The sequence below is a fragment of the Python bivittatus genome, unplaced genomic scaffold (assembly GCF_059951505.1).
Source record: "Python bivittatus isolate LINGU-HERP-01145 unplaced genomic scaffold, Pbiv_v1 ctg000220_np1212, whole genome shotgun sequence".
Classification (NCBI taxonomy): domain Eukaryota; kingdom Metazoa; phylum Chordata; class Lepidosauria; order Squamata; family Pythonidae; genus Python; species Python bivittatus.
The window spans coordinates 20,885,031-21,106,195 of NW_028277048.1; the positions used below are offsets into that span (position 1 = coordinate 20,885,031).

The 221,165-nt window shown below is 40.4% G+C and overlaps 4 protein-coding genes across 4 annotated transcripts; 1 reads left to right on the plus strand and 3 right to left on the minus strand.

Moving 5' to 3' along the window:
- Nucleotides 1-10,876: 10,876 nt before the first annotated feature.
- Nucleotides 10,877-97,776, plus strand: SLC4A8 (solute carrier family 4 member 8). Its single transcript, XM_025167182.2, has 25 exons — nt 10,877-11,188; nt 39,409-39,490; nt 46,277-46,411; nt 49,021-49,156; nt 51,610-51,770; nt 53,283-53,456; nt 55,518-55,609; nt 56,430-56,587; nt 60,465-60,552; nt 61,901-62,047; nt 62,460-62,560; nt 64,356-64,530; nt 65,247-65,380; nt 67,729-67,974; nt 69,486-69,591; nt 71,128-71,289; nt 73,048-73,161; nt 76,051-76,212; nt 78,516-78,767; nt 81,023-81,091; nt 82,731-82,904; nt 84,204-84,341; nt 85,882-86,000; nt 87,951-88,053; nt 88,495-97,776. The coding sequence occupies exons 1-24, from the start codon at nt 11,144-11,146 to the stop codon at nt 88,036-88,038; spliced, it is 3,258 nt and encodes a 1,085-aa protein (XP_025022950.1). The 5' UTR covers nt 10,877-11,143; the 3' UTR covers nt 88,039-88,053; nt 88,495-97,776.
- A 26,667-nt stretch (nt 97,777-124,443) lies between these two features.
- Nucleotides 124,444-133,982, minus strand: LOC103055576 (aquaporin-5-like). Its single transcript, XM_025167231.1, has 7 exons — nt 133,602-133,982; nt 132,517-132,681; nt 130,748-130,831; nt 128,906-129,080; nt 125,705-125,850; nt 125,192-125,291; nt 124,444-124,502 (listed from the first exon to the last, which is right to left on the minus strand). The coding sequence occupies exons 1-7, from the start codon at nt 133,980-133,982 to the stop codon at nt 124,444-124,446; spliced, it is 1,110 nt and encodes a 369-aa protein (XP_025022999.1).
- Nucleotides 133,983-154,952: 20,970 nt separating this feature from the next.
- LOC103055800 (aquaporin-5) lies at nt 154,953-162,775 on the minus strand. The gene is made up of 4 exons (XM_007420734.4): nt 162,355-162,775; nt 160,005-160,169; nt 159,147-159,230; nt 154,953-157,779 (listed from the first exon to the last, which is right to left on the minus strand). The coding sequence occupies exons 1-4, from the start codon at nt 162,715-162,717 to the stop codon at nt 157,606-157,608; spliced, it is 786 nt and encodes a 261-aa protein (XP_007420796.1). The 5' UTR covers nt 162,718-162,775; the 3' UTR covers nt 154,953-157,605.
- Nucleotides 162,776-178,639: 15,864 nt separating this feature from the next.
- AQP2 (aquaporin 2) lies at nt 178,640-192,703 on the minus strand. Its single transcript, XM_007420735.3, has 4 exons — nt 192,232-192,703; nt 185,751-185,915; nt 183,494-183,574; nt 178,640-180,387 (listed from the first exon to the last, which is right to left on the minus strand). The coding sequence occupies exons 1-4, from the start codon at nt 192,592-192,594 to the stop codon at nt 180,172-180,174; spliced, it is 825 nt and encodes a 274-aa protein (XP_007420797.1). The 5' UTR covers nt 192,595-192,703; the 3' UTR covers nt 178,640-180,171.
- Nucleotides 192,704-221,165: the final 28,462 nt, after the last annotated feature.

Genomic DNA, 221,165 nt, shown 5'->3' on the forward strand with positions numbered 1-221,165 from the left:
TTCTATGCTCTGGGCCTTCTACCTTAACCTGTATTCAGGTCTTTGTCTACTCCAGTGTAGTGCTCACCACAGATGTCTTGTAAATATGTCCTCCTTCCCTACCAGCACTTCTGCCTCATTGGAGCAACTCAGGATCTTAGTACCTGGTAAACACCTATCCCTTCCATGCTGGATCTCCACTGCCTAGTTGTGAGGTCCCTCTTCTGCCATTTTTTAATCATCATAGTTGGTGGTGATTTAAGAGGCTGAATGTGACCCTGGGGTTGGCTACTGCTCCTTCTTGCAAAAAGTGAAATCCAAAATAAGACCTTTGTGGAGGACTTCAGCAGAACTATATTTCCCCTTCCTATGTATAATGGCATCTGCAAATGGGGGTCAGGGGAGGCAAATGAGACATGTCTGATGTCACCATCAGACACTGTCATCATTTTGACATCACTGGATGCCACTATCAGCTTATTCGGGGTAATGAAATTACCGAATCACCTTCTAGTCAGCATCACCTTCTAGTCAGGCAAACTCAATAAACTGACAAATTCCTTGGCAGCGAGGAAGAACAGGTCATCCTTCCCCCAACCCATTTCCAGTAGTTTGCCAGTGACTGTTTTCAGCTACAGGACAGGCTGTGCCCCTAAGTCAACTCTACAAGCCTGTATTGTCTTTGTATTGCAAGTAAGCCATAAGCCTCAGACAACTGAGTCCTGCCAGAGATGAGGAGTCCCCTTGCCAGCAGGGGGCAAGCTTCATTCTCTCTCTCTCTCTCCAAATGTAAAGATATGGGCAGGTTTGTCTAGATGAAGGCAGCCCTTCAGGAGAATTAGTTGGAAGCCATAAAAACTTCTGTAAAAAAACTTGTAGAAAATCATGATATCATCTCAAAGGGCAGGACTTGTTCTCTATCATCCCAGAGGGCATGAATAATAGATTTAAGTTTTGGAACAGAGATCCTGCTTTAATCTTCAGAATTTCCTAACAACCACAACAGGGCAATGGAACTATTTACCTCAGAGAGTAATGGGCTCCTCTTCAGTGGTTGTGTTCTACTGGAAGTTGGACAACCATCTGTGGCCAGTGTTTTAATCTGGATTCCTACATGATCTAGGGATTGAAGTCAATGGCCTAAATGGCCTAAATACTTGAGTCTGTGATCAATGCTGAACATCTACATCTCACTGGGTTAGTGGGTATCCTTGTATATTTTCCATACTGCTATGCAAAAAAAAGTGACAACTCATTGAAACCCTGGTTATAGTCAGATTGGATTATTACACTTAATGTTCTGTGCCTGTGATTTTTCAGTGCATAGTCACTCCAAGGTGACATCTGCATCCATTTCAGTAAGCTGAAACTACGAAGCAATAATCAGCTACCACCTACTCTTAGGATTTTTGTAAGACAAATATTCTTGGCTTAAAGTTGCATAAGAAGTAAGAATGTGTTGAAGCGAGTAGAAAGGATTGGAATTTACTTGAACTGCCATTGCACTGGTGGGCAGCACTAGCACTATCGTTAGGGAAAGGAATCGGGCAGAACATCTGGGTGTGGAGAACAGCAGGGAGATCTTAAGCTGAGAGGCATGAACTGAACAGGCTGCCTTGGGCTCCCTGAACTGCTACTCTGTCATCTCTGTTGACATAAGATTTAATTGCCAGCTAAATCTGGGTGGGGAGTGCCATCTTGTCCTTCAGCTCAGGCAGCAAAACATCTCTGGCCAGCCCTGTTGATGGACTCACCAGGAATGACTAATATCCTCCTGTCTGACATTTCATGGGAACAGTATTATAGAAAGCTTATTCTAAGAGGAATAACAAAAATATGTGATATTTAAAGCTACTGGAGTCTATGCATTCCAAAGTGCCTTGACAACAGTGACTCAGGTAGAACAGCAACAAAAACTATTAAAAATAAATCCTAACATTTCTCTCTCACTAAAAACACACTAATAACATGATACTGGAGTCAAATCTTATGGTAAAAATTAGACTGCACTCTAAGACCAACTTAACTTTATGACGCTTACTTCTGAATAGGCACTTACAGAATTGCAATTTTATTTCATAATATAATTCTAGACTCAATTTAGCATATCTAATGACATTAAGATCTTTGTTTATAGTACAACACTAAGCAAGGATGATATCTGAGGTTTAAGGATCTCTAGTGTTTTTCCCAATGGTATGTCACAGCTGTTTTGTACTTTAATTGAACATCAAATTATCTGAAGACCAAAAGTACAATAAGCAGGTGATTGCATTTCATGTATGTTTAACAAAACGGGACATAAAAAGTTGGTGTGGGAACACACCCAGAATTGGGGTTAAATTTCTAACACCATGTTTCTGCTTAAGACAAACCACTGGCCTTTCCTATGCCATTGTCTCTTTCTGGTGCCACTTGCATCTTTACATGCAATACATGCATCATGCTGTATAGCTGGGCCTACAAAGGTATTATCATAGAGTTCATATCCTGCCTTAGCCTTGGAAATTCACTTTCTCATCCCAACCTACCTTGCAGTGCTCTTGTTGTGGGGAAAATCTGGAGGAGAGAGTATGGTGCATGCTGTCTTGAGCTCCTGGAGGAAAAACAGGATATAAATCTAACAAAAATTAAATAAACTACACAAATAGCTTATCACTCATGTATCTCAACAGCTCCACCAATTTACAACAGCAATTTTATTGTCAACTTTAAGGTTCCCTCCCACCAGTGGTGGTGTCATTTACAGCCAAATTATCCTTCAGTTGAAAGAAATCACAGCTGCAACCCCCAAAACTGTCTACTTTAGGGACAGTAAAGTTGAGAAATGTTGGAAACTATAGCCTATCAAGCACCAGATTAAGAAAACTGGAGGAAAAATTGCTTATGTTATCAAGACAGAATCCTTGCTGTGTTTTATGCATATAACCAACATTCCAAACATTATGAGATGTTCAGCTTATTATACATAGTCATATTCCACAGAGAGAGACCCCACATCTGCTTCCTGGGACATCCTCAGCAGTCTAAGGTATGTGCTAGAAAGAAGAGGTAGTTTAATGTAAAGTGGCCCAAACACCAGGTGCTTGGCCCCACCTAGAAGAGATTTTGCTTCCTCCTGTCATCTGTGGCATGGAAGAAACTTCTCTGTTCTTGCATTTATCTTTTCTTTTTTTTTTAAGGAACCCCTCTCTTTCCTTAATTCTCATTAAATGCTGAGTTTCAGAGCCCTCTCTGCTTCCACTTCCATCTTTCTCTGATTCAAGTGCCCTCAGTTCAGTGCTATTGAGGGAGGTTAACAGCAGAATTGCCATTGGCATTGGATGGCAGTGTGGCAAAACTCCTCAAGCCCAACCACATGTGGGGGAAACTGCATCTGTTCATGAGCTCCTTGCCAGCATTGTCATGTGCTGCCTGAAGTTCAGTGGTGGCTTACTTCAAGCAGCCCAAAAACTGTGCCTGCTCTGCAGTTTGCTGGGAATTACGTTTCTGGGCCCTACTATACCTCTTTTTGGGGAGGTACATATGTGTTTCTTGACCTTCATCTTCCTGCTGAAGAGGACAACGCCCTGCTGATTCTACTGATTGGAAACCACAACAGAAGGAACGACACAGAGAATCAGTAGGCTGGTTTTGCTCTTCATTGGGAAGTTTTGTGCATGCAATTGTTACGATGTAATAGGCTCATACAGTAGTTACATATACTAAAAGGTAGAGAATAGTGACAAAATAGGTGTCATTCTTCTGCCTATACAGAATTCCAACCATATCAGAATCTCTTGGTCAGTCCAAAAGATTCCAGAATATGTTAAAATCTGGCACTTCCTATGGAAAAAAAACAACCCGCTTTTATGATCCCATCAACCTGACTTGCTCATTGAATTGTACAGGGAATCTAGACACTGTTGTCTTCCACCTGTAATCTTCTGTCTCCCTCCTGCTTCTTTCTATTTTTCACAATAAATAAGAAACCTTCTAAGGGGTTTAAAACAGAGTTTTTGCACAATGTCATTTTTGACAGGTAATGCTAATAGCCATCTGTCTATAACCATCCAGATATTTTGAGTAGGCAAGCTTGACATGACATTGTTAGTCCATGAAGGGAGACAATTCATCATATATTTTGTCTGCTTGGTTTATACATCTTCTTCCAAAGAACTCAGTCAAATACTTTACAAGTAGTTCCTAGGATGTCTCTCATATAGCTATTTTAAACAATTGCACACACTCAGTTTCATTTCAGATTCATTTAATTTATACCAAAGCATAGCACTAAAAGTGGCTAATTATAAAAGGAATAAAATGTGAACAACAATAAAATCACCAAACTCCTATATAAAACACGAAATTATTGAAAAAAACAGTTTAAAGCTTAGAATATAACATTTAGAAACACATAAATAAAATGGAGCAAGCCAATTTAAACCCTGAGAAGGCAGCCACCTTATCCATCAAAAAAATATACAAAATATTTTTGTTTACTAGAAGAATGACTGAGATACAGTTAGCCTGGTCTCTCATGACACGGAGTTCCAAACCTTTGAGGAACTTCTGCAAGAACCTTTTCATATCCTACAAAGATGGCAAGACTAAGATAGAGGCTTCTAATGCAGTTTTAAAATCTTGACACATCTATTAAGGATGAATATAGCCTCCCAAACAGCCTGATTCCAAGTTGTATGGGGTTATAGTTATTGTTGTTTGATGGTGTTCTCTGTATATAAAGTCATGGATCATCACTTTAAAACTATATGTTTGATTCAAAAAGTTTATCTCCTTCAAAAAGTAGGCTTCTGCCCAAGTTCCCAGCATCATTGTGAGTGACAGCAGGGTTGAGAGATTGTGCTGACAGACCAGTTTTATTGCTACTGAAAATCTGTACTCAGATCTTGGCATGATTTGCTATTCTGCTATTTGCTTTATCTTGCCATAATATTCTCAAGTGGCAAACATCTCTCTTTCCATTAGCACATCATTATTTGCAGTTCTGACCTCATGAAAATATGGATCTGAAATCTTACTGTTGAGACAGCATTACCTCATATCACTCCAGTATTTTCTTACAGTCCAAAATAAATGTATTGTTTATAGCAAATACAAGCTGAAGGTATTTGACTCATAACACACAAGAAATGCCAACGAAGATCTTGTCAACTGGAAGGCAAATGCTGGTCACATACAGAGATGAAGTGGCAAAGTGATAGTAGATTGTAAAGAATGGCAAAGTAAAAAAGAGTTGATGCAAACAGTTTGTGGTTCCTGGTGATAATGTCTCAAAAATGGAGGATCCCAGAACTTCCAGTCCAAGCAGAACATTCTGAGGTCTTTTTGCACCCTGAGTTGTCTAAGTAACAAAAGATTTTAGGATTTAAGTGGCTGTGATGTGGACGAGTCACCGCCATTACTGTACACGGGGAAATTATGCTAAATAAAATAGATAGCAGGGTTCTGAGTAACATGCAGGTTAAGATGCCTGAACTTCTATTGTATTATAACTTTGCTGCAACAAAATGAATTTACATTTAATTTCTTCTTATTTAGTTATTTCATATTGCTTCCTCTTTTTTCTTCATGATAAAGTCACTCTTCATAGATGTACAATAGTGCTACTTCAGTACATGAACAAAAGGATATGATTTGTTTATCACCTGGATTTGACATGAGAGCAAATCTTCTGGAAAGATAAACCCACTTCCCAAACAAACAAAATGATGGAAATATTTTATGATTCTCTGCATTTCCAACTAAGGCTAAAGCTATGTTTGCCAGTATGTCTTTCCCTAAGCCCAAGATAATGCAGTGGATAAAGTGACATACTTTTTTATACCTGCATGCATATTAGTTATTTTAGTATATGGAAACAATCTACTTATCAGTAAACAGCAAATTGTGTTGTAATAAAAAAAAGGTGAAAATATTTCTGTGTTCACTGCTCTGTCACTGGGTTGTGTGGTTTTGACTAAGAGTTCATCAGTGCTCAGGAAGATTTTAAAAAGGATTTTAAACTTTTTTTTCCACTTTTGTCTAACATGTCATGCTGTTTGATGGTACAATTTATGCCCCTTTACAGCATGAAATTCAGTATGGAATATTAAAAAGAGCCCAGCGCATATTTCACAAAAAGCAGAAATGCTTTCTTTTCCAGAGTTTTATAAATACCTTGTCCCTTGTAGATTATTAGAAATCCACAATCTTTTTGCTTGGATTTCTATTTGGGCATGATAGAACAACATGAGTTTGAAGATAAAATATTGTTTTGCAGAAACAAGGCCTGTGACTTGAACACCTAAACAGGGAAATAAAGCATGGGTTTAGATAGAGAAAAAAACAAAACAAAACAAAAAACAAAAAAACAAAAATGCAAGACTTACTCTGAAGCAAATCTTGGAAATAAAAGACTGCTCTGGGCAAGAAAGGCCCTTGACTGTAGTTTTGAAATAAAATACTATTCTTGATACCATAGACCCCTGGAACAATCAAACTTATGACTGCACTATGCTTTCTGGTGTCTTGTAGCCAGAAGTTTTCCAGCCAGCACTTTTCTATCCCTTCTTCCTCCCAATGATTCCATCCAGAGATGTAGCAATCAAGTCCCTTATCACCTGCAGAAGCCAGGGAACACAGTGCACTGAGCTAGCTGGTAAGACATGCTCTTGGGCGCACCTTAGTTCTCTTCTTCGCCAACCTGTGCACCAGTTCCATTGGCAAGTTGGGACTTCCTGGGCAAGTTTTTCAGATAGGATGACTCTTTGAATGTATTAGCCAATCCTGGCTAATTTGACAGATGTCAGGCATGCAAACAAACAATCTTGTATTTAGATTCAAGATTCTGTCTTCAAGGTGAAAGCTAATAAATGCTATCGAACTATATCTGTACTGTCTCGTGGCATTCTTTGGGCTGAACCTGACATCAGACTTGCCAGACTCAATCTAAACTTCCCAAGCCAGCAAGCAAACACTGTGAATTCCTTAGGATGGTGCTAATCTCATCCTCTTCACCTTCCCACGCTCTTTCTGAGGACTAAGGAAATGCTTATCTCCCCGAGCTTATCTCACCAAACCATTCCATCACAGAAACCTTGAACTAGAAAGCCCAGTTCAAATTGTCAAAGGCCTTCTCTGCATCTAAGAAAATCAATGCAGCTTGTTTTTCATTATGTTGCTCCAAATATTCCAAAATGTCCAACACATTTCTAACATTGTCCTTTAACTGTCTTTTAGGTAAAAACCCACATTGATCCTCATGAATAAATTCTTGCAAAATTATTGTCAGTCTTATCAGCTAGAATCATTGTGAAAAACTTGCCATTATTCAGTAATGGTATCAGCCTATAGTTTCTTGTTAAAGTCAAATCTTGTCCCTCTTTAGGTATTAGTGCTATATTTGCCTCTTTCCAACACTCTGGTCTCTTTCATCCCTGTAAGACAGAGTTCATAGTATTTTGTTAAGGTTGTAAAAATTCATCCTCAAAACATTCATAATAAGAACCTGATAATCCATCTGGTCCAGGCACCTTTCCCGGTTTAATCTTTTTTATAGCTTCAGAAACTTCCCTTATTGTTATAGGTCCATTCATAATCTGTCTCTGTTCCTCTATAATCCTCAGTAAATTTTGTTTTATTAGATATTCATCTATTTTCTCTAGAGAGATGTCGCTTCCTTTATACAAGTTGGAATAATATTGATGAATGCTTTTTGTATTACCACATTGCCCATTAATACAGTATCTCCCTCTTGTAATTTCAATATCATTTTCTTTTCTTTTCATAATTTATATGCTAGCCACTTCCCTGGTTTATTTGCAAACTAAAATTTTTCGCTTTACATAATTCATTTTTATTTCCATTTCCCTTACTGTTAACATAGTTAATTGTCATTGTAAAAACTTATTTTGTTGACAAATACTTATCTTCTCTGGAAATTTCTTTAATTCTTTTTTTTTTCTCTTTATCTCATCCAAAATAGCTTGTGTTTTCTCTTGACTCTTCTTTTTGAGTTCACTAGTATGTTGTATAAAATAATCTCTAATAAAAGCTTTACTTGCATCCCAAACCATTCTTAAATCAGTGCCTTTACCTAAATTATTTTCAAAAAAATTCTTTTAATTTTTTTTACAATCCTCCACTATTGCTTCTTTCAGTAGCAACCTTTTGTTTTAGTCTCCATCCAAAAGAACTAGATTTTCTTTTATAAACCAAACTCACAGGATTATGATCTGAAAAAGTCTTTGGTAATATCTCTACTTTAGAAACCTTAGTAGCCAAGTTGTTTGATATATCCTGTCTTTCTTTTAGAAACTTTTTCAGATTCATTTCCAACAGCTCATGCTTGGTTGGAGTTGTCAGAAATTCTAGTTCAAGAACTTCTGGAGAGCAACAGTATATCCACTGCTACACTAAATGATATATTTTTTTATCTGTGTAAATCCATACTGGTGAAAGTATAAGTGGTCAAATCCCACCCACCCCTCCAATTTTGTATTCCTCTGCATTTTCAAGTAAGAGGCAGTTGTTTATCTTTTTAGACAATGAGGGAGCAAAAGATGGAGTACAGGTGGTCCTTGGGTTACAACCACTTATTCAGTGACCATTGAAAATTGCAACAGTGCTAAACAAAGAGTTCTTACAACAGGTCCTCAGAGTTCCAGCTGTCACAGCATCCTATGATCACATGATCATGATTTCTGATGTTCCCTGCCGGCTTCCCACAAAGTCAATGGGGAAGCTACAGGAAGTTGGAAGTCATGGTCATGTGAGGCCCTCGCTTAACAACCTGCATGGTCCTCGCTTAATGATGGCAACCGGGACTGCTGGAACTGCAATCGCTAAGCGACATGGTCACATGATGTTGTGCTTTATGTCCATGTCGGTTAGTGATGGCAATTCTGGTCCCAATTGCCCCTGTAATCTCGAACCACAATTAGGACCAGCAACTTGGTTGTTAAGCGAAGCAGTTGTTCAGTGAAACTGTGACTGTGCTTATGATCTTACTTCAGCTTTCCTTTGCTTTTACAGACCTAAGAAGGTCAGAAGTGCGAGGATTGGTTATAACATTACATCACCGCTGTAACTGCAAACAGTCACTGAATGAGGCAGTTGCTAAAGGAGGACTACTGGTATGGCACAGGAATGTAAACAGGTCTTTCCTGGATGAGACCAAAGTCCCATGTAGCCCTGCATTCTGTTCTTATATCAGAAGATCCTGATAACAATTGCACCTTTTTTTCCATTTAAAAAGAAGCCTTCCTAGAGCAGATCGCACAGTGATGAAGCTGCAGCCTCCACCTACATTCCGTGGACTGGAATGCCATGGAAATGGCATTTAACACACACTTACTCAGAAGCCCTACTGGAGCAGCAAGCCACCTTTTAGCTGGCAGCTGTAGGCTGCACAACATTTTGTGGGAAGCAAAGGTTGCACTGGGCAGGGAGATTATGCAAAGAGGGTAGAGACTACCACATATCTGGGCAAAGCTGGGATTTTCCAAGATTCTCCTTTTGCTTTTAGCAACAGTTTGTTACTTTGTTTTTTAAAAAGCTGTGTTAAGTCCCTTTTAGGAACTGCACTTCAATTCTTGTGTATTTCCTGCCTCAAAATATGGGGAAGCTGCACCTCTATTCCCCCCCCCCAGTAATCAGGTTGGGGGGTACTTTGGGGCAAAGATGATGATGCCATTCTAAGGAGACAGATGTGTCTATAAGCAGAGGAAAACAAGATTACTTGATTCCAAAGATTATTGGTGTCATTCTTTTTAGTGTTTTATTCTTTTTAATGTGAAGACTTCATCTTCACATTTACAAAACCCCATTTTTAAGTTCTTTGACTTTATATTCCTTTTACTTCAGTTCCTCGTGAGACAAATCAGAGGAATAGTATTTTGCTGTACAATTTTCTTTTTTTATGTGTGTTCAGAATTGAAAATGGGAAACTAAATAAAATTATATGATAAAACAGTAATTGCTATAAGACAGGAGTATGAATGTTTTACACTGTGTTCTGAGAATTATATGGTGGTAAATGCACATTTAATATAAGATGACCAGATAGAAAGAGCATTGAAGTATGTTACTTAGACATGTTGATTTTGGGAGGAAGAATACAATTCAAGTTATCTCATCTGACTTTGCCAAGCAGTTAGTCCTGGCCCAAAGAGGTTAGGGGGATAGAGAGACTGGGGGCAGGGAGGGAAAGAGCCAATAATATATTGTTACTAAACATTAGTGAGGGAAGGGTCTGGGTTATGGACATGTTTTGATGAAGCACCCACTATTTTGTGTTATATTTTAAAATCATCCTTCACCAACGGGAGTTACATGAAAGACAGATGGAAGTAGTTGAGGGACAGGAGGCAAGAGAGCGGTAGAGCTGGAAGAGGAAAGCAATACAGAAAGGATGGAAATGAAGAAAGTTAGATTTGGTTGAGAAAAGACATTTTGGAAAGGCAACTCATGTCCTTGCTTCCCTCATTTCCATGTTCCCTCAGGCCCCATTCCCGGGGCCATGCTGGGAGAATGTACTGGGACACCTCTCTTCAGAATACAAAACTTAGGACTTTCTGCAGTCCTCACGCCGGGAGGGTCTGTTACTCCTCTGCCCCATTCTGCTTCGCCCTCTGCCCGTCCACTCAGCTACCTGTCGCCAAGCCCAGCCTTCTCCTCCAACTCCCTTCCCGCCCCTTCCAGCTCCCTCCCCTCATTTGCATCCCACCCTCCTCACCCCCTTCCTCCCAGCTGGTTCCCGCCATCCATTCTCCCCGTCCGTTGCTTCGTGCCATTCCCCCTCCCCGCTCTCCTCACCTTACCTCGCGCCCTTCCCTCTTCGGCGCCTCCCTCCCGCCCTTTTCACGCTCCCGTTCTTTCCTTGAGTCTCCCGCGTCCCCTCGTCATTCGTAGCCCGCTCCTCGCCCTGCGCCCCCGTTGCATCCTCCCCGACGCTGCCCTTCCACGCCTCCAGTCTCCGTCCCCGGAGGCTGACACCTCTGGGCCCGGATTGGTGGCTCGCCGGGGCCGGAGGGGATGGAGCTGTGGCGCGCGGCGGGCTGCAGGCGCCCGTGACTCTGGGGCTGCCGACGCTGCCAGAGGGGTAGGTGAGAAGGGGCCGGGCGGAGAAGTCCCCGGCCGAGCGGAGCCACCTGCTCGCCCAGCGCCAGCCAGCCAGCCAGCCATGCCTGCCGAGAGCAACGAGCCCGACTGCCTCCTCCGCTACCAGGTGAGCGCTGGCAGGTCTCGGGGAGGAGGGCGCCTGCAGCAGGGAAGGGGGAAGATGGGCGTGCAGCCGCGTTCGGGGAGGTTGCAGCGCGCCGCCGCCGCCGCCATGTCACCTTCACGTGGGCTGAGCCCCGAGGGGGCCCGCATGCCGCCACCGGCCTTTGGGGTTTTGTTTTGGTTTTGCTGGTGTGGCTCTGGACGGAAGAAGGCGGCTTACTGCGGCAGTCTTGCCTAGGGTGGGGGCGGGGAGGGGGCAGCGAAGGATGAACGCATGGCGCCCCCCCCCCCGTTTGACTGAATTGAGTGGGTGGGAATGGATGTACACTCCCAAGCGGGCGTGAAGGAGCGGGCATTGGCTTCCTCCTTTCTTTGGAAGGACCCCAACGCGCAGACACAGTTAGGAAACCGGCTGTGTACTTTGCTGTGCTGAACGAAGCCTGGCATGCTGGAGCAGGATTCAGAAATGGTTCGGAGGAGGGGTATCCTGCTTTAGGTGGCACCGGTCGTCTGAGGCTAGGAAGCGAGCCATTCTGTGGGACTTCGGGAAACCACCAACCCCAAGCGGTTCCTTGGATCCGAAATGTCCAGGGCAAGGAACCAGATCAGTGTCACCATCTGCTTTCCCTGTAGTCTCTTCCCCTCTTTTATGTATCAGCGTCTGCGGATTATTATGATTTTAGGAGCCACAGCTATAGCTTCAGGGATGTGGGGCTCCATTTTTACGACCCTCTCCCACAACCTGCAAAGTATAAGCAGCTTTTTAAAGGTGGGGAAGGAAGGAGGCTAGACAGCATCTGAAAGCTTTTTTCACTGAGAACTGTTTCATCTGAATTGACTGTAGGATGGGTGTTGTGTGCAAAGAGGTTATATGCAACTTGCAACTTATACAACACACTCACCTGTTGGGATTCACCTGTGCAGCCACACAGGTACCCTTGACAAATATACCTCTGCAGAGCTTTTAAAATTATTATTATTTTTTCAAAGGAGGCTTTTAAGTGAGTTTTTGCAGCATGAATTGTCTATGGTAATGGGATGAAAAAGACTCAGAATTTGAGGAATTTGTGTTCAGTGGAAGAATTAAAAGTTAACAGCAACATGGCCATTTATATCAGACTACGGAGGTGCTCTGTAGTTATTGAGATACAACTGATTTGGCACGTGGGCATAATAGTGAGGTCAGTTCTATAAAATTTATTTTCAGATTTGTAATCTTGATCTAGCGGTCTCCAGAATATTTAGTGATGGTAGGATTTGTACTGTACAGGTAATCTTCCCAAAAGTTTTGCCAAGTAGCCCAGTATTATTGTTCCTTTTACCTTGTTCAGTTCGCTTCCTTAGATACATATAGTACAATGGCATACAAGCTCATCAGGTAAGAATAAAAAGGAGAGCAACTCTAGTAAGTTATGTTTCAACCGGCAGGGAGGGGGGTGCTTTTAGTTTGTATTCTTAAAAAGTTTTCTCATGTGCCAATGCAAGTACGTTTGATCCTCTCTTCTGCTTTTGATTTGAGTGATATGAGCTTTTAAGTGAACAATATGACGTCCAGTTCTTTCCTTATTCATCCTGACAGCTAGGCCATCTAACAGATTTATTTATTTATTAAATTTGTATGCCACCCGTATCCCCCAGCGGGTGACTCTGGGCGGCTCACAATGAAGGTAAAACCCACAAACAGTTAAAAAATAAATACCCCCATTAATTAATTAATTAATTAATTAAAAAGTCAAACTACAGAAACAAGCCCTATACATAAAAACTAAAAACATTCAAGATGGCGGGGAAGTAAAATCAATTACCCCACAAGCCACTTCCACTGATGCCAGCCCCTATCCGGCCCCCAGGCCATCTGGCATAGCCAGGATTTCACGCTCTTCCTGAAGGCCATGAGAGTGGGGGCACACCTCACCTCGGGAGGTAGATTGTTCCACAGAGAAGGGGCCATGGCAGAAAAGGCCCTCTTCCTAGACCCCACCAGTTGAAATTCCTTGACTGGTGGAGCCTGCAACATGCCCCTTCTGCCGGACCAAGTGGGAGGGCTGATGTAATGGGGGTGAGACGGCTCCTCAGATAACCTGGTCCTGTGCCATGAAGGGCTGCAGATGACTGTAGTTCCCATTTTAAATATGGGTAAGGGGCTGAGAAACGACTGGGGCAGCAAGAGACTTTCCAGTGTGGGCATGTTACACATCCCACCTGTCATGAAACTTTCTTGCTCTAACCTTCTCTTTATTTCCTTATCCAAATTTCTTTCTAGCTTCTCCATCCCAGCTCCACCCATGAAAAACTCTCTTTTCAGGCATAATGACAACATAGAACTTCCATGTTCAGTGGCAGTGGGTCTCTGAAGATAGGAGCAAAGATGAACAGCAGGCGAATGTATTGTCTTCACATTCACTTGCAATTTCCCTAGTGTAATTGGCTTGGCTACTGTTAGAAGCTAAATGATGGATTAGATGGTGACAAGGAACTTTTCTCGCTGTAGACTAACATGCCAGAAGAAAAGACAGAAAACGAAATATCAGACTATGACTCTGCTTTTATTTACTGCTGCAATATCTGGGACAGAAGGCAGATGAGAGGCTGAGTGTGCAAGTCAGTTGTACAAGGGCACCAAGTATGACGGGGTGTCAGCACCAAATAATTTCCCCCTAACAATTCCAAATAATATATGAATTTCCCTCCTAGATCTCATCTAAAAATCTATTTCCATTCAAATAACTTGGCAAATTGTAAATAACCCTCTAGATTTCTCGAATTATTTTTCATCCTGAATATCCATTTTATTGGCTTACTTTGCTTTTCCTAGCTGTATATGGTTATAAAGTGTCTTTTTAAAATACAAAGGTGGGATATAAATATGGATAATAAATCATTTTTCTACCAGATCCTTCTCTTGTATTTCCATTTCTTTTGTCTAAGGGAAGAAAATTCTTTCCCGCCCATGGAACTAACACCTGTACTTCTGCAGCTTGACCTTATTTCCTGCCTCACCTCCTTCAATGCAGTAGCAAAATTAAGATTTAAGAGGCAGTTTATGCAGCTGTTGTCCAGTCAGGAGCCAACAATCAATAACCTGGTTACAAGCCTGATTTCTTTCTATCTCTTCCCATTTTTCTTCTCCAATTCACTGTGCAACATTTAAAATATTCAGGGCAATACACTGCATATAGTACAAGAAAAAAGTCTGTTTCAAGAGCTAAACCAAAGACACTGATATCTATTTTATTGCAGGATCAGTGGGCATTATGGCTTTCTATTATAGAAAGAGAAATAGAGGCATTTCAGTAGTAAAAATACAAGGGAGTTTTTAACCAAGGTGCCAGGCACTATATAGGAAAGAAATAAAGTAGAATCATTATTTCAAGATTTCAGGGAAGTAATAAAAGATAACGAATGACAAGATGGTCATGTTGAGCCAAAGTTATCACCTGAATCTTACTTTTAGCAAAGAAGTGAGAAAAATGAATTAGTTGAATTCTTCCAACTGTAGTGAGGAAAAAGAAAAGTAATGCAACAAAGTACAACAAAGCAAAATTGAAATGTTAGATGATTGAAAGTGGGACAGGAGGAGAAAGAGTGATGAGACAAGGAAGCTGTATCAGAGCTAGCCCTACCATTAGACAGAGAGGGTAGTTGGCTCTGGCAGCAAATTCTGGGGTTTTGGAAATGTAATAAGATACAGAAGAATGGACTGCCATGTGCTCTGGTGTACTGCCAGAATGAATGAAGTGAGATCCCAGTCTTGTCAGCTTCTATATGTGGACTGTGATGGGCTGTCTTTTGGTACAAGATGCAAAATATCTTGGTTTGGTGCTGGATCTTATAGATTTCCATTGTTCTCAAGATACTAGAAAACATATATATTCTAGGTTGAAAACAGCAGTGAATTATATGTTAACAGCAAGTAGGTAGTAGTTGGTGGTTATGTGGGTAGTTGAGGGGAAAAGCTAGTTTTATGTTTGGCAACAGTCTCAGCATATCTGATCAATACTTATGTAATGTCACATATTATAGGGCAGTGGAGCACTTTGGATTCCATTTTGAAAAGATGCTTTGAAACACATAGAGGACACCTGCCTACAATTCTTTAAAGCAGCCGCGTTTTTTCTTGGGAATGTGCGGTTCCAGGAAAATACTCAGTTGCTTTAAAGAAATGCAGATAGTTTCTATGTTTGTGCTCCCATAGACTCTGAAGCACCTGTTTGGAACTGAATATGAAATGATGCACATCCCTAATCTTCATTTCTATAGCTTTTCTATTATTTTCCATTTGTTGCCTTTGCCATTTATACAATGGGATTCAATGAAAAAACCTACTTCTTTTAGATACTTGTACTCTCCTCCTGCCTAGCTTCTCTCTTATGCTCTTCTTTTATGTTCTGTAAATTGAGATTAGAAACTGTGGACAAGGTGCTGTTGGTTTTTATTTTAAATTATTCTGAATCTGAATTTTTATAGTATACAATGACTTTAGTTGTTTAAGAAAATTTAAGCACTGTTATGCTTACTAAACTTTTCAGCTTCACAATCAGGTCTTGAAGTCTGATAGATCAGGAAAGCTAAAAGTGAGGTATGATGACTTTATATACATGCTGGCTGGGAATTCTTGGGGTTGAAGTCCATACATCTTAAAGTTGCTGCGGCTGAGGAACACTGCTGTATATCCTTTTCTGCAATACTGCTAAGCACCAGGGCCTGGATAGCTCCTAAATCAAATGCACTGTATATAGTCATCTGAAGTACAATGGTCCAGGAGTTCAATTCCTACTGAAGGGTTTGAACCCCATAGAAAGATATAGCTAAATATGTCCAAAAAATACAAAAAAGCTTCATCTGAAAGACAAATATATTTTATCTGGTGTGATGCTATCTAAACTGAAAATGGTACTACTGTAGTCACTGGCATTCCAAATCCATATAACCAATGGATGATAAAGCACTATTGGGCAGTCACTATCATCAGCGTGTTGGAAGGGGGGTGAATTTCTGAAATTCCAAGCAGAAAAAATGGTCATGCACAATGAAGGTGAAATGGTCATCACAGAAACTTTACAGCAAAATATCCAACCTAGTGTCAGTTGTTTCAGAAGAATAGAGAATGCCAGAAAAGTCTGTATCACATCCTCCTTTGCAGAAGGAAACTGTTCAAAGGCATAGAATTGACAGAAATGGACCTGGGAGGATGGAAGGAAGATACAGAAGATGGAGAGAGACAAGATGACTTCTTGCAGCTTGATCTAGTTCTTTCTGCAACAGTATAATCAGTCAAAATGGAGACACTGAATTTGGGGCAGAAAAACCAACAGTCTTTGGTCTGTCTTATCTAGTTTGCAAGTGCAAGAACACTACCCCAGGACAGCTTGTTGAAAAAAATTTCAGTACAAATGCATTTTTGAAAATTCTAATTCAAAGCAGCCTTTAATGCAATTAAGACATTGCCTTAACAGCTGAGATGAAGATAGGAGAAGGGAATTATCACAGTAGTGCTGAGCTTCATCTCTGAAGTCAGCATACTCCTGTTTATGTAATATATCAGAATATATCAAGTTATGCTCAAATAATTAATAAATTAACAATAGGTTCGGGCTAAATGCAGTATTTTGATATCTGTGCCAGATAATAGTTAAAATAAGTTCTCCTCTGCAGTTATATCGTCATGTCATTGCTTTAACAGCTGTATAGATGTAGACATCATCTGAAATAGCCCCAGGCAAGTGAGTCATAACTTGCATTTGCAGTCACCAATAATTAGATGATACTTGGGGAAGGGTGAAGCAGAGGCCAGGGCATGATTTATGCTGTCAATCATGGGAGGAATGTTGGAAGAGCCACTGTTGTGGCATGACTCCATCTTGCAATCTCTTCATCCAAGTATTTTCCCTCGAAGCAGAATGTACAATTATGGCAATTCTTCCTACATCTTAGTGGCAATGGCCTTAAAGCACTCGGGGCTGTATAAATTGGTGCTGGCAGTGAAGATCCCAGGCTCCACAATAGAAATGTTCACACCATGGGAGAGCATCTCACAGCTCAAGCAGTCGGAGAAGGCTTCCACCCCAAATTTAGTGTTGCATTAAGGGAAGCAGGAGGACTCCGGCCAGCTAACCCATCATGCTGCTAAATGTGTCTTTTCCTGGGATTGTGCTGCAGCTATGGAGGGCAGTCATACAATTCCAGGAAAAGCTGCAGCTGGTTTAAGAAGTTGTAGACGTGTGCTACATACATACTACACCTTTTTCTTTTCAAATCTAAAATGTTGCACAGAACGAATTGATGTTATTATTAAGAAAGGGCCTCAATTGTTCTTGATAGTGGGTGTTTAAGCCTTCCTCCCTGTGCCACAATCTAAGTTTTTGCTCTCTAAACCTGACATTTTTTGCATTTTTCCATTTAGGCACAGTTCTATGCATATTTTCTCCTCCATGGCTGGGAGCAGCTTGGGGAAGGGGAAGGGGAATTAGGAGGATTAGTATGATTCCACGGATGATTGGCCCCTGATCTATATCAGCCACTTTTGTTCCTGCTTTGAACAAAATAATAAAAAAAAGGCACTGCATGGTTTGGCTCTTAAACTGTTCTAAGGCCATGGAGCTTACTCTTCCCATTTCCAGATCAATGCATTAAACTGAAAGCAAATAATGCGTCTTTAATGGGAGATTCCCTAGGTATCCTAAGCACATCACCTTTTATCATCATTATAGAAGAAAAGTGGATTTTAAAATGTAAGAAATAAAATTATCCTGGAGTCTAATAGGGATTGAATATAATATGATACAGATTCATATTTCCACATTAATTCAGGCTTCGTTAAATGCAATCCTAGCAAAGAGTAGATGGGGAAAAAAACTGTTGGCACGGTGCATAAAAACTAGAGTGCAATGAACAGAAAAAAGATACAGAGTGAACAACACACCAGCATTTTAGCAAATGTGGTTAGCATAATTCAGATCAGATTACAACTGCAGTCAGTATAACTGAAAATGTATTCCAACTCTTGCGTGCTCAGGACAATTTAATAAATATACCGAAATTACATTTTCCCCAAAAGAATTTGTTCTAAAAAAATTTAAAAAATAGGGATAATTTGATACAGAGTAAGAACATGTCATATTACATCTCCCTTTCTTTCAGTCTTTCCCTCAGACCATTTATGAAAATGCTTTGCTTTTCAAAAAGACAAACACATCAAGGTTGCAAATGTATACATGCTTACTCAGATACGTAGGAAATTGCTCCAAATTTAATAAGACTTACTTCTGACTTGATCTGCATACAACTATGCTACATTCTTATGTTCAACAACTTTAGAGTATGGACCAAATTAGTAAACTTTATTCTGATGTCGTTACATATAGGATTGTATAGTTAGGACTGAAATTTTCAGGAATAAACTTTCAGTAAGTATAGATAATGTATTAATTGAAGTAAATAATATTTACTTCAGTGTTTACTTCCTACTTTTTTATTTTGTCAGAAATATGGGTATCAAAACAAGCCAATGGAGAAGGCTTCATTCTTTTACCTTCAGAATGGTTGGCTGTTGACTGAGGTATGAATGGCAACCAAGCTAGACAGACAAGCTGTCTCTGGGCCCATCCACTTTATCCTGGCCCTGCCTCTTCCTGGGCACAACCATCCTCAACATGCCACATAAAACCAGCTGCAAGACCACCTTAGCTTAAAATAGGTTGCCTGCTTGCCACTGGGCTACCTGGAAAATGGCTGGCTGTGGACCAAGATGGAAGTGATCATTGGCAGTTGGGCTAGTTTGATGACCTAGTAATATCTATTCTTAACTAGATATGGCTTGGAAAAAATGATGGCAGTCTATCAGGTTTTATGCATAAACAGCAATAAATCAGAACACATGCCACCTTGAACAAAATTCTGAGTGCATACTTGAATGGTAGCCTTTCTTTCTAGCTACTGAAACCCTTACCCATCACTTACATCACAAGAATAGGTATGTCTAGACGTTCTCTTGAATTAAATGGGTTCTACTGTCATAAAAAGGAGTATAGTTTTCCAGCCTTAAAACATTTGAAAACATTTATGATTAACTCATGGTGGAAAATTAATATTAATATATTTAATATGAATACATTCCTTCACATTGTTTGTATTCCTAGAAGCCTTCTCATGTCAATATCTCTGAAGTACACTGGTGAAATTAATAATGTGTAGCAGACCTAATTATGCAGAACTGCTCTCTTTTCTGAATAAAAAATCTTTATTGGTAATAGAAGTGGGAGGAGAAGGGGAACTGACAGACTTTCCCAACAGATGTCTTGGTTTTATATCATGTCAAAATGCTTTCATCCAGATAGATATTTAAAGAATTCCTCTTATGACCTCAGCCTGGGTCATGATGGAATCCAAACTTTTATATACTCTTTGCAACTGACCTTTGTAAAAGGAAAAAGAAAATACTAGTCAATGAGCAGCTAGGCAAGGGTGATAGTAAGCAGTAAGTGAGCTTTGGAGCCCCCACTGCTGCCATCATCATCATCATCATCATCATCATCATCATCATTTCCCACCTTTATTTTGTACAAGTCAAGGCACCATACATAATGCTCCTGCCTCCTATTTTCTCTACAACCACCACCCTGTGAGGTTAGTTGGGCTTACAGAGAACAACTCTGTCATGCAGCTGGTTTTCATGCTTAACAGAAGACTAGAACTGATGGGTTCCTGTTTTCTAGTCCAGCACTTTAATTATTACACCAAATTGTGTAATTTCATGCTTTAAGAAAGTGTGTGAAACACACTGATTAAAAATTGCAGGTCTCTGTTTATAGGTAGGGAACTGTTTGTTGAACTCTTCATGCCTGTCTGCCCATGCCTACATGACTAATGGCCTGAGATAACTGAGTTCTGGTTCAGTAGCATTCAGCTGGATTATGAAGAATATAAATTTCATTTCTAGTTTGAACGGAAAATTTAAGGAGGTATTTTCAAATGTACTATGACTATTTGGTAGCTGTGCGCCTTTCTGAATTTTTATATATTTATATGTCACAGTTTTGAGCTTGAATTGCATTTGTACCATCATATTCTTAACTTAATATTTTCAATGTATGCTAGGAAATATAGACCAAATTGGGCAGGCTGTCCTGTGACAAGTGTCAGGATTGAGAACCACTCGAGGAAATGAGAAATGAGAAATTCCATCCATTTGCTCCACATAGATTCTTCCCCTAGTTACAAATTACAACAACTTGTAAAGAAATGAGAGATTTTAGTAGTAGTAGAAGGGGAATTTTTATTGCAGTCAATGGTCAATCCATGAAACACCTTACATATATAAAACTGATATTGATTAATTGATTAGGTAAACAGATCAATCAAACAAACTGCTGCACTTTTTACATATAACATGACAAAATTTGGCCACTGTTAAGGAAATGGAATCATTTGAATCTGAAAGTAAAAGTTTTAAGTAAAACTGGTCAGAATGACCAGGATATATAATTAGGTGTGGGGTTAACAGGTCACAGTGGGCATCAATGTAAAATGGACAGTATAATAAAACATGATGGTGGTTTCAATGGGATGTCTTTGAACCTCTCCTGTAAGATCACTGATGGAAACAGGTTGGACCATGCCAAGGTTAAGGCCCTTCTTAGTTTGGGATCAGTAATTTGGTTAAGATATTTAGGTGGTCTATAAGGGGTATGAGGGCTATTTAAAAATACCTCTTTGGGGAGGGACATCAGGTTGAATGTCAGTGTCTTTGAGGCACTGCTTGATTGCCTCTGCTGTGCATTCTTGCTATAGCATACATACTTTTGTTAAGGGAAATCCCAGAAGTTCCAGCTTTTTATATATTGCCTTGGCAAAAAAGGAAACAAATTTAACAGAAAGGACCTGGGGAGAAAAGCTGTTTAATCCGATGTGTGAAATTGTGTATCCAGGCATTGAGAGATTTTAGTATATCCTGCTGCAGTTGTACAACCTTCTTTTGCATTCACTCTCCTCACCCATCCATATTTACATGGTCCTTTGAATCATCCCCCAGCCCTCATGTCAACTTTTTACTAGCCTCTGTGTCTTCAACATCATCTCAGCCATAGTAGATGAAGTGCAGGTCTGTATGCTGTGAAAAATGTCATATAATCTGCTTTCTGCACAACGAGGCCAGGATATGTTTTTTTATGTATCAGCTGACAACTTGACTTCCAACCACACCCCACATTTGGAACTGCACAGTTGTTAAAGGAAGTTGATTCAAGGTTGCAGATTGGACTCAGGTTGACTGAGCTCAGTGAAATTTATTCCCAGTTGCACAAGGTTATACCCCAATTTGTACAATTAACAATGGCTGTGTAGTTTGGCTGCTAAAACTGCATTATGTTGTGGATTAAGATTCCAACCTAGTCCCTTGTAGAGGATCAATCAATTATTAAAATACTTGGGTTCCTCAATTAATTAGAAACTGACAGTTATTGGAATATTATTTTTCTAAACCTTCAATGTGCTTATATTTTATATAACCAATGAAAAACCAAAGAAATGAATTCCATTGCATGTTTTTTTGCATAATTTTTATTAAAGTTTTTAAGAGCAATAAGTACTAGTACAAACTAAGTTAGAATAAAGAAAACAAAAAGAAAGACATAACAGAAAAAGCTAAAAGTTCAATAATGAAAGAAAAAATAGAAGAAAGAGAAAGATATAAAGAAAGAAAAAAGGATATAAAGAAGTAGCTTCCAATATTCTTCACAGCAGTTAAAAGTACAATTATATTTTAACTTCTCTAAAATTACATCATGACTCTTCTTTCTATAATTTATCCTGTCTATCTAATCATCAAAGCCATAAATCACAAGATTGTTTTCATTTTTACACAAAAAGTCCATAAGAGGTTTCCACTCACCAATAGATGTAGATACTGTACTTTCTTTAATCAAAGAAGTAACTTTGTCCATCTCAGTAAGTTCTGTCAATTTTACCAATTGTTCCTCCATGGTGGGTAGTGCTGAATCTTTCCATCTTTATGCATATAGTAATCTTGTTGCAATGATCATATATAAAAATATTCTTCCATGGCATTGTTTGTCCATCAATCCTAAAAGGAAAAGTTCTGACTTCAACTGAATATTAATCTTTAAAATCCTCTGTATCAATGTATGTATTTGAATCCAATTTTTTAAAAGCTTTTTTACATGTCCACCAAGCATGATAAAATGTACCTTCATGTTGTTCACATTTCCAACATACATTTGAAATATCTTTATAATTCTAGATAATTTCTCTGGCATCATGTACCAACGACACATCATTTTATAAAAATTCTCCTTCAGATCATAACAATGTAAATTTCTGCCCTTTTAACCACATATTTTCTCATTGATCCATCTGTATTCAATTGTATGTTTTGTTATGAAAAAAATGGAAATGCAAACCAGTCAATTGGGACTGGAAAACCTATTTATTGGTTCACTGGATCTTTCTTTCATTAATTTTGTTAAGATGAATAATTGCAGCATTCTGAAACAGCTTGGTCAGTTCATTGGAAAGGTTACAGAGATGGGAGGAGAGAGTAAAAGTGGGTGCCGTGAAATCCACAAATGAAAAATTAATCAGCATTCTCTATCTCCAAACTATTCTCTATTGCAGGGAGAATAGTACAATGTTTGAAAATATGGTGGCAAAGGAGTGTAATACAGAGATTACAGGAAGTCTTCCACTGAAAGTAATAAGACTATAGGGAGTGTGATTTTTGAAATAATCTCCAAAATTGGGACATTTCTCCCACCAGTCTGTCTTAATCTGGTAGCCTCATGTTCTGAATAAAAAATGAAACATCATTCTAAAGTTATAGATAGCAGAAAGTTGGCTGGCCTCTCCCTTGGAATCTGTGGGAGAAAAAAAAAGCAGAACAAAATTTTAAAAATCTACTGAATTTTTTCATAATAGAAACTAAAAACATGTTCCTCTTTCCACATGTGTTCAGAGATATAGTCAACAAATTACAGAGGCATTCAGAATGAAAAATTGCTTGTCAATTATGCGTACAACATTTCTCTATATTTTTTATAGGTAATAATTTGAGGGCTAGTAAAAATGGAGGTTGTTTTTCAAGGCTGCTTTAACTTAAGAACTGTGAAATGTGTATTTCAGGCTTCTAATCAAAGTAATTTTCATTACGGTCGTAGAGCAGCACAGGGAAGGAATACAGCCAATAAAAGGAGGCACAGAAGCATAACAGGCATAAAAAAGTGTAGGGGGACACTGTGTTTGTGTGCATGTGTGTATGAGGTTGGGGTAAATAAGTTAACTAGAAGACCATCAGCTGCTAGGATATAAAGGGCTCTCTGGAGGCAGGCTAGGAGCACGGTGAGACTAAGGTTGCGTGCTAAGCATGATCCAGAAGTCATCATCTGGCAAATTTGGAGCACTGTGCCACAAAATCTGGCAATTTACAGGTATTTATTTTTTAAAAAGGGAGGGGAAATAAAAAAGAAGCATATTAAAATAAACATGTTTTAATAATTCTCTTTATTTTGCTTACTTTTAAAACAATTGTAAATCAGACTCATTTCGCAGGTATAAGGATTGCTTCCATTATTGATTGATTGAGAACTGCTTGTTGCACTGAAAATATGAAGTCCATCTCTTTATTGTGTAACTGTAAATGAATAAATAACAAATTATTGAGTTAATTGCTTAATGTTAGATTTATTTGATTTCCTTGTTTATCAAGATGTTTTATTTTTGTTTCCTAAGTGCATCAGTACACTGTATATATCTCCTAGTTGGTTGGATGTGGACAACAAAATATGGCTTTAAAATAATATCTAGAGGTTTTAGCTTGCATAGAATAATGTTCCTGAACTATAATTCCTAGCAATCGTTATCATTGTTCATGCTGGCTAATACAGCTAAAGTGAATTCAGCAATATCTGGAGGGATACAGAATGCTCAGGTGTAAAGATACTGCCCCATCAGACTGAACTGGGTGCTTTTTTTGAATATGTGAATATTCAGAATATGTAAATATCAGCTACAACTGAGAGAGTTCAAAGTTTTTGCAGATACTAATGTTGTATTTTCTTTTGAACTATAGTAAGTATTCTGTTTCTCTGGATTTTGGTCAGATGTTGTTAATTTCATTATTCTGTGATATTTGCTGTTTTTTTAAAAAATTATCGGTCTTTACAAAAGGCTCTAATAACAACAAAATACCTCTTTTCCAACTCACCAATGTTTAAACAAAATAAAATCTTGAAATTTGTTTAGTCAAAGCAGCAAACATAATTGTTGCTGCCATAATGGTAAGCCAGGATTCCTAGCTTATTTTTACTGTGTATGAGGAATGCAGAGCCAGTATGGTGCAGCGGTTAAGGCACCAGGCTAGAAACCGGGAGACGGGAGCTCTAGTCCCGCCTTAAGCACAAAGCCAGCTGGGGGACCTTGGGCCAGTCACTCTCTCTCAGCCCTAGAAAGTAGGCAAGGACTAACCACCTCCGAAAAACCTTGCCAAGAAAACTGCAGGGACTTGTCCAGGCAGTCGCCAGGAGTCAACATTGACTTGAAGGCACCAAAAAAAAAAAAAAAAAAGAGGAACACAGTGTAAACATAGCATATTCAGTCTTTCTTTGAATAAGTGGACAAAACAAAGCAAGAATAGCTTATTACGACATCTGAATCCAAAATTCTGATTACTTGCTCCCAAACAAGCCACAATTTTTATGTCAGTAATGTATCTGGAACCTAAAGGGAACATTTGAGCATGCTGCTTGTTCACGGTAAGCTACATAGGCCAAGAATCTTCATATAAACACAGTAAAAAAAAATGCACTACCAACTTAAGGCATTACTGGACAAGGAAAAGGCTTTGCCAGTCATTTAAAAACAGTGCAGTCGCCATCCATAGAGCTATTAGAGACTTTAGAAGCAAGATTGTATGTCTAAATTATGAAAGAACATCGCTTAAAAATATGTCCTGTTGAGTCTATCATTATGTAAATGTACTAAGTTAAATTATATATTTAATAACACATTATAATTTAATTAATTGCTAATTAATCAAATTGATACATTTAATTAATTAATTAATTAAATTATATATTAAATAATTTGTTTGGTCTAGTGGTTAAGGCACCAGGTAGAAACGAGGAGTCCCATCTTTAGACATGAAAGCTGGCTGGGTGACTTTGGGCCAGTCACAATGTCAGGCTCGGGCGGCAAGCTAGTTGCTCAATTCCTGTCGCAACCAAATGGATCAACATTCACTTGATCTGAAAAGAGTGGACCCTGCACCTGCAGGAAAAACACTAGGAAGAAAAAAATGTATTTTGAGAAATAGGTTTAAAATGTCATAAATATGATCGGGGTTTTTTTAAATTATTATATGGAGGATACATGCGTTTAAAACCTATTATGCTCATTTTTTATTGTAGTAATTTTGTCTTGACTTTCCTTTCTGTACAAAAACCAAAGTGGGTAATATAAAAAATTAAAATGCAAAGAAATAATCTAACCCAGTTCACATGACCTTAACAAAACAAATAATAAATTGCAATATTTCACTGGGAGACACCTCACCAAACCCCAAGCAGCCTAACAACTACAACTAATCCAGAAATATTTTATTTCCACAGTTTTATTTATCTCTAATGTTTTGAAAACATCTATTTTTGCTCTAATTAATGCTTATTAATTCTGGGCTTTCTCACAATTATTCTGCATCCTTCAACTTTCTATTGGGTAATTTCTATACCCTCCATATCTTTTTTTTTTTTTTTTGAGTAATTAAGAAGGCACCATAAAAAAAGACACTGTTAAGCATCAATTAGTTAAAAATTGTTTGTACAATTTTTCATTTTCTTTACTATTTTGAAATCATCCCCCTTAGTAGAATATTATATGAAGTGGAGCTGTAAATTCTTTCAAATTAGCAAAGTATCTACAGAACCTTCCTTCACTGAATTCTGATAGTGAAATCAAGATGGGCCTCTAAACAGTAAACCCTGTGCAAATTCCCCACTCTTCTGGTGTAACTACACTTTTCCTAGGCTAGCCTAATTTATGTTACTGGCATTTTCAGTAGTGCTGAGCTAGCAAGGAATTCTGGAAACTACATTGCATCGTATTTGGTTGTGTGAGTGGAAAGGCTATGCTAGAATATTATAGCAGGGCCCTTTAAGAATCAGCACACATGCACCCACTTGTGTTTTTCCATATTAGTGCAGTTGATAACTTTAGGGGTAGAACTGAAATGAATGCAATGTTTGTTTATTATATAAATTACCTTCTCTTTTCATTTTGAAAGGATTCCTATTGAAATTTGGCTCATATCTGTAAATGAGTCTATAAAACAAAGGTCCATAGATGTTTTTCTTCTTTAGACTCTGCTTTCTTCTTAGGCCAAACTGAACTGCAGCTAAAATATTCTAAGTGTAGCCAAACCCTCCTAGAAATGCTGAGCATATATACTTAATGACTAGCTGTAGGAATGCCATCAAGGTTTGCCACAGTATCTTTCTATTCTTCTTAGGTTGAGAACTTAAATGATTCTTACAAAAGATAGGGATCCACTAGGACACAAAGGGGCTTATTTCTAGGTAGGCATTTGTAGCACTGATTTGATATTTCCATGGCATTTCTATGAATTAATATTTAATCATTCAGATAAATACCTTTAACCTATGAAAATTAATTAATTAACAATAGTCTATACACCACTTCCACGAAAGGCTTAAGTTAGCTCATAGAATGTTAAAACAACAGAGCCCCATAATAATCCAAAGGATATTCAATGTATAAAATGCCATACCATTATGAGACATACCTCATGCATCAATCAACAGTAAATCAACATGAAAACATGGATATTTACCCCCAAATGATTTGACAGTTTATGCCTCAAAGGCTCTGTGTAAAAGAACTGCTTATCATCCTTTCTGAGGGAGAAATACATCCTAACCTTGAGGGGCAAGTTCTTCCAGTAAGAGGACCATGGCTGAGAAGATCTGCTTCTGGGCATTCATGCCTTTAACATCCTGAGGAGATATCCACAGCATGTTCTCTTGACCAACCCATACAGGATACATTCTACGTAGACTAGATGGCTTTGAATGCAATCAGGACCCAAGCCATATAGGACTGAGTAATAGTCAACATCTCAACATGATGAGAAATAAGCTCCTTATCCAGGTCATTCTCTTGACTTATAATTTGTGTTTCCACTTAAGCTGTCTTCTCTGCCTTATAATCCATGCTTTTTAAAAATTTCCAGTATTTCTGGTTCTAATATTTGTACATCAGATAAAATTTGTAAATCTCTCAAAATATCTGTCATTCCTTTGTTAACATCTTTTGGATATAGTCTATCCATAGAAGCAGACCCCTTCAAGATTCTTCAGAAGCCCAACAAGGAGGGGACTTCCAGATATGAAGAGGCAAGTTGTTCCAAAGAGGGGGGTCATCACTGGAAAGGTTTGACTACAGAGTCCTTGTAATGGCATCCCCTCAGAGAAGGGACCCTTGATATTATAGTCACCTCTGACTTGAAGGAGTCAGAGACTGAGGGCCTGCTTCAGCAGATTGTCAGTCTCAGGATTCATTAAGCAGTCGATCACCTGAGGCTGACTCAGCCAGCAATCAACTGAAGCAGCTGTAGGTCTTACCCATCAGAAAGTGAACAGCTACACTTTGAACCTGCTGTAGCTTCTGTAATATTTGGAGTTTAAAATATTGTTAATTGCCTATAGTTTAGCTGTTCCTGGTAGTTAATCAAGATAGCTACACATTTAAGAAAGAAAAACAAAACAAGAAGGGCTTCTGGAGTAGGGAGTTATAGTGGTGGTAATGCAGGAAATTATTGGGGCCTGTTAAATATTTGTTGGGAGGGCCACTTTCAAAGACAGGCACTGGGAACAAACTATTTGAATATATTCAGTTATATGAGAGGAACTAGCTGAAATTAGTTATTTGAGGATTCCAGTCTTGGAAACTGGCAAAGTAAAAATTAGAAAATACGTATGGAAAAAGGGGTCTTTGGGGGTAGGACTTCAGCACAATTCTTAGACCATAATGCTGGTGGTTATGACTCCTCGCTAATGCTAGACTTGTCTGTAACATAGAGAAACAATCCAGCCTTCTTACCAGATGGAAAATATGGGGCATCCCACTGTACTTTATACCAATATTCACTTCCAAGAAAATTATAGGCACAGTGTTTTTCTTCTCTAGGAATGGATGCAGTGGGGTGGGATGGAAGTATAGGTGTCTTTGCCAATCCATTTGGAACTTTCGTGTTGCTATGTTCCATGCTGTCATAGTAATGATAGTCCTAGGAAAGGGAGAAAATCCAGTCAAAGCAGTATCTTTACTAATACAACTGTTTCCCCTCCCCCACCTATCAATCTATATTTCAAATGGTCTGAAAGAGATGCTGAAGAAATAGTAAGTTCTGAAACTGGCTTCTGTTGGGATCAACATGCATGTAGTTGGTTGGGTGTGTGGAATGGACCCCAAGTGTCTGCCGCTTGCATGAAGAGAGACCATAGCCTAGGGTCTGGATTTGGAGTCTAAATCATACTAGAAGAAAGTTAATTTCTCTTTCTTCTTGGTTTCACACCCCTGCTGAAGACAACGATGACATCATACAAGAATTTAATTTCAAAGGTAAAACAATTTATAGAGAATGTAGCAGTCATCTTTGGAGGCCTTCTGTGTTAACGTTGGATAACTATTTTGATTAAGAAGCCCAGTGCTTTGCAGGTTACATAAACTACTGAATTCTAGGCAGAATCCAATTCATTCTTTTGGCTGACGGAGAGGCTTCTATCAGAGAACAGAGAGAAGGAAAATTTATAATAATTAAGTACCTTAATCAAGTATCTTCTCCCAAGGGTTATTCTTGCTGTTAATTCAGTCAGTGACAAAACTTACTAATCTGGTGCTGTTTTTAAGGGTAGAATTCATCCCAGTCATAACGTTAGGTTAATCTAAACTGCACTGAAATTGGCCCATTCGGCAACCTGTTTGGTATACAAGAGAGGTAATACAACACAATAGCATCCTTCTCTACCTCAGATCAGTTCTTTATTAATCATGTTTGTTTGTCTATAAATGACAGTCTGGGCCTTCTTGTATGCTTTTTGTGTGTACGTGGTAAAAGTTCCAGAGAAAATGCTACGCAGAGAAGGATAGAACAAGTCCTGTCTGTGGGGATACAGCTTTTTCTCCCCCCTGCTTGGCAAGCTGTGCCCTCCAGCTTCTGCTCTTCTACACCAGGGGCTGGAAACCTGTGGCTTCTGCTGATGTAGCTGCCAGTAGCCCCAGGCACTATGGCTAATGGCGAGGAATGCTGGGAGTTGTTGCTCAAATGGCTAGAACAGTGTTTCTCAACCTTGGCAAAAGCCATAGGGAATTCTGGGAGTTGAAGTCCACATATCTTAAAATTGCTAAGGTGGGCTAGAAAGTCTCAGAGGTGTGCCTGAATACCACAGGAACCCTTGGGATCTAGTCATTGTGTTGTCCTATTTTTAAATCTGTTTGTGATACATAAGCTAATATATGTATGGCATTTCTCCTTGTTTTTCAGTCTGGTTGTAAACCTTGCCGGAGGCAATCTACAGAAAAGCTGTTGCTAAGATAGAATAAATAGTAATTGGGAATGCTGCAGAAGTAATTAGGAAATGGAAAGTCAACAGTGATTACAGTAATAAACTGGCTGCTAAGTTACACACTAAATAGGTATAATTCTGTAGCAACATGTTTGCCCTGACATAAGACCTTTCAGAATCAAAAATGGGTGGTGTTTTTCTTCAAAACCTCTGTGGAAACAGTAAATCTTCTGTCATATAGGATTGAGAAATACAAAATTATATTTATTATCTGTGACATTTTCAGCACAATCCTGTACCTGCATCTTCAGCATAATTCATTTCCCACATAGTTTGTTTTATTGAGCACAGATTGATACTTGAACTATGACTGAGCTACAATGATTTATTGCTTGCTCCGTAAAATAGGGATGGAAGGGTGAACTGTCATGCTTTAGACTGCATAGCCTAGGGAAGCAATTTTCAAATATTTTCTGCAAGTAAAATAAAACTAAACATCCAAACATTGAGCACCATCAATGAGACAGGCTGTAGTCCTGTATGATTATTAGTATGCTAGATTTCCTAACACACTTTATGGACAGGAACATTTAAAAATATAAATTGTCATCCGTAGTGTGAAATTATACAGGTGTGGTGCAGTTATGGTGCTGGACTGACTCTGGTTCACATTTACCCTGACTGGGTGACTGTGGTCCAACTACTCTCAGCCCAATCTACCTCATGGGGATGTTGTTACAGGGAAAAATGGAAAGAGGAAGTGCTCTGCATTCTTTGAGCTCCTGAACAAAAGGCAGGATAAAAATCTAAAGTTTTGGGGGGGGGGAAGAAATCTGTGGCCTTCAGCTCTTGCTTAATAATAGCTCCAGCAACCGTTATGGCCAATAGTGAGGGATGTTGGGAACAGGTGTCCAGCAATCTTTGAATTCCCATGCTGCTTCTGTGCTAAATACATGCTACTGAACTGGTCGTTTCTATAACAGATCCTAGTTTTTCTCAGACCCTGAGAAAATAGTGGAAGAGGAGAGAAATAATATATTCTGTGCCTGTTCTCTTAAAAAAAATAAAATAAATCATTACTCCCCACTTCAGTAGGATTTATTTCAGGCCTTGGAGCCCTGCTAGAAAAAAAAATGTTTCCTGGGGGTACCACAGTTCACCAAGTTTCCATTATCTCTCCCTAGTGAACTTTGCCTGTGCTTCTGTGGCTGAATACAGTTGGCTGCACGGTCATGGGTGCAGCTGTCTGTGCTGTGCCACAGAAGCCCACTCTATTGTTCACAGGAGATGTGCTCAGTTTAATACCCTGTTATGGCTTACAGATGTGTACAATGTGTAATTTCAGTAAGGTCACTGCAACTTTCTTTTCAACTTCACTTGGAACGTAGAGCAGGAATTCACCTTAATTTTGCTTATGTTTGAATGTTGTGGCATGTGTACTTGCAAAGCTTCTAGGCCATGCTAAGAATTCTCTGCCTCAGTTCCCTGTCAGAAGTTGTTGTGTTTGGAATACTAAAGGTGGATTTGGCACCCAGGAAAACTGCATTAAATGTTGTATCATTGTGATGGTTTCTGGCATTGATACTCCCTCAGGCTGATACATGCATGAATTGTATAGTGTTGAATGGCAGATGGGATCCCAATGACGTATTATTTTCTAATACCAGTTCTTTTCAACACCAGTTAAAGAGTTTTAGTTTGACAGAAGTTTCTTACAGCTTGTGATTTCCAGAATAAGGTATCTTGATCTTGGTTGTTCTTTCTTTTAGTTTTTGTTGCTAATAAGTATAAGCCTGGTACCTGTACAAGTGACATTAGCAGCTAGCTATTTAAACAGCTAGCTATTTAAGTGCCACTCATGGATTTTGAGCGGTTTTCAGTCCTAGATGACTTCACTGGAAATGAATAAGGAAGTTAAAACAAACACATTTACGTTTGGGGAAAAACATCCCTGGATTTATCACTTCGTTCCTTGCATTCTGTTGGTTTTGTTTCTGAATTATGATTTATAATCTTTAAGAATTCCAAGTGACATACATGGGGATCTCTCTTCATTTTATCGCAACGCCATGGTTGAGAGTAGACCCAAACTTGGGTCTCTAATCGTAGTTGAAGTTTTCTCTTCACTGGTGCACCAGTTTCTTACTTCCATCCTCTCATTTTGATTCTTATTCTGCTGTCTGACTTCTGCTTGCTTTTGCAGTACCATCTTTCTTCTTTCTACATTTCACTAGCTTCTTCTTAACCTTTTTGTGCCATGTATACAGTCGATCCTCATTATTCACAGATTCCGTATTTGCAAATTTGCCTACTCGCTAAAATTTATTTGTAACTCCCAAATCAATATTCATGGCACTTTCACAGTCATTCATGGACATGTGCAGAGTGGCCAAAAAATTGAGTTACCCAACGTACCCATTCCCAGCTGGGGTTGAACAAGGCAACACTTTGCTTCTTGTTTCAGCTCTCATGCTGTAAACAAGTGCCCTGTATTCCCCCTGGGAGCAATGCTTCGGTATTTGCTAATTCAGTGTTTGCATCAACTTAATAGAACATAACTAACACAAATAATGAGAATTGACTCTGTATGTGTGTGTGTATTGTATCCTCTAAAACACACTTTAAATATGTTTTTAGAGGATACAAATATGTGTGTGTGTATTTGTATCTTCTAAAAACATATTTAAAATTGATTCTAGTTATTGTTGTCATACCTTTGAAAGCATAAAAAAGTGAAATATGGAATAGCACTACAATATTGTTTGACTGGTCCCTCAGGGAACCTTTTGTGTGGAAGTATTGTAAGTCTAAATATATTTTGGTGTCTTGGTGACAGCCTGGATGAATCCCTGCAGTTTTCTTGGCAAGATTTTGCTAAGTGTTTACCATTGCCTGCTTCCTAGGGCTGAGAGAGAATGACTGGCCCAAGGTCACCCAGCTGGGTTTATGCCTAAGGTGAGACTGAAACTCACGGTCTCCCGGTTTCTAGCCCAGTGCCTTAACCACTACACCAAACTGGCTCTTGCAAGTAGACTTTTATCATTCTGCTTGGCAATCCTAATGCAGCTTACAAAAATGGGAAGTAGGGTGTCAGATAAGAAAGAAAAATACATTACTAAAAAAAGAGCACAAAAGAGATCCATTTGCATAACTTATGAACATGATAATTTATGTAAATTTGGAAAGATTTCTATATTGCAAAGAGAAATAATGCTCATCACAGGGAGAGTGTTGCCAGTTGAAATGTGACAATAGGCTTGTGGCCTAGTTTCCTGCTGCTCATGGACAACTGAAAGGTTCTTCTCCTTCAGATTGTTCTTGGACCAAACTATCCTCCGTACAGAGGATGTCTTCAGAGATCTCTCCTCTGATAGCTCTGGGAATAAGACTCTTCTTTATAAATTAGTAATCATGGCCACCCTAATAGGAATTACATTAAAAATGAAAATATCACAAGTAATAATCATAAAATAAAATACAACTTTCGTTAATATGAGGTAAGCAGAAGGAGTAGTAATTTACAGTGGGGCAAAAAAGTATTTAGTCAGCCACCGATTGTGCAAGTTCTCCCACTTAAAAAGATGAGAGAGGCCTGTAATTTTCATCATAGGTATACCTCAACTATGAGAGGAAAAATGGGGGGAAAAATCCAGAAAATCACATTGTCTGATTTTAAAAGAATTTATTTGCAAATCATGGTGGAAAATAAGTATTTGGTCAATATCAAAAGTTCATCTCAGTACTTTGTTATATATCCTTTGTTGGCAATGACAGAGGTCAAACGTTTTCTGTAAGTCTTCACAAGGTGTTCACACACTGTTGCTGGTATTTTGGCCTATTCCTCCGTGCAGATCTCCTCTAGAGCAGTGATGTTTTGGGGCTGTCGCTGGGCAACACGGACTTTCAACTCCCTCCAAAGGTTTTCCATGGGGTTGAGATCTGGAGACTGGCTAGGCCACTCCAGGACCTTGAAATGCTTCTTACGAAGCCACTCCTTCATTGCCCGGGCGGTGTGTTTGGGATCATTGTCATGCTGAAAGACCCAGCCACGTTTCATCTTCAATGCCCTTGCTGATGGAAGGAGGTGTTCACTCAAAATCTCACGATACATGGCCCCATTCATTCTTCCCTTTACACGGATCAGTCATCCTGGTCCCTTTGCAGAAAAACAGCCCCAAAGCATGATGTTTCCACCCCCATGCTTCACAGTAGGTATGGTGTTCTTTGGATGCAACTCAGCATTCTCTCTCCTCCAAACACGACAAGTTGAGTTTAGACCAAAACGTTCTACTTTGGTTTCATCTGACCATATGACATTCTCCCAATCCTCTTCTGGATCATCCAAATGCTCTCTAGCAAACTTCAGACGGGTCCGGACATGTACTGGCTTAAGCAGGGGGACACATCTGGCACTGCAGGATTTGAGTTCCTGGTGGCATAGTGTGTTACTGATGGTAGCCTTTGTTACTGTGGTCCCAGCTCTCTGCAGGTCATTCATTAGGTCCCCCCATGTGGTTCTGGGATTTTTGCTCACCATTCTTGTGATCATTTTGACCCCACAGGGTGAGATCTTGCATGGAGCCCCAGATCGAGGGAGATTATCAGTGGTCTTGTATGTCTTCCATTTTCTAATTATTGCTCCCACAGTTGATTTCTTCACACCAAGCTGCTTGCCTATTGCAGATTCAGTCTTCCCAGCCTGGTGCAGGTCTACAATTTTGTTTCTGGTGTCCTTCAACAGCTCTTTGGTCTTGGCCATAGTGGAGTTTGGAGTGTGACTGTTTGAGGTTGTGGACAGGTGTCTTTTATACTGATAACAAGGTCAAACAGGTGCCATTACTACAGGTAACAAGTGGAGGACAGAGGAGCCTCTTAAAGAAGTAGTTACAGGTCTGTGAGAGCCAGACATCTTGCTTGTTTGTAGGTGACCAAATACTTATTTTCCACCATGATTTGCAAATAAATTCTTTAAAAATCAGACAATGTGATTTTCTGGATTTTTTTTTCCATTTTGTCTCTCATAGTTGAGGTATACCTATGATGAAAATTACAGGCCTCTCTCATCTTTTTAAGTGGGAGAACTTGCACAATTGGTGGCTGACTAAATACTTTTTTGCCCCACTGTAAAAATTATAAGTTGCCAGTTACATTCATGATTTCTAGTCCAATATGATGTATTTTAGAAAGTGACTTAATGCCTAAGGGGAAATAAAAATAAATGAAATGCCTGATGCCTCAAAGGAAAATAGTATCAGATAAATGTTTCTGCAAACTAATTCTGCATATGGAATGCCACCACAGAAAAGGCCCTGTCTGTCCATTATTGCTGCTTGTCTCAGCCATGAAGAAAGGGTCACTTGCCTTAAACATCGGCTTCTGAAAACAGGCAGGTCTGTATAACATGAAGGCAAGGCAGCGGCTGCATTGTTTTATTGGAATGATGGGATATTTGGAAAATACCAGAACTGTGAATTATGGGTGTAACCGAAATAAAATCAGAGCAGAAGTGGTGCTGCATAGTTATGCTAGTCTCGAAGAAGGATGAATGTCAAAGGAAATGTAATGGATGCTGCAGACTCATTTACTTTTATAGTTTTCCTTCCTTTCTCTTGTGCCCTTTGAGTTAAGCCTTTCCCTTGCTTTTTGTTGAGGGGGGAAGAAGCGTTGCAACAAAAGCAATCTGGAATAAGACAGGATTTCAGATGAAGACTGGAAGTCTGAAGTCATGATTAAAACAAACCGTGGTGGTTTTTGCTTAAAAATAAGACAGCATTTGCTGCTTAGAGTATGGTTTTCATGAGCATTTAAACCCCATCAGATTAAACAAATCCTAAATCCTTGTTTTGCATTATGTACAAATCACCTCCACTGTAGGAGTATTGGTAGAGGAACTACAATTACTGTAGTTTGTAGTACTGAATACTGTAGAGGAACTGAACAGAAAAGAAAAACTGTACCTTTAAACTTGGCTGATGACCACCTGGTTGTTGACATGAAGTTGGAATTTAAGAACCTAACAGGGATTCTATTTGTGGGATAATCTGGACAGAGACACAATTCCATTTTGTTGTTTTTATATTGGAATTTGGCTTCATCTTGTTGTGGCTCACTGATGGGAAAATGTTTTGGTTTTCCATGGGGAATATCTGCTTTCAGCAGAGCTATAGGAGATTGACATGCATAATTTATGTTTCTAGGTTGAGGAGAGAAATAAAAAGAAGCTTGCATGACTGCTCTTATTGAATGGTCTTCTCTTTCTCTTTGAAGGACTATTAAAATTTTAATAAATACAGTGAGGCATAAATGGCAGTGTGTTACTACTTTAAACCAAGAGAATCATTTGTTTGTGTCATAAATTTGAAATGTGTTCATTTCCCATTTCTTTGCTAGAAAAAAAATAATCCTTTTATTTTTCTAGTCAGCTTTCAGGCACCTTCCATGCCTCACAGAACTCACTGCTAAACTTAATCTCAAGGATTTTTTAAAGAGTTTGACTATGAGAATCCATGCATGTTTTGACTGTTTCCATCATCTAATTGCAGATCTAATTTTTAATGATTAGTCTATTGGGCACAGGTTCATTAATAATGCCCCATGATCTTGGTGAGGGTTCCTGTCTCCTGAATTGCTTTCAGAAGGAGGAAAGATGACAAAGGGGGAGGAATCCACTTCAAGTGCTGCAGGAGCAAGAATTAGGTTAAGGTGGAAGATCTGAAGCTTGAGGGCTGTAGGCAGCCCTGTTTTGCATCCACACAACCTTCTGGTTGCAGTTGCTGAAAATTAGTGAGGCACTTCCTCAACATTTTGAGATACGATATAATTTACATCCTCAGATAACCCACAAAATAGGTTTAAAACATTTTTAAAACAAAAGAGACCTCTCTTAACTCACCTCCAAACCCCACAAGAAAGAATAATAATCTAGCCTACATGTAAGATGCAGCCCTGCCCACTTTGGCTCCTCAAAAAAGAATATGCGCTGCTTCTGGCCTCCAAAAGTGGCCCACCTCTGGATTAGATGAAAACAAGGCTCAGTGTCTAAATGATACAACAAAGCAATTTAAAATATTGGCCATAGCCAGGAGTATGTGTGGGACCACATGGCCCTGATTTCAGGTCACACAATGCTGTGGTCCCAGACTGGTGTGAAAGATACTAATGGAAATCTGAAATGAAGGGGAAAGTGGTTCATCATGGTGAGCTGTAGTTTCTTAAGCTGTGGCTTGTTAACTATGCTATTCACTAGGTCTGTACATTGTAATAAGTCATACAGTCACAATTTACCAACCGCACTGCCTATACTGTACACCCATAACAAGCTCAGCCCGAACCAAACAGATCACAATATGTCTTAGTGAAGACACAATTGGCATGTGAAGACTACCTCACTTTGCTTAGGAGGGAGCTCCTGAAATGCTTGATTCCTCTAGGAGCTGCTTGAAGGAGTAAACTTGTTCCCTCTTCTGTTAGGGAGTCAGCAATGTCTTATGCTGTAAGCAAACACTGAACCGTGTCTGGACAGGAGAACGAGAAAGAAAGAACATTCTCATCAAACTATAAAACAGTACTAGATCATGTTCAGCTAGTGAAAGATGAAAGAGGTTTGCATAAGCAATATTACCCATATTGTAAAGGGCTAGACTTTACATATAAGACTATTCAGTTAAACCTTTAGGATGCAAGGATCAATAAGAGCATCTGACATTGAAAGGACTTTTAGAATTTTAAAAAGTGTGAGATAGCTAATACAAATGAAATAAAGCAAGCCCTGGCAAGGTTGCTTAAAATTAGTTTCAACAACTTTATCAGAATTTCTTTCATGCATTGTGATTAATATAATGAGCAGGTATGCCTGAGGAACTCCACCAACTAGCCTGATTATGTACTGAAACACAAATATTTTTCAAATATTGTACTTTTCCTAGCTTTGCAAAGCTTTGCAAATCAAAGAAACACCAAGATGTATTTTAGAGTAAAAACTGTTTTAAAATGTATTTATAGTGAGAAATGTATTCAAAATTAAACACATGTTTGTATGAATTAACATATATACATGTTAACATGGAACAATGGGTAGAATGGCCTCTAAAATGAACAAATACAAAACATGGAGTTCAGAAATGGATAGAGGCATTCATGACTGTTGGGTTTTGAGACAGACTTAAACAGTGTTTAAGATCGTAAAAAAGACATGTTATTGCATTCCGTTTTTCAGAATCCCAGCTTTTATGAGATCCTACAGCAAACAGCTGCTGCTTCAATCAGTTGTGTCTTGATGAAATAGCAGAAACAACATCCAAACACGTGACGGGAGCTTCCTATGCGTTCTCAGGATCTGATAGAAAACTCAGTGCTAAATATCACTTTAGATTTCCCCCCCTTAGAGAGCATCTAGGTACATTCCTCAGCAAGGTTGTGGAAGGTTATGTAAGACTCTCCCACCTTTGCTTGGCTGCTTTTACTGATAAGTGGCCTAAGTGGTATTCTGTGGTGGGTTTTTTTCCCCCCTTTTACTAAATAGTGCACCCAAAAGCTTCTCTAAACACGTATGTTTGCAAGATATATTTCTGGCTTTGTATATGTGTACTCGTCTATGTTTTTACTCTTCTACTGTTAACTAACTCTGTAGAATTGTTTATAGATATTGGCTAACAGTTTCTCTCTGTCAGTCAAGCTGGCAGCTGGCTTTCTCTCTGGTTGGCAAAACCTCTTATCTTCTGTCATCTTCAATTCCTGTGGGATCTTCTGCAAAGGATACTGTAGACTTTCTCCCACAGTTCAGCCACCTCTTTGTCTTCAGCACAGTGTACCAGTTCATGCCCTGCTTTGTTTCAGTTGCCTTCCGCTACCCCAGAAACAAAATAAAGCTTCATAGTCTGTTGCATAGTCTGTTGTAGGATTACCAGCCATCTATGTATTTTCCTAAAATGAATAGCTAATCAACTGCCAGAACTGTCTATATCCATCTTAGATGCCAGCCTTTGCACACCTTCATCCAGTTCACTTTCCTCAGTTCCCAGAGTTCTCTGATAATGTAAGACCGCACCTCTGATGCTACATCACAACCCTTCTTTCTCCTACAGGAATGTTTTCCTAGTCTCAGCTTCTCTTGTCAGTTAGTTAGCACAAAGCATTTGTCTGGGTTTCCAAGTAGATAATGTGAGCAGCTAGCAAGAAGTCATGGCTGAATGCAGGTTGTCACAAACAATTGCCAATAGTGTTGCAAGCTCAAACTTGCCCAAGAGTGTAGTAACCATAAATTCTCCTATTCCTCCACTCTGGAAATGAAACTGATTTTCCTATGCTATTAGCTGAATATTGCACAATACAAAACAGAACAAAACAAAAATTCGTAACAGAAGTAAGGCTGCAAGAAGTAGCTTGTGTAGCATCATCATGAAAAATGGTCAAACCATGCTATCAGTTTCTCTGCTGCACAAGATTCTGAAGACTATTCAGACTGTATGTCAGAGAGACTGAGTCCGGTTATACTGTGTGGGTACGATAGCCTGGCTACTGCAAAGGCGTATTCAGCAGCAGACAAAGGTGTGCATGTGTGTGTTGTGGGGTGCAGAATCCATAGTGTTATGTAAGGATACATTTATGTGATATGCCATGTTTATCTTTCCAACAGAGGCCTGAGGATGAGGCGGTTGTTGATTTGGGAGGCACTAGCAATGTTATTAACATTCATTATGAACCAGAGGAGCTGGAAGGTGAGACAATTATTTCCTAGTGCTTTTATTTCTTCCTCCATTTTTCTGTTATACCTTGGAGTTATTATTAAATATCTGGGAATGGCACTAAATGTGTTTTCTATTTGAAAGTACCCACATGTAGTGAAACGTATTTTATGTAACATATAACCAAAACATCCTGTATTGTGCCTGAAATTTTTTTTAAAAAAAAACATTAAAATTATTACCAAGAAATAGAAAAATCTATTTTTAGAATGTTGATTTGTTTTCATTTTTAAAATAGTAATTCCTTATTTATGCCATGTGTAACAGTTATAGGGGTCTTGAGGCAAAAGAAATTCACAGTAGATTTTTTCAGATTGAAAGAGCATTATCTGCCAAATATTATGTCTGTGTGTTATAAAAGTATATAACAGTTGCTGGGTGATATCATTCATTGGAACAGGGTCAGTTCTCATCAGTAAGCTGATGATATTCAACTATGTACAGTACTGTGCAAAAGTTTTAGGCAGGTGTGAAAAAATGCTGTAAAGTAAGAATGCTTTCAAAAATATATATTGTAATTGTTTATGTTTATCAATTTACAAAATGCAAAGTGAGTGAACGGAAGAGAAATCCAAATCAAATCAATATTTGGTGTGACCACCCTTTGCCTTCAAAACAGCATCAATTCTTCTAGGTACACTTGCACACAGTTTTTGAAGGAACTCAGCAGGTAGGTTGTTCCAAACATCTTGGAGAACTAATTGTGCTCTCCTTTAAACAAGGATTGAAGACCAGGCTCTTTCCCCTGGCTTTTTGCTAGGGCAGGTTGTAGGCTCCCTTCGTGAGGGGTTTTCATGTCTCTTCCACCAGGATAACATCTTTTTCTGTTGTCTGATATTATTAGTTGTTAATTATATAATTTGTGATGTTGGTTTTCAATTTGTACACCACCCAGAGTAATCAAAGAGTTAGAAATATGAAGTATAAGTAAATAAATGATAGAACAAGTTTGTTGTGGTGCAGAAATATGATGACACATGGATTCCCTAGTATTCATCATCTACCAAAACATTAATTTAAAACGATGTATTAGGGGAAGTGTGAATCCAAGGAAGAGCATATCTTTGGGAAAGTTATATACAGTAACCCTATACTAGGGGTTAATATGGAGTTTATTCAAAAGTATACATTGGGAAAGCTGCATTTTTAAAAGTATATATCAGTATTGTTTTTATTGTAAACTGCCCAGAGTCACTTCCTCATGAGATGGGCGGTGTCCAAATTTGAAATATAAATAAATAAATAAAGCATACAACAACAGAAGTATTGGAATTATCTCAGTGTTTGTTTTTACACCACTATAACATTGGTCAGCTCATTTTTATGGAAGAAAATTCAGATTATTTCACCAAATAGCAGCACTTAGATCTCTTTGTCTAGACTTAGAAGCTAAGCAGGATTGGACTTGGTTAGTACTTGGATGAGAAGTCCAGAAGTCACTGGCAACCGACTTCCATACTGTTCCCAAGAAAACTGCTTTAATGTGTCCATCTAGTTACTAGCAATCAAACTGAATTTAGATAGGTTGGCCTTTAGATTTTGATTGGATCATCATGAACCTGCTGAGTCAACATAAATGAGATATAAACCAATTTACATAATGTTTTCCCTCTCTGTCAGAAAGAGAGGGGAATACATGAAAACCCAAGAGTTGTAATGGATTAGGATTTTATTCTGGAACGTAACATATGGTCATGCTGGAATTCAAAAATCTCTAGACTCTGAACACAAAATTCCATTTCAGATTCTCAGAATAATATAATATAATAATAATATAATAATAATAATAATATATAATATAATAATAATATAATATAATATAATAATATAATATAATATAATATAAATACAGAATCTATCATCTGAGATTTAAATGGATGCATTTGGAGATGAAATCAGATTTTACACACATATGTTGGGAATAACTTTTTGAGGAAATAATCTTGATTGAATCCATACCACATTTTAAATTTACTGTGCTGTGTTTCAAATTCTGATAATTATGCACTGCATTTGTATCCTTCATTTGCAATTTCAAGTTACCTTGGGCCTCAGTATGGCAACCAGGGGCATAAGTAGAGCTCTCTAAAATGCTCCCACCCCCTAGTGAGAGAACTCAGGCACTGAGCTTCTCTTCTGCTGTTGCCATTAAGGGCGGGCAGGGAAAAAAGCCACATGGCTGAGCTCCACAAGAAATGAAGAGAGATGCCAGCAGTGAGTACTGGGACAATTCTCAGGGCTCTTTCACTACATAGGCTGTCTTCTTCTCACCCTACTTCTGGGAGATCTGAGTGATTAGAGGAGAAAGAGGAGGCTACTGTGATGGCTGACATGGAAGAGAAGAGGTGTAGTAGCAGTGGAAGCCCCTCTGCACTTGGTGCTCCTGCCTTCCTTCCATACTACTCCTCTGATACTGCTTCTATTGGGGCCTCATGTGACCTGATTGTCGCATGGGGCAAGGGGGACTCCAGGGTCCCTTACGTCTGTGTGCCCCAAGGTGTCCCCTGCCCGTGCCTTACTTCACTATTTGTATACATCTGACAGCGATTTTTCTCAGTCTGGTACTTCCCAGAAGCATTGTTCCTCAGCTGTTATCATGCAAGCCAAGATGGCCCACACATCTGGAGAGTATCAGGTTATATATAGAGTAAGCTCTGTTGAACACAGTGGACTTACTCTTCAATAGCATGCATAGGAATGTGCTGTCAGTTTTTTTTTAAATTTAAATTTGTAACTTTCACTTAAGATACTAATCTTCTTTAAGGGATTTAGAAATGGCTTATGTATGTTGTGTGCTTCAAGTCTTTATCACATCCTCAAAAGCAAGCAGATTGTCAATTCCAATAAATAATTCCTTTTATACTAAAGGGAAGTCATTCTTGAGAGTCAGTACAAAGGGGCCATAAATAAATAAATACATCTTTCTGTAGCTCCTTTTCCTATTTGTTATACATTATTCTCTTTATTCTTGTTCTGGATCCTGTCTGGCACAATGTGTTTAAATTAGTAATAAAGAGCAGAGAAACAAAATGTCACAAAACCTTTCCTTTCTTGTGAATCCAGGCATGCGTTTTCATTGCTAGGTTTCAGGCTTGGAAGTGGAGTAATAATAAAGGAAAGAGGGCCTCTGTACATGAACTGAGTGAACTTTCCTCATCCCTAAAGATTTACAGCATGAACAATGTGAGATAGGTCTTACAAAGTCAGAAAAGTGTTACTTCCAAATACACTTGCATGCACTTTGCTTTTTCTGTTTGTTAGAAAGTTAAGCACTGCAGTGATGGGGAATGCAAATGTGTTTGAAGAAATTACAGGTAGTCCTCAACTTATGACCATCTGTTTAACAACTGCTCGAAGTTATGCCACTGAAAAAAGTGACTTACCACTGGTCCCCACACTTAGGACCATCGCAATGTCCCCACAGTCACATGATCAAAATTTGGGCGCTTGGCAAGCAGCATGTATTTATGATGGTTGCAGCATCCCAGGGTCACGTGATCACCATTTGTGACCTTCCCAGGGGGCTTCCGACAAGCAAAGTCAATGGGGGAAGCCAGATTTGCTTAACGACCACATGATTTGCTTAACAACCATGGTATAAAAGGTCATAAAATCAGGTGTGACTCACTTAACAACTACATTGCTTAGCAACAGAAATTCCAGTCCCAATTGTGGTCATAGGTTGAGGACTACCTGTACTAGCTTGATAGAACAAAAGACAGCAAAAATGAGCTATCCATATATTGTCTTGGAGCCACCCTGTTCCAGACTACATGCAAAGGAAGCCCCACTGCATTAAACAGAGCTTATTGCAAAATAAGTGCCAGCCCCTTTGAGGTAGTCCAGACAAGAAGCACAAACCATGAGTACTAACACTACCTTTATTGTAAGGTTACAGTAACAGAATCTTGCAAGTCTGGAAGCACTTCTCCCCCCCCCTCCTTGCCTTTACTTTCCAGAAATCTAGGGAGGGTCCCTTCTGAGATGCTTTCCATGCCCCTTTTCCTTCTGTGGGCTGAAATACCTTTTGCATGGTGGTTGTCCAGTCTGCAACTACTACTCCTGTCTCCCAAGGTCATTCCCACAAACCATTACAATTAGTGTGCAGAGGACGGCTGTGAGTTTTTGAATGAAATTAATAAGTTGTAGTTGATGTCTGTCTCCACATGATTCAGTCCATTGTCAGGACATTGGCTTGGCTGTATCTTGATGTAGGTTTTAGTTTTAATCCTTTTTTTTGGCATAGTGAGCTTCTGAATAAGGAGTCTTCCCTTTATAACTTTTTTTTTTTGCTAGCTACCTCAAACTGCAAAAGCAAGGAAACTGTCAAATACCCAAGAGGCCATTGTGTACAGCTGTGTTTAACTTGGTGAGTCATAATGCAGGTGTAAATAGATCTCTAAAACGGGTTTGTTCAAAAGATTGTGGTCTCCTTTCCTGCTTACCCATGCTGATCCCAATCTACCCAGATATCTGAATTTCTATCACCAGTATGCACCAAGGGCATTTCATCATCTTTTCTTCCAGTCCCATTCTCCTGAGTGTATAGGCCTCTTTACGAGAAATTTTCTTCCTTGCACAATGTGTAAGCAATTACAAAAGGCACTCCTGTTTCTCGTTTCCTATGTCAGTGTGATTCCCCCTGAGCCTGCAACACGTTTACACCATTAACATTAGGGAATTCTCACCAGGAGCAAATGTGAAATTCATGGTAGCGTGTTCATCCTGGCTAGACGCATGCCCGCTAGAGACAGAGACAATGCTTAGTTACAGTGGAGAACATCAGGTGGTATGAACAAAATATAGAGAAAGGTAAGCCGGAAAGATGCAGCAGTCAGATTATGTTCTCAGATGAGCAGTTCATGGCAACAGACATCTAAAAATGGACATTTGGCTACTGTCCACATGGTAATGCTGGATTAGAGCCTTCCCACTTTTGGTGCTTGTTTTGATCGTAAGGCTTTACCTAGCTATTTCAGATCTAGAAACCAGAAAGTTTGATACATCCATCATCAAATCCATCACACCAGTTCTTTATGATCTTTACTGGCTTGCAGATCATTTCCAGGCCCAGTCCAAGGTGCTGGTTTTAACCTATATACGTAGTCCTTCATCATTTGGGGTTACAGTATCTGAAAGAATATTTCCTTTCATATGTTCCTACCCATCCCCTAAAGATGGGTAACAGAAGGCCTGTTTTGGGTACCCTCTCATGCTGAGGTGTAATAAGTGGCTATCTGAGAACCGTTGTTTTCAGTGGTAGAACTCTGGCACCATTGTTACTGCTTTTTCTGCCCCAGGCAAAGACTTCTTTATTCCTCCAAGCTTTTAAGAATGTGTTAATATGGCTGTAGGTTTTAATTGTTTTAGTGCTACTTTTGTTTCTTAACGTATGTTTTTATCAATTGTTTTAACCTTTTAAAATTCTTTTTAATTGTAATTTTTAAATATAAATCACTTTGAGATTTCTTTTAATGGGAAACAAGCAAGGAAATAAATAAATGCACACCTGTTCTCTTAATGTAGTTAGCACACTATTCATTGAGCTACTTTGCAGTGAGATGGGTGGTGACTAATTTGAAATATAAATAAATAAATAAATTGTTATTCGTTTTGAGCCAAGGATGTCTTCTGAATGCAGTGCCTGTCCAAAACTAGAAGATTTAATCATGTTCTGTTAGATGTGTTGATGGTTAAGTTCCTCAGTTCATTCTGGATGGAAGCATCCTGTATCCCATACAGGTAGTCCTCACTTAACATCCATTCTTTTAGCAATTGTCCAAAGATACGATGGCGCTAAAAAGTGACTTATGACCAGTCCTCACACTTATGACCATTGCAGCATCCCGATGGTCACATGATCAAAATTTGGGTGCTTGGCAACCAGCATGTATTTATGAAGGTTGCAGCATCCCAGGGTCATATGATCGCCATTTGCGACCTTCCCAGCCAGCTTCCAGTAAGCAAAATCAACAGGGAACCACGTGATTCACTTAACAACTGTGTGATTTCCTCATGACTATGCAATTCACTTAACAATTGCTGCAAAAAAGGTCATAAAATCGGGTCCGGTCACATGACGATTCACTTAACAACTGCATTGCTTAGCGACCTAAATTCTGATCCCAATTGTGGTTGTTAAGTGAGGACTACCTGTATTTGGATGATATACTTAGCTTTAAGGAAATCTCAGAATGGTATTTCACTAGCTGCACTACTGAAGAAGAGCCAACAGTTATGAACAGTTGTGTTGTAACCAAGCCTTATGGATTAGCATGGTATGAAAACTGGCCCAGTTTGCCTGGTGTGTAATGACAGCTTAAAATATAGGTAGTCCTTGTTTAGTGACTGCCTTGTTTAGCAACGTTCACAGTTATGACAGTGATAAAAATGTAACTTTATGACCAATCGTTGCATTTACAACCTTTGCAGGTCTGTAAAGCAAAGGAAAGCTGAGGTAAGATCATATGCATAGTCATGGTTTCACTTACTGGCTGCTTCGTTTAACAACCAAGTTGCCAGTCCCAACTGTGGTCGCTAAATGAGGAATGCCTGTATACAATTTATGTAAAATATGATGGCAATCAAAAATATATTGAACTGATGTTCCAAGGTCTATGTCAACATAATGATGGCTTTGGCTAGGAAGAGAGCTTTCTGTATCACTGGTAGTTATAAAGAGCAGTTACAGTGAAATGGACTGATGTGGTTCCAACAAAGTCAAAGGTATAAATACCTGATAGTTTGCTTTTATTCCAGGGCACAGGACATTGTATGTTGGGGTTCGGATGCCTTTGGTTAGACCAGGCCACAGACATCACAGAACCCATGGCCCCAAACATAGGAAACGAGATCGGATAAAGGAAAGTACATTAGAGGATCAGGAGACTCGTGGTAAGTGTGTGTGTTGATAATGGAACACAGTGGGAGTTTAAGCCATGGTCTCATACTTGCCAGACCATTGATCTGTATAGTAATTTAGGATATTAGAGAGGTATTCAGAACATAGCTGAGATCTTTTAATAACTCCATATGTTGAAGCAAATCCTTAATCCTCAAAAGATTTTGTGATGGACATATGGACCTATTATCTCTGAAATAGTAGGACTATCCTAGAAGAGAACTGGAGTCCATTATTCTAATCCACTGTTGATGCAAGAATAGAGTATCTGCAATTGATGGCAGCCCACCCTCTGTTTGAAGACCTACAATAAGGGAAAAGCCTGAACCTCCAGTTAATCAATTCCATTGTTGAACTGCTCTTACAGCAACCCATTTCTTTTAATGTTCAGCTAAAATTGCCATTTGCAGTTGAAACTTACTAGAGGTAAACCTGCCTTCCTGGTAGCAAAGGATGTCTTTACATGATAGCTCTTCAGGTACTTTGGGGAGTGTTGTTATGCCTCCCCCTCAGTTTTCTGTTAATTGCAACTGTTTTTTTTGTATTTTGGACCATCTGAGTTGCCCTTTTCCCAATTGGTTTACATTTCTTCTTAAGTGTGATGGCCAAAAGTGGTTTCTGATCTCCAGAAGGTTCTGAAGGGCTGTTTAGTGCAGAAAAAAGGAGAAAGGTTCCTTGCCATGACTTGGCACTAGGATTTTGTTACTGCAGCCTAAAAAACTCATTAGTCATTCTTACCTTACAGCCCTAGTGCGCTTCTAATTTGTGTTCAGCCTGTGATCAAGCACAATCCTGAGATGTTTTTCACATACACCATTGTGTATGTGTGAGGACTAATTTAGGGCAAAAGTTTTGGCCTAAAAAGTGGAGGTGAACAACTTACAGCCAAACAACTGCACAAACTAACTTTTTGTGGTCTTGGGTTCCCCTCTAATCACTGTTCCTGAAAACAGACACTGTTTCCTACAATGTTAATGTTAATTGTAGTGTAACCCTTAAAATAGGCATAATGCTACATATTTTTTTTAAAGCTGCAAAATTCCCCACAAAAGCAAGGAAATGGAAAATCCTAGCTGTATTCATGTGTGTGATGTAATCCCACACACTTTGCATCTTTGCATCCTTAATCCAGTAAAAGTACAGTGGTACCTCGGTTCACGAACTTAATTCGTTCCGCGACTCTGGTCGCGACCCGAATCAAATTTTCCCATAAGGTTCAATGTAAATACGGTTAATCTGTTCTGAACCATATGTATTTTTTTTTTTAAACCACAAAAATATGACACAAAGTACAGCACGAAGAGAGAGAAAGCTAACCTTGCTTGATGCGACTTCTGACGTGGAGGACAGGAAGGCGGGTGGAGAGGCGATTGTTGCTTGGAGGGAGAGTCCCCCTCCCTACAGGAAGCCGCGACCACGTGTCACGGCAGGGAAAATGGCCGCGGATCCTGTTCGTCACCCGATCCGGCGTTTGCGAACGGAAGCAAAATTTTGCGAACGGTGCTGTTCGTGACCCGAATTGGTCGTGAACAGAAGCGTTCGTGACCCGAGGTACCATTGTACATTGTATGAGGTGCTCAACCAGCAAGGGATTGTCCACCTTGTTACCTAGAACATAGCTCATAGGGTGTCTTCAGGTGATTGAAGATTTATATTGCAGTCGGACAACAGCTAAGACATTTAGATAATATCTTGCCAGAGAAGGAACCTAAAAGGGAGCTGAAAGATTAGCATGGCATGTCACAAATGAAGGGTACTTGCTAAGAATTCTGCAAAAACAAAACAAAACAAAACTGTAACATAACCTGAAGTTTAGGAAGTTGACATTTTTGTTCATAGGTTAATTATTGGCTGATCTTGTCTAGGCTCAGAACTAAGTAGAAATGGGCTTGATGGGAGACCTCCAGGAAATAGCACGGCTGTAGGGTAGACTGGGAAGTTGAAAACAAATCCCAGAAGAAGGCACTAGTAACCCACCTCTAAATAGCTGCCAAAAAAACCACATGGGTAGGTCCATGAAGTTAAGTGTGATTTAAGGGTGACTTTTTTTGTGTGTAAGTTTTGGTTTTCCTTATGAACTTCTAGTTCTGCAAATCCTTGAATGTTCTATATACTTCCCCCTTAGTAGTAATACTACTGCTACTACTGCTACTATTACTAATGTCTTTCATCAAAGAATAATACAATACAAACAACAAGGTAAAAAAATTACATCTTTGACTGGTATTCTTTGGAAATTTGATTTTTTTTTTTTTTGGCCAGGCAGGAATCTAGGAATTATCCAAATATCATCATAAGGTACAACATGTGCTCAGCAAGGTGGTTTTTGTAAATCCACAGTTGATATAACCAAAATATTTAGTTCTTGTAAACATTTGTTTAATCTATTTGTTATTCTGCCAAATACGCCAATAACTATAAGGATGACTTTGCAAGGTCTTTTCCATTATTTTTTCCTTTTGATTGTTAGATCTCTCTCTGGATATTTTTCCCAATTCTTTTTTCTGGATTCTGCTGCCCCTGGGTATTTCCACATCTACGAAGACTACATTGCCGCTATCTTCATCATTACAATTATTATTACAATGTTCTGTTTTGTTAGATACTCCATCTCAGCGAGTTCACTTTATCCTTGGTATGGAAGAGGATGAGGAGCATGTCCCCCATGACCTATTCACAGAGATGGATGAAATCTGTGTGAAAGAAGGTGAAGAATCAGAATGGAAAGAAACAGCAAGGTAAAAATAAATGGCAAGGTTGTATTCCACCTTCCTTGTTGAGCTTCATAATCCAGAGAGAAACCAAAAGGACTAGGAAATTATTCTTTTCTGCCTGCTGAATGTTAATGAGGGACAAATCACCTTTTGAATATGCAGGGAACTGATACAATAGTTTTCCGTATGTCTGTTCCAGTTCCACTTGGGACAGAATTTGTTGGATGAGGATTTCTGGTCTAGAAGCAATGTCTGTAACTGTGCAGAATCTATTCCTGATTCTCTAATTTTACCCTCAAATCTCTGCGAATCTGGTGGACACTGGCCAAAAGTTTTCCTACTTTGTGGGTCATTTTGAGGTGTACAGCTGGTTTTGTGTTCAACGTGAGATAATACCATGTCAAATCAAGAGACTTCTGCTCATTTGGTAGCTCACCTTACAACTAGGAGAAAAATTTCAAACTTGCATCATTGTCTTTGGAGTCAGTTAAAATCAATTTCTGGAGTAGTGTATTTCTGTTAAGTATAGTACTGATAACTACTGTGCCAAATGCCACTTTGAACAGAAATGGTTTTAAAGTGCTTCCGAACTTGGTTCAGGAGTGCATTTAATGCACTTCCAAACGTAATTCAAAATATATGAGTAAATAAGTAGAAAATAACATTTGGAAGCCAACAGAAACTTTCCCATAATACATTTATTATTGGTTTGGTTGATTGTACAATGGCGCCACCTTCTGGCACATGAAATACTATGCCTGCTACTACACAGCATTGCTAATCTACTACTTTTGTAGCTGCTGCTGCTGCTATTATTGTTATTGTTGTTATTATAAATAGGAGATGTGGTGAAAGAATAGCAACTCCTAAATTTATTGTTTCAACATTTTAGTAATATGCTGAGCTTGAAGGGAAGGCAAGAAATCTATTAAGATTCATTGCCTGGATAAATTTAAGTCAAGCAGCATTCCATGGAAAAGCTCTTAAAGAATCAAAACCTTGATTGCTTCATTCGTATTCCAGAATCTGTTGTCTCAGTAGTTCAAGTATGTGCAAAAAGGGATCCGGGGAAAACTTTCTCTGGTTACTGTTTTTTTTTTTCCCCTCTTCAAAGAGAGACGTGTTACAATGTGGAAACATACAGTATGCATTTTGGGAAAGGTCATACAGGTAGTCCTTGACTTACAACCAGAAGTGGGACTGGAATTTCTGTTGCTAAGCAAAAGTAAAGTGAGATGTCATGTGACTGCATCACTAAGCAACGGCAATCCTGGCAGTCCCAGCTGCTGTCATTAACCAAGAATTGTGGGTTGTTAAGCAAGTACCCACCCCGATCCAAGCCATTCTGGGCTTGGTCCCTCCCAGCCCCAACCCTCAGTAAGGTAAGGGACTGCCTCCAACTCCCCCACCCACCTATTTCCCCCCATCTCTGCCCTTTTGGGTGCCCTGCACCTTGCCTTGCAGGGCGGCAAGCAGCCCCAGAACCGTGTGGCTCTGGGGCTGCTTGCCACGCCCTGGGAAGCCGCAGCCGCTCCAGCCCAGTCCCAGCGGCAGTTGCCCTTGCCACCCTGCACTCTGAAACCTCTGCCACCCTGCCCTCTGCCATCCTAGTTGACCTTCACTGTCTTCTTGCTCCTGACAAGGTGTGCCTGGCCTGCAGGAAAAAAAAGAAGTAAAAACCAGCCCCAGAGCGGCAGCGCACCAAAAAGCCCCTTTGCTGCGCACTCCTGGGCTGGGCTGGGGTTGGGCTTTGCACTGTGAAAAAAAAGTAAAAAGCAGGGCTCATTATGCTTTCTGAACTGGCATTTATCTCCAACATCACAAAAGCTGCAGCAGGTGTTTCACCTTGCATATCTGCTATATGCCAAATCCAAGATTGAACTCTGTTGGAGAATATATTTCTAGGTTAATCTCTCATCTGGAAAAACAAGTTAGTTTGTTTAATTCTTGGTCTGTACTGTACTTTTTTTTTAAACGCATATCTAGCTCCCTGAAGTGTATGTGTGGGTTTTGTCCCTGTTAGGATCATTTGACCAATAGGGTAACTCATGGTTCTGTGCTCCAGAACAGAGCAATTTGTACCACTAGTAAACACAGGTTTGCTGCAGGATGTCTGCTTTTGCATCCCTACCTGTCACTGATGGAAGGAAATAATTTCTTATTCCTGTATTTGTTTGTAACTTCCATGGAGCCCATAGGCACTCTTCTAAATAAAAATAATAATAGAGGCCAGTGCTTTGCTTTGCCTTCATTGATGTGGGACAGCGAGCCTGGCAGATTTCAAGGGATATGTCCACTGACACCACATTACTGTTCGCTAATATTAATGCATAAAACTTGCTTAGTCTCTCTATTATATAGCTGGGCCTTCCAAACCTTCTGGAAAAATAACATTATGTATTGGTACTGTGATCGTATTACTAAAACCATTTGCTATAGTATTTGATTTAGATTGTGTTGGTGTGCCTCACTTGCAGATGGCTAAAGTTTGAGGAAGATGTGGAAGATGGAGGAGAACGATGGAGTAAGCCATACGTGGCTACTCTTTCACTGCATAGTCTTTTTGAGCTGAGGAGCTGCATCATCAATGGGAGTGTCCTTCTGGATATGGCTGTAAACTGCACTGAAGACATTGCGGGTGCTGGTTTTTGATAGTTTATGGGAGTAAAGGACAAGGAATCTGGGAGGGTGTCCTCTATGCCTTCTTCTCATGTATATGGAGGACATCCTCTCTGGGTATAACCTGCCCAGGTGCAGGACTGGGATTGGATAGAAATTTTCCCAAAATCTGGCAATCGTGTTTCAGGGCAGAATAATACAGCACTCTTCCTTAATTTGGTACCCTCCAGATGTTTTAGGGATATGATATTGAGAATATCAAGCCTTGGACATGATGATTAGGAATTCTGGGAGTTATAATTCCAACAAATCTGGAGGACAACAGCTTAAGGGAAGGCTGTATTTAATTTAAAGATCAAGCTGGTTTGCCCAGTTTGGAGATTCATTACATTTAGAGAACATTAATCCTCCATTAGACATGGGGAGTGGGGACGTTCCATTTTGGAGACAGGATGCCAAAATAGCATGAATGGTTTGGGGAAAGAGTTTTTATTGTGCCTGGTGTTTTTTCTTTAACTATTTTAAAAATGTCAGATAAAAAAATTCTGTGGAAGGCAGAACAGATTTGGCTCCTTTTATGAATCTCCCTCCTTCCACCATTGCTCATGGAAAGGAGCATCACAGATAGTTATTCTGAGAATGAAACATGGCAGCTAAGAATTTTCCTCTGATTGTTGCTGGGGGTAATTGCTTTGTTTCTAAGTTAGATTTTTTTTTCCTCAGACAGAAATGGAGTACATATTTTTAGCACCCTTTACTCAAGCATGCTGCTGCCACTGTCTACCCAATCCCAAGGCATTCTTGTTCTTGAATATGATACTATAGAGCTTATAGAAGAATACAGGAAATGATCTGATATTGCAAATAGACTTGTGTAAAAGTCTTTATATTATACATTTTAGAAATCATTTTGGGAAGTAATGACTGGTCAGCAATATATAAACAATTTTCTTAGCTATTTTATTTGGCATTTGCAAAGAAAACATTAGGAAACATTTCATAATAATCTTTTTAATTTAAGGGGAAGAAAGCTTTGGAGAAACTGTGGAGCCTTGGGATTCTCTGAGCTTGGTTGTTTTCTTGCAAACATTTCGTTACCTGGCTAGGTAATATCAAGATGTTACCTAGCCAGGTAACAAAACGTTTGCAAGAAAACAACCAAGCTCAGAGAATCCCAAGGACTCCACAGTTCAACCCTGAGCTACACGTATTCTCTTCTATTGGTATTCACCAAGATTTATTCCCATTTGTCCTGTATTAATGGCCCAGCCTGATGTGATGTGAAATGCTCCTTTCTTTTAATGGACTTGTTTAAAAAAATGCAACTAACAGGAGGTGTGCAAAGGGTTATTATCAGGATTGCTGCTATAGGAGGACAAAATAAACTAAGCCTTTCTTTCCTCCCCTAACAAAAGCTATACTGCTGACCTCCCAACCATACCAAGTCTAATTAATATAATTTAAATCCAGGATCACTGGTTGCAGTTTAATCTGCACTGTATTTGTATAATTAGGTAGTTTTCTCTTTCAGAAATGATCCTGGCTAGACAGGGCTCTGATGAATCCACAAATAAAAAATTCTGGGAAACCCTCCTGAAGAAACACCATCACCAGAATGAGAAGAAAAGAAACATCCTTCCAATTGTCCGTTCTTTTGGAGAAGGTGGCCAGAGAAAGTCTGATCCTCACTCAATAGATAGGACAGGTAAGGATCTGTCTACTCTGGCTATTCTGGTCCAATTTCCACATTAGACTGGGAACTATAAACCATATGTTGAGAAATCATTGGGAATATATAACATATCTGGTTCTAACTTATGGTTTACAACACCCAGTGGCTCAGTCACACAATACTCAAAGGCAAACCACAAATGTTTGGGTGCACATCTACTTATCAGAGTACCCCTTCCTAATCCCTCAGTACCTCTGCTTGTTTTCTGGATCATATGTACTCCAGCATAGCGGAGGAGAATGAAGAATGTAGAGGTTGTTTTGGAGAATACTTGCTCCATCTGACAAAACCAACTCAATGCATGGACGGGGTCAACTGCATGCAGCTCATCCTTTCCGTTTGGTATACTGCCTCAGCAATTTGGAGGACAGATTGGCTGCATTCACATGATAAACTGAATGATAATCTATAGTGAAACCAACCAAAACTGCTCTGTTCATATAATATGCTATCCCCAAATAAGGTAACCATACTGAATTGATGGCCTGGTTCACACATGATGTTAAGGTATAGAGTGATTTGTTGGCCTTTAGCTTAATTATTTAGCCTACAATTTATGGGTTATCATGAGTGAGCACAAACATTGTCTGATTGGAGCATTAAGTGTAGAATGATCCAACTTATATTTAACTAGGCTTTAGTCAAACAATCTGCCCAAAGTGTAGGATTATAAGGTGAAGGTAAAGGTCCATCTTCCAGTGTTTTCTGGCATACTAAGTTTGTATCTTTTTTATATAACAAGCATCATTTTTTAATTGTAAATTTCCGAAGACTCTAGTAGTTGGTGGTATTATTTATGTCATATCAACTCAGTGTTGACCCTTAGCAACCACATAGATAGATTCTCCCCAGGATGATCTGTCCCAACCTGGGCAGATCAGGTCCCAATCTTGCTGCTGGTCATCTTCTTCTTCTATTTTTTTCCACCATTCCCAGCATTCTAAACTTCCCAAGAAAGCTAGGTATTCACATAATATGTCCAACGTATGATAATTTGAGCCTGGCCAGTTGTGCCTCATGTGAGAACTCTGGATTGGTTTGTTTTATTTTTTGCCGGTTTTCTTGACTATCCATGGTACTTACAGAGGTCTTCTCCAACACTAAAGTTCAAAAGAATCAATACTTTTTATATCCCTGTTTCTTCAAAGCCCTTTTTTCCCCTTTCCCATCAATGATTGCTCCCAATCTTTGGCCTTCATAAAATCTCCGTGGGCACTGCTGAAGGCTTCTCAAAGGTTTTAACAGCTGCAGAGGGATGGAGGCATGTAGAGGTGAAAAGCTAGAGATGGAGTGTCCTGACCTTTAAGCTATGTTCAGCACAGCCAGCATTTTCGTTTCCTCAAAATGCAGCGGTGGCAATTTCTCCTTCCAATTGTTGAATATTGATGATAAAGACAGCATTAGATCCTTCGTTTTTCAGCAAAAATTTCCCAAGGAATGGAACTCTTTCTAAGTGCCCATAAATAGAGGCAGCTAGGATTTTATTATGGGGAGTTTACCCACCACTTTCATTTCTACTATCGTGGAAGAATGTAGTCAGCAAATTCATGCATATTTTTTTTGTTTTGTTTTCTAAAAAAAAAATCTTCGTTTTGTGTGTGTGTGTGGGGGGATTTTCATTTTGATAAGGATTAAGCATTTCTCTGGAAACATTCACATACCCCATTTATTTAATTCAATAATAAAAAAAATGGGGGGATCTAGAAAATACCTGTCATCTTGTTTAAGTTGCTGCTTTAAAAGAAGTACTGCTCCTTTGCCTACAGTGAAAATTGTACATTAAGGGTTTGTTACATGAAGCAGCAGTTCATGAAAGTTATTTTCTTCTTGTACTTGCCATTCACATACAGTAAACAAAATAATCCATGCACAGTTGGACATTGTGAGTGAAACCAAGCATTCCACATGTTTTTCTATTGAGAAAGGTGTGTGTAATATGTAATTTTTCTCAAAATTATATAATCAACATATAGTCTATAATGTAAACATTAATACAACAAATTATCTAGATTTTTCCCTTCTGTTTCTACTTAGGAATGACTACACTGTCTCTTCATCCTCCTTCTAACACATTAGATGTGAGAAATGGATTGACTCATGATACTACCCCAACAGACATGAGCAGAGTGAGGCCTTGTTTATTTAATTGTTTGTCACTGATTGTAAGAGCACCTTACAGCCAATCAGATTTGACTCCATTAGAGTCAAAGTAATAGGTATTGCTTTTATTCTGAATTGGCATTGTTAGGCAAATGGGTTTTGTGATTATGTCACCGTCAATGAGAAAAAGAGTTGGGTTCCCTGGAGATTTACTGTGGACCACGGTTGCTGTCATATGAGTAGCAGCCATGGTATGTTAGGATCTCATCTGAACACACGCATCTCTGTATATTGTCCATTAAAAAAAACACTGAAAGTCAGCCAAAAATGGGGGAGGTTCTTTAGAACTTATTCAGGTAGTCCTCACTTAACAACCGCAATTGGGACTGGCAACTCAGTTGCTAAGCAGTGCAGTTGTTAAATGAAATGTCATGTGACTGTGCTGACTTACATCAGTTCCAGCTGCAGTCATTAAGCAAATCACTGTGAGTTGTTAAGCATGACATCATATGACCACAACCTGTGACTTCCCGCCAGCTTCCCCATTGACTTTGCTAGTTGGAAGCCAGCTGTGAAGGTTGCAAATGGTGATCATGTGACTGTGGGATACTGCGTCTGTTGTAAATGCGCACCGGTTGCCAAGTGCCTGAATTGCAATCACGTGACTGCGGGGACACTGTGATGACCACAACTTTGAGTACTGGTCATAAGTCTCCCTCTTTGGTTCCATCATAACTTTGAACAGTCACTGAACGAGTGGTTGGTAAGCAAGGACTACTTGTATTTATTAAATGCATCATAATCTCAGTTCAGCCTTAAAAATTAAGCTCTTTTTTTTGTAATTAGGCAGAGCATCATTTTATGAAGAAGATTCCTGTTGGAGCAGAAGCTGCAAATGTTTTAGTTGGAGAAGCAGATTTCCTTAAACAACCTATTGTTGCCTTCCTACGCTTATCGCCAGCTGTTCTTCTCCCAGGCATGACTGAAGTTCCACTCCCTACCAGGTAAAATGTAGTAATTGTGGTAGTGGTAGATTAGGATAACTAACAGTAAAGATGCCCTCAAATCAGTATTGACTCTTAATGACTGCAGCTATGTAGTTTTAATTGGCAGTGTTACAGAAATGATGGTTTGCCATTGCTGCCTTTGGGATCGCTTTTTTTTTTTACCTTACCAGCCTAGCCAACAGTTATTAATACTAATTTCACACTGCTTATCTACTGCTAATGCTATTGTTTGTCACCTTCGTTATTATATTTAAGATTATGTTTGTAAATAATTTATCCATGCCATTTAGAATGATGTTTGTTGCAAACTTTGGAATGTTGTCCCCCCCCCATCCTCCATGAGTTCAGAAAAAAGGATTTAATCATTCATGTTAGTCATGTTGTAATCTAGACTGACACTTTTTTTTAATTGGCTGAGAGGAGAAACAAACTGAAAAGGAAAAGCTTTGCTGTCTTGATCAAAGAATTAACCAAATTATTTCTACCGTTCTATGCTCTCTGCTGAAATTAAAAAAAATAAAAATCCAACTTTTTCAGTTGACTCAAGATAGGAGAAATTGATATGTTTTAATAGGAAAAAAGATAGAAAACAACTTAAAGAACCATTGGCCAGTGGTAAGCACAATTCTCAGCATATGTTTGCATAAGCCATAGTGGAGGACTCAGCAGGTAAGATGAACTTTGTTGCAGTTCTTGTGCACTGTGTACACAAAGCACCCCATGTGTATACCTCAGCACAGTAATGTGCTGAGGGGGATACTTATAGATGAGATCATTTTTAAATATAGGAGTACGGCTTGTTTGATATTCATTGCATTTATACTGATGAATAACCTGGCTGATGATAAAGAAACACAGTGTCCACAGTTGCTCCTTATTGTGGTTAGGCTAAACTTTTCATAGACTTTGCTGGAACCACTTCTTTTTCACTGGTGGATGCTCTCCCTTCTTGTCTAGATTTGCCCCAGGAGCTGTCCTCCTTTTCATGCAGAGATGTATTACAAAACTATTTACCTTTTCCTTTTTCATGCACATTTCTGACATAATCTCTTTAACAAGTTTTATTAAGAAGGATTGGGTATATGAATTTCATCAACTCATCTATTTCTTGTCTAAGGCCAATATATCCCCAACTTATATTAGGAAGAGTTTTCTTTTCTTTTCTTTTCTTTTCTTTTCTTTTCTTTTCTTTTCTTTTCTTTTCTTTTCTTTTCTTTTCTTTTCTTTTCTTTTCTTTTCTTTTCTTTTCTTTTCTTTTGGTGAACTGGTAGGTTCTTCACAGGTAATAGTGCTTGCAGGTGGACATTTATACAACCATCTCCTGATTCTTTATTAATTTGAGAAGCGTCCATTACATGTTTTAATCTCTCATTGGTTAAGATGATCTCAGTGTATTTGGTATCCTCAAGTCTTGATCAGAGATTTCTGAAGGATGCTGTTACAGATTTTTGTTTTTTTAATAAAGCTTAAATCCCTGATTAAATATTTTGTAACATTACTTTTGTGGCAGTATTTATAATTAGCCTTACACAGCAGTAATGAGAAACTCAGTTTTCTCCAGGTCTTCTACTACATTACCAGTTATTAATGCATACCCAACTTCTCCTTCTCCTATGAAGGGCTGCAAATAAATTGAACCTGCTGAAAACTATACCTAGCTTCTGCACGAATTTCTCATGGTATTAGTACTGCACATGGAACTCTGTCATAAGGATGAATACGTTTCTATCTAATGTCACCCAGAATAATGGAACTCCTACTGCATTTGAAGATTCCACTCCCCACCCCATCCCTACTCCCAGTATCTCTGAGGCATTGTATAGGAGCAGAACAAAGTTCACATCTGGAATGCATATTTGCAGTTCAGATTTCTTTTTTATAAGAAATTGTGCATATGCAGGAAATGTACCTGAGGCTGATTTATTCTAGAACCAGTAGTACTGTAGGCATAGTCCAGAGCATAGGTCTGGTAGATGTGGGTAGCATTTGGGTAACTGTGCCATACAAGACTGACTAGTATGGCCCTGAAAGGCAACCTCACAACATTTATTTAGATGACTGTGGATATTTCCTGTTCTTACACAATTTAATCCTTTTTAGAAAGCTATGCTTACTAAAGAGGCATCCTATTAGAGGGTCCATAAAAATTCACGCTTCACTATTGAATATGCACTATTGAATACTAGAGCAAGCACAACATTATAATATGAATATACAGGCTGAATCTGTATGTTTCTCACAACTGAACAAGTAAAAAGCTGTTTTTTCTTTATGGGTGATATGCATCAGAAACTCATGCCTCTGTAATTCTCTTCGTATCTGCCCCACTAATGGGATTTATGATGGGATCAGATTTGATGCCATGTAGGCCAAAGGGATAGCAGTCATGGATAAGTGTCCTACTGAAATATGGGGCTGATGATGGTGCCAGTAGAAATCTTTGCAGTCCTTCAATCTATATTTGTTTTATAACATTGTATTTGTGTTTAATTAAAAAGAAGCTTGGTAATTGAATGAATTGTGTATAAATCATTTGCTGAAAAAAATCTTCTGCGCACAGAAGGGCCCAGCCATTTCTTTTACTCACTATCAGATAATTTACATGTTTATCACATTTCCCATGTTAACAGCAACTCGTGTTTGTATCCAAAAATCTAATCCAAAAAATCTTCTGCTGTGCTGAATCTGTACTTAGCACAACCATGGACCAACTGTTCAGGATCCAAGCCAAATCTTTTTACAGGTCTGATGTAAGGTGTTCTGAAATGAACCTTAAAAAGATGCACCATTTTAGTCTGGGAGGTACTGTTCTGCCCAAATATAAACATCTCTTTCCTTCTTCATTTCTGCCACTTAGGAGGTTGGAAATATGCCTTCATTTATGCTTAATGCAACCACAAGGCATCCAATTGCCTTTCCAGAAACGTAACTTTAGCTATTTTAATATATTGGTGGAGAGATCAGGGTATATTCACAGTTTACACGGTCAGTGCGTTGTGCGCATGGACACTGTTGTTACACTGGCATTTTAAACACATGCACATTTTTAAACATCTGTGCATATGCACTTGGGCCAATATGTCCAGACACTTGTACATTAACGTTTATCTATACATATAATCCAAAGTTTTATGATTTTTCATAGACGTCATCAGTGTTTAATAATTTCTTGTCCATGGGGGAGATATTTAGCAAAACACTAACAGCAGGCACAGGAATGACATATGTGTGCTTGCAGAATGTTTGTACGCAGGACAGTGAAGATTTCACTTAAATACAGATACGTTGGGCACAACATATGTGTAGACTTCAGAAAATATATGCACTGATTTACAGGAAGAAAGCATATGTTTGTATTATGAAATTGGCTAGGAGCACTGTCCCAAATACATAACGTAGAATCCTCTAGACCACTGAGTGACCGATTAGAACAGCCCTTCCTGTTTGTTCCTACTCAGATGAGGATTTCATTTTGCATTGACTGAATCCCACTATCTGAATGGGAAGGAGGTAAGTTTATCTCCTACCCTTTTCCCTAAAGTTGCAGAGGGCTTTAGGGACAAGAGGCTATATGTAGGCGAGACTACAGTGTAAACAACAGGGAGATGAACAGCCTGACAGTTCAGTAGGGAGTAAATGTTGGGGCAGGAGAATGTGGAGGGGCAATCTCACCTTTGAAGATTTTTAAAGCTGCATACAGGAGGAAGGTTTGATTGTTCTGGGAAGGGCTTGGAAAGGTCTTTAAAAAGACCTTTTCTTTTCTAAAATTGGACAGGGTCCATCTCATTTAAATGAGATTTAGCTTCCAAATGTCTTAAAAATGTTTGACCTATTATGCAAACATTTCTCTTTCTGTCTCTCTTTTAATGGCTAGGTTCTTGTTTATCTTGCTGGGTCCAATAGGGAAAGGACAGCAGTATCATGAGATTGGAAGGTCAATGGCTACCCTCATGACTGATGAGGTAAGTGAAATAGGCATCATTTCCACTCTCTAGACCATGCACATAGCTTTGGATTAACCACATCTAAAAGAACAGGAACGGAGTCATAGAAGAGTTGTAAAAGTCAGAAATAGTTTATGTATTGAAAGGTGTACACCAGGCCATTACCAAATTAGGCCATTGTCAAGTCAGGAAAGTTTCAGCCTTTTTGAAAGAATATGTGCCTACAGAATGTCAAGGGGAAATAAGCACATGGTCTTATAAAACCTCTCTTCCATCCCTTCCTCTCATGTAATCATAGTCACAGTAGTAGCAGGTTAATTTATTTCTGCCTGAAAGTACAAATATGTATTATGTTTGTTTCCTTAATGCAGTGTTACTTACTATTTCTAGCACACAGTTGATGCAGAAAGTAATTTTATTTTTGGTTCTTTTGTTTTATTCTGCTGGCAGGGATTGGGAGGCCCGTAACATTGTGCTGTCCTTATAGCACAATTGAAAGCTCTAAATGTGGGAAAGAAGGGAGAATTTGCCATTGGCCTCTCATTTTGGCAATGAATTTGTTCCTCACAAAGAGGGAGTCTATATGATAATTTAAACAAATGAACGAGCAAATAAAAACCTCTTATTGACTGTCCCATCATTTTCTTGAGCTTGTCTTTTCCAGGAATTGAACCCCTAAGTTTCTGTTCCTAACCATGGAGACATCAAAATGATGAAATGTGACATTACAGATAAGCTCTATCCTTTTGTACTTTCGATGTCTCATGCAAGTGTGTAAGGGGTGAAGTTTGTATTGCAACACGTATTTTATCACTCCCCCAGCCTCGGTCCCAATAAAACACATTATGGACATTTTCTTTAGTGATGCGTGCCCCCTTCCCTGTTAATATTTACATTAAAAGAAACAATGACTGGGTTCACATATTGTAGTAACCCATAATATGTGTAACTTAGCTTCGCATTCACGCATTAAATAATCACAGTCAACTTTATTCTTTTTTTAATGAGCCATGGTTCGGCAGCTGTGATTTAGTGTGACGTATAAACTCAACTATGTGAAAAGTGTTTGATGCAACAGAGATACTCTGATAAAGGTACTTAATACTGGTGGGGTCCTCTGAGCACTACTTACGCAAGGATGCTCTTTTACTACATGGCAAAATATATGTATCTGTATATTGTTCCACATGCAAGGTAGATTATTTTGAAGTCTTACCTATTTTCCAGAATCAATAAACTGATAGTTGGCCAGTCAGACGAAGATTTTGTTTGACAGAATATATGGGAGAATTAGAATCAATGCAGCTATTATTTGTAAGTAAATGTCATGAATAATACATTTACTCTTGGTCTCCTGTCTGTATAGGTTTTCCATGATGTTGCTTATAAAGCCAAGGACCGAAGTGATATTTTAGCTGGCATTGATGAGTTTCTGGATCAGGTGACAGTGCTGCCACCTGGGGAATGGGACCCATCAATCAGAATTGAGCCGCCTAAAAACGTTCCTTCCCAGGTAAGCTGTGCTTACTTACTTCTCTAGCCCATTAAAACAAAATGTCAACATTTTAAAAACATCAAGTCGAATATGGGGGGTACTGTCTATAAATTAGATGGGTAGAATCCTAGCACAATATGTGGTTGTCATTTGTTGGCTGATCGCTAAGGTTCCCTAGAGAGCTGCCTAAGCTTTTGGGCCTGTTGCAGTTGCAAGGAAAGCAAAATGACTCTCAGATGCTACGTTGACAATAAGGCAATTGTGTGCAAATGAGACTATGACATTGATAGGGCTTTTGGTATACAGTATTGTTGCAACTGTAAGATTAGGTTTAGGCCCCAATTTTTTTTTTTTTTTTAAGGTCACCCTGCCTTGGATTGATTCAGATGTCAGCAGAATTGAGTTAATTTGTCAAAATTCCTTTTATTAGGATAAGAGAAAGATGCCAGGAACGCCAAAGGTACCTAACGGAAAGGTTTTTGATGATGAGCCGGACGATCATGGGGGGCCAGAGCTCCAGAGGACAGGAAGGTGAGTTCTGGGAGCTTTCTGTGGCTCCTCCTGAAGCAGCGATAGGCAACCTTTTTACAACCTAGTGCTGCATTTTAAAAGGTATTTGACCTCTGTGGCCTGCAGGGAACGTGGCCAGTGACCTCCTGGCATCACTGCAATGGAGAGGTTCAAATTATTGACTTATTTTTGGGGTGCTTTAAGGGGTTAAATGTCTCAGGGCTTAAGATGCTCACTGTCTCTCTAGAATGAAAAACATTGGCACAGTTTGGGGGAGAGGGATTCAATCATTATTAAGGAATGAAATAACTTCTCCAAGGTTTTAAGATTTTTATTTTGCCCAGTATTACTACAAACTGCACACAAGGGACTTCGCGTGGCTGTAGAAGTAGTGGTTGCAGGCCACATACTGTCCACACATTTACTAAAGGGAATTTTCCCATCTTTCATAACAGGGGCACTGTAAGACTCAGGGACATCTTATGAACTAGGTAGTAAATTTAGGATGGTGACATCTGGACAACTTTTGAAGCATTGGGCCAGATGACTTTTGCTGGCATTGAGGGCTATAGTGAGAAAGCAAGCTGCTGGTAATATGAATTACCATATTTGCTGGTAATATGAACAGAGGAATTTAGATGCTTCATTACTACAGTTTGGCAGTCTTAGTGATTCTATAATGTGTAAATCCATCCTGTAAGGAATGCCTAAATAAGATGCAAATGAGATTCCGTGGCCAGATAGCTCTCCATTCATAGTTAGCTGATCATCTGGGTAAAGACAATAGTTTTTCATAGCGGCATCATTTGCACACTCACATTTTTTAAACCAATGTCAGTTTGGCCCAGATAAGGGTTTGGACTAGTGGTTTAAGGCACCAGGCTAGAAGGCAGGAGGCGGTGAGTTCTAGTCCTGCCTTAGGCATGAAGCCAGCTGGGTGACTTTGGGCCAGTCACTCCCTCTCAGCCCAACCCATCTCACAGGGTTGTTGTTGTGGGGAAAATAGGAGGAGGAAGGAGTATTAGGTATGTTCGCTGCCTTGAGTTATTTATAAAAATAATAAAGGCGGGATATTAAAAAAAGTCAAAGTCAGATAAACAGGAATTGTGAACGAATAATGGGATGAATATGTCAAAGCCAAAGTACAGTGGTACCTCTACTTATGAACGCCCCTACTTACGAAATTTTCGAGATACGATCAGCTCCGGCCCCAAAAATTTACCTCTACTTACGAATTCGCCTCGACTTACGGGCCATTTTCCGCCCATTCCACGTGGTCCGCGGCCATTTTTCCGTCCGTTCCACGTGGTCCGCAGCCATTTTTCCGCCCGTGCCACGTGGTCCGTGGCCATTTCCCGCCCATTCCACGTCCGCGGCCATTTCCCCACCCGTTCCACGTGGTCCGCGGCCATTTCCCGCCCGTTCCACGTGGTCCGCGGCCATTTTTCTGCCCGTTCCACGTGGTCCGCGGCCGTTTTTCCGCCCCTGACACGTGGTCCGCGGCCATTTTTTCCGTCCTGCTGCGTGGTCAGTGGCCATTTTTCCGCCCCTGACGCGTGGTCCGCGGACGCCGGAACGGATTAACGGTAATTACGTTGAACCTTATGGGAAAATTTACTTCGACTTGCGACCAACTCGACTTGCGATCAGAGTCACGGAACGGATTAAGTTCGTAAGTAGAGGTAGCACTGTACTGCCACTCTGCTTTTAATATTATGTGCTGGGAAATGGTTTGTTTCCAGCCATGTTGTTATTGTATTTAACTCACTACTGTGAATCCGCCATATCTTAGAAATTCCCTGTCTTTGCTTTGCAGGCTCTTTGGTGGCTTGATCTTGGATATAAAACGGAAAGCTCCTTGGTACTGGAGCGACTACAGAGATGCTTTGAGTTTGCAGTGTTTAGCTTCCTTTCTCTTCCTGTATTGTGCCTCGATGTCTCCTGTGATCACCTTTGGGGGGTTGCTTGGAGAAGCAACAGAGGGACAAATAGTAAGAACATTTCCCCCCCCCACTTGTTTTATGGGTTATGAATTATTTTCCAGGTAGGTGACAGCAAAACCAGTGTTACAAAGCAGTGGACATTTGACTTCACCCCTGCTGCTCCGTGTATTATTTTGGATTGCTGTAGTTACTTGGGTATATTTCAACCATGCTTTAATATTCACAGTTAGTTACTGGACAGTGTTACTCATTCATTCGTTTATTTAGCTGTACAACGTTTATGGGTGGATTGCAGTTTTAGGGGAATTAATGTTCGTGAACCTAGATTAAAGAAGGGTAGCTGTTTGGGATGTTGATCTGCAACAAGAGGTAATTTGAGAAGCACCTTCCATTTCAGAAGATAAGAAGCTGAAATTGCCCACATTGCCATTTTTCTCAGTGTGGGTGTGTGACATGTGGCAAAAGTGCTGCTTTTCCCACAGCACCACAAATCTCTCTCCTGGATTAAAATAAATGTGTGATGGATGGAGAAAGTTATCTTATTAGGTGTCCCTAAGTAAAGTTCAACTCCTGCTAACTGGAAGAACCAATGCTTGCTGCCTTGACCTGTCTTTAGTGGTAACTCAGAGAGAGAGGAAATTAAAGCAGCTTAACTGAGCAGGCTGTTTTCTGATCTCTGAATCCAGAAGAATGAGGGGCTGCACGTACTGTCAGTCTGACCCAGTACGGCAGCTCTTCTCTTCTGTCTGTGCTTAAACCTGCAGAGTGCTATAGAATCGTTGCTTGGAGCCTCTATTACTGGAGTGGTCTACTCTCTCTTTGCTGGCCAGCCTCTCACCATCTTGGGAAGTACCGGACCAGTATTGGTTTTCGAGAAAATTTTGTTCCAGTTCTGCAAGTAAGGCTGTGTACTTTCACAAGGGATGATGATGATGATGATGATGATGATGATGATGATGATGATGATGATGGACCAAATAGAGATGATGATGGATCAAATAGAGATAAATAAACTAACCAATTTCTTACTGTTGACCTCTCCACCCTCTTTTAAAAAAAAAAATGAGTACAGTTAGGCAGCAGTATTGTAGGCTGGGACTGATCTGGATGCTTAGGCAGCCAGAGATGCTAGCAAGGCATGTCATGGTTTTGATGCACATGGTAAGACGTACTACATTGTATCTGGAGAGAGGTAGTGTCCCACCCCCTTCCACTTCCTAGGAATGGTTATGATTAGTATTCCCAACCCAGGTGCTGATTGTGAGCAGTTATTTCTCTCCTCCCTTCAGATTCAAACCCTGGCTCTGATGGATAACAACAACTCCACATCCAGAATAGTAGACAGAGGTAATCTAATCTGGGATGTTGGTAGATTCCTATCTAAAACATGGGTGTGGCCAGAAATATTACAGACTTTGAAAAGGTGCCATGTTGCCTGGGAGTTCCCATCATTATTTCTTCAATTCAGTTCCACTCATATTCTTGATCCCCAATGCATACTTAAATCATTATGGATTTAACCAGAAGGTTGCATGGCTTGTGAGAAATAGTTAAGCTGAATGAAGAGAGGGGTTGAAATGCTTCTTTATAATTTATCCAATTTTGAATTTGAAACTTATGAAGGTTTTCTAGCTTTGTGATAATTCTGAGGTAGAAATTTTAGAATCTTTCAGGTCTTATAGATGGCAATCATTTATCAATAGCCAATCTGTACCAGTGTATATAGTTTTCAGCCACCACAGGTGGTCCTCACTTACCCACCACTTGTTCAGTGACTGTTCAGTGCCAAACAAGGCGACTTACGATTGGTCCTTGAAGTAGTGACCGTCACTGCATCCCTGCAGTCACATGATCATGATTCAGGTGTTTGGCAACTGGTGTGCGTTTATGACAGTTGCAGCATCCTGTGGTCACGTGATGGCCATTTGTGACCTTCACAACCAGCTTATGATAAGCAAAGTCAATGGTGGTCACAAGTGGTGGTCACGTGATGTCACACTTAATGACCCTCAGTGATTAGTTTAACGACCACAGTCAGAACTGATGAGCTGATGTTGTAAGTTGGGTGTGGTCACATGACTTTTCATTTTATGACCACATTGCTTAGCAATGGAGTTGCTGGTTCTAATTGTGGTCAGTAAGTCAGGACTACCTGTAGTTGTATAATCCTCTATTTCTAAAAATACTAGTGTTGCTTTATCTATTTGACATTTGATCAGCTACAGCACAATGCATTTCACTCCCATACTTGTTTAGTGGGCATGGAAGTGTGTGGAACCTGGTAAGCATTACATAAGAACGTAAGAGAAGTCCTGCTGAAATAGATCAAAGACTTGGCTCAGGTGTACTCATTCCAGATTCACCCCATTCTCCGCCCCTCCATTCCTTCTGGGGTCTCTTCCACATCATTCATTCATCAGTGGCGTGATCCCTCCTGACATGAGCCAGCCCCTAAAACTCTGTCACTTACTCAGCCCATCAGCCACCCCCACCCCCCTTTAGTAAAACAGCTGCCAACAACCAAGGAACTAAATAAGGGAGAGCTCCTTGCCTGGTGGCATCTTGAAAGAAAAGATGCATTTGTTTCAGTGGATCCAGTTCTCTTTCTCATAAGATTTGTTCTTTCTATGGATTTCTGTAGAGCCAGAAAGTTCTGTTGTGATTCTATGTACCACCGAACACCATGTAAAAAGAGCATCCCTGACTCTTAAAATTGGAGAACTGTTCTTCCATTATGGAAAAGTTCAGTGGTGGTTCTGCTGTGATGCTTCCTTTGATAACGTCAGCTGGAATGATCTGTACTAATATTGGCAAGGAAGAGGAGGAGTAGCAAGAATGGGCATGGACTCAGTCAATGCGTTCTTCTTGCAAAAATGCAGCTATCACATAACAACAGCCACCTGAATTTAAGGCCAAGAACAAGATGGTTCATTTTACAACAGCCTTGTTACATCTATAGTTGTCAAAGGGAAGGAACCATCTAGGTTATAAGGTCTTGTTTCCACATGCACACGTTGCTCAAAATCCAAGATATTCCAGTCCATTCTACAATGTTTCCTGCTGGCCTATGCTGTATATTGCTAGTTTCTGCAGGATGGGGTAGGAGTGAAGAAAAGATCCTGATCAATTAATGGACAACCAGTGAAGCTAAACAATTTCTGTATTTCAACAGTTTTGTAATTCTATGATCAGAACTATTTCAGCATGCAGTGCTCCTAATTTCCTGTCTTTGGCACATCTTTGCAGAGACTATAAGCTTTCTTATCTTGCTCTACGAACCTGCATTGGCCTGTGGACAACATTCATGTGCCTCGTGCTTGTGGCCACTGATGCTAGCTCTCTGGTCTGCTACATCACTCGGTTTACGGAAGAAGCTTTTGCCTCTTTGATCTGCCTCATTTTCATTTTCGAGTCCATAGAGAAGCTGTTTAAGCTGGGAAGGACTTACCCATTTTACATGCATAACAATCTGGACCATCTGACCTTGTATTAGTGAGTCTGTGTAATTTTTTTTCTATTTTGATTTAATTGATTTGTTTCCATATATTTAAATTCACCAATTGGTGTGAGATTCCTTATTGTGCAGAAATAGGAAACAAAGAAGCAGTGATCACCCGTTAAATAACAGCTGGTGTGTAGTAGGTTCATTGGAGCAGATATCGAAGCCCTAGTTAGGTCCTTGCGTGAAGGCCTGAGATAGTACTTAGTATGAATGGACAATCTATAGTCCTAGGCTGAACCCCCTTTTTGAACCCCCAAAGCTCTTCCCTGGTAAAAGAGAGGGCTGCACAGGCTGGACCTATGTGATACCTTCTTGACTCACTGCTGGTCCTCCCTGTCCTCCTGTGGAGTGAGGATGCCTGGTGAGAGCTTTCTTTGCATTTGCTTGACTAAGACCTTGTTTCTTCTGTGTCCTAGATTACAGCAAGAATGTTCTTTGTGTTTGAACAAAGATAAGTGGAGCTCTTTTTTGAGAAAACGCTGAGGGGAGCAGCAGCATAGCACATGTAGCTAGCGTTGATGGCTTTATTGTCTGTACAGCTTAATCCATTCTATAGTTCTGTGCAAGCTCAGAATGGGCTTCTCCCATGGATAGAGCCTACTTTCTTGATGCATTAGAAGAGGCTCAGTATTTTCTTTGATATTAAGGGATGAATTATAGAGGAAATGAAGTTAAATTTGAACAGAGCTGATTTGATCAAAGAGATAGCTGAGACTCTTCAGATAATTCCCATAATATATTATTAAAACAAAATTGTGCTTTCATATAATTGCTGATTATTTTTATTTTTCACTAATAAAGATTGAAATACTTTTTAAAAGTCTGCAGTGTTGTTAGTAAATGTGTGCAAAACATTTTGAATTCAACTGCCTCCAATGTAGTCCCCCCTCCTCCTTTTGAGCCTGAACAGTTGTTACAAAACAGCTGTTTTACATTGACACAGGTTGTCGACATCATTTTGGAAGTGTTTTGAACTCTGAAATGAAGTCATCCAAAGGCCAACAACTTCTCAAGTTTATGCGGCCAAGAGATTTATTTGCTATTTCATCCATCTTCAGTTGAGCCCAGTGGTAATTTGTCATGAGATTGGTAAACTCATGCAAAAAAGATTAAAAACTGATTGAAGACAGATTTGGCTCCATACTACCTTTGTTTCAGTTTAGGCAAACATTGAGAGCCAGTTTGGTTGAAGGGTTAAAAGTGTTAGACTAGGAGTGGGGAAACTTAAGTCCTAGTTCTGCTGGATGGAAGCCGGCTGGGTGACTTTGGGTCAGTCACTTTCTCTCGGCCCAACCCCTCTCACCCAAGTGGTTGTTATGGGGAAAATAGGAGGAGGAAGCATTACTGTGTTGCCTGTACAAAATAATGGTGAGAAATAAATCACATCAAACAAATAAACCGTATACAAACTTTAAAAAGCTGTTGGACCAGAGACTTGGGCTTTCAGAATTAAATGTGTCTGTATTTGTGATGCTTGTTAATCCTTTCCTGTGCCTACTAGCTGCAGATGCGCAGCTCCTGCAAAGCCCAGTATTGATACTCTGAAGTACTGGAACAGCAAGAAGATCGATCCTTCAAAAGTTGCCTGGGCTAATCTCACAGTCTCTGTAAGTATATGAGCCTGGCACTCTATGCATGGTTGGCAAAATGATTTCTGTGGTAGCATTATCCATTGAGTAGAATGGAACATTCATCTTTCCAAATGGGACAAAGAATTACATACATACATACATACATACATACATACATACATACATATATACATATATACATATATACATATATACATACCTTTATTTTTCACAAAACCACTGGTGGAGGGAGGGAAAGTAATTTTTGATGGGAAGATCAGTGTATATTAGGAACTGGTATCAGGAGAATTTTCTTGATTAAGTTCTTTAAATATTAAATCAAAGTTTTCTTGATTAACTGTGTTTCTTTTAAAATGAAAGCTGGCATGTTATGTACAGTAGTCTACTTAAAAAGCATAGAGCTTTTGCTCTCACAGGTTAGATTGTGAGCCTGGCTGGATTTCAGAAATGGGATGGTGAAGAGTTATGAGGGCGTCCAGTAGACCGAGGTTTCTGTGATGGGTCCTGTTATTGCAAATAACTAAGAATAGGCATGTAGGGTATGGACTACCAGCATGGCTGACTTTACAGAGAATAAATACATTCATGGAATCATGAGCTACTTGCCACATTTGCTAAAGGAAACCAAAAAGTAGCCAGAAAACAGATCCTTGGCCCAATCCAGCAAGTTTCTCCTTTTGTTCCTGCTTATGTTGATAGCTGAAGATCTAAGCCATTAATATTTTATTGGTCTTGGGTCAAAGAAATAAATTGTAGACATTTGAAAAGTAATAATTTTCCTTTTAAGGGGAGCAATTATTGGTTAATTTTGACAAAACTAGGTTTTTAATTAAATCTGAAAACAGCTGTTCTTAAGTTGGCAGGGCATGTATGTGCTCTGTTTTGCATATGTTTGTCAAATGCTATGCGCTGATTATCCAAACAATAATTAAGCAATTGCTTATAAAATGATTTTATTGGTGATATTTGAAGCTTTCAATAAATATTACTGCATAATATTTGTTGAACTACATAAGCTGCTCCACTCTTATATTTGTTTCACACTTTGACCTTACTGGGACTAGTAAATCAGTCAAATGCAATATTTCTACACCTACCTTTAAGTGGGACAGAGGTTTATTTTTGTGAAGGGCACTTCCAAACTTATCTATTCCTTTTTTGGTTTTAATGTACAGGATGTGAATATATCAGTGCTCTATATTACATTTCATTTTAATCTCCATCTCTCCCCTGCCCTGCTTACTCTGATACTGAACTTTAAACACTTCTTTTATGCATGTATTGACAATGTTCTGGATTGTGAACTTAATATTTTCTCCAAAGCATTATTAAATTTGTACAATTGTATCTAAGGATCCACAGGTTCTTGTTGCTTGGGAACAGAACACTACATTTAACTGGAATTGAGATCTAATTTCAGTTCTTGCATGATGTTTCCTTCATTTTAGAATTAATGACCCTTAGCTTATTCAGATGGTAGCCCCATATCTTTGCTAAGTCACTATACCTTTTGCTACTGTTTCTTTTTTTAAAATTCTTTTGTCTAATCAGCAATGTTGGGAGATGCGTGGAGAATTCATAGGACCTACATGTGGAGCCAAAGGGCCTCTTACCCCTGATGTTCTTTTCTGGTGCTGCATCTTGTTCTTTACGACCTATTTTTTGTCGAGTGCGCTAAAGAAGTTTAGGGGCAGCAACTATTTTCCCACAAAAGTAAGTAGATGCCATCCGCTTAACACTGATTTCGAAATTCTGACTAATTTATGGTCTCTGCTTTTCTACGTAATGGTGACTAGCTGGATGGATTTCCTTATATGCATAATTACCATTCTTGGGAATTAAAAGGAATCCCTCCCCTCATCTCTAGGCACTGGAGCCAGTCTGCATTCAGGTGGAAGTCTAGTTCTCTTTGAATTTCTGCTTCTCTTTGTCTTACCTGCACAGTGTGGTCTTGAGGACCAGTGTTATCACTGAGTTGGGAATGGGATATCTCTGTACACCAATTTCAGGGGAACAATGGTGGGAGAAGGGTGCCTTCTCATTTCAAGTACTCCAGAGGCACCTGGTTGGCCACTGTAGGAAGCAAAAGGTTGGGCTAAGGAGGGATTGACCAGATTTATGTATGTATTTATTTAAAACATTTATATAGCCACCCATTTTAAAAACAACTCTGGGCAGCCATATAAATGTTTTAAATAAATAAATAAATAAATACTGGTTGTTTGATCACAACCAGTAAAACAATAAAAATACAGTATAAAAGCAACGATGATATCACTGAAAACAGGAAAATTACAGCCACACTTCTCTGATGCTGCCATATTTTCCTCCCACCCTGACCAAAGCCAAAACCTAAAACTAACTGTACTATGCCTTAATCTAATGTGTGAACCAGACCATCATAACACCACCTCAAACTCTGTATGTGCCCAGCAGATCGGAAATATTGGAGGCCTGCGATTGCTCATCAGCTAGATGATCCCCACTAGATCTTGCCTGGAGCAGAGGGTGGGAGAAGGTTGGGAGAGAAGACCAGATGATGCACGGCTAGATTTGTCTGAGATTTGGCTCCTTTCAGCAGTGAAAACAGAAGACAGAATGTTTACAAATAATGTTCCTTAAATGAAGCCGCCCTGACTTTGTCTGCATTCCAAATTTTTCATAATAGCTCCTAAGATCTCAAAATCATACAAGATCTTGTACAAGGAGTTCAAAGCCATATGGTTGGCAATATGAATATCATATACAGGTAGTCCTTGACTTATGACCACTTGTTTAACAGCTGTTCGAAGTTATGACAGCACTGAAAAAAGTGACTTATGACTGGTCCTCACACTTAAAACTGTCGCAGTGTCCCTTTTATAACCTTGCATGAGCACTGAAATTTCATGAGATTTATTTTGAAATTTGGGGAGTAATTACTTTCCGATCAGGTGGGCAAAGTATCTGTTTAACATCCAGCAGGCATTCTGGTTGGCAATATGAATATCATATACAGGTAGTCCTTGACTTATGACCACTTGTTTAACAGCTGTTCGAAGTTATGACAGCACTGAAAAAAGTGACTTATGACTGGTCCTCACACTTACAACTGTCGCAGTGTCCCTGCAGTCACATGATCAAAATTCGGGTGCTTGGCAACTAGCATGTATTTATGATGGTTGCAGCATCCTGGGGTCATGTGATCACCATTTGCAACCTTCCCAGGGGACTTCTGACAAGCAAAGTCAGTGGGGAAGCCAGATTTGCTTAATGACCGCATGATTTACTTAATGACTGTGGCAAAAACAGTCATAAAATCAGGTGTGACTCACTTAATGACTTGAAGTTCTGGTGCCAGTTGTGTTTGTAAGTTGAGGACTATCTGTACCCAACAACTGGTTTATATGGAACTGATTATTTAGGCACATAGATCAAGTCCTATGTATCCTAACCATAACCCTGTTGAAACTTTTGTTTTTTCCTGTTTAGATACGCTCTATGATAGGCAATTTTGCTATTTTTATAACCATTGTTATCATGGTCTTAATTGACTACTTCATTGGAATTCCATCACCAAAACTGAATGTCCCCAGTGTCTTCAAGGTAGGCACTCCTCCTCCTCTTCTTGAATTCCTCTAAGTGCAGGTAGCTTTGGTATGTGGAAAAGATCTCTTGCTTGAGTAGCTGGAACAGAGAGACCAAGGGCTGCCCTGGAGGGTTTCTCTTGCCCTTTAAGGAGGAAGGGAGGATGTCACACTTTGTGGCTAACTGTGTGTGGGTAAGAGAGATTGAGGCTGTCTGTGTGGCTGAGCAGGAACTGATATCCTGTTTCTAACATTAGAGGTGCCCTGCACTTGGGAACTGAAATTGAAAAGGTGCTTTTGAGTGGGTGTGGATATAGCTGCCACACCTGCCTTTAAAGAAGTTGTGCCTTTTCTTGAGCTTGCAGGGCAGAGGAGCAAGCCCATGAAGAAAATCTGGAGACAGATGCTTCAAGTGCAAAAGGATAAGGAAAGTGTGTTCAGGAAGTTACATTTTCTGATAGGAAGTCTGCATCTCATCACGGTGGGGGAAATAGAAGGAGGGGAATATTCTATATTTCCCTGTGGAAAATAGGCTGAGGCAGAGTCTGAAGAGCATCAGTCTTCCAGTTAGAGAAAAGAAAGGCAGAGGCAAAGAGAGGGACTAAGAGGAGTCCCTTGCTTGCTACCTCTATTTTTAACGTTCCTAGCGGTCAGTAGAAACAAAGGTGCCAAGAGTTGATCTGGAGGTGCACGTTCAACAATAGCTGGCTTTGTTGCCCAGACATGACAAAAGAAATTTCCAGAAACGTAAACTATTAATAATTCCCCCATAATGGAAGCTATTTCTTGATAACCTGAGTGCTTACAACCTGCTTGCACGTGTAAAATCTTTTCTCAGAATTCAGTTTTATTTTTTCACACAGGTTTTTGTGTGTGTGTGTGAAAGCTATAGGCCTCTTTTAACACAGATACCAGGGCTAAACATGTCATTCTCTACTCCACATATCCTGAAAGTTCAGACTTTGTTTATACAGGTAGCCCTTTCCACCACTTTATGACAGCTGAGGCATGTGATTTCTGTCTGTGGCAGAGGATTATGGCCCATATTCTACCATCTACTGTTGTTCCTGCAGGGTGCCAAGTCTCCTTTGCAGCTGAGTGTCATGGGGATAGATCAATAAGGACAAGCCAGCAATCCTCCCAAGTAGCTTGCCTATCATTGCCAGCCTTCTCTCTGGAGAACTGAGGATTTCCCTGTGTTGCTAGGATCCAAACTGAGAAACATCTTTTTTTGTAGTATGGAGTATCTTCTTACAAAGGAACAGCCAATCTAAATGCCTGGCAACAGGGGCTTATTAGCATTCCTAAAATATATCGGAAATGACACTTTTCTGTCTCTTGTCTGTTTGTACTTCCTTCCCATCACAACCTCTTGCTGAATTGCATGGAAGAAATAAATCACTCCACTCTTAGAGGAGGGTCCAACCTCTTCAGCCTCCTCCAAAGGGAGGAGATGGGGGGGGGGACCTTTTTGTAGCTTTGTTAAACTTAAACCAGAATTAGTTAAGTTTGTAAATTATTTTGCTGTGTTGTTGTAAAAAGCATGAGTTTTCTGAGACATCAAGCTTCTCTAGAAGGAGGCACTGAGAGAGGCACTGTCATTTATATATCAGATACTATTTATGGGTATACCTCCTTTATGCTCCATAGATGCCCTTGTTACTTCATGGGACTGTCAAATGACCATTAATCTAACCCACTGCTTCTCAACCTTAGCAGTTTTAAGATGTGTGGACTTCAACTCCCAGAATTCCCCAACCAGTCCACACATCTTAAAGTTGCTGAGGTTAAGAAACATTGAACTAACCTACCATCCTATGAAAAGAGCTTAATTAACTGGCAGTTTCTTTAGATCTTCTCTCTAGCCTGATTATTTCCACCCTTCTTCAATTCCTTCCCAGCAGGCCACCAAACTCTATGTTGGTCCAACTGATCTCCTTGATCCCCTTCCCAGGGAGGGCGGGAAGCAGTTAAACACTGGTTTACTTTACCTGATGAAGAACCAATTGCTTCTTCCGAACCGACTTCTGGAGGCGTTAAATAGCTCAGTAGCTGTGTTTCTTCCTCTGTCCTCTTGCTCTCCCCCCAAGCATTTAGCTTAGTTTAAATTCATCCAGCTCCCCCCTCCCCACTGCTGCCTGATGGAGAGGGTGTGGCTTCATCAATGGGCATGTCTCCATCATCAACATTCCGGGCAGCTCTGGAAAAAACAACTCATTCTCATCTCTGCCCTAACTCTGCTCAGGATTGGTACAGATGACTCCCACCCTCTGTTGACACCAAGAGAGCTTATTTCATATGTTGGTTGCAGGAATACCTGTACTTGGTCCAAGATGTGCCTCAGCACCCTGAATCTTTACAACAGGATACAAACCTGAGATTTTTTGAGTTGCATTTAGCTCCCAAAAGCCTTGAATGTGGCTCAATACCCAAAGGTGCCACAAAAGTTGTGATTTTTTTAATGTGGTAATAGGGGAAGAAGATTAGCCTTATAGGGAATGATTGTAGTAAGAGTATTTAATGGGTTTAATTTAAATTAAACTGCATTTCACTTGTATTAGCCAGGCTTCACCTATTTCATTTTTTCAACCCCTCCTACTTTTTAGAGTGCAACCTCTGGCAGGCTACTCAAAAGGTTGTGTGGCCTTGGCCCTAAAAAAGATGCATACCCCAGCCTTAGATTGTGCCAAAAATCTATATCCCTACCAAGGAGCAATCATAGATTTACATTTACAATTGAGTGCCCATGCCAAGACTCACATTCACCATCCGGTGGCATTTCTATAACATTGTCTGGAAAGTGAGAAGAATTGCAGCTGAAACAGGGTGTGTGTGTGTGTGTGTGTGTGTGTGTGTGATATAAACATGGCATAGTACACTGTTGCATCTGTGTATTTTTTTTCTGCAGCCAACGAGAGATGACCGTGGATGGCTCATTAGCCCTATAGGCCCCAATCCCTGGTGGACTGTGCTGGCAGCTATCATCCCAGCGTTACTCTGTACTATACTGATATTTATGGACCAACAAATCACAGCAGTTATCGTGAACAGGAAAGAACATAAACTTAAGGTAATAGAGCAGGATGTCCACGATAATTCACCAGGCTTCCCTTTCAGTGGCTGTGACATGTGAACTAAAATCACAGTAGAACAGCAGCACAATCCAGAATCATGGTGAACTTTAGTTTGAGTGAAATCAATGGGTCCTGCTAGTCATAGCTATTTTAAGCCAGTTTTTAATAGGACTGACCCAGTGAAAAATATCCTGTTATAGTTATAATCCAATGCACACATATGTGGGAAAACCTACAGTATACAGCAGAGATTAAACTTTAAGTCTGTTCTTGAAATGGCAATCTGGAGTCCCTGTGGAATAACTTTACTTCCTACTGCAAACAGGAAAGCAGTTTTCTAAAAACTAGGCGTGCCAGATTTCCATTTCAAGTGACAAATAAGGCTGCAATCCTATATTGCTTGTGTGAAAATATCTTGGGGTCTGTTGTATTTTTCTGATTGCTCTGATCTCAGAGGGAAGAATCAGTATTGAAAAATCCCCAAATTCAAAGGCAGCGGTGAAAACTTTATAGAGGAACTTTGTTGTGCTAGTGGAAGAGATACGGCTCTCCTCTACCTAACACTTCTTTATCTTCCAGTCAGACCAAAAACACAGGGAGAAATTTATACCAGCCTGGAGCTGGCATAAAAGGAAATGAAATAATAAAAGTGCCTTTCTTCTGCTCTTCCAGACTCCCACATGAGAAACTCTAAGCTGATAGGAGGCTTGGTCTACAAGCATGCCAATCTGCTGCTTTAAAATACAAACAAATAAAAATCCCTCTGGCTTATGCACTATAGCCTCTTTTGCTCACCTCTTCTGCTTCTGGCAAATGTGTGCTGTATATGTGCAAAGATCGGTGTAGGAAGGAACAGAGCAAGACAAATCAAGCCCCAGAAGGGAAGAAGGATAAGAAATGCTGGTACAGATTCATGTTGGTTATTGCTTAGTAATGTCAAAGATGGCCAATTAGAACGTTCTGGCTCTACCCCTGACAGCTCCATAAATGAGAGGAATGTTCCTGCCTGATCTCTGGAAAGCTCAAACCAGCACTGAGAATACAGGTAGTCCCCAGTTTAAGAACAAGTTCTGTTCCCAAGGTCTGTCCTTAAGTCAAATTTGTATGTGAGCCAGAACAGTATTATTGTATAATACTGTATAAGTAGCATTGTGTAATGAGCTCAAGCCATTGTGTATTTAACTCAAATGTTGCTATAATAGGCTCTGTCCTTAACTATGAATCATCTAAACTGGGTGTTCTTAACCCGGGAACTACCTGCACTGAGTTCCATAGATTTAGCAATATGATGCTGCTGCCCATAATGTATAATTGTCACTATTTGGTGAGCTGCATTTCTATTCATCACAAATGCTTAAAGAGAAACATACACAATTTTAATACATGCTCTAAACTCACCACTAAAATGGAAGAACAAATAAATCAGGAAGTAGATCTGATAAAAGAACCTGTTCGCAAACCTAAACAGCCTTGGAAATGGCAATTCGCTTTCACTGCTAGTTAAATGTGTATGAAGGGAGAGTGGGTGAAATAGATTTTCTCCTTCCCAAAGAATAGCATCTTAGTGAAAAGTCTTTATTCCATACCATGATCCCCTAGTTCTCAACACTGTGAAGAAAGACTGAGCAACACGTGAGAAGGAAGGTTGAGTAATAACAAAGTGTTCCTAACCAATCTCAGTGCAGGGAGACATATAAGTGAGAGAAAATATTGGATTTTGAGTATCTGGTTTGCTTTTTTCCAGAAGTCTGAAATCCACTACCTGGAGCCAGCACTCCTAAGCACTCATAGCTTAGAAAGGAAGGCAGGGAGATGTGGAACCTATGCTCAGCTCCTGTTTAGTCCAGGAATTACCGTACTACTAGAATTAGATTCACATGCAAAACCACCTTCATATCAATTCTGTTTCTCTCTTGATCTCAGCAATCTGATTTAGAAGGGGGAAAAAGACACTTTATTGTCAGGTTGTTATGAGTGGGTTTTTGAAAATCATGTTGCTATCCCACAAATTACACACAGAGCTGCTGGTAAATTCCTCCCACCTCACAGATATATCTAAGACCATTTATCTAGGTGAACGTATTTTCAGACATGAAAGAATTTTGATTGTAGCAGATGTGGATAAGCTGCTTTTCTCCCCTACAATCCTCCAGAAACAAGAGTCTATACTAGACCTTTTCTAACTTAGGATTCTTTGGATGATTCTAGGAACCCTTTCTTTAGGACATGCCCAGTGTTTCACAGAGCTGTAATATACAGGGTTTTAGCTGGCCTCTGCTAATTATTTCTTTCTCCACAGAAAGGATGTGGCTACCACCTGGACCTTCTCATGGTGGGCATCATGCTTGGTGTGTGTTCAGTGATGGGGTTGCCTTGGTATGTTGCTGCCACCGTCCTTTCCATCAGTCACGTGAACAGTCTTAGACTTGAGTCTGCTGTGGCAGCTCCTGGGGAGCAACCTAAATTCCTGGGCATAATTGAACAAAGAGTGACTGGACTGATGATCTTTATACTAATGGGCCTCTCAGTCTTCATCACTGGTGTGTTAAAGGTAAAAGCATGGAAGAACATTCAAGGGTATGTCAGGGCAACCTCCTTTCCCTCTTTTAAATAGGCCAAGCTTTAGTGGAGTTGTGTTAGCTTGAGACATCAACCTTGACTCTAAATATCTGTTCTGAAAGGGCACATCTTTAGTGGCATTTATCAAAAAGTACTTTTGACCTTTGCAAACAAAGCCAGGGGAAGATCTGTGGCCTAGTTAAAGAGCGGGGCTTAGTCCAGTTGAGACCCCCAGGACACTTCCCCCCTCCACTGAAGTTGGTATCAGATATTCCTCTTATACACAGAAAGTAAAGTTATATTTTTCTGCATCGTTCCCCAGAACAGTGGGCAAACTATCTCCATGGAGCTGCAAGACAACTGAGTTAATAACTGCTTTCCAGCATTTCTGCTTCTGCTAGGAGGATAAGGTCCATGTCTGGGTTTGAAGGAGGGTAAAGGAAAGGAGGAAACAATGGGATAATTACATTTCAGATTAGGCCACACTAACCGTAGCTAGTTAGCTGGTCCATACACTATTTTGTTATTATGTATAGGCATGGTAACCCAGTGCCATAGAAAGCTTTGGCACCCCATGTGGTGCTCCATTAATGATCATGACGTTTGTGTAGTATCCTGGATTCAACATCATCAGTATGCAGCAATTTGGGTTTGAAGGGAAAGAGGTGCTCTGGAGTACTCAGGGGCATGCACATAGCACCTATGAGTAGCTCCTTAAAGCTGCAGACATCTGGATGATCCTGGGAGAAGAACAGCTGCTTGAAGGAGTTGCTGACTGGCGCTATGCGAGCATCCCCACACGTTCTGAAGCACCTTTCCCTTCCAAAGTATTCCCCAGCCCCGATAAAGATGTGCAAATCCTTTAAAAGAGATTCTGTGGAACACACTTTTGGTACATTTTCCCCAATGAAACAGGAATGCATGCTTATTCCTGTGGCAATGCCTTGGAGCAGTTTCCCAACCAGCTGGGTGGGCCTGGAAAAAGACCTGGTTGCTTTAACTGTTAAAAAAAAGGTGTTTCATTTTGTGTTCCTGCACATTCTGAAATGTCTCTTTCAATGTCTCTTTCAATTAGCACCATCCTAGCCTGCACAGACACGTACATTTATATGGAGGCATTGTGAGATGGAAGGGGGGCAAAAGATGAAATGGATTTTGTGATGCAAAAGCTGCAACTTATGTATTTGCATCAGATAAGGGACATTGAAACAGAGTTTGTATCCTAAATTTACTTCATGTGTTGTCATTTTGACACAGATTGTTGGAGATGCCTACATGTGTGTGTATACATGTACATATATACGTCAGGTAGGGAAAAAATGCCCAATAAGATCAAATGTTGGTGAAATGCAGAAAGCTGTAGAAGTTTAGGTAACTTCCCAACAGCAGTAACTGGCACTATCAGTAGTCATATTCAATGAAGTAACCCAATGAAACAGAAAAGCATTGCTTTATTCATGCCTAAGTAGGTAGAATAAAATAGATGAGTAAATTTTAGTGTAGCAATTTTATCTGAAATCTCCCCCTAAAATCATTCTGTTGTTCATTTTATTTAGACACATACCTACAGACACATTCTATTCTTCAGCGAACTTCCATGGCCGGAGAAAACCGCAACTGTTAATGTGTGATTTATTGCATGCAATTCTAAAATAAAATGTGTAAAGGCAACATAGAATCCCATGATACAGCTCAAAGTCAGATTTGAAACTAAAATTAACGTTAATCAGTCCTCAGCTATAAAGATCAACGGTGACTATTCTGTTAATTCAAAGCAAAAGTATATCATAACTCTACGAAAACACAACCCTTGGTGTTTAAACATAATGCCCTATTCCATAAGTTTGGAATTCTATCCTGGAGAGTAGACCTTATCTCCTTTTCTGAAGACTAATTCGGACCTCTGTGAGTCAAGAGAAAGTTGCCTGACCTTCGCAGGACCTTGGCGGTCACCGAGCAGCCACCTTAAATCAAAGCTGCCTTGTGGGGTCATGCCTCTTTTCCTCAGTTAGAAAGTTTATCTTTCCATGCGGTATTTCAAGTGCTGGACTGTAGCACAGTGACAGTGTTGTTGACAAAGCCCTCCTGATCTTCCTCTCAAAATAGCATATTTATTAGTGACTGAACAGATTTTTTTTAAAAGATGTCATGTTGGAGAGAAGCTATACTTTCAAACAATATTATTCTTTAGTTATAGAGAATTTAGTGATATATCTAAAGTCCATCTCACGCTCTTTTTCTTTTCAGTTTATACCTATGCCTGTTCTCTATGGAGTGTTTTTATACATGGGTGTTTCTTCCCTGAACGGAATACAGGTATCTATATATCTATATCTATATCTATATCTCTGTATCAGCCCAGCAAGGATGTCTGGGGCTTTGGATGGTTAATGTTTGTGGTGAGAATTTGTAAATGGCAGGGACATCAGAAGACTGAGTGAAACGCTTTGTATTCTGAATAGAGAAAACATATTCCACCAGTTTTGCCATAGCAGCTTTGCAAAAACTCGTACAAGTTTTGCTTTAAGTACCAAGACATCTGCAAGTGTAGCAGTTCACATCATTCCTAAATTATAGGAATAAAACCGTTATCCGACCCATAGTGTATAGCAGTAAAGACCTGATGAAAAGTTGCTTACAGGTATAGATTATATTATATTATTTATTTTTTAAAACAAAATATGATAATAATGAAATATAATTTTGGGTACATGGATGAGAAATCTATATATGCTTTCCTTTTCCTTTTCCTTTTTATTAAATAAAGGCAACCTCCCCAACAGAATAGCAATGACACATGAACACCATGAGATGGCACCCATTCACTTCCAAAACTTTAAAATATTAAGCATTAAAAAAAATTAAAAATGACTTTGGAAAAAAATTAAATCAGCCCCAATCTCTGAGAGATCCAAATGTGAAAGGTATCTCTGTTTTCACATATAATGTTATAACGCAGATACCTAGGAGAAATAGTTCCAAGTTTACAGCACAGAAATCAGTCTAAAACAAGAAGCAAATAAGAGAATTAACCAAGTCTGATCCAAAACTTGTACTCAGCAGTACTTTATCATGCCAGGCAGGATGTGTAACCAGTAGCCAATCAGGAGGCCAAGTGCCAGTCAGGAATAAGAGAGTCCATGTTCACACAAAATCTGAGGTTTTACACCCCGAATGAAAAGACACTTTTCCAACACTGGCTGACCGAGTCAGGTTTCTATGCATGCCCTGGACAACTGAGGCCGCTGTAAAGTTACCCAAAGTATGATTAACTCACAGCTAATGTATATTACTGCCCAGGAGCTGGGCCTTGCAGACTTACACTTACACTTGTACACTTACACTTGTAATTCTGGCCCAGATGCCACTGAGCTGGAGAAAAGAGGTTCAGATTTTTGTTACATACTACGGCCTGGGTCTCTGGGATGTTTGCCAGCTTGTGGTTCAGAGCACACAACCTCTACTTCTTCCGCATCATCCTCTGAGCTGGACATCATGGAAGCCCTGAGATTTGGGTCTGAGTAACAGCTTTAAATAATAAGTTGGGAAGATATGTGATTGTTTAAGAGTATATTACCACGTATGGATAAAGGATCACTGGGGAACCACACAAAATGATTTTATCAGAGTGCTCTTTGACCAAGGGTAGAAATACTCCTGTTCAAAGGTTGCAGGTTTGGAATCAAGCTTAATTAAATGAGCTGCTTTTGTATTGCTGACTAATAGCTCTTGTGTGAAAAATGGTCTTAACCCACTTATTAGGTTTTGGGATGGTTTCTTTATGGCAGCCTTCGCTGATCTGACGTCCCTAGATGGATTGGGTGTGCAACTCTCTGCCTTGCATTCCCAGCCATCATGGACAATTCGGGGATGCAATATGGTTTCTAGAATACCTACTCTACAGTTACAGCTTTTTTTCAATGCCTGCTCTGCTTTTGTTGCACTATTTTCCTAGTTTTTTGACCGCCTGAAGCTCATGGCAATGCCCTCCAAACACCAGCCTGATTTCATTTACCTGCGACATGTTCCTCTGAGGAAAGTGTATCTCTTCACGATGATCCAGCTGATCTGCCTGATCATTCTGTGGGTTGTCAAGGCAACTCCTGCAGCCATTATCTTTCCTATGATGGTAAAATACTTAAAACTGAAGTGGCCATCTCTGTCATAGGGGTGTGGGGGAAGAGTCAGAATTACATCTTGAAGGCATTAACCTGGGATCTGCGTATTACATTTGTGCAATATTAAGAAGATCTGATTTTGCTGAGAATCCTGAGTTGTAAGGCTAAAGAAATACATCTTTAGTTATATATTATTCATATGTCAGAGAACAAATGAATGACAATATTCATGCTATATATTAGCTATTGCTGCTGGCTTAAGGGGAAAACATTAAAAGCAGAACAGTTTACTAACTGAAAATTAGGATAAAGAAGGCTTTTGTAGACTTGACAGCACATACCATTTCACAATTCTGTTACCAATATGTCAGCACCATCCATTATCTCTTCCTAAATTTCAGTGTGAATTAATAGAAGTCCTGCTTGAATGTTTAAAGGGTATGGTAGAGGCTTTCCCAAGTGGGCTGCACAGGTAGTCCTTGCTTACTGGTCACAATTGGGACCGGCAACTCTGTTGCTAAGTGCCATGGTCACTAAGCAAAAATCACATGACTGCAATGGACTTATAACCTCACTTCTGCTTCTGTCATTAAGTGAATCACTGCGGTCATTAAGCGAGACATCACGTGACCACAACTTGCAGTTTCACTTCCGTGTTCTCCAATTAATTCTGCTTGTTGGAAGCTGGTTGTGAAGCACATGAATGGTGATTATGTGACTGCCGGATGCTGCAATGGTTGTAAATTCAGGGATTGGTCATAACACTGTTTTTTTTCCCAACTGTAGTAACTTTGAATGGTTGCTAAATGAAGCAGTCAGTAAGCGAGGACTACCTGTAGTGTGTTTGCTGACTTGACCCTTTTCACCAGAGGAGTTGTGATCTTAATCATGTACTTAGAGTTAAAATACCTGATTTTCTCCCAATGTGATCATTTCTGAATATCTACCAAGTAGCTCCAAGATAATGAAATCCACTTTTTCTTTGCATCCACTGTTCCTAACGAATTCCATACTATTTCTTGCCTTTCCCTATTGATTTCAATAGTATCATGAAGGACCAATGGTTGTATTTATGTAGCATTGTGAGAACAACACCCCCAGAACTAGCATAGAGCAAGCTTATCTGCCACAATGGAAGCTTTTGGAAAAACAGACCTTGATGATGTGTAATTTATTCTCTGATTCTTTCTCTTTTGATTTATTCTCTCTGGTGCTTGTTATCTGCTTTGCTCTTTTCCAGTGAATTCTGTTGTCATCTCAGGAAAGTTACTCCTTTTTTCCTTCTCCTTTCTCTCTTTTCCCTTCCCAAGGTTTTGGCACTGGTCTTTGTTCGGAAGGTCATGGATATATGCTTTTCAAAACGGGAACTCAGCTGGCTCGATGACCTCATGCCAGAAAGCAAGAAGAAAAAACTGGATGATGCTATCCAAGAGGCAGAACAAAATGATGTGAGTAGGCTTAATTCTACACACCTAGACCCAAGATGTGTGTGTGTGTGTGTGTGTACATGAAATTGAGTGTGCTTCAGCAGAATTGTGCGCCTCAAGGGCAAGTCTTCAGCAAGCCCTCTTTAAACTTTTCCTCTGCTGTTCCCTTTTTACTGGTCTTTTGTCAATCTCTTTACCCCTGTGGGATAAAGTTGGATAAAGTTTGTTCTCTTTACACAGTCAGGAGCTGTGAAGAAAAAAGAGATAATCAACCTAAATGTGTGGGTCCATTCAGACCTTTACATAAATGCAGGTAGAATAGACATGGCAATTGCAGGTATGGTCCTGATTCTCCCTTCTAAGGGCTCATCCACATGTTCCCCTAAGTGCAGCTTGAATCTATCTTGCTACATCTTCATGACCCTGTTTTCATCTCACCCCCAGTCCATAGCCGAAGCTACTTAACTTCATAGTTAAGGTAATCCAGTGTTAATGATGTTTTCCATCTTTTCCTGACGTGACTCTGGCTGCATGTGTGTTCTGGCCCTTTGCCAGCAACTGCAGTGAATGATGATGTGATCAGGGGCAGAACCTATCCCGCTCTTACTGGCTGCTTTGGGCTGCAACGTTCATGTTCTCTCCTTTCTGGTCTCTGGACACGGTGCTCTGTGTCCCTTTTCCTGTGTGCTGCTGATTTGATGTGACCTCTGACTTCTGCAGGCAGCTGTCTGGGTAATGCCTGGCCAGTGCTTTTAGAAGTGTAAGTCAGATCTTACCCAGGCACCTTAAAACAGCACTAGACTGCTTTCAAGACTTGTTTCTGCGCTCTGGCGAGAGACCACTAGAGGGAGCATTGGACCTCTCTTTAAAAACAAGACTAGCTTTCTCCCCAGGAATGTCACCAGGAAAATCCAAGTTTCTAGCAGAAAAGGTTGCCCATTTCTTCTGCTAACAAGGGAGCGTACTTTCTACTGTTTTTAATCTGTTTTTTTTTACATTCTTAATTCGTTTTCTTATCTCTCCATATCTTTTTTCTTCTGTATTGAGGTCCCAGATCTTTTCTACTGGGGTGTCTTTTTCCCCAGCCGCTTTGGATGTGACCCTTTGCCATCTCCCTCTTTCTCCCTCTTTTGTGGCTAGCAACTGCTGTGGGCACTGGGGGCCTCCAGGTGGTGTTGGGCACAACTTTCTGGCTTGGGTGGTAACTTTCAGGCGAGAGATTCATGTCTTGGGCCATCATAGTAGAATGTCACCTCCTCTAGGCATGAACTACGTAGGTGCTAAATAAATTGGAACATTTTAATACAGTAATGATGAAATTTCAGTACATAATATGTTCAGGGCATAATGCAGATCAGGCTCCTTTGGTTGAAACTTTTCTTTATTGACAGCAAATGTCATGAAAGTTGATAAATTATGCTGAATAAAATGGTGAAAAAGTTATCAAAAGGTAACTATTATCAGTTCAGCTGTAGAAAAGTTTGGTTGGTATATGTGCAGATTAGGACTGGAGCATATTATTTTATCACAATTTAAACCAGAATTTCTCTGTGTTAAAAAGGAATCTCAGAATATGATAGAAGACGGTAACCCAACTGTAACTGAAATGTCTTCAATGAATTCAAATTATCTGGCAGTTCCAGGAAGCTCACAGAATGGTGTACCAAAACTTGACAATAGGTAAAAAAAACCCAAAAAATCATTAAGTTATAAGCATTTATTATACTGCTGTTGCTTTTGCTGTTGCTGCTGCTATAGGTAGTCCTCTCTTAATGACTTCCATTTAATGATGGTTCAAAGTTACGATGGCCTCAGAAAAAGTGCTTTATGACCTGTGCTTGTGCTTACAACTGTCACAAACTGTCGCACCCCCCCCCATGGTCATGTGATCACAATTTGTGACCTTTTTTACAATGGTTGTTAAGTGAATCATGTGATTAAGTGAATCATGTGGTTGTTAAGCGAATTCCAGCAAAAAACATCCATTAGGGAAGCTGGATTTGCTTAACGACCACATGATCCGCTTAATAACCATTGTAAAAATGGTCGTAAAATTGGGTCCAGTCACATGGTGACTCACTTAACAACTGCCCCCTTAACGACCAATTTTCTAGTCTCTATTATGGTTGTTAAGTGAGGATTACCTGTATTGTTATTTTTAACTCTCCCAGTAATCTGTTTGGAAAGATTCTGGAATACCCCTTCAGCCACATCATTTGAGTTGTATCAACCACTTTTACAACTGTGCTCATTTATGTCTGGGAATGCAGACATTCATGGCTCCATTGCTGGCATTTTTTTAAAGAGTAGTATCTTAAATAATCTCCAGCTTTGCAAATATAGACATGACCTAGTTGAGTTTTCCACCTGTGTATCCCACCTACATGGGAAACATTGTGGATTTTAGCGGCTGGAATTTCTATTTCCAAAACTGAGTTCTTAAAAAGCATCATGTTTTGGGTCCTTATAAAGCATCAGGTTTTGGGCCTTCTTTCCCAAGATCTCTAAAGATATTTCCTTATTGTTGCTCAACATGTACCAGTTAACATCTGAATAGCATTCCTCGGGGGTTCTCCTTCCATCTAAGAATGCATCTGGTACAGCAATGGCTACTAACATCAGCCACAACTCTGTCGTCCTCTTTTTTCAGGCTTTTAATTACTTTACTGGAGGAAGAATTTAAATTCAAAAGCTTGCAACTGTTGTAAAACATCATCCTGGTAAAGGAATGATTTGTGTAGATTGCTCTTATTTTGATTTTTTTTTTTCATGGACAACACAACTACTATTATACTTTAAAAAAAACAACAGAAACTACTTGTTTATTCTGCAGATGCCTTTTCTTTAGTAAAGTTTTGAACCTGTGCTGAAAATAAGTTTCTAGAAACAGGTCTGATAAAAGGATTGAACTTCTGCTGCTCTTCCCCAGACACACACTATTGATGGAAAAACGAGTCCCTTCTTTCATGCCCCGTTGCCTGCAATATTGTGTTGTGTTAGAATTTCCAGAGGGTTGCGGGACAAGATATTTTGCCTGTGGAAGGTGTGGACTTAGGTTCTCCAGCATTATTGTTGAAACAAAAAACTGTTTTTAATTTCAAGGCCACGTTAAAAGATTTCACTTAAATTGTAATTAAGTTAACTAAACTATCATCCATGTTTTCTTACTCCTTCCTTAAGTTTTGGAGTACAGTCAAAGAAAATTAGGCTTTCTATTGGATGAATTGAACTTTTTCCCCCCAAGTGGATATCTAATGAGGGTGGTATCCAATTAAAAAAAGGATTTTAAAAAAAATAAATGGATGTGCTATTCCTTGCCTCCACCCCCCCATGTATGGATACCTATGAACTGTATTTGTTCATTGAAAGTCACTTTTAATATTTCAGTAATTCTGGCATTCCACACATCTGGCTTTTCAATTAGTAGGCTCATGGCTTTGTTCACATTGTCAGGGAGAAGGGCAATTTTTCTAATCATAAAATGGAATTCAGTGTTTTGAAAGAAACTGAATTATGTGTGGTATTTGGAAATAGTTAATGAGTAATTCCTATCTCATTCAAGCCAGGAGAATCAACTCTAAAGTAATTTTATAAAATGAGAAAGTTCTCTTAATAAAAATGTTATTGTAGGCCTGATCCTTCAGATATTAACATCTCAGAAGAAATGTCTAAAACAACTATGTGGAAGACCCTCACCATGAATGCAGAAAAACTCTGAAATTCAAAGGAAGAGGTATGGAAATTTTCTGTAGGGCAGTCTCAACTCACTACCTGCAATCTTCAGGAAAGAATATATAAAGGAGGAAGTTTAAAAATGGTATGCTGAGAATTGTTACCACCCCTCTCCAATCAGCTACTACTGTGAACTGATTCTAGTCAATTTATGCCCACAAAATCACAATACCATCTGTGTAACATGGCAAGCCAATAGCTCTATTACATGCAACTTATAAAGGAAGACCAGTCATTTGACTAGTGATAGAAACTACTTTCTAGAAGCAGATGTTTGCAGACTATCTCCATATGCAAGGGATATTATTAGACAATCATGATAAGCAAATTCTAAACCTGTTTCATTTGTTTTAAACTTGGGGTGGGGGAAAATAGAAGATATGGGAAAATGCCTTCAGGATATCCAGGGCTGGTATCTCTAATGACAATTTTTGATTTACAGTTTGGCTGTTTGGGACTCTGCTTAGGACAAGGAGCTCGCGGCACATGAAGATGACTCAGGGAAGAGCCAAGGTGTGCAGGCCAAGGAGAGAAAATATTTTTGCAGTGGAGAAGGTCACAGGCAGACTAAATGCCCTGGTACTTCCTTCATACAAGTAACTGGGTTCATATTAAAGCCATTGAGAAGTGTTTTGATTATCCCTTGTGTGCTTCAGTGGGCATCCCAATTATCTTCTGAGCAGCAAGGCAGTGGAAGTCTAGTGTTAAAGCCTGTCTTGTGTGTGCACACACACGTGCATATTTGCTGTGTTACAATTTCTTAGTAGTACAGAGATTGCTGCCACTGTAAATTTACTTTTTTCCCTTCCAGTGTGTGTTTAACGGTTTCCACTCGGAATGTACAGTGACATTATGCCACAACTATTTTGAGTTTCTGTTTGTTTTGTTTTGTTTTTGGGTGCCACTTTACAGATGTGGATGTTGTTTGCAAAATCCAATAATAAAATGTAGCTGAGTTACCACACAAGCAATTGATAAGAGCTGACACAATATAAATGATTACAAATCAGTGGGAGAAATGTATTTCCCCCCATTTTTATTTCCTAATCATGCTTCTTAAATTCTGTTTTGGCTCCTTGTTTATTTGGCAGTTAATCTTGTGAGGAGTTTTTACAAAAATGTGTATTTAAGTAAATGTTGCTTTGTTAATGTGTTTTCATGTCTTCACCAAGCCATTGACCTCAGTGCAAATGACCTAAGTAGAGGGAAAGGTGATTAATTGTTGTCAGTGTCACTGTTTGCACCAATCTGATGGGTACTTGCTACCAAGACAATATGTGGGCAAAAATAAAATAGATATTAGAGCTCAAGGAGTGAACAAAATAATATCTACTCAAAGTTTGCTTCAGTAAGGATTCGCTTCCAGAGGAGCACCCCATGCCAGGAATCTTACTTTAAAAAAAAAAAAGAAAATACTTGTAGAGCCACAGAATTGGAGTTGGAGTTCAACCTTCTTGCTCAGGCAGGAATCCAACCTTCCTGAATTCCATAACAGCTGGCTCAGTAAACTCTGCTTGAAGATATCCAATGGAGGGGAGTCCACCACCAATAATCTCTCAAACTGCCCTTACCATTAGGAAGTTTTCCCTTTCCTTCAATCAGAATCTGCCTTCTGGTTCCATAAGATCCTATTCCATGGCCTGCCCTCTGTGATAAGGCAGCCTTTTCCTTTGTGACGCACTTCACTATCTGGAGAGGGTAAAGATGCCTTTCTGCAAGAAGATCAATAGGACGTTTCAAACGTTAAGAACATCGATGAAGAAATAGTTATCATTTACAGGAGTTAATCTGTTCTAAGTTCTAATTGGTAGAAATCACAGTCAGAATTCCACTTATTGTTACAAAGATGGCTGTCCTTCTCCTTCCCCCGAGACTTAAACATAGGCAGCTCCCTCAGTTTCTCTTGGAAATTAGTAAAATCGCTGAGGTATTAAACAGAAATTTGATACTTGATCATTCCTTTTTCTGTGATCATTTAGGACATTGGGATTCTCAAACCCAGTCATTGTGAGCCATTTCAAGTTGCAAAATATAAAATGTCTGTCTATCTGGGTTTCCCAAATGTTAATTGGCAAAGAATAATGGATTGGCTGCTACTGTTGGCATGTGTCGAGGCATCCCATGGGCTGATTTTCAGCAAACAAATCAACCAGTGTCTGCAGCAAGTAGGAATTTCCCCCATTATCTCCGGGGATCCTGCACTTACACAGCTTGTCAGCCCTTTGAGGTAGGCAAAGTCAGCAAATAGGAGCAACAGAGGTTTCAGGAATACTCTTTATTATTCTAGAGAATCAGAACAGAATCTTGAAAACCCATCAGAGTTTCTTTGTACTACATCTTACAGCAAACAAAATTGGTTTTGTGTGCGTGTGTTATTTTGGGTTTCTTTCTCATGTTTCCTTCTTTCTCACATCTGAGTAATATTTTCTGAACCACCTCCCTTTACAGTTCATTAATCCCTTCCTATTACCAGGGTCAGATTTACATTTTATCACACAGATGAAGAGAGATAATAGATGCTTGTATTGCACTTACGCATACTACACTACCTCTTAGTTGACTTAGAAGGACAGCAGCATGGTGTTGGCTCTCAGCTCTTTAGTCAGGGCTAAAGTTTGATTCTTTTTAAGTGCATTTGAAAGAGGAAAAAAGAAAGAAAACTGGCATACTGACTTCTTAGAGCAAGTTGTTCATATCTGTCCTGATTTCCATTTCATGTGGGTGTACCATAAAGTCTATTTTTATTTTGTTTTCTTCCCCTGTTATCTGCAATTGCTAGTCTGGTCTTTTTGAGGGAGATGAAGAGGTGGTTAGCCCATGTGGGTTTAGGGAGATGATCTCCAGCCGAGCTGCAACACCTCCTCGTGTCTTCTGAACAGCCTTTTTTCTGAAAGGGATCCTCTCTTCTTTTCTAAGAATATTCTTTGATACTGCGGGGGCACGTGACACATGAAGCCATTATGAAACCAAAGAAATTGACTGGTGGAAAACTGATCTAAGAATTCCATTTAAAGAACCTTAAACTGTAGACTTGTGAGAAGGGAATGCTGCATTTTCTGTTCAGGGGCTCCTGGTTTCCTCACCAAGCTACTCTTCCCAAGAGTTATCAGAGAGCGAACGAGCCTTGGCAGACCAACAAGCATGAATCTGATAAAGGCTTGCAGCCTAGAGATATTCATAAGGAATCAAGGAAAAGACTGATTCCTTTTGCCAGCCCTTCCTCTGGAAAACAGATGTCAGAGTGCACTGCGCATGCCATCCTAGCAATGCCCATAGAAACAGAATTTGATATTCTCTTTTAATACCACTTGTAACATAGCCATGGACACTTTCATTTTAATTAAAATAGCTTAAGGTTCATGTTCACCCATTCATCCTGTAAAGCAGGAGTGAGCGATAAAAATACCACCACCACCACCATCTGCGTTTCTGGGCCATCTGCAGTCCTTGGCTTAATTTTCTGTGGTCCTCAGTCTAATTTCAAAAAAGTTAAAGTTTAAAAGACGTAAGGTAATAAAATTATTTGGCAAAAGCAATTTCTCCCTGTCCTCACAGCCGGCTTGGTTGTGGGGGAGTGACAGAAGGAGAGAGAGAAGATACCAGGGAGATAGAGATAAAACAGGAGATCAGGGATTCAGAGAAAACAGATGACTTTAATTCCATGCAGAGCTTGCTTCTGTCCCATCCACTAGCATCGTGTGGGCTCCACAGTTTACCTCCCTAGAAATATGGCTGTGTTCAGAAAAAGAGATTGCCCGCTCCTGCCCTACAGTCCATTCTAAACCACTGCTTTTCCTGGTCTTGGTGGTGGTGGTCGTAGAACGTTTAACCTCTCACCTCCACATACGTAAGCGCTCAAGGCAGCTCAGAACAAAAAGGACCAAAACGATACATATGAAAGCACACTTTGCATACAGTCCTAAGGGAAATGGCTTGAAAATAACCCCCACTGAACCCCTGTTCCTTCAGAGTTCACTGTGTTCTGGAGTGCAGTCACCATGTTGAAATGGGAATTTATGTTTTTGGAGAATAAGATAAATATTTTACAGGCTTTTTAAGAAGTACAGATACGTATCTATTTTTTTAGTGTACAACACATTGTATACATTGCAGTACAATTCCATTGAAGGCAATGCATGAAGTGTTATGTGGCTATTCTCTGTGTTAACATTTAACCTGATGGTGTAAAGATGCGTTAAAGTTCAGTTCCCAGAGTTCTCAGCCAGGAACCTGGTATGTTATGATGCCGAAGAAGATTGCCTTGCATAATTGCCTGGGAATAAATCTCTTGGACTCAGTGTAGCTTATTTTTGAGCAGGGTAAGCTAAACCTCATTGTTTGTTTCTTAGAATCTCTTCTTATTGCTATTTCTTGTCTAAGGTGTTGGATGGTTAAGTTTGCAGAAAGAATAGATTTATTTTCTTTATGCATTTTAGCTCCAGTACCTGGAATTAAGGCTTAAAAACTAAACTGAAAAGCTGCATTGATGAACAATGTGATTGGCAATAAACAAAACTACTTTTTCCTTACTTCCTCTCATAGCATGAATTCTTGCCTCTGTTAGGGACTAGGAGACACCACCTCCTGCATTCCTCTCTCTTAGATGATCCATTCTGGCCTGCAGCCTTGATGCAGTCCAATGACTGTTCATTATGTCTTCCATGATGTAGTGAGGCTAGCAAAAAGACCAACAAGCACAGTTACGTAAACTTACATCCCACGCTTCCATGTGGACTGCCATCTTTGGAAACCAAGCTGGCTCTGTGTTCCTTATACTCCGTACTGTAAAAATGTGGGCCATGTCATCTTGTAAGCTCATTTCTTTGGTGGTTCATCTTTTAGGCTGCTTCACTATGGGAAATTTCAGAAGATTTCAAATCCTTATGATGTCGCTACCAAACACAGAGAAGAATGAAGCAATTGCTTCTTGTGGATTGGTGTGAGACGATCTAACAGTATGCCATGAGTTTCCAGTCTTTTGAGGCTAATAGGCATATGTAACCTTCAGAAAGCATGTTATGGGTGGAATTCACAATATGGTCCCTATGCAAGTGTGGTTATTAATAAAATGACCACTGCATGGAAATGACAATCCTCCCTCAAAAAACTACAGCAAAATGCAAATGTTGAGGATTTTAAAACAAAAGTATATAAATCATGTCACATATTAGTAACAAGGAAGCTATATTAAAATTAATATTTAAAACAATACAGATTCTTCTACTTACCTAGTCATAATTAGAGGGAATAATAAAATAGTGTCAACTTGAACAGAATTAAGACAGAACGAAACAGATTTAAAACTTCGGGGGATGAATAACACTGTCTTGAACAAATATGATCACTGACACAGCATACCACCTGCAAGCTTCCTATAAATTAGTTATATATGAAGAGACAATACTTTTCAAACAATGACCCAGGTGTCCTTCAGTAAGACATGTTTGGTTTCTCTATTTGATGGATTGCATTGCTGAAAAAAGGGAGTCACAGAAATTTAAGCTTTGTAGCAGCGTCTCTCATCACCACATCCAAAAATCCCCATGAGTTAAATTTGTTTTTAAAAAGACATCTTGAAATGCTATCTCCATCAGATTTGATGCATCCTATGGCTAACACAGTTCATCAGAATACATTTCTGCCCTGCAGATACCTGAGCTTCAAGCTTATAAGGCTTTATAGGTAAAAAAACCCCACCACATTCCATTGTCTCTGGAAGCATCTTGGTAACCAAGGCAGAGTTCCCAATAGTGCTGTTATATTCAGGAAGCATCTCTCACCCACCAACTGCAGCTTCTAAGTAGTCTTGAAAGGCAGCCCAACGTGGAGTGTGTTGCACTAATGTATACAAGAAGTGTCAAGGGTGTGAGTTACTACTGCTAGGGATATCAACAGGGTTCAGAGCAAAGGTCATCATAGATTTAATCTTGGTGAATTATTGAAAGTAGGCATTGAATTGTCCTTCATGTGTGTTCCAAGGTCACTTTGTCAAAAATATGGTGGTATGAATAATTTGCTGCAATGAGGAGGAAGTAAAGGAATTATTTACTCTGTACTTGGATTTTCACAATTTTAACTTTGGAATGGATTCCTGGAGCTTAGCATTCTATAAATCTCTTTGTCTTTGCTCTAAAGCGCAGTATTCAAGTTGTCTGGTTTGGGTATGATATCACAAAGCAAATCCATTGATTAAAATCTTGTTCCCAGGTTGTTCAAAATGCTGGTCTTTAGAGTTCAAAAATGCTTTGATTTCTTATGTTAATGGTGAAACTGGAGACCTGCACTCTTGATATATGCTTTTTGGGGGCCACTGAAGACTGGTTTGGGTCAGTGTGAATTTTCTTTCAATGAGCAGTGGGAGAGAAGCATTGCTAAAAATTGAGGCAGCATTTCACCTGGCCAACTGTCAATTACAGTATAATTACAAATAATTTATATTGCCTAATTTAATATAAAGTAAAAATTATCACCCATTTATGGATGAAACCCATTTCATATCAAATATACTCAACCTGATAAAATAGTTTCAGTAGTTGGATAATCTGATGTTCCCATGAGTTGTGTTAACTTTTGAAAAGAACCCAGTAGTAATTATCAGGTGGGAAGGAAAAGCATCTTTCAAAGGATTTGTTGATTTGAGCAAGACAAATCTGCCTCACCTCTCCTAGAGTCAGGTCTGGTAGAGGGTCCAAATCATTTGCATCATAATTTTCATAATGGAGTTTGTCTTAGTTGTGGCAGGGTATCTTATTTAAGAATACTCTTAAAAGGAAAATGTTCAGCTTTGGTGTCTAAACATTCTGAAGGGCCTTGTAAGATAAGCTGGTAGAACTTGGGTAGGATATAGCAGAGCAATACAGGTAGTCCTCACTTACCAACCAATTGTTTAGTGACCATTCAAAGTTATGACAGCACTGAAAAAGGAGACTTGCAACTGGTTCTTGAAGTCATGCCTGTTGCAGCATCCCTGCAGTCCCATGATTGTGATCTGGGCACTTGACAACAGCCTGCATTTATGCAGGTCAAAGTGTCTCATGGTCACATGATCGCTATCTGTGACCTTCCCAGCCATTTGAAGTTACAACGGTGCTGAACAAGGAGGTTTATGACTGATCCTTGAAGTTGTGGCCATCACTGCATCCCTGCAGTCACATGATCGTGATTCAGGCGCTTGACAGCCAGTGTGCATTTATGAGAGTTACAGTATCCTGTGGTCATGTAATGGCCATTTGCAACTTTCACAACTGGCTTCTGACAAGCAAAGTCAATGGGGAAGCCAGCAGGAAGTCACAAGTCTTGGTCACATGACATCACACTTAATGACCCATGGTCAATCGCTTAACCACAGATGGAACTGACAAACTGATGTAAGTTGGGCACAGTCATGTGACTTTTTACTTTATGACCACATCGTGTAGTGATGGAGTGAGTTGCCAGTCCCAATTGCGGTCAGTAAGTGAGGACTACCTGTATTAGAAGCTAAGAGGAGAAGGCGGAATTGAATGGGTTGTGGACAGTGTCAAGATGGAATTCTGCAAGGGCATAGTTAAGGCAGAAGATATGTTAATGGATGGATTGTGGTAGTTATTGAGAGAGCACTGCTTTATTAGTTGGTCAAGTAAAATACCAGCAACCTCAATTAACACATGGCTAGATTCATACCAAACAATCTCTTCTGGAATAATACTGAAAGGGGCTACATGATGGATCTGTGGAGCTATCCATCATTCCAGATACTTGGGATCTTTCTGAATTAAAGAAGTGCATAAACCACAGGACTGGAAAAGTCCCTAGCACTGAGAAATAAGTCTATTGTGTCTCTTGCTTACATCATCTAGAGCAGATGCCCACTATTTATTGGTGAACAAAATATTTTTGGAAAAACGGGGGAATTAATATTTGATTGGAAAAATAGCATCCAGATGGATAGTCTTTCAGCTCAGAGGGTTGACATTCATCTGGGGTAGCAGGAAGAAGGAGTCTTAAGTCTTTGGGAACTGAAGTAGAGCAGGAAAGGACAGGACAGGGAAGAGGAAATATTGCAGGTTGGTAAATTCAAGCCTGCTGCCTCTGAATGCCTAACAGTTTCGGTGATCAGAGTGTAATTTTTAAATTTTATTCCAATCTTCTGCAGAGTAGAACAGAGAAATACAAATATAGTGGTACCTCTAGTTATGAACTTAATCCGTTCCGTGACTCTGGTTGCAAATCGAGTTGGTCGCAACTCGAGGTAAATTTTCCCATAAGGTTCAATGTAAATACAGTTAATCCGTTCCGCCCTCCGAATTTGGTTGCACCACAAGGCAAATTTCCCCATAAGGTTCAATGTAAATACGGTTAATCCGCCCTCTGAATTTGGTCGCACCACGAGGCAAATTTCCCCCATAAGGTTCAATGTAAATACATACGGTTAAACAGTTCTGAAACATATGCATTTTATTTTTAAACCACAAAAACATGAAAATAGTCGAGATGGTCGACTTCGCCATCTTGTACTCCAAGGCCAGATCAGTCACACGAATACCACGATCGTGCTTTTCTATAATGTCCTTCTTAAGTTCGATTGTCACTTTTTTCTTCAAAGCCTTGTTCTTGCCAAGCCTGCTCTGCATTTTCTTTGGAGCCATGCTGACAAGCACACCAAACACCTTCCAAACGCCACAAAACACACCACAAGCCTCACCGAACGTCTCCTTGCTACCGCGATCTCGCCCACAGGAAGCCGCAACCGCGTGGCAGCAGGGAAAATGGCCGCGGATCCGGTTCGTAACTTGAGGTGGAGTTCACAAGTCGAGTTAAATTTTAGGGGCCGGAGCTGGTCATATCTCGAAAAATTCATAAGGAGGGGCGCTCGTAACTCGAGGTACCACTGTAAAGGCTAGCTGGAGGTAGGAGATTTATATCATTCAATGGAGGCTAACAGGCTGCAAGGGGCTGTAGACCTGGCTCCGATTTCTGCCAGAACATCCATGAGGTCTGTTCTTGATCCATTTTAGATTAATATCCCCCAAACCGGGAGTCCTGGGATGATGGGAATTGCAGTTCCAACACATAGGGAAGCTGCCCCATTGGGGACAGATCGTCTAGATAATACAATCTGGGTTAAGTTCTTAAAGCATGTTGGGCATTTTTGAAAATTGTGAAGAATTTCATAATCTTAACTGAAGAAGGAGGGGAATCCAAGAAAAGGTGCTGGCACATTTTTCTAGTATTTTTTCTTCCTCCTATGACAACTACATGTAGAAATAGAGAAACTATTTTCTTTTTAGATATAAAAGAAAACTATTTATTTTGTTGTAAGAAATGTAATTTAAAAAAAACGCTCCATATTGTAAATATGTGTACTAATGGGGAAATGGACTCTTATTGGTTCTGTAGAAACCGAAATACATTTGCTGAAATTTTGCTCAGAAATGAGTTATCTAAACAAGTATAGTTTTGTTGTTTTATGGTAAAAGTCATTGATTCTGCCTTACACTTCATGTCTGTACAAACTCTGTCAGTGATGATAGCACTCTGATGATTGAGAATTGTACCCATTATTGATCTGTATGTTAATCTTCAAATATTAAAATATTATTATAAGTGTGCTCTTTGTCATGTCGTTTTCAGAAAGCAATGCTTTCCGTTAAAACAGGTCTTAAAATTTTATAGTGCTTTCCCAAACGATATTTTAAAATTATTTTACTTGTATACTCAACATATTTTTACCCATGAATGCATAACTTTGGAGAGATATTTAATTTTTTTTAATCTGTGTGCATGTTATTAATAAAGGAAGTCTTCAGTGACCAGTTCATGGCCTGATATGGAGAATAATATTCTCTGCTTCAATTATTTTCTGTCTTCTGATTGGTGCATGTCATCTTTTCTTTTTTTTATCCTTTATGAATCTCCAATGAAGCAGGCTTCCTGCCTATTCAGTGTTTTCATTCTGGAGGAAAAGCTGATCTAGACCAGTGAGTGCTTATGGACGGGGCAGGTTACCAAGATTCCCTATTTAATATTGAATGTAGGTACATTGTTCTTTATTGGGCAGACAAAAAGAGGAGGAGGAGGAGTGGCATTATGTGAAAAAACTGCACACATGTATTGGGATCCAGAAACTGGAGTGTGAAGGTCCAGTCAAACTATTTTTGTAAGAAAAGAAGGAAGAGGTACATGGGAGGGGTAGTGCTATAAATGGCCAAGCTAGGTGAAAGAACTGGATAATGTGCTCCCAGACTACATTACAGAACTTTCAGGAAGGAAAGACATAGTAACTGAATCAACCAAGATTGCAAGGTCTTAAAAATTCCTAAGAGGTCTTGCTGGCTGCTTCATTTTGTGGAAGGTTTCTATCTTTCTATCTATCTATCATCTATCTATCTCCGTCCGTCTGTCCGCCAGTCATAGCTAGGAGCTACCTGAAGAGGTAGCAATAACTTTGGGCGGGAGTGATCACGTCATCTTGGGGTTCAAATAGTGCAGAATGAGAAATTGTACCTGCATGTTAGTTCTTAGGAAAGCCAGTTTAAAACAAGGTGAGAAGAGGTAGTAGGTGCCATCCCATGGAGATAAATCCTTAGGTCAAAGGGAGCACAGGATATGCATTCTCACTGAAAACTATTCTTTTTCAGTAGTGAGCAGTTTAACTATAGGAATGCAATTCCTGGACTTCAGTACAGTCTTCAACTATGTCTCCTGTGAGATTTTAATAGGGAAGCCAACAAAATATGGCTTGGACAATTACTGTTAGATGGATATAGAAAATATCATAGAAACTCATAGAAAATATTCCAAAATGAGCATATGTCAAGGCTGGAGCTGATTCTGATGGACCCTCGGCTTGATCCAGGAGGTTCTTCTTACTGCCTTCTGTTCTTTACATCTTTTTGCAAAATTACAGTGATCCTGCATTCATCATCTGGGGAAGAAAGCTATACATGTTCTTTGGTTGCAGCAAAAAATACCCTCTTGTGGCATCTGTGGCAAAGTTCCTTGTAGACAGGTGGGGAGCTGACTTGTGAGTAACAGCAAACACTGGACTCTCCAAAGATGTAGTAAACCTGCTGTAATTTATTCTCCCCAGACCCTTAAGCATTCAGGATTAGGAGTTGAAAATGAAAACAGACTCTTTGGAGTGTCAGCAGCCCAAGCCAAGAACTCAAAAAGTAAATACTCAAAAGGTATCAAACCAAGGGAGAAAATGGGTCAGGCTGCAGCAGTTTGAGGCTTGTTATCCTCCTTTTGCACTGAAAGACTCAGTGGCATTCCAGCTTCAGCATAAAGTCTCTGGCCCCTTCTTTCCTTCTAAGAAAACCTTTCCAATATGAGGAACCAGCTCTATTCTGTACCTGAAAAATGAGCTGGGTCCCAGCGAACCAGCATAGAAGGATGGGGGAGTCTGTTTATACAAGCCTTGATAAGGTTACTTCCAGATGATGCTTCCTCCAAAGGCTTCTGTTGGTGTTGGTCTCCTCCTCGTCCTCCTCCTCCTCTGCCATCTCCCTCCACCCTCTTCTCCAGCCCCCACACCTGCCCTTTCAAACAGAGCAGCTGAGCCTGCAGGTGCTTGCAGTCAGAACCTATGGCTTATTTACAAGAAGGCTGGTATTTTCCCTTGACCACAACTATCCTCTTGTGGCATCTAAAAGGCTAATATCTTTTGAGTCATTTATGGTATTTTAAAAAAGAAAGGGACTCTTTCCACTAATGGGTTTGGTCCAATCAATCCCTTGTCTCTAGTTGCTTAACACCCAACTCTCCCTCAAAATACATAGTGAATAAAAAAAGCAGAGACTGAAATAAATCATTTTTAATGTGACATTTATTGTAAATACCTTTAGCAGCAAGGAAATGAAGTATCTGTGGTTCACTGGCTTGGAAACAATGAACAGAAAAAGTATCAGTAGATTATGGAAGCAAAAATTCTCATTGCTGGATGTGCTTGGGAATATTGAAGCTGGGAATGTCCAATTCCTGTATTATCCTTTTAATTGTACCTGGGAAAAGTGACAGAGTGAGGATATCAGAAGCTGTGCTTTGTGATCAGGAAGAAGCTGAGATGTTCCATAGCAATTGCTTTGGTCTACTGAGTGCACATTAGAAAAATTACAATAATGATGAGAAATTATTATTCACTTGGCAGTGAGGTAGCACTGCCTTGGGCAAAGCCATTTAGATCATCATCTCTCCCTGTTATGGTATGTGAGCATGACCTTGGGAGACAGGAGGAAGAGCCACAGACTGGACAACCAGCATGTAAAAGGTATCTCAGTCCATAGAAGGAGGGAGGGCATGGGAAATGTTTCAGAAGGGACCCTCCCTAGAGGAAAAGGAGAGGGGGGGGGAATACTTTCAGACTTGCAAGATTCTGTTAATATAACTTTACAATAAAGATAGAGCTAGTACTCCTGATTGTGTTTCTTCTCTGGACTACCCCGAAGGCTAACATTCCCATACTTTCAGATAGTTTGAACTGGATGTATGGGAGAAACAATCTTAATCTTAAAATAAAAGATTTTTACAATACCTCTTTCCTGGTTTATGCAAGTAATATAAATATGTATCACTTCTGGTGGTGAACACTTGACTATGCTTGGACTACTTGGAACAGTTTGGGGCACCACTCCTCAAAAAAATTATAGAATTGGTGATTAGGAGATTTGAGCAATTCTCCAATGAGGAAAGACGGAAACAATTGTGTCAGCCCTATAGATGGCCCTTGGTTAATGACAGCAATTGGGGCTGGAATTGCCATTGCTAAGTGATGTGGTCATAAAAGTGGAACATCACATGACCACGTCGCTTAGTGATGACATTCTGGCAGTCCCAATTGCCATTGTTAAGCAACGACTGTCCAGGTCATTAAGTGAGGACCTCATGTGACTGTGACTTCTGACTGGCTTCCCCATTGACTTTGCTTTTTAGAAGCTGGCAGGGAATGTCAGAAATTGTGATCACATGACCACAGCTTGCTGTGATACTATAATTGAAAGCTAGGCTGCTATCATCCAATAAGCTTCAAAGCTAAGCAAGGAAGTCAGCCTAGGACTTTCCCGTCTTAGTCCCCTGTTCCACAATTGCACTTCCATCTTTTCTCAGACAGAGGCCTTCAGACAGAGCAGTGTTTCTCAATCTCAGCAACTTTAAAATATGTGGACTTCCTCCCAGAACTCCCAGAATTCTGGGAGTTGAAGTCCACACATCTTAAAGTCGCTGAGGTTGAGAAACTGTGATAGAGAAATGTGAATCCAATGAATTACCAGAAGCATCAAGATGCAGCATCGTATTTTACATGCTGTAGCCTTACCTCAACCAGAAAGATCCAGGTGGATAGCCTAAGAAGATGGGTTTTTCTTTAATGAACCGCTTTGTAGAGCTGTAAGAAGAATGAGGCAAAGGCTATGAAATCAACAAAAATGATATGATCTTATGTACTGTAGGTCTACTCAGAAGTAAGTCACCCTGCATTCAGTGGAACTTAATTCCAGGTGGAAGGCTAAAGAGTTGCCCGCTGACAGTACTACATCTATTCCAAATAGCCAAAATAGAAAGGCTAATTTGGGGTGATACATATTGCCCTGAAAAGGATATTCAGGATATTATATCCTGAAGAGCTGTTAGGAGGTCACTATTCATTTTTGAGACTGGCTTCCAATATGGGAAGGCTTGTCCAGACGAGGGCCTGTTGAAAGATAAAGAATCATAAGAAAGAAGAGCAGTGATGGCCTTGCTGTTCCCAACTGCCATTTGCAAAGAAAGGGCAGAATCAGCAGGTCCATGGATGTCAGCCTTACAAGGTAGACTGGACAGGAAACACAGCCAGATGAACTAATTCTGCTTTATTGTAAGGTTACATTAACAAAATCTTGCAAGTCTGAGAGTACATCTCTCCCCGCCCCCCCACCTGTCCCTTTTTACTAGAGCTGCTTGCCCCTTCTGCTACCCAGCTGTGGGCTAGGCTACCTTTTATCTGACCATTCCCTTGGCTGTGTCTCTTAGCCCTGTCTCCCAACGTCATTCCCACATACTGTTACAGTGCATCACATGGGGGGATGTCTTGGAAGTGTGCATTTGCATGTTATGCCCACAAATGTCCTCCTTTTTGGTAATGCATTCCTGTTCTTTTTTTTTTTTTAATTTGTTTTGTTTGTCTTTTGTTGAGGAATTAGGATTAGAGTTAATCAGATCAATCCTGGGAAACTGGAGATCAATCTGTGGGGTTTGAATAAATCAGCCTTTGATTAAACCATTGATCTGATTCTGGGGCTTTTGTTTCTCAAATCTGATGATCTTGTGATACACTTGCCTATAGCTCCCATCATTTTACACAAGGGTTGAGAAGGCTTGGCAGGTATGATGGAGTTTGTAGCCTAACATGCTGGAGACACAGATAAAAAATCGTGTGGTGAGGCAAGGGAGGGAAAGGAGACAAGGGAAGCGGGCTGTATTCAAGAATGACTTGCATCTATAAGTACAATCTATCAGACATCTAACTTAATACCAATAAGGATTCCAATAAACCAGTTCAGATGAGGAAAAGCTTTTTCCTGTTGCTATTAAACAACTGGCAGTCAGAAATCACTTATAAATCTACCACAAACCATCCATTGACCAATCACTAGAGTTGGTCATTATCTATTCAGTCATTATCTGCTTGTACATAAGAGATGATTTTCAGGAATCATTTTGCTTGGATGCATTATGATCTTTCTTAGACCCATCAGTTGCTTATTCTGAAAGACATGGCAATTTAAAGGACATCCCTCACTATCTTCTATATTGCCCACCTTAATTCTGCTGAATGTATATAGACGTACTTGAATGTATTTAGAATCACTTCTGAAAAAGAAAGTATTCTAGCCATTTATGAAACTGAATTCTTATTGAAAACAGAGAAGAAGGTTGTCTTGGGGAGACTGGTGCTGCTCAAGCTGCAGCTGATCATCATAAATACCTCCTTCATAGAGTCATTAAATGAAGTTGATTTTGTCTTTGTAAAGTAACTTTGTAATGGCTATTCACTTAATTTTATATAATTTTAGCATTTGTTTCTTCATTTCCTGTTTTAATTGCTCACCCTATGGTTTGGAATAATAAGTTAACTTTATACATTACTATATTATTATGGAAAATGGATACTCTTCCTAGATGGAAAAGTTCACCATCTTCTACCTGTAACGTTTGGCGTTGATGAGCCAGTGCACAAAGTCTCTGGCCTTCATGTTGTCCAAATGTTCGGTAAAATCGCTGGTGAAGGTCCCTTCGGAATGGCGTTTGATGTCGGAAGTAAAGCTGTGGGCGCTTTTCATTTTGTAAGACTGCTGCCACCTGAGTGAAAAGCCAAGGATGGGTTGCATTATGCATTCTCCCCGAAGAGTATTTTCATCACTTGCAGTGGCACGCCAATGACACATTTCTAATACTAGCCAAGCCATAAGAAGCTATCCAAAAAAGATAAAAAAGGAGGCATGCATTTCTCAGGTACATAGCCATCTTCTAGCCTCAAAGCATCTGGCAATCGGTTTTTGTACATAGGATAACCATGAAGTCATATGATATAACTGATGATATTCTTTGGAGATGTCAATGGACATCTGCAGCACTATTGATTGTGCTCACCAGGGGCATCCACAGGGTGTGTGTGTGTCAAAATATCAAGATGGTGGTTGTGACACCATGATCAAAGCCCTGCCTCTTTTTTATATGTGCTACTTTATGACACACAGTCCTTGCAACACCTTGGTGCCCACTGCTCACCGATAGCAAAATAATACCTTTTTTAAAATGAAAAAAAAAAAGGTTGAATTCTGTAAATTGGCCAGCTCTCATAAGATCTCACTAGATATCATGGCTGTGCTTTCCTGTTTCTTCCACTGCCATGAATTTTCCACTTTTAGTTCTGAATATGGTTGCATTCCCTTGGATAGAAATGGTATGCAATTGGGGATTTTCCTAGACTTACAGCTTGTCCTTAAGGAGCAAGTGGCAGCAGTGGCCAGGAGGGCTAGACCTGTTTTTCCCCAGGTCTGTGTGACGATGGCTGGACCCTACAGTTCTTCAGAAGACCCTTCATACACTTCAAGCCACTGGCTCTATATAGAGTGTAAAACACACATATTTTTCAACTAGCCTGATAATTTCTGACTCTCTTTGTAGAGACTTACCTCTTACATGCAGAGGTCAGGAAAGTACAATTCACTGTGTGGGTGGAAAAGCTATTCAGAAAATCAGGGACATATACAGAAGCTCGAATGGGGGACAGATGGTATGAGTGTGACTTCAATAAATTTTCCGCTTCTAGGTCACACATTTCCCCACTAATGACTTACAATGTCTTTATAGCATCACCAAGGTGTCTCTGAAGTGATGTGAACTCTATTCTCATTTTTGTAATTTTGGCATAATGGTTAGATGACTTTAGAAGATGCCTAAGTATGGCAGAAGTGCCAATTTCTTATGAATTTCTGAATTCAAATTAATGTCCTCCAATAAGGCGTATTTCAACTGTCATACATTCCAATCTTATTCATTTAGCCTGAGGAGTGGCCTTGCCACTCAATAAGCATCTTCCTATCATCTTAAATGATAATTTTGCCTTAGAAAAATAATTTGAACCAAACCAAAAAGTACTGAAAATATGTCCTCTAGATTCCATGCAGTGTGATCATTGCTAATTTTGACTAGTAATTATGAGAATGCTAGACTGGCCTGTCTAATGGGCACTAGGTTGGGGAAGATTGCTGTAGGAAATTGGCAAGCATTGAAGCGTCTGCAATTCCTCCCTCCTTTCATATACCCCCAAGTCAAATCAAATATATTAAAAGTTTCTTCATACCTAGATTCATCTGTTGAATCCTTCAAGATCATCTGCCAGCTAACAGGGAGTAAAGCTGCAATGACCACTCCACATACACAAATCCACCATGTTTTCTTCATCAGAACTTCTGAAGCCAGGCAAACAGATAAAGGTATGAAAAAGAATTGGACCACATTTTTAACTTTCCTACCAGTTTAGGACTGGATATAAGAAAACACAATTGAAGCTTTTGTGTATTGCAGAGGTGAGGTGAAATTGTTCTTGCAAACACTAAGCTCATGAGTCCAGTTTTGAATACTCTGGACTTTCAAGTCTATGCAGAAGACTCCACAATAGATAAACCAAAGTAGTTGATCAGAAGTTGATTTCATGTTTGTACTATTCAGAGGAATTGGCAATTTCTAACCCAGGAAGAAAAATAATAAAGTCCAACCTCCGCAAAGAATTGCCCAGAGTACACTCATCTCCCTATTGGTCTTCCTTTACATTTTTTTTTTTTTTAATCTGTGGCTGCAGAAGACAGTGAAGCAGATTTGATCATTGTCTTCTAAAGACACAGAGCTTTGAATTATGTTGAAAACTTGTGAACAAAGTCTGCTCTTTCCAAACAGTTCTATTTAATATGGTTGTTTTACTGATCATTTTGGAAAAGATTCACCCAATCTAACGAGTAAGCCATGTATCCGTACATTATGGGAAATGCCTTTCTCATACCACTTCCAGCACTTGAAACCAATAGACCATCTCTGGCTCCTCATGCTTAGTAAGACTATTACTCACAAATCTGCCTTTAAATAGAATTAAGCAATAAGGAGTTTTGCAAAGGATTTCTAGTTAAATTGATAAATACAATGACATCTCAGAAATAGCTCATGTTTTTTATCTTTTTCCTTCAACAGAACAACCATCCCATCTAGGACAACCTCTCAGGATCTCAACTGACAGCAAACAACATTCCTACATTCTTGTCTTTGTAGAAAACTAGAATACAGGGGGAATGAGAAATTCTCCCCCAACTGTGTTTGTAAAATAGATTCCTTGCCATCGATAATACATACTTTCATGCTAGTATGAAATGGGAGGTGCCGAAGCATATAGTGCTTACCTTCCAAAAGATGTGAGTTTCTCCTTAAATCCTGTGTTCTTTTTCTTTGTATGAGCTGTTTTGTGGCTTAATGCTATTCCTTACCAGTGCTTTTAAGCTTGTTAGTAGAATGTTAACGGATGACAGGTAGGTCATTAGTGTTCCAGGTTTTAGTTGGATGGGTCACTTATGAATCATTACCGGATCTTCCTTTGCTTTCTTCTTCTACTACTACTCCTTTATTAGTGGTTCCAGAGAGAAGATGAAGCCAACCAACTCCTTCAAAATGGCTTGAGCAATATTTTCTCCTTGAAGGAGAAAGAAAATTGTGTGTTTTCTGTATTGTTCTATTAAAATGTCCATCATCTTCAGATATTAACTGAGCATAGAAAAAACACGGGCCTCTCTTACTCTACTTGCATACATTTGGGATTTGCATTAAAAGACAACAGGCAGACAGTTTGGCTGCACCATTTGTTCATATTCACCCTGTACTCTATTCACTCCTGGCGACAAAAATAAAAGTATACATAAAACTTCAGTATACATTTGATGAAATCACTTCTGATACATAAAACCTTATGTTGTAAGAACTGTTATACTGTTTCATGTTATAATAACATGAAAAATATTTTCATCAAAATTATTTTCCCTCAATATACCCTTTATACCTTCTGGAAAAAAGGGCTATTCATCTGCCTCAGACATATGTTTAATAAACACAGCCATTTTAAAGTGTAGTCCATTCAATCCTAGAACTGATCTTCCAGTTATGAGGCATAGGTTCTCCTCCTCCTCCTTTGGATGGAGGCTTCAAATGGACATCATTTTTTTTTGACCCCAGATATCTTTATTCAATCACAGACAACGAGCCAAGATTTTGAACAAAAATCTTCTGAAATCTGCTGATATTGCCAAAGTCTTGTGAGATTTCAGCGAAGCTGCCCCAAATCTTGTGAAATTTCATAAGAATTGTCATAAGATTTTGTGCAAGGACACCAATATAGTCTGAGCTCTATTTGAAGGTGTCCTGTGTTTGAAGGATCATGCCCTGCAAATCTGGTTGAAAGATGCAGGAATGGAAGGAGGAAAAGGGAGGTCTCAAGGGAGTAGTTGAAACTTGAATGGCAATTCTTCCTTTGGTCCCTTTCCAGTTGTGGTTGGATGTTGCCACCTGGATTTTACCAGTCTTGGTCTTCTGACAGGGATAGCCCTTCTCATTCTGAACACCACTGATATTCATAGTCTGTACTTTTCCTTTCAGACTTCTCCCTACCACAGAGTTTATTTAAGTATCATTTAAAAAATATCTGCTGGAGAACAAGAGACTCCTACTAATTAGGCACTTTCTAGGGTACAGATAAACTGACCTTCACAAATACAGATTCATTAGAGCCACCTTTGATGAACTGAGCTTCCTATTATGCTAATATTTTAGTGCGTCACTGGGCACCTCTGTTATGATTTCTGTCAAATTAAGTTGCAGCGTGATAACTTGATTCTTGAGGATGTTAGGCATAATAGGTATTAGAAGCTAATAAGTAATTCTGTACTGACTATACTTTTTTCAAAACAGAAATATGGAGAAGAGACAGGGAGGCATTACTGTACTAGGGACTGATAAGTCAGTAAACATTTGTCCATGTTTAAGTAAGGAATATTAATCTTATCCCCCCAACCTGCTGCCTTCCAGAAGCAGATTAAAATGGGACTCTTCTGGAGGATTTTTTTCAATTAATGAGGAAAGCTCTTTGGGAATTGTTTATATACCATTCCAGTTTTAAATTAATGATGAATTTTGTTTTTATGATTTGTATTTACTATACTTTTACTTGCACCTTGGACATATATTTTTTAACTGTCAAGCATCTTATGATTGTATATGTTACATAGATTGCAGTGATCTAAAACCCCAGTCAATTAATTCAATAAAATACAATAATATTCCAAGCTGGTGCTTTCAAAAACGTATACAAATGTCTACTTCCACTTCTGTTTGCGAGATCTCCATTCCTGCAGAGCCTTTTTATTCTGCTAAATTAAAAAGTACAAATGCTCTGACCAAATCTGTGCCAAACAGAATCTAGGATAGGGTTCTTTGTCTTTATCCCCATGTTGATAGTCTACCTACTTGGTGTGCAAAGCTCTTGAGTTCAGTTCCAGACCTTCCTAGTTTTAAAAGGTTGCAGGTGATGGGGAAGCATATCCTATGCCAAAGAACGGGGTAAAGCTTTCTTAGCCTGGGTGTTCCTCTAGATCAGTGTTGTCCAAACTTGGCCACTTTAAGATGAGTGGACTTCAACTCCCAGAATTCCCCAGCCAGCATGGCTGGGAGTTGAAGTCCACTCATCTTAAAGTGGCCAAGTTTGGACAACACTGATCTAGATACATACACTGCAACTCCCAAATTTCTTATCCAATACGCCCAAGGCTGAGAATGTTGGGAAGTCCATTCATCTGGATGATACCCAGGTTGAGTCAGGCTGCCTGGGAGAGTTGCTGCAATAGATCCATGAACTGAGTTTTGGAATTACTCCATTAGAACCGGACATGGACAATAAAAGGGAGGGAATTAGGTCAGGGAGGGACAAACTATAGGAATAATGGTGTTGCGAAAGCATTAAAAAGTCCAGGTTCCTTTTTAAACTGCTGTGTGGTGTTTCTGTCATAGACTGTGTCACTTAGCCACAAAGTAGATACGCAAGAAAAATGGGCATATGTGCTATAGTCCCGGGTGTCATGTGTGCAAATTAAAATTGCTTCTTACATTGCAGTTTTGCATCCTTTCCCATTCCTGTCCGATACCCTTTAGAGTAAGGTATATAATCAGGGGAAAGATCGAATTTACATCTTTGCTGAGAAAGATGTGATGTCCATATCAAGAGTCTGGTTCAAATAAAGCAACAGCATTTCTCAGCTAAAGTACGCAGTCCAAACTGCTTCTTTACATCTTGGCAGTAGAAGAACTGATGGCGTTCTTTCCCCACAAGGTGTCTCTCCAACCCAACCCAAGCTAGGCAGAAAAAGTAAATATAAATATGAAATTCTGTATATTAGCTGAATCCATCTCTCTTTTTACAAATTCCTGCTGGGCGGTTATGACTCAGATCGGGACTATACCAGGGGGCTAAGGGGGTAGAAGGAGATGATTTTTTAAAAATTCAATTTCATTTTTATTCTTTTGTTTCTTAGATTTATAGCTTCTCAAATATCCTACCCAGCCAAATTTCTCTTTTATTATTGTTTTTCCCCCATGTCTTCATTATCGTTCCTTGGTGGAAAGGCAGGATCAACATTCCAACAAGACACAAAGCAACTCATTGAAGGGAGGACTGCAGACAAGGGAAAAGGCTAGTTTTAGTGAAGGGGGTCAATTTTTGGACTTCCTGGCCTCTAAGTTGTGATTTTTGTGGTGACAAAGGAAGAATATTTGACTCGTTGAGTAGCTTTAATCCTTTCAGTTTTTAAAAGTGTAGTTTTAGATTCTTGTACTATTGTTCTTGTTCGATGTATTATCAGACTATTTTGCTTATACAGGTAGTCCTCATTTAACGACCACTTGTTCAGTGACCGAAGTTACAGTGGCGCTGAACAAGGGGGACTTACAACCGGTCCTCATAGTTGTGGCTGCTGCAGCTTCTCCATGGTCACATGATCATGATTTGGATGCTTGGCAATCGGCTTGCAAGTACAATGGTCACAGAGCAAAGTTAATGGGGAAGGTGGCAGGAGGTCACAAATGGTGATCACATGACCATGGGATGCTGTGACTGTGTGGGATTTGCCTAAGAACTGGAACTGAAACTGCTGGAACTGCTGTCGTAAGTCGATGTGGTCATGTGATGTTACGCTTTACAACCGTGTTACTTAGCAATGGAGTTCCTGGTTCCAATTACTGTCAGTAAGCGAGGACTACCTGTATTATTATTAGAATGGAGACTACTATATTTTTTTTCCCTGAAGAAATATGTGGGTGGGCCTAATCTTATTCTGTCAGCTCCCACAAACCATTCATTGTTGGATAGTCTAGAACAGTGTTTCTCAAGCTTGGCAACTTTAAGAAATGTGGACTTCAACTCCCAGAATTCCCCAGCCAGCATACATTCCCCTTGGCAGTGTGGGGTTGATGCATTTAGGAGCAAAGTGAATACATTTGGATGAGGTGGCCTGGGCAAGTTTTAGAGTTACATATGGTTGTGGGCCATGAGTTGTCTACACCTGCAACAAGTCTTCTCACTGGCTGGCTTATTTATTTATTTAGTGTTGTTTCATTTAAACTAATCAACAGGACACTGAATACAAAAAAGAGCAACATTTTTTTTAAAACCCAGACAATAGCAACTCCCCTCCACCCCAAAAAAGGTACAACAATTGTACTTTGCAAATATAAAAATATGAACATAATCGTAAGGAGAAATAGAAAATGTTCAACATCCATATTGAATATTTCTATCCAAAAGGATATTTGGATAGCTGGATGAAATCTATTAGGAAATGCTTAGATAACCCAACAAGGAAGGGAAAGGCTGGCTGGATTCTGGAATTCCTTCCAACTTAATAACAGCTGTGCTCTGGGTCACATGACTAGGAGGGGGGACTTAGAATGGAGGACATGGCAACATTCTGACTTGCAGACCTAGTGTAATGATATGTGGGAATGACCTTGGGAGACAAGGGGGAAGAGCCACAGCCAGGGGAATGTCAGTCGGAGAAGAGGCAGCTTAGCCCACAAAAGGAATGTGGGTGGGGCAAGCAGCTCAGAAGGGACCTTCCCTAGTTTCTTGGGCTGTAAAGGCGAGGGGGAGAGAGATATACTTTCAGACTTGTAAGATTCTGTTAATGTAACAGATAACGTAACAATAAAGTAGAATTAGTCCCTCTGGTCATGCTTCCTGTCTGGGCTACCTCGCTAGGCTGACATCAAGCATAACCCTCACAGGGATTCATTGGGTGATTTTTTTTTCTGGATTTGTTTTTCCTCTGCAACCTTTGGACTGATCCAGTCCATTTTCAAGCTTGATCTTTCTGCAGCCAATGTCTCTCCCCACCCCACACCAAATTTGGTCCCATTCTGTTTCCAGAGAGTTCTCCTACTGACAGATAAGCAGATAGAAAATCAGAGTCTTGAGCCCCTATACCTAATTGCTTTCTAACATACTCTTGGGGTGGAAAGAATAAAAACAGAGAGTAGGAGAATAAAACAGCCTTTACTTAAAAGCTTCTTCAAGACTCTTTGCTGCTGTGTTCATTTTTCATCCTGTGCTATTTCCAATATTTTAAAATAAAGTACCTTTGAGCCAAATAAACAGGTACCTCCATGTTCTGCTACAGCAAATCTGGCAGCCAACAAGAAAATGTGGGTTAGTTTCTTGTGTTCATCATTTTATCACTCTTGAAGAAAACAAACATTGAAGTTAGACTAATTTATTAAAGATGTACAATTTTTTTTTCCACTTTACAGCTTGTTCTCAGAGTGCTTTGGGTTCCACAGAAACAGGGCTCAGGTTGCATCTGCATCATGATCTACAAGTTGCCTAGCCCTATAATAGTTCATTTCTGTCCTCAACGGGTGGGTTGCTCTCTTAGTTATGGTAAACAGCAGCAGCCATTTTTCTGATGGTTGCCTCTTGGAGTGGGAGGGAGTAGAAGATCCTTCTCTATGATAACCAACCCAGTCATGTCAGGTAGCACTTTCCTGGCCTTGCATGATGGAGGAATCAATAATTTCAGCAAAGCTCGGGGCAATTTGGCACTTATTAGCTGGGAGTGGAAGACTGGCTGGAGGAAGAGTGGGTGGGAATGCCCAAGGCCATAAAGCAAGCAGCTGGCTGAGATGGAGGCAGAAGAATATGCAGTCAATGGAGGGCGAGGTTGCCAGGCATGCAGAGAAGGCAGACTTGTATGGCTTCTCTTTTGTGAAGGAGAGTATGTTGAAGAATGAGTTACGTGGAAGAATTGGACTGCTCACCTGGTTGGGATAGAAGGCAGTCCCAATTTTTGTTTCCTTTTCAGATTCTATGGGAAGCCTGTGGATTGACAAATGGGGGAGTAAAACCTGGAACCCCCCTCCAGCTTACCTTGTGCTGCTTTCTCCTCCCTTTTATACTCTGTCTCATGGGGCCCCATCTCTATCCACCCGTGTTTCCCTAGCCTCACTCCGTAGGCCACAGTCATGTGAATGTTTCAACTCTGTGTCAGAACAAGGCTATCTTGGCTCCCTTTGGGGAGGCCTTGACTTTCTAATAGCATGGGGCCTCTCCTTGGCATCTCAAATAACTTGATTAAACCTCTTCACCCACAAACCAGTTTGGTTAGCTGATGAGTCCATCTCTCTTTTGTTTCACTGTACTGGAGTGTGGTATTTCCTGGTGTCACAGCACAGGAAAAAGGTGGAAAAACACACCCTGAGATGAATTCCTCTAAGCCCTATAGCTAGGATTATTGGATGAACTGTTTGTAGCATTAAAACAGCTTTCCTCAACCTTGGGTCATCAGATACTGTTAGATGCCAGTTCCCATTTTTGCAAGCCAGCATAGATAATGGTAATGACTATGCAGTTGTAAGCCCAACAGAATCTGAGAATCATGGTGGGAAAAGGCTGTTTTAAAAGCTTTGGGGGAGTGAAACTAGACTGGGTGTCCAATCTGTAGATTTACCCATCCATTCCTTCTACTTCTTCTACCAGACAAAGCCTTAGCAGTATTCTTCAAAACGAGGAAGGAATCCATGGTCTATGTGTATTTGGTGTGTGTGGGTCAAAAAAGTCAAGGTTTATGTGTGGCTGCAACGCTATAAAAAGAGGCAGAGTCTCAATTGTGCTTACCTTTCCGCTCTTGGATCTGCAGAACAATTCCCAAAACAAACAAGAATAAGAAGGATCCTACTGGGTCAGACTAAATGTCCAGCTATCCCAGCATATCAAGTAAAAAAAAAGTTAGATGCCTCCCTTTTGCCCTGCAACACACCTAGAGATATACTATATATAACAATAAAAGTGGATGTTCCATATCAATCTGGATGTGGCTTATCTTCATGCCGATCCTTTGTAAAAATGTGTCTAAAACTTTTTTTCTAAACAAAATAACAACAACAAAAAGGCTAGAAGCCATCTCTATGACCTCTTATGGAAGGGAAATCCAAAAGCAAGTGCGTCACTTGAATGTTTCCTGTTGTGGTTTTAAAACTACTCCTGCCAATCAATTAATCAATCATACAAACGTTTCAGCCACAATAGGCTCTCTAAACAGAATTAAAATCACACACAGTGTGATATAATTAGGTGTGCTTTTGTGTGTGTGTGTGGGTATACGATACGGGTTCCAGGTTTTTTCCCCCCAGAAGGACAGGTCTGAAAAAAGTGCAGGAGGACCCTCTCCATTGATCGTATGACTTCGGTCCCAGGGTTACGAGAGGGAGAGATCAGATCCTTGATCCAGTCTCATATGTTTCATCCCCCTCACAGTTTTCCCTCCCACGATAATTTTTTCTTGGGGACAAAACATCCTTGAATTCTTTTGCTTGTGCAATCTCTTCTTCCCTTTATTTGACTCTTCCTTTATTTTTTCCACTCTTATCTTTTCCCTCCCATTTCCAATGAGCTGGAAATCTGCAGACTTCATGCAACTGGTTCCATAGCAGAGGATGCCTCTTGGCATCTGGTATTTGGTTGTGTTTCCATAAAATGCTTAACTAAAAGTTTGGTGAACATATGTCTCCCCCCCCCCGCATTTACCTGCTGTTGCACATGATACTTTAACCAGGATTCATGGCTTACTGCATCAACAAACCTTGGGTACAGAGTTCAAGTTACGCACAACTAAAATAGTGTTTATTTGGGCTTACATGAGTGGCAAGTTATGAAGTTAAATAGAGTGCCACACAGTGGTTCATGAGTTGATCAGGGCATTGGTCAACTAATTTCCATTAAAGTGTTAAACCATTTGAATTATTGCAAGAAATAATTGGATTGTCTAAAATTGTGTAATGGCGATATGTTCAGTTGAAACCTTTCTTGATCCCAGTATTATGTCAAAGATGCATTACCAGCAGCCAAGGGCTTATCCACACTGTCTGGTTGCCCCATCCTCAGGAAGGGCAGGCCACCATTTCTGGAGGTTGGACGTGGATGAAGCCGCACTCTATTAATCTCCCATTCATTGTCAAATCAAGCTCAATCCATTTTTTCTGCTCCGTCACTGAAGTAACTTTTCCATTTTATGTCACCACAGGGGCTCCTGTCCATGTGGGATAGCATGCTTCAGTTTGCTGCAGGTTAGGCCCAGCAGTTCACTGACTATTTCACAGTGGCCTTCAGTTGAGTTAATTCTTACCATACTCTCTAACAGCTTCTAGATCTCCCTTTACCAGCAGTGCTAAAATAGCACAGTAGCTATGAGTTTTGCCTAGCATATAGAAGGTTGTCATTTGAAATCTTGAGCTAGCTAGTTTTGTCCCCAGTCACCTTAGATTGAAGGGTTTCACCCTCAGCATCCCAAGAGCCCAAATCTGAGAGCTGGATGTGAAACCCTTTGACTTCAGGTGACTGGAAAAATGGGAAAACGGCGCATACCTAGACTTATTTTTATTTTTCTTAAAAGGCCAATAGGAAGCAGCTTATGAAGATGCTAAATTCTCTGTCGCTGTAACTTTTTGTGTATTTACTAAGCTAACCTTTCTCCTATTAACCACAGATAATAAGTTGCCTTCTATCAGAAGCATGCAATTCTTTTTGGACCAAGGATTGTGCTTTGCTTTTTAGTGGCATGCCAACAGCCACACCCCAAAAGTGACCTGAGCCAAGGCAATACTCTGTTTGATTTGATTTAATTTAATTTTCATGAAAATTAAAATTCAATGAATGAGGTGCAGTTTATTTGATTATGCAACCTGTCTCTTCTGACGGATTAGAAATGACTGGCAATCACAGGAGAACATTTCCATGGTTTTTGGGTGGGGCACAGCTTATGCATGTCTATTTTATATAGTCAGGCTGCTGGCCCATCTAGGCCCTCCAAAATTTCAGACAGATCTCTGTGATATTTATCCTAGCTAAATGTATAAGAAGAATTTCTCTGTGTAAAATAGAAATACTGGAATCTGAAACTGAGAGCATGTGATCTATCCAGTTTAACCAACAGAACAAACAGCCTAATAAAGTTGGCTACGTATCAGATCAGTCCCATCTCTCATGCCAGCAAATGCCCATTAATCCCCTATGATTAAACGGCATGACTTTTCTTTTGACGTATCTTGGGGACCTGCCTCTTTTTGCTGCACACCAGGACATGAGGCAAGAATAGCAACAAGAGTAAATGTCCCATTAAGCTCCCTGACCCTGATGGAAGGAGAGACATAAATTTTACAATTTGAACTGTAAATCAAGTTCTTGTCCAAGTGGAGATTTCACTATTTTTATCAGGCCAGGGTCTGATGTGATTAGGCTGTGTGATTAAACAAGAGCAATTTCCCTTCTTTAACACAATTGATCCATTCAACATGAGGATGTCCGGGTCACAGTTAAAGTAAATACGAGTAAGGTGTGTTGCCGAAACTAGTCCGGTAGCTTGATCTCTGGCAGAATTAAGTTGTCAGGATTCAGTGATCGTTTTGAAAAAGTTTGCTTTGAAGGTTAGCATTAATGGGAGGTTTTTTCCCCGTGCCTTCACAATCCTTTGGATTTATTACTAAGGGTGGATCAAGGCAGAAAGCAAATGTAGGATTGTACGTTCATTCTTCCTATTTCTGATCCCAGAGGGCAGCACTGGGGATGTGACATATGGCAACCAACATGGAATACTGTAGCCAATAAGGTGGAATATAATGGGCAACACATGATATGATATAACATGACAATATAACAACAGTTCCCAGGGTGGTGCAATACAGTGGAAGGCAAATTCAGTATATGGCTACTGGTTTATATTGTTAAGGCATGCTTGGTGTCATGCTGCATTCCGCTTTTAAGTAGGGTGTTTTAGCAATCAATAGAATTCTTCAGATTCTTGAGAACCATCAACACAGACTACAATTGCATCCCACACGCTAGAGCAAAGATCACTTACATTTTGCATGCTCTTCATCAAGAACAGAATGCTATTAACGGGCCCAACATCTGTAATATCTGAACATTACATCAAGGGATAAACCTACTTCAGGCTCTTGGTCCTTGGTATCATTTATCTATTTATATAAGGGCTTGAAATGAAACTGGCAGGAAATGTGGGGAACAGTTGGAGAAAAATGTGTAGTGGTGGCCTTAGAAGATGGAAATCTCCTATATTTTTTAAGTAAAATATCTTCCGAGAAATTTCAGCTGAGCTCTAACTTATCCTTCTGCTCAGCTCTAATTCATCCATCAGCTCCACTCAGTATAATTTACTTTGGCTGTCTGCAGCACCTCAAGGTCACAGCCAGGGAGAGGTGATTCATTAACTCTCGTCTTTTTTGCTGGGAACTTGGATTGCAAAGCATTGGCTCTCCCACCACCTCAAACAGACTTGTAGTCTGGTGAAGTCAGTGACTGCCGACAAGGAAGGTAACACCATAAGCAGGAAAGATCTTCCGGCATGGTTTGAATGTAAAGCGAGATGGTGGTTGGGTGCTGAGAGGCAGGGCAAGGTGTTTCACCAGATGGGACTCAGGAGAGTGAAAAGAGGGTAAGAGAACAGGATGAGATCGGGAAATACAAACCTATCAGTAGAACACAGAGAGACTGAAAGGGCTGGAATCAGCTGGCAAGGGACAACTGTATCTGACAACGAGTTGCAGAAATAATCCTGTAAAATAAAGGAATTCAGTGGAAGTAGAAAAGAGAAGAAATAGAGGAACAAACCAGGAAATTAAGACAAAGGCAAAAAGAGCTGGAGATGAGAGAAGCAGGTCTGAAATACATCACAGCCACTGAGGCAAAACAAAATAAGAGAGAGCTCTTTTCTTTCTTTGCAGTATGTTAATTTTGCCAGTTGGGGGAGGCATGAAGAGCAGTTCCGCCTACAGACAGCAGATTGGCTAATTTCGGCTTCAGTTTCTCATATTCTTAATCAGAAATTTACTAGGTTCATTTTCTCATCTATGAGAATTTCAAGAAGAAAGGAAGAGAGAGAGAGAGAGAGAGAGAGAGAGAGAGAGAGAGAGAGAAAGCCTTCCCCAATTCCTGAGTTTCATGGGGAAATAAATTTTTGTATCCACAGACCCCTAATATATGCTTTTATTTTATTTTTGTTTTTAATTGGTTTTAATTTATTATATTTTGCAAGCTGCCCAGACTCCATCCGTCCGTCCGTCTGTCCTGCCTTCCTGCCTGTCTGTCTGCCTGCCTGCCTGCCTGCCTGCCTATTTAAGGAATTTACATAGCCATCCAACTCACACATGGTGACTCCGGATGGCTTATAGAATTAAAATCCACAATACAAAAAGCCCATCAGCCCCCACCCGCACCCCCGCAGCAGCTATAAACACCAACCTGGGATTCCCAGGCTGGCTGGCAAAACCACATCTTCAGGGCCTTCTGGACACGTATCACGGTGAGGATCAGTCTTATCTCTGGGGGAATGCTATTCCATAGGGAGGGAGCCACCACAGGGAAGGCCCTTCTTCCTGGTCCCATTAGATGTTCTTCTCTCATAGATGGGACCCGCAACATCCCCTGCCTTTGCGCTCTACTGGGCCAAGTAGATGCAGGAGAAAGGCAGTCCTTCAAATAACCTGGCCCCAAGCCTGCAGGGCTTTAAAGGTGATAACCAGCACCCTGAACTGGAACCGGAAGCAAATCAGCAAGCCTTGCAGCTCCTGCAAAAGAGGCGACATGTGTGCAAATCTAGACTTGCGCAAAACAATGCAGGCCGCTGCATTTTGAACCAAGTGAAGCTTCCGGATACTCTTCAAGGGCAGCCCTGTGTAGAGTGCCTTACAATAGTCCAAATGGGAGGTGACTAGGACAAATAATAATAATAATGACTCGATAGGTGGATAAAAATACCAAATCCAGTCTAAACATCTGGCTGACTGTGTGACTAACAATAAAAAGTACATTCTTTCTGGTGGAGTCACTTTTCACAAGCTCTTTCCCTTTCATCTATCTTTCAGTGCCTGCTGTCCCTGGGTCCATCATTCAACTAGGACTACCATTGCTAGCTGATGCTAGATGGTAGCAAAAAGCCAGGTTTGGATTCGGCAGCCCTTGTTTCTCCTGGGCCAGAATGAAGTGCCAGCATCTCATGCGTGTGTGTATGTGATTTTCGTTGAGGGAGCTGCCAAGGGGGAGATAGCACCTCCAGAGGAACTTGTCCCATTTGAGGAGGGTGTGTGTGCTGGGATCCAGGATCTGGGAGTAAACTTGCTGCAGTGTTCCCTTTAGTAGTGAGGGAGGAGTTAATTCTCTCTTTCTCCTGCAACTGGAAAAAGCTTGGCCAAAGCCAAGCTGGAGAGAGAAGATGGCTTTCCTTCTCCGGCCAACAAGTGGCAGGAAGTAGAGCAACAAGAGAGGGGCAAAGGCTCTTCCAAAACATCTGGCTCTGCAAGGGGAGACTGATGAGTGTCCTGGGAACAAGCATGTCAGATGTCTAACTTTCTCCCCTTCGTGCAAAGACAGGGTGCCTCCATTTGGCAGTGAGTCAGAAGACTGGCTATGAAAGTGGGATAGCAGCTGGCAGTGGGGACAGGATGCTTTATGCTGGTTTAGTTTTCTAAACTAAACCATGGATAGATCACACATTAACTTAGCAGTGAGGAAAGGCCCTGTTTCTGTCTCTTGCAGCAAAAGTAACAATTCTTGTGCCTCTGTAAACACCACTGTAAAGCCTAGGATAATATGTCATGCAACTCATAGAGGGGACTGTGATCCCTGAAAATTATATCATGATAACTTTTCAGCCTTTAAATTGCCACAAGATTCCAGACAAGCAGTTGTTAGTCACCAATAAATGTGGAAAAAACAGGATGTTTGTGGCTGTTTAATGATCATCTGGACTTTTGCAGCTCAGATCTAGTAGCCCTACATTAATTTAAGAATATCTTTATTTGCATATTGATACAGGAAGTGTGAACCGAACACTTGCATAGAAGAGTTTAGATCAAATGGATTCATGCTCTTTCCTCTTTAATTTATTCACATAGACAAAGCTAGGAAATCAGGAAACATGCAGTAGGTGAAATGCAACCTGATTCTAATTAATCATTTAAAATTAGTTACTACATGACATCACTTATGGCAGTTACAATCAGCTAAACATGAGAACAACAGAGAGAACCATAACTGAATAGGAAAATATTTTCAAATCAGTGCCAAAAGTAGACTTAAAAGAAAAGTTTTTTTAACACTTCTAAAAAAAAAAAAAAAACTTATTGAAAAATGTTTAAAGCTCAACCTAATTTCTGGCTGGTAAGGTACCAAGGCCTGGTTTATTTTATGTTATGTGCTTAAAATCATCTTGATATTTTATTATTTTTAGATATAATCTCTGTGGTTTTTTGATAGTAATATTATTGTTGTTATCTTTCTTTTGCATTCTTTTGCATTATGTTCTGAATTTTTTATTGTTCTTTTTTTATATAACATTATTTTTTAAAAAAAGAACAATAAAAAACTAACAAAAACTAATATTAAGAAAAGAATATAGAAAGAAAAAGAAAGAAAGAAAGAAAGAAAGAAAGAAAGAAAGAAAGAAAGAAAGAAAGAAAGAAAGAAAGAAAGGAGAGACATACAAGATTAAAAAGTGTGAAAAACAAGAAACAGATGAGGAAATAGAGGGGAAATAGATCTCTGGCAGGAGCGGGATGGTGGAAGTGCGACCATCCTTGCTCTCCTTGATCTCTCAGCGGCTTTCGATACCGTCGACCATGGTATCCTGTTGGGATGGCTCAGGGATTTGGGGGTGGGTGGCACAGTTTTGTGCTGGTTCACCTCCTTTCTTCAGGGTTGGTCCCAGTCGGTGGTGATAGGGAGCGAGAGGTCCCATCCTCAGCCCCTCCTCTGTGGGGTGCCGCAGGGTTCGGTTCTCTCTCCACTCCTTTTCAACATCTACATGCAACCGCTGGGTGAGATCATCCGTCATCATGGGATGAGGTATCATCAGTATGCTGATGATACTCAATTATACATCTCCACCCCAGGTGAGGTAAGTGATGCCGTGACCGCCCTTTCGCGGTGCCTGGAGGCTGTGAGGGTCTGGATGGGGAACAAGAGGCTCCAGCTGAACCCTGGCAAGACGGAGTGGCTGTGGGTTAATGGCTCCTCTGTATCCGGGATGTTGTCATCGTTGGTCTTGGATGGGGTAGCACTGCCCCAGACAGACCCAGTGCGTAATCTGGGTGTCCTCCTAGACTCACGGCTACTGCTTGAAGAGCAGGTGGCAGCCATGGCAAGGAGGGCCTTTGCACAACTTCAGGTTGTGCACCAGTTACGCCCTTTCCTGGATCGGGATGCCCTTCGAACAGTCACTCATGCCCTTGTTATCTCCCAGATAGACTACTGCAATGCATTCTACATGGGGCTACCCTTGAAGAGTATCTGGAAGCTACAGCTGGTCCAGAATGCAGCCACACGGGCTATTTTTGGAGCCCCAAGGAGGGTCCATGTAACGCCACGGCTCCGTGAGCTGCATTGGGGGACACTTTGCTTCTGGGTCCAGTTCAAGGTGTTGGTTATCACTTTTAAAGCCCTACATGGCATGGGACCAGGTTACCTAAGGGACTGCCTCTCCCCTGTGACTTCAACCCGTCCCACCTGATCACACAGAGGGGGCATGCTTCAGACCCCCTCAGTAAAAGAATTTGATTAGCGGGGTCCAGAAGGCAGGGCCTTCTCTGCGGTAGCCCCCGCTCCTTGGAACATTCTGCCCCCAGAGGTGCGATTGGCCCCCTCACTCCTGGCCTTCTGTAGGGCTTTGAAGACCTGGTTCTGCCACTTGGCCTGGGGTGGGAAGGGAATACCTCAAGCGTGGGGATGGCTAGCCCCATAGAGGCCTCCTGTCTTCAGCCTCAGACTTTTCATTTTCTTGGACTCTCCTTTCCCTTTTTTAGAAATGTTTTTAAATTGATGTTTTATGTATCTATATATATTTATGTTTTTAATGTTCGGTGTGAGTCACCCAGAGTTCCCCCATTGGGGGGAGATGGGTGAGTGAGAAATTTAAAAAGTAAATAAATAAATAAATAAATAAATAAAATCAAAGGAAAAAAAAAAGAATTGACTTCTGACTCTCCTCACAACAGATATAAGTAACAATATACATCCAGCTCTTACTCTAAGGTTAAAACATAACTTCCATTATTTCTATTGATCCATATTATTTCTAATCATAAAATCCATACAACAAAATTTCATTTTTTCCCGTATCTCGCAAAAAGTCCAAAAATGGTTACCAGGTAGCGTTGTTCTTAAAAGTATGAATGCCATGAGAATTCTACCAGTGGTGGCTCTACGACATCTGGAGGACATCATGTTGGTGGAAGATACAAAGGATGCTGAAAGTGGGCATTGCTGATTGGCTGGATCCCTGGACCAAATACATAGCCACTTTTTGTCAGAGGATCCTGCAATATTGTCGTAATGCCAAGACAACAGGAGGAGGAAGAGGTAGAAGGTCACACCCCGCAATATAACGGTCTATGATATTTCCCCCAGTTGTAACAACACCAAGGATAGGCAACCTGCTGCCCTCCAGTGCTTTTGGACCTCAACTCCCATTAAGGGATCACGGGAGTTGTAGTCCAAAATCTGGTGGTCTGCCTGTCTGCCCTTGCAAATGCAATTTTCAAATATGTCTACCCAGAGGACGTCCCACTCCAAAGTGTTTGAGGCACACGCACACTGCAGCTGAGCAGTGTGATCCTGAGTTTCGTAATTAATTCCCACGTAGCACAGTGGGACTTTCTCCTAAGGAGGTGGGCATAGGATGCCACCTTGATGATTAATCAGGCCCCTTTGGAGGCACACACACGTATGCACGCAAATACGATCTGCAATGTGGAAAGTGAAGTGGGAGGGAGGGATTCACTGCTGGGTTTTTAACTCTTTCTGCCCTTTAGAAAACATCAGCTGCCTGGAGAAAAGTTTGTCAGAATTGTTGAAGGACAGGAAGGAAGCTGGATTTTGTGCACGGACATGCGGGAAGGCAGAAGACTTGAGTGGTGGTGAGGAAAGGCAGCCAACCACCTGCTGGGTGGATGGCTGCCGAACGCTGGTGATGACAAATGCTGGTAACGTGCAGCGACAAGTGAAGAACAGGGTCAAGGTGGGAGTGAATGGGATGGCTGAATAGATATTCAAGACCAGGGCATTCAAGGTTTATTTCTCCTTAATCCCTTGCAGAACCCATTCAGGTTCTTGTGGAACCCGTGAGTTCTGTGGAACGCAGTTTGAAAACCCCCAGCCTAGATTACCAGTCTTACTTGTACCCCATGAAATATACCCGCTAATATTAAGAGCAGTACTGGGCACATTTTGGTCAGTATGCCACATACACAATCAAAGCCTACTCTTACCCCAAGCATGCTTACAGTATTCTATGCAAGTTGGGATCGATAATCCAGAGCAGTGTTTCTCAACCTTGGGAACTTTAAGATGTGTGGACTTCAACTCCCACAATTCTCCAGCATGGCTGGCTGGGGAATTGTGGGAATTGAATTTTTTACATCTTAAAGTTCTCAAGGTGGAGAAACGCTGCTCTAGAGTGTACCCCACAAGCCAGCATACTGTTACATGCATCGCACCCAAGAGGAGCAATATGCACTATGCTGTCAAACACTCAAGCTGCCTTCTTAATCCTTAGGATTTACATTTCTCTCTTTTTTCAAGACCGTCTCCTTTCAAGTTCACCCTTTTAAGCCAGATAGTGGGTTTGGACAATATTATTGACATATTTCCAGGAGCTGAGCTTGACTCAAAGCAGTCTTTACCTTTCCAGCACAAGGAATGACAATGTTGTGAAGTCAGAACTGTAACTTAGTGGGCTGACCTTCTGAAAGCATGGTGATGTCACTAGAAGGGACAGAGCCATGGGGGGAGGTGGGGGCTCTTTTTTGGCTTTGGGTGGGATGGGATTGGGAGGCCTTTCAAAGACAAACTCCTCCCCTTCCCTGCTCTTAAACCACACATATATGCACATGCACGCATATATAAAAGGTCCAAATCTCACCACAGCAGATGGCCATTGTGCTACTGAATTTCACTGTGCAGCATCCCTCGGCATAAAGAGAGCATGCAAATGAGTTGTTGGGCCCTGTGTGCAGCTCTGGCTTGCTGACCTCTGTTCATGGTGAGAAGAGAAGGGAATGAATCTCCCACAGAGAGGTGTGAACCCTGTTCCTTTATTTCTATACAGTAGATATTTGCACCTTCCCATATAGTGCATATTCAAGACACTTCTCTGCAAATCTACAGCTCCAAACCTGATCTCTCTCTCTCTCTCTCTCTCTCTCTCCATATGTACACCTTCTCATCAAAGGCCAGTTTACATTTAATAAAACCAATAAAACCATACACTAAAATGAAACAGCATCTGTTAATAATGTCAGAGAATTATATCTCAGAAAGATTCAGAGCAGCTCCCCCAATTACACGGAACGCTTTGCTTCAAAAATTCTACAGCAAAGAACCATCTTGGCAGCTTTCCAAAGTATCAACAAGGATTGGGGCAACCTGATTTTGGGGTGGGGTGGGGAATTAACTGCTCCTGAGTAAGAAGGACATGCCCAAGAAGACGTGTCTCCAGACCTCCTCCCTCTTGAGAATTTGCCCTCTGAAGCAGCGGATACTGGATGGGGAGATTCAGCTTGGAGCAGATGGTCTGGCAAACAGTGAGGACCGTAAAGGGAATATAAGTAATGACCAGCAACTTTAATTGGACCTGGAAGCCAATATAGATGTTATCCTGCTGTGATAGTTCTGACCATCAGCAAGCAGACAGCTGCATTTTGCACCAGCTGCAGCTTCTGAAAAATCCTGAAGGGCAGCACCAAGTAAAGTGGATTGGAATACTTCAGATGCAACATTATAAGAGCATGAGTCACTGTTGTCAGAACTTGATCCAGGAAAGATCACATCTGGAGTGGAGAGATAGATATCTCAGCCAGGAGTCCAATACATATCTGAATCACTATGATCAATCACTAGTATAAATAGATTGATTGCTTTAATAATCTTGCTCACCTAGTGAATAGTTTCTTTTATAGGGCCACTGGCCATTGCTTTAGTTCACTTTCTTTTCAGGACCCTTATCTGTAACTATAAATACTAGAATAATCTTATTTATTTATTTGATTCAATTTATATGGCTGCCCATCCCAAAGGAATTGGCAAAAAGCCAAAATTACCTCAAAGCAACATAAGACTGCAAGGACAAACAAGGTAAAAAGCCAGTGGACAATACTCAAAATCACAACCACCCAGGCTCCAACTAAATACCTGACCTCTCCAGTTTTCCCACCAGATGTCATCCACAAGCATGATCAATGCTGATTCGGTTTCATACCCAGACCTGAAACCAGACTGAAAGGGGCCCAGTTAATCTGTTTCCTCCAGGTTTCTCTGAAATTGCAGTGTGACCACCTTCTCTACTTTCTCTAAAAAGAGAAGGTTGGAGACAGGACGAAAGTTGTCCAAATGGTTAGGTCCAACAGTGGCTTCTTCAGGAGGAAAATCAGTGCTTCTTTGATGGATGGCAAAACTACCCCCTCCTCAAGGATGAATCCACCACCACCAGGACCCAACCACATGTTGTCTCCCAGAAAGCTATCACTAACCAGGAGGAACATGGATCTAAAACACAGGTGGCTGAACTCACAGTTCCAAGAACCCTGTCTGCTTCACCAGGACTAACAGGTTCAAACTCATCTCAGATAACCAAGCCAGATTGGGCCTCAGTCATCTTCCTGGGACCTGCCTCAGGACTGGAGTACAGCTTGGAGTGAATCTGAGCAACTTTATCCAACAGATGTCTAGAATATTCCTCTCAGTGGCCCTGCAGGTGAAACTTGGTTCCACCTTCCCAAGGAAGACCCAGATATCTCTAAACAGGGTCACTGAATGACTATCTATGGACATAATAAGAGAAATACTGCCCTTACTGCCACAAGGTAGGCCTTAATAGCAGCTCTAGGTTGTGCTTGGCTGAGTTCACCCCTTGTTGTCCTCCAGTGACAGACCTCTCTTCTCCTATTTCATCTTCCACAGCTCCTTTGTAAGCTGAGGGAAGCCCCAGCATCCACAGGAGGAGAGAGGCAGCATAGTGCAATCAGATCCAAGGCCTCACCTGCCCTCTCATTCCAAGTGGTGATGACGGCCTTGGTTGGTCTGTGCATCAGACCTTCAGGAACAACCCCAAGCTCCTTCTGGAAATCCTCCTTAGGCATCTGGGATGGAAATCAGAAAGTGACCTGACTATGACATGGGAATGATGGTGATCTCCCCCAATTCCAGAGGCTGCTGCCAGTGCCCGAACAAGGAAAACAGATCAGGTGTGTGACCACTGTTACGTGATGGGCCCTCAGGAACCTGGGTCAGGTCCATGGCTGTCATGGTGACCATGAAATTCTGAGCTACAATACCTCAGACTCCACCTCCCAGAGAAGGCAGATCAAATTACTTCAAACAATAGAAATTAAGAAATTCTGAGAAATTCTACTGCCAGTCTGGCCATGGAACCAAGTTACTCAGGCAGGGAGATTGCTATGCAGCAGAGAGGCCGGTACAGCAGCAACAACCCCAACAGCTTAAGAAACAGGGTCTCATTACCAGTTATCTGTGGGTCAGTGTCTTTGAATACCAGTGGTATATCCCAAATAGCTGCTCCACCCAAGTTCCTGCCTGATGCTGTACCCAAAACCAAGATAGGCACATCTCTGAAAGGGGAAACCCCAATCTCCATGACCATCCAGATCCCATTAATGCACTCCAGGTCAGTCCTCTCATCTGTGATTTAATCACAGATTAAGATGAGGGAGGCGTTATTATAGACTAATTTTATTTTGATAAAAGCTAATTTCCAAGCAAATGTCAATGCTCTTTTATTCAGGGTGGACCCAATCTTCATATCCTCACGCTGACACCAGATTTCACATAAAGAAAAAAACCAACTGAATGTGGAACTTCCTCCTGAAGTGAAATATCATAACGAGGATGGTAAAAAAGATCCCTTAAGCCAACTTCCTTTGTGATGTGATGGATTTGCAGATAGAGAAATGGATCCTGTCAGAGATATTCAATCTTTTTTGGTGGGAGCTACACTCCGGTTTCAGATTTAGGTTCAGAGAATTTGTAGGATGTCCTGAATACAGACACTGGGTGGTACCCACAAGTACTTTCCTCAGACTGAACTGGTTCGACTGCTGTAACTTTTCCTAATGAAAAGGATCTATCTACTTTCATCCATGTATTGGTAGCATTAAGGATCATTTGGTTACTGAGAGAAAATAAACTGTTGGAATAGATAGGCCTTTGGTCTGGTTCGGCGTCTGTGTGTGTGTGTGTGTGATTTTGTTTGGCTCTTTCATTGCTTTTATTTATAGTTTTTTGGTGGATTTATAAAAATGCAGAAATGGCATATGAATTCTTTAAATAAACAAGAAAACGATTATACTTCCTAAATTATTCAAGGCATAAAGGGATCACCAAGCACGAGGATTGTGCTAATATTTTATTTATATTATCAGCCATATTTTCTGTCAAAAAGGCTCTCAAAGTGACATATAAAGCAAGGGAAAAACAATAGTCACTTCCACCAATTTACTTTTAATGGATATAGAGAAACATAAAAGTTCATTTTCTGGATTATTAACCACAATTTTGTTTAATAGAAAGAACATCTGGTACACCATTAACTTTCTATATTACATACCCCACAACTGCTGCCTGACTAATTCCACAATCCAAAGAAGAGTTTGAGTCATGGTTTTGAAATGGAAATGCTTACAAGTGAATGGGGCTCAGCGAGAAGATATGATGGCTTTGAGAGAGGAGTGATCTCCTTCTTCACAGCGTGAACTTCTGCTTGCTTCCTCTCCAGTGCAGTGCCTAGTCTTTGATGGTCACAGGGGCTTTTGAGGAATATGAGACTTGATGGACATCTCTTCTCAGGGAGGTAAGTAAGCATCACTCTGCAAAGCTTTGCAAATTACATGGGTGAAGTGTAGTTCATGGGGTGAGCCTCCTGAGCTGTGGGGTCTGGAAAATGGCAGACGGTTAGTACTTCTTTTTAAGTGAGCCAAACATAATATAGTAGAGATATTACTGCCCCAGAGGCATGCACACACACATGGGACAGTTGCTTCTGGAGACCCCCTGAACCGTATTCTCATGATCTTTCATTTTCAATCAAGATTTAGAACCGCATAACACAACTTACCAGTTACCCCAATCATTTGCAGAGTTGTGCAAATGATTTGCCCATGCAGTTATTGTTGCTGTGTCCTACTTTCCTTGTGGTAGTGTTTTGCTTATTTATTTTGAAAATATGTGGACTGTCCTTTTTTTCTTTCCTATGTAAACCCCAGCAGTAGCAGTAAGACAAAACATGGAAACTGAGTTTCCTGGATATTATTCTTCCCTGAAAAAATATTGTGCCTCACTGACACAGTTGGATGTTTGTGTGAATGTATGTCTATGAAAGTCTATCTGTATCTAACTATCACCAGTTATGGGCATCCACAGGAGAGGCAGGGGTGGGGGGATGACAAAATGTGTTGCAATGTCACAACACAAACTCTACCACTTTTGTATAACCATTGCAACATCATATGCATGCACTAATGGGCAGGTTCCACAGATGCTTCTGTTGTCCCCCCAGATGAATGTGAAATATATAATTGGTCACAAAACACTGTGTTTGGTCTACCCGGGCCCTAAAGCCAATCAGATTATTTCTTCCATCCTTAGAGGTGACAAAGCATTATAGGAACATCCTTTCAGCTTCAGCAAAGTGGAATAACCATGTCAGTTCAGAATAGAACTTTTTTGGCCAGAACCACCAGCTGTTATCCCCATTGCTGCAACTTGGGCAGAAGAAACTCAGAATGAGGAAATGAGTCAAAGTAGAAGGTAGGGCTGAACTAATGTTTTGCTGTCTGAGGTGGATAGATGTTCCCACCCTGAGAAGCCAGTTGGACTATAGCTGGGCCTTACTTCAATACTGAAGATGGGACACCTTAGGACAACAGAACAATTTAAGGGGTCCTAGGATGCACAATTACAGACACAGTACTGTTTTTCAAAAGTACCTGAGAGGAATGCCTATCAGTGCTTGAGCTGACAAGGTAGGAACCAAGCCAGACATAACCATAAACATTGAACAGATGTCTTTGACTCTCAAGGAAGGGAAAAGAATGTCCCAAAGTCCATAGAGTCAAAATAATGGGAGGAAAAGGCCTAGGTTTTAAACCCTGGGGCTGGCATAAATAGAAGGCTTGATTTCTATATGCTGCCTATATGTTTGTTCATTCCATTAGGGTAGCTAGCGTCTGCCTACATGGACAGTCATAAACTCATTTGGCTGGCTAGCTTATGGTCTTCTGAGAGCAGCTATGTAGTTCTTCCCCCAGTGTTTGATGCTGCAGTCAATGTGGGCAGTGACCTCTAGAGACAGCTGGCAAATTTAGATAGGGAAGGCAGGTAGCTGCAGGTCCCATAGATTGGAAACACTGAGTAGGATCTCTCCCTGGATGGGGGAAATCATAACAAATCTTGGTTGGCAGGCCAAGGAAATTTATGAATATTTGGCAGTCATGGCAGATCCTATTATTAATCTGCTGGGTGGCAAACAGGATTTAAACATGGGGTTAAATCCCATGGCTGCCTGTGAACTAAGTGGGTGCAGCATTAGGTTAGAATTTAATTTGGGGCATCTGAATTTACTCTTTTCCTTGCAATGGTAGGACATTATTTCTCGGTGTTCTGCATCATTTTAGTAAGAATGGGTGGTGGGTGGTGATGCCATTCACACCAATTTGATATGATCACTCAGTACACTTACTTTCCCACTGTGTTTCATTCCTATTTCTTGGTGGGTATTGCAGATCTCCTTCAGGAACACAGTAACCTTTAAAAATAGCCAGTCTCTCCTCCCTGCTCAGTCTCTGGGGGAGTAGAATATAGTTGTAAACTACAGCAGCCAAGAGAGCGCCTACGGTAGGTCCCATCCAGAAGACCTGCAGAAAGAAGCAAATGAAAAGCAGCTTTTAAGAATACAAAAATGTTGCTTCATCAGGCCAGGGATCCATTGCATACCTTGGGTTAGACATTCTGTTGCTAGGCAAACCACCAAGAAGCAGGTCTAACCCAGATATTTTGACACCTGAGAAGAACCAGCAATTTCCACCTAGCTGCCATGGTTCTGTCTCCTTTCCACATGCTTCATGGCCAAGTATGTTCTGAAGACAAAGTATGTTCTGCAGTTCTCCCTCTGGTCTTCATATTTTATTTCATTTGCTCTGCTTAGCCCGTGCTTCTTGGCTGTTTTCCTAAGCAGTGATATATTTGCTTCTCTGAAACAACCATTTAAAACTTGAAGTATATATAGTACACTAAAAGTGCTGACAACATTGGAGCAAAATTTAGATAGTGGAAATAGAATAAAGAGTCACTGTGTAGCACGGGGGTTTGATTTTTTGTATGCCTTCAAGTCAGTCTTGACTCTTGGCCACTGCATGGACAAGTCCCTGCAGTTTTCTTAGCAAGTTTTCAGAAGTGGTTTGCCCTTGCCTCCTTCCTAGGGCTGAGAGAGAATGACTAGCCCAAAGTCACCTAGTTGGCTTTGTGTTTAAGGCAGGATTATAACTCACAGTCTCCTGGCTTCTAATCTGATTGCTTAATCACTACACCAAATTGGTTCTCATGATTAGTTGTGAGTTATTCTTGGAGCAAAGGGAGAAATGGCATTACAGTAGCTCATAAGGGCTATTGAGGATCAGCATCGTCTGTTTGAAGGCCTGTCTAAAACCAAAGAACTGTAAGAAGGCAAAGCAGAATGAAACTGCCCACCTCCAGAGAGCACCAGGATAACAGAGTAGGCACATGGGTGACTTGGACAGTTTTCCCCACCATAGTGGGTGCATAGTATATCTCAGTGTTTCTCAACCTTAGCAACTCTAAGACGTGTGGACTTTGAGATGTGTGGACTTCAGCTTCTAGAATTCTTAGCAATGGTTATGGCAGCTGGGGAATTCTGGGAGTTTAAGTCCACACATCTTAGAGTTGGCAAGGTTGAGAAACACTGGTATATCTATTGAAATAACAACAACTATTTCTAAATATTAACTTAAGAATACTATGCATATTGGTGTCTTGTTTGTCCTCTGTACCAGTCATATATTTACTCATTTTTGGTGATAGTTCCCCATTCCTATGAATCAATTTCAGAGCAAATTCTAGATTATCCAGGGCTTGAGTGTTTCTCCCAAATCGATTAGGTCCCTTATAAACCTTTGGTGCTAGCAAGTGGTCAGAATCTGTTTTTCAAGTGGTGAAATCCTTTTTGTTCAGGCCCAGAGAACTTGAGAGCTTGAAATAAAACAGTTGTAGCCTTAGACTGGGAAATAACTATTAAACCTGTATACTGCCCAACTCTCAACAGCTCTAGGCCCTCCAAGGCTTTCCCCTGCTTTGACTTCATTACTGACTAGGGCTCTAAATCTTGCCACTGTTTTCAAAATCTTCAAATCGAAACCAGGGTTAAGACTCTTGACCAATAAAGCATCTAATGGATGGGGCTAGAAGGCGGCTTATCAGTGGATGGATTCTGGTATGAAGGAAGTTTATGTAATCTAGGCTGACAAATGAAGATCTGGGCTGAAGGAGTCCAAAAGCAGAATCTTACCCAGTGACACTGACTGAATGTTCCCAGTATGACAGCAGGGGCAAAGGATCTTGCTGGATTTATGGAGCAGCCAGTATAATAAATCTGTCGAAGGCAGAAAAGGCATGAGATTAGATTGGTGGTGATCGTCTGTCAGGATACTAAAGCAGTGTTTCCCAATCTGGGCAACTTCCAGATGTGTGGACTTCAACTCCCAGAATAGCCCAGCTGGCATAACCATTGCTAAGAATTCTAGGAGCTGAAGTCCACACATCTCAAAGTTTCCCAGCTTGAGAAACATTGACTTCAAGTATTCTATTCACGGGGGCCTTTTCTCTTACCTTGCCCCCTACATCGAACATGTCCTGCATAGTTTATTACTGCCTTCTCTGTGGAGATTCTTTGCCTCACTTAGATAAACTTCACTGCCCAGGATATTCCCCATTTCTTGCTGCCCATTGCAACAACATACTGCCATAAGCTTTCTAAAGACACTTCCTCCAGCTTTCCCCTGTGGGTATAAATGTAGAACGGTCTTGCTATTTGGCATCCAGCAGTACTTTTCAGTACAACAGCGGAAGCTGTGTTGATCCCTGTCAGAAACATGCAAGGTTGCCATGTATGTGTCTCTATAGGGAACATCTCTCTATATCGAGGGATCCCATATATGGAGGCAGCGGACAATTTGCCAAATCCAGTTTAAAGATAATAAATTATGAGGCTGAAGTTATCCATTTAGACAGTCAACTGAGCAGATATGACACATCCGGCCATAATCACCCACTTGTTATCTGAGTGGTTTTGAAATTCTATTGAAATCATATAAACTATTTCTAAATTTGCATGTATACATATAAATTAGATCCTGCCCTCTTTTGCTTGCTTGGTAACGCCTTCATTAATACTGTATTCATTAGAACGCCACACATTTGTAAAGATAATACAAAGGACGGAAACAAAATTATCATTCCAGCTCATGTGTTTATTGGGTTAAATGCACATTCCAACTCATCGTTTTCCTCTGTGGAAATTGAGAGGAAAAGACTCTCCTGTAAATAAATCCAGATACAATTAGCTACTGTTTGCATAAACATGGGTTTCATCTCTACGCTTTAATGACAATATTAAGGCAGACCTATTCTGCATAGGGCTTCTGAGTCAAGGATGTTTATTATATTGATTTCTGAACTGAACTGTTTTGGTACTAATTAAGGATGCCAAAAACACCCTGTCAGAAATTTCATTAGCTGTGTCAAAATATCTGTGGCTTCTCTGTGTTTCTTTTCTGCAAGTTTTTCTGTCACCAAGTTTGTTTTCAGTTTACCTTCAGATGTAGATAAAATCCTGAGAGGACCTAGAGCAGTGTTTCTCCAACTTGCCCACTTTAAGATGGGTGGACTTCAACTCCCAGATTTCCCCAGCCAGCATGGCTGGCTGGGGAATTCTGGGAGTTGAAGTCCACCCATCTTAAAGTGGGCAAGTTGGAGAAACACTGACCTAGAGACTCTCAAAACCATTTGGCCTCCTACTTTGCCTTCCCAAGTAATGCCTTGCTTTAAAAACAAATCAACAAATCAACTTTTGATCAGATTGAAATGTCACATTATAAAAACAAAACCCAAACAAATCGACACAAAGAATGATCCCTCTCCTCGATTTTCATCAAATCTTGCTTAACTCCTGCGCCCTTTCTTTCATATTTCTTTAATGGGGAGATGCCTTCTGCTGGGTCTCCTACAAGTGAACCCTTCTGCTTACCAACCGGTGAAGAATAAAATAAAGGGACTCACCCCAACAAGGTGAGCCATGGAGACAGCCAAGCCGATAGACAATGCCGAATTGCCCCTGCTCTCACACCTGCGCTTATCAGTAACAGAAAAGATGCACATAACCACAGAAAAGGTGAGAATGATCTCCACCACAAGGGCTTGACCTGAGGATATGTCTTTGGAGACCTGCCAAAGGGTAAGAAAGGTGAGTTAAGAAAAAAACACAGGCACAACATCCACAACTTGTCCCTGTGCCCTTGTAAATTTCCCACTAGCATAGTCTTGATGCTGTCTTCCCAAAGATATGTTATTAGGAAATAAACTCCATTGTACTCAGCGGGACATCTTCATTTCCCCCCCCCCAACTTTGGCTGCAGGTTCTATGATGTGTGTGGGGTTCTTCAATAATTGTTGCAGAAGTTGCTCACTGTTTCAGAAGAAATTACTTCCCTAAGTGTGAGTGGCAGGCTGCTGATTCAATCATATGATACCAGTGTATTGGGGGGGCTCCCCCGAGGGCACCACAGCAGTGGTAGACTCTCTTCCTTGCCACTGCAGGGCCATCACTGTCTGTGAACTCCAAAGCTTCAGCTCCCTTGCCTGGGTCTTCTTTAAATGCCTCTGTGCCATCCTGTTGTCCCACAAGAAGATCCCAAAGGCAACAACCTTGCCTGTTCCTCTCTTCTAATACTCACAAGTGCTGTACACTGGCTTTACATGTAAAGGTTCTACCTAACAATTATGCATAATAATTTGTTATTATCTTCCCTTCTTTTTTTAAAAGGAAAACATCTCACAGCCTAAATACATGTCAACTCTAAATGCTCGCAACAAAACCAGATTGATGCTTCTGTTGTGGAAAGTTGCTTCAGAAGGGAATTTTGGGAAATCAGATCCTGCTAGATATCACAACTTATCAACCTTTGGTTAATTCCTCAGCAGAGCACCTGTTACCTATAACATAGGAGTATTTGGCAAGGTCAGAGGGGCTCTTAAAGAATTGCCCATTAGGCTTATGTTCATTCATTGACTCCGTGCAAGAGGTTGGGAGTCATGTACACAAGTTTCTATCAGATTAATGAGGGCTTTGGCAAAGAAAGACTTACATCATTGGAGAATAGCGTTCTGCGGATGTCTATGGGTGTCACCGCATAGATGATTCCTGCACCAGCAAGAGCTCCCAGCAGCTGTAGGATCACATAAAATACGAAGCGGATGATGGAGATCTGGTTCCCGACAAAGTAGGCAAGGCTGACAACTGGGTTCATATGCGCACCACTGATATGACCAAATATATGAACCAAGGTTGTGATGGTTAGTCCAAAAGCCAAAGAGATCTGGAGGACGCTAGGCTGCTCCAAAGGCCAGTTGAAGGATGAGCCCAAGGCAATACAAAGAAAGATTGCAGTGGCTACAAATTCACTTAGAATAGCCCAGGCAAACCTTGGGCTCAGAACCTCTGATCGTCTTTCAGCAGTAGTAGCCATAGTCGGTTCAGAGAAGTAGGCACCAAGTGGGTATCGACATGGAATTTGTAGGCACCACAAGCAAAGAGTAAATTTTCTGGGCCCTGCTGCATGCATTTATAGAGAGAAAGGGTTGGGTTTAACCTAGTGGAGGTGGGGCCAAGGAGAAACCTGTCAGTCATCCTTGAGGGCAATTTTGGAATTAGAACTACTGTATTTTGATGCTAAAATAGCCCAAACAATTTCCATAGCTAAGGAAAAAGCCCTAAAGTTTGGGGGAACAGGGGGAAATCTCCTTAAAGTATTGGCCTGCTTTTGAAAAGTCTTTTAGAACTATGAAGCAATTGTTTATTGTCTTTCTTTTCATTCCCATTCTCTGAGAAGCAGTGGTTGCCTTATTTTATTTTGCAACATGCAAATAAATGCAACTCTGAATCTAGCTGAGACGTATGAAGCTTCTCCTGGCTTAGGACCAAGCTCTCATATAGTCCACTATGTCTTCATCAACAGGGTGCTCTTGGGAGGTCCTGTGTGACCTCTCCAGTTCATTTTGGTTTCCCCATGGCAAAGCCCAAGTTGTAGAAGAGAAAGCTACTTGAGCTGAAGCAAGACCCTCCTGATTACAGTTGAGGAGAGGGCTCAAAACATTCTCGTTTACCCAGACCTCATAACTGGATCCATCATTTTCACAACTGTAGCTATTTTAGCCCTTTAATTATTTGCTTGAAAGGTGCATTCATTGTTTGTGTATTTCAGTGGTTTTGATTCACTTTCTGAAAGCTGTCATGAGCCATTAAGGGAGTGGGCAGTACAGGCATATTTTAAACAAACAAATAAATAAGATCTTATACACAATATGTATCTTGTGCTGCACATCCGCTAGCAGAAATTTGGGGATGAAAAGAGGAAGGTTTGGTGGGCAAGGACCATTTTCAGACTATGTTTTTCTGCTCAGCAAATGTTTCCCCTCTTTTTTGCTGATCTGAAGTTATCCTGCCTTCCACTGCTCTGGGCTATGTTGCTTTCTGGAGTCGCACATACCAATCGGAGTGATATGAACTATTATGCTAATACCAATCATATTTCCCTATGCGATGATGTCACAAAACCTATTCAGGCTGTGGGCAGGCTCTTTACTGGTTTCTGAGAGCGAGCTATGCGTCTTTCATTTTCATAGTTCCCATTATCCAAACAGGATGGATAATGCATGCATGGAGCAGAAATGCTTGTAAAGCATACTGGTACAAATAGTCTTTCAGAAATTTCTTCTATTTAGACATTTTTGTTCACAGACTTGAGACACTGAATAGATCAAAAGGGCCATTTAATATATTTGCTTGGTAAGTTGTACATAACGTGAAAAAATAATCTTATTAGGTGGCAGCTGAAAACGAGGACCTGAATAATGAAAAGATAAATGATGAAAAGGAGCAGCATGGCAATGAACCAGTGGCAATTACAACAGCAAATATGATGATTTCAGATGTCTGAGTTCACAAAAAGTATGAGGACTGGAGTGTGTATTGGAGGATTTTTGGCATCTAACTCCTATCTCTTCTACAGCCACCGAAAATGTTTAAAGTCCATGTCTCAGAACTTTTTTTTTTTTAAATCAAAACTGGAATTAGAGCCAAAGTTTTACTTGAAGCAGCATTCAGGGCAAAAGCTGAAATTTCTTCTCAGGTGAAATACTTAATTCTGAGGGTGGCTACGGGAGTTTCAATAAGATTATGGCCAATTTTCTCAAAAAGATCCTTCATATTGTTAGGTTGTTCCTAGATTTTCCCAGTAGTAAAATTCTGCCATAATTTTTAATTTTGGGTTAAATATCTCAGAATGCTTGAAGAATTTCTAAAAGACATTCAGAATTCTGATAGGTTTCATGAACTTCTCACTAGAATATTGTAGGATGAATTTAATTTAATTTAATTTAATTTAACTTAACCAAGTGAGTCCTCCTTTTTTCAGTTTTCATTCAGGCTGAAACGAATGCCCAGAGGAACAACAGGCATGAAACAGAATTGCATTATTCTCAGTGTCTATGTTATTTTTGAATCAGTGCTGACTCCTGGCTTGGACAAGTCCCTGAAGTTTTCTCAGCAAGATTTTGGAAGTGGTTTGCTGGCCCATGTCATTTCAGAATATATTCGCCTATAAGTCTTTTCCTTTCTATTTTAAAATGTGCATTTTTTAAAATTCCACATTTAAATACTTTTTATTGTTGTTGCTTGTTTTTTTTTAAATGTACATTGCTCAGAACTTTGTTACTAACTGCATATCAGTTCAGGGTGTGTAATTCAGCTCACACCAGACTTTGCACTGATTAAATTGCTCATGAATGTCAACCCAAAACACATCTATCATCCAAACTGATGCAGATGTGCCTAGTTCCGGGTTTTTCAAACTGTGTTCTGTAGAGCCCTAGGGTTCTGCAAGAACTTGGTGAGGCTCTGTGAGAGACCAGGGGTAGGGGGGAAAAAGTTTACTCAAATGCAACCCCTCTTCTATCACTAGAGCTTTGCCTCTTGATCAAGGGTTCCAGGGATTTTTTCCAACTAACAGTTTTGTGACCTGAACAAGTTTTAAAACCTATGCCCAAGAGCATAAAACCGGTGCTTCTCTTAGCCATCTGATCTTTTATTTTACTTTGAAAACCTTTATTCCACCTCTCTCCACTCACACTCAAACAAACCAGATTAATCCATTAAAACCAACCAGGCAAAATAACAAAACAAAGTCTGTGGTAAACTAGAACTAGATCGTGAATAATCATGACAGATATATTGAGCCATATTTAGACAGAAAGGAAATTCTTGGCGTTTTATGTTACAATAATGTTACATTATATGGTTAGATGAAATGTTAGAACACCCACAAACCAACAGTTGAAGATTCCCCCTCTCTCCAGACAGCAAGATGGCCTTGGCGTTAGGAGAAGTCATTCGGGTTGCCATATAGAGGGCCACTTATAATAGCCTCCTTTTATGCATCTTGGGAAGAGGGTTCTGGTGGATGCAACCATGATTACATCACTCAATGCAATGGGAAGAAGGAACAACCTTGAGGAACAGGAGGAAGAGCCGCAACCAAGACAAGGGTCAGATAAAAGAAACCTGAGTCCAAGGCAGAAATGTAATTTGAGAAAGCATCTCAGACATGACCCTCCCTAGTTCTGATGAAGATGGGGGGGGGGGGGACACAATCAGACTTGCAAGATTCTGTTACTATAACCTTATCATAAAAATAGTATTAGCTTGCGTGTCTTTGGTTTCCAAGTTTGGTCTACCTTGGAGGGCTTAGACCCAATCAGCATCTTGAATTAGGAGGAAACATAGACAGCAATATGCTGCTTCAGCACTGATAGGACTCTGTTGACTCATGTGTGACATTTGTTGGGTGACAGCACTTGTACATGCCCCAGGGTAATCCCACACCAAGAACATATTTAGAGATTAATAAGATGTAGGTGATGCATCCCTAATGTACAGGACTAGGAACCTCACCTCTGGCTTGTTTTTGCTTCTTCTGCTCCTGCCCCAGATGGGAAATATTTGCTTCCTAAGCTGCAGATGATTCTCTCTGTATTTATTTTATCCCCCCATCCTGGGCAGAACAGACTTGTACTTGCCCCATTCCAGAATGTCACTTTGATCTTTACTTCTGCTGTTTCTCCTCTGCCAGTGGTAGGAATGTCCCTTCCTGGGCTCATCACCCATTGCGTTATTGTGGTGTTGCCTGGAAAACAATGATGAATATGCATCTGAGTATTTTTAAAAGGCTTATACATATTGCATCTTTCATGCAGATGCCCAGAAAACAGGCTCCGTCATAAATAGGTCATCTATGTCGTGTGGGGGAAAAGTAGGGAGAGGCAAATTAAGTCCAATTCAATTTGAATTGTCAATACAATTTTGACTGCTGAAGCAATACAGTTTGGATGTCCAAATCAGTTTGTCAAACTGAGTCAACCCAATTTATTTATTTTTTTTCAAATTTCATTAATGGACATCATCAAATCCAATTTTCTGTCAGTATGGACTTGCATCTTTTCATCCCATCCTATCCTGTTTACATACCACTAGCACTGTCAACCACCTAGTGAGTTTGCTTAATGATCTACCTTTTATTACAATGACTGAATGAAGCTGGTGTGCATACGAAGACGTGTTCTACTGGGTTAGACCAAAGGAGACTCTCAATAATCATTCAAGCCGATAAATGGATACAGTTGGATGCAAAAGTTTAGGTCAGATTGTATGCTTCAATGAATTCTTAAGCTAACAGAAGCTGACACAACCTCTGCATTGTTACCTTAGTTAAACTCAGCATATTTCTGCAAATTTTGGCACACACCTATTATTTATATGCAGTTGTTTACAGGTTCAGAAGAAGAAAACTGAATATTGCAGGCCAGCTAAGACTCCTTGGATGCGCTGCATATTTGAGTTTTCTCCACTTTTTTTTTTTTTTTTTAAGTCTTGGATGAATCACTTGGGGATTTGTTGAAATAGATACTTAGACCAGAGGTGCTGAACATTTACATACAATGAGAGAGAGAGAGAGAGAGAGAGAGAGAGATAGATAGATAGATAGATAGATAGATAGATAGATAGTCAGATAGACGATAGGCAGACAGTTTTATTAAACAAATGAAACAAGTTTGTGTGTATCAGAAACAAAACAACTCCACAACAAACCTTCTGTCAAAAAACAGAACAAAACAAATTCCAGTCTTGATAAACATATCAGCAATCTATCCTGGCACATCCTGTATAAACATAAGAGCAGAGGAAGGGACTGTCCAATTATGTTAAACTTGCCACAATTTTACAAATACTTTAGGAGGTATTCCCATCAATAATTCATCTGGCAAATCTTGCTTTGTGAAAGAATGTCAAGCGTCTGATAAAATTAGACTCCTTGATGACTTAGCTTTGTGTGCTGATGAAAATTAAACAACTGTTTGGCATCACTGAACATGAAAAAAACCAAAACGTTGATATGGTACAAATGAAGTTTTTGGCGCAAGTCATGAAAAGAAATAGATTTCCTGTAGAATTTATTTCTTGAATAAAATGTTGTTATACTAATCCCTTCTCTTGAATAATAGCCAATGGGATTATCTTCAGAGTAATCAAGATGAGATCCTTTAATATTTAATTTGGTGTTGGAATCTTTGGTATGTTTAAAACAACAAATTCAGGGAGTGCATGGGGCCAAAATGGAACACATATTATTATTACATGCAGATGACATCTTGGTCTTTATAATGGTTATCAAAGATCTTTATTAGATTCATAGAAATTGTATGGCAATATGCTAAAAACTTTGGATAAAAAATCAATTGCTACTGTGTTGTTGTTCAGTCGTTAAGTCGTGTCCGACTCTTCGTGACCCCATGAACCATATTGCGCCAGGCCTTCCTGTCCTTCACTGCCTCCCTCAGTTTGCTCAGTTTCATGCTCATTGCTTCAGTGATGCTATCTAACCATCTCATCCTCTGCCGTCCGCTTCTCCTTTTGCCTTCAATCTTTCCCAGCATCAGGGTCTTTTCCAAAGAGTCCTCTCTCCGCATTAGGTGACCAAAGTATCTGAGCTTGAGCTTCATTATCAGTCCTTCCAATGAGCAGTCAGGGTTGATTTCCTTTAAGATTGACTGGTTTGACCTCCTAGCAGTCCAGGGGACTCTTAAGAGTCTTCTCCAGCACCACAGTTCAAAGGCATCAATTCTTTGGCACTCAGCCTTCTTTATGGTCCAGCTCTCACAGCCGTACATTACTACCAGAAAAACCATAGCTTTGACTATGCGGATCTTTGTTGGCAAGGTGACGTCTCTGCTTTTTAATATGCTATCTAGGTTTGCCATAGCTTTCCTCCCAAGGAGCAAGCGTCTTTTAATTTCATGGCTGCAGTCTCCGTCTGCGGTGATCTTGGAGCCCAAATAAATGAAGTCTGCTACTGCTTCCATTTCTATCCCTTCTATTTGCCAGGAATTGATGGGTCCAGATGCCATGATCTTAGTTTTTTTAATGTTGAGTTTCAAGCCAGCCTTCGTACTCTCCTCTTTCACCCTCATCAAGAGGCTCTTTAGTTCTTCTTCACTTTCTGCCATTAGGGTGGTATCGTCCGCATATCTGAGGTTATTGATGATTCTCCCTGCAATCTTAATTCCGGCTTGTGATTCTTCCAACCTGGCATTTCTCATGATGTACTCTGCATATAGGTTAAATAAGCAGGGTGACAGTATACAGCCTTGTCGTACTCCTTTCCCTATTTTGAACCAATCGGTTGTTCCATGACCGGTTCTAACTGTTGCTTCTTGGCCCTCATACAGATTTCTCAGGAGACAGGTAAGGTGGTCTGGTACTCCCATCTCTTTAAGAATTTGCCACAGTTTGTTGTGATCCACACAATCAAAGGCTTTTGCATAGTCAATGAAGCAGAAGTAGATGTTTTTCTGGAACTCTCGTGCTTTCTCCATGATCCAGCGAATATTGGCAATTTGATCTCTAGTTCCTCTGCCTCTTCGAAACCCAGCTTGTACATCCGGTAGTTCTCGGTTCACGTACTGCTGAAGCCTAGCTTGTAGGATTTTGAGGATAACCTTGCTAGCATGTGAAATGAGTGCAATTGTGCGATAGTTTGAGCATTCTTTGGCATTGCCCTTCTTTGCTACTGTATATGCCCAATATTATGACAATTGGCAAAAATGTCCCTATAGATGTAGGCAAAAAATTAGGATTTATTTATTGTTCAGATTCTGTGAAATACCTGTGGATAATTACTGTTAGGAAAATAGCCTGTATAGCTTAAATTAATATTTAAAAATGTATTAATCAGGGATGATGAAAATACCTATAAGTCTGTCAGGAGGAATATATGTGGTTTCGAGAATACCATATAGCTTCAAGACCAATATAAACCTTGACAGCATTGGCTGTGTCGGTTCCACAAACATTTGAAGAATATTATTAAGCTAATGGTAAACGTTTTGTGAAAAGAAAACCTAGGATTTCTCTTTTAAAGCTACAGTTCCTGCATGATAATGGTAGTTTTAATTTTTCCAGATTTTAAAGTGTTCCACTGCAAGTAATTGTTAGCTTCAATAAGGTATAGGAATGAAAATTACACTGACTACATAGCGTTGTGGACACAACTTGAAAATTATTATTTGGCACCCTTTAAGTCCTGGCAAGTGTTTGGTTCCAATTATAGTAGAAATGCCTTAATATTTCTATGACTTAAAGAGGTTTAACATATTTGGGCTTTGGGGGTAAAAAATTAAAATTAGATTGTGGTGCTCCCAAGAAACCAATTTTTGGAATAATCCTTATTTAGAAATAGAGGAAAATACTTTGGCCGGGGGGGGGGGGCACTCAGTTAAAAATGGGATTACTCGTCCTCAGTTATTATTACTGATTAATTGATGAAGTGTAATCCTATTTTTAAGCAACTTAACAATTTTTCTGTTAATAATACATTAATAAGGAATGGCACATTAAAAAAACTTTGAAAAGCTGCAAAAAAACAAAACAAAACAAAAACAACAATAAAATCCTAATGGCAGTGTATATTTTTATATAAAACAAATTATTAAACATTTGTTAAATTTAGTCCAGACCCTTCAGCAGCCTCTGAAATTCCAGTCACTTTGAATGTATTGTATAATATTTTTATATAGGCAAAACTTATAATTCAATATTATCTACAACTTTTAAAATACATAAATTTACATTTGATTGGCCTACAAGTAATATGGCATAGAGCAATACGTGCCTCTTATTTTTTTTTAAGTTAGTTAAACTTTAAAAAAATGTAGCTCAACAAAAAATATTTTGAAGGAACGCTAATTCGTATGCTTTGATTATGTCCAGTGGTAATTTCCTTTTGATTAGATATTATTATAGCAACTTCTTGGGAGGAATTTAAATTATATTCTGAAAATCTGGAATTTGCCCATATATGAAAAGCTTTAAATAAACATGCCTAGATAGTTTTGGAAAAAAAAGTGATAATCTATTCTTGGAAGGGCCAATGTATACCAGATTCTAAAGTTTGGATAAACAAAAATGGTCACCTCTCAGCCTTTGAACTGGTTTGTATTGCTGTAGAGACAAGTTTGGACAATTTGAACAATTCCACATCATCTGGGTTTAATTAATTACTCAGAAATGGGCTTTTCAAGATATTTATTTGTGTAAGATGTATGTATGTATGTATATATGTATTTATCGTATTTATATAGCCGCCCATCTGGCATACAGTGATTCCAGTTGCTCAACTTCTGAAAGAACAAAATAATTAAAAGAATATTCAGACACAAAGTGTGTCCAGATTTTGTCATATCCAACTTCAATTGCTCTAGAATGGAAGTAATTCTGATACTTTTTGTTTTAAAAAGGAAAGCCCTCTTTTGATTTGGTCAGAGAGTTTTCTGCCACTGGTGCACAGCAGCCAGATGCCAAATTAACCAGTAAACGTTGATAAGCACCCCCAGAACATCCAAGGTATGTTTATGTAGACCTGGAAGGAGAGGCCGAAACGGTCCCAGATTCCGGCTAAGGCCTCCTGACGTTCTCCTGAGAGTTCACCATATGAAGATCAGCATGATGATCCTTCATAACTAAGCTTCTCAGCTTACTGCCAATTAATCCATACTGGAGACAGTCTTGTTCAAGGCACCCTCTAACTGTTTTGCCCTGGGCTAGCTACGTGAGGCTTAAGAGAACCCTCATGTTACACAAGGCTCACAGAACGACTTAGCAAAGGCTTGGACAGCAGTAACTCCAGCAAGATTTCCCACTATGGAAGGGTACAAAAATGGGCTCTAACATGGAAGTATTTGTTTTGGGGGGGGAGGGTGCCTGTGCTGTTATATTGCAAGCTCCATCCCTTTTGTAAGTCTGTCATGATGTCACATATACATATGAAAGGGACACAGCTTGAGGCATAATGAGTGATGTTGCTTTAATCATTTTGACAAAAGCATCAGATCCTGTGGACACTCCTGCTCTAATAATTTGTACAAATATGAATCATATGATTTTATTAGTTTGCTACCCTAGATAAGTAGAGAAATGCTTGTTGTACTGTGTCATGATACTGTGTTGTTGTTTTCTTCATTTTAATAATATTTTTCTGGGTGTTTTTTTTTCTCCCTCCTGCCCTCCCTTCCTTTTTTCTGTTTGGCTTTTTTAATACAGAACTTTAGTATAGATGCTAAAAATCCTCTTCTTTGTCCTCTGTCAAAAAATAAAACACAAACCAATCAAATCTTGATAAACTTATCATCAATCCATAGCTGAGAATAATACAGTTGTTACCCCTTCTCCTCTAAAGCTGTCTAAACTATTCTTTACTTTTTTGTTGATGTGGAAGAGTTTATACTTTGCTAGTAGCACTGTGGTGCTTGTGCAACTAGTACTTTAACACAGCCACAGTAATTTGGAAGGTGGAGTCATAGCTGGAAATTTTGTTTGTGTGCTATGTGTTGTGTTGACTTCAGAGTGGCTTATGAGAACCATTATGAAGATAACAGAATGCCACGGGCAATGTTCCTGACTCCTCTGTTTGAGAAGTCCTGCCATCTTAATTAGGTCTGCAATTCTCCTGTAAAGCCATAATTTGCTTTAATTTAATTCAGCTGAAGTGCTATTTTGATTTACAAATCAGTTTATCCCATCCCAAGAGGTCAAAGCAAATCGATTCCTCCCCCTCCCCTCCCCTTGTATTTCAGTTCAATGTACTGATATTATATAATGTTTATGGTTACAATGAAATGGGCTGGTCTGCCAGAGTATTGGCAGATCTCACTTTCTGCTTGGCCCATCACCATATGGGCCACTCACCACTTCCTCAGTGCAGGAATGGATCTCTTCCTCCTCCTCCCCCTCCCAGCCCATTGCAAATGTACCCCATGCCTGTGTTTTCCAACTTCAGTTCAAAATGGCCATTTACTGGCCTGAGCAATCTTTAGCCTTTCAGAGCAGGTGGTCTTCAGTGCACTATTCCGTTCTAGGGGCAGCCCCATCTCTGCCGATTGGCTGCCGTGCCTGCATGTCCCTTCCCCTCCAGCAGCTGGTTGCTGCCCTAGCAGCCAATTCATCTGGGGATGCCAGGCTGGCAGATGTTTACTGGTCAGTAGTTGCTGTTTTCTTATAATCTCGTGGTTGATCCAGCTATGACCCAATAAGTCATTGAGCCATCCTCAACTCTAGAAACTTGTGACCAATTCAACCCTTACATCTTTCGGTGGATACCCTTTTGGTTTTTGCCCAGGCTGGGTGAAGCATGCTCCCCTTGCTTTTCCACTTGCAGTCCACAGCACTGCAAAGCTTCCCTTCCCTTCCCTTCCCTTCCCTTCCCTTCCCTTCCCTTCCCTTCCCTTCCCTTCCCTTCCCTTCCCTTCCCTTCCCTTCCCTTCCCTTCCCTGGTCCAGACTGGAATTTCTGAAGTTGGCTTAAGAAACAAAGGGGAGCAAGTAGCTTAATCTGCAGAGTGGAATTGCCCTATGCCTACTAAAAAAGACTTCCCATATAGTATATTCCTTTACAGAAGACAGTACTTTAACTGAAGAGCTGGTAGAAGACAATCCTACCAGAACACATCTTCTCTTGCAAGCTGCAGCTTCCTCCCTTTGTCTACTTGCAAGGCCACGGGAGGTATTTACTACATCACTGGAAAGGTCAAGTCTGAACTTAAACTCTCTTTGGCTGCTTTGGAGGATTTAGGATGGAAATGGAAGCAGGAACTCTTTGTCATACAGATTACTTCCATTACCATCCTTAAGACCCCTCCCCAAACCCCGAAAATTGTCCTGAAATCACACTGCTGAGATTTTGTGACAAAATGGCAGAATATCAGGGGTGTGCTTTCAGTCCATGGGTGGGGGTGGGGGGGGGGTAAGGGTGGGAGTTTGTCTCTTAACTGGCTTCCACTATTCTCTCAATTCTTATCTGGGGGGGGGGAAACACCCCAAAAATTGTGCTGATGAATATCTGTCATTTTGCTTCCAAATATTTTTGGAGTACTGGGGAGGGAAGAAACATGTGGATTATGGATGCCTGCTCCATTAGAAAGGAATTCCCATCTGTTCAGTCATGGATCATTTTGTGATGGAACCCTTCAAGTTCTAGTTACAAGAAACAGAAACTGCTATGAGGCTGATAGACTTGTCAGTCTATATGTATTTTAAGTAAAATAACAATAAATGATTTTTAAAAACCTTCTACAGTATGTGTCAGCATTCCTCACTCCATACATATGCTGGTTGGTAAAGTGCATGGTGATGCTTCTGTTTTAGCAAACAAGATCAAGCAAAGTCTGGGTGGCTATCTGCCCGAGTTGGAATCACTGATATCTGAGTGTCCTGCCAACTTGATGATTCTGTGAGTCCATGGCTTCAGTCTTATGGTCCTGAGGGCTCCAACCTCTGAGCAAGGAATCTAACACCTGCCCCCACCCCACCCCCAGTATGGTATGGATTGGACAGAGGAATCCAAAGGACAAAGTTCAATCAGCTCTGTACTGCCCTGAGGGCGTAAATGAATATTTCAACCAGCCAGGTGAGCTAGCCTAAATATCATCCCCCCCCCCTCCTCCTCCTCTTCTTCTTCTTCTCTAAGTAAACACATAGGCAATAAAGTGGATGAAGCTACTCTTCCACATATATGCTGCTAGCTTGTCATCGGCAGAGTCCAGGATCTGTCAGAATATGCCTAAATTGGAATATTCTGAGCAACATCATAGCTGAGCTGGAACAGAATTCTCAATTCAGCACCAACATTCTCAAAGCTCACAACAAGAGCAAAGCACTCATTAAAACCATCATATTTATGGATCATAAAGATCAGAATTATGCTAAAGGTCCTTGCCACAAGGTTAAATGTGATTATTTCTGCCTTCGTTAGATGAGCCTCCTAAAGAACTGCTATGCAGTGGATGGTATCAACACTTTTAATCAGTGCATTTTGACATTTCATTTGTCCTATAGTAATTCAGTGGCTGCAGTCTCACCCATAGTAATTCTATGAGATCAAGGGAAGGAAGGAAGGGGGAAGAGAGAGAGATTTATATTTCAGTGAGCACAGCACCTCTCTGCTATTAATTAACACATCCTGACTTTTTTAGGCTTCTGTGAGAACTTGAAAAAAGATGCTGCTGTTTCAGGAGTCAGCTAAAATTAATGTGGGCTGAGAAGTTAAAGATACTCTACCAAATCATTTTCAAAGTGTGCTTAATCCTAATAATCACGTTTTTAAAATAAAGTTTGCCATATTTGGCTTGTTGAAAGAAGCTTACACAAAGGTTGTAGTTTCTGGCTTGGTGCCTTAACTACTACATCAAACTGGCTCTTTTTGTAGAGTAGACCTTCCAAAATAGGCTCTGGTATGTCCACATGAAAAGATTTATCTATCTTCTGCATATCTACTTAGAGGCCTAATTAAGACACAACTCACTTGAATGGAATCTCAGAATGTGCTAAATGCTCAATGGCTCAATCTTGTGGTGTGTGTTGTACATATCAAGGAAAGTGCTTCTGGCCTTCTCTGGAGTTTCTTCCATTCTGAATGAAACTTAGCTAAGAGGAGCCAGTGAGGAAACTAAATTACATTATGTCTGTCAAACAAGCAAACCACAGAATAAACACAGCGACTCCACCCCAATATACCATTACTCCTTTCAGTATACTACTACTAGAGAAAAGCTATTTGACATTGCCCATATAGCTAATATGGGGAGTACAGCTTTTGTAGCCTCCAGCTGACTGGAACCCAAGCACCTTTTCATTTAGAAGTTGACATTCTCCTGCACCATATGATGCTATCCTCCCTGTCAGGAATCCTGGTGGATCCCATCCTGGATCCCTGAATCACAGGCCTTTCCTTCAGAGGCAGGAACTACAGATGGCTCCAGTTTGGAGAGCAATATAATTCCCACCTGAGAGTCAGATGACTTCTGTAATGTAAAGAGTACAGCATCGAAGTCTTAGAGCCATGCTTCCTAGACTTGAATTCCCAGTTGCTGAATTAAAAGGCTCATCATTCCTGACCTCTGACAGCATCAGTTAGTAATTATGGGAGTTGTATTCCAACAACCCATGGGATCCAAGGTTAGGACATATCAATTGGGAAGCATCTCTTTTTTTTAAAAAAAAGAACAGAGCAGCAATAGAAATTGATGACTCTTCCAACTAGAGTTGAATCCAATCCTGCCAGAGGTGTATATGTGGGGGTTGTGTGTCTGTGTGAAAGCAGCATTATGCTGATGTGATGGAAGCTCCACCAATTTGTACATGCATCCCACGTATGTAAGGCATTGTTTTTGCCACTTTGACACAAGCTCTGGATCCTGCCAATGCCTCTGAGTGCCACCTAGTGATTAAGCTATAGGAACATGAGGTCCATGCAGAGTGGATCCCAAATTTGATGTCTTCTCCCTGGGAAATGTGTTACAGAAGGATGCTCAGCTCCTTCTGCTGTACCTCATGTCCTCTGTACCGCAAGCCAGCAAAGCCTGCCTGTCCACCCACTCCTGCACTTGCCTGATTGTGATCAAAGATTCTTGCCTGCCTTCAGGCTTAATTATCTACCATTGTTATTTGCTCCAAATTTAGGAACCTTGCGGCCTAGGTAGAATTTTCTACTGCTGATTTTAGGGCTAGAAGCCACCCTTGGCCTTTGGCTGACATTCTGCACCCACCCTCCAAAAAGGGAACAGGCCCAGGATGAAGAGATGAACAGGGCCAAGACAATGTATTTGATTTCATTTCTTCTGAATGAAAAATGCACTGATATAATTAAACACAAACTGTTTCTCCCTCTGTGTTGCCTGTTCATCCACATTAAAAATTACAAGCATTTGTGAGATGTCCCAAGGCATCAGATTGCATTGTCTCTCTCCTGATCCCCTAAAAAAGACATCCCCGCAGTCCATTCTTTAAAGCCAGACTTGTGTTGCAGAACCACAAGCATGACTGAGAGCTGTTAGATACGAATCTGTAAAAAGCTAATCCATAACTCAGAGGAGTTTTATCAGCCAGGTCAGAGTGACAAGCCAGCAGGGCTGGTTGTTCAGGAATGGATTAAATAATCATTGCAGAATGGCTTTTTCCAGGTAGGAAACACAGCTTAGAGGCCCAGTTGGAAATGGCTTTACTAATAAGGGAACAGAAGAAGGGAACAGTTGTTCTTTTTCTTTTTAATTGGCCCAGTGCCTTAACTTGAAAATAACAAACAAGCATTAAAGAGGTGGAGCTTTTACTTCAGCGATCACAAAATGAATGGGAGAAGCTCTACTTGTTTCCAGACAACTAAGGCAGATATAGGCTAGGGGAAAAAAAAGACCAAACAAACAAAAAAACACCGCACCAGACAATCAAGCAGACAATAAAACCTTAATCAAGGAGCTACCAAGGAGAAAACCATACTCCCCACCAGCACTGGCAAGGCAAGCTACTGTATATAAACAGGGAGCAAACCCCACACTCACTAGCACTGATGATGTTACCTAGTTGGGTAATGAAATGTCTGAAAGCAAACAACCAAGCTCAGAGAGCACCAAGGCCTCCACAGTTCAACCGTGAGCTACAGATATCCTCTTTTATTGAAAAAAAGACCATTAGATGGCTGCAGAGTTTTCTGTATCTCTTTGCCGCCATCAAAGGGTGGCATGGAGTTTTTCAGTCCAGATCCAGTACCATTACTAATAGCTAAAGCTGTGGGTTAAAATCCAATAGGATTTTTAAAAAGTTAGCTTGGGGCAACTCTATCAGATAAAATTGAAAAAGAAAAGGTATGAACTAGATCTTAACCTGTATCTCCAAATTAGTCAGTGTGAACAAGATTATGTCAATGATGTTGCTATAAGCAAAAATAAAATAAAATATCCAGCACCCAGGTATCTTCTCCAAGATATTTATCACTGAATGCTGAAAATACTGGAAGACATTAAAGGCTAAGATAAACAAAGCTTTAAAGAACTGCAAGAGAACTATTCCATACACATTTTTTTTCAAAATCCCCTTTAAAGCCATCAAAATCAGTTGTTCTGTCAAGTTTTTTGAGATGCTGCAAATATATACTGATCGAAACAGCCCATGGCTATATTTGATCTGCCAACATGCCATGGAAGCATGGCCCTGCTCTTTGGTTAGGGCTCTATAAAGCTTTCCATAATTATCCTTAGTTGGACAACAAAAGTTGAATGAGTTGACGTCAGCCCTTTGAGGTAGACCAGGTCAGAAAACTTACAGTCACAAGAAATGCTAGAACTTTACTTTTATTGACTAGGCTATAATAACAGAATCTTGAAAGACTGACAAAGTTTCCCTCTTATACTAAAGAAAGTCATGGTGAAGCTATCTTGAGTTTCTTTCTTAACCCTCCTGTTTTTCCAAGCTAAGCCCATGTTTTCCTAATGGCTGCCACATGTCTTCTTCAAGGCTAATTCTGCACTCCTCTACAGTTCAACATTATCTGGCTAATAGGTATGATGGGCATGACATTGACATGATGCATTATCTTAAGAGGACAACATATATTCCCTTAAAAAGTATCCCTTTTTTGAACTCAGTGTCTTGGTAACTTCATGAATGTAGAGTTTTCTTGGCAAAACTTCTGGGATGTTTTCCAACTCCCCAATGAATCTTCTAGTGATCCAATTGCTATCCTGGTCTTAGCTTTGCTAAGCCAACTTAGCTTTGTGAGATGAGCCAAGGTTGGCTTGGTGCTTCTACTTAGCTGGACTATAGTCCTTATCTCTTGTTTAGCATGCAATCTTCATGCTTAATTAATGTACAGGAAAACTCTGTTTTGATGATATGCAAGAACTTGTTCCAATTGCTGAAAATCATCATCATGTTTATGGAAAAGTATGGTAATATAATAATTAGGATTTTACATGCTTTGAAAATGATTCAGTGCTTCAGACCTCACATTAGTGCAGCACCTCTCTGCCACTGACTAAAGCAGCCTAACTTTTTCAAACTTCTGGGTGAGCCTCCAAAAAGATGTTGATGATTTAGGGAATTGATTCCAACAGCATTTATTTTTAGGGCTCCAGTAGAATGCTGAAAAAAAAAATCCGGCTCTCTTAATGAACAACAGAGAGGTGTTGTGCTTATGCTCACATGCAGTTCAAAGCATTTCTTCTAAATTATTTTTGAACCATGTATAGCTCTAATCATCATGTTCCTAAAATATTAATTTTTAATATTACTATGGTGAACTATAGCAACCAAAATATAACAACAACAACAATACAATAACTATACATTCAAAAAAGAAATTAATACATCATATTGAAAAAAGTGAAGAAAAAGAAAAAGTTCCATATTGCTAAAATAATAAATTTGCTATGTTTGGTTTGCTGAAAAAGGCTTGCATGATGCTTATGTTTTCTTCTTTCTAAAAATATCCCAGATTCTGCCTTACTAAAGTGCAGAGATGTGCAACTCTTTCAAAACAGGTAGAAGGAGCAATTTCCAAAGAAGGGTATAGCCACTGAAAAAGTATAAAATGAAAAACAAACTACTGAAAAGACCTTTATTTTCAGCATAGAATATGTGCTTCCTCTTACATTTTAAATCACAATTAAAATAATGTTATTACAGTACAGTATAGAGTGACAGAAAATGAACCCAGGATTGGACTGTGTTGGGCTACTGTATCTGCACAATAAATATCTTTTTAAAAAAATAGTTTTTATTAAAAGATTTTACATATATAATAAGAAATACATTCAAAGAAAAAATATAGTAAATGTGAGAAAAAGGAAGGAAAGGAAAAGAAGAGACAAAGAAACAAGGAGATAGAAAAACGAAAAAGAACAGAACAGAAAACATGAATATACTATATATATGTCCAAAGTGGTCCCGGCGGTGGTAGGAGGCCTTGGGGCTGTGACTCCTAAGCTGGGAGAATGGCTCCAACAGATCCCAGGAACAGCATCAGAGCTCTCTGTCCGGAAGAGTGCAGTGCTGGGAACGGCTAAGATCCTGCGCAGAACCCTCAAACTCCCAGGCCTCTGGTAGAGGGCCCGAGATTGAGGAAGACACACACCACCCGTAGGGGTGAGAGGGGATTAAAAAAAAAAGAAGTGGCTTCTGATCTTCCTCATACATACACTTCTAACCAAACTTCTCTCTCTAAGACTACATCATAATTCCCTTCTTTCTATAACCTATTCTTTCTGATCATCAAAACCATAAGTCACAAAATAATTTTCTCTCTTACGCAAAAAGTCCATAAAGGTTTTCCAGTCATTCATGAATGTCAATAATGGTCTTTCTCTACCTAATCAAAGAAGCCAGTTTGGCCATCTCAGCAAGTTCTGTCAATTTCACCAAACATGGTCTGTGCAATCAATATCTGAACGACCACTAGATGGCAGCAAAGAGATACAGGAAAACTCTTGGGGTCCATCTGGTGATACTGTAGTTCAAACACTTGCAGCTCAATTCTAAGCTATGTGTAGGATCAATTCACCAAGATCATGGATTGGATGCCAAGTATAAACGTACTATTGATAAGCTGAATAAAAGAGAGAATGTGAGTAGGCCTAGTTTGCTTGCTAGAGCTGTTCAAATTCTAATTTCCGCATACATCTTAAAGGTGCAGGAGACATGTCTTTTTTCAAACCTGGCTACTCAAGGTATGGAGCAGTTTTCAGTCCAGTACATTTTCCCCAAAGTACCAACTACACTTAAGGGGAACAGTGAAAAACTGCCCTGATGGATATTCCTACACTAACTTGCTTCCTATTCTAGCTCTTGAATGGGTTTGGCCCCTGCAGGTTAAGATATTACAGAAATTGATGCAATACTCAAGGGGTAGTATACAAACAAACTTTTCCTGCCCCCCAACCAGCATGCAGTTGATGAGACTTCTGGGAGCTGAAGTCCACAACACCTGGAAGAGGCCAAAACTAATTTACAATTGGTCTCATTTTATCAGCTATATAACTGAGTAATCATTGAACTCAACATACACAAAAAAATTATGCCACCATATCACTTTAAGCTGGCTCAAAGCTGTCCCTTATTTCCTCTTGCAAGTTCCTTGTCCCATTTCAGTCATAGTGAGACAACCAGTACCCATATGGACTTGATAGAGGGCACCTCTACACAAAAGTTTTCCAGCAGTTCAACCCTATCTGAACTCACAATGTCAACTAATTTGCAGGGCTGAGTCAATTTAGTTTCCACCAATTCATTTAAAACATAAGGTAGGCGAGTTTTTCCCTTGGCAATGTTTTAGCTCTGCAGAGCTAGTGGGTGGGCCACTCTTCTTAATGGCAGGAACTCTTGCTTCACTCTGGCAATGGGCCTCAAGCTTCAACTCCCCTAGGGCTTGTATAGGCATCATTTAGTATCTCCACCCCCCCGCCCCCCAATTCCATCTATTGAAGCAACATGCAACAATGGGGGTTGCTATTGTGAAAAACCTGTGGATCCAGAAACACTGACATACAATAATTTTATCTTCCCAACCTACAAAAGGCTTTTATGAGGAATGGCAATTCTGCATGCAGCTTTCCCTCATGGCATTTGCTTAGATTTTTGTTTGCTTTTGTTTTCAAATGGTCAGAGAAATCACATATGTACTGAAATGTAAATTGGGGTGGGGGTTTATTTTATTTTCTGAAGAAAAGGCAATGAGAACAAGTAATGGTATGTGGGAATGACCTTGGGAGATGGGAGGAAGAGCCATAGAGTAGGCAACAATCAGACAAGAGGCAGCTGAGTCCACAGAAGGAAGGGGGCATGGCAAATGTCTCAGAAGAGACCCTCCCTAGTTTCTTGGGCTGTAAAGGTGAGGGGGGAGAGATGTACTTGCAAGATCCTGTTCATGTAACCTTACAATAAAGTGAGAGCTAGTACTTCCGGGTGTGCTTCTTGTCTGGCCTACCTTGCAAGACTGACAGAACATTTTGTTGCTCCAGGATCTGCAGTAGCTCAAGGAGCAGAAATTAGGTGGGGTGGCATTTTTTTCAAACTCCTATCAGGCAGTTAGATGTGAGCCCCAATTGGCTCATGGTGCTTTTGGTGTTTGCAAAAGTGAGGACTCCTGCAGGTTGGCTTGAGACTGCTTTGTGAAAGTTTGGGGAGTAGAAACCATCTTGTGTGGAAGGGCCCAACGTTGCTTGCTTTTTCACATGGATTGTCCAATGCCTTGGTACCAAATTTTCCTTTCTAGGCCTCCTCTGAATACTGTACTGCATTATATGCATTTCAGGTTGCCCGAACCACAGTAATTAATGAGTCAAAAGCTCATGTTAAACCTCAACAATTTTTTCAAACAGATTTTTCAAAAATCAACACATTCCTGGTGATTAGTTTCTAAAGGAAGAGGTGCTAATTTCCTCACCAATCCTGCTTCTAAACTCCCAAAACAAACAGAGGGTGTCTCAGCCAAAGCTTGTACCAACATGTGTTGACACAGTTCTCAAAATATCCATCTATTCTTGATCTCAACTGCTTTTTGTAGTTCCCCAAGCTCATGCACCTCCTCTCATATTTAACAGACAGGATCTGCTTCCTGCTTGTACTTGGCAGCAGCGGCATCAAAATAGGGTTCTCCCGCAAAACAATTAATCTTTAACCATTACCTGCCTGAAGCCAAATAAAAACAGTAGGCCACCTATGGCAGGCTGAATTACAACTCTGAGCATACCTACAAAGCATGACCAACGGTAAACTATGCTGAGAGTTATAGTTTAGCCACATCAGGAATGCCACAGATTGTCTACTCTGCCCCATGGGCTTTCTGTGAGACTCATAAGCCACTTCTGCACTCTTTCCCTGAGCTGCTATTCAGAAACTTGGTACCACCAAACATTTGCATGTGAAGAGGGCATTGCACAAGGATGACCATCTGACTGAAGCAGCTTACAGCCTGAAGACAGCAAGTGACTGGGGAGCAGACCAGTATCAGCTCCATGGGTTTTGTTGGGCAAATCGCTTTTCTCATCTGTATTAACAACTCCCTTATGCCTTACTTATTTATTTATTTATTTTTATTAAATTTATATAGCCGCCCATCTCACTAAAAGGGACTCTGAGTGGCATACAACAGTCATTGCCATTGTCCTCACAAGAACAGTAAGAATAAAATATTACAAGAGACTGAAGACTGCTATACAAGTCACGGCTGCCATGTAGCACCACTTCCAATGTCTTTGGACAGAAGCTTTACCTCACCAGACTGGAATTGTTGCTAGCTACCCTTAAAATGGCTTCCGTTTTTGACGGGTGGTTTGAGGCCTGCTCCAGAGATGTAGCTGTTGCTTTCATAAGTCTGATGAACAACAGCAGAAGATAAATCTCATTTTTCAGAAGCTGAGACCTGTTCTTCCAAAATCATCTCCTGAGGGTTGGCTTCTTTTTATTTATTTATCACATTTATACAGCCGCCCATCTCACATAAAGCAACTCTGGGTGGTATACAACAATTAAATGCATGTTAGCTTGGTTCCTGTGGGTTGGGACCATCTCGCCACCATCTCCTGCTCTACAGGTTTAAAGCCGAAATGGGCTTTCTCAGAGAGCAACCTGGATTGCTTACTGAAAGGTATGCCAGGTTACATCTGTTTAGATGAGAAACCATCAAGAACGTTGGCTGAGAAGGTAGAAAAATCATGCTGTGGCCACGAAAACTACATGGACGCATTCATAAATACATCAGGAACTGAGAACCTGAGGGAGACTTTACCTTAACTCAACTCAACAGATTACTTACAGTTATAATGCTATTCTGAATTAATATGCAAGAAGGAACTCAATCATAGCTCTATACAAGCTATCAAAGAAAAGCTTGCTTTTCACACTGCAGCAGTGTTTCTCAACCTTGGGAACTTTAAGATGTGTGGACTTCAACTCCCAGAATTCCCCAGCCAGCCATGGCTGGCTGGGGAATTCTGGGAGTTGAAGTCCACACATCTTAAAGTTCCCAAGGTTGAGAAACGTTACTCTAGAGAATTATCCTAGTGGCCTCATGCACATAAGTTGGCTATCACTGGGAAGCCCAGTGGCACCTCTAGGCCTGGCTACCTGGGAGAGGGCCACAGTGCCTGACTGTGCCATAGCCCAGAGGGACCCCCAACAGATGTTCCTTTTCTCTCCCCCCCTCCCATCTTCCAGCAATCAATGTTTTCCTTTGCTCTGCCATCTTACCTGGGAGCAGCAAAGATGGAAAGCAGCAAAGCAGCACTTTTTTCTCTTTCTCCTTAAACTTACAGAGAAATCAGGGCATGCTGCTGAGGTAAGCTACCATTGCCCCTTATATCCTGGTTTCCCAGGCAGCACCTGCTTAGGAGCTCCTCCATCACAGCCATGTCCTTGGATGTGGCTCTTCCACCCCAAGGGAAATTCTGATTGGTGGGTGTGGCCAGGGCCTCATTGGGGGTGGGGCTAGAGCACGCAAAGCTGGAGGGTCGCACTACTGTGGTCTCCAAGATGTCGGTGCTGTTCGAACACGGTGAATTTGAATTCAGTGGATTCAAATCAGACGAGGAGAAAGCTAAATATTTCAGGTGGCTCTGGGCCTCCACTTGGCCCCTTAAGGTAGCCATCTTTCTTATTAAACCATTTAAATTACTGCCTCTTGCAGCTGAACTGGACAGCTCACCAGAGATGTCCTTGAGGGGGTCAAAAAGTCAAGATGGTGGCTGCAGGAGCGTGATTGAAACCCTGTCCTTTCTGTACACGCGGGTGACACGGCTTGCATGTAGAAAGGGGCGGGGCTTCCATTGTACAGCTGTCGTGCCCTCTTTACTTCCTTGGCCCTCCTCCCCCATGCTGCTCCCGTTGAATCCCATGCGCTTTCAGCCAAAGGTCTTTGTACACAGTCTTTCTTTTTCATTGATAATAAATAATACAATATATTATAGACACAAATAATAACCAAGGCCCCAAGCAAATTGCTTTCTTCTTTTGCAGAAAAACAATTGGACATGTCCTATTCCCTCCAAAGTTATGTTATACTGTCTGTTATAAAGCTTTAAACCAAACTAGCAGACAGTATAACATTTGTACTGGACTTTTATGTGGAGAATGAGGGGTTTTTTTCCCCTCATAAAAGCCAGGCTTCCTTAAAATCCAACTTTTGGCTTGGCCTTTGATCACACCCTCTTGAACCACAGCTGCTATAACTCAGACAACTTTCTCTTGGTCTGTAGGCTTGCCAAATAACCACCAGGGGTTGTCTTTCTCTGTGCTTAGAGGTGCTTTTTCTACCACACACCCGCGAGTTCAGATTAGTTTATTTAAGACTTTTACGCGGAGAATGAATCCTCCCCCCGCCCCACATATCAGGCTTTCCTAAGATTGACAGGAGGTCCATTTGCAGCAGATAAAATGTTGTTGGCATGTATGTCATTTGGTCTCTGTCTTTTCCCAGAGTGCTGAGAAGTATTGCATCTTCCTCACGCTGGAGGAGAATTCTTTCTAAAATTGCACGGTATACATATGCATGCCCATATAGCTATTTTACATTCTTCCACATTCTTTTGGGGGGAAATGCATTTGGAGTTACCCTGAGGCAGGAAGGGGAGGGTGAAATGATGACTCCTCAGGAGAAAGGAGGGGACTGCACTCACGTGTTGCCACATCTTCCTGTGCTGCTTTTCTCTGGAATCCATGCATAAGCTGGTCTGATCCCTGTGGTCAGGTACTATTCCATCTATTGCTATTAGCTCTGCTCCTGGTTTCATTTCTATGAGTTAATTGCACTACTCCTCCCCTAACCTCTGCCTGCTGGCTTGTCCTAAGCAGCACAAAGGATGAAGCTCCTTCTCTCTCAAAGACAAGGATCAGAAACGTGGGAGAACTGAGTCAAGATAACCTAGATAGCTACAGGAGACAGGCTAAGCTATACTGAAGAGCCCTCAAACAATCTCTCTCCATTGCTTCTGGGTAAGATGGAAATGAAGTCAAAGCAAGGGGCTTTGATGTATTGCATTTTCTTTGAACCCTGAAATCTCTTTCTCTAAGAAAGATCTTAAAGCACTACCTTCTTTTAAAAAGGAGATGTGCCTTTGTGGGACCTCATACAAATCCTCATAGGCCTCAGTGCAAAACGGCTGTCAGTTCTCTTTCACAAGCTCGGCCATAACTTCAGCTCAGGGTTTTGCTTCATATTTAGCTTGTCCTAAATATTAAAATTAATGATGTCCTACGCATTCCAAGACCCAGTGACAAATATTAGTACACAGATGAGACAAGCTCAAGCCACTATGCCCCCAAAGCCTAGAGCATATCAATAGACCTGTAGTGACAAATTCTGGACACCTGTCGGGAAGTCAGATGTCAATATCTAAACAAATTACTGAAGACTGTGCCCTGTTGCAAAGAATAGAAATATGGATAGAAAGTCCTGGAGCACATCCAGATTTTTGCAGGCTCCATGAGGTCAAAATACTCTCCTTGTCTGGTTTTGCTGTTTGAATGAGCCACATTTTCTCGTGCACTCATGTACATGCAGCCATAAATTCAAGACAGTTATTTAGGCAAGTAAGCTCTTCCCATTCTCTCTTCAAGTCCTGGGCACTGGGGGAAGTTTCTTGGGCTTACAAGACATACAGTGAGGGTTTATTGTCATGTAAGCCATCAGGTTCCTTTTCTCTCTCTCCTTCTGATCACTCTTGTTTATGGAGAAGACATTTCCATGCTTTTCTCTTTGTCTTCCCACTCTTCCTCTGACTCATAGGTACCTTTGATGATGGCAACTCTTTCAGACATATTCATTGAGTGGGGGATCAGCAGGTAGTTGTACAACAGAGAAGCTAGAATGCCTCCAGAAATGGGTCCAACCCAGAACACCTGAAAACCAATACAAGGAATTGGTTAAAGGCTTTCAGATTTCCCCAACTATGCCTAGCTGGTATAAATACAGTCGTTGATGGGTTTGCACAACACAGTGGTGTTGGTTACATGGGACTGAGTAAGTTTGGTGAGTTCTGAAAAACTAGCCATTATTTCAGCAGGTTGTGTGAATCAAAATATCATGTTAAGACATAATAAAATTTGTTTAGGCATAGCATATTATGTGAACACAGCCTAGATCATAATGCCTCCAAATTTCTAAAACATGAAAATGTTTCTGCTTGGGCAAAACAACTGGGGCTTTTCAGAAGCTAGTGTGAAATGCATTCAGGTAGTGATATATATACATTCCTTAGTTGCCTCCAGGTCCTTATGAAATTACACCAATTTGAAGGTTCTTTCTTGGATCAAAAAAACAAAAACAGCCCCCCCCCCACACACACACACAGTTTCAGAGGAAGGAAATGACATTTCAGTGAGACTTGTGGTGGTTATCATGGGCTTCTGCATTTCCTAGTTTTCTCAGTTCACATTTTAAGAACCACAGTTCCAATTGTGATATGAGCGTGTGGGACTGGAGACAGAGAAATCCTGTTCTGTTATGACATTATGGAGCTTGCTGGCCCAACACTGTTGCAAAGCAGAAGTGAATAATGCTATACATTTTTTGAAATATTTCTGGGTTATATATTGAGTTATACATTAGAGCATGACATTATTGAGCTGGAGGAGACCACAGGTCATCAAGTCCAGCCCCATTCCTGCTTAGTGCAAGAAACCAGATATAGATCCAAATTAAAGCAATAGCCTTTCCGTATAAGACATAGTTTCCAATTCCTTGATTATCTTTCTTGCTGTTCTCTTTTCAACCTGTTCCAGTTTGTCTGAGTCCTTCCTAAAGTGGAGTGCCCAGAACTGGACACAGTATTCAAAATAGGGCCTGACCAAGATAGTGCAACTATTACTTCTCATGATTTGGAAACTATATTTCTTTTGCCCACGTCTCACTTTGATAAATTACAGTTCCAAGATCCTTTTCACATGTAATGTTACCAAGCTAGGTATTCCCCATGCTATACCTGTGGATGTAATTATTTATTTATTTAATGAAGAACTCTCCGCTTGTCTCTTTTAAATTCAATTCTGTTCTTTTCAGCCCTCTTCTCTAACTTGTAATATTTTGAATGTTTTTTCGATCTTCTTCAGTATTAGTTATCTCACCCAGTTTGATGTCATCTGCTAACTTGATAAGCATTCCTTCCTGTAAAGATCTTTCCTCTACAAAGCTGCCATTAAGGATATGGTTTCAGCCATTTTGTTTTGATTACTATGGGCGATGCTGCTATGATAACTCTATTTCTTACCCAATGAGCAGAGGTGAATCTTTTCATGACAACCGCGGGCCCAAGAGACCTGGCAGGATTCATAGAGCAGCCAGTAAAATAGATCTGTAGAGGAGAAAAACAAAGTAGGTTAGGTATCTAAATTTCCCTTGCCACTTCAAGACAGACTTTTTTATCAATCTGCCTGCTCGCTTCCCTTGAAGATCACCTGTCAGTTGTCCTTCAGCTAGCATTCCTCATGCCATAGGCTACGTATGTGAAGCCTGTCTTTCTGAATCACAATAGCAGATTGCTGAGCTAAAGAGCCTCCTGTAGCTCCTGCTTCCAGCACCCGTCACAGTGAACAGAGAAGGTCAGGCAGTACACATCAAGGCAGAGTTATTATTTAGAAGAGATTTTGGCGTTTCCATCTGTGGTTTGATGCTACAGTGGCTTTTCCATCTGTGCTGATGTTTGGAGGAAAGACAATTCGCATGAAGTTCAACACAGGCACCATATGGATTGTGGGCAATGAGTGTTTGGAATCCTGCCAATTACACCACTCACTCACAAAAGCTTCTGTCTACAGTAAGTTTGTTTTGAAAGACTCTTTTGTGCCTTAGAATCTGGACAGAAGCTACCCATGAAGTCAACCTATCTCCAAAAAATTCCCGTATTCCTAATGGTCACCTTTACAGAGAAGGTTGCAGATACAGCTGCCTCGCTCACCTGGAGTTGTCACACACAAGCTGCTTGCACTGGAGGACAAACCAGCTGTGACACCTTATGATCTGAGGGTGGTCATCCAGCCAAGAATGGTAGTGAGAGGTCGAACTAGTACGCTCCCTCCATTTCCCCCTCTCTTTGGCTTTTGAACTGATGAGCACAAACAACACTTACCCCCACCAGGTGGCCCAGGGTGACAGACAATCCAATGGACAGAGATGGGGATCCCACGTTGTCATTTCGGCGGTTGTCAGTTGAGGCAAAAATACACAGGACGAGCTGGAAAGTCAGGATCATCTCCACTACCACAGCCTGACCTGCTGTTGTGTTGTTGCTGAGCTGTTGGGACAAAAGGGCACCGGCTTAGGCTTTAGTCTTGCACATTCTTGCCAGGAAGTCACTCCTGCTAAAAATCAAGGGGAACTGTGAATGCAGGAGAAGTGTGCAACAGAGCTTTGTGATTGCTCTCCTGTTCAGATCGTTTGAGATGTAATCTGCAATTTACTCTGTACAGTGGCTTTTCCTGTGTCACTGGGGGTGCGGTCGTTAATCTCAAATAAAGGGTTGCATTTACCAAGTTTCGGCACAGGTATTATGGGATTGGAGGCACCTTCCCAAAAGGGCAGGCAAAGAGCCTTAAAAAGTTCTGCAAAAAATAGAGCATGGTTTTTTGGGTGTTAAGGAATGTAAGCCTGATTTTTTAAAACCTCTTTCATTCTATGTCCCTGTCACAGAAATTATACCTCATCTCACTGATTCCATCTGGAGGTATTTTCCTTTGGATAATGTTGTATCTATGTCAAATGGCCTTTAAAAGCATTGGGGCTTGTTGAAGACAATAGAAGGAAAAGATAAGAGACTGTTCAGTAATCTGGAACAGATTGAAAGTTTCTTTTAGGTAGCCTCAGATGGAAGTCCCCTTAATGCAAGATTCTGTTAGACCTGAACTAGAAGAGACTGGTGTTGGGTTAATATACTTCATTTTTAATTCCACTGGGGATTTACATATTTTATTACCACCTAAGGCAACGCTTACTTTAGTTGGGGTCATAATGCAAATAGAAAGCTTTGATGGGGCAATAAGCTCTCAGTTGACTCTCCTTAAGTTTTTCTTCTATTAACCATCATTAGAAAATAGTTGCAATATCTAAATCAATAGAAGAGAATATGTGTAGCTCAGGGTTGAACTGTAGAGTCCTTGGGGTTCTCTGAGCTTGGTTGTTTTCTTGCAGATGTTTCATTACCGGGCTAGGTAACATCTTCAGTGCTGAAGATGTTACCCTAGCCGGGTAACGAAATGTCTGCAAGAAAACAACCAAGCTCAGAGAATCCCGAGGACTCCACAATATCTAAATCATTGTGACAATTAGTGCTGATGAAAAGAGGAGTGATGGAAAAATAAAAGTGGTCCTTGGGGAAAGCATGGGATGAGGGGACATTGTCTATAACCTGAAATCATAGCATAATTCTGAATAAGACCGGTCTCAAATTCTACTTGTAGCTCTTAGAAGTGAGACCTGGAACCTCCACTTGCATTTAATAATGATAGAGGTTTAAGGCAATGCCAAACTACTTCTGTATTGTTGCCAAGAAAACTTAAATGTGTCCCTGCAGTCACCAAGAGTCACATATGACTTGAGATTTTGTTTTTACATGGCACTTAAAGTATTATCTCCATGCTGTTTTCTGTATCTTTTTTTGTCCGGCTCTAATAATGTTTCTCATAAGTTTCACAGACTGTTTGTTTAATTTACTATGAGGAAGCCAGTTGGATCAATGGGTTTAATGCTGCCCTGTGATCTTTTCCAGGGATCTTGAGATCAGTCCTGTTCTATATGTTTGTAGTTGGCTCTCCTTTACTGCTCGAAGCCCCCATTCCTTGCACTGAAGCAGAAACCTCCTGATCATCAAGAGCTGTTTCTCAGGAGGCCTGAGGGGAAAATATTGGAAAGGGTATGTATAACTGTGTGTCTGTGCGTGTAAATCCTAGACACCATCCTTTTGATGCCTTTCCAAGAACACACAAGCCAACACACACAAATTTGCATCAAGTGTGAAATTATTGTGAAAGGTTTCTGAAAAGGAAAACGATGAATCTTTAATAAGAAACCAATAGCTATAGGTAGATTCTCTACATTGTTCCTGCTGATCCTTCTACCTATAGCAGTGATGGAGTTAATGCATTTCTTGCTTTCCTTTTTTAATTGACTCACTCATCCCCTTAGGATATGAAGACATTTTCAAAGAGTGCTGCCTTGTAAATGACTTCATGCATGCTAGCAAACTGCTAGGTGTATGGATAAGAGAACATTTCCATCTTACTTTGCTGGATGAGATGTGCTGGTGTAATCTATTGCACCACCTGCTCTCTGGGAATGGAAAGGCTACTCTTTTGCCAGTATCCAGGAACAGAGTAGCTGATACTTCTTCTCCCCTGAGATGCAAACTCTCCTTAGGAGAAGGTGGACCTGCCTGAGAATTCCTCACACATTAGACCCCAACCCCTTCTGAGAGATGTACTTACCCCATTGGCTGCCAAATTACCACGGGCGTTGCTGGGGGTCACTCCGTAAAGGATGCCTGCACCAGCAATGGCCCCCAGCAGCTGAGCCCCGATATAAAACAAGGTCCGGAGGAAAGAGATCTGGTTCCCAACGAAGAAGGCAATGGTCACTGCTGGGTTGATATGGCCGCCACTGATATGACCAAAGGTCTGTACCATTGTGCCAATTGCCAAGCCAAATGCCAGGGAAATCTGAAGGACGCTTGGCAAGGCTGATGGCCACTTCAGTGCTGAGCCCAAACCAAAAAACACAAAAATCATTGTCGCCAAGAACTCGGTGAAGACAGCTCGGAGAAAAGTAATGGTGCAAACCTCTTTCCTCATGGCTGGGCTGGAGCTGGTGGAATGGCAATGATAGTGCCAAAGCTGCAAAAGGATTGTCCAAAAGTTGGGGCCATGCACATATATATATATATCTATAACTCTTTCTCTCTGCAGGCGTAGCCAGAAGAGATTGTGCCCAGGTGTGGGTGGAGCCAAGAAGCTGGCCAGTCCCCTCTTCTGTCTGCTCTTTTGGAGTTTGGAAACTTTCCATCTTCAAACAACATCTAAGCTTTCCCCTTTTGCAAGCTCCAATTTGGATGCTGATTTCCTTATTTTTTCCTCCACACAATGGAAGCCTGTTGAATGGCCCTGCTGTCATAAGATAGCCACAGTATTGCATAATGGCATACAGATTAGCACCTTGTCTGTTTACTCTGCCCCTTCCCACCCCCCAAGCCCTTTTCCTTTTATAAGCACCTTTGATTTGTAATCTTAGGCTTTTTTTTAAGGAACCTTTTTACAACACTTGGATTGTGGCACCTTTGATCTGCTTCTTTTTAATTTTTTTGTTAAAAGGAAAGTCATTGGACAATCATGATAGGCAGCTTTGCAAAACTGGATTCTTCAGGATATGCATATTTTCCCCCAGTGAATTTCTTTCCATAGGGAAAGTGGAGAACCTGAAAGCCAGACCACATGTTGATTTGTCCCAAAGCAAGAGTTCCTAGGGAAGCTGGTGAATCAGATGTAACTATAAAAAGAGCTGTTTGTTGCAGAAACCTGAAATCTATTTGATTTGACAAGATTCTTCTTGATTTACAGCCAAAGTAATGCTACAACTGTGCCTTGCAGTTTAATTGGCCCTAGTTGACCCTCGGAAGTCAGCCATTCCTTTCTGGTACCTTTCTGTTTCTCAGCAAAGTATCTTCCAATTGAACTTCTGTAGATATATTTGTTTATTAGATGGTTATCTTGCCTTTCCTCCAGGAACTAAAGAGATTGCACTCCTTCCTTCAAAAGCTGTGGTGGACACATGCTGACCTGATTTGGATTAACTACCATTGCTCCTTGCCAAATGTTGTATCATTTGACAGTTTTTATTTGTGTCAACAGTTACCTGTCTCATCTGACACAGGTTGATGAAGGTTTACTTTTTGCAAGTAAAAAAACCAGGCTGAGAGACAGAGCTGCAGCGAAAGCTTTACTTGGCAGCAAGTCTACTGTCTGGGCCAAATCAAGTCAAATCAAAGCTTTATTATGGCCTAGGGGCCAGAAAGACTGTCTGGACAAGGGTTTGTATTCATGGTTTCCCTCCTCAATCCAGCCCACTGCTATGGTGCACAAAGAAATGAATGACAAAGTAAAACAGACTGGAAATGCCCCAGGCCAATGGGGTCTACAAAAATTAGTGTTGGCCTTATCTATTTTTAAGCCTATTTAATGCTATCTGTCCCAGTGGGGCATATGTAATTAGCATCCATATTATGTTCTTCCACAACAAACATGCACACACCATGACCTGTTTTCCATTAGTAGAGATTCTTAATAATGAGAGAATTGTTGCTGAGGACTGGACTGATAACATAGGGCTGGCAAGGTGCTTTGAGTCAACTTGAGAGGAAGCTGGCAGCCTGCCGGCAAATGCATATCCACACAGGCTTGGTATACCACTGTAATCTTTCATGAGTTGTGCTAGTGAGTACGCATACAAAAGGCAAATAAACAGTGCTCTTTCTCTGTATATGAATGCATATGTCAGTCTGTCTCTGTATGCGATGTGAGCACAAAGCAGGGCGTGGGTCTTTGCAGGTGGGACAGAGCCAGCCTTAAGCGTAGGTTATTCTCAGCGATGGGTTCTGCCTTCTCTCCAGAGACCAGCTTCAACATTCACCCACCCACTGACTCCAAGCAAGCGATGGGAGAGCAAACATGGAGGAAAGATGAGAGTATCAGATAATTATGGGGACCATGCCTTCTTGGTATAAAAGTCAGGGCCCCACACAAACTTCTTGGGGTAAACCCTCAAAGATACTTAGCAAGCACCATTGAAAAACCAAAGGAAATCCCTACCACCCTCCCCCCCAACCCCACACACCACTAGGGAAGTCTGCTGGCCTTTGCTAGCAAATAGAATAAAAGCAACTGCAGGCTGGGGAAAGAACCAGGGCATCAACCTGAAGAAGAAGAGAAGGAGAGCACACTGTTGACCTTTAGAGGTTCTCTCTACTGTTTTTTTTTTTCTATATACCTTCCCACTAATTGGTTTAATTTATCCTAGATTGATACCTTCCAAGTGGAAGAAGAACAAATTCATTTTGAACAATAGTAGACAATGAGATCAGGATCTTTGGAGTGACCTTTTTTTCCTAGAGCTCTGGAACTAAGAACTGAAGTCTGACCTCATCAGCAATTGGTTTTTGGTGATAAATAATAACCCAATTATTTTAGGCTGCTTTTAATTAAGGATAATGCTTAAATACCTCATATAGTTGTTGTTTGGTAAGTTGCTGAGTTTGCTAGTTCGTTATATTTATCTGATATGAGCATGACAATTTTAACCTGTTTAATTATTTTCCTTAGAATAATAGTAACAATAGCAAGGCAGCCTATAAATATTTTAAACTAAATTGAAACCAATTATCAAGTAACCAAAACTGCAGAAATATATCCCTGATTTACATTGAAACGTCATGTCACCATGCTGTTATCCATCCTTTTTTCTCCAACCTGGCTTCCCCTGACTTGTTTATTATTGCAAAGAGCAACCAAGCCACAAATGTAACTGCCAAGTGGCCTTGTTTCCCATATGGCTACTGACTAATGATGGGGGGGAGGTGTCAGAAAGGTGGGTTAGTAAGCTGGAAATGAATTAATCCTTTCCTTGTTGGGATCAAATATCAAGGAAAAGACCAGAATATAGCTTTCCAGCCCAGGTGCCCATAACAGCTTGCTAAACAGATAGCTGCAAAGGGTGTGCTGAGGTTATGATGCACATGGTGATTCATTTTGAGAATACTCAGTGGATGGGAGGAGAGAAGCCATCTGTAGTGTTAGAAGGAAACAAAGACTCATGTAGTGCAAATTTGTCTGGGAGGGAAAAGTCACAGTTGTCCCCTACTTATTCTCTTTATACCTAGAAGGTGTTCTAGAAGGTCCACAGCATCTGTGCAATGCCTAGTCCTAGTGTACAATCTACTGAGCAGATACTGTGCATGGCAGATGCTTAGAGGATGACTCATGGGAGCAAACCAGCTCCCACAGCAAAGGGCACAAGAGCAGAGGAAAATAAAATCCCCATCATCAATGCTGGTTTCCCAGTGGTAGTGGGATCCAGGGATCTTCATCAGAATTGGTGGGAGGGAAAGAGATGAAGCTTCCCCTTCCAAGGGGCCTGTGGAAAACATCCTTCTAGTTTTCTGTGGAGGGAATCTAGCAATCTATGAGCAAGATTGATGGAGACAGGCAGAATTAGCCTCATTGTTTCCCCTCATGCTGGAAGGGAGGGAGGGAGATGGGTTTATGGAAGGTGTGGTTTTGTATGAATGCAAGCTTGCAGGGAGCTGTGGATTGGGTATAGGTCCTGAGCTGACAACCGCTACAGATCTTGAGTATCTACCTCTGAAACTAGGGGCATCTTCAGTGGAGGTCAAAAATGTACAAATGGTGATCATGGTTGTGTGGTTGAAGTTTTGTCCCCTTTATAATATGCATTTCTGACTGCCAACTTGACTTGTTTGATGCCCCACTATGGATGCCTCTTTCTGAAACAGAGAATGCCTTCATATAAGGAGCTGTGACTGCCTTGATTCCACTTTCCTGAGTTCAAGAGAGGGTGAGTTTTAAATGTTTTTGGAGTGTTTTTCAATTCTAACTCCATTTTTCTTCCAATTCAATTCCAGATTTTCAGCAGCCAAAGATATTGATGGGGTGACAATTCAGTAAATCACAAGGAGTGGAGGGGCCCAAAATGTTTGTGTGTGTGCGTGTGTGTGTTTGGTAAGGGGCAGAGTGAAGTAGTGCTTTACTTTTTAGATTTATAAGGTCTATCTGAAGGCTGACATGGCTTTTCCTTTTGCTTCTATTTTGACAACTGGTCAGAAATCAAGTTTTTTTAATTTGGTGGTTTATCACCAATTTCACAGCATCATCTCTAAGCAGTATTAGGCCTAGAAAAATGGGGTTTGGGGTCTTAAATGGCCCATGGGTTAAGGAGGATTCCCACAGCCAATCCTTCCTATTTCAATGTTTTATTCTATTCATCCACTCTAGTAGAGATCTCATTTGGAATCTGTGGCATTTGTGGGATCTTGAAAGAAAGAAAATCCATTTGAACAGTTTCTAATTTGAATTTTGTGAGATCCAAATGGTCCTTAAAATTCTCAGCAATTTTCCAGACACCCAGGATACCGTGAGTTCTTAACTGAAAGAAGAGGAATGTCTTCAATTCTGTCAAAGCAAAATAAAATAAAGTAAAATTCATGAACAGAAAGAAAAATGAAATGGGAAGAAATAATATTGTTTCCCATCCCATCCCATCCCCTCCCTCCCTCCCTCCCTCTCTCTCTCCCTCTCTCTCTCTCTCACACACACACACAGACGCACGCACACTCCTCCTCCTCCTCCCATATTTCACTAGGCCTTGTGACCAAATTCCTCTTACCCTGTAACAGATGCTTTCACAGAAATGTTTGAGAAGTTCTACAGAGGACCCTTTTAAAGACCAAGCATAGTATTACAACCTTGGGTCCCCCATCTTTTGTAACATTTCTCCATGTTACAAGAAGCAGCCTAGTTTCACTGTGTGGTATCTCAGTATAGAGTGGTGTTTCTTCTCCAAAGACATTTTCTATACTGTATCTATACTATATGAGTTGAGAATTTGCATAGAATCTGCCAAAGGGGATGCATCTGGCTTATTGTTTCATTTGGAATACTGGTGGCCAGATTTTTGGACCCTCACACATCTCATGAGACATGTGCATAAATCCTCTTAAACCCGACCCAACTTGGGGTGGTTCATTGCAGGGTATAGGCCCAAATGGTAAGGAAATGCCCTTCAGAAAAAATTGCCCCTCTTTCACTCTGGAGGACATAGGAAGGGTGAGGAATCATCATTTAGAAATTGTTCATAAATTGTTAGGAACAGTTTTGTGGTGTGTTTTCATTATTTAAAATAGTATGAAACATTGGGGTAATAATGGGAAGAGAAAGAGATGCAAACAGCTTTGTAAAGAAGTCAAGGGAGAAACAAAGACTAGAGGAATTTGGGATATTTAATGATCTATACATTAGGAATAATATAGTGTAGCTTAGATAGTATATTTGGAAAATGATGGAGAGCTAAAAGGAAAAATTAGTGTAAAGATAATAACAAATATATTATTATCTATTTTTGAAAGTTGTGAACATAATTTTACCAATGCCACTCTATCATAAAATTATATACATTATGTATGAAAATATTTGACTGTTGATACCTTGTGATTTGGGAAAGTAAATCATCTTATCTCATCTGCCCAGGATTTACTGTCACACATGAAACATGAATCATTAAATGAACAGATAGGAAAAATATAAAAAGGGAACTATGCATGAACCATTTCAGCTCTCCAGCAGAACAACTCCTCTCTTGCTTTTTTGACTCAAATAAGCAGTTATTTTACCAGCAGAAAATTGGTGATACTTTGGAATAGAAATGTATGACTATTATGTGAATGATATGCTATATATTAAGCTGTAGAACTAATCTTTTGATACTGATTTAGGTGTGATGTATTAGATTCTGAACTGTATTTATGTTAGAAGAGGAAGAGGAAGAAGACCCTTTGCTCCAAAGAATGATTGAAAGATAAATTGTTGTATCTGTAAGGCTCCACAAGACATATCCCAAGGAAATTTGACAGTGTACTACAAAAACTGTGTCTGTGTAATCTGTATGTTAATGGCTTAGCTAAACAGAGTTTAGCTAAACAGTCACATTACAACATTCTTTTTTAATACACAGCAATTGCTCTGAAGCTTCGCTTTGAAGAGGCTCAAAAACCTCTTTAAATGCAGCTTGAGTACCAGTGCTCTATAATGGAAATTTGGACCCTGGGACCCAGTTCACACAGCCTGCTGAGGCAGAATGTGGTATTTTGTTGTGAGTTTGATTAGGGTGTTGTATGAATCCAGCCATTATGGTTTATAGCTTAACATGTTTATGTTAAGGGTGTAGGGTTTAACATGTTACACAAGCCCAGCAAATTCTGGTTTATTCAATACATTGTGGTGAAGCAAACCACCCTTTTCCACAGTCTGTTGAACTCTGTCCACCACTCTTTAGCTGTGCTGAATCCCACAAGTGTTTTTTAAAAAATGGGATTCGTACACAGAGTCTGAGCACAGATTTTATTTCTACGGTGTCTAGTGTCTCTCTAGTACATCGCGTTGCTTCCTCTTTGGGTTAAAACCGGCTTGCCTGGATTTTTTGGGGAACTGGCCAGATCAGTTTTCTCTTAGGTAGCGTGCAATTTCAGTGAGTCATGTGCTACAGCAACTGCAAGGCTCCAGGTCCCTCTAGGGTCTCCTGTTAAGCCCAGGGCAAATCGTCCAGTGAACATCAGATGGCTGGATCAGGGAACTCCCTTTCTCTCACTGAGTGCCCCTCTGTTCAGGTTTTTCAGTCAAGAAGCTTCCATGGTTTACTAGAGAAAGAAGCTTTAATTTTCAAGGCCCAAGTTCATTTCATCAACTTCTTGCCTGGGTTTATGAAAGGCTAGTTTTGTCGGATGGGAATTTGACCCCACAGCCTATTTTGAGAGCAGTGGAAGGTGATGTTCCTTGTAAGTTTTAGGGTGTCAGGGTCCAACAAGCACAGAAAATATGAAGTCTCCCTCACCTTTGTTATTAGGATGGGATGATATGCAAGTTGGATCATTAATGGTCATGCAAAATTAACATGAGGGGCGAATCCAGACTCAAAAATAGCAAAGCACCCTTTTATTGAAAAACCTGTATGGAATCCAGGGTGGGTATCTTATATTAGTTAAGTGGATTAGATGGTGAACTCTGTTATTGGAGCGATTGCAACATAAGTGTTGTTTGCCCAAAAATGCACAGTGGCCATATCATTTAAAATGCCTTTTGATGCCTAGCTCTGAGCTAAGAAAGTGCTTCCAAGCCTTTTTTAGCATTGGAGGAGGTAACATGTATTTTACAAAAGAGTAAGCCAATAAGAACTATTTATAAATGGTTGTTAAAAGATACTAAATTAGGCATTCAAGAATATAGAGTGACATGGATTAAAGCGTAGTAGTTTACAAATATTAATGTTTGCTCAGATATTTATGTTACTCCAGCTACGAGTTCCTAAGCAGTTTACAATCTGCCTGCCATAGTGGGATTAAAAATTACAAAGAACAAAACAATGAGGAATAGCATACACCAAAAATGTTCTGTTACAACCCCATTAAAAGACACAGCCAACACTTGGGGATAATCAACATCCAATCTCTTCTCCAAGACCATCTCTCAAACAGCTTAACAGGGAGGGGGCAGGATTATATCTAGCGGGGAGGTTAATTCACCAAGAATTAAGTTGTGGGCACCTATATGTCATATTTCTATAGATCTAAACTTAAGATTAATTCAACTACAGAACAAAACCCTATCTGTTGGTGGATTCAGCTAACTCTTGCTGATGGTGTACTCAGAACCCAGCATGGGTTCATTCCTGTGGTCTGTGCTAGACTGGTTCTTTTTCTAGAAGAGTTCCTCATTTCTACAGGTGCTCAGGTACCAAGGGTTTGGAAATTTAACAAGAGGACAGAAATAGATAATGTGAACTTTTATGATTGAAAAAAACAAAAACAAAATCAGCTCCCCCAAATCCTAAACAACAAAGCTGAGAGGACACCCATTTTCCATCAGTTATAAAATGATGAGAAGAGTTCCCCTCTCATTCTACAATATGTTTGAACAAGCAGCTTATTTGCAGAAGTGACCCATCCTCCCTCCCTCCTTCCTTTCTTGGGTTATTAGAGGAACAGTGAGGAGTTTAGGCTGCATATTCACGTTTATTGTTTCCCCCACTTTGTTGTTATTTAAATTGGAGCAAATATGAATATTTCAACTCTATCATAGGAAAGGAATACATATATAAAACTAGTTTTAATTCGTATACAGGACAGGCAATTTCTTGTGGGATTCCTCCTTCCCTCCCTAACCCTAACCCTAACCCTGGCATATCAATTTTATTTAAAAAAACAAAACAAAAACGAAGAAGTCATCATTTACAGTTGATGCCTCTTATGTGTCATCATTTTGGGGCAATATGCAAATTAAAATGATGATAAAAAAAGAGAAAGAGGGTCTGGGCAGTGTAATGCTTGTCAGAAATGCATTCCTTGTTCCGAGCCAGGATTTCAGAGTGACTCAAGGCTTGACATCTAAGGCAGAATAGATATTTGATTGGGAGAATGAAGGCTGGTCTGGGTTGGATACAAGGAAAGACCTATCAGAGAAAATAGGCATCTTCTAAGTGTTTCCTCTGTCCAGCATTTCCCTTCAAAGAGTCCTTTGAATACACTAAGCAATGGTACATCAAGCTAATTTTAGATCCTGGATTAATACTCTTATTTCTGCAAGAGAGAAGTAAGCGGGCCATCCCTTTAATATCACTTAGGAAGCATGCAACTAACTTTTCTTTTTGATCTTGCCCTGTCCTACAGAATCCACAGCAATCCCATGCTTTGTTTTTTCCTACATTCCTGAGGTGTTAGAGAAATAACTGAACAAATCAAAGGCAAAAACCTGATTTAAACAAGGAATTTTCATATGCAAATAATGAAGGATCTCAGGCCAGCAGTGTCTCTTAATATTTTGGTGCAGACAAGGGCACTAATAGACTCTTATAACAGAGTGATCCTGCACAGGGGATGTATCCTTTTTACAAGCCTGGTCAGGACAGGATTTTCCAATGTTTTGGAAGGGGGAGTTTTGAGATCATTCTTCTTCTTTTTATTCTGCCGTGTTATTACTGATTTAGGAAAGAGACTATATGTGTGTGTTTCCCACTTTAAAATGATGGAAACCTAGTTTGCAGCAGATATGGCCAGAGAAGCTGCGTCAGCTGCAGAAATAGGTTTTGGGACAGTACGTGGCCCTGAACAACAAGCATGCGAGTACCCAGATACAACCCTTTTAAAGTTGTAATGAAAAAGTGCTGTGTTAGTCCTGGCCTGTGCAGAAACCAGAACCTGTTTCTCTTGCCTGCCTCTGGATTAGAAGGCCTCCTGGTTGCTGGAGGGGCTCTGTCCTCACTGCCCCAGGGCAGCCCTGGGCTGTGATCTCAGTTGTTTCCAAAATAAACCAAACCAGAGAAAGAAATCAAACACATGCATTGACAAAGGGTATTGTTCAGCACTTCTGCCCTTTGAGACTTTAATCCCTTAATTCAAGTTGGAGCATTTGCCTTTATCTGTCATCTTGTATAAAATATGTTGGGAGGGAGGCAGGGCGGGAGGGGTTCATCTCTTTCAACAAAGTAACCAGGGCCCTTCATACAGCTTTCCTGAACTTGTGGGTACAGGATAGGGACATTTGTGTATGTGCGTAAGGGGATGCATGTGTGATGCGCAGAGAGCCTTAGTTAAGGAAAAGTGAATGAAGAAAAAAAATCTCCTCAAGTCCCTGCAAAACTGAGGCAGCGCTCTTATTTTTAGGATGAATTATTGGGGGGAAGATGGGGTTGGTCTTTTCAGGGAAACACCGTGCATGTGCTGCATATGTGTTGCACATGTGTATATAGACTGTCTCACACACACATGAATGATGGACCCGGGTACTATATTTGGTCTGTGAGCATCGTCGTTCCCAGCTCACTTGGCTTCTAGACTTGCGTTACCATCAGCTGCTTTTCTGGTGGCCTTGCTGTTGGGCCTCCAAAGCCTGACAGCAATTTGTCCCCACCCATTAAAAATCTCTCTTGGGCCTCTTCATGGTGGCTCTTCCACACTCCCTTTACAGCAGCGTGGAGCTGAAAAGGACTGAGCAGGCATTGGCTTCCTCCCCACTTCCTGCAGTTGAACTTGGCTCCTCTCCTTGCAGTCAGCTGCTTTGAGGGCTCTTAGAAGCAGAAAGCTGGATTGTTCAGCTAATCCATTGAACTAATAAATAAGAAATAGCAAAGTCCAAATAAGGTGTGGTTTAATGAACAAGGCACATTCATTATAAATAAATAATGATTTAAAAATTTTTCATTATGTTTTATTTGATTGATTGGTTGATTGATTGATCGATGTGGCCTCCTACTCACCAGGTGGCTCTCAGCCAGTCTTCATAAATCTAATACATAAATCTGTGGTTTGTACTAGAACTGCCTGAGTGAAAGTACTCAGCAGCCTGCTATAAAACTCAGGAAAATATGATTTGTACCTCAGACGTACAGCCTTCTTTGTTTTTCACAGATGTCACAAGAAACAAATACTTATCCCACCATCATCAATCGCCTGCCAGGGGAGAGGTGAACGATATCACATATGAGCTGACAGCATTACACAAATGATGTAATGCATACTTCTATTGGACGTCATGATAAAATTGTTTCATTTGTGCAATGACCTTAGGAGGTATGCCCTGCATTTCCATGGCATCATGGCTTGTTAGGGCCACCACTTTGTCTTTGAGTTACCCTCCCTCTTTCTCCTTGTTATTCCAACATATCCTCAGCATTACTGGATCTCTTCCCCAATACTGAGGAGATTAAGTCTCTTAAATGAGCTCAACTAAGACTGACCTTCACTTAACCACAAATATGCATTGTATACAATTCTTCCTACTTATAACACTTTTGTTAAGTGCCTGTATCCAATCCGTACTGTGCCTTGTTGTGCCTACCTTTCTTCTTAATCACTGTTAATAGCTTGACCACAAAATCTCATCAGGATGTTCCCTCTGTCATTGTTCCTATGATTTCCTCTCCTTCGTTTGTATTGTTCTGTTGATTTAAAGTTTATCTATGGATAAGAATTTTATAAAAAGCTACATGGTATGCTGTGGGAGGGGGCTGTAGCAAGATAGAGGGAGAACCCTGTGCTACGCTTCTCCCAATTTTGGAATTTAAAAGGAAGTATAATTGCCTTTTGCTCTGTCTGCAAATTTCCTTAACACCTCCTATTGTCTCCTTGCCCAATTCTTTTCCTTTTATCTTCTTTCCTTTTTATCTTCCTACTCATCTCACTGAACACAACACTGGAGAAATCCTAGGCTATAGGATTTGATAATCTTCTGACAAGATTTTGATGGTTATGTCCTGATCCTCATACTCACCAAATGGTTGATATACTTATCAAAACTATTAAACACTTGTCAAAACTGTTAAGCATTTACTATTTATACTGTAAACAATAATATAGTAGAGACTTTGTTACTAAGCTCAAAAATTCATATTTCTTCTTACCTTTTTAATATTATGAAAACAACTCAATGTACTTTGCTTGGTATCTTTTATTAATGTTATACTGAGCATCAGTTGTACAACTTAGTAACTATCTTTCCATCTATAGACATTATCTTTTTTAAAATGTATCTATGTTTTAAATAAAAAGGAGGAAAAAAGTCTGTTAAGCATTCGTTAGCTATAATCTTTTATTTTAACTTTGGTTATCCATTGATGTTAATGTTATAATTAATAAACCCTACACTGATTGGTGCTCCAGATCCTTGGTGATGCAATCACACATTCAATCAATGAATCAATCAAGTCACAATTAGCTTGGCCTTAATGCCACTGAAACTCTCCACTCTCTGCCTTCAGGCCTTTTCTGTTATGGTTCAGTTATCTGGTAACTGACAGCTCCTGATTCTGATATTCCTGCTGAATACTACCACATTTTGCCCTCTAAAGGAGCTTATGAACACACTGGGAAGGCTGTAGGATGCCCAGAGAGATCCCCCACCGAAACCCTATTTCAAGGATATGTACTGGAACTTCCAGCCTTCTTCTGAAGTTTCAAAACTCCATTCATATATCTGAGGTGTCTGTTTCATTCTAATGTGCATAATTTAATGGACTGAACCATCAAAAGTTGCAGTGTTGCTTCTTACCATGAGGTAAGGAAGGAAGGAAGGAAGGAAGGAAGGAAGGAAGGAAGGAAGGAAGGAAGGAAGGAAGGAAGGAAGGAAGGAAGGAAGGAAGGAAGGAAGGACAGCAAGCCCATAGCAAGGGTAAAGTTTGGGGGGGGGGCATGAAAAAAATAGGGAGGCCAGGTTATCTGGCATTTGTAAGATTCATACTGTAATTTATGCAGTAGTCTACAGAAGCTGCAGTTCATCAGTTGAAAACTAAATAAAAACTCACATAGAATAGTAAATTATTTTAATTTAACAGCTAAAACAGAAGTCGGTATAGTTAAAGGTGAATTTCTTGCTAACTTCTCAGTGGTACACTTTCTTTCTAAAACATCAGTGGGTTTATTGATAGTCACCTGTGGGAGAAGGGTTTCACCCTCAGCTCTCAAATAGCCCAAATAACCTATGACCTTTTTGGGAACTCTGTATGTGTGTACGCGTGAAACTTTCCTACCTCATGTGACCAAAAAAGCAATGAATCAGTGGGCCACTGTGGGTGCTTTCTTTTGTTTTTTGCCCTGGTCATTGACCTTAATAAAGTTGGTTCTGTGTTGTTTTTTTAAGCACAGGGAAAAGGAGGAAGCTCAGGGAAAGAAAAACAGCTTTAAACCTTTAATGGCAGGTTTTGATCTAGAACCTTCTATTTACAAGACAATTTTATGCTATTACTGAATTCACAATAAAAGGCAACTACAGGAGACATCAGAGAGCTTGAGAAGATGGCGGCATTTCTTCCCCTGCAAAATAGTCAATGATCTGCACTATCCCCCATGACCAGTCTTGCTCGAGGTGATACAACATAGACAAATGGACTTCAGAAGAAAAGCACAAAAATGTGCCCCGAAGTCACTCTGGAAGTGTGGGGAGGATACTGTAAATAGAGGAGGGCCCACTTCTGCCCTCCAGAAACAGTTGCTTGCCCAACCTGGGGCAAGGGGATAGGGCTGACAAGCCCTATGGGTCTTGTGCCTCCTTTATACACGGCATACTTTCCCTTGCAATGCTGGAAAAGAGCTTTTTTTCTCAGGGGTGGAGTCAATCCATCCTTGCCCACTGGGGCAATACAATGTGGGGAGCCTATGCTTTGGGCTGACCGTATTTTGGCTCCGGGAGTTTCTGCCTCCCCTTTTCTCTGGCTACAAAAAAGAATGATTGCATTTAGTACTTGCCTGCGAGGTATGATCAAGAATGCCTGAAATGGGTGAGTTCTTGCAACCAGACACATACAGACAGAAAGGCAACATATTTGCAGTACAGGTAGTCCTTGTTTAGCGACCACCATTGGGACCGGCAACTCAGTCGTTATGTTGCACAGTTATTAAGTGATTAATATTCAGGTTGTTGGCTTTTTGAAGCATGAGTGGCCATTGTGAAGTTAATGATTTCACAATTTCACAAAAAGGAGCCAGTTTGGTGTAGTGGTGAAGGTGCTGGCCTTGAAACCAGGAGACGGTGAGTTCTAGTCCCACCTTAGGCATGACAGCTGGCTGGGTGACTTTGGGCCAGTCACTCCCTCTCAGCCCAACCCATCTCACAGGGTTGCTGTTGTGGGGAAAATAGGAGGAGGAAGGAGTATTATGTAAGTTCACCACCTTGAGTTATTTATAACAAATAATGGGCAGGATAAAAAAATCTAAAAAAAAAATGGAATAAACTTAAAACTATAATTTTAGCCAAAAGCATTTTGACTACAAAATATAATGGAATTTATCTGTCATACATACATGCCTATATACACATTTTAAATAACTATATTATATACTGTAGGTGGATCTTCAGTCCTGCTTCCTTTTTCACTCCACTGTTCTTTTATGTACAAATTTAAGCTATACAATAGTTTTTGTCTGAAGCCGTTACTTGATACCTGCCAATAATGGTGACTGTGGCATCAAAAAGATGTACCAGGTCATCTTGCAATCCTGTTGCAATGTCACACTGTCACTGCACTCCTTTCTTAATGCTCAGTTGATAGTTCAAATCTGACCATTACTGATTTCTCCAAAGTCACAGAAAAAAGCTGAAAAGATAAGTATTTTACCATTTAATTATATCATTGGGCCAGACCACAAAGAATTTCTGTTCATGTTAAAGCTAAGATTTCTGCTTAACTGTTTGTACTCATAGCAATCTCACATGCTTCACTTGTCCATTAAAGCAGATTCCTAAATGCGAGTTTGGTTTTCAGTATGAATCTTCTTCTGTTTGGAGAAACAGATAGTCCTTCTACAACCCCTCAATGCTGATCTATTTAGTAATTCACTTTACCTTACATTCACCTGCAGGAGGGGATCAGTATGTCTTTCATGACATTCTAGAATGAATGAATGAATCAGTCAATCAATTATGTTGTATTTTTCAGCTTTTCACTCATCCACTATTCTATCTACTGTATGGCAGCTAACGCTGGCTTTTCTCAAGGCCTTAAAAACAAGGTTGTGTTATTGTGCCTGAGAATCTGGAAGTGTGGCTGAGCCTATGCAATGGTTGTATTGATTTGTTATTCGTGAGTTTGTTTTTACCCTGGCTGTAGATCATATATATGTTGCTGTTTCTTTCTTTTTTATGCTGTTTTAATTATTGTTAGTCACTCATGAATTTGAGACAAGCAGCCATATAAACTGAGGTGATGATAATGATTGATAGATAGATAGATAGATAGATAGATAGATAGATAGATAGATAGATAGATAGATAGATAGATAGATAGATAGATAGATAGATAGATAGATAGATAGATAGATAGATATGGATTTCGGGACTACGGTGTTTGGTGGGAATGATTTTTTGTAATGCTTCTGCCATCTCCCTAAATCTATAATTACGGTATGACCTCATTTTGGGTTAAACCATTTCTATTAATTATTCATGCTGTTTCTCTTTCTTTGATATATCAAACACATGAAATAGAAAATCCCCCGTTAAGAACTGAATTTTCAAAAGCTGGCAAAATTATTCCGACTGTGAAATTATATGTTTTAGATTTCAGCTCTAACATTTGATGTTGAGGGTTACTTTTTTTAAAACAAAAGCTCTAGTTTATTATCTTTTTATGACAGTGCTATTCAGCTTTCCAAATTCCTTTTGTTGGCAACTAACTTTTGTTGCTGTATCAGCAGAGAGGGAGATCCACCAATGGGATGGAAGTAAAGCTGTTGGAGACCACCTAGTACACCTGCAGAGGAACAGATGGCCTTCCCACAATGAGAGAGATGAGAAATGGAGTACATTACGAACATCCATAGATCTACAGTTCCCTAGGCCCCTTCAATTCCAGACACCCCAGCCCACGTCCCAAAAGAATCCTCAACTACATCAGTCCTGAAATAGCCTTTTCTTCCCATTAATTAAAATGCATCAGGAGTGTTCGTGCCCCTCTGCTTTTACAATCACTTTTTTCCTTTTTTGACCTGCTGATAGTAGAAACAAGCAGCTTCCCCAGTACCACCCCTTTAGCAGCACTGCAATGCTAAGACCACCCTAACAGTCCAACAAGGTAGTTGAAGGTAGTACAAATGAATAAGAAGTGGAAGTGGACAGGATTATGTTTCTTCATCAGCTACGTCAGAAATGCCTCTTCCAGATCAGGAAGCTTCCAAAATGCATCTGATTGTGGGCCACACAAAATACTGGACAGAACAGCCATTGCTCTGACCCAAGATGTTTCCCAAGCTCTTGTTTACTTAGAAGCCCACAGGGCTACTGTAGTTCTTTTCAAAGTTCTAATATTAGCTATAATGGTGGTGAGGATTAAAAACAAGGAAAACAGAAAAATGCAGGAGCTTAAAACAATCTTCCTCATCTGGATCCTTAGGAATTAATTAGTGAGAAAAAACTGTCCATGCCAGAGAAAAGGGCTCATATAGAAGCACCTGAAATTAATCACCCACTTTTTTTCCCCAATGTAATGCTTTATAGCATCAGTTTTATTGCACAGCTTCTGATTCATCCCTCCACTACTTACCCCACATCCAGAAGACATTAGGTATGAGGCATTTGTATTAGGCAGTTCAATAAGGCTGAGTGCATATCAACCCGCAGAATCGAAGACATGTTATGCCAAACACATGATGCAAATAATAATAACAATAACAACAACAACAACAATAATAAAAATCAAGTGTGAAAAGTGCTTCAATTTTTTAAGATCGAATGTCCTTAAAGAATGCTATTCAGACATTGTTTGGAAAAATGATCTAAGGCAACATGCTTTAAGCTTTGTAAAATGAATGGCAACATGTACAACAATGAAAAAAAGAAGCTTGCATAATAATCAAACCATTTACGATGAACTCCCAAGTTGCTTTGTAAAGAAAATTGCAGTTGGGAAAGGTGGCCAAGGCCAAATCTAGTCAGGGCTTGTTTTGTTCATTTTGATTTTGCAAAAAGATATCCTCCCACCATCTGAACATTTTAATGAAGGTGTAATTTAAGAAAGCCTGGAGAAAAAACTCAACATAATGATGCACAGGAGGTTTGTTACAAACACTTTGATTAAAAAAAGTGAATGTGGCTGCAGCAAGTAGATTTGATCTTATATTGCAATAATTGTTTGATCTAAAATTCAGCACAAGCACTACACTGCATTTTAATATATAAAACCATAGAGAAGGGACCCACAGTGAGAAATTGGCTGAGGAGTAAAATTATAAGGCTGACATCTATGAGATGGGCAGTACAATCCTAGGCATACTTACTGAAATCTCATTTTATTCCATGGGCTTCACTCCCTAGGGAGTATGTGTAGGATTGCAGCCTAGAGCTACTATGTAAGCTTGTGCACTTTGAAGTATATAATGAAAGTGCAATCTGTTTCCAAGTATACAGACTTAGGAGTGTAATGTTTCTGTTTCCTGAATTTTCCAGGCCATCATTCTGGATGCCGTTATTATCTCCAGAAACTGCAATTGCTAGTGCCTGGAGGGGACTACATACCCCAACGAGATAGATGATAGATAAAGAGAGAGAGAGAGAGAGAGAGAGATAATGATAGAGAGATAGAGAGATAGAGATAGAGAGATAGATACAGAGATAGTTTCCAGCAGAATTCTTCATGCAGAATTCTGGAGAACTCATGAGAAATTTAGGTAATTTGGACCAGGGAAGAAAAATAAACTTCACTTGACTCTTTCATCAGCATGTACACCTTGGTGCTATGTGCTCCTGTTGATATAGATCAACTGCCTTAAAGCTCTTTAACAGCATGCTTTGGAGCAAAAGGTACATCTTTTACAATTTGAGGAGAAAACGGATACACATTTGGATGTCCACAACAGATGAACATCCATACCGTCCCAGGAGGGGCTTGATACACACACTGTATCTGTAGCATATACGGTTGCATATTTGGCTCAGAAGAACATGGTTAGCTATAACCTGCTCCTTTTACTGGTTCTCAGGGCTGGTTTAGACTTTTTCCATCACTCCCCGAGGCAAGGTCTGGGGAGAGTGCAGCTCCATTGATTGCCTTCTGCGAACTTCACGCTCTTCCCAGTCCTCTTCTGGCTCATAGCCTTTGAAGATTGCTAGCCTCTCTGAGAGAGTCTTTGCATGAGGGAAGAGAGCATAATTGTAGAGCAAGGAAGCCACCACTGCTCCAGCCATGGGACCCAGCCAGAAGACCTGTGCATGGAAATGAGAACATGAGAGAGACTCAGAAGCTGGTAGACACAATGATTATTCTTGGGTAACACAAAACCCAAAAGACAATTGGTAGATTTATTTGAGCTAAACATCTACATTTTATCCTGTGGACAGGAGGGATTTCATTAAAATAGATTTCAAATAATTTATTGGAGCAGGCAGGAGAAGAATTGCAGGCTTCTTCCTTCCCCACCATCCCTCCCCATATGTATGATTCTGGCCTTGATTAATGAATTCAGTTCAATAGGTGATTCTTTTTCACCCACTCTCCTCTTTTTCTTCTCCTTTTGAAGACCTCCTTCTTCCCTTCTATTTATTTCTCTAAATCCCTTGCCTTTCTAGGTTTCTCCAGCATTTACAAAGCCATATTTTGTGAAGCTCTTGATAAATTTGGTCCTTACATCTGGAATTGCTTCTTCTTTTACCTCCAAACCCTTCTGCTTGTCTTGAGATGTGAGTAGCTCAGCTGATAACAGCCAGAGATCCTTCTGCTCACACTTCATCTCTTGGTGACAAATGGGGCAGCTAAGTTAATAATTACTAGCTAATCATGAATATATGGCAATTTCTAGAATCAGTATACAGTTCCTCATCATCGTGGTTTTCAGTCTGTGTTCCAAGGAGCTTCATACAACTATCAGGCATTTCTCATCAAGGAAAGCAGTTATGCAGGCTTCTCTGCAAGCCATATTCAAGCAATGGGCAATGGGATTTATAGCTAAGCCCTACATCTGGAAAGTACTAATTTGGAGAATGTGGACTACAGAGCACCAAAGTGCATCCAATGTGTTCTGGAAAAGCAAGCAAGGTATTATTTCCTATTTTTCAAATATCATTGCTGGATTATTCCAGATCTCCCAAGCCAGGGCAACAGAACTAAGATGCTAACAGTATGGCTCCTCTGGTGGGGAGCTAAAGAATTCATGGACAACTGCCAAACTCATTGAAGGATTTTGCTTCCTTCATTCTTTCACTTCACTGAACATAAATGTTAAGAAACTCCAGAGACACAAAACAAGAAACCAAAGTCATGTCCAGTAACAAACTGACCTGAAGCTAGATGAAACTAGAGCCTGAACAGCTCACATAGATATTAACTAGAGCTGGAATGGGGTTTTAATCCATTGCCAAACCACTGAAGCCTCTTCTCGCTGAAAACGTGTGTGCCAATTGCAGCCCTTCCTGGAATGGGAGGCTCCAGTCTCAATCATTCACACCTTAGTCTCTTCCTAGTTTGATTATTGCAATGTGCTCTAAATGGGGCTGTTCTTGAAGAACATTTGGAATCTGCAATTGGTCCAAACATAACAGTGGGCACAGTTTAGGGTGCACTTGGTATGCCCATGTAACATCTTTGCTTCACAAGCTGCATTGGCTTCCACTATGCTTCCGGGTACAATTTAAGCTGCTAGTGGTCACCTATAAAGTCCTACATAGCACTGGGCCAGATTACTTGTGGCACTGCCTGTCCACTAGATCCGACAGTGTAGGCATGCTCCTTCTCTGAAACAGTGCCATTTAATGGAACCTGGGAAGTGTGCCTTTTCTGTTGTGGTGCTTATGGAACAGCATCTCTGAGATCTGGATGGCCCTGAGCCTGTTAGACTTCCAGAAAGCCTTGAAGACGTGGCTTTTCCTTCAGGCAAAGGAACACGTATGGTTCTTGCAATGCTATTTTACTATTTCTTGTTTTTATGTTCTGTATTGTGACAGGCAGCAATATCAATTCAACAGACAAACAAACAACAGTCCTCTTATGGAGGCAAGAGCTGCTCCTGGTTCATCAGTCCTGTTACAAGTCTCCTAAGTGATAGTTGTCTCCTTCATGTAAGATTATGCTCCTAATTTATCACAGGAATGCCAAGAGAGACCTCCTGCTGCTAGAAAAGTGGCCAGGGCCACATGGCCAGAGCTGATGGTTTCACTTTGTTTCATACACCATATCTTATGTCTTGCATATATGGCATTCATCCCTCTGTGTTCAGAAAATCCTAATATATTGCACGAGCATGAATAGACCAGGACAAACTTCAACCCCAAGTGAATTTGGAGACCTTGGTAGCCTTTTGATGTTGTGGTGTCCTCTACAGTAAGTCATCTATCCCTTCCTGTCTTCCCATCCTGCTCCTCTTCTCACTTGTATTGCCACAGGCGTATGAGTCAGAGAAGAGAAGAGGGGAACTACACTCTGAGGAACCACAGCCATGTTCCCTGGTGTGAGAAGAAGGGCAGAAAAGACTTCTATTCTACTCTTCTATTCTACTCTCCTACTCTTTTATTCTACTGTTGGGTCACATGATGGACATGGATTGCATGGAGTCCTCAGCTTTATTCTCTAAGGCCCACCACCTCTTCCATAGTTTCTCAGAGAATCAGCAGTCCTGGTAAGGATATTTGGGGGTAGGGAATCTTGACCCTCCCCCCTTCCAACTAACTAATTTTGGCAAAATGGCTCTTCCCCGATCATTAACAGGAACCAAGAAAATTCAATTGTCCATTTAAAAAATGCTGAGGGAGGAGAGGATTTAAACTTGTCTTCTTTCACAGGAATCCAGGGCATTTCTGTCTATGTGCATGTGAGAGAGTGAAAGGGTATGCCAATATGTGCACCTATCAGTGATGAAGTGTATGAATCTGCTTGCTTGTATGGGTTATGACCCCCATGCCCCCAAGATTTACAACCCCCAAAACATTGCCATCCTTTCTTAGTGCTCTGCTGCAAGTACAGATGGTCTGGAACAGCCTTTCTCAACCTTTTTACCCTAGAGGAACCTTTGAAATAATTTTCGGGTCTTGGGGAACCCCTGCATAAAAATCACAAAAAATGTGAAAACTTCATAATGCAATTCATTTCTAACATACACAATCCACGTTTTTCAACATTGACAACAACATCGACAAAGTGGCAGGCCGGCACCTGAGTTGTGGTGTATAAAAATTCCCATGATTGCAAGTGCTAGCATTGCGCAGTGTGTGAAGTTCAAAAAATGATGTTTATTTATTTATTTATTTATTTTAATCGCCAATCTCTTGCGGAACCCCTTCTGCAGAACCCCAGTGGAGAAAGGCTGGTCTTGTGTCTTACCCAGTGGTCGTCAAATTCACCAACAATCACAGCAGGGGCAAAAGATCTAGCAGGATTCATGGAACAGCCAGTGTAGTAGATCTAGGTAGAAAAGCAGGATGAAATTAGTGATACACGCACAATTATTATTAGCCTGAGTCAATCTACTGCAGGATGAAGGCAACTTCATTGAAGACCATCATCTAACATGCTGGTCCAGTGTGAGTTGGTAGGCGGGTGTTTTTTGTCTTCCCAATCTAGGGCTGAGAGAGAGAGTGACTGGCTCAAAATCATCCAGCCAGCTTCTGTGCCTAAGACTGGTCTAGAACCTGAGTTTTCATGCTTGTGGTCCAGCATCTTAACCACTGTACCACACTGCCTGTCATATATGTGTGTGTGTGTGCACGTATCTGTGTGTGTGTATGTAGTTAGTAGTTAGATTCCTGCACTAGAAAGGGATTCGACTAGATGATAACTAAGAACCCTTTCAACTCTTACATACTTTGATCCTCTATGGGAAGATCCAGGTTCAGATCTCCATTCAGCCTTGAAACTGATGGAAAGATCTTGGATGACTGATTATTGCAGTGTTATATAACAGAATCTCTAACGAGGATAAAAGAGAGAGAGACAAAATCCATCTATACTGCTCTAAACCACTTAGGTAAATTAATGTATGTGATCAGCTCTTTTGACAGGTTTTTTTTTTTTTTTTTGCCTTATTTGTTTTTCCTGAGAAGAAAATAGCACTGATATATTTAGATCAGGCAAATGATCTGAAGGGATTCCATACAGTTTCATCCAGCGTAATGGCTTCACTGAAAACTGGCTAATGGTAAGGAACGCCATGCAACTATGTGTCCAAAGCATCTCCGAGACTGGGCCCGCAGCAGGAAATAAGGAAGAATGAAAAGCAAGGATGATTTAAACTTTAGAGAGGATAACAAAGATTTAGATTTCTAGAACTGCTAAAATAACCAGAAAAAAATTAAAGTCCAACCATTCAGAAGGAGGACAGGAAGGAAGTCAAAGATTAAAATATACTTTTATAAACTGGCCTATCTATGAACTGGATGTTCTATGCTGGCTAATTATATGGATGTCTCTGAATCTCAATATGTGGTCCTCCCCACCCCCCCCAAAAAGATTGCCTGCTTCTGTTAAAAACAGCTTTTACCGTATCATTACTTCAATACAGGTAGTCCTTGACTTATGACCATTCGTTTAATGATCATTTGAAGTTATAATGGCACTAAAAAAAGTGACTTATGTCTGGTCCTCGCACTCACAACAGTTGCAACATCCCCGCGATCATGCAGTCAAAATTTGAGTGCTTGGCAACCAGCATGTATTTACGATGGTTGCAGTGCCCTGGGCTCACGTGATTGCCATTTGCAACCTTCCCAGGGGGCTTCTGACAAGCAAAGTCAATGGGGGAAGCCAGATTCGTTTAATGACTGTATAATTCACTTAATGACCACAGCAAAAAGATCATAAAATTGGGCACAATGACCACATTGCTTAGTGACAGAGGTTCCAGTCCCAGTTGTGATCCTAAATCGAGGACTACCTGTAGAAAACCATGTTCCACTAGCCTTGTCATTCCCCTGTGGCTCGTCTTGCTATCTATAAAGCCAGGATAGCCAATGGGAGGCTTTTTGGTAAAATAGGGAGGGGACAAAATCCTTCCTTGCAGCTGCTTCTATGCCTATAAAATCCGTTCCATAGGACTGGGACAATCTTCACGGGGAATTTTTCTGAAAGTAATTGGGGATGAAGACATACAGCAGCTGCAATGAGAAGAGGAGGAAGGAAGCCCTTTTGGGCAAGCACAGTGTTGATTTTTACCACTGGGATTGACTTCTAACAACATATTAATGAGGGCAGCCATTATGAGTAGCACTAAACAAATTGAAGCACCCAGCTATTAAGTGAGATCACTTGTACTCACTGATCTCAGCAAGTACCTAAGGATAGTTGGATCCCAATTGATGATATCATCCTCTTTATAATATGATCTCAGGTTGATTGCTATCTGGGAAAGGAGGGAGAGGCAGCCAAATAGGAATGCAACTATATGTAGCCCAAAGCCTGTTGAATCAGGATTTCAATGAGTAGATATGTGGTGAATATGTAGAAAATTGCTCTGATTTTCAGCCATGAGAAACATCAACTGAGAAGGGCCATTCCCTCACTCCAAGATTTGTGCTTTATTGTCAGTACCGTCATCTCTCCATGCTTAATTTTGCACAGCAATCTGGTTGACAGAGTTACCCACCCCAAGGAGGTGACCCAGGACGACGGAGAAACCAATGGACAAAGCTGGGGATCCCAGGTTGCCGGTCCTGCGATCATCAGTGGAGGCAAAAATGCACAGAACCAATTGAAGGGTGAGGAAAAGCTCCATGGTGACAGCCTGCCCTGATGTTGTGTTATTTTGCACCTAGAAGAAAGCAGAAGAAAATTAAGGTGCCTTCTGAAATCAGTTGCTCTTATGACAGCTGAAACGCATTTTAAACCCTCTCCAGAATTCCGGGTGTTAAATACTGAAGACTTTAAAATTGAACTTGTTTATTCATTTATGATTTGTTTATTTCTTCAGTTTCTATAGCTGCCCATCTTACAATAGTGACTCTGGGAGGCTTTCAACATTTTAAGAAAAACAGAAAAACTTAATACAAAACCTAAATAGCAGCTGAGGAACCAAACCAAGATAAATCAAATCATAATCACATCACGCTCCCTCACTAACATTCCAACCCCCATGCCTGGGGATGCCCACATCCATGCCTTAAGAGCCATCTGAAAAGCCACCTACTCTTGGGGCGAATGGTGTTCCAAAGGTCACGTTCTGCAACAGAAAAGGCCTCCTTCCAGGGTCCCACAAGGTGACATCCGTTGGCTGACAGAACCCACAGCATGCTTCTCAGCTACATCTCATTGTTAAATTTTGCTGATTAAGGCAAACATTTTAATGAACTACTGCCGGGCCCTTTGTTCACTAATAATTTGAGCCTTGTATTTATATATTTTAGATGTGTAAAATGGAATACAAAAGGAGGGGAAAGGCAGGTGGCTTCATTTTCTTTCAGCTCCCTAGGGATATATTTAAAAAGCTAAGTGATCAACCTGAAATGAATGGAACTGTACAAGAATTCCAACAAATGTACTAAAAAACAAGTACTTGCAGAAGAACAGAAAATCTACTCCCCTCTCCCATCAAACCAACCAACTAAATTGATTGTTGGAGTCACCGTATCATTCTGAAAATCCAATCCATCTTTTTTTCCTGTCTGCTATTTTCCCATGTTCCTGGATCAGCCATACGGATGTTCCTGTTTGGTTAGTAAAGGGGGAGATGGCAGAGCAGCACATGGCCACTAAATTTGGGCTATACATCCATGTCATGAAGGGAAATACACGTGGATATGTTAACATTTGGGTGACGAGTTACTGAAATGATCAAGAAGGAAATATTTTCTGTCCTCCTAAAATGTTAATAGGGAATCAATCCCCAAAGAGGATTATACACCCATCAGGAGAACTGGCTGCCCTGTATTTGCCTGATTTTGTATTTCCACTGAGGTACTGTACTCCCTCACTGTCCTTGGTTCAATAATTACATGACTACCCCGAGGGGAAACAATTGAATGAGCTTAATAGATAAGATCTCTATTATTTGTCTCCCTTTGCCATTTCAACTGCAGTTTGATTAGCTTTGAATGGATCCATGCCATTGGGGAAGCACATTCTAGATGTTTATCTGCGACACCCCTCAGCAACTGAATGCAGCCACTTGGAATACTGGAATGCTCCGATGCCTGACAGAGTCACATTTGGCCTGCATGGACAAGGTAACTCCATAACTCAAGCCTGTGAAATCTGTGATCCATCAATCTGAACCTAGCTCACCAATCTATTTTTGGTGGTGTTTTAGATGCTTCAAGGTCTACTTTTGGTGCCATGCCCAACACACAGCAAAGAGAGCAGTGTTCTTGCATCTCTGGTGGCCCAGGCACACCGTTGGTTGATTGTGTTTTATTGGCGGAGTTGCAACCTACATCTAGGCTTTGTTGTCACTTCCATCTCCTTGATCACTGAAGCAAGTGGCTCACAGAAGCATTGCAGTAAACGAATCTCTAAAATACTAGGGAGTTTGCAGAAGAAATAGCTCTGTTTCTCTCAAGGGCTACATTCCCTTAGGATAATCTCTTGGAGGTCATGTGGTATGTGGGCTGAAATAATCCGTGAGTTTATCAAGAGCCAAACATAGGTGGGACAGCAGTTCTCTCTTGGATGTCACTGTTTTCCTCTTTTTAACACCTTTTTCGCCCTAAAGCAGAGCTGTTTTGTCTCCAGAGGAGCAGGCTATGAGGAAGAGAGAAATAGCTCCAACCAGATATCTCAACTGATCTCTTGCATTAGTTAGGCTGAGGGCCATGAGAAAATCATAAATGCTTTAACTATGCCTCTCCAAATGGCTTGTGACACTGTATCACGAGTTATCTATGGGCTGGAACTTTGTTATCTTCAGAAAAAACGACCAGAGAGCTTTAAAATGCAGCATCTGGTGCAGGGGTGTCTGTGGGGGGGAAGGAGGTAAAAAGTTAATATGGTAGGGGTGACTGTGCAATCGAAGCTGTACCCCTGCGTGCACATTAAAAGGGGTAGGGCTTTGATTGCCCAGTCACGCCTACCATATTAACTTTTGAAATCCTCCCTGTGGATGCCTTGATCCAGGGCTCCATAACAACAACTGATTGCTCAGGTACACCCATGAAAAACACATCACCTTGCATAAGATGCATGCATAATTCATGCTTTCAAGGAACTTTTCTCTCCCTCCTCCGGATGCAATTCCTGTGGTTAAGTCAGAATCTCATTAGGCAAGTAAACAGAGTGAGAGGAACTATAGCTGAGCCCACAGGGAAGGAAAAGGTTCACAGAGCATCACATCAGCATCCTTTTTCTCAATATGGTAATCCATCTTGATAGGCATTCTGCACTGGAAGGTTTTCCAAAGCTGCTTGCCTTTTTTTGACCTTGTTTGGCTGAGGAGCACATGAATCTTGAATGTGTGCTATGAGATCTTTCATCAAAAAGTTGGCATGGTGGGTTCAACTAATCATAGTATACTGTACTTATGAAGAGGCAAATGGATGAGGACCTCCTGCAGACCCACTGATCAGCCCTATTTATAGTATCTTTGTCTTTTGCACAAACTCCCTACCATTTTCACTCTCTAAGAAGGCCTCTAAGCCTATGTCAGGAGCAACACCGTGAGATACTTTGGAAATAAAATTGATCCTGGAAGTTACCATTTTGTACTGCACCATGCAATTCCCCCCCCTCTTTTTTTTTTTCCAAAAAAGAAAAAAAAGGCACAAGGAAATGTTGGTAGGCACACTCCATGTTGGGGACCCCAGGGTAAAGCAATTTTGCGCGGGTGTTAAGATGAGGAAGATCTGGTAGTTCTGGATCCATTTTAATCCGTTTCTCTCTTGGTCTGATGGACGTCTATGCTAAATAACTTTCTGTCTAGGGAATATTCACGGATGCAAAGACTATTCAACTTCTCTCTCTCAGTCTGGCCTGCAGAATACTCTTTTATGGCTCTTTTTTCAGTTTCTTGGTATAAGATCAGATTGTTCCCTCCCCCACCCCACCTTTCATTTTTTTCTCTGGAGATTTTAATGAATAAATGGATGTGTGTGTGTGTATCAATGGTATATATTCTTCATCTTGTTTCTGTATTTATTTTCTGTATCTATTAAGCGTTCTTCTCCATTTATTTATTCATTGCATGTACAGTACTACTTTTCTTTCTGAGCTCAAAGCAATAAATGTTATTCTCAACCCCCACCCTGTTGTGTGCATCCACCCACAACTTTGCAAGGATGATAAGGTGGCTGGCTCATGAGATCATTTCCTGGCTGTGTAGGGACTTGAACTAGTTCTAGTTCTACTACTAGTACTAGAACCAAGTACAAGCCCACCTCTCTAACCACTGATGTTCTTTCTTGTTCTTTTTTCCAAAGGTCCACAAAGGACGGCTTGATCTTAAAGGAAGCTGTAAAATAAAAACATGCTAATGTTCCAATAGAACAAATAGGATCAAATATGTGGTATTGTCCCAATAGAGGAAATAAACCAAATATAACAACTAAGTACACTTACTTTCATAGTTTCCTGCCAGAGTGGTATCATGATCTTTTCCTTTTGTCAACACCAGTAAATTAAAACACATTTCCAAAGAGTCACAAAGATGAACAGAATCAACCAGCCTTACCTGGTGACTGAGGAGGCACTCAAGAAGCAATGTATTTTTGTTGCTTGCTTGAGACTGTACTAAAAGAGGGGTATTCTCAAAATCCAGAAAGGCCAAAAACCTAGTTGCTGAGCTGCAATATTAAGGGATCATGATAGGTAGGTTTGAATTATTCCCATATCTCTTTGCAAATCAGGCCAAGCTCTCTCACTCATCTGACCATTCTGTATCCAAGTATGTCCTTTTACTGTGTTTGGTCACTGAAGTGTATTTATCTGCATTTAAGTGCAGATAAAAATCTGATTATTGCTACAACGCTACTGGCGTTGCAAATCAGTCTCTTGCCCTGTGGCAGAGATCCATCTTGCCGTATCTTACATAAGATTCTGGTAAATCAAAATGCAGCTGATAATGCTGAAAATGGCAGAGGGGACTGCCTCATTCTTGAAGAATGCCTATCAGGTTACCTAACTGAATGAGTATGCAGATTACACTTGTAAAACCTAATTGTATATAATTAGAAGCATATAAACATTTGTGATCATTTTCTGATTGTGGTTAATAATTATGGATTAATTCAATTCCCAATAGGCTTCTGTACTCTAATGGTTCTTGGAGGATACCTTGATAGTCAACACAAGTCTCCAGAGCCTTTTAAATTATTCCTGAGCCATATGACATATGGAGTCTTCTTTGCAAATGGCTTCAATAAATTATCTTGATAATCTTATCAGAGTAAATTACCTTACTGGCCTTCCCCAACCTGATACATTCCACATAAATTGGAATGTTCCCAGAATTCCTAGCCAACAAAGTTGAGAAGGCAAGCTAGCAATACAAATGATTAAATACAACCTTTTCAACCACATCCTCACACACTGGTAATAAATTAGATATTATTGGAGAGCTCTTCTTAAGAAAAACACAAGGAAGGTTAATTGATTAGTATATGGATGGCAATGGGAAAGGAAGCAATTTTTGTTTATAAACAAAACCATCCATAATACAGTATTATAAAGATAAGTACAACCATTAAAATGTTTTCAATTATCTTTAATGTGAATCATATAAATATTTAAATATTTAAAATCTTCTTTAAGGTGGAGCTGATTTAACTAATTAAACAACTGCAGTTTAACCTGCTTCTGAGAGCCAACAGGATCAGGGCAAGCCTGGTCCCTAGTGGTTAGCTATTCTGCAATACGGAGACCCTCACAGAGAAGCCTCTTCTCCCAGCTTCAGCCACCCTGACCTCCTGGTAGTAGGGAACTACCAACATTTTCCCCAAGTTGCTCATATTGGATGGGACAATTCTGACTGAAGGATGTGCTCCTCAGCACCAAGCCATACAGGGCTTCATAAATTAAAACCAGCCCTTTAAATTGCACCCAGAAAACTCCCTGCAGCCAATACAGGGCTTGTAGCCCAGGTGTAATGTTCATGGCATCTAGCACCAGTGAGCACACCAGATGCTGCATTTTGTAGCAATTGCAGTTTCTAAGTGGTCTCTGCAGAGCGCACTGCAATGCATCAACCAGGCGGTGATGAGTTACAGGTGCTAGCTCCTCCTGATCCAGGTTATAACTGGTACACTAGCTAGAGCTGAACAAATGCCCTCCTGGTCCCAACATCTACCTGCCCACTCAGCAGTGGCCATGAATTCAGGAGGAACCCTCAAATCATAGACCTGTTCTCTCAGACGCAATGCCTCCCCCTCCAAGCGACATCTTTGGAGTCAGCAAAGAACAATGTTCACCCAGCAACTCTGTCTTGCTTGGATTCAATTTCATCTGCTTCTTCCCATCCAGAGCCTAGCAGGCTGTAAACACTGGGACAAAACTTTGATTGCATTACAAGTGTGGGCCAGGATAGGAATGTATAATTGGGCGTCATCAACATATTGATGATACCGTATCCAAGCTGACAGATGACTCCTCCCACTAGTTTTATGCAGATATTGAAAAGTTGACAGGAGAGGATCAAACTCTACAGCATGCCACACATCACTGAACTGACCTTTCTTAAATATCTATCAACACTGATGCCAAATCTAGCAGCAATCTTTGCGCGTTCCTAGATTGTAAGCTTAATCCTTACTTGACTTTGTGGCTTCTATTCTTCCACAAGAGCCACATCCTGTGTTCATCCAGATTTTTGCAGCCCATTCCTGGTAACTCTATGCATGAAGTTTGGGAGAAAGGTACAATAAAAATCAGCAGTAAGAGAAAGCAAGATTCCTGACCTCTTCTAAAATAGCATTGCTTTCCTTTACCTGCTTCTTAAAGGAAGGACTGTAATTCCATAGAAGTGCATCTGCTTTGCAGGTAAGAACTCCTAGGTTGGGAAAAATTCAAGAGACCCACTGCCATTCAGTATAGACGTTAGTGAGCAAGCATGACCAGTCTCATTACACTTCCTATGGTCCATTGTGATGACCCAGAAAGCTGGAGTCCTTCAGCCCTTCCACTCCTACAGACAATAAAATCCTTACCCTGTTGACGGCCAAGCTCCCACGGATATGAGGTGGAGTGATTTGATGCAGGACGGCAGCCCCCGTCACAGCTCCTAGGATCTGTGCCACCATGTAGAAGATGGCCCTGAGGAGGGAGACCTGGGATCCCACCAGGCATGCTACTGTCACTGCGGGGTTAATATGGGCCCCACTGACATGCCCCACTGCTTGAACCAAGGTACCAATGGCCAAGCCAAATGCAAAGGAGATCTGGAGGATGCTTGGTGGGGAAGGAGACCAGTTCAGAGCTGAGCCCAGGCCGAAGAAGATGAAGAGGAGCGTGGCTAGGAATTCAGCAAGGACAGCTCGAGTGAAGGCCACAGAGCGGAGTTCCCACATCATGGGTGACAACTATGCAGGACAGGCTGGGTTGAGACCTGTAGTTACACTTTTCCTTTTCAACGACGATATTGTATTCTGGAAGGATGGTGGGATAAAATCCGTATGTATGTGTGGATCTACGTGTAGAGAGAGAGGGGTATATATATGTATCTGTATCTATGCATGCAGAGCAGGTAAAAGTTATTTCAGTGGAGGTGGGGTTTGGAAACCTAATGCTTTTTCATTCCTGTTCCAGTTGAGGAGGTTTTAAGCTCTGCCTTCTCTGATAAACTGAAAAATTAACATTTGCTAGCCTTTCCCTGCCCACTTGAGAAAATTCAGCCTTTTACTTCATATTTCCAAACATATTTGGCAGGTTTTCTTTTTTTGCCACTGTCCTTTTTGACCTCTGCTTTCCATCTTTTAAGCACATAGTTTTTATGTGAATTTATTTCAAGTAATTTGTCTATTTGTTTTTTGGCTTGGCTTTGAATTTCTAAGCAATGTCCAGCAGCTGCTCTTCTCTTGTATCCTGTAGTCTCAACTATTTAGACCACCCAGTATCTCTCATCATGGGCCATTCTGGTGGGAGTGGTGATTGGGCAACCTCCAGAGAACCATGGAACCTCCAGTCTGATGCAGCTGGAACTATTGTATATACAGATGCAAGGAGAGGAAGGACTGGAATGTCCTTCTTCAAGGTCAGTGTCCATCTTTGGACTTTTCTAACAAACCTGTTCTTTCTGGAGCCCCATCACTAAATAGAGCCTTGCTAAGCTTCTGTATCTGCAGCAGTGTTCTTTGGATGGGAGAAACATGGCTGCTTAGTGCCTATGGCACCAAGCAGCTGCTATTTCAAATTTCCTACAATGCAATGCCCTACAGTGGCAATCATAGGAAACTCCCATATAACTGACAGCAGCTCTGTCCTACTCATAGCAGTTTGGCACCCTTGACTGATTTTAAGATCCCACCACATCAGCACCATCTGCTATGAATCTACGTTAGGCATGGACAAATGTTCTTCTGCCAATAGCTGCATCCCCACAAGAATATTCCCATGTGGACTGTATTTCATACCATTGGTGGACAAGCCTGTAGGAAGATTTGAAAGCAGGAAGAAGGGTATATGAAGTTGTATTGAGGGTTTCACAGTCTATTACATGAGCAGGTGTGACATTCAGGATAAGTACTGAACAATGGCCCTGTGAATATTTGCTGCTCTTTCAGTTCCATCTTTTTAAATTCCATCTGATTGTCCTTGCTGGATTATAATCTACTTTTACAATTGTTAATCATGGCTAGAAGTTTTAGTATTAGTAGCTTTAAGCAATGCACTTTTTAAATATTTTGTTTTATGCTGTCTTTAAATTTCAGAGTTTTCTAGCAAGGATACAAATCCTTGGTCTCTAGGGTAACTTCCTGGCATTGCTGCTCAAGATCTAAGAGTGTTATCATTGTTTCTTATATCTTTAACTATTGCTCCCCCACTCACCTTCCAACAACCTTCTGCTGGTAATATCTACCCACCTGTTAAGATGGACAGGGCAGGCTTTCTCCAGGATCCCTTGATCAAAGATGGTCATTTCAGAGGCTACAGAAGCCCATCTTCTCAGTCAATGTCCTCTTTCTGTGGAATATCCCCCAGATGTTGGATGGCCCCTTCCCTCCTCACTTTCAGAAAATCTGTAAAGGTTTGGTTGTTCTATCAAGCCAAGACTACAGGGATGTTGGGACTATTCCCTCCAAGATGAGTTGGTTCTTTAGTTTTGACTGTTTAGATTATTATGTATCATGTTTATTTACATTTAGCTAATTGAACTGTGATTTATAGTTTTTAGTATTAATTTTGATTGCTACTGATGTTAGATAAGATAAATATAAGATTATCAGTAATATAATCAAAATGTTACTGATACCTTGTCTGTTTTTAATCCATTTGAGGAATTGTATGTCACTCAAATTAGGTTTTATTAGAGCAGTTTATAAGCCCTGTAAATAAATTATGATGTCTGCATGGATTTTCTGTGTGGCTTTCAGTTTTGGACTATTTCTTCCCCAGCCCCTCATTTGATAAATTCCAAATTCTTCTCTGATGTCCAATTGTCTAGGATACCTATTTCCATATTATTAAGAGACTTACTAACAAACGTGGTTTGTCTTCCAGTGGACCTTCATCCACCATAGCTTTCAGTCTACCCTTTCATACTGCAGGGCAACCCCCCCATTTTTTTTCCTAAAGGAATTCATCACAACAAAATGTTTCTTCTTACTAGAGTCAGAACACTAATTAGCAGTTGATATTCAAATAAAGGGCAATAGCATAATATGTTCTTATAATTGCCCACCCCTAAATAGGTACACCTTGTTGTGGGCCATGCTGCTAGCAAACTTGCTTTTGATTCTTTCTCTTGGGAATTGTGATAGAAGGCATGAGTGAGGAGGATCCTGACTGATATCAGGTTCAGCCGAAGAACCACAACGAGACAGTCCAGGAACAGGTCAGTTACTTTATTAGCTTACACCTACTAGACAGAATCTCACCAGACTAACTGTAACCCCCAACAACAGCAACTATAACCATGAATCCCCTAGGGAGGGGCCAGTCTCCTTCTCTTCACTTTCACACACTCCGGCTGGGGGCTGAGGAGATGCTTGGAATGTCTCTCCTCCTCCCTGTAACTTTGAAGCTCCATTCCAGGATCCTCCTCGCTCATGCCTTCCATCACAGGAAGGTGGCAGTTTATTTACTGGACCCTGTATGCATCATTTGCATTCCGCCTTTGCTCCACAGAATTTAAGGCAGGATGTATGAGATCTTCTTGTTTTGACTGAGAAGGGAATGAGGATATATTCTCACTTATGTCTCAGTAGTAATCTTTTGCGATTATTGCCATTACGTGACTTAATCACTAGAGGATGCTGGACTTAACTACATTTGCGTGAAGTCAGATAACAGAAGTCCTTGTCTCGATTTTCAACTTGGGTGTCTTCAAAACTGACCACAACATGGGATTGGAAACCCTGTTTTGAATTACCAACCCTTAACAAGATAAATTAAATAGCAACTTTCTCTCCCCTGGAGGGTTTTAGTTTTCATAAACTAGCAGCATGGTTTCATTGAGAAGGTGGGGGAGGATTTGAGGCTGTTGCCTGGGCAACAAGCTCTGATTGTCTGATCTTGGGAAAAAGTGCTGCTGTATTAACTGACAGTGTGTCTATACCAAAAACTTTTCATCAGCATTATTCTAACTTGTATAAAGGGCATGGTATTTGTTTTGAAAAAAATAGATGAATACTTAAAAAAAAAAAAACTTACCAAGAATTACAAAGAACCAAAGACAGATTATGAATGGACCTATAACAGTAAGGGAAGTTTCTGAAGCTATAAAAAAGATAAAACCGGGAAAAGTACCAGAACCAGATAGATTACCAGGTTCTTATTATAAATGTTTTGAGAATGAACTTCTACAACCCCTCCAAAATACAATGAATTCTACACTACAGGGAGGAAAGATGCCAGAGACTTGGAAAGAGGCTAATACAGCATTAATACCTAAAGAGGGGCAAGATCTAACTATAGACCAATATCATTATTGAATAGTGGTTATAAGGTGTTTATAATCATTTTAGCAAACAGATTGAAAATAATTCTGCAAGAAATTATTTATGAAGGCCAATGTGGATTTTTACCTAAAAGACAGTTAAAAGACAGTATCAGAATGGTGTTGAATATTATGGAATATTTGGAACAGCATGATGAAAAGCAAGCTGCATTAATTTTCTTAGCCGCAGAAAAAGCTTTTGACAACTTAAACTGGCTCTTTTTATTTGAAGTTTTGGAAGATATGAACTTTGGAGAGAACTTTATAAAATCTGTAAAATCAATTTATTCACAGCTCAAATTATTGTTAATGGAAATCTAACAAAACCTTGTGAGATACAAAAAGGAACAAGATAAAAACAGGGAACAAGCAGGAGACGGTGAGTTCTAGTCCTGCCTTAGGCATGAAAGCTGGTTGGGTGACTGAGATTCACTCTCTCTCAGTCCAACCCACCTACAGGGTTGTTGTTGTGGGGAAAATAGGAGGAAGTTTAGGTAACATTAGGTATTTTTGCTGCCTTGAGTTATTTATAAAAATAATGAAGGCAGGATAAAAAAAATCAAAAAAAAAAAAAGACAAGGTTGCCTATTATCCCCTCTTCTGTTTATTTTGGTTCTTGAAGTTTTGAATAGAGATATAAGGCAAGATGAGAGGATAACGGGTGTAAAAATTTAAAAAGATGAGAGCTTTTGCAGATGATCTGGTGCTGGTTTTGGAAGATCCCTTAAAGGAGATTGAATTACTAATGAGAAAATTAAAAGAATTTGGTGCATTTCCTGGTTTTAAGATTAAAAAACAGAAGACAAAGATGCTAACCAAAAATTTGAAGACACAAGATCAAACAGAATTTATGAACAAAATGGTTTCAAGACTGAGAAAAAGATAAAATATTTGGGTGTTAATTTGACAAGCGTGAACTGTATGTTATTTCAAAATAATTATGTTAAGACATGGAATGAAGTTTAAAAAGATAAGATGGGATAAATTGCAATTGTCATTGTTGGGGGGAATTTCTGTGATCAAGATGAATGTCTTGCCTAGAATGTTATTTTTGTTTCAGACAATATCTGTTTTGACAACTGTTGTACTAATTAAACAGTGGCAGAAGGATATATCTAACTTTGTGTGAAAGATATGTTGTAACCCTAGAGTAAGAGTTCAGTTTAAATGTATACCTATAACTGTTGTAAAAGAAAATCAGAAGTCATCTCTTTATATTTCTTTCTTTTCTTTCTGCACTTTTGGCTTTGTTCCCTCTTTCTTCATTTTCTTTCTTTTATCTTAAATATTAGTTTTTGTTAATTTTTATCTTTCTTGTTTAAAAATTTAATAAAGTTATTACAAAAAAAGGAAACAGTGCTGTTCTTTGGTTGCAGCCATTGCACTCTTTGGGAGACTGAATCTGAAGTGTGCTAGTTGACAATACTGAGCTAGACAGTCCAACTCTTCCTGCAATCTTAAACAGTAAATGAAACTCCACAGTCATCTTAGGACACTCTGCTAACCCCCCCTTGTAAAACAAACATTACATTACTAATTAAATTAATCCGGGTTATTTGGAAAATATCAGGGTTTAGTGATGAATGATCACACCCTGCTTACAAAAACCCTTATCCAAAGAGGCTCTCCTTGCTTCCGTCCTATTAATGGCTATACAGGTAGTCTTCGCTTAACTATGGTTATTGGGACCTGCAATTCCATCACTAAGTGCCACAATCATAAAGCGCAACATCACACAACCACACCGACTTACAATTGCAGTTGTGGCAGTCCCAGTTGACATCATTAAGCGAATCCCTATCGGCGAATTATTATTAGGCACCCATTATATCGCCCATTAGACAAATTCCTCATTGACTTTGCTTGTTGGAAGCTAGCAGTGAAGGTCGAAAATGGCAGTTGTGACCACAGGATACTGTGAGGTTGTAATTGTGAGCTGGTTGCCTAGCACCCAAATAGCAATCACGTGACCGTGGGGATGCTGTGACAGCCACAACTACAAGGACCCATCATAAGTCCCCCTCATTTAGCGCCATCGTAACTTCAAACAGTCACTGAACAAGTGGTCATTCAGTGAGGACTACCTGTATATGTTATTTTGTCTCCTATGGTGACTGTTGTTGAATTTCAGTATTGGAGTTTTCTGTATTTTTCCTCTGCATTTTGTCTTGTTTTTGACATTATTTTATCTAATGCCCCCAATGACCATTCAACACTGAGCAAACAAGATGGATGGATGGATGGATGGATGGATGGATGGATGGATGGATGGATAGATAGATAGATAGATAGATAGATAGATAGATAGATAGATAGATAGATAATATTAACTCTTGCCTTGACCAGGATTAGATTGCCTTAGTCTCCATTTGGACTGAGTGAATTCACCCTTTGCTTTTTGTTATTCCATGAACTCCAAAAATGAGATGTAAAAGAAATCTGAATCCGCACTGCTTTGCACACAAGAACAGATTCCTTTTGCATTACTACGTGCATTCCAGAGCAATTTCTACTCAGAACTTCCTCCTCAGTGGTGTTTACTCCCAGGGAAGTATTAGATTAGGATGTACAAAGGAAGGGAAGGGATGTTCTGAACAAAGCGCCACTTCAGAACGGCTTTGCATAGCAACTGTCAGTTGTTTCTGAGGCTCCCCACTGGAGACCTCAGAAGCAACACGAAGCATACTGGCAAGGCAATTTGTGTCACTGCTTTCCCTCAGTGAGAGACGTGTCGTTGCCTCCACAATGTGAAGTGCCTCCTTGAGGCCAAATGAGGTGGCTTTGGGTAGGGGTTCGTTCTGGATTGTAGCCCTGGGTGTATGCAGAGGAATTTAAAAGGTCAAGACAGCAGACATGACTGCTGGATTGAAGCCCCCCCCCCCCATTTTCGACACATGTAAATTTAGGAGGGGGCTCCACTTGCACGAGAAGGCTGCCATCTTGAATTTTGTCTGACTTTTTAAACTCCCCCCCATTGGACCCCTGCCCCTGGAAGGCCCTGATTGGCAGAACAGGAACTGTGCAGCAGGGCTGTTTTTAATCACGCAGGTTTTTTGTGGAAATTTGAATTCAGCAGGAAGCCTTGTTAGAGGATAGGAAGCAGAGTATATGCAGAGAGCTAAAAGAATGCCAAGTAATGAAGTAGTGGGAGGTCTCATCCATTAAAAAGAAACATGTTCACAGTATTGCTGTCTGGGGTGCTTAATCCAGCCATCAGTGAACGCTAGCAGACGTTAATTATATTTGAAGTAAAAAGTATATTTATTATGAAATACATAGAATAGAATAGGAAGGCCTCATTTCTACTTAAACTACATCTTGAAAAGAGAAAAAGGGAGGGAGGGAGGGAGATGTTCTCTTTGTCTCTTAAACACAAAGACTCACTTGACCAACTATCAGCCAGATGAGAGACTTTAATGGTATGTGGGAATGACTTTGGGAGATGGATAGAAGAGCAGCAGACCAGACAGTGGTCAGAGAAGAGGCAGCTGAGTCCACAGAAGAAATAGGGGCATAGCAAATGTCTCAGAAGGGACCCTCCCTAGTTTCTTGGGCTGTAAAGGTGAGGGGGGGAGAGATGTACTTTCAGACTTGCAAGATCCTGTTAATGTATCCTTCCAATAAAGTTAGAACTAGTATTTCTGGTGTGCTTCTTGTCTGGAGTACCTCGCAAGGCTGACAGAGACAGACGCAGCGGCAGCCTGTGAAGGCCCCTCCCTTCACTTCTCCCTCTCCATTTGTCCTGTTGGTCTAAATGGGCTCACAGGTGCTAAGCGATGAAACAGTCTCCCACACTTTTAATTGGGATGCCATTGTACTGTATGTCTTGCAGAACAGTGGAAAGAGCTGGATTGTTCCCAAGACCCCTGACTGGGACCAGGCAGACGAGGGCAGATGGCACCATCCAGGGCCCAAGTATGGTGGGATGCTATCCCCCTATCCCCACCCCTCTTCTCCTCAGCCAAAGTCATAGCTGTGCCGTCCCAGGCACCAATTCTAGGCCATGCTCAGCAGGACTGTAGAAGTGACCCACTTAGGATACAATACTAAGCCTGCTCAAGGGTTGCCTAGAGACAGCCTTCCATGGACGTTTCTTTTTTCTACCCTCCTCCAGAAAAGTTATACTTAGTTATGTTCACAAATTGCTGTTCTGCTTTCCCCCTCTCTCTCTGTTAAAATTACAGGACAATTTGAGCAATGGGCAAAACTCAAAAAATGTTTGAGCTGAGGAAGGTGCAGCAGAGCAAAACAAATGGCCTGAACTCCACAGTGAACTGTATGGGAAGTGGATTTTGTCTGAGGTGAAGCGGACACTCTCTAGCATAATCAGTAGCAAAATGGGTTCAACATGGCAAGCAGAACAGTCCATGGAATGCTGTGGTAAATCTACGGAGACTAACTCACACTTGTATGTCCATCACTTGATTATTCAGCATGCCCGACTCTGAGTAGAAAGACTGAATCAGTGAGTTATACTGTTCCATTACATTATACAGGGCAGGGTTTTCAAACTTGCTTCAGGCCTCAGAACCTGAGCTTTTACCTTTTTTTTTTTAGCTAAAAACATTCCTGGAATCCCTCACCAACAGACAAAGCTCTAGTGATAGAAAATTGGCTATATTTGAGTAAACTCTTTTTTGGGGGGGGCGGGAGGGTTGGTAGTCTCTCATGGAAACTGAGCAATTGTTTTGCAGAAGTCTAAGAATCCAGTTTGAAAAATCCTGAACCAGAGATCTCCTCCCACTTGGCCTAGCAAATTACATGTAGATGCCAGGGTTATGGAGGACCACGTACATGAAGTCCAAAATCTTGGTTTTAATGCTAAAAGCCCTGACTGGCATATAGCCTGACTACATATATAATTTTTATTGAAAGTTTTAACAACAACAGTAAGAACTAATACAAACTAAAATAGAACAAAAAAGAAGAAAGAGAAAGGGAGAAATAGAAGAAAAAGCTAAACATGCAAAAAGATAAAAGTAGAAAAAAGAAGATATAAAGAAAGATATGAAGAAATGGCTTCCGATCTTCTTCACAGCAGTTATAAGTGCATTTATATTTTAACCATTCTCTCTAAATTTACGTCATGACTCTCTTCTTTCTATAATTTATCCTGTCTAATCATCAAAACCATAAATCACAGGTTCTTTTTTTCTTTTTTATGGAAAATGTCCATAAGGGGTTTCTGGTCAGCAATAAATGTAGATATTGTCACTCTTCCTTCAGTCTTCAGGAAAAATAATCAAGTTCATCCTTTTCAGCTAGGTCTTTTTAGTTGAATTAATAATAGCAATTACTTCTTGTACTGGCATTTAATTGTTTAATATTTGTTTAGTTTCTGATTGTTGGATACCTTGAGTGTCCTAAGGGAATGGTGGGACAGATTATTTATTTATTTATTTATTTATTTATTTATTTATTTATTTATTTGATAATAAATAGTATGTAAAGAGTGGGCTACTCAGTTTGGGCTGCAGAAATCTGGACACTCACTAGCTGGCAACAAAGAGATGCCAAAAACTCATCGCTGCCAGCTAAGAGGCTTCTGCATTTTTGTAATCCCGGATCAGATAGTGCTAAAGCAGCTTTCAGGTATTGACGAAAGCTGCTATATTATTAGACTATACACAGATACTCAAAATAATTTGGGAAATGTTTCTTAGTTCTTGTCTTGGAGGAGTTACTCTCGGTATTTGTTGTTTTTTTAAAATTATTGTTTTTAAAATAATAATGGAAAAAGAAAAAAGGAACAAAACACAAAGATAATCATGAAGGAAATGCATACATTGTCAAAGAAGGAAAAAAACATAATAAGTGCTTTAAAAAATGAGAAAAACAACAGAAAAAAGAAAAAGAAACAGTAAACAGTTTCAATTCTATACATGCTTATCTAATACAGATATTCTGCAAGTATAAATATATTTATTTCTAATACACTTATATAACCATTGTTTTTTTTAATGTACTGTATTTGGTATAAATGAATCCCATATTTCATTATACTCGTCCATACAAAATCTACGTCTTTAGGCCATCCGCTCATAGGTGGTAAGTGTAATCAGGTCTTCGATCCATTGAATAAACAGGGCCGTACATTTATCTTTCCAATGCTGCAACATCAGTCTTTTGGCCATAGTAAGGACATGGAGAATCCATTAACCAGTTGTCACATTCTATATACTAGGTATGTAGTTCAAGGGAATATTATTCTCTAAAAATTTTAACTTTTGTCGCACAGTCACATTTATATAGTCCACTACTTTCTCCAAAACCTTAGTAAGTATAGGACATTGTAAGAACATGTGTTTTGAAGAAGCATTATTCTTATTACATTTCCAACAAAATGCTGCCTTAGACAGTCCTGCTCTATAGTAACATAATGGAGTACAATAAATTCTAAATATTGTTTTTTGTTGTATGAAAGGTAAAAATACTTTTTTAAATACATAATTTAAGGTCCATTGTCAGTATTTGTAATCCATTTATGCATGATACAATCTGTATCAATTCCTAAGTGATTTGGAATTAGCTAAGACAGGTCCAGACTTAGCCTGTTAAGTGTCTTAACACTTGTCTAATGACTAATCACTATACACAAGAGGGCCTATAAAATATATATTGCAGAACATCTAAACCAATAATAAAACAGCAATATAAAATTCCAGTTGATCAAATTTACAGCTGTTCAAAGTAAAACAATTTAGAATAAACAGATTTATTAAAAGCTTGGGAATATTAAAAAGTTTTCTTCTAGCATTCTAATAGATACCATACTATGTGTTACAACAGCTTTCTGGCAAGTTCAGGATTATTTCACAGGCTGAGTGCCATCAGCCAGTCTTCTTGACTGCAAGCTAACTTTATTCCTAAATCATTAATGCCTTTTTTTTTTTTTTTTTGCAACAGTTTGAACTTAGCAGAACTCAAGATTCATATTTCCCAAGTAACCTAGGTTGGCTGGGACAGTGGCAATGTGGAGAGTCATTTTCTAGAAAATCCTAACCCGGGTAATTCCTGTTTTCAGTGGGGGAAAAACCACAGGATAGAGAGCATCTCTGCAGGTCTTTGTGGAGATGAGTATATAGGCTCAATGCATACCTTCAGAGCATGAGACTGTGGGAGCACTCCCCCAGCACACACATACAATGGAGCCATCGGGCGGGGGGGAGGATTGTCTAGGACAGTGTTTCTCAACCCTCACAACTTTATGATGTGTGGACTTCAACTCCCAGGATTCTCCAGCCAGCATGCTGGCTGGAGAATTCTGGGAGTTGAAGTCCACACATCTTATAGTTGCGAAGGTTGAGAAACACTGATCTAGAATATCATCTCAAAATTGGCTGGTGAGCTAAACCTGTATTTATTTTATTTTATTTATTTTATTTTAATGTATTATTTATTAATTTGTTTGCCAAAATGTATGTGCCATTTACTCTTCTGAATCTTAAGTAACATTAGTTCTGGAATATCTAAACATTCATTTTGTTTGATTTATCAAGTGACCACTGGAAATGTAGACCATCTGTAAATACTGTATTATTTCCAATGTGTGTCTTGCAGGCTCTGAGATGACATACATTGACAAGGCTCCGAGTTGCAGTTTCAGTCCTTGCATGAACATTGCGTCAGTCCTTAATGTTTCAAAGGAATGCTGGAAGTTTTCCAATTTGGAAGTCAATGCCTTGAATTAGATCAAGTAAAGAGTTTTATCCAAGCCGTTTGACTATTCAACTGGTGAAACCTCATGCTCTTGACCACCTAGGGTGTGACAATATGAACAGTGCTTAATGGACACCAAATATGAAAAGTCACTCAAAAAGTTTCTGATTCTCTCCTCTGCTTGAGAGGAGGATTCCCCCCCCCCTTACCACAGAAAATGAAGGAAGTGAACTCATAGGTAATGTGCTTTTGATGGCTGTTACACAACTTTAACTGTGGATCAGATCAGGGAGATATCCATATGCTGCTCCAGCTCCAAAAAAAGCATAAACATCTACTGACTAGCTGTATTCTGCATAAACAGTCTGGACGGCCACATTACTATTATAAAATGAGTGCAAGTTGAATTTGGTCTTCTGTGGATCTGTTTTCATCCATTTAGAGGCCAGTGTGGACCCATGTTTAAATGTGGAAGTCCCTTGGCGTTAGAGACCTGTCACGCTAGTTCTCTGTGAAGCAGCGCACACCCAGACGATGTTATGATGATAGTGTTGTTTGAGGGCCAGGTGAGACGGATAAGAGAGGATCCCTTTAAACCCTGCAGTTGCTGAGGTTTAAGATTCCTGTGACTAGAGCTCTTAAGGTGGGTGACCTGAGGCAATCACACCTCTTAAACTTGACAGACTTTACATTTTGACAAAACGATGCAAAAGAAATGGGATGGCCCAAGAAAATGAGAGCCAGTTTGGTCTAGTGGTGAAGGCACCAGGCTAGAAAGCAGGAGACGGTGAGTTCTAGTCCCACCTTAGGTATGAAAGCTGGCTGGGTGACTTTGGGCCAGTCACTCTCTCTCAGCCCAACTCACCTCACAGGGTTGTTGTTCTGGGGAAAATAGGAGGAGGAAGGAGCATTAGATATGTTCTCACCACCTTTTTATAAAAATAATAAAGGTGGGATAAAAAAGAAAATAGGTAACAGATGGAAGTAATTCTTCCCCTCCATTTAGAGCAGTGTTTCTCAACCTTGGCAACTTGAACATCTTCAAGTTGCCAAGGTTGAGAAACACTGCTCTAAATGGAAGGGAAGGAGATAAATGAGATCTCTGTATGTGTTGGCTCTGTGTCTCACATAAAGGCAAAGTGCTGCCTTCTCTTTTTCAAGCAAAAACGCCAGAGCTCAGGATTCTGCTCTAAGTCTGAGAGGGAGTAAGAGGGGTTAGAATCCTGTGCTGAAGAACCTCACATGCATACGTGTGTTACTTAGATATCATGGAAATGGTCTTCAGTTCCCAGTCGATTCCTTCAAAGGAAATCTAAACCTGGATAAGCCTGACACTTCTCCCTGATTGACAATGGTGTGCAAGAGCATACAACAGTAATATAATTTGCTATAACGGGCACGTTCTCTATGGCCTCTCATCCTTTTAGGTCATTGATCCAGGTTTCCTACTTTTTCTCAGATTCAGTACAGCTGAGCGCAATGAACTCTACCTAGGATGCGCCAATTCAGACATGCGTGGTAAAAGCACAAGGATGTAGCTTCCAGCCATGGCATTAGCTACACGTGTGCCATATATATTCCAGGCTTCCACTTCCACCCCTAGTGCATCACAAGGTCCTACTCGTTTTCTGTGGTCTTTTGTAGGTAGCCCTCTTCATCTTCCCGGCTGTGGGATTCTGGAAGTTGGTTTGAGGACACTAGTGTTCTTGGAGAGGAAATGTAGCCTCCTTGGATATTGCGCAACTATCCAGGAAGCACCCCTGTCACTATAAGATAAATCATGGGATGTATTTATATATGATTGCTGCAAGGTCCAGCAGGTAACAGCATTGTCTGCCCTTACTGGTTCCTTCTGGGCAGGAAAGATCCAGCCTTCTTCACGAGAAACGATTGACATTCTGGGTCAAAAACATAAAGTTCAGCCAGGTGATCAGTTCCCATCACCACATGCCAATTTTTGATCCATGCCAAAACTCTCTCAGCAGGCTTCTTTTTCCCTAAATAATATCTGGCATTTTCCCAAATGTACTTTTTAAATGACTACCTTTATTGTAACTGACTTTAAAAAACACACCCAATGTTTGAACATGTTCCTGAAGTTTATTTTTTATAGCTAACTTTATGATAATTGACCATATATTTAAGGCCCAACAGCAAATAAGGAATATTTTTGCATTCATTTAGAAAGTATCAGTGTTATTGTCCACATATAAAATAAATGTTAAAGCCTGTTTAGCTCTGTGTTGAAGATTTCCTGATGCCCTGTTAATATATTAATCTCTCTCTCTCTTCCTTTCCCCCGCTCTGTCTTGATTTGAAATTTACTGTGTTTTAAAATCTATACCTGGGCTGTGCTATTTTAAGTTACAGAGAGGATCTCAATTAATTCTCTGCTCTTCCATATCCCCACTTCCACTCTTTCCACACAGAAAACACAATCGGGAGGAAAGGAACACTAATGCATTCTTACTTCCTGGTAATATCCAGTTTTCGATGTGGAAAGCTTTGGCCAGGGGAGAGGGCAAAAGGGAGGGATATGGAAGAGCCTGCTATGATGTCTGCCTCTACTCACCACCTGTAGTAATTAGCCTAGATTTATCTCTAAGGCTATTAAGACAACTGTTCGCACAATGACGCAGATTTTGAAAGTACCTGTATGAATGATCATGGACCTATATAGCTAAAATTGCCTGCTGTGGCAACGCTGTACAGTGGTACACATCCCTAATGGGAATGTTTCTAATGGAACACTTCTCCCCTCAACATGTATTGATGTATATGAGGGTAATAATGCCATCCCACATCATTTGATCCTCCAAATGTTAAGGATGTTTTTCTGCAGAGGCAAAGCCAGCTAAAGGTCTGGCCAATGAGTAGAAGAACAGCAGACCCTGAAGAGACACTGTAACTCCATCTCTCTCTCTCCCTCTCTCCCTCCTGTTTTCAAGAGAGGAAGCTCCTGGAGGCAGGGCAGGGCAGGGGAGGGCAGGTCAGGTCAGGTCAGGTCAGGTCAGTTCAGTTCAGGACAGGTCAGGTCAAACCACGATGTAGCACAAGCCAAGAAACCCTGGCTTGAATGCAGTGTCCTGCTCATCATGTCAAAAGAGTCAAGCCAGAAATAACAAAAGAAGGATATTCATAAGCAGTCACTATATTGCTCATGCAGTACTTCAGGTGAATAGGGTGCAAGACTGCACAATGAGCAGTTTGCAAAAGTAGTTGGTTATTTTCATTTGTCAGATCTTAAAATCAAAGTCACTGCTATTATCCACAAACATTGGCCTAACTAAATCAGACATGAAAGTTATTTCAGATAACCATTTCCAGTTACAACACTAGGCTTACGATGAGAGGAAGTTACCTTTCTCAATCCAGGGCCCTCCAGATGTGTTCAGATGCAACTCCCATCATTCCCAGCCAATATCACCAATAGTTATACTGACTGGGGATAATGGGAATTGAAGCATAGCTGGAGAGCACTGGGTTGGGGAAGGAGTGATTAGAATACTGGCAAGAAAACTGTGCCAAGGTGGGGGAGTATGTGTTCTGAGAACAGAGAGAAGCAAGGAAGGGAAAACCAGGACAAAGCAGCCTGAAGTGCAAGGCACCTCCAGGTATTTGACGTTAGCAGGAGAATAACTCACTCGTGCAGTGAAAAGTATGAACAAATATTCTCTTAGGGCTCACTGTTTTTTCCTTCTTTCCAGATGAGTGAGAGTTGCCTTCTGCACTGTGTGTCTTTATCTTCTCATGTTGCCAGGTCATCACAAGGAGAGTTGCACGGATGGCTCTGTTCCTAGAGGGCAAATGCAATAAGTCAGGTCCATCTGTCTTCTGAGTGTGATGCCTTCAGTCTACCTTGTGATGTTTAAGGGATTTCTAAAATTGCACAGCATCATGCTGGTTTTATCTTTTAGGTGGAGTAAAAGGGGAAGGAGCTGGGTCGCTCCAACTGTGTATATCTCAGAGTGCTTTTCAAATTGGGTGAAAGGGAGTCTTGGGAGTCCATTGAAACCAATCATGGATCCCTGGGAAAAGATAAAAAATGGCAGACAAATGTCCATGAAGGTCCATCATGACTAGTTTAATTCTCTACTAAATAGCCACAAATAGCATTGGTGCATTGGTAGCGTTCAAGTCCTGGAAGGCTACTAATGTTTAATCAGAATTGAGACTGCAGTGGGGGAGTTTGGGGATTTATCTCTAGACAAGAAAGGATTAAATCTTCACTTATCGTGCATTGAGGTCTCAATAGGGAATGGGCCTTTTTTACTTTTGAGTAAAAACAAATCAAAAACTGAAAGGTGGTGACATGCTATGTAACAAATGCAGCTTTCTTTATTCTTGATCTATACGGACTATATAAATCCATAGCCATTGACCGTGTGTGGATGATAGGTTAGATTATGCCCGGCTACTATGTGTTTTTATTTTTATTTGTTTTTATTTGTTTTTTTACATTTTGTATTTTATGTATTTTATTTAAGCCTCCTAGAGTCATGTAAAAGTGAGATGGGCAGCTATATAGATCAAATAAATAAATAAATAAAAATGTTGGCTGGGAATTCTGGGAGTTATATTCGTCATATCTCCAGGAGGTACTACGTAAGTTAAGGAAGGTTGATTTTATGCAACACTTTTACTTTGAGCTTTCCTGGAGACTGAAAATTGTAGATACAAACTGGCTGGGGAATTCTGGGAGTTGAAGTCCACACATCTTAAAGTTGCCAAGGCTGGGAAACAGTGCACTATCCTATAGCTATTGTTACTAACTTTGGGGAAATGAGTGATTGACTAGAAGATAACTAAAGTGTATTCTCGACTATAACACTGCTCTATTGAGCATTGAGAAGTTCTGAGTGTCAGACAACATCCGTCATGTCTGGGTCACAGCCACCAATTCTCCCCTTCCAATTTTAGGAGTGCTTGCCTCAGGACTTCCAAGCAATACTTAGCTTACTGAAACCTTAGACTCAGAAGAGACTTTGTGGGAGTAACCTTGGTTAAAAAAAAAAAAAAGTCTACAAGCTGAGTTTGGTTCCTGGGGAATTAATTCATGGCAGTGGTTTCTCCTATCCAAGTACTAAGCAGGTTAGATGATGCTTAGTTGTAGTAAGTATAGAGGATGGCCTTGAAGAACAGAGGGATGATCCATTACCAGGGTGATGATCAGATAAACAATGTTTGAGTCCAGACCAAGAAAGTAGTTTACAAATAAAGTGGTATATCATTTTTAAAAAGTGTTCCTAGGTCAGTTTCAAGGGGAGAAATCTATTCATTAAGGCTTATGAAAATAAAATCATCTAGATTGGGGAATGCAATCTTCCTGCTTCTCCTTGACCTCTCAGTAGCTTTTGATATCATTGACAGTGCTTTTCTTCTAGACTGGTTGTGAGGGATTGGCATGGGGGACACCATTCTTCTTTCCTCTTTCCTAAGGGGGCAGTTCCAGTCAGTGGTAGTGGAGATGAGAGATCTGCCTGGAGACCTCTACTCTGTGGAATGTCCTAGGCTCTCTGCTCTCCCCATTTCTCCTTAACATCTACATGAAACTGCTGGGAGAGGTCATTAGTCAGCATGAGGCCAGGTATCGCCTGCTGATGATATCCAATTCTATATTTTGGCCCTCCACCAAACATTCTATTGTCCAATTGAAATAAAGAAGCAGTGTTTTGCCAGCCCCCCCGCCAATATATCTTACAAAATAATATAAATTATCTGATGACTGGCTCTGATATACCATTGTCCATTTTGGCTCTATCTGAAGAAATGAACAAAACAGGTCATAGTTTAGAAATAGAATCTGTCATTGCAACTGGGCCATGTAAGGAACAGATGGGAAATCCCCTCCATGAGAACTGCCCTGGGTGTGCTAACAGTCACTCTTTGGCACTTGCAGTTCTGTGCTGTTAAACTTATAATTAATAGGAGCAATACCCCCTGGAGCCAAATTTTAAAGAAAGGAAAGAAAGGAAAGGAAAAAAGCAAAACTAGGTGCTCTACAGAAAAGATCTTTAAATTCAGGTTGAGCACAGTGATTCACGCTTATCAAAAAGTTGGTGTGGAAGGCAACAGCAATTTGAGTCATTTCTATACCCAGAGCAAGCTCCTACTCTAAGCCCTTCATCCTACTCCACCTAAATTAAGTAAATGTAAATGAAGACTAAGAGCAATGTATTAATTAATTATATTTGTACATGCCTTTCCTCTGGGAAACCAAGGCAAGGTCTACAGTGAGGCAGGTTGAGCTGAGAGATCATGAGCTCTGTGGGCAAGTCTGGGTCTTTTCAGCCCTGCAAACCATGACCTTACACTAATGCTAAGCATGAGACATGCTGTCAGGAGCCTGAAGGGGCAATTTGGTGCTTCACTTCTGACTTAGAAGGCTTCAACTCAGAAGTTCTGCTTAGGGGCACAGCTAAATAATTTGGCTATCTAAAATTACAGGTGGAAGTTGATGATTAGTAAAATAATAGATTATAGAAAAAATGGATGTCGAGTTGTAACCCTAGAGTAAAAGTTTAATGTATGTTTTACTTATATCTGCTGTAAAAGAAGTTGAGTCATTCTTTTTTGTATTTCTGTTTCTTTCTTTTTCTTTCTTTTGCTGCACTTCTCTTCTCCTCCTTTATTCTTTCTTTTTTCTTTTCTTTTTCTTGATTAATAGTTCTCGTTAGTTTTTATCTTTCTGTTTTTAAAATTTAATAAAGTTATTATTAAAAAAATAAAATTATAGGTGATAGTGTGGCTCAAGCAGACCATGCTTTAGGACAGATTGTGAAATGCAGGACTTTACATACTTTTCCTCTACTTTCTAACTTGGGGATGGGCAACCTGAGGCCGTAGGACTATGTGCAGACTCCAAATGCCTTTTTTTGCAGTCCCTTCTGATCATAATTACCGCAAAACCTCATTTAACAGACTTTGGATGAAGCAGACACATTTTTGGTTGAGACTTCACTTCCATTTAATAAGCTAATGTCCGTTAAATCAAGAGTTTGTTAAATTGAAGTTTTACCACAGATGATGCCAATTATGTCAATTACATAATTATACTGTCAAACCTCTTATGGTGAGATACAGTCCAGCAAGAAGGATACATGATGAGCACGATTAGGATTATTATTGCAAAGTAAGAGATTAATAAACAGATTCTTGGAAACGGAATAAGTACTCATTTATTAATGAATTCTTGAGGGCTGAGTCTCTGATTGCTGTGGAACCTCTTCCGCTAGGCTGAAGTGTTAACTTTTTTGAGATAAGGCTGAGCAGGGATATCTATCTGCTTCTCATTAATAATTTTATGAGATACTCCAATTTCTTAGAGGTTTCACATAAACAAATGATATAAATTGAAACAAATGATCAAAAGTTGGATTTAACAGCCATTCAGATTTAATGGACCTTCCTGTAGAGAGTAAGGAAGATGACCTTAACAGATATATGCAAGAACCATTAGCTTGGCAGAAGGGGTTGGAGCATTTTTAAATCCAGAATGAGGTAACATTTGAAAATGGCCCAGGCTGATGCTGCCCTAATTTGCTGAACTATAAGGAGGAAGTACAGCAGAACCTGACCTTCAAAATGCTGTTACTGTAGCCCATCTCAATCAAAGTAGTTTTAGCCTTCCAGTGGAGTTGATTTCCTGGTCTGGTTTACCTAGTGAGACTGACACTTCCTTCTCACCAAACAGTCCATTAAATTATACTATACTGTGCTGAAAATCAGATTCATTCGTTCTTCTTTTCTACTTTCTTGATACAGGAAATCTACAAAAATACACTACTAGTGTAAGTTGTTAAACTCCCCCTGAATAGATAAACCAAAACTGATAGCTTTAGCAGTTGCTCCCACTCACTGCAGCCCTTTCCCACTCAAAAATACAGTCCTGGCCATCAGAACCCCAATCCCCCCCCCCCACACACACACACACCAACCACTTTGTGCTTTACACCTGCTTTTATGTATGTGCCCTGTTACTGTGAGCAAAATTCAGCCAATTTTTCAGTTTTTTCATTGGAAAAGGTATGTGCAGATTCTATGAGGCAAAAATTAAGGTCTTTATTTTGCCTTTTCAAATCCTTTCTCAGGACAGGAAAAATTACTTTTTAAGAAGTGAAATGGGTTACTTAAGCCTCTTTATTTTTTTGACATTTATTTTGCCCTTTAAACCTCTCCAAATTCCAAAATAGGCCAAAAATGGTGGGCCTACCCATTCCAGCAGTGACCAGGTGCAATCTGTATGCTATGGATCAGCACCCTGTATTAAAGCAACCGCTTCCTCAAAAAATAACAACCTTGCTAAAAATGTTGATAAATTACTCTGATTATGTAAAGTCTTATATTTTAAACTAATTTCTTTAAAAAGCTCAGACCTAGCACAGGACAACAAGTTCAAAATATGCATTGTGATGTCACAATGCAAACACCACTGCTTGCTTCCTTGTGTGCAATGTAGAGATGCAAATAACAAAGGGCAGAGATTGTATCATGACTTCCTGATGCCCTCTTTGTAATTCTGGCATTATTGTGGCTAGCTTCAGGTGCTTATCATCAGACCTGCTTAGTACTTGAATAGGAAACCATCAGGGTATACCAGTGCTAAAGGGTAGATTGCAAAGCTGAAAAAATAGGTGCCCTAAAGCCTCAGTTTACTGAACCTTGATGCAGTGGTGCTTGAATGCAAGGCACCAAATTCCATTGTCATTTGTGTGCTGATATCATCATGCAGATGTTGTAAATAGGGCAAATGAAATCACTTGTTTCCTTTGCATGGCTGCAATATTTGAGGGAATAATAGAAACTCCTTCTCTCAATTAGTCCATGAAAACAAAGTTTAACTGTATGTGCTAAATTGTACAGAACTCCAGAGGAACAATAGGACAACTCTGGAATATCCTGCTCGTCCTCTGTTAGTCCAACCATTTCAGTGACTTCTGGAATTTGTGGTGTCCTGCCTTGAAATAAGCCATTACAAGGTCAGACCACATCCATAACACCACAAACCACTTCCTGCTTTGGGTTTATTTTCTGAAACCTACCAAACACCCCTAGAATAGCCAGATCAATGTGTTCTGTAGAAAGGAAAAAATATCTTAGAAGATAGCAATGGCAAACCACATGCGTATCAATGCCAAGGAAACAATATGGATGTTTTCATTTGGTCACCAGGTGTCAACTCAAAGGTGACTTTCCTTACATTATCATCATATCAAGAGTAAAATGAGGTTTGGTTCTACCATCCCAATGCTAAAGGCAGTTGCTTGGAATAAGCACTTAGAAAAGGATTTGCTGCTTTAAAGGGCAGCCATCAGTCAACACTCTGCCCCAGCCAGTTCTGAAATCTGAGAGCTGTCCTTTGATATCGCTGCAGGGCATCTACCAACTGAATGGCACGAGAAAAGGTACAATTCCGATTTTTTAAAATCTTGTCAAATGTGCACTGACTGGCATCCTTGTAGCTATCCACCACTGTAAATGTGATGGCCATAAGGCTATAAAAAATCTGGGCTTTTAAAGCTTTCTATAGAGCAGTGTTTCTCAACCTTGGCAGCTTTAAGCTGTGTGGACTTCAGCTCCCACAATTCCCCAGCCAGCCATGCTGAAGCCCGCACAACTTAAAGCTGCCAAGGTTGAGAAACACTGCTATAGAGAATAATTGGAGCTGCTTTACCACAGCTTCCACCCATGGTAAAATAAGGAGACTCTAGACGTCAGTATATTAATATTAGTATTTTCCTATTTTCATGTCAAGCTGGAAATAATATTTACTCATATGGCTCTCCCTCATGGCCATAGCATTCCTCCAGCTGTGGAGTTGGCAGAAAAGGGTACCAGTATAAATTCCTCATTGGAAGGATTGATACTGAAGCTCAAGCTCAGATACTTTGGTCACCTAATGCAAAGAGAGGACTCCTTGGAAAAGACCCTGATGCTGGGAAAGATTGAAGGCAAAAGGAGAAGGGGACGGCAGAGGATGAGATGGTTAGATAGCATCACTGAAGCAATGAGCATGAAACTGAGCAAACTCAGGGAGGCAGTGAAGGACAGGAAGGCCTGGCGTGATATGGTTCATGGGGTCACGAAGAGTCAGACACGACTTAACAACTGAACAACAACAACAACAATAAATTCCTCTGCCCCAACTGCTGAGTTCTGTTCTGCTCTAATCATGATGGTGACAAGTAGTCCTGTCCTTGTAGCTTTAATGCCACACAAGTTAAGGGCAGTGATGGCTGCATTGCTTTGACTGAGTTTCTCCCTTCATTCACTGTCACTTGCCCGCAGGATGAACAGCCACTAACTACTCTCATTACTGTGGGGTGGGATGAGGTTGAGTGACTGTGGGTGGGATGGAGGATTTAACTACCTACCCAGTTGCCCAAAGGACTGGTCAAAAGGACAGAGCTGCTCTTTCCCCGGATTATTTTTGAACATGGTGTAGTGTTCTTCTGGAAGAATCCTAGACTTGTGTCCAAAAGTAGCCTGAATGACAGCTGCAGTGGAGGGATTATGAGCCTCATTTGGGGTGCTCTCTCCCACTTTACTCCACACCCTTTCTATGCATCTGCAGCCAACAGGCATGGTGGAGGCTGCTCCATAAATGCAACAGCAGGTGACTGGCTAGCAGTACCCAGAGGTAGCCTATGAAGTAGGCAAAATGGTCCAGAAATAGACCAAATTGTGCCTCCCTCCATGTCATGAAAGTGAAAACAATGGCCATACGAAACTCCTTGATGGAAAACCTGTCATACGCTTGATAACAGAATCCAGCTGGCAGAACCCAGATCTCTTTCCCAGTTTGACCTCCTAACCTTAGCCCTCTCAAAAGAGAGCGCTAGTCCTGCTGTTTTGAACACAGGTCTAGTATTCTTTCAAAAGTGTGATAGATGCATTCTTAAAAAGTCAATTCTAGTGCCATTTCAGAAAAGTGCTGTAACCATGCATAGAAGGAGCTCCTGTAATGCCTAACCAGCACTTTTTGAAGTATCGAGCCCCTTGATACAAGTTCCTATTTGTACATGCTGTTGTTCATGCTGAACCACAAGTTAGCCAACCGCATTTTCTCTGAGGTGGTCAGTTTATGATTCAGGGTCTTTTGCGACTCATAGCATTGAGTGAATAAACCATGGTTAAGTTAACCATGGCTAAACTTGTGCAAACCACAACTATTGGATTCTATAAACAAATTCCTAGGGGCAGTTATGAAATTAACACTAGGGACTTCTCAGAAGCAAAGCATTCATGAAGCTCGTGAAGTTTCTACTGTCCCTACCAATGACGTATTATCATGTGATAAATGATAAGAGCACAGTGAATACATAATTAATGGGAGGAGAAAAACCGATATGGAATCCTGGTAGAAGGTCTCAGCTTTCAGTTGATGGTATCTTTCCACCTACCATAATTGCAAGGGGTGGAAAGGCCAAATTCTAACCGTGAGACTATGCCTTAAAGCAGGGACTTCACATGTTACTGTGGAGGGTAAAAAGAGAATGTTACTTCCTAGACATGTGATTTGTCTGGCTCAGAGATTCCCAGACAGTAGTTAGCCAAGTTACCCAAAGGCACAATCACAATTTGCTTAGACAGGGCCTTCTCCCCTTAACTGGGGTTAAATGTTATAGCTGCATGCCTGAAATGGTTAAAAATTAGTTCCACATAGTTAGTGCAACTTGGTTTGGTGTAAAACCATAGTTGCACTGTACACTCAGGATCTTAATCAGGTTAACATAATCAGTTATGAAGATCTTGTTGGGATCTGTTGTTTTGATTCATCCCTCCTTGCTCCTTTCTTTCTCTCTGTGAAAAGGAGGGTCAGGAAGGAGCAACAGTTCCCATGTTCAGGCACCATTAGAGGAAGAAAACAGGACTGTGAGAAACAGGATTGGCTGGAATGCTTCTTAGCTAGTAGTTTCACTAGCATGAAAAGACCCCAATCACTTTTTAAAACAAAAGCATCCTCATTGGGATGGATTCACCTATGCACAGTAAGTATAAGCAAATTCAAGCTATGGTTTCTTTACAAACTCCCCTGCCTTAAATAGGGGAATTGGAATATAGGTTTCCTTCAAAATTGTTATCAGTCCTTCCTAGCATTACAGCCAATTAATTCCCTTCCCAAGCAAAGCAACATCTGTGAGAAAAAGAAACTGGCACTAGTAGACTCAGGTCAAGAGAATTATTAGCCTGCGAGGTAGTCCAGGCATGAAGTACAACCAGCAGCACTAGCCCTATCTTTATTGGAAGGTTACATTAACAGAATCTTGCAAGACTGAAAGTATTTCTCCCCTCCTTTTCTTTTACTCTCTGGAAAACTAGGGAGGGTCCTTTCTGAAACGTTTCCCACACCATCCCCCTTTCTGTGGGCTGAGATATCTTTTACATACTGATTGTCCAGTCTGGGCTCTCCCTCCTGTCTCCCAAGGCCATTCCCACAGACCATTACAGGATTATATATATATATTCACACCATACAAACCATATAAACCATATATGTATGGTTTTCCCTTTGACTTTCAGATTGGCTGGGAATGTGTATACCAGCTTAGATAAGTGTGTATGTGATGTAGCTAGGGTTTTCCAAATGAACAGAAAAAAGCTTGATATGCTCTGTAGATTTGACAGTAGATCGATATGCAGGTACCTGTCTTCATTTAACAGTATGATGATTAAGATTATCATCATTTATTTTCTGCACATCACACCATTCATTCATTCATTCATTCATTCATTTGTTCATTCATTCATTCATTCATTCATTCATTTGTTCATTCATTCATTCATTCATTCATTCATTCATTCATTCATTCATTCATTCTGACCTTCCAACCCATTGTATACAACCTTCCAACCCATTGTGTCCAAGGTAATTTACAACAAAACGATACAGTGAAATAGGACAGATCAGTGCATACACACACATAAAGCAAGAGATTCAAAGAGCCAAAACTGAGTGAGAATAAATAAATACTATAAGGGGGCACATCCTATAGGTCATTCTTCAGGTGAGCTGCAACAACTAAAAAAAGTCTTTATTTGATCACCATTGGCTTTGTATCCAAGGGTGGGAATATATAGATAAAAACCTACTTGATCTCTTCAACGTGTAGGAAATGTGATAAGAGATTATACTGTATATTACTTTGAATCTTAAGGCATTTGGAGTTTTGAAGATAAAACTCAACATGGGAACCAGTGAAGAAGCAAGCAATGCAGTTCTTTAAACATGGGAGAAATACGTTCTCAATTTCATTAATAATTGGTTGATTTAATTCTAGACAAGCAGCTGATAACCCCAAAACACTTTTTAGTGCAGAGGAAAAGAGGTGAACAAAGTCCAAAGCAATCATCTAAAAATGTCTATCTGAACTACTGAAGCACCTTCTAGGAACAGTCACTAGATTTCATGAATAATTAAGCAACGAGGTATGCCAAAATGCATTTGGCAGAGAAAATGGCATTATAATTATGAAAGTAACATACTTTGGCTTCAGTTAGCCCTTTCTGATGGACGTTTCTTTAAAATCTCAGGTTGGCCTTGCTTCCAACCTCTAATTTTTGTGGCACATCTTTGTTTCGCTGTATAACAATCCTTGTTTAATTGCATCTAACTTCAAGCCTTAATCACAGGAAGTTGTTTAGGAAAAGTGGCAGAATAATTAATTCCAGGGAGTGTCTTGTTTTAAGAATGAGGTTATACCATATGATACTCCCACCTTATTCGTTGCCACACCCTGAAGGGTGAGGGTTCTCCCCCCCCCCATCTTGTTGAAGGTTAAGAATATATTTACATTTATCTCTGGTTTTGACTTGGAGTATTGGAATGGAATTAACATTCAAGAATTTAGATACCACATTGTTTCTGTAAAATGAAAACTCTACAGCTAGAATTTGTTGGTTGAACAAAAGAGTAAGATTGATTGAAAAAGAAATTAAATGCTACTAACAACATTGCAAAAGGGAGGTGGGGATATCAGAAAATGTTAATCCAGATTTCAGAAATGTAGCTACAATAGTCTACTGCAATAAAAACAACCAAGACTAATTAAAAGATTAACAAATCTATTATGACATACACAATAGACTGATGTTAAAGCCTTTCCCCCCACAGCTATGTTGTGAATTTTTCTAGTCCTTGAGTTGGCAGAAAACTATGTTAGCTTAAATTGTTCTGCTTTGATTGCTGAACCCTATTTTGTTTTGTGATGAGGTCAGCAACTAGTCCTGTCCTTACAGATTTAATTTGGGACAAGTTAAGAAAAGTGATTGGTGGATCCCCTGGCTTCATTTTTCCTCCCACTGAATGTCATCTGCTGAAGGGAAGAACATCATTCTCCCTTACCTGAAGAGGACGGGGCTGGGGAGGAGGTGACAAGATGGTCAGCTTACCTGTTTTGGTAACTGTAAAAACCTTGGACAGAAACAGCTGACCCTCTTATGCTTTCTGGATCTTGCTCTCTATCTGCCTTACACTCACTTATCTCTCACTCTGTTTTACATATCTTGCAAGTTGCCTGAACAACAGGTTGCAGGCATGGAGGTGCTTTGCACCTATGATCTATCACTTGGCTATATCTCTCTTTCACTCACTCTGTTTCTCACTCACCTCCTCACTCTGTCTCTGCTTTGCCCACTTGCACTCTTTCTCTCTTGTGAAGAACCTGGCCCTCCTCCAATGTTGCTGGATAAATGTATTATTCTGGAATGAATTTTTGTATTCTTGTGCCTTCATAAACTATTCTCAATAATCCATGTGGCTGATTTGAGCAGTATTCATGTGGGTGATTTATTATCTGTCATTCCTGGTATAAGACTATGGCCAGCAATGTGGGACTGATCTAATCAGTGGTGTGTACCAATCTCCAGTGTACCACTAATGACAGTTGTATGCCTGGATTACACAACTAAATTCAAATGGAGGACAAAGCAAAAGCCCCCTTTACATCCTTTCCTTTCCTCTCTATTTGTTTATTAAAGCAATTCCTCATGTGACCTAGATCAACACAAGCCATCTTTGGAGTCATCGCTTACTGGGCCTGCTCAGCTAAACAGAATAACCCTGAACTGGACTGAAGAACACGCTACTCTCCTGAGGGATAATCAGTGTCTTTTGAATTGTTTGTGGTTATAAGTGGTTAGGGATGTTGTCTTGGACATGTGCTGGGTGGGATTCTGTGGTTAATGTGCTGCTGGTTACTCCTCCTTGCACCAGGTTTCAATGTTTGGCTTTGGATTACTGTGGCTTGTGGTGGTGCATTGATTTTTTCCCTTTTACTCAGAGGCATTTCCTCTGAGAGAAGAGACAGTCTCTGGTTAAGATTTTTTTTCTTTTGTGCCTTTGAGTCTGTTTTTGACTCCTGGTGACTGCCTGGCTGAGTCTCTGAAGTTTTCTTGGCAAGGTTTCAGAAGCGGTTTGCCCTTGCCTGTCTCCTAGGGCTGAGAGAGAGGGACTGGCCCAAGATCACCCAGCTGGCTTCCATGTCTAAATCAGGATTAGAACTCACAGTCTCCTGGTTTCTAGCCTGGTGCCTTAACCATTGCACCGAACTGGCTCTCCTGATTAAACATTGCAATGTGTTAATAAAGGATATAAAATATATCCTTATATACAGGTAGTCTCCGGGTTAAGAACAACCCAGTTTACAGATGACCTATAGTTAAGAATGGGCCTACTGTAGCAAAATTCGAGTTAAATACCCTATGGTTCGAGTTCATTACACAATACTGCTTATACAGCATTATACAGTAATACTGTTCCGGCTTACATGCAAATTCAACTTAAGGACAGACCTTGGGAATGGAAGGTGTTCTTAAACTGGGGACTACCTGTATTATATACCATTTTGAACCCAGGGTTTTGTGGGGAAATGACTGGGAGGACAGGATTGGTGCGCCCATCCATCCATCACACTAACACATTCCTTCTCCTATCTCAGCATGCAAGGATTTAAAAATGTGTCCCTCTTCTCACCTTCCCTCTTCTCATGCCAATGCTATGATTGCTCAGGGCTGTGAAACGAAATGCTCCCTCCATTTAAGAACCAGTCCAGACAAGCAGTTGTTTAATGGGCTGTTGACAGGAGCCTGATCCTGCTGAGGATGTGATCAGGGCTTGTGATTAGGCTTCATGAGCAGCAGGGATATATTTGGTAGGAGTTGCAGCGCAGGAGGCTCCAGATGGCCTGCAAATTGCTCATAAGAAAAGCAGGATTGTTCTCGATGAATCTACAGTAGATTCTCTGTCTCTGAAGCAGGAGCTCAATTTGTAAGACACATTTTGGAATAAAAATGGAGGAGCAGGTGGCATTGGCTCTCCTCCCCTCCCCTCCCCACCCCCCATTCTGTAATGCAATTGCTTGAGGAGAGTCTACAGAGGAACAAGGGTTCACATGGCATTTGTAACACCAAGAACCAGTCTGGTAGAGTGAATAAAGGTGCTGGTCTAGAAGCTGAGAGATCACAAGTTCTAGTCCTTCCTTAGGCGCAAAAGCCAATTGGGTGACTTTGGGCCAGTCATTCTGAGCCCTGCATTTTAAAACAGACACTTTAGGAACAGTTTTTCATCCAGCCTGACAAAGAAATGCTCTCGTAAGACCCTTACATAACAGTAAATAGGATGACACATATTGGTTGGGCACAGGAAAGCGTTCCTGGGAGGGAGAGATAAGGCCCAAAATTAAAAATAGCCATCACTGACATTCGAAGGCAATAGCAATATGCATGTTTTTGATGCAGCACTTGGAGTTTGAAAAGACCGTACAGCCTCTATTTGTTCCCTTTTCTTTTCTGTCTTGGCAGTTTTTCATAAGGATGGCAGGGTTGGGGCCGAACTGCCATCCTTATGAAAAAAGCGGGGAGAAGAAAGGGGGAAGAGTCATGCCTCCAACCTCCCACTATTCAAATATTAGGAACTGTCAGTCTTTTCCCCTGGAATGGGAGTACGGGATGACTTCCTTCTTACTGGAGGAAGCACTCCAGCAAGTTCCTGGGATTAAGTCACATAGGGCTTTCAAGATCAAAAGCAACTCTTTGAATGGTACCCAGAAATCTAAGGGAATCCAATGTGGTAAAGGTATCACACGGCTGTAATGGTTGTCACGTAATAATATGGGGGGAAGGGTAGAGATGTATTCTGCACCAACTACAGTTTATGAGTAGTCTTCAAAGGAAGACCCAGGTAAAGCATATTGCAGTAGTCTAGCCTAGTGTTGAAGCAATGAGCATGAAACTGAGCATAAAACTGGAAACTGAGCATGAAACTGAGCAAACTCAGGGAGGCAGTGAAGGACAGGAAGGCCTGGCGTGGTATGGTTCATGGGGTCACGA

Bases quoted from the DNA above. Each gene is read 5' to 3' on its own strand.
- SLC4A8 (XM_025167182.2), top strand. From the start codon at position 11,144: ATGCCTGCCGAGAGCAACGAGCCCGACTGCCTCCTCCGCTACCAG. The intron at 64,531-65,246 runs GTAAGAACATTT...TTAAACCTGCAG, and splicing joins AAGCAACAGAGGGACAAATA to AGTGCTATAGAATCGTTGCT. The intron at 86,001-87,950 runs GTAAAAAAAACC...ATGTTATTGTAG, and splicing joins GTACCAAAACTTGACAATAG to GCCTGATCCTTCAGATATTA.
- AQP2 (XM_007420735.3), bottom strand. From the start codon at position 192,594: ATGATGTGGGAACTCCGCTCTGTGGCCTTCACTCGAGCTGTCCTTGCT. The intron at 185,916-192,231 runs GTAAGGATTTTA...GCTTTCTTCTAG, and splicing joins GGAGCTTGGCCGTCAACAGG to GTGCAAAATAACACAACATC. The intron at 183,575-185,750 runs GTGGGTAACTCT...TTTTCTACCTAG, and splicing joins TCCTGGGTCACCTCCTTGGG to ATCTACTACACTGGCTGTTC.
- LOC103055800 (XM_007420734.4), bottom strand. From the start codon at position 162,717: ATGAGGAAAGAGGTTTGCACCATTACTTTTCTCCGAGCTGTCTTCACC. The intron at 159,231-160,004 runs GTAAGTGTTGTT...TCTCCTCTACAG, and splicing joins CCCTGGGCCACCTGGTGGGG to ATCTATTTTACTGGCTGCTC. The intron at 157,780-159,146 runs GTAAGAAATAGA...ATTGGTTTTCAG, and splicing joins GATTCACCTCTGCTCATTGG to GTGTTCTGGGTTGGACCCAT.
- LOC103055576 (XM_025167231.1), bottom strand. From the start codon at position 133,982: ATGGCTACTACTGCTGAAAGACGATCAGAGGTTCTGAGCCCAAGGTTT. The intron at 125,292-125,704 runs GTATTCAAAGAC...TTTCCATCCCAG, and splicing joins CTATTTGGGATATACCACTG to ATGCCTAAGGAGGATTTCCA. The intron at 124,503-125,191 runs GTGAGGCCTTGG...TTCTCTTTTTAG, and splicing joins CACTTGGAATGAGAGGGCAG to AGAAAGTAGAGAAGGTGGTC.